General features: G+C 38.9%; 4 protein-coding genes across 7 annotated transcripts; 3 read left to right on the top strand and 1 right to left on the bottom strand.

Moving 5' to 3' along the window:
• Positions 1–46,390: 46,390 nt before the first annotated feature.
• On the top strand, positions 46,391–52,538 carry PFN2 (profilin 2). 2 transcript variants are annotated; one of them, XM_047784548.1, is made up of 3 exons: positions 46,391–46,764; positions 48,886–49,078; positions 50,849–52,538. In XM_047784548.1, exons 1-3 carry the CDS (start codon positions 46,633–46,635, stop codon positions 50,944–50,946), a joined length of 423 nt encoding a protein of 140 aa, XP_047640504.1. In that variant the 5' UTR covers positions 46,391–46,632; the 3' UTR covers positions 50,947–52,538. The 2 variants fall into 2 exon arrangements, with proteins under 2 accessions (XP_047640504.1, XP_047640494.1); XM_047784538.1 differs by having other exon boundaries at positions 46,549–46,764; positions 51,176–52,538.
• Positions 52,539–55,566: 3,028 nt separating this feature from the next.
• Positions 55,567–196,508, bottom strand: RNF13 (ring finger protein 13). 2 transcript variants are annotated; one of them, XM_047784514.1, is made up of 10 exons: positions 196,348–196,508; positions 171,906–172,035; positions 164,150–164,230; positions 138,507–138,632; positions 127,317–127,404; positions 120,658–120,748; positions 102,124–102,229; positions 92,249–92,342; positions 57,273–57,353; positions 55,567–56,981 (listed from the first exon to the last, which is right to left on the bottom strand). In XM_047784514.1, the coding sequence occupies exons 2-10, from the start codon at positions 172,017–172,019 to the stop codon at positions 56,617–56,619; spliced, it is 1,146 nt and encodes a 381-aa protein (XP_047640470.1). In that variant the 5' UTR covers positions 172,020–172,035; positions 196,348–196,508; the 3' UTR covers positions 55,567–56,616. The 2 variants fall into 2 exon arrangements, with proteins under 2 accessions (XP_047640470.1, XP_047640481.1); XM_047784525.1 differs by lacking the exons at positions 164,150–164,230; positions 171,906–172,035; positions 196,348–196,508 and having other exon boundaries at positions 127,307–127,404.
• Positions 196,509–216,513: 20,005 nt separating this feature from the next.
• ANKUB1 (ankyrin repeat and ubiquitin domain containing 1) lies at positions 216,514–252,492 on the top strand. The gene is made up of 6 exons (XM_047784500.1): positions 216,514–217,042; positions 219,270–219,413; positions 227,535–227,751; positions 237,010–237,124; positions 241,544–242,479; positions 252,279–252,492. Exons 1-6 carry the CDS (start codon positions 216,953–216,955, stop codon positions 252,406–252,408), a joined length of 1,632 nt encoding a protein of 543 aa, XP_047640456.1. The 5' UTR covers positions 216,514–216,952; the 3' UTR covers positions 252,409–252,492.
• An 8,210-nt stretch (positions 252,493–260,702) lies between these two features.
• On the top strand, positions 260,703–267,355 carry COMMD2 (COMM domain containing 2). 2 transcript variants are annotated; one of them, XM_047784484.1, is made up of 5 exons: positions 260,703–260,864; positions 260,975–261,052; positions 262,366–262,448; positions 265,838–265,936; positions 266,771–267,355. In XM_047784484.1, the coding sequence occupies exons 1-5, from the start codon at positions 260,798–260,800 to the stop codon at positions 266,966–266,968; spliced, it is 525 nt and encodes a 174-aa protein (XP_047640440.1). In that variant the 5' UTR covers positions 260,703–260,797; the 3' UTR covers positions 266,969–267,355. The 2 variants fall into 2 exon arrangements, with proteins under 2 accessions (XP_047640440.1, XP_047640429.1); XM_047784473.1 differs by having other exon boundaries at positions 260,711–260,864; positions 265,763–265,936.
• The last annotated feature ends 14,584 nt before the right edge of the window (positions 267,356–281,939 follow it).

Below are 281,939 nucleotides of genomic sequence, written 5' to 3'. Positions count from 1 at the left end.
ATAAGTTGGGGCAGCGGGGGTGAGTGGGTGCTGTGACTGCTTTGACTAACAGAATATAATGGATATGATGCTGTGAGACTTTGAAGTCTACGTTTCAAGTAGCTCTGAAGCTTCCACCTAGGGCCTTTGGAACACTAGTTCCTGGAGAAGCCAGCCCTGGGAGAAGTCATCCACCATGAAAGAACCCAGCTGCCATGAGACCACCATGCTGCAAGAAAGCCCACACTAGCAACAAGGAGAAGCCATTTGGAGACAATGATGCCAAGCCAGTCCACAATGGCCCAGACATAGCAGCCCAAGCACCAGACTCATGAATCAAGAAACCACAAGATAACTCTGGCCTCAGCTGCCATCTGACTGCAACTCTGTGAGGTGAGGAAATGGTGCCAAGTAAAAATGACCCAGCTGAGCTTATCAGGACCACAGATAAGTTGCAATGATGAGAGAAACATTATAATAAATGGTTGCTTTAAGCCACAAAGTTTCAATGTGATTTGTTATGCAGTAATAAGTAACCAGAAGAGACATCTAACTTTCATTCAGTTGCTGATTCTTTCATCTAGCAATCATTTGGCAGACCTGTACTATATGTGCAGCAATTTGCAAGGTATTAGGAATAAACAATGAATAAGACAGACCCGGTTTTGCTTCCATGGTGCTGACAGTCCTTTTGAAAGGAAAGATATTGAACAACAATTGATTAATCACTTCAAACTTCTAATACCTCCTCTGCTCTCCTGCTCAGCTGGGTAATTTAATTTTTCTCATTTTTCATTGAGATAATAGAAATAATCAGAGAGGGACTCCTTCACCCAAGGACCTAAGATGTAGACTCCTAAAGTACTAGCATCTCCGTGGAACTCTCCACCCACCTTCTCTCTTGTTTCTCTGAGTGAAGTGTCCCCAGAGGTCACCCTGTCCACTTGAGCCCTGGATCCCATCTCCTTCATGGTGACTTCTCCATCACTTTTGTCAGAAATCAAAAAAGCCCTACATGATCTCAACCAGGCCCTTAGCCGGAAATACCATCTGCAGGCTGATGGCCCAGGAATCAATATCTCCCACTCTTGATCCCTGCCCAGAACCACAGACTGATATATGGGATATACCACCTGCTTGGCCCCTTCACTTAGATATCACCTGAGGTACCTTAATAAGCTTCTTAAATTTACCATGACCCAAACAGAATTCTCATTTTATCTGCTCCCTCCCTTCTCTCATATCCTTCTCTGACCCAATAAATGGCTTCCTCACAATTCAACCACTGGAATAGATGAGTGATCCTTGATTCCTCTCTCACCCACATCCAATCTTACAGTCAGCCCATTGACTCTACCTCTGAAACATGTCCTGAATCCACTCACACCTCTTCAGCTTCAGCTTGTCCATCCTGGTCCAGGCCACCATCTTTTTTCAGAAGACGGCTGAAATTTCAAAGCTCCTTATTTCCACTGCTATTCCTCCACAATCCATTTTTATAGCATCCAGAGCATCTTTTAGAGACAAATTATATCATGTGATTCCTCTGTTTAACAGCTTCCATTGCACTTAGCTTGTAACTTTGTCTCCTTGTTTCTAAACTCTATGCTCTTGTTTCTGTGATCTGGCCTCTCAGACTTCATTTCATATGATGCTTGCCTTTATCCACCACATTCCAGCTATGAGGCCTTCTTTCCCTCCTGGGACAGGCCAAGCTCATTCCCACTCAGGGGTGTTGCCCCTGGTCTTGGTTTGGCCTGACTTATTATGCAGCTTTCTGTTTCTATATCTCCTTCTCAGACTATCCAACCTAGTGTGATGGCATTCTGTTCTTTGCATAACAGGGCTTACACTCTGACATTGTCCATGATTTGGTATTATTAACTTTTTCCTTCACCCTTCACCTAGAGAGTAAGCTGCGTGAGTGTAGGTGCTTTGTCTTGTTCACTGCTGTCTCCTCAGCTCCCAGAACAGTACTTGGCTTATAGTGCTGAAGGAATATTCATTGATGGAATGAATGAAACAATCACTAGTATGATGAGAATTATGAAGAGTGCCAGGTGCTGTGGGAGCATATAATGAATGGACCAACCTAGTTTCAGGGGTATGAAATGGGAACCATATTCCTGAGAAAGTGGCAGTTTAAAGCAAAGACCAAAGGATAAAAAAGCCAAAAACCGGGGATCATGAAGAAAATCCCTAAGGGCAGGAAATACTTGGCTCCTGGGGACCTGGGTGAAGTTTTCAGGGCGGGAGGCTGGCAGGTCAGGCCCTGGGAAGGATATATATGCTTTCAGGTCACTCACCTCCATCCTGCCTAGACTTTGCTCATCTTTTGCCAAATCAGAGTCTTTACAAATGTGCCTCTCCAGGGGCACCCCCATTCTCCCACATGGTCCTGGAACCCTGAGGTTGCCTCTGCTTCCTCTCAGTCAGAACTTAACGCCCCTTGGGTGGGGGGTCCCAGTCTAGTTGATCATCATCTCAAATCCCTCTCACATTCCTACTACCCATGTGTCAGAGAGAAACCTCTTTGCCTCCTAGATCCTCAGGCCTCTGTCTCAAACCCTCTGGCAGCCCTCCAGGTACCCCCTGATTCTAGCCCACCCACACACACACACCAATCCTACCAACTTGTAGCCCCCACACTAAATCTTCCTGGGAAGTGGGCTTCATCACAGTAGTTCGCCAACCAAAGACCTCAGTGGCCCCTTAGCTCCAGCAGCGTCCTCTCTAAACCCCATCACTAGGCTCTACACCTTCCATCCAAGTTGATTTCCTAGCACTACTTCTTCGAGCAGTGAACACACCAAACATGCTGCATTTTCACACATACCCCAGAATGACCTCCTTACTCCCTCAACAATTTAAGTCCTCCTCCTCCACAAAACAACTGCCCATCACTCAATCTGTGGCTGTGGTAAAAAGCTCAGAGAATGGAATCAGACTGCTTAGCTCCACCTGCACCTGTAGTGGAACCATGAGCAAGCAAGCCTCTTTGCCTCTCTGTGCTTTGTTTTCCTATCTGCAAAATCAGAATAATAGCAATAACAATAACCAACTGATCAGGTCCTTGGAAGATTATAAGAGTTAATATACATAGTAAAGTACTTAGAATAGTGCCCAGTGCACTGAAAACACTAACAAGGGTTACTATTATTGCTGTGTTATCAACACTCCATCTTTTCTATTCTGAACACATAAAGCATGCAGGATAGCCCATATCACAAATTTAATGTTTGATTTTATTCCCAATTGTATTTTCCCCTATTGTTTCCTAAGACCCCAGTTGGATCCTCATTTCCTAGAAGATAGAGAAACAAAGGCTGTGTTGTGTGCTAGCAGTTCCAGGGAAGGCTGAGATGAATAAGGCTCTCAAGTTGCTCACAGGCAATAGAAGGAGACCAGCCTGTGACCATCATCAGTACCATGGGGTATGGAAGATAGGCACTGGCTCTGGGAGCACCAAGAAGAAGCTTTCTGGAAGCAAGTCTACCTGAGCTAGAGGTTGAAAGACCAAGAGTTAGATCTATAAAGTAGGAGGAGACTGTAAGCTTTCACTCTGACCCAAACCACCTGAGCCTCCTTTCTTTCCTATGGAAGTACTGGCTCAGCATCCAAAAACCACTGTAAAGGATTTTAAACTCTATCTAAGTTTTTTTTTTTTTTAATGATTTTTTATTTTTTCCATCATAGCTGGTTTACAGTGTTCTGTCAGTTTTCTACTATACAGCAAGGTGACTCAGTCACACATACATGTATACATTCTTTTTCTCACATTATCATGCTCCATCATAAGTGACTAGATATAGTTCCCAGTGCTACACAGCAGGATCTCATTGCTTATCCATTCCAAAGACAATCATTTGTGTCTATTAACCCCAAACTCCCAGTCCATCCCACTCCCTTCCCTCTCCCTCCCCCTTGGCAACCACGAGTCTGTTCTCCAAGTCCATGATTTTCTTTTCTGTGGAAGTTTTAAAAAACATGTCTGAAGCAAGCTACACTGCATGACTCACAGCAACTTATCCTAAATCCCTCCTCAGCCATCCACACCCATCTCCACAGCAGGCACTCAGCATTCACCCTGTTGGGGACATGGCTCGGATCGTCAGTGTCGAAAAATGAGACACGTGAACATGGGGAGATCTCAACAAGGCTCTTTACTCATGCAGAAGGGTGCAGGTACTCCAAAAAGTGCACGCACTGAACAAAGGACCCTCCCCTATTTATCCCTGACACAGTGATGTACCTGTCCCCTTCCCATAGGTCAGGTCAGGGTGCACATTCTTCCTGGTTGGCTAATTTGAAACAAATTGTTACTGGGAGAAGAGGGAAAGAGAAGGGCAGGTCGCAAGAAGGCCTTTCAGCAGAAATCAGAGCAAAATGGAGTGACCAAGATTTCCTTTGAGAGAAAAGACATTATGTTACTTTCCACAATCCCTGGCTCTTTTACCTACACTCTCTTCTGAAATCCTCCAGGGTTGGCTGGTTCCCTTTCCTCTCCCCACTTCTGCTCAGCTCTTCACTAAAGAGACACATTTGGCTTTTCTAGGCTTCCTTCAATTCATTGTTTATTCTCAGCAGCAACAGAAAGCCAGGCTCTGAGACCTCCTTAGAAAGGAATGAGAAGGCTGCAAACATATTATTATACTGTCCTTTCTCTTCTGCCCCATCATAAATCCTCCCTAGTGAAAGGTTTGCTGTTCTCTGAAGGTAGGCCATCACACTGTCCAGGTCACCTTCCAAATTCATAACCCACCCAGCAACCCCCTCAACCCTTATCTACTATTGGACAAAGCCAGATTCTCCTCCGACATCAGTGAGGTGGGGGTGCGGATGCTGAGGCTCCCTGGGAGGACTAGGTCCTTCAGAGTTTCTTCAGGAAACTTTTCAACTTTTTTGAGTCTTTTCAACTTTTTTTGAGATTCACTGTAAAAAATACATTGTGCATTGCAGCTAAGCACACACATACGCATACACACAACTAAAATGCTTAATAAAACATTGCTTATCCTTCATGTTCTATTTTCTAATTCTATGGTATGTCATCTAAAAGTGGGCATAAACATCATCTTTTTGGATACAAAGTATTTGCAGCTAATACTACATGAGATCTGAACTCGCCTCAAAATAGTTGAGACAGAGGGCTGGGGTATAGATGAAACAAGATTGACCACGAGTTGATAATTGTTGAAACACAGTCAGAGGCCCATCATTGTTCATTATACTATTTTCTTTAATGTTTTGTATATTTGATATCTTCCACAATAAAAAATTTAAAACAAAGCAAAAATATTGGTGATGCTCCACTAAATTGATTTCACAACCCATGAATAGGCCAAGAACTACAGTTTGTAAAGTACCTTCTAGAAAAATCTAGGAGTTGGAAAATTTGAAACTAGATGGCAGGGAAACATGTCAACATCTAAATTTAATCTAATACACAAACACTCCTCACCCCCTAAACTAGGTCAATTTCTTCTTCTAGGATTGGAAAGTGAGGTGTTTGCTGAGCTTTGTTTCCCCTCAGGGTACAGTTGTTTTCAGATGTCTCTCTTTGCAAAACCTGAAATCTACATGGCAGTATCTCTACTCACCAAGATTCAGTCAGTTTCTCATTAACTGAGATCTCTGAGACAGCAGAGGACTCGTGCCTGAGGCAATCCTGCCTATGACCCACCCAGTCATATTGAAAGCAAACCAGAGGACACTGTGAGCAAAACTCTGCAGAAACTCAGAAAGAGCCCTGGATGGGGAGCCTTTCTCCACAACCAGCTGGTCACCACTTTTGTCTCCTCAGGTGCACCTTGGGGCCTCTCTGGTGTTCTCTGAGGATCTCTGTGGTCACTGTATCCTCTTCTCCATTTCTAATTAGTTTATTAAAGTGAGATTTCAGACAGCCCTTTGGTTTGTGGCCAAGTGTAACGTTGTTGTTTACTATCTCTTCGTTACAAGGTGCTCCCAGCTAGCTTCTCTAAAACTCTATCACACTGTGCCAAGTGGATGCAGCAACCACTCCTCCTGTCTGAATGCACCTATGAACCATTTTCCCCTTCCCTTAGATATGCAACAATGAACTCTGTATGTTACCGAACCAAACTTGGGTCCACTCACCCATTCACAGTAAAGGCAACCTACTGACCCTGGGTTGTGGTGAAGGAAAGTGCAGCATTCATTGTAAGGACCAGACAAGAAGTCCAGGGCAGCTCATGCTCAAAAAACCAATCTCCATGGTTGTTTTCAGGGAACAGTTTTCATATGAAAAATATGGGGGCATGTGACCTTCTGGATCTGGCTGTCAGTCATCGGTCTGGGGTCCATGTGCCTGTGCTCAGACTGAAGCTAACATCCTCCTCCTGGGTGGAGGCTTTAATTCCTGGAGAAAAACTCAGAGGTTTGTATCAGTTTGTTGTAAATATCCCTTGAGGAGGAGCCAGGACCCTGCCCATTGCTGCTCTGTTCTTTCTTGACTGCTTCCCTTTGTTTTTGCATTCCCTCACTCCTCTTATTACTTATGATTTGAATCTGCCATTTCAAACTCAGGGAAGGACTAGGAGGCTGAAACCCTTTTCCTACAAGAAAAAACTGGGGTCATGGTAAGGCTTTTGCACTTGAGAGGGCTCCACAGGTTCCTGCTCCATTTCAAATATAGAAACCCCACTTTGTTTTTGTCTTTTTGTCTTTGTAGGGCCACACCTGCAACATTCCCAGGCTAGGGGTCTAATCAGAGCATAGCCACTGGCCTATACCACAGCCACAGCAAAACCAGCTCTGAGCCGTGTCTGTGACCTACACCACAGCTTACAGAAACTCGGGATCCTTAACCCACTGAGCAAGAGCAGGGATCAAACCCACGTCCTCATGGATACTAGTCGGGTTGGTTAACCCCGAGCCACAACAGGAACTCCTAGAGACCCCACTTTGGATGAAAAAAGTCTTTCTATAACTGAAGCAATTCTGCCACCAAAAACCCATAAGCTTCTAGGGTTTGAATCCACAGTGCTGATTCTACAGAGCTAGGGCACTTCTCTCCACTGGAAGCCTGGCATCTTTATAACTCTAGGTTCTCTTCTCCCATCCTGCCCACAATTTCTCATGTTTTTGATAGCAAGGAATCCCTACGAGTAGTTTCTAAATCCTTATCACTCAAACCACCACAGGAGCCCAAGGCTAAAAATTGGATAAAAAACTAACACAGCAGGGTAGGGAAGATACATTGAAAACAGACAGCCAGAGTCATTCTGTACTTACGGTGTCTGTTTCAAGTAAACAGAAAGGGAGGTGATGGTTACTTCCAGTCTAGACAGGGAGCTTTATTGCTAGCTGTGCTCATAAGCTGGTCCTCCCTGAATGCTGTGTAACATTCATATTCGATATCCAGTTGCCAGCCTCTTGTGTTATTGTCTCCATTGTGGAGGTTACTGCCTTTACGGAAGCTCCTGGTTGAAGAAGGGTGAGTAGAGCCTATTGCCTATAATGTAGGCAGTGTTGTCCCATGTCTTATCTAGACCCCATGGCTATTGACGCTACCTCTCCAGCTCTTCTGAATGACATTGTCTGGGTAGCCATAGACTTGCCCAGGGGGGTCCTGGCTGTTGGGTCCTGACCATGTATTTGCAGTAACTGTTGACCTATTAGATCTACTGGGTAGGGGCTGGCAATTAACCCCCCACATCATCATTCCTAGAAATGATCAGCAAAAAAAGTCCAATCCCAATCCCTCCAAACTCTAACCAGGTACATGGAAAAGGAAGCCCTTAAATACACTATTGAATAATTCTAGGATTATTTAAACAAGGTTGCAGAATGGTACTCCTGGCCGTAAATGTCTAGACTACCTCCTGGAAGAAATTCCAGACTCTCTCCATTCCCATAAAGTGGAATAGAAAAAGGTTGCTGATGTCCTTCATAATAACTTACATACCAAGGGTAGAGAGTCCAGTGCAACCTTCGTCACCACATTGGGAAACCGGGCAGTCCATCACAGCAGGATGACAGTGAACCCTCTTGGGCTGTTTACTGTGACTCCCTACAGGAACCTATTCCCGAACCAGCCATTGAGCCACCACCACCTGCTTTCTTGGCGACGCCCCTCTGTGGCAGAACTCTCATGGAACATCTGTCCCTCTATCTGGCTAACAGAAGAAGTGACCCATTCATGATGACTGAAGATTAAGACTCCACACTCAAAAAATAAATAAATAAATAAATCACACACACACACACACACACACACACACACACACCCAGGAAGGTATCTCTACAAGCTGTGACATTGTTGCTCCTGTTGCTCCTAATGTACATACTCGCCCAGCCTTGCTGGGTCAGGTACTGGGGCTATGGGGTCTCCGTACTCCAGAGGAGGGGAGGAGGGCTGGTCTAGGACTAGGTCATAGTACAGTCACTTGGCTGTAGAAAGCCCTGCTGTCTGAGTCTCCCATCACTCTAGTGGACACTTGGCAAATGGCGTTGCCAGATGACTCCACACAGTGAGGTGAGCAGTTCTCTGAGCAGCTGGGCACTGTGTCCACTCCTCATACCACCCATCCCTGATATCTGCCTCTGACTTCCTTTCTTTTCTAGAATGTATTCGTATTTCAGAGACTGTGTGCATTTCAGAAACTGTGTCCATGGAGGCTCAGATAAAACAAAACAAACAGCAAAAAAGTGCATACAGCCTGTAAGCCACTGAGGGAGTGGGCCTTTTCAATCTCGGGCAGTGCCCAGAGGCCCTGAGCAAGTCGGACTCTTCATCAGTGTAGCCAGCCCTGGTCAGCTCCCCCAAAGGCTTGCTCCTGAGCTTGGATTGGGTTGCCCCATGTTCCTAGGGCTCTAGTGCAGCTCTGCAGAGAGAGGCTGCTGTACTGAGGCCACACTGCCTACTTTGCATGCCAAGTCCATCATCAGGCATTCTTGGTGAAGATGCCCTTGAAGCTCAGTTTGCAGGCATGTGTAACTCAGTGGGCTGCTGGGACCTCAGGGTCAAAGTCCAGGATACCTTCTCCCGCTTTTGCTCGATTGGCCACACAGAGTGACCAAAACCAAAGGAGTGAGGCAAAGAGATTGTAACTTACATTTTCTTCTTTTCCTTTGCAACTCGCAACAGAAGGTTGAGGACCTAAGAAGCATGGTAGCATTCTGACTTTTATTTTCACGTGCCTCTTCCTACATAAAAATACTTTAAATTGTATTTTCCTGTTGGATTGCTAAAAAGGACAAACATGTTTGTATTATATACGAAAACATTTTTTTCAGCCTAAAAGTTAGTTTTCTCTTCTGATTTTTTTGTCTTTTTTTTTATTATTATTTTAGGGCCACACCTCTGGCAAATGAAGGTTCCCAGGCTAGGGGTTGAATCGGAGCTGTAGCTTCCAGCCTACACCACAGCCTCAGCAATGCTGCATCCGAGGTGCATCTGTGACCTCTACCACAGCTCATGGCAACACCGGATCCTAAACCCACTGAGGAAGGCCAGGAATCGAACTCACATCCTCATGGATACTAGTCGGATTCATTAACTGCTGAGCCACAACAGGAACTCCTCGCTTCTGATTTTAAAATAAATTAAAGCATTTTTATGAACCCTTAAATATATTCTAGGTACTGGGTACCTTACCTATTGGGCTTAGTGGATGTCAATCCTGTTAAGAGGGGCCATTAAGTACCTGTAGATGGATGAGTAGATGATGGGAAAGAACATGATATTCAGGATCAGGGTTTGCAGAATTTTCACTGTATTTTCTTTCATTTGTCCCCTGGCCTGAGCTTGCTGCTCTCAGCCGTGATGATGTTGTAATCTCCAATTCACTCTGAAGGGTGGGAGAGCATATGTGGAGGGAAGCACCGTTTCCTACAAGTCACCATAACACTGTAATAACAGAGGAGTACAGTTTCCAACTTTAAAGGGAAATTTCTTTAAGCACGCTAACGGAAATATCAAGAATAAATTTTATCCTTCACTACAAACACCCCTGCAGATGTCCCAGCATTAGTCATGAGAAAGACCATTTTAAAAGATGTTTACAAAACTACCTTCAGAATCTTGGGTTTCATTATCATAATATTTTCCCACTGTTGATCCACTGAGTCTCCAGTCTTATGATCCACTGAGTCACAAATAGAAAGACATAAGCTTGGCAATGGTTCCTACAATATTTCACATTTGTCATTTACAGAACACGTCACCAGGAGGTAATATATTAAAATTTTCTTAATCAGTGTGATTCTAATTTACTTTCCCCACCTTATTCTACAGGTGGTGGCCAGAACCACAGATGGAATCTTGAAAATTTCCTATTCTTTTGAAAAGCTGTCTTATGGTCATTTTTCCCTATCACAGAAATGCCAGGCAGCACATTTAGCAGTAGACTGTGTGTATCCTCAAATGAGAATGGGGTGTTACAGAACTAGAGACTGAGAAATGTTCTTAACAGAGTCAAAACCAAGTGAATTACATTATCATTGTTGGGGAGGAAAAGTAATTTTCCCTCTCCCCTTCTAGGTTCTTGGCTGAGACCTCATCTTGGAAGCACTACAAAGATATTAGACCCAAAGCCACCCAAGCAATTGAGACTTACATGCCCTCCTGAGTCAAGGAACGAGATGGGAGCCTGGGCCTTCAAGGGGAGGAGAGCAATTCACAGGAGGATGAGAAGAGCAGATGCTTGGTAAACAAAGTTTGCCCTGCCATGCAGAGAAGCCTCTCAAGTTCTCCCTGGGACTAGCTCTCTTCCTGGTACAGGCTCCCTTTCTAATTTCTTTTAGGCAGTTAAGGGCGGGGGCGGGGGGGGGGGGGGGTAAAAAGCTTTTCCTGAGTCTGTTGGGTCTTGAATGTCTTCAGCTTAAAATAATCCACATGCCAAATTGGCACATTCTAGGGTGGCTTACTCTGAACCCCCTCATTATCGTAAAGCAGCAGTAGGCAAACTATAGCCTGTGGGTCAAATCCAGCCCAGTGCTTGTTTTTGTATAACCTAGGAGATATGACATTGTTTAAACAGTTAAGAAAAGACAAAAGAAGAATAATATTTCATGATATGTGAAAACTATATAAACAAATTCTAGTGTCTGTAAGTAAAATTTAATTGGAAGGCAACCACATCAGTTCATTTACAGGTTGTCTATGGCTGCTTTTGTGCTAAAGGGCAGAGCTGAATATTTCCAATAGAGACCACATGTCCCACAAAGCCTAAAATGTTTACTGTGTGCCTCTTTACAGAAAATGTTTGCTATGTCCCTGTATCAGAGCATAAAAATTCCTGCATGGGATTAGAGCCACATTTCTTCTAGTAATCACATTATAGGAAACTCTTAGTCATGACAATATTGATAGTTAACCTCTGTCAACTCCTTATTGTGTGCCCAGCCCTATGCTAGGTGTATTTATTCATCATCATCATCTCCCTCTCTCACTCTCTCTCTCTTTTTTTTTTTTTTCCTTTTTGGTCTTTTTAGGGCCACACCCTCAGCCTTTGGAGATTCCCAGGCTAGGGGTCAAATCAGAGCTACAGTGGCCAGCTGCAGCCACAGCCATAGAAATGCCAGATCCAAGCCACGTCTGTGAACTACACCCCAGCTCATGGCAATGCTGGGTCCTTAATCCACTGAGCAAGGCCAGGGATCAAACCCGCATCCTCATGGATACTAGTTGGGTTCCTTAACTGCTGAGCCACGACAGGAACTCCTCTATCATCTCTTTTAATGCTTGCAACATGGCACTGAGATAGACAATGTCACTAACTCCACTTTATAGATGAGAAATATGAAGCTCGGGGAGACCAACTTTTCTAAAGTCTCTCTTAGCAAATCCTCTAACTGGGATCCAAACCCAAGACCATCTATTGCCAAAGTTCATACACTTACCTCTGGTGTCATCATCACCCCCAAGCCTTTTCTGGTGTCATGGATGTTGGCCACTAGTAATCTAATTCTTTCTCTTTTTTTAATTGAATTACAATTGACATACTATGTTGTGTTATTTTCAGGTATAGAGCACAGTGATTCAGTTATACATACATATATATCTATTTGTATTCAGATTCTTTCCCCTTATAGGTTATTACAAAGTATTGAGTATTATAAGGACTATACAATAGGTCCTTGTTGGTTATCTATTTTCTCTGTAGTCGTGTGTATATCAATTCCAACCTCCTAATTTATCCTCCCTCCTCCCCCCACCACCCCTGCTTTCCCTTTTGATAACTGTTAGTTTGTTTTCTATGCCTGTGGGTCCATTTCTGTTTTGTATATAAATTCATTTGTATCATTTGTTTTAGATTCCACATATACACAATGTCATGTGATATGTGTCTTTCTCTATCTGGTTTCCTTCACTTAGTATGATAATCTCCAGGTCCATCCATGTTGTTGAATACTCTACTTCTGAGTAAAGACTTGCATAAATCTTATTAACTGCTTAGTGCAAAGTAAGGTTTCCTTTTATTTGCCCTAATTTGCACTTTTCTAATTTCACAAGGGAGGTCTGGGTCTGTAAACTTGCTCTTGGTGAGTCTGCATTGATCCAGCCATAGCCTCCCCTGTCGTATGTATTTGAGTCCCATCTGCCTCTAAACCTTTGCCGGGGGTGCGGAGAGTAATCTCTGATTCTGCATATGGAAGTGTCCTCTATGTTTCTTCAAGCCCGCCATGGTTTTATTTTATTCCTTTAAAAGCAATAACCAGGGAACATATGATGTTCCCAGGTTCAGTAAACTGGCAGGATAATGTTTATTTTCATGTCCCATGTCTTTCTTAATGATTCCTAGCATTTCACTGTTGTTTTGTTTCATCTTCTTGGAGCCACAGAAGCAAGAAGCACATTCCTGGACCATAACTTTGCCCTGAGCTAAGGATCATATTATATTGTTCACATTAGTTTTCTCTGAATAGCTTGAATGTCATTTTCCTGCATAGTTCAATTTTTTTAGTTCTCATTCTAGAGGGTAAGGCACAGGACAAATTTAGTGTGTGTGTGTGTGTGTGTGTGTGTGTGTGTGTGTGTGTGTGTGTGTTGTGTGTTTGGTGTGTTTGTCTGCACTGGGGAGGGCTGCCCAGTGAGGTGGAAGGCCTACATTCCTTTACAGGAACCAGAGCTCCCAAACATCTTTCCAAGAATACCAGATATGATCTAATCTCTAAATTGGAAGTCAGCAGACTGTTCCCATGACTCATGACTCCAGATACATCTTTCAGCAATCAGGCCTTCACTTCATAGCAGTGGGAGTGTCTATAGCTGAGCAATGTGGAGAAAGCAGGCTTTTTGAAAGCCTCCCATTTCTTCCGCAGAATGGAAACAGTATTTTGATTTAGATATATGTTACTCCTGCCTTTTTAAATATGTTTTTCTAGACATATATTTCTATCAGCTTTATAGGTAAATTTTCATCTAAGCATTATTTCAAATGTCTCAGCGTAATTGCCAACTGGTAAGAGAGGGCTCAACCCTGACACAGCACCTGGCGGTACATTTCTAGTTTCTCTGCAGTCATGAGTTTTACAGGCTGTGTGAGTTGAGATGTCATAGATCAGGCTCGATGAGAAAGACGGTATAATCCCTGCCTGGAAATTTAGCTCAAGAATGAAAGATTCTTTCCGGACACTAATGCAAATGTTCAAAGTTTGCTTTAATGTTTTTCATTAGTTCTCTATGATATTCATGTTTATTCCATCTAACCAGCCAGTGCCTTATGTTAACTCCTCTCAGTTACTTTTTGGAAAACTAACAAAAATTTCATCCACCCTCACTATTCAACACAATTCCTATCCTATATTTGTTTTTGTTTTTTCATTTCTTTCTTTTCTTTTCTTTTTTAAAGAAAACCAAAATTGTAAATACATAGAATTGAAAGCAGGAGAATGCTTTTGTGACAAGCCTCCCAAGTGTGTGTAACTCTGAAAACTGTGCTTGGCACCCTTGCTCAGCCCAGATAAGAATCACCACTGTTCTGAGTTCTCCCAGGTTCCCAATACCTCAAGGCAACTAATAAAGAAAAGTGGTCCCCTTTGGCCCCTATGTAATAAATACAAATTGTAAAAGCTAATAGCACATTGCCTCAGATTTATAACTTATAATAAATAAATATAATAAATTCATGTATGAATATAAACAAAACACAAAGAGAACACATATAATTTTATCAAGAAACTTAAAGAGTAGAATCTTGTCTCACCCAGAACAAAGATTATAAAATCATTACATAATAAAAAACAACATACAATCTAACAATCTCTTTTTTCTTTCTTTCTTTTTAAAATTAGTTGACTTACAATATTTCATGTATAGCAAAGTAATTCAGTTATACATATATATATGAATATATATATATTCTTTTTTTTTTTTGGTCTTTTTGCCTTTTCTAGGGCTGCTCCCTCAGCATATGGAGGTTCCCAGGTTAGGGGTCTAATCGGAGCTGTAGCCACCGGCCTATGCCAGAGCCACAGCACCTCGGGATCTGCAACCTACACCATAGCTCACGGCAATGCCAGATCCTTAACCCACTAAGCAAGGCCAGGGATCGAACCTGCAATCTCATGGTTCCTAGTCAGATTCATTAACCACTGCTCCATGACGGGAACTCCTGAATATGTATATTCTTTTGCAGATCCTTTACCATTATAAGTTATCACAAGATATTGAATACAGGTCCCTGTGCTATCCAATAGTCCTTATCGTTTATCCATTTTATATATAGTAGTGTATATCTGTTAATCCCCAAATCCTAATTTATCACCCCCCAACCTTCCTTTTGGTAACCATAAGTTTGTTTTCTATGTCTGTGAATCTATTTCTGTTTCGTAAATATTTTTTAGATTCCACATATAAATGATAGCATATGATATTTGTCTTTTTCTGACTTCATTTAGACAGATAATCTAAATGAATCACCAATGTTGCTGCAGATGGCATTATTTTATTCTTTTTTATGACTAATATTCCATCATGTGTATGTACCACATCTTCTTTGTCCATTCATCTGTTGATGGACATTTAGGTTGCTTCTATGTCTTGGCTATTGTGAATAGTGCTGTTATGAACATTGGGGTACATATATCTTTTTGAATTAGAGTTTTCTCCAGATACATGCCCAGGAGTTGGACTGCTGGAGCATATGGTAACTTTATTTTCACTTTTTTAAGGAACAGCCATACTGTTTTCCACAGTGGCTGCACCAATTTACATTCCCACCAATAGTGTATGAGGGTTCCCTTTTCTCCACACCCTTTACAGCATTTATTATCTGTAGACTTTCTAATGATGGCCATTCTGACCAGTGTGAGGTGATACCTCACTGTGGTTTGGATTTGCTTTCCCCTAATAATTAGTGATGTTGAGCATTTTTAAAGTGCCTGTTGTCCATCTGTATGTCTTCTTTGGAAAAAAAATGTCTATTCAGGTCTTCTGCCCAATTTTTAATTGGGTTGTTTGGAATTTTTTGATATTGAGCTATATAAGCAGTTTGAGTGTTTTGGAAATTAAGTTCTTGTCAATCTACATTGTTTGCAAATATTTTCTCCCATTCTGTAGGTTGTCTTTTTGCTTTGTTTATGGTTTTCTTTGCTATGCAAAAGCTTTGAAGTTTAATTAGATTCCATTTGTTTGTTAATCTAATATACTCTTGGAAATAAATTGTATATCGCATAAAACACACATCCTTATGTCTACAACTCTTTGAAGTATGTACAGGAATGTGGAGAATATCATAAAGGAGACATATGCTGAATATTTACGGTATTTTCATTTCATGAGAAGGAGATAGTTGAGTTGGACTCACAAAATGCACATATATTGTGACTCTACTGTATCTTCCCTGAGCAAACGTAATAATGATAGTAATGATAATAATAATGTTACAAGCACATGGCCACCGAGACACTAAAGTCATGAGATAACCACAGCCTGGTTCAGATCTCCTGCCATGTAGAGTCAGCCAAGGACAAAATGGTGCCAGCTAAGTTCCAAGGTATAATTTCAGCATATTTCGAATGTCTCAAGATAGTAGCCAACTGAAACTTTGGTACCTTTAGTCCATATATTTTCTTGCTTTCCACAGAATCTTCTGAGATTGGCCAGCCTTCAGCCATTGCCACATCTCATCAATGGTCTGATACAGGACTGAGCACAGATGTGAAGAAGTCACTTTCTTCTGCATTTCTCCTTGTAGCCGCCCCTTCCCAGTAGGCACTTCCACTGGCAGGGATACACTCTGGGCCTTCTTCTCTTTTGCTGCCTTCAGGCTTAATTCTGCCAGCTCAGCTTCACATCCCCCCCCCAGAGTTTAGCTAATGCGGGAATTATTAACTCATATTCCTTAGTCATTATTAGATAAGCCAGAAAGAGAAAAATTAGAATTTTATTTTTGTGTTCCTAATCACACCTAAGTCACCTGGATCAGATTATCTAGGAGACGTAATTAAAATCTGGATTGCTGAGGACCAGCTTGCACAAAAAGGGGCTTGCCTTACCTGGCTTTCTAGAACTGATACAATTTTCGCAGTAAAATGGCACACATTGACAACCAGTTTATTCAAGTTTGGTGCAGATACTGTGTCACAAATCCAGATAACAACCTCAGAGGATACTCCAAGGCATTTCTTGAAAATCCAAGTCAGGGACAGTGGATCAATGTGACAGCAAGACCAGATTCAACCTAAAGCCCACATGCTGACTGGGAGCCCAAATTGAAAAGAGGGCTGCCATTGCCAGGCACAAAATGGGTCCTACAGGAGACAGCTTGAAACTGGACTAAAGCCTGGTGAAAATAGGAACAACCAGCCACATTTGAAGGTTGAGTCAGGGTAAAGAGACCATAAACCTGGCCATGTTGGTAAAGACAATTTATGCTTTTAGTCATGTCAAAAACAATTGAGTAATGTGTCTCTAATCTTGGAATCACCTATACTGAATAAAAATTCTCTAGAACTGGATAAATAAGAGTATGTAGTCTTGAGCCTTCTGGGCATGCAGAATTTGCAGCTACATGACTGTAAGGGGCAAGAAAGGATGAAAGGTTATGAACCCCAGGGCTGTATCTTTTAGAGAAGACCTTTCTATCCTTTTTAAGAATATAGAATGATAGCTGTCACCTAGAGACACTACTGTGGATAGGGATCTTCTAACATGTGACCAACCCAAGAAGCCAGAAACAATCTTACATTAGGAGAACAGCTGCATTGCAGAGAGCCATTGAAACAAGGGATTTCTACCATCAATGTTGGTAGCTCCCTGTTTTATTAAAATTTCATATACAGTTAGGAGTTTCCGTCATGGCACAGTGGTTAATGAATCCGACTAGGAACCATGAGGTTTCGGGTTCGATCCCTGCCCTTGATCAGTGGGTTAAGGATCCGGCGTTGCCATGAGCTGTGGTGTAAGTCGCAGACACGGCTCAGATCCCGCATTGCTGTGGCCCTGGCGTAGGCCGGTGGCTACAGCTCGGATGAGACCCCTAGCCTGGGAACATCCATATGCCGCGGGAGTGGCCCAAGAAATGGCAAAAAGACAAAAAAATAAAAATAAATAAAAATAAAATTTGGTATACAGTTAAACACATAGGTTTAAATGGTCTAAGCTACAAAATGCCACAATAAAAAGGAGAGAAGAGGGTAAAAGTGCAACCTTGTGTTTGGTCACATAGTCTTTCTGGTTTCCACAAACAACTGGATAAGAAATAAATTGAAGAGGACAAGATGGCAGAGGAGTAGGGGGACACGCTCGCCCTCTCCCACAAACACAACAAAAAAAAGCACATCTACAGAATAAATGACTCGCACAGAACAGCAACCAATCGCTGGCAGAAGAACCTAAACTCCAATAATGGCAAGAAGTTCGTGACATTACGGGGCAGAATGGGAGAAAAGAGGTGAGAGAAGGTGAATCCGAGCGGGACCGGCGCTCCCGAAAGGGAACTGCAGAGGAGAAAGGGATCCCGCACCCTGGAAAGTCACCTACACGGGGGAAAGATCAAACGAACCGGAGGAATCTCCAGATGCAGAGAAGAGTGTAGCAGTAAGTTGGAGTACGGAAAAGCCAATCAAGAACCAAACGGACCATCTGAACTACGGGCACAGTCACCAAAAATTGAGACGCCTGAGTGGGGGCTGGGCACCAAGACCTCGGCTCCAGAGGTTGGTCGCCGAGAAAGGGCCTGGGGGACGCCTGGGTGGGGGCTGGGCACCGAGACCTCGGCTCCAGAGGATAGTCCCCGGGCTGGGGGGGCGGGGCGGAGCGGAAACTGCTTGGGAGGTCTAGAAACCATTTGACGGGGCAGAGACTGCCTGGGAGACTAGAAAACAAAGCTGTCACGGAGGAAGGGAGCAATACTCTAGGGGCAGGGAAGTGGAAAGCAGCATCAGAGGGAACATGGGAAAAGAGCCTGGTCTGTGCCCATGCTGGGGAGGGGAGAGAAGAAGGGGTGGGTCCCCATAGAATACAGCAAGCTTACAGGCCCGCTAGCTAGCTGAAAGCTGTGCTTCCCAGTGCATCCCATCCCCCCACCCCCACCTCCCCCTACGCTCTCGCTGAACCTGGGGCTGCCTGCCATCCAGGAGGGCTGGCCTCAACAATTGCCTGAAGCCTACCACCGCAGGGGCTGTCCCTGCACAGGCCTGCTTGCCCTTTGGAGGGGCTACACTTCCGCAGAGTAGCACCAAACACCACCAGCCCCCGAGAAAAGGCCTGCAGCCCAGAAAAGCTAGAACAAGCCTAGCCAGGCAGTGAATAGATCTGCCTAATTCCCGGACGGTTTTTCTGAGTTGGGCTGCCCTGGGGAGGAGCCTCTTCGGTTTCCAACGGCCCTGCTACCCACCCTAGCCCCCAGGGGGTGCCCTAGTGGATCAGCTGCATAGGACTGCCAGCTCCAGGCAGGACCCCCTACAGCCCAGAAAAGCTGCAACAAGCCTGGCCGAGTCGGGAAAAGATCTCAGACAGTTTTTCTGAGTTAGGCTGCCCCAGGGAGGAGCCTCTTTGGTTTCCAACGGCCCTGCTACCTGCCCTAGCCCGCAGGGGGTGCCCTAGTGGATCAGCTGCATAGGACTGCCAGCTCCAGGCAGGACCCCCTACAGCCCAGAAAAGCTGCAATAAGCCTGGCCGAGTCGGGAAAAGATCTCAGACGGTCTTTCTGAGTTGGGCTTCCCTGGGGAGGAGCCTCTTGGGTTTCCAGTGGCCCTGCTACCCGCCCAAGCCCCTAGAGTGTGCCCCACTGCCGCGGAATAGCTGCTCAGCTCCACCAGCCCCCCAGAAGAGCCCCTGCAGCCCAGAAAAGCTGCAACAAGCTTGGCCAGACTGTGAAAAGATCTGCCTACATTCACAGGCCAGCCTTCTGAGTTGGGCTGCCCTAGGGAAGAGCCTCTTAGGTTCTCAGTGACCCAGATAGCTGCTCCAGCCCCCAGGGGGTGCTGCACTCCTGAGGAACAGCTGCCCAACACCACCAACCCCCTGCAAGAACCCCACAGCCTAAAAACACCAGAGCAAGATCTGCATGACCAAGTGAAATCTGCTACCATTGTGGTGTGGACCTCCCAGTCCTGTCTGCCCTCAGGAAGTCCTCCTTTGCTTCAAAGAGACCCTGTTAGCCCCATCAACACTCCAGAAAAGCCACACTGCCTCAAAAAAGATTGACCAACAACGCCAGCCCTCAGGAAATATTCCACGGCAGTGAAAAGGCAAACACTGCCCAATAACGGAGAGTACAACTCCCTCAGGAGAAAGAAAACAACAAGCAAGATGAAGAAGCAGAGAAACCACCCCCAGTCAAACCAACAGGAGAACTCACCTAAAACAGTCAACAATGAAACAGATCTCGGCAGTCTGACAGACCTGGAGTTCAAAAGAGAAATAGTGAAAATACTGAAGGAATTAAGAGAAGATATGAACAGTAATGCCGATACCCTCAGAAAGGAACTAGAAAATATAAGGAGGAGCCAAGAAAAACTAGAACATTCATTTGCAGAGATGCAAACTGAACTAAGGGCAGTAAAAACCAGAATGAATAATGCAGAAGAACGAATCAGTGATAAGGAAGATAGAATAATGGAAATCACTCAATCCGGTCAACAGACAGAAAGCCGAATCAAAAAACTGGAAAGCAATATAAGACACCTATGGGATAATATAAAGCGGGCCAATCTACACATAATAGGAATTCCAGAAGGAGTAGAAAAAGATAAGGGGATGGAAAATACATTTGAAGAAATTATCGCTGGAAACTTCCCAAATCTAGAGGATGCTGGGTTCAAGATACAAGAAGCACAGAGGGCCCCAAACAAACTGAACCCAAACAGACCCACACCAAGACACATCATAATAAAAATGGCAAAAGTTAGTGATAAAGAGAGGATCCTAAAGGCAGCAAGAGAAAAACAGAATGTTACCTACAAGGGAACCCCCATAAGAATACCAGCTGACTTCTCTACAGAAACACTACAGGCCAGGAGGGAATGGCAAGAGATATTTAAAGTGCTAAAAGGAAAAAATATGCAACCTAGAATACTCTATCCAGCAAGAATATCGTTTAAAATAGAAGGGGAAATAAAATTTTTTTTCCAACAAACAAAAACTTAAAGAATACTGCAACACAAAACCCAGGTTAAAGGAAATATTGAAAGGGCTTCTCTAAACCAAAAAGAAAGGAAGGAAAGGGAAGAAAAAAGAAGAGAAAAAAAAAAGAAGAAGACGAAGAACTAGGACTGAGGAAACCGCAATCAGAGAGCAGTCACTCAAATAAGCCAGCATACAGATTTAATCATGAACATGCTTCAAACAAAATAAAATTAAAAAGAAAAAAAAGAGTCATCAAAACCATAAAATGTGGGCAAGGGATGTTAGGAAGTAAATAACCCTTTTTGTTTGTTTGTTTGTATGTTTCTCTTCTTAATGTTAATATAGTAATGAAGTGTTTGAACTTACAGGACCATCAGGCTAAAACACACAATTATGGGAAGGGGTTAGCATATTTAAAAAACAGGGCAACCACAAGCCAAAACCAAAAATGAAAAAAAAAATACACTCAAGCAGATAATAACAGGAGACAATCCAACCAAAAAAAAAAAAAAAAAAGAAAGGAAAAATGGAGAACCATAGAATCAACTGGAACACGAGGTTCAAATGGCAATAAATAATCATCTATCAATTATCACCTTAAATGTCAATGGACCAAACGCCCCAATCAAAAGACACAGAGTGGCTGAGTGGATAAAAAGGCAAAAACCTTCAATATGCTGCCTACAAGAAACTCACCTTAGGACAAAAGATACATATAGATTGAAAGTGAAAGGGTGGGGAAAAATATTTCACACCAATAGACATGACAGAAAAGCAGGAGTCGCAACACTCATATCAGACAAAATAGACTTTAAAACAAAAGACATAAAGAAAGACAAAGAAGGACACTACTTAATGATTAAGGGATCCATCCAAGGAGAGGATGTTACTATCATCAACATATATGCCCCAAATACAGGAGCACCCAGATACATACAACAAATATTAACAGACATAAAGGGAGATATTGATGAGAATACAATCATAGTAGGAGACCTTAATACCCCCCTCACATCAATGGACAGATCCTCTAGACAGAAAACCAATAAAGCAACACAGATCCTAAAGGAAACAATAGAAAAGTTAGACTTCATTGATATTTTCAGGACCCTACATCCAAAAAAAGCAGGATACACATTCTTCTCAAATGCTCATGGAACATTCTCAAGAATCGACCACATATTGGGACACAAAGCTAATCTCAATAAATTTAGGAGCATAGAAATTATCTCAAGTATCTTCTCTGACCACAATGCCATGAAATTAGAAATCAACCATGGGAAAAGGAAAGAGAAAGAACCTACTACATGGAGACTAAACAACATGCTACTAAAAAACCAATGGGTCCATGAGGAAATCAAGAAGGAAATTAAAAACTACCTTGAAACAAATGATAATGAAGACACAACCGCTCAAAATCTACTGCTTTCTATGCTGTGAAAGCAGTGCTCAGAGGGAAATTTATAGCAATACAGGCCTTTCTCAAAAAAGAAGAAAGATCCCAAATTGACAACTTAACCCTCCACCTAAATGAATTAGAAAAAGCAGAACAAAAAAGACCTAAAGTCAGCAGAAGGAAGGAAATTATAAAGATCAAAGAAGAAATCAATAAAATAGAGACTCAAAAAACAATAGAGAAAATTAATAAAACCAAGAGCTGGTTCTTTGAAAAGGTGAACAAAATTGACAACCCCTGGCCAGACTCACTAAAAAGAGGAGAGAAAGAACCCAAATAACCAAAATTATAAATGAAAAAGGAGAAATCACAACGGATACAGCAGAAATACAAAAAACCGTAAGAGAATACTATGAACAACTCTACGGCAACAAGTTTGGCAATCTGGAAGAAATGGACAATTTTCTAGAATCTTACAGCCTGCCAAAACTGAATCAAGTAGAAACAGACCAACTGAACAGACCGATCACTAGAAATGAAATTGAAGAGGTCATAAAACCACTCTCTACAAATAAAAGTCCAGGACCAGATGGCTTCACAGGTGAATTTTATCAAACATATAAAGAGGAATTGGTGCCCATCCTCCTTAAACTCTTTCAAAAGGTTGAAGAAGAAGGAATACTCCCAAAGACATTCTATGATGCCACCATCACCCTCATTCCAAAACCAGACAGAGATACCACCAAAAAAGAAAATTATCGCCCAATATCATTGATGAATAGAGATGCAAAAATTCTCAACAAAATCTTAGCCAACCGAATCCAACAACATACCAAAAAAATTATACACCATGACCAGGTTGGGTTCATCCCAGGTTCACAAGGATGGTTCAACATACGCAAATCAATCAGCATCATACACCACATTAACAAAACAAAAGTCAAAAATCATATGATCATCTCAATAGATGCAGAAAAAGCATTTGACAAAGTCCAACATCCATTCATGATCAAGACCCTCGCCAAACTGGGTATAGAGGGAACATTCCTGAATATAATCAAAGCCATTTATGATAAACCCACAGCAAATATAATCCTCAATGGGGAAAAACTGAAAGCCTTCTCACTCAAATCTGGAACAAGACAGGGATGCCCACTCTCACCACTGCTCTTCAACATAGTTTTGGAAGTCCTAGCCACAGCAATTAGACAAACAAAAGAAATAAAAGGCATCCATATAGGAAGAGAAGAGATAAAACTGTCACCGTACGCAGATGACATGATACTATACATAGAAAACCCTAAGGACTCAACCCCAAAACTCCTTGAACTCATTAATAAATTCAGCAAAGTAGCGGGATATAAGATTAACATTCAGAAGTCAGTTGCATTTCTGCATACCAGCAATGAAATATTAGAAAAGGAATACAAAAATATAATACCTTTTAAAATTGCACCTCACAAAAAAAAAATACCTCGGAATACACCTGACCAAGGAGGTAAAGGACCTATATGCCGAGAACTGTAAAACTTTAATCAAAGAAATCAAAGAAGATGTAAAGAAATGGAAAAAGATTCCATGTTCCTGGAGTGGGAAAATCAATATTGTAAAAATGGCCATACTACCCAAAGCAATCTACAGATTCAATGCAATCCCTATCAAATGACCCAGGACATTTTTCACAGAACTAGAACAAACAATCCAAACATTTATATGGAACCACAAAAGACCCAGAATCGCCAAAGCAATCCTGAGAAACAAAAACCAAGCAGGAGGCATCACTCTCCCAGACTTCAAGAAATACTACAAAGCCACAGTCATCAAAACAGTGTGGTACTGGTATCAAAACAGACAGACAGACCAATGGAACAGAATAGAGAACCCGGAAATAAACCCTGACACCTATGGTCAATTCATCTTTGACAAGGGAGGCAAGAACATCAAATGGGAAAAAGAAAGTCTATTCAGCAAGCATTGCTGGGAAACCTGGACAGCTGCATGCAAAGCAATGAAACTAGAACACACCCTCACACCATGCACAAAAATAAACTCCAAATGGCTGAATGACTTAAATATACAACAGGACACCATCAAACTCCTAGAAAAGAACATAGGCAAAACACTCTCTGACATCAACATCATGAATATTTTCTCAGGTCAGTCTCCCAAAGCAATCGAAATTAGAGCAAAAATAAACCCATGGGACCTCATCAAACTGAAAAGCTTTTGCACAGCAAAGGAAACCCAAAAGAAAACAAAAAGACAACTTTCAGAATGGGAGAAAATAGTGTCAAATGATGCAACCGACAAGGGCTTAATCTCTAGGATATATAAACAACTTATACAACCCAACAGCAAAAAAGCCAATCAATCAATGGAAAAATGGGCAAAAGACCTGAATAGACATTTCTCCAAAGAAGATATACAGATGGCCAACAAACACATGAAAAAATGTTCAACATCGCTGATTATAAGAGAAATGCAAATCAAAACTACCATGAGATATCACCTCACACCAGTCAGAATGGCCATCATTAATAAATCCACAAATGACAAGTGCTGGAGGGGGTGTGGAGAAAAGGGAACCCTCCTGCACTGTTGGTGGGAATGTAAACTGGTACAGCCACTATGGAGAACAGTTTGGAGATACCTTAGAAATCTATACATAGAACTTCCATATGACCCCGCAATGCCACTCTTGGGCATCTATCCGGACAAAACTCTACTTAAAAGAGACACGTGCACCCGCATGTTCATTGCAGCACTATTCACATAGCCAGGACATGGAAACAACCCAAATGTCCATCGACAGAGGATTGGATTCGGAAGAGGTGGTATATATACACAATGGAATACTACTCAGCCATAAAAAAGAATGACATCATGCCATTTGCAGCAACATGGATGGAGCTAGAGAATCTCATACTGAGTGAAATGAGCCAGAAAGACAAAGACAAATACCATATGATATCACTTATAACTGGAATCTAATATCCAGCACAAATGAACATCTCCTCAGAAAAGAAAATCATGGACTTGGAGAAGAGACTTGTGGCTGCCTGATGGTACGGGGAGGAAGTGGGAGGGATCGGGAGCTTGGGCTTATCAGACACAACTTAGAATAGATTTACAAGGAGATCCTGCTGAGTAGCATTGAGAACTTTGTCTAGAGACTCATGTTGCAACAGAAGAAAGGCTGGGGGAAAAATGTAATTGTAATTTATACATGTAAGTATACATTGCTTGCTGTACAGTGGGAAAATTTAAAAAAAAAGAAAGAAATTGAAATTGAAATTCATCAAAGGTTTTTACACATTTCCAAAAATTTTATTTCTTATTACAGTGGGGTTTTTTTAAAAATAAAAAAGAAGTAGACTCACAAATACAGAGAACAAACTAGTGGTTACCAGTAGGTTGGGGGGAGGAGGAATGTAGAAGCTGAGGAGTGGGAGGCACAAACTACTAGGTGTTAAGATAGGTTCAAGGTTGTATTGTACAACACAGGAAATATAGCCAATATTTTGGAATAACTGTAAATGGAAAGAAACCTTTAAAATACATGAAAAATAAGTGTTTGTTTTTATGTTCTCAATAATGGATTCCCTTGATCAAACCTCACTGTTGATAGTACTATGATACACAGACAGGGAAATGTAACATAACTATGTAACACTTGTACCTAAAAACCTGGTCCAAACCATAATATTTTCATATACTATGCTCAAAATGTATTATCACATGTCTTAATCTGCCCAGTTTTAGAAAAACGACTGTTTTTGTCAAATTGCAAGTTGAAATTTTTTCCTAGTTGAAATCTTATTTTTTAAACATTTAATACTTAACATATTTCACACAATCTGTTGATTGTTCACTAAGGCACTTTGAGGGCAAATTCAGTATCCAAAATTTTGTGTCATATAACATAATTAAAATTAGTTATTTTCTTTTAAATAAACTGTCAGAAATTAACTTGCTACTTTAATATCAAAAATTGATTGAGAGATATGGTGTCTCTGATTTTTTCTTAGTAAAATCCTTTCCAGTATTAATATTGCTAATGACTCTATCAATGACTTACTTGGATAATGTCTTAATAAAATGCAGTTTAGAGTTCTGGAAGAAAGCTGACATCAGACAAATCTCCCTGTATATAATAATGGTAAACTTTAGACAATACATTAAAAACCACAATCCTAAGTCACCAGAGAGCATCCAAACTCTGCCAGACACTGAGAAAATAAGGAAGAATGAGATTCACATCTATATACTCTTGCCCCTGAAAGCTCACCCCCAGCCTGAACTATGCAGATTGGCTAGAATTTTGTTGATACTCTGTTGGCTTGAAATGTCAAAGAATGGAGTTCAAAGCTGCTAAAATGTTTGGAAATTAAGGGAGGAAATCTCAGAAAGGAGGAGGACACAGAGAAGGAACCCTAAAATGCATGTTAAAACTTCCCTCAAACCCTTGGCTGATATCTGAATTATTCATGTACGGGAAAGACCTTGAGGAGCCCAGTAGAAAGCAACAGCTAGAGGGCCATGGAGCTAAGCAGAAACCTCCTTTGCTGCACAGCACAGGGAGGCTAAATTTGAAGTCTGAGTCCTGCAAAATTAGAAGGTCTTGGCAAATACCTCAAACTTTCCACTGAAATTCCAGAAGAGCTGTACTTTATGAAAAATGACTGTTTCAGTACTGGAGGATCTGCCTAGGAATAAATGCAAAACTAAAACAAAACTGCCCTCACAAAGTATAAAAATTAGTCTATAGAAATTTAAAGTGATGAGTCACTAATTAAACTGGTGAGTAGAACAAAAATCTAAACTATTCAGAGGAAAATAACACAATCCAGAGTCTCTATAACATGTCAGTAACAATGTCCAATATATAATTTTAAAAGTACTAGATAGGTTGTATCATTCTGGGTCTATTCAGAGGATAGAAGACACACAGTGTTTTCAATTAAAAAAAAGTTGAATATAAAGAATGATAAAATTATGATAGAAGAGTAATTATAAAGATGTAAAAAGAACTCAAAAAGGTACCATGGAGCAGAGGGAGAGTACTCAAGGAGGAACAAACTTGAAAGGGGTTTTCAGATGGATTCAGACCTCATTGGAGAAGGAATGGTTTCAATACAATGAATGGCAGAGAATTTTTACTGGTATCTCATTCTAGAGCTTGTCTACTTCAGCAGGCAGCAGGAAGCAACCTTCCAGGATACTTGCAAGCCGATACAGACAGGTGGGAACACACAGTGGGTCAGAGTGTTTGAAGCTTACTTACTGGCACAGATGTGCAGAGTAAATGTTTAAGGGATCTTAGGAAACAACTCTCAGGTGCAGGCAACCTCAAGCAATCAGGGCACAAGGTCTAAAGCATGGTGGTATCCGCATCAGGAAGACAACAGGAACCAGTTCTCAGGGGTACAGGCAAACTGAGCCTAGTGGGCGGTGGCAGAAAGGGAACTGGGGTGCCTTTCCCAGTACAAGGCTTGAAGCATGCTATTGTCCACACCAGGAAGGCTGCAGCATGGTGTCACTAGGTCTGGGATAGAAATGCCAGGTCATCAAAGGACTGTGTGTCTAGGCACACAGTTGAGGCAGTGCACCGGTGGGCATTACACACACACACACACACACACACACACACACACTCTGATGGACTCTGCAGCAGGAGCAGGTGAAAACAATGCAGTATAGCTGAACCAGAAAGAGAAGTGCTCTTTGCCATGTGCCTCCAGCATCCTCCAGTAATAAAGCTTAATGTCATACTAACTATATAAAAGAAATTCTTAGAGTCAATCCATTTTCACAGAGCAGTTACTAAGGATGAATTTGGAATTGAGACAATAAATTGATAGGCACACTTACAAAGAAACAGGAAAAATACATTCTAAAGCTGAGAGAATCGAGTTCCCTAGTGGCCTAGTGGTTAAGGATCTGACCTTGTTACTACTGAGGTGTGGGTTCAATTCTTTACCCAGGAACTTCTGCATGCTGCAAGCATGGCCAAAAAATAGAAATAAAATAAAATAATGCTAAGAGAAAAAGCCATCAATATAAATCAACCCTGGGATTAAATGTTGGAAATAGCAACTAAGGACTACAGCTGTTATAAATATGTTAGAAGGCTTAAAGGAAAAAATGTCACAATGATTGAATATATGGGAAATACCAGCAAAGAAATGGACACTATAAAGAAGCAAATAGAGCTTCTAGATCTGGAAATGTAATGCCATAAAGGAAAATATTGCTTAACTAGCATATTGGAAGTAGGAAAAGAGAGGCTAATAGAAACCATCAAATCTGAAGAGTAGAGAGGGAAAAAAATTGAAAAAAATTTTAAAAGTCTCAATGACCTATGGGAAATACCAAGGGATCTAATCTATGTGTAATTGTAGTCTCAGAAAAAGAGGAGATAGAAAATGGAGGAGTAATATATATTTAAAGAAATAATGTTGAAAAATATCAACTTGGAGATCCAAGAGTTTCAGCGAACTCCCAGCAGATAGAAGGAAAACACATCTAGTAATATTATAATTGAACTGCAGAAAACCAAAGATAAAATGTTGGAATAAACTAGAAAAAAAAAAGGACACATTACATACAGGAGAAAATCAACACAAATGACAGCTCACTTGTAATAGAGATAGAGAATCATCTTTAAAGTGCTGAAGGAAAATAAAAACTGTCAACCCAGATATTTTTAGATAAACAAAAGCTCAGAGAATTTGTCGCTAACAGACTTGTACTACAAGAAATATTAAAGGAAGTTTTCCTGGCTGAAGTGAAGCCGCATCAAACAGAAATTTGAATCTGTGAGAAGGAATGCACACTCTAATTAAAAGGCACAGAACTGCTAGACTGGATTTTTAAAAAGCAAGACCCAACTCTCTGCTCTCTACAAGAGATAGGTTAACATCCAGTTTATCACTAAAGGGTTGTTTCTAATTTATACATCATAAAATTAGAAATATTCCTGGTTTTAGCTAAAGTTTAAAGCATTTGGTAGTTCAATTAAATTGTTACAGTTTCCTCTAAGAGTCACAACCCACTGAACAGATGGAATTTGGGCATTTCATGAAACAATCTTTTTTCTACTGCTGCCAATCGACTATTTGCTCAACTTCCTATTCCTTCTATAACCATATGTATTAGATATTTTATTTTTAAAATTCAGACATGATCTAATATTTAAACCCACTTTTAAAGCACATAAAATCATGGTTTGAAATTCTAATTGTCTTTAAGGAAGACAGAAATGATCAGTTAAATATGCAAATCAAATGATCTGAGATCATTTTCATTCAATGAGAATGGTATGTTCCACAGTGGCACTTTCTGCTAATTTAGAGAGGCAATGTGGAGCCATCAGAGATAAGGGGGCAGGGGGAGTCTAACAGACCTTGCATTTGAGCCCAGTCTCCTTCTCTTACTGGCCGTGAGACAAGTGAGCAAAGTTTTGGATTTGGCTAAGGAGCTAGGCTTCTTAGGGTCTAATCAAACCACCCCTTCTCACTAAGTAACTTTGGGCCAGTTGCTTAAATTCGCTAGGCCTTAGCTTCTTCATCTGTAAAATGAGTATGATAATAGCACCAATTCTATATAGTTTATGACGATTGAATATTTGTAGAGCACTTAGAACAATGCCTGACACATAGAAAGCACTACATAACTGTTTGCTAAGTAAAATAAATACTCCTTGTTGGGTCTTTATATAACAATTAAATAAATCACTTAGACCACTGTGTCCGACAAATAGTAAGTATCAATCAACAGCATTTGCCATTACTGTTATGGAGGTGTTATGGGTGGTCATTGCTAAACATTAGCAATTGTTTCCCTAGTACACGTCCTATCAGGCACTAGAGAGGAGTCTTGGTTTACTAATCAGTAATGAGTTGATGACGTTTACACCTTGTTTATAGACTACATAATCAAGTATAAAAAGCATGGTAAGAGAGAATCTGTTTACAAAGAGACCCCCTAAGAAGTTAAAAAATAAAACTTGGGGAGAGGGGTAGTTAATGGTAATAAAGTTGTAACAGTCAAGACTGTTCAAAGTTGATGAAAGAGGGAAGAATTAAAACTTTGGAAATTGTTACCACTGGAGTGGGTATAATTAATGGAGGAGGAAATTAAGCTTTCAAAAACCTGGTCTACAGACTGGCCAGCCACAATATCCCCTGAGAGCTTTCTAGAAATGCAGAATCTTGGGCCCTATCGAAATCAAAATTTATAATATCCCCAGTTGCTTCTTACTCAAAATTGAGAAGAATTGTTGTAGAATATTTTCACTTTCCAGTTTTTCCCTGGAGTTTATTTTAAATGTCCCATGTTATTAATTTTGAGATATGGGTAATATTATGCCTCTTTAGAGAGATACAGTTTTCTCTGAAGATGTGACTTTAAAATTTGGCTATATGCATGATTTCATTATATCCTGGGGACAAATTTTCCTATTCAAAAGCCACTTCTGGTTTTATAATGCAAATATTTGTGAAAGGAGTCACCAAGCAAATTTTATAGTAAATGTCACTGGCATTTCTCAATTTCATTACATCAGGGATGCATTTTTGAAAAATTATCTCTAAATCTTGAGAGTTCCGAATTTTATCACTTTTCACAGTTCATCCTTGCTCAGCCTGAAGATGAGAAGTGAAAGATGAAAACAGGTCCCTGATTCACGCTTCTTCTGTTGTAATGAAGTCACAACTCGCTGACTTTTAAAATAGAATGTTTCAAAACCAAATATTTTATTTGGATGTATCTGGAGAGCTAAAATATTTCTATTGAAACTCTCTGTGAGAAAACATTCTAGATATGAAACATCTGTTTTTGGTCTTTTCAGCTAAAGACTAATATTTGCACAGGTCAGAAAGGCCCATGGTGATCCTGTGTTGTTCTAAGCACAGTATTTTCATGATGTAGTATTCCTGCAGGACTGGGTAGCAATATTCACCCCACTAACATGGTTCAAACATTTCCAACATATTTGGGAATACGTATATCTCCAAATATCCCAAAATAGCTTTCTTATTTGCTTTATCTTTCCTCCTGGGACTAGAAGGTGGCGAGGGGGAGGGTGGGAACAGGGGTTGGACACAGCTATGGAAACACATGGGAGCTCAATACCAGGGGTGAAGTGCCTGGAAAGATTCAAGGGAGACCTGAGTATTCTCATTAGTATCTGTCAGGAGGGGTCATTACCACAAGTGGCCTTTTCGTATGACCCCCTGGCCCAGAGTGAAGATGACCAAGGGATCTGCCATTGATTTTGCTGTGGGAGTGGGGGGCCCCCTGTCTGAAAGTTATACCCTCTAGTCTGACTTGCCTTGCATGAGTACTGGAGCTCAAGAACTTGTGATCCAACCTTTAGGCTTTCAACCTGGGCTGCACAATTGGAATCATCTGGGAAGCATTACAAACTATTGGTGCCCGAGTCTCACACCCAGACATTCTGATTTAATGCTTTTGAAGTATGACCTGGACATTGAGATATTTTAAAGATGCCTGGCAACCTGCGTGCAATGAAGGGGTGGGGGGAAGATGGGATCTTCTGGGCCACAACCCTTAACACTCCGTCCTTTTCCCTTCCTCGAGATACCCCATCCCGCCCAATTCCAGATCCTCTGGTCATTCAACTCCTTCTCTCCTTCCCCCAAAGGTGCCCCCTCAGCAACTTTCCAAGGCTGGGTCTTTCTGCTTGCAGTGAATGAGCCCCAGACTCTTTTTGGGTTTTAGAAATTGTTAGGGGTTGAATTGTGTCTTTCCAAAATTTGTACCTTGAAGTACCTCAGAATGCGAATTTATCTGGAGACACGGACTTTAAAAATGTAATGAGGGTGAAGTTAATGCACTTGGGCGAACCCTCATCCATTATGGCGAATTTACAAGGTGAAGATTTAGAACGCAGAGAGGCGTAGAAGGAAAACCACGTGAAGAAGCAGGGAGAGGAGTGCCATCTACAAGCCAAGGAGAGATGCCCTCAGAAGAAATCAAGCCTGCTGATACCCTGATCTCGGACGTCTCACTTCCAGAACTGTGAGGAAGTAAATTTCTGTTGTATAAGCCCCACTCCCACCCCCAGTCTGTGGTACTTAGGATGGCGTCCTGAGCTGATGAAGACAGAAATCTCAGTGTGCATGCAGGGTGCCTTGTGAGTCATGGCCCTTCTCTCCCTGGAGGCTGATGGTACTGGGCATGGGGATTAGTCTTTAATATCTGAGAGGCCTTTGGCACACAGAGAAACACCCACAATGATTTGAACTTAATGCTCCATGGACTGAGCCTTTAAGCAGTGATATAATATTTGATTAAATAACCTTAACTGAAATTGCAAATCCGATATGATTGATTCCTTTGAACATTTCAACACTTTAAATAGCAGAAAAAAATATACACATATGATGACAAAACCTACTACAATATTTAACTTTAAACTGTTCTAAATATCAAATACCATATGTTGAATTTATTTCTTCATTAAGGTTGTTTTATATCTCCCTAGAGTTATGGATGAATTTATCTTCCTAATGTTTCAGTAATATTAGTTGGATAGTTTCTAGGTTACAATTCTCACCACACCCCAAACTTCACTAAGTTTCTGATTTTTTTTTTTTTTTTAACCATCTCTTGGCTGGGACGCAAAACAGTTTTTTTTCTCCCCAACTGATTCAATCTAAGTCAATAATTTCAATGCAGCATCTTTTTCTTATTGGAAGACTTATTTATTAGGTTACTTAGACTTTTTAAGTCCACTCCTTTTTCTAGATTTAAGCTTATCACCAGAACGTGGTGTTTTCCTCTGCAAATAATGTATTTGAAGACTCCTTTGGTCAGGATTATAGAAAGCATTACCCTCTATTGGGACAGGATGAGCTGGTCTATTAGGTTTATAAGCCACACATGTATCCTCATTAGTGTTTTTATTACCATCAGTGGTACCACAGGGATTTCATTCCCTGGAAGTTGAGTGTCTGTGCTTGGCAGCCCCTTGTAGGATATTTGGGAAAACCATCACCTTGGAATATACCACCAAGCCCTGTTTTTATTTGGCTATTGGGATTGGCCCCTGGTGCTGATTAACTATTGGGTCCCCTTTCCATCTAATTGTTCTACACTTTCTGCTAACTCATTAATTAGAATCTCATACCCTTTCATCAACTCCACTTGTTTCAATTAATCTTAATATTATATTTTTGTGCTGAAATCATCACATCATGACAAATGCCTAAGCTTGAGTCACACGAAAAGTATCCTCTAATTAGTTAAACCTGGAAGGTGCCTTGTTTAAAGGCTCCACCCAATCCAGAGGTTCTCCCCATCCTCACTCCAGCAAGGAGAAGGGCAATTCCGGCCACAGAAGCATGGGATCTTTTGTGATGAGCAAATGAATAGATCTTTTGTGACAAGCAGACAGGATGACGTCTCTTCTCCCTTGGCTGATTTTGGAACCCTCTGGAGTGACTAAAAGCAAATACAGATAGTCAAGCCAGACTTTGAGAGATGAGAGCCAAACTGAGCTGCTCTGGGTGGGGAGGCTCATGCAACAAAGCCTGGCCCAGAAAGCGGATGGGAGCTCCCCTTGTCCAGGATAATGGTGAGGATAATGACAGCAATGTGGATGACAGTCTTTTATTGTCTATTTTCTTGTGCCAGACCCTGTGCTTTTTATATATGTATACATATATATGATATAGTATCTCATTTATTAACTGCCCTCAAAGTAACCTTTTGAGCAATTATTATTATTATTACTGTTATTATTTTTTATGGAACCTCCTACCATATGGAGGTTCCTAGGCTAGGGGTCTAATCGGAGCTACAGCGGCCAGCCTATGCCACAGCCACAGCAACATGAGGTCCGAGCTGATTCTGCAACCTCCACGACAGCAATGCTGGATCCTTAACCCACCAAGCAAGGCCAGGAATCGAACCTGAGTCCTCATGGATACTAGCCGGGTTTATTTCCTCTGAGCCGTGACTGGAACTCCCTGAGCAAATATTATTTATTTCAGAGTATAGATCAGGAAACTGCGGCTCACTGAGATTAAGTAATATCCAGCAAGTGGTATGGCAGAGATTTTATCTAACTGGCAAAATTTGTTTGTTTTTAAAGGTCCCTTGCACTACCTCTTGGCCTCCTTCCTGGATCCCAGTGAGTGCTGACCCCTGCCCTCATTCTGCAGCAGGCAGCTCTGCCCCCACCTCCAATTTTTTTTTTAACATAAACTTTGTCATTAAAGTAAAATGTGCATACCAAAATGTGTTGTTTGGCACAAGTGTGCAGAATGATAAATTATCGCAAAGTGAATAACCTGTTATAAATAACCACCATGTGGCTCAGGAAAACAGAACATTAGCAGCACCCACAAGCCTTCCTCATTCCCTTTCTTGATCACAAGCCCCCCTCCCCAAAGTATGTATTAGCATGAATTTATATGTGTATATATATATATGTATTTCCTACCTCTTTATTTATTTGTTAATATAAATTCATGCTAATGCCTGTGACTCTAATCTATAGCATTCATTGTGGTCTTTCCCCTTGTTTATTTGTAATTTTTCCTCTGTCAGTGAGAAACCTGGCTTGGTTTACAATATATTTTTCTTATTCAATTTTCATATACCTGAGTATTGGATTGATTGGTCCTCTCAAAAAGACATTTATGTTCTAGCCACTGAAAACTGTGAATGCAACCTTGTATGGAAAAGGGATCTTTGCAGATGTAATTAAGGTAAGGACCTCAAGACCCTTATCCTGGGTTACCTGAGTCGGCCTTAAATCTAATGAGAAGTGTGCTTATAACAGACACTCAGAGGCGAGACATAGAGAAAGTCATGTGAAGACAGAAATTAGAGTGATGACTCTCTAAGCCAAGGAACACCTGCAGTCACCAGAAACTCTTAAAGAGGCAGGAAGGGATTCTCCTTGACAACTTGATTTTGGATGTCTAGTCTCCAGAACAGTGAGCTAATAAATTTCTATTTGTTAATTGTTGGTAATTAGCAAGGACAGCCCTAGAAAACTGATACAATATGTAAAATGGTTTCAAAATTTCTAACATATTCCTGTGAGAAACAAATTTACCAATTAAAGGATAGTGTTTGTATATAGTTTTCTTTGTCTCATAGTATCCAATTATTTTTCTAAGCTATTTAATTCAACTCCTTTATTGTTTACTGTTTTTTGTTTGTTTGTTTTTGGTCTGTCTTCTATTTGGCATAGTGATTTAACATTTATTGTTTAATATATAAAAAATGTTTTCCCTTTAATTGCTGAATAATATTCCATTATGTGAATATGCCACAATTTGCTAATCCGTACACCTGCTGATGGATATTTGGAGGTTTTCTTTGTTGTTGTTGTTGTTGTTGTTTAATGGCCCCACCCATGGAATATGGAAGTTCCTGGGCCAGAGACTGAATCCGAGCTGCAGCTGTGACCGATGGCACTACTATGGCAGCACTGGGTCCTTTAACCCTCTGTGCTGGCCAGGGGCTCAAACACGTGCCTCTGCAGCAACCCAAGCTGCTGCAGTCAGGTTCTTAACCCCCTCTGCCAAAGCAGGAACTCCTCTTTATTGGTTTCCCATTGGTTTGTTTTTATTTGCTTGTTATTTAGTTTTTGGCTATTACAGATAAAGCTTGAATTTTTATGCAAGTCTTTGTGTAGCAAGAAATATATATTCATTTTTTTTGCATATAGATATTAAATCATTCCAGCAATATTTGTTGAAAAGACATTCTCCTCCCCCACCAATTCACCCAATTACCTTGCTATCTATGTTGAAAAAATGAATGCAGGGGTCTATTTCTGGAGTCTCTATTCAGTCCTTTTGACCTTTATGTATATCTTTGTACCAATATCACACACATTGTACTTTGGATGGCCAATAGCAAACATTTTCCAGTGTTGTTCTTCTTCAAGATTATCTTGATTATTCTTGGTTCTTTTCATGTCCATATAAGTAAGTCTTTTAATCAATTTACTAAGAGTCTCTGTCTCTCTCTCTCTCACACACACACACATATACACAAAACTGCTGGGTTTAAAATTTTTTTCTCTTGAGGTATGACAAAAATACAGAAAATTACACTATCATAGGTATATAGCCTGATGAATTTTCAGAGTTAATATACCCATACAATCAGCACCCAGAAACAGGACTATCACAGCCTCCCTGGGCAACCTTCAAATAATCCACCCCAAAAGGATATGCCTTTTCTACTTTTGCTAAACTGTAAGTTTGTGAGGTTTATCCATATCGTTAAAAATAGTTTTATTTTTGTTCCTTCTCATTGCTATACAATATTCCACTGTGAAAACATAACAATTTTTTCTTCTATTCTACTGTTGGTAAGCTTTTGGGTAGTTTCCAGTTTGTGGCTATTATGAATTGTGCTGTGAACATTCTTGTTGTCTCTTGGAAGAAGCATGTAAGCATTTTCGCCTGGATATATACAAGTCGTGGAAATGTGAGGTCTTAAGTTTTGTATATGTTTGATTTTAGTAAACGTTGCAAATAGCATTCTGAAATGACTGTACTATTTTACACCTCTAATAGCAGTGTATGTATATTTCTGGTTGGTAATGCTTAGTAGTTTCTTTTTCAATTTTGCCATTTTGATAGGCATGCAGTCGTACTGTGTTTTTTAAAGTTTTTTCTTAAAATTGTGGTAAATGCACATACCTTAACATTTGCCATCTTAACCATTTTTAATCGTACAGTTTAGTGGTACAAAGTGCATTCACAATGTGCTACCATCAGTACCATCCTTTTCATCTTGCAAAACTGAAACTCCGTACTGATTAAATAATATCTTCCCACTCCCTCTCCCCAACCACTGTCAGGCACTATCCTGCTTTCTGTATTTATGAATTTGACTATTCTAGGTACCTCCTGTAAGTGGAATCATACATTATTTGTCCTTTTGTAACTGATTTATTTTACTTAGCATGATATCCTCAAAGTTCATTTGTGTTCTAGGCTGCATCAGAATTTCCTTCCTTTTTAAGGCTGAATATTTCATTGTATGTATACATCACATGTAGTTTATCCGGTCAATCACTGATAGACAGTTGGGTTTCTTCTACCTTTTGGTTCATGTGAATTGAATACTGCTCGTGTGAGCATGGGAATACAAATATCTATTTGAGTTCCTTTCAATTCCTTTAAATATATACCCAAGAAGTGGAATTCCTGGATCATATTATAATTCTATTTTTAGTTTTCTCAAGGAATTGCTATACTGTTTTCCATAATGGCAACATCATTTTATATTCCCACCAACAGTGCACAATTTCTCTACAACCTTGCCAACACTTGTGTTTTGGTCATATTATTATTATTATTTTTTAATAGCAGCCAGCCCTAAGGGGTGTAAGATGGTACATTGCAGTTTTTAATTTGCCTTTTCCTGATGACTAAAGCAATTGAGCACCTTTTCTGTGGTTATTGGCCTTAAAAATCCCTTTTATAAAGTGCACACTCAAGTCTTTGCCAACTTTTCTTATAGGAATCACTCTTTGTCTTACCTACACACATATATTTAATACATGCTTTACAAATATCTTGCTTTGTGGGCTTTTTTTTCCCCAGTAAGAGAAGAAACCTGTAGTTTGTGTCCTTTTCATGATTCTGAAAATCAAATCTCAGTCCTACTCATTCTTTAACAGTAGTTGAGGAGTTCCCATTGTGGCTCAGCCATAACAAACTTATTAGTATCCATGAGGATGCAGGTTTGATCGCTGGCCTCCTTCAGTGGGTTAAGGATCACCCATTGCAGTGAGCTGTGGTGTAGCTGCTGCTCAGATCAGGCATTTCTATGGCTGTGGTGTAGACTGGCAGATGCAGCTCCAATTTGACCCTTAGCCTGGGAACTTCTATATGCTGTGGGTGCAGCCCTTAAAAAAAAAAGTTGAACTGTTTCTATGAAACATCCTCTTATTACTTTCCTAAAATTCCACCCCCATTAATTTTATCCATCTCTGCCCCTTCTAGAATACTTACTGTTCGCTTTTGTGATATAATGGTATACAATCAATTTACACCTTTAATTCTCCAATCATCAGTACATTTGTAGACCCAGAAATATTTCCCCTAGAAGTGAAATCTGAGCTTTACCAGAGAAAAACAACAAAAATTCAAAGCCTCCTTTTAATATTTTTTAGAAGACTATTTACTTAATTAAATTAAATTTCATTGCTTGCCTTCAGGGACAGAGATCCAGAAGAATTAGCTGTGTTATCTCTTTGGGGAGGGTTGTGCTAGAGTGCCTGCTTTTCTTTCACATATCAGATAACAAGATGGCCAGTGCTTTTACAGGCTTTGTGCTCCTCCCCTGGGAATTCTACATCCAGCCCATCAACTTCAAGCACGACTTTCTTGGAATGAAATGCTTTCACCTGTGATTCAAGAATCCTCTTTTTTTGCATGCGGTAAATCAGAGAAAATGAGTCAAAACCCATAGGGAATTTTCTATCAGCTTATGTGACATTTAGGAAGGGACATGAAATCCTTGAAGCCTCTGGGGCAAAATTGGTAGAGCAATTTTTCATGAGATGGCCAATTCAGTCATTCTTTGAACAGGGAAGCAATAACTATCAAGTGCTTAACTCATTACTGAAAAATAACACTGGATAAAGCAGAATGCTTAGGGACCAAAGGTGGGGTAAGAAAATGGATGTGGGGTAAGAAAATGGATGTACAGGGTTTGGTTGCATTTAACACAGGGTGATTAAGCAAATAAGGAGTTTATCCAATGTAACAAGAGTCTGGGGTAGATGGTGCAAGGCTGGTGAAGCATTTGGGAAAACAGATCCCTTCTCCTCCTGCTTCACCATCCTCAGCATAGACAAAAATGGCTGCCCTGTATCAACACTGCATCAATCTGGACATGGAAGAGGACAGGTTAAAGACAGGAAGCTTATGCTGGCTATCTTTCTTTTTTTTCTTTTCTTTTCATATCGGGGGAAAGTATCTTTCCAGGGAAGTAACTTTTGGCCAATGGACCAAAGCTCACCATTGCTTTTGGAAATATTTTAAATTGATTTTTCCCCCCTGGCTCCCAAGTAAATTTATGATTCTGTTAGCAAGGAAAAAAGGAGATCCTGGGAGGCAAACCCATAATGCCTAGCTGATTTGACTGAGTTAAGGCTATACTTTATATTTTAAATCTTGCTGTTAGACATTATTCTAAAAATGTGTCCATCCTTTTCCATGCCTTTGAAAGCTTACCATCACACAAATCACAACTGATTTTTTTTTTTTGCTTTTATTTAGGCCCTCACCCATGGCATATGGAAGTTTCTAGGCCAGGGGTTGAATTGGAGCTGCAGCTGCTGGCCTACGCCACAGCCACAGCAGTCAGATCTGAGCCACATCTGCAACCTACACCACAGCTCAGGGCAATGCTGGATCCCAGACCCATTGAGTGAAGCCAGGGATCAAACCGCATCCTCATGGATACTAGTCAGTTTTGTTTCCACTGAGCCATGATGGGAACTCCTGAATTTTCTTTCATTATTTCTCGACTGACTTGATTTTTCAAAAAGAAAGGACAACTTAAGATACATCCACTTGTTGAACTACTGTATTGTCAGTACTACTGCAAGCACTTCACAAAAAAAGTCCAAGTAACAAACATAAGAAAAAGATGCTCACCAGTAAAGATTTGCCTTTGGGAATAATGCAGAGTAAAGCATAATAAATTACCATTACATACCCAGTAAAATATTCAAAATTGAAAAGAAATAATGCCAAGTGTTGGTAAAGATGGGAATAACTGGAACTTTTATATGTTTCTAATACTGGAGTAAAATCTCCTTGGAATGTTGTTTCATAGTATCTACTGACCTTAAACCAATGAGCAATCCCATTCCTAGGAGCATTCTCACTAAAATATATGCAAAATGAGTTTATATTCATAATAGCAAAAACCTAGGAACTAACCAAATGTGTGCCAACAGTGGAAGGAATAAATTAATTATGGTATAGTCATATGATGGAATACTATACAACAATGAGTATGAGCAAACCACAATTACATGCAGAAATATGGATGATTCTCACAAACATTTGAGGGAATGAAGCCAGACTCACAAAAAAGGACCTACTGTGTGAATAGAACTTTATTTTGCATAAAGCTTGAAAATAGCCACCATTATCCTATGAGTTCTAAGAAGTCAGAAAAAATTGTTAAAAATCTGAGAAGAAAGTAGTGATTAAAATCAGCAAGCAGAGATCTCTTGGGCTCCTGCCCTGTTTCTTAATCTGGGAGCTGGTTGATCCAGTGAATTCACTTTGTGAAAACTGTCATGGTATATATTTATGATCTGTTCTCTTTTCTGTATGTATCCTACACTGCAGTAAAAAGATAAAAAACTACAATTTATATATTGCTGTTACAATGAAGGGGTCCCATCTTTTGTCTAAGGCCAATTCTATCTAACAGTACTTTGGACCCCTGAGTTTTTGGGTTTTTTTTTTTTCTTCTGTTTCAGAGCCCTTTAGTATTATTACTTAATCTTCCCTCTCTCCTGTATCTTTAAGATTGTTTCTCTACTAGTGCCATCCTATCAGCATATAATCATTCAAGACTCTCAACTAAAACAACAAACTTTACCCATATATTCTTTTGGATGTTTTCTCTACTCTTTACTGCCAAAAGGCTTGAATGAAGGAAGTCTCAGCCCCCTTGCCTTCTATTTTTTCCTTTACCTATTGCAAGATGGTTTATTTCCCCAATACCCACCTTAAATCTGTTTTCCAGTTTCTAAAGCAGCCTCTGTGTTGCAAATCCAATGAACACCTTTCAATCTTCTTGACTTCTCAGCATTATGTGCTACTCTTGATCATTCCTAGCATTTGGAGAAACTCTCTTCCTTGTGCGTTTATGATCTAATGGCTCCTGATTTTCCGCCTGACTTCTCTGGCCACTCATTCTGTTTTCTTTGTGTTTGCATTGTGAAATTCTCTCTTCCTCTACTTATTTTTGAAATGCTACCTTGAGTCTGGCTATCTCAAGTCTGGCTATCTCTTCTGAACTACAGAGCTGCATATCTAACTACCATACAACATTTTCACTAGATGCCTCACAACCATAGAAAAGTCAGCTAAACTTAGCATCTCCCTCTTTGGTGCTACTCATCTCCCCAAGTTCCTTGTCTCAGTAAAGAGCACCAATCAGTACCCACATCTGAAACCTCTGTTCAATTCATGTTTATTGAATGAAACACAAAAGATGTTGGCGTTCCTGTAGTGGCTCAGCAGTTAATGAACCCAACTAATATCCATGAGGACGAGGGCTCAATCCCTGGCCTTGCTGAGTGGGTTAAGGATCTGGCATTGCCGTGAGCTGTAGTGTAGGTTGCAGACTTGGCTCGGATCTGGTGTGGCTGAGGCTGGGGCCAGCAACTGCAGCTCCGATTCGACCTCTAGCCTGGGAACCTCCATATGCCGTGCATGCGGCCCCAAAAAGACCTCCACTGCAAAAGATGCAAAATTGTATGATTTCTGCTTATGGATCATGGTGGACTAGATGTGTGGGGCGAGGGGGAATCATCCTGTTGCCAAACAACTATATTTGGATCAAAAACATTTTTTGTTTTTGTTTTACTTGGCTCTCAGAAAAATCTTCAAAGACCCTCTTCCCATCAAATAAAGAGAAATAAGAGTTGAGCAGAAATCAGAACATGGTTCATTATGCAAGCTAGATAGATGAAGTTGGTCTGAGTGCAAATGCCAATAACTCTGCATGAGGAGGTGAATTTGGTACTCCTGCATTTAGGGGATGCCATAGGATGGGTTAAAGGGGCCCCAGATTACTAGCACTCCTGGGCACACAGCAGAAGCACATGCAAATCATCTTTGAAAGGAAGAGTCCTCAATTTAAGACATTGGAATTCCCACTTATTTAAGATTAAGGAAATATAAATTCACAATCTAAGATCACCAAGTGCACAAGGGGGCAAGCCACCATGGGTAAGAAAGATTAAAAAAAATAATACACAACTTATGTAGATATTGGAATTGTAACAAAGTATAGATTAGCTAGGTTAGAAATATCTAAAGAAAGAATGGAACCACAAAGATGGGCAAGCAATGAGACTATTAGGAATAATGAGAAAGATCTGTGTAATAATAAAATGGACTTTCTAAAAATAGATTTTTTGAAATTTGAAAAAAAAAAAAACCTCAGTGTGGGGTTTAACAACGGGTGAAACATAGTCAAAGAGTGAACTGGTAGACAGTGAAAGACAAACATCATATGATATCACTTATGTGGAATCTAGCGATGGATACAAATGAAATTATTTGCAGAACAGAAACAGACTCATTGACTTTGAAAAACTTATGGTTATCAAAGAGGACAGGTTAGGGGAAGGATGGACTGGGGGTTTGGGACTGGCATATGCACACTGAGATATATGGAATGATTAGCCAGTGGGGACCTGCCGTATAGCACAGACAACTCTATCCAATATTCTGTGAAAATCTGTGTGGGAAAATCTGAAAGAGAATGGATGTGTGTACATGCATAACTGAATCAGTCTGTTGTACAGTAGAAATTATCACAACATTGTAAATAAACTGTACTTCAATAAAACTTTAAAAAAAATGAAAGAAAAAAAAAGTGAACTAGAACATTTGACTGAAGAAATTGCCCAGGATGCAGCAGAGCAGTAAGAAGTTGAAAAACATGAAACAAGCTTAGACATGTGAAGAATAGAAGAGGCAAAAGAAACATTTATTCTGAATCCTAAAAGAAGAGAGTAGTGAGAACAGAGGAAAGGAATCATTGCAGAGATAATTGAGAATTTTCTAGAAGTGATCATAAATAGAAATCTATTTTTCCAAGTAGAATTAAAGACACCCAGGTGTAGATACATCAGAGTGGAACTGTGAGACACCAAGTACAAAAGATTCCAAAGTACCCAGAGAAAAAGCACAGATCATCCATAAAGGCACAGGAGCAATGATGAAAATCGGAATGAATGAAATAATATCTTCAAGGTGTCAGTCTTACACTGTAGATCCAATCTATTTTTTTTTAAAGTGAAAGTAATATAAAGACATTTTTAGATAAAACCAGCAAGTTTGCCATCAAAAGACATCCACTAAAAGAACTTTTAAATATTTACTTTAGCAAGAAAAAAATGATCATAGAATGATGGTCTGAGATATGAAATGGTGAGTAAAATAGGAAATGTATAAATACATGTGTGTAAACATCTCTGTAAAATAATAGTTTGCAGAGGTGTGACCAGACTTAAAGTGTTCTAAGGTCCTCAGATTGTCTGATTGGGGGTTTAAGATATTATTTAATTTAAAGCTTTGTTCTACTAAATATGCATGGTAAAATTTCCAGGGTTAACACCAAAAGAATAGAAATTGAACATACAAATTCCACATGAATGAAAAATTAAAGGACACATTGCACACTAGACCAAAACATTTTTGAAAAATGAAGTTGAAAGTCCTAATTTCAATTAAAGGTTTGAAGTGGTCTTAATTAGTGTTTTACTGTATCTCCATAGTTTCAGTTCCTACCCCAGTGTTTATCAGGTTGATTACATCTTCACAATCAGAACTTCTTGTTTCTTGGTATTTTGCTAAAATGATGTGCACATGGACTTAAATGGCTCAGCCACTCCTTGACTGATACATTGAAGAATCTGGCTTAACACATAGTTACTGTTTTCCTAAATAAGAATAAAATATTTTTTGAAAGAATGCATAATAATGCATTCCACATCTAAATAAGCTATGATTATTATTAGCTACATCTGGATATCTGTATCAACAACAGAGTTTTGACTTTTGTCTACTTCTGCCCAGACATCACTATTATCACTGCAGGAATCAATTACCCTGAAAAACGGGAGAGAGAGATACAAATTAGTACATTTTCTCATACTGATACTCTCTGGGACTTAAGTTACTTATACTGCTAATCCTAAAACTCACTTCTACTATGCCTTTTGAAACACTTTGTGGTTAGCAATATTATATGAAATAGAGACAGATCATTGCATACAAACAGAAAATGAGGCAGCGTGGGCCTAAGCTGGCTGTAAAGAAAACAGGCACAGGATTCTTTTACTATAGTACTGAAAAGAGACAGTAGAACTTCTTTGAATATATCATCTCAAAATGTAAACTAAAACCCAGTTAGTCTTTAACACAGATTTATTTTTCATTGTTGTTTAAAATTTATTGTATAACAAATAAAATTTATTGTATGCAATTGTGGAAAAGAACACTGTTGGAAAAGTGGAACAATAATTTTAAAATGTTGTTATATTTTGAAAAATGATTATAGGAACTCTAAACTCTAATGTTGGAGTTCCCATCATGGTACAGCGGAAACAAATCCAACTAGGAACCATGAGGATGAGGATTCAATCCCTGGCCTCGCTCAGTGGGTTAAGGATCCAGCGTTGCCGTGAGCTGTGGTGTAGGTCGCAGTTGAGCTCAGATCTGGCGTGGCTGTGGCTGTGGCGTAGGCTGGTGGCAACAGCTTCAATTAGTCCCCTAGCCTGGGAACCTCCATATGCCATGAGGGCATCCCTAAGAAGAGACAAAAAAGAAAAAAAAAATTCTTATGTTTTACCCAGTGTTGTTGTTGTTTTACCCAGTGTGTTTTAGAATGTTTTGAGATTTGAATATCCAGAATATCCAATTAGTGTAATCCTTTTGCTGTTTAAAGACAACAGTAAAAGAAACAATGGAATGCAGTTATTTGCATCTCTTTGCTATAGTCTAAAAATTAAATCCTAAAAACTTCAGAGTAGATTAATAAAAGTCAATTTCAAACTATCATCGTTTTTCTTTTCTCATTACCTTTACTATTTAAATTTATTGAATTATATGATGTGTACAAAGCACAAATCATAAGTGTAGAGCTTGACAAATTCTTACTATGACAATATTCGTGTTATCAGCACACTATTAACTTTTAAGTTGATAAACTGGTAATATTGAAGGATTAAAATCATCAACGACCACCACAAAAAAGTAGTAAACAAGAATGAGAGCGTAAATCAAGTGAGAGGCACACTTGCAAACACGAAACAATTTTGACACACATTTTAAAACAAATTTTCTGTAACATCAGAATATGAGAGAATACATTGTCTCAATCTGAATGGAACCTCACTTGGGGGTTCTCTTACTGTGCTTCCCTTTCTGCAGGAGTTGTACCTTTCAAAGCAAACAGTAGGAAAAAAAAATACAAGCTTCAGAACCAATTAGATTGCTTAGCAACATTCGTCTTCTCAGTTACACCTGTTTAATCCTCCTGTCACAAGTTGTGACCTTACAGGATAATTTTATAAAGTTGAAAATCAACTTTTCAACGTTTTGAGACGCTCTTTCGCTGGTTTACAGATCGTTTTGCTCATTTAAAATTGAAGTTGTTGTAGGAAGTCTCCTAATTACTCTTCTAATCATAGCGCCCAGAGGTTAATAAAGACCATTTGAGATTCTCAGAGACTCTACCCATGATTTCCCTTGTAAATAAAAGTCATTATCACATCTGGGTCCTGAAATTATTTTACCCGTCGAGAACGGAAATATGACCTGTTCATCCAGTAAACCCTTTCTTAGATTTTAAAACTCTTTGCAACTTAGGGATGTCTTCGACCCAATCAGTAACTTTCCCTGTTACCAACCAATAATTTACATAGGTTGCTATTTGTTTTGTTCGGAATTTACAAGCAATTCAGCCACACATGATTAGCAAAATTAAGAGGGTACTTTTTGTCAAAGAATCTACAGAATGAGAGACACCTGATACCCAAATTAGCAACAACGAAAGATCGTCAAAGCTCAGAAATGTTCCTCAAAGCCAGGAACATCCGCTCTGATTTCAGGTTGTCCGAGCGCGGCCGCTTGGCAGACTTAATGGCTGAGAGGCAGAGGAGTCCAGGGAAGAGGGTCCCTCTGGGGACACCTAACATAAGCGTGGGCGACCAGGCCACCAGCGGCCCCCATCACAAAGAGGAATAAACGCTCCGCATCCCGTCACCAGGGCAACTCTGAAATCCGACACCAAGGTTCAAGATTCCGCATCCCCGAGCCTCCGGACGCAGAACAGAGGCATTTCACGGTCCGATAGCGGAGACTCCGAGGCGTCCCACACGCTGCTGTCTCTAAGGTGCTGACTGCCACGGAGGAGACGCCCTCTCCCCAGGCTCGGGGTCCTAGGGTTAGACACCCGCAACGATCTCGGAAAACCCAGACCTCGCCGGTAGCACGTGGCATCCGTGATTGTCCCGACGGTATCCCTCCGCGCCCCCTCAGCCTCCCCCTCCCTTCCTGGGACCCTCCGAGTCAGGACGCCGCGGAAGGATCGTACGCACGTGCGCGCGCACGCCCCGCCGGGACCGCGGAGTGCTTAGGGAGCCGCGGTGAGAAGCAGTCTACGCTGCCGCCGGCACAGCAGCTCCGCAGCATCGTACCGCTGGTTAGTTAGCCCCGCAGTTGCGGGCGGGCGGCCGGGTAGGGCGCGCTCCGTGGCTTGTCCCTCATCGCCGTCCCCGCGTCCTCCCTCCGCAGCTCCTCGGGGAGGGGGGCGGTCGGTGCCTGCGCAGAGCCGCCTCCTCCCCGCCCCCGCCCCGCCTCCCCCCGCGCCGCCGCCCGCGACCGCCGCCGCCGCCGCTGCGCCTGCTGCTCCTCGCCGTCCCCGCTGCAGTGCGAAGGGCTCGAAGATGGCCGGTTGGCAGAGCTACGTGGATAACCTGATGTGCGATGGCTGCTGCCAGGAAGCCGCCATTGTCGGCTACTGCGACGCCAAATACGTCTGGGCAGCCACAGCTGGGGGCGTCTTCCAGAGCATTACGGTGAGGACCGGCGGCGGCCCGGGTTCCCATCCCCGGACCCGAAGGGGCCGGCCCTGGGGGCCGTAGCGCGGGGCCGAGCCATCGGGAGGGCCGCGCCGGCAGGTGTGCGAGGCGGCGGGTGCCGAGGATGCGGCTGCCGGGCGGGCAGAGAGGCCGAGGCCCGGGGACGCCCCCTCGCCTGGGCTGCACTGACAGGCGGGGGCGGCGGCCCGGGGTGCCCAGCGCCTGTCCGGGTGAGGCTGGGGGAGGGGGATGCGCACCAGCTGGGGTGGAGGTGCTTTTCCTCCCTCGTCCTGCTCCTTCGAGCCCCCTGGAAGCTCTGAGGTTTGCTTTGTACGTCCCAGGGTGGGAGCAGGGGCCGGGGCCGGGCCCGGGCTGGGGTCCTCGGGTGGCGGGGCCGCCCCTCTCCCCGTGGACAGCGCGCCACCCGCGCCGCGGGCTGTGGGAGGCGGCGGCCGCCCGGCCCCCGGGATCCTCGCAGCGACTTGGCGTAGGTTTGCCGGTGTCCAGGCCTCTGGGGCTTGCGAGAAATGTACGCCGACAACGTAGGTGGGTTGGTGAATCTCGACTTCAGCTCTGGCTCCATAGGATTTTTTTTTTTTTTTTTAATTCTCCAAGATGGCGAACTGCCATTGATTTCTCTCCTCCTATGGAGATTCATCGATATACCGTTATCCCCAATTACGCAACATAGCTCTAAAAAGGGGTGTGCTTGAAGTGGGCTTTCAGTAATCTGTGAAGACCGAGGGGCTACTTCAGTTCTCCAAGTCCCTCCCTCTTTAGTGATGGTAGTAAAGGAACTGATGCAGATTTGTGCTTGACGGTGCCTGATTTTCCTGTGACTTGATGGTTTGATTCGGTTTCCACATGTTTGGGAAATAATTGTCGCTAAGCCCCCAGTGCTGCTTTATTGTTTTGCCCCTTTCAGCTCAAGGCTTTTTCTAAAATTGTAACGATTATATCAAATATAGGACCATTCCCTTAATTTCTTAAGCTTCACGCCCCCTTCCTATCAAACGCCAAAATCCAGGCCCCCCTGTTATGGCTGCTACTAATTATTCTTGTACTTAACATGGTTTAAGATATAACTGTGTAGAACTCAGTCCTTGATACAAGTCCTCTCAGGTTTTCTGAAACCACAGTGGACTACAATTCTTACAGAGAATTGGCATCTGGTGATCAACTTTTTTTCTGCAGTCCTCTTGTCTTTGTGTGTGAGTTCCCGCTGTCTGGCTGGGAAGATTGCGGGAGTGTGCTTGGAAATGGCTGGGGCCTGCTATGACTCTGCAGTTCTGATGGGGGCGACGCCTTCCTTCTTATTCAGAGAATGTTAGAATGCACGTTTTCTTCTTTCCGGTTCTGGTCGCTACCTCAGTTTCTTTCCCAATCTCCCTCCATTTTCTCTAGTCGTTTACCATTCCCTACTGTAGTGCTATGGACGGAATCCTCTTTGCATTTGTCCGGAAAGAAAACTGATTACTGGGGTGGGAGGGGAAGCCAAGTTAGAAAAAGGAGTAGCGGCTATAATAATAGAAAGGAGGGAAATATGAATTTGGGAATGCCCTTAAGTCTAGGGCTTGAAGTTCATAACGCGGGGAATATTTCAAGCTATTTGAAACAGAGAAGACATGAACAGATCTGTCAAACATGGGCTATATTTTAAAAGACTTTCAAACTTTAAATTTGATAACAATATGACAAACATGACTGATGATGATAGACAAGTTTTTGTTGAAAGTTTTTAGGTGAATCTTTTACCATTACATAAGCACTTTAGGTGCCACCTGATTTGAAACAGTTTATAAATAACTCTTAAGTTTGCAGTTTATCCAGTGTCAGCTACCAACTAGAGATTCTTTGCATAGACTGGTCTTAGTTACCAGACTACACTCTTAACTGTACAATCTAATTTTCTGATTGATATAAAACATGTAATCAGGTAGGATTAAGTCATTTTTTTAGAAGAGACTGAAACTTGATTTTACATTAGCGAAATGTGGATGTCTTGTAGTCCTAGTACAAACTTGGGAGTCTTTCCTGTTATATACCAAGGCCTGAAAGGAATTAACTACAACTTCTTTTTCTTTTCTTTTTCTTTTTTTTCCTTGTGGTGGGGGGCAGCCAGTAGAAATAGATATGATTGTAGGAAAAGACCGGGAAGGTTTCTTTACCAATGGTTTGACTCTTGGCGCAAAGAAATGCTCAGTGATCAGAGATAGCCTATACGTGGACGGTGACTGCACAATGGACATCCGGACAAAGAGTCAAGGTGGGGAGCCAACATACAACGTTGCTGTCGGCAGAGCTGGTAGAGGTAAGCAAGGCACCCTTTTGGTTAAAAGTTGCACGCCACATTACAACTTATTAATAGCTTCTTTAACATTTTGAATAAAGTGTTAGTCCATAATGGCTATTAAGGTGGTTTTTGTGAACTGCCCAGCACTGAAAGGGGCACTGCTTTAGATTTATTTACTCTGCAGCAGTTGCATATACAGCCTAACCTCTGAGATCCTGACTTTACTCTAAAACAGATTATTCATTCAGCTCTTTAGTTTCAACTTCAGTAAACTGGAAATCTAAATTTGTCTCTGCAACTGCTAGTTATCCAGATTGTTAAATTGTTCAAATTGGTTACTTTCGTTCCATTGGGTCTTTGACCTCTGGATCTCTTTCTTTCTTGACCACATTTTAGTCATTCACTATTCATCATAAAAAAGGAAAAGTATTGGTTCATATTTCTGTTAGAAACATTGCTGAGGAAGAGAGAAATAATTAAACTGAGGGTTTTGGAGTAAGTTTTCCACTTACTAAAATATTTTCAAAGACTGTGTTTTTGATTTATTTTAAAAGTAGGAAATTATATTTTATTTATGTAAAATATAATCCTGGTCCAGAAATTCTGGTGTTTTTAAACTATTGTCAACATTACAGAAGTTCTTACTGTACTAAATAAGTCTTACTTATTTTTGAAAGAAACTTTTAAGATTGAGGTTTATTATGACATCTAATTGATTTACAAATATACTTAAATGTGTTGACCTGTGTAAATATTTTGTAAATAAAGATGGCTTGTGCAGCCTCATATAGCAGACGTGGCACATCTGATCTTAAAACCAATACTACCATGTGAAGAAACTTGAAGCTCTTCTGAGCCATAATTTACTGCAGTGGTCCTAACCAACTCCCTGTGACTAAGGTTACTCTTATTCTGATGTGAGTTGATGGTTTTATCAGCACTTCTCTATAGGAAAACTAGATGATGAAATAGACAAATCTCTAAAACATTAGCTGAGCTCAGATAAAAATGTTAAAAAGCATCGACCATGTGAAATAAAACCAGAAAGCTTTCATACCGTACAGCACTACTGACATCTAGTGGCAGTGAGTGTAAAATCTGACCTACCTGCATATATTTGGGGGATAGACCTTTGAACTGCATCATAGAAACTATTGTTGGAAATAGTAAAGCTATTTTAGGATTTTAGATTCAATTGAAAACAAAACACAATGAGGATATCATTAAGAACAAGCCTTTAGTACTTTTAATTTGGCCTTTTCTGAATGGCATTGAAAATGCTATTTATAATTTCATCTTGGTTTTCCTCTGCAAGTAACAGACATATTTAGCCTCACTGGTGAGACTTAATAGTTTGTACTTAAGCAAGCAGTTAAATTTAGGGGGAATTTAATAAGTAAATAATCACCTAAGTTTGTTTTTTTTTTCCGATTTATTTTTGGGGGACCAGTCTTAACATGTATTTTTGTCATAGTAATAGAAGTTTTTTGCCTTATATAAAAGATAAATTAGCACTTTTTTTTCCCCTTCCAGCTAGTGTAAAGATATTTTTTGTAGAGCACTGAAGCTGCATTGATTGGACTTTCGAGATGCAGTGAATAGTGAAAACGTTTTCAGTATATTAGTAGTTTGAAAATTCTTTTAGGAGACCTGGTTGACTTCAGTGCTTGGTTGTTCATGGAAAACTAACTTAATGTTAACTTATTAATCGGGGTTCTGTCTGCTAAAACTTATGTGACTTTCTTGATTAACACTTCTTTTGAAACACTTTTCTTCTTTCTCTTTCAGTCTTGGTCTTTGTAATGGGAAAAGAAGGGGTCCATGGAGGCGGATTGAATAAGAAGGCATACTCAATGGCAAAATACTTGAGAGACTCTGGGTTCTAGTTGCTAGGCAGACTGTTAAGTATTAGGGGAAAATTGCTCTTAAACTTTCCTAGCTGTAAGCTTGAGTCTTAATTCTGGAAATTTTATTAGCAATGCAGGGTGATGGGGTATGAACCTGTGTCTCCTTTGTATCCCTCTGTTGGTGGGGAAAGGTGTCTTTCTTTCTGCCCTCCCCTCCCTCCCTTAAATAATTCTGTTCACTTTTGTTTTGTTTCCTTATGTACTCCAGCATTGGTTATAGTCATGGGAAAGGAAGGTGTCCACGGAGGCACACTTAACAAGAAAGCATATGAACTCGCTTTATACCTGAGGAGGTCTGATGTGTAAGCAGCCTCTCCCCATCTACCTAGCAACTGTCTTCATCACCACCCCAATTATGGTCACAGTGCTACCAGACTATAGATGGTAGCTAATTTTTCTTTACCTATTTTCTAATGTCACGATTCCTGTTTGCCCAATGGGTCATTTGTATGTTAACCACTGTATGTAACCAACCTTATCTGGCAACATAATTGCAGCACAATAATGATTTGCATGATACCTTGAAATTTGGGGGGAGGGGGCATGCCAAGTTGGGCATCACTTTGTCTTAGCAATTAATGGGATATTGATTACTAAAATAAGTTAATATTAAGCAAGGTGCCGGTTGTACAATCTCTAATTTGATCAATGTCTTTCAGCACTTTGAGCATTTACTTAGCTCATTTAGTCTTCCTTTTGTAGCGCATGGTTGGGAGGAAAAAGTGCATGCATCTTTCCTTCACTCTTTTTTTCCCACCCCCTCTCTTCACACAGAGGTATTTGGTTTGCTTCCATCCTCTTTTATTGCAGTGCCTGGTTTATTTAACCAATTGATAACTCTTTTGATGAGCTATTGAGAGCTGCAGTAGTTTGCTTTTAGTATTGTTGTTGCACTTGAGTAGAGACAAACCTTTTTTCATAGTGTCTACAGGACATATGACAAGTGCAACTGCAAAACAAGAGCAAAAGGCACTTCCTCCCATGACCTTACAACAACCATACTGATTGAATCCCCAGGGACATTCCATCATTGCAATAGCTCAGATTTTTATTCCTGTCTTTTTCTTTGCACACCAGCTCTACTCTTTAGTAAAATTGTAAAAGGCTGCCATTATGGACATTAGGTATCCCAACATAACCATCTGGAGTGTGTCCAGTTTGTTCTTCATAGGACCAATTTTTATTTGCAGCTTGAGTTTTTATATGAAGTTGCATTATTGTGGACTTGGCTGTCTTGTGATGAATTTTTTTTTTCATATGTATCCTGTGCCATACTATTGTTAAAATGAACTGTTGCTATTGTGAGATGGATTTTAACTGACCTATTAAAGGTTTCTTTCGAATGGCACTACTTTAGGGACATTCTAGTATTTGCTTCTATTGTTTGGGCCTTGTGGATAATGTACAGATTTAAAAACAAATCTTGTTGCTGATTTGTCCATTTCTTTCCCTGCACTTTGTTACATCTGGGATACAGTCTAACTCATCTGATTTAATATGCATTTAAAAAAATGCCATAACTATTAAACACCTTGTTTACAGACAGATGAAATAAATTTATTCCAACCAAATACTCTGGACTCCTGTTGTTTATATAAATTGTTAGCTTACTGTTACCATTGATTTTTGATACAGTGGGAATATATACACTCTGCTGTAAACATAAAACCTTAAAAATCCAGCTACTTGTGTATCTGTTTCTTACAGTATTTATTATAAATAAAATTAGTGCCTGGGAATTTTTAAAATTAGGCTTGGCTGTTAAAAATGGCTTATAGTCATTTCAGGCTCATCTTTAGGTTTATGAGGTGAAAATTGACTTATCCACTAGAAATTAAATATTTTTCTCCTGTTCCTGGTCTCTTGGTGGGAAATGGTGAGCAGTATGGGGCCCAGTACCAAGAAGGGTTTCTGCATTGTGGATTCTTCTGTGTTGAACTGTCAAATGACTTGTTTTGATTTGGAGGTGATATTGGTAGACTGAAGTCAGCCATCTGGGACTCTCTCACAAGAGAAAAGACATTCCTTAGACAGCATGAGATAACTGGGATGTTTTGCAGTTTCTGGCTTTGGAGTGACATGTTAACCATGACTATGTAATAATCGAGTTTAATCCCAGAGGTCACATATTCCCTGAAATGTACTGAAGTTTAGTAAATATGTTTAGTACTATTTAGAAAAATCATGAACTGTCAAGTAGAAGCTCCAAGTTCAAAAGTTGGGTCTAAGCAGTACTGGGGAGCTGGTTATAATGCAGATTCTGGGCTCTGGAGTTCTACACTGGAGATGAAGATTCCAGATGTCCCTTTAGAAACAATAACTAGGTTGGGCTCATTCATTTTTAGTGGACTGTATTTGGTGCTACCCTTTGAAGAAAGTGGGTTAGGGGATGGGAGTCACTCTCTTTGCCTTACTAACTAAAATTTCTTTCTTTGACAGTGTTGTCAGTTCTGAATTTGATTGTTCATACAGGGATGTAAAGGTATGGAAGATACGGAATTTGGGGCTACTTTGATAATCGGGCATTCCTTAGTATTGTAAAACAATAGTAAATACTTCTTGACCTGTTAAAATCCCTGTTAGGAACAAAAAGTCAGATGAAAATTTGGTGGCTGTGTTGTGATGATTTATGATTTTATGGCACCTAATTAGAAAGCAGTAACGAGACTTGGGAGAAACCTTTATTGAATAAACCTATAAATAGGTGAAGGGATGTGTATATAATATGCTGGAGGTGTAAGTAGGGCAGTAGAAGACAGTTGAGGGCACATGTATCACTAAAATAATGAATTAAACTGGTCAGTGGCCCCTTTCCCACAATTTGATTAGAAAAACACTTATGAAAACATATACCTGTGTTTTTGTTTTGTACTTAGTTCTAGGAATTTAACCTAAGGAAATGGAGCTATACAGATTTGCAGAGCAGAATGTCACTTCCACAGTATTAATCAGAATAACTAAACTTGGAAAACTACAGGATTTAACTTTCAGGGTTATGGGTTGAATAAATGACCATACGCACGTCCAGAAGATAAAAATCTCATTGAATTACGTAAGAAAATGCTCCCCAATAAATATGAATATGTAAATAGTATAAATACAGTATATATCTTACATATGTATTTATGGAGGCAAGATATAAAGGTAAATTTTTCTTTGGTGTAAGTTTCCAGATGACTATACTTTTACAATCAGAAAATTTAAATTAGGAAGATTTTTTAATAGAAATGGACTTTAATTTTACTCCGTGTCCTATTAAAAAAAAGCTGTAGAGTTATACCATAGAGAAATTATAAAAGATTTCAAGTGACTATTAGAATTAATAACAATCCTAGATAGTGCTGTTGTTAAGTATATGTATTTTTAACAACTAAAAGTAACAATCTGAACTTTCAAAAAATAAATACTTTTGCCTGATTAAAAACTCCTAACTTAAATTTGAAGGAACCAAGTCCTTGATCTAAACTGTGCATTAAGGATTGAGGGAATACGACATCAAATACACATTACAGTGACTTTTAACTTTTTCCCTTTAAAAAAATTTTGTATTTTAGGTATGATGTTTTTATTATCTACTTTAACAATTATAAAAGCCATTACTTGTTGTATATTTATTTGCCAGGCACTAAGCTCAGTGTTTTGTCCTCACCCCCCTGCCCCTAGGATACATGAAATTACACCAATGACAAACAGGTTTAGAAAAGTTAGACTTATAAAAGTCAACTTCCATAGCTTTGCTTAACTACCATTATAAGCTGATCTTCTGTTTCTCAGGCCTGTACGTATTCCTATGGTGTGAGGTGGGAGTGGGAGAGTGATGAATTCAACCTTTTATTTTCTTAAGTGGAAATACCCATTTTTTTGTTGTTGCTTAAAAGAATTTTTTAAAAAACCACTTCAGAAAAGTGAAATTTCCCCAAATGGTGTTCTTTTTTTTTTTTTTTTGCCTTTTCCAGGGCCATACACGTGGCATATGGAGGTTCCCAGGCTAGGGGTCTAATTGGAGCTGTAGCCATGGCCTATACCACAGCCACAGCAACGTGGGATCCAAGCCACATCTGTGACCTACACCACAGCTCACGGCAACGCTGGATCTTTAATCCACTGATCAAGGCCAGGGATCGAACCTGCAACCTCATGGTTCCTAGTCAGATTCGTTAACCACTGCGCCACGACGGGAACTCCTGGTGTTCTATTTCTTTTAAATAGCTGTTTTTTTTTTTTCTTTTTACAACAAAAGGCTAATATATCTAGTATGCTTTACTATTTTCTAATATGCTTCTGTTTACTAACAGTTTCCCATCAATACATATAGGTCCAAGATATTTATCCTTTCAAGACAGTACAGCAGTCTAAGGATTTACCATAATTCCAAGAAGGTACCATAATGTTCACTATTATTGGAATGATTTGTGCTGCAGTTTTAACTTTTGGGGGGATTACCTAATAGCTTGTGAGCAGTCAGTTCCTTTGTATAAAATCCTAAGGTGATGTGTTTTATCTAAATTGCTTTCATCATCATACCTTTAAAAAGCACTGGGCATATAAAGATAAGGTTAATATGGTTAATACTATAGCAGAACAAATATTTGCCAGTTCTTAAAGTGGAAAATGTGTTTATTAACATTCAAACTCCCTTCATACAAGGCCATATAAAAATTCTTAGCATTTCGATTATACATAAAGTCTATATTTTCTACATAGTTACAATAATGTATAATTTAGCTTTTCATAATACATTGTTTAAATACATCATTAGTTCTGTTAAACATAAGCAGTATTTTCAAATCAATACTTGAACTGTTTCCTCTGTACATAGTTTAGCAGGGCTTATTAGCATAAGATGCTCTTTATTAAGAGGTATATGATCTGAGTAGTAACAATTGCCAAAGTATAGTATTTTTACACAGCATCTTTTTGCTTTGATCACAACACAAAATCTTTTAGGATACTGAAGTTCAGTTAAGTCCAGAGACATTACTTCAGCTGATGAATCAAATTCATACATAACACTATAGTAGTAAAAACCTTAAAAAAAAAAAAAACCTTTTGAAATCTGCCCTAGTACACACCATTCCTATCAAGATAAGACTGCTTGGAAATAGAAAGGAAAAAGACAGCTTTGAGTTTCCTTCTGATTCTGATAGGAAGAAAAATGCTAAATTACCTTGTTACTTCTCACTAATGATGGCAATTTTGGGAAATACTAGAACAAGCCTATTCCAGCTCAACCACTCTAGGTAACTTTATGGGGATGGGAGTTGGCCTGTTAGTTCATGCTAGGTGGTCACAGCACTGGCCTTGTGTGTAAAAACATGAAACACTTGCATACTGTGATGTAGGTCTTTAATTGCAAGCTATACTGAGGAATTTTTTTTTTTTTAATGTTTTGGCTATATTCATTCCAAAAGAAGAGTTGATTTGATGCTTGAGTTACAGCACCAGTCTATTATTAGTTATCAGTGAAATGAAGTACACTCCTGCAGATAAATACCAGATGAAAAAAAAACTGTTTCAGTAATCTGATTAAACTGTAGAATACTAGAAAATAAGTTATTTCTACAGAAATCTCTGAAGGGAGCAAAAAAATCAAACTATATGCCTAAATAAACACTTTAAAGGGAAATAAAACCCAATACCCTCTGAAGGTCAAACAGTATTTGCTATGTTGTAATCCCGTTCACCATTAGGCTGCAGCTGGACCACAACACTATGTTCATTGATTTCATTTTCTGCGTCACTACTGTCGGTATCTTCATTGTCATCTTCCTCATAGTCTGAAGATTCTGTCATGTTCGGATGTGAGCGGGATTCAGACAAAGCCCCAAATGACTGGGTGCTGACAGAAGCCAAAGGTCTAAGTAAAGGGGTGTGTTCTGACACTTCATTTTCTTCTTGACTACTATCTGTGTCAGAGTCTGAATCACCTTGAGAAGGTACAACTTTTTGCTTGCAGACCGGACAGGTTTTTTTGGTTTTAGTTAGCCAAGGATCTACACACTTGCAATGATAAGCTGTTGAAGCAAAATATATATCTTTTAGGTAGTATATGGTGGTGGAGAACAGTATTTTTAATTTCTTGCCATGTTTATTCACGATTTTCTAATCGATGCACATCATATAGGGGCAAGAGAAGAAAAGTTTGTAAATTTTTATAAATACATCTCCATCCTTTAATGAGACCACTAATAAGTACAGGGCCTGGCTTACGATGTGCTAATAACTATTTTCTGTCTGTCTCTCTAATGCTGAACGTTGGAGTATAAATTATACATAAATTCAAAGCAGTATGTAATTATTCATACCATGGGAACAGGGAAGGATTCTGAGCTTGTCTCCATCTTCATATTCATCCAAACAAATGGCACATACATCATACTCATCTCCTATGACAGAAAATAGTGAATAAAAATTAAAACATAAAGGGAAGTATTCATAACTTTTCAAACTTTTCAAGTTCTTCCTCACTTACTTTAAATGCCTTCTGATTTACCTATCTTTAAGTGATACCTTTTGTTTTCTCTCAGATCAGGAACCTAAAGTTTCAATTTTAAATAATTAGCCTTTTACCTAAAATAAGATATTAAAAATGGATACCAAATTCCTTTACTTTGATCACCTCTGCAGTTTTTTATAGAATAATTCCATTTTTTGTAACTATTCAAATGCTAGTTTTGAAATAATTTATGCCAAAGATCATAAGATTTCACTATTTAGATTTTTTGAGGTCTCTTGAGTCATTTAAGTAAAAATGGAAATGTGTTCGAACATACTCAAATTTTTAAAAATATATTAGTGAATAAAAACATTTGGAATGAGACGTACTGAGCTTCAGATCTCCTCCAGCATTTACTAGTTCTGTGGTGCTTGGCAAGTTATTTTAGCCTTTGACACCTAGTTCTTTTATTGGTAGAAAGATTCTACCTACCTCGGAGTTGTGAGGATAAAATGAGATAAAGGGCCATGCATGTAGGAATTCATTAAATGGTGTTTGTCAATATCACTGCCTTTTTAATTACTTGTTGAACTTATCGCCTTTATAATCATGAAAGTTTATTAATTCATAGCCTTTTTGGAATTGAAATGTAGTTATTTTTATATACAGCAGCTTTTTAAATTGAGTCGCAGTGACTTTCTCTGTATTGGTAATAACCATTGTGACTGCTTGAATTCAGTGTTTCTGTCAAATGTATATGTTAGGTTAGAAACTTACAAAAATGTCAGAGAACAAAAGACAGTTGAGGTCACTGCCTATACCACATACAGGGCAACCACACTGGGAGGCATGTCAGAAATAAAGCCATTGTGGGAGTTCCTGTTGTGGCGCAGCAGAAACAAATCTCACTAGTATCCATGAGGATGTGGGTTTCATCCTGGCCTGCTTAGTGGGTCAGGGATCTCATGTTGCTGTGGCTGTAGTGTAGGCCTGCAGCTGTAGCTCAGATTGGACCCCCAGCCTGGGAACTTCCATATGTCACAGGTGCAGCCCTAAAAAAAAGCACACACACCAAAAAAAGAAGAAATAAAGCCATTGTCTGGATAGGCTGGATGAACATAACACATGAAGAAAGAAATAACAGTTCTATTGAAACACCCCTTTAACATCCTGTAGTCATTTAAAGTAGCATATTCAGGAATCCTAAGTAAAAAGCTTTAATGAAAATAACAATTTTTGTTCAGTATCTTGAATTTGGTTACTATACATGCTATCACCTATCAAATACATTCTATAACAAATAATGAAGAACTGTGTTTAGAACCTCACGTGGGGGAGTTCCCGTCGTGGCGCAGTGGTTAACGAATCCGACTAGGAACCATGAGGTTGCGGGTTCGGTCCCTACCCTTGCTCAGTGGGTTAAGGATCTGGCGTTGCCGTGAGCTGTGGTGTAGGTTGCAGACGCGGCTCAGATCCCGCGCGATCCCGCATTGCTGTGGCTGTGGCGTAGGCCGGTGGCTTACAGCTCCAATTAGACCCCTAGCCTGGGAACCTCCATATGCCGCGGGAGCGGCCCAAGAAATGGCAAAAAGACAAAAAAAAAAAAAAAAAAAAGAAGCTCACATGGAATTTGAGGAGACTGATTATACCCATCTCAAACTATTAAAACGCTGGAGTTCCCATCGTGGCGCAGTGGTTAACGAATCCGACTAGGAACCATGAGGTTGCAGGTTCGATCCCTGCCCTTGCTCAGTGGGTTAACGATCCGGCATTGCTGTGAGCTGTGGTGTAGGTTGCAGACACGGCTCGGATCCCGCGTTGCTATGGCTCTGGCGTAGGCCAGTGGCTACATCTCCGATTCGACCCCTAGCCTGGGAATCTCCATGTGCCGCGGCGGGAGCGGCCCAAAGAAAGAGCAAAAAGACAAAAAACAAACAAAAAAAAAACCTATTACAACGCTAAAGGACTCCTACATATCTGTAATCATCTGTAATTACACAGTTGATCCAATTATCTGGACTTTGAGGACAGTTTAAATATATTAAGCAATTTAATCATGCTGCTCTCTCATACAAATCAAACTTTCAGTCTTACGACTTTGTGAAAATGCTCATTAAAAAAGATTTAGTTAATGTAACTGAATAGGACCAGACTGGTCCAAAGCTGTGCCACAGCTCTAAGCCTTATTTTATTAAGGTAGGGAAGTTATCTTGCATTATTCAAGTGGGCCCAATATAATCACAAGGGTCCCTGAGAGACTAAGAAGGAGGCAGAAAAGTTCAGAGTCAGGGAAAGACAGTGTTACTGGCTTTGAAGATTGAGGAAAGAGGGTCACAAGCCAAAGAACATGGTGGCCTCTAGAAGCTGGAAAAGATGAGGAAGTAGATTCTTCCCCCTAGAGCCTGCTGAAATCTTGATTTTAGCTCGGTGAGACCTTTGGACTAACCTATGGCGCTGTAGGATAATAAATATGTGTTGTTTTAAGCCATGGAAGTTTGTGGTAATTTGTCATCAAAGCAACAGATGAATATAAGTAGTATCTGGGTTAGCCTAAACATATGGAATGGGTGCTTTACTTTTGTAAATTATCTTGTTTCAAGCAGTAGGTTTATTTTGATCTTCCACAGATTAAGCCACTGCACTTAAAGATAACAGATCAAGATTCAAAGGTATAAAATTTGTGATCATGGACCAAGATTCAAAGGTATATAATTTGTGATCATGGACCAGGCTGGAGCCAGGTGCTCTGTAGAGAATTAACCCCCACTGCCTTGGACTTAAGATGAAATAGTAAAAATAAAGCATGTGTTAGAATGCCTGGGGTTCTCATCCTGATCACTTTACATATTGGCTCTGTAACCTCGTGCAAAACACCATCTTTTCGTTTTAGTACCCTCAAAGGCAAAATAAAACTATTAACATATCTATGTTTTAGGATTGTTGTGGATTAAAGGAGAATGCAAGTAGAGTACTTGACATAGTGTTTGGCATATACAGTACCTCTTAGCCCATCTCCATCCGATAAAACTGGCCCCATATGCATACTGGCTAATAACATGGTATAGTGAAAGCAAGGAGGCCCTCCAACAGCCCCATGTTCTTCTGTTAGTGGCAAAAATCTAGTGGCAATGGTCAGAGAAACCTGTTGGTTGTACTCAGAGTAATGATGTAATTTAAGTATTTAGCAGCCCTTGAACTGAGTGTTTCCTGCTCCAGCCGCAATGTTATCAAATGAGGTATGAGTGAGAAATCTAAAAGACTGGACAAACATTTATCATAAAAGCAAGAAGAAGAATCAATTTTTTGCCTCATTTAAAAATACATAAAACTAAAAATGGTCAGAATTTTCACTGTGGCTCAGTGGGTTAAGAACCCAACTAGTATCCATGAGGATGTGGGTTCGATTCCATGTACAGCTTGGATGTGGTGTGGCTGTGGTGTAGGCTGGGAACTTCCATATGCTATGGAAGCTTGAATTCCACCCCTAGCCTTGAGGTTTCCGTATGCTATGAGTGTGACACTAAAAAGACCCCCCCCCCCCCAAAAAAAGGCAGAAAACATGACAACTTAGAAATCCAGTCTGTGGATTCATGTTCAAGGCAGTGGCCCAACATCATTTGTTGAGTAGTTTTATATTGATGTTCAAGATAAGGCATTTATATGTATTTTTAAAAATAATTTATAACTCCAGATTTTAAAAACTAACCAATTTGTCCAGTGGTTCTGGTAGTATAAAAGGAGTATAGCAAGTGCTAATAAATGTTAGTTTTGTTACTATCAGCACCATCCTAGAAAGTTTTATGGCTTATTATAAACCAGTGGTTCTCAAGCGGGGACTATTTTGCCTCCCAGGGACACTGGGTGATATTTGGAGACATTCTTGATTTTCACAACTGGGAGTTGGTGCTGTTGGCATCCAGTAGGCCAGGGATGGATTCCAGTAAACATCCTACAATGCTGTACACATCTCCTCAAAGAACTTTGCCATCTAAAGTGCCAATGGTGATAAGGTTGAGAAAACCCAGTATAAAAACTTCTGGGAGAGTTCCTGCTGTGGCACAACAGGATCGATGGTGTCCCTGCAATGGCAGGCATGCAGGGGAGGTTATGAATCCAGCATTGCCACAACTGTGGTGTTAAGTTCCACCTGCAGCTGGGATCTGATCCCTGGCCCAGGGAACTTCCATATGCCACTGGTGCGGCCAAAAAAGGATAAAAAAAAAAACAACAAAAAACCTAACAAAGCTTTTGCTAATTCACTAGTGGATTGATGTTCAGAAGCTGCAGGAGGAGTGAGATTCATGTTTGTTCTGTGAAACAATATGGAAATGCTTCTATCTGGAATGTTACTCATGTTATTGTTACTTGAATAATGTTTCACAAAATTTTCATGAGGACACTTGCAAAGTCTCATCAATCTAGGAATGTTATATAATATATAGGTAGAACTTTTGATTTTCCCCTCTAAACCTATTCCTCCCTAGTTTTTCCCCAAAACCTTGGGTCATAAGGTACAGCAGAGCCATTGACCCTTCAGAATAGGAATCACACAGGACTGAAGGCAGCCACTGGCATTGGCATGAATGGATTATCAGGACTAGGCATATCCTTGATGCTTCTTTCCCTTAGAATTTACAGTGCTGTAAACTTTTATCTATAAAATATCCTCAATCTGTCCCCTTCTCTATCAATTAAGCTGGCCAGTTGCCTGGATTATTCTAAGAGCCTTTTCTGTTCCTGCCACCCCTTCCTGCCCCATGTAGTTTTTCTCCATAGCAGCCAGGGTGATTCTTCTTCTTCTTCTTTTTTTTTTTTTTTTTTTTTGGTCTTTTTAGGGCTATAACTGCAGCACATGGAAGTTCCCTGGTTAGGGGTCAAATCAGAGCTGCAGCAACATGCGATCTGAGCTACATCTGTGACCTACACCACAGCTCACAGCACACTGGATCCTTAACCCACTGAGGGAAGCCAGAGATGGAACCTGCATCCTCAAGGCTGAGCCACAACAGCAACTCCCTAGGGTAATTTTTTTAAAAACATAAATCACATCAGCCCCATTTCTGAACTCCTTGTCACAGTTTCATATGGCTCAATATCATCTGATACACAGATCACCCCCGTCTCACATGAGTCTGCTCCCTTTCACTCATGCTTCAGCCACACTGGCCACCTTTGTCTTGAACAAACTAATATGAAAGGTTGGGGACCTACATTTAGCCATGTTACAGTAAACATCTGGACATAAAACTAGGTATAGAAAGATCGCTGTTTCAAAAGATAACTAAAAAACTGGTTTGTCATTGATGAAATGAAAAGACAACTACAGACTGGGGAAAAATATTTGCAAATGATACAGTTGATAAGGAGTTGATCTAAAATACATAAAAATCTTATATAACTCAGCATGAAAATACAACACAATTAAAAAATGGGCAGAAGACTGGAATAGATGGTCTTTTTTTTTTTTTTTTTTCCAGAAAAGGCACACAGGTGACCAGCAGGAACATGAAAAAATGCTCAATATCACTAGTCAAATGCAAATGAAAACCCCAATGAGATATCACTGCACACCTGTCAGAATGGCTATCATCAAAAAGACCACAAGTAACAAATACTGGCAAGGTTGCGAAGAAAAGAGAACCCTCCTACACTGTTAGTAGGACTGTAAATTGGTAGAGCCACTGTGGAAAACAGTACAGAGGTCCCTCAAATAGAACTTACCAAATGGTCCAGCAATTCCACTCCTGGGTGGGTGGGTGTGTGTGTGTGTATGAAGAAAACAGAAACACCAATTTGAAAAGTGTTGAAAAGATATATGCACCTCATGTTTGTGGCAGCGTTATTTACAATAGCCAAGATATGGAAGCAACCTAAGTGTCCATCAACAAGTGAATGAATAAAGATGTGTGTGTATATACATATACAACAGAATATCACTTAAAAAAATCAAAGTCTGGAGTCCCCTGGTGGCCTAGTGGTTAAGGATTCAGAATTGTCACTACTGTGGCTTGGGTTTGATCCCTGGCTTGAAAACTTTGACATGCTGTGGGTGTGGCCAAAAAAAATTTTTGCTATTTGCAACAACATGGATGACTTGGAAGATATGCTTAGTGCACTAAGTCAAACGGAGTAAGACACTGTATGTTATCACTTACATGTGGAGCCTAAAAAAATAAACTTGTAAATGTAACAAAAATCCCCCAAACCAGACTCATAGAACAAACTAGTGGTTACCGGTGGTGAGAGGGAAGGGGGAGGGACAAAATTGGGTAAAAGGATTAAGAAGTACAAACTCCTAAGTATAAAATAAGCTCCAACACTGAGAATATAGCCAATATTTTACAACTAAATGGAGAATAACACCTTTAAAACTTGAGTATACATCTGAAGTTTATATTGTAAATCAACTATACATCAAAAAAGCTAGTTTTAAGTAAACTATTCAGTGAATATAAACCGATGCAAAGCTTAATTGTTCAATTTTATGACAAACTAGCCTGCCTTAAGTCAACCAGAATAGATTTCCTCAAAGTAAAAGACTGAACATTCAGGCTAAAAACATACCATTTTCAAGAGAGAAAAGGACTTAATATACATTTTAAATAATCTGCACAAGGAAGATACATTATTAGATTAATGGGCTTCAAATAAAAAATTACTGTTCTTGTAAACGCTTTGCCACTTTCTCCCTGCTTTGCCAGTAAAGAAAATGGCAGCTCTTTCTAGCAAATAAAAATAAACGAGTCTCATTTTCTGTTTTCCTCTCCTCCATACCAGTTCCCAAGAAATCTGAACAAAAGACAACAGGATAAAATATTTTGTAAAAGAGATTTGCTTGAGAGTTCTAATACTTACTTTTAAGGTTAAGCAGTTAAACATAGTAATAAAAAATAAGCATGTTTTCATGAAATAAAATTAAAGCAAATAATTCCCCACTTTCATGTAATCTGCTATAAAATGTTATACTGCTTTTTTCTAATATCTGAAATAAAATCTTTCTCCTAAAATCTCAATGATTAAGATATTAAAGAAAAATATCTAGTAACTTAAAACTTCAAATAAAAACCCCCTCACACACTTTTTTTGGTCATTTACATCTCAGGGATCTGGCTCCTTCGCAGTAATGGAGTAGGGGAGGCAGCTCCTATGGAAACTGCCTTAAATGCTTAGTTGGGGGACTACTAAGTGAAGACGTAAGGATTTTTCACCTGCTGTGAAACATGGTATGTGGTAACCAGTCCTTACGGTTACAGACTTGTAGAAATGCATTAACTAAATGATACAGGAAACTCATGAAACCACAGTTTCAATTAAAGAGCTACTTTTGAGAACAATAGTAAGTAATGAAGAAATTTATAAGGAAGTTGGCTGCTTCCAAGGCAAGAAAATAACTAAAATGCCATTACTATTTTATATATGCTAAAAATGGCTAAATCAATATTTAAATATTAATCAGAACAAACATTTCTGAATAAGTTGCAAAGATGAAAATCAACAAATTGGGAAGATTTAAGATGATCGTGTCCCCACAGTCTGGTAAATGTATGAGAGTGCCGACCAATCTTTACAGATGTTTTACTTTGGCCAGGGCCTCAAATTGCTCATTTCTGTGGGTTTGATTACAGACCATGGCTATGCAAGATTTCCAAATGCCACAAATCCTTTTTGGTTTGTTGGCAAATGTTTCCAAAATATTACAGATTCTCCTAACATTAACATTTCTACTATATTCTAAACCTATAAGATTTCTTTTAGGACTTAATTGTTTGGTGCTATGACTCATTGGAGGGATGAGTACCCACGGAATTATTCTGCACGTCCCTTCATTCTTTGAGTCATTTAATAGTTGCACCTAAAACTATGAAAAAAATTGCATGCATGGTCTAAATCATTATGCTGTATTGTCTTGCAGCATATGTACTTAGGATCTCACATTTAAATAATCCCCTTTGATTCACAGTGTAAAAAGGGTAAGAGGATTGTCTTGCAGCATATGTACTTAGGATCTCACATTTAAATAATCCCCTTTGATTCACAGTGTAAAAAGGGCAAGAGGTTAAGAAATCATCTTAAGCAGTCATTTATTAGAAACTAAAACATTTCTAATCTGTAAATAAATAAATAACCACAATATCGGAGTTCCCGTTGTGGCTCAGTGGTTAACGAATCCAAATAAGAACCATGAGGTTGTGGGCATGATCCCTGGCCTTGCTCAGTGGGTTAAGGATCCGGCATTGCCGTGAGCTGTGGTGTAGGTTACAGACTTGGTTCGGATCCCGCGTTGCTGTGGCTCTGGCATAGGCCAGCGCTACAACTCTGATTAGACCCCTAGCCTGGGAACCTCCATATGCCTCGGGAGCGGCCCTAGAAGAGGCAAAAAGACCAAAAAAAAAAAAAAAAAGTGAACAGCTTCAGGTACACCTGGGGTTTAAAGTGGAAAAGGCAATGGTCCTACATTATTTTTGCATAAAGGAGAATTCCTTCTAGATGACCTCTGCCTGTTGCCTAAACTGAGCTAGTTTTCATTATGACTCAATGTAGCAAAGGTGACTATAAAATTTCCTCCCAGAAAGTATATACAACTTTGATAAGAAAACACGAAGATCGCAAAGGAAATATGAGCAAAGAACAAGACAGATTACAAAGGCAGAAATATAAACAGTTAATTTACTTCGTTAATGTAGAATATGATGAAATGAGTATTCCCATATACTGCTTGTAGACTTGAACCTTTAGGAATTTTTTTTTTTTCTCAAAAATGTTCTTTCTCTTTGACATAGTTGAAGAGGACAGGATAAGTGCAGGTGGGGTGGGGGTGGGAAGAGCAGGATGAGAGGAGAGGAAGGAGAAGGTTTACAGCTAGGAGGCAATTTTCAAATAAATGGCAGTGACTGAAGAGGAGAGAGAGAGTAGGGTAGTATTTACAAGTGAAATGTTTGGACTCAAAGAGCCCTGCTACTTACCCTTACCTAGCATTGCCCCCTCAGGTAATTTACCTGACTTTTCTGAGTCTCATTTTCTTTGTCTATAAAATGGCCATTCATGACAATACTTTTCTAATTGTGCTGCTGAGAATTAAATGAGATAATCCATGCAAAATATGTAGTTTCCTTTTATACTACATAATAGGTGTGTTATATGCTTATAAGATCTAAAATAGAAAATTATCACTTTTACTGAGTGCAATTCCCATTCCAATCTAGCTTAATCCCAATAAACTCATTTGTTATAAATTACAAATTTGATATAAGTGACTTCAGTGAGAAATTAGTAGACTGAAGGTATGGTTCTCTAGCAATCAGAGCTACAGGCAAAAGATCAAGGTCAAGAGTGCCAGGATATGGAGTTCCCACTGTGGCGCAGTGGTTAGCGAATCCGACTAGGAACCATGAGGTTGCAGGTTCGATCCCTGGCCTTGCTCAGTGGGTTAAGGACCCAGCATTGCCGTGAGCTGTGGTGTAGGTTGCAGACACGGCTCGGATCCTGTGTTGCTGTGGCTCTGGCGTAGGGTGGTGGCTATGGCTCCGATCAGACCCCTAGCCTGGGAACCTCCATATGCCATGGGAAGTGGCCCTAGAAAAGGCAAAAAGACAAAAAAAAAAAAAAAGAGTGCCAGGATGCAAAGCAACCTAAGGACCAACTCTCTCAGTCCCCTTCAGTTCATCTCAAGACTGTAGTGCAGACCTTTGGGAGCTCTATTTCTGGGCATGAAATAATAAGATAGTTCATCTTAAGTAACTCAGGAATGTACCAATCTCTCAGGAGCCACAGCCATTACAATAACTTCTACCCAACTTGAAACTTCATTATTTTACTGCTTTGTGGCCATTATAAAAAGTATTCCTTTAGCAGACCAGGATATTCCCTTTTCAGATTTGCTTTTTAAGAGTAAATTCGGAACATTTTCTCCTGAAACAGTTCAACAAAGAACAAATATCAACTACCATTGGTTGGACTGAACTCTGGTTATAGATTCTTATTTTATGAGGAGACAGACTATGTCTTTTACTCACCATACATCCCTGGTGTTTAATACTGTGCTTGGTATATAGAGTAGGCTCCCAATAAGTATTTGCAGAATAGCAAATGCCACAAAGTATTTGTTCATTTCCTGATGGACAGTTGACAAGTATCTACCTGTCACCTGGAATCTGTCACATGGACTCTCTCCATGCTTCACTGTCAGCCCCTAGTCTGTTCTCCATTCACCAGTGTAAGGGATCCTTTTCCACAGTAATCTTAGCATGTCATTTGTCCTCTCAAAACCCATCCAAGTTTTATGATGACACATTAAAATCACAAGTCCTTAACTATGGCATGAATTAGTTCCTCATCTATCTTCCTGATTTCATCTCTAATGCTCTCCCCTTAGACCACTATATATATTCTAGTCTCATGCTCTTTTTACTGTTCCCTGAATATATCGAACATACAGTCTCAAGGCCTCTATACTTGCTGTTTCTTCTCTGCCTGCAATGTTCTCCCCATCCCCTCCCCCATCTGAATATTCACTTCATTTAAATCTCTGGTCAAAGTGTCCTCCTCAGAGATGCTTTTCCTGTCTTATCTAAAATAGCATCCTGTCCCCTACCCCATCACTCATCATTAGTTTTTCCTCATTGCACTTACTGCTTTGTGACTTTATTTACTGTTTTGTCTTTTTACCCCACTAAGCTCCACAAAGGTGAGAGTTTTTTCCTATTTTATTTATTGCTGTTTCCCTACCACCTAGAACAGTGCCTACCACACAGTAAAAATTTATTCAAGGAACATATGAATAACTACACAAGTTATTCCCAGGAAATCCTCACTTCTGCCTCCAACTGCTAATCAGACAACCTAATCAGTATATCTAAGTATAAAAAGCTAATAATGTGAATAAATTCTATGTAGATCCTTGCTGAGTCAAAGTGGCCTCAGATTTTACCATCCTACTACAATGTTGAATGTGCCATCCAACTCTTAAGACAACAAAAGACAATATACAACAAAGTACTGAAGATGCAGCAGGGAGAAAGCAAGAAGAAAGAGAATTCACACGGCATCTGGAAGGTACAGTATGGGAAAGACAGGCAGGTACCAGGTAAGCTGTAAGGTGACCTCACAGGACTTGGATCAAGATGACAGAGTAGGAGAACATGGAACTCACCTCCCCTCATGAATATATCAAAAATGTATCTACATGTGGAACAACTCTCACTGAAAACTAACTGGAACTGGCAGAAAGACTCCTGTACAACCAAGGCTGTAAGAAAGATCCACTTGGAACTGGGTAGGAAGGGAAGAGAAGGATCAGGTTTGGGGCCTGTGCCCCTGGGAAGGGACTCAAAAGAGGAGGGGTATTATATGGGTAGAGATCTTCTGTAAGGAGTGACCTATTCAAGCTGTACAGTGGATGCCCTGGCCCTGGAGTCTGCAAAGGGAAGATGAACCCTCTTGGGTGGTTGGAAGGTGAGTGGGACTAATAGGAGGGCTGTGGGAAGTCTGCACTCTGCTCAAGAGGAGCATGCCCCATTCCGAGCTGAACTAATGCTCCAGTCCTCCTTGCCTCATGTCACAGCCCCGGAATGGAGGAAAGGCTGCCATGAATGAGAAAAGAACCTGACTGTGATGCTGCACTGACTCAAATCTAAAGCAGTATTTGAGTACCCATTGCTCGCACTTAGATGGGTGACATGTCAGAGGCAGTCTGGATTTCTGATGGCAGCCTGACTGCCACAGCCCATGCTCCAGCCCTCACCAAGTGCTCATGCCAGCCCCTCTTGCTCTAGTGTTGCTCCCCTCTGGGGCAAGAGTACCTGTGCTGGGAGTGAGAACAGCTCACGCTTGAATAGAATTGAGCCAACTTGGCCCCGACCCTCAGGACTTCTGCTACAGCAACTTGGGACCTGACCCCACCCCCCAGTGAGCAAAGGTGAAGCCCCTCTATCACACTTGGCTCCAGCCCTAGCTGCTCCATTTCCAGCCCCACCTTCTACTAAAGTGACAGCTGCCAGCACATCCTAAAGAAAAGCATGGCTTGTGTTCATGCCAAATCTAACTCTCCCACCAAAGCTACTGGGCAAACACAGACTTTACAGAGACACACCCACATAAGGAGAAGACTTCAAGACTGTACCAGGTAATTCTTTCACCTAATTTCAAGAGACAGAGAAAGTTAAGCAAAATGAGAAGACAAAGGAATTTGTCTCAGTTGAAAGAGTAAGAACCTCTGAAAAAATAACCAATGATGCAGAAATAATTTTAATGCAAATTACCCAATCAGAATGGTAAAAAGAAAAACAAACTTAAAAAATGAAAATAATTTAAGGGATATCTGAAATAACATCAAGTGTATTGACATTCACATTATCAGAGCCCCTGAGGAGAAAAGAGAGAGGAGGGTCAAGAATGTATTTGATGAGATTTTGGCTGAGAACATCCCAAACTTGAAGAAGGAAACATATATCCATGTACAGGAAGCACAGAGGATCCCAAACAAGATGAACCCCAGAAGATCCACACCAAGACATATAATTAAAATGGCAAAAGCAAAGGATAAAGAGAGGGTTATAAAGGCAAAGAAAAACAGTCATATACAAGGGCACTCCCCATAAGATTATCAGCTGCTGCTTCTGCAGAAACTTTGCCAGAAGGGAGTGATATAATATATTCAAAGTGCTAAAAAGGAAAAACCTTCAACCAAGGATACTTAACCCAGCAATATTATCATTTAGATTTTAGGGAGAGTTAACTTCCCAGACAAGCAAAAACTAAATAAAAGAGTTTGTTAATACTACATCTACCCTGAAAGAAAAAGAAAGGCTATATCAAGAAGTAAGAAACTGAGAGCTCCCTGGTAGTCCAGTGGTTAGGAATCAAATCTTTCACCACTGTGGCCCAGGTTTGATCCCTGGTCTCAGAACTGAGATCCCACATCAAGCCACTGCATACTGTGGCCAAAGGAAAAAAAAAAAAAAGAGAGAGAGAGCAAGGAACTACAGGAAAGTAAAAGTCCAGCTAGTAAAGCAAACATATAGTAAAGGCTGAGGATCAACCACTTAAATAAGCTAGTATGAAGATTAAAGTACACAAAATTGTAAAAGCAACTATAACTATAATAAACAGGAAGACATAAAATATGACATCAAAAACACAAAATTAGGAAAAGGGAAGTAAAAAAGGAAGTAAAAAAGTCTCTTAGAATGTGTCTGAACTTAAATAACTACCAGTTTCAAACAAATAGAGATACGTCAACATATATGAACTCCACATATAGTAACCATAAATCAAAACCCAAGAATATATACACAAAAACTAGAGAAAAAGGAACACAAGCATACCACTAAAGAAAATCATCAAACCACAAGAGAATAAACAAAAAGAAACAAACAGAGAAAAAATACAAAAACCATTGGAAAACAAGTAATAAAATGGCAATAAGTACATATCTATCATCAGTTATTTAAATGTCAATGGACCAAATGCTCCAATAAAAACACTGATTGTGGAGTTCCTGTCGTGGCGCAGTGGTTAACGAATCCGACTAGGAACCATGAGGTTGCGGTTCGGTCCCTGTCCTTGCTCGGTGAGTTAACGATCCAGCGTTGCCGTGAGCTGTGGTGTGGGTTGCAGACGCGGCTCGGATCCCGTGTTGCTGTGGCTCTGGCGTAGGCCGGTGGCTACAGCTCCGATTTGACCCCTAGCCTGGGAACCTCCATATGCCGTGGGAGCAGCCCAAAGAAATAGCAAAAAGACAAAAAAAAAAAGAAAAAAGAAAAAACAAAACAAAACACTGATTGTATGTTTTGGGTGGCTGATTGGATTAAAAAATAAAGACACATCTATATGTTCCTTACAAGAGACTCAACTTAGAGCTAAGACACACAAAGTAATGAGATGGAAAAAGATATTTCCTGCAAATGGAAATGATAAGAAAACAGGGTAGCAATACTCATATCAGACAAAACAGACTCTAAAATAAAATCTGTAACAAAAGACAAAAGCATTGTGTAATGATAAAAGGGTCAGTACAAGAAGAGGACATTATACTCAGCAGCCAATACAGGAACACCTAAATACATTTAAAAAAAAAAAAAATCTTAAGAGATCTAAAGGAAGAAACAAACAATATTACACCAAGAGTTGGAGACTGTAACAAGCCAGTGACAGCAATGAACACATCCACACCCAAAATCAATATGGCAACAGTGGTCTTAAATGATGTAATATACTAATTAGATTTAATAAGTATTTATAGGACATTCCATCCCAAACCAGCAGAATACACATTCTTTCTTTCTTTTTTTTTTTTTTTTTTGTCTTTTTGCTATTTCTTTGGGCTGCTCCCGCGGCATATGGAGGTTCCCAGGCTAGGGGTTGAATCGGAGCTGTAGCCACCGGCCTACGCCAGAGCCACAGCAACACGGGATCCGAGCCGTGTCTGCAACCTACACCACAGCTCATGGCAACGCTGGATCGTTAACCCACTGAGCAAGGGCAGGGACTGAACCCACAACCTCATGGTTCCTAGTGGGATTCGTTAACCACTGCACCACGACGGGAACTCCCAGAATACACATTCTTTCAAGTGCATATGGAATGTTCTCCAGGATAGATTACCGGCTAGGCCACAAAACATGTCTCAACAAATTTAAGAGGATGGAGTCTTCTTGTGGCACAGCGGGTTAAGGCTCTGGCTTTGTCACTGCAGCGGCTTGGGATACTACTGTGGCATGAATTTGATCCCTGACCCAGGAACTTTGACATGGCATGGTGCAGCCAAAAATAAAAAATAAAAAAATAATTAAAAACTAAGCAGATAGAAATTACATTTAGCACTTTTCCTGACCACAATTGTGTGAAACTAGAAATCAATTAAGAAGAAAAATAGCAAAGGCACAAACACATGGAGACTAAACCACATGCTTCTAAAAAACCAATGGGTCAATTAAAAAACCAAAGAGGAAATAAAAATATCCTGAGACAAATATAAATGAAAACACAAGTTTACCAAATCTATGAGATGCAGTAAACGCAGTTTTAAGAGGGAAAAGTATCGTGATATAGGCCTATATCAAGAGACAAGAAATATCTCAAACAACTTAATTTTTCATTTAAAGGAACTAGAAAAAGAAGAACAAGTAAAGCCCAAAGTCAACACAAGGAAGGAAGTAACAATAAAAATTAGAGAGGAAAGAGAGAGAAAAAAAAAAAGATATAAAGAGAGGAGACTATCAATGAAACAAAGTACTAATTTTCTGATTAGATAACATTGACACACCTTTAGCCAGGCTCGGCAAAAAAATAAAAAAATAAAAAAGATGACCCAAATAAAACAAAGTAAGAAATGAAAGAAGAGAAATAACAACTGATACCACAGATATACAACAAATTATAGGGAATACTATGACCAGTTATATGCCAATAAACTGTATAACCTAGAAGAAAAAGACACATTTCAAGAAATACACAACTTTCTAAAAACTGAATCATGAAGAAATAGACAATCTGAACAGACTGGCCATTAGTAGTGAAACTGAATTTGTAATTAAAAAAAACTTCCAGCAAATAAAAGTCCAAAACTGGACAGCTTCACAGAAGAATTATACCAAACACATATAGAAAAGAGCTAATACCGATACTTTTCAAACTATTCCAAAAAACTGAAAAGGACAGAACACTCTCAAATTCATTCTACAACACCACCATCACCTCAATACCAAAACCAAAGACACTAGAAAAAGGAAATACAGACTAGTATCTTTGATAAACGTAAATGCAAAAATCCTTAACACAATACCAGCAAGTTGAATTCAACAGTATATGAAAAGAATCATACACCATGATTAAGTGGGACTTTTTCCAGGGATTCAAGGATGGTTTGATATTCACAAATCAATCAATATGATACACCACATTAACAAAAGGAAGGATAAGTCATGGCAATCAGAAGAAAAAGAAAAGGAACTTAAATTGGGAAAGAAGTAAAACTGTCACTGTTAGCAGATAACATGATACTATACACAGAAAAACCTAAAGATACTACCAGAAAACCATTAGAGCTAATCAGTGAATTCAGTAAAGTTGCAAGATACAAATTAATACACAGAAATCTATTGCATTCCAACACACAAACAATGAAATCAAGGAAACAAAGAGAAATCAAAGAAACAATTTCCATTTACCATTGCATCAAAGGAATAAATCAACCTAAGGAGGCAAAAGACCTTACTCTGAAAACAGTAAGAAGCTGATGAAAGAAAATGACGATGACACAAACAGATGGAAAAATATACAATGTTTTTGAATTGGAAGAAAAAGTATTCTCAAACTGGCTGTACTACCCAAGGCAATGTACAGATTCAATGCAATCCGTATAAAATTATCAGTAGTATTTTTCACATAACTAGAACAAAAAAAAATTTTTTTTTGTCTTTTGAGGTCCACACCCACAGCATATGGAGGTTCCCAGGCTAGGGGTCAAATGGGAGCTGCTGCTGCCAGCCACAGCCAGTCATGCCAGATCCAAGCTGTGTCTGCGACCTACACCACAGCTCACAGCAACACTGGATCCTTAACCCACTGAGTGAGGCCAGGGATCAAACCCACAACCTCATGGTTCCTAGTCAGATTCATTTCCTCTGTGCCATGATGGGAATGCAAAAAAATTTTAAATCTGTACAGAAACACAAAAGACTCTGAATAACCAAAGAAATCCTGAGAAAGAAAAATGGAGCTGGAAGAATCAGGCTTCTTGGCTTCAGACTACACTACAAAGCTACAATCATCAAAACAGTATGGTACTTGCACAAAAACAGAAATATAGATCAATGAAACAGGATAGAAAGCCAGAAATCAACCTATACACCTACAGTCAGTTAATTTATGACAAAGGAGGCAAGAATGTACAATGGAGAAAAGACAGTCTCTTCAATAAAAGTGATGCTGAAAAATTGGACAGCTACCTGCAGAAGAATGAAATTAGAACACTCTCTAACACCACATACAAAAATAAACTCAAAATGGATTTAAAGAACTAAATGTAAGGCCAAACACAATAAAACTCTTAGAGGAAAACACTAGCAAAGAGATCTTTGACATAAATCATAGCAATACCTTTTAGGATGCACCTCCTAGAGTAATGAAAATAAAAACAAAAATAAATAAATAAATGGGACCTAATTAAACTTAAAAGCTTTTTCGCAGCAAAGGAAACCATAAACAAAATGGAAGGATAACCTGCAGAATGGGAGAAAATATTCACAAACAAAGCAACCGACAAAGGATTAATATCCAAAATATACAAACAACCCACGCAAGTTCAATATCAAAAAAACCAAATAAACCAATAAAAAAAAAATGGGCAGAAGATCTAAACAGACACTTCTCCAAAGAAGACATACAGGGGAAAAAAACACATGAAAAGATGCTTAACACTGCTTATTATTAGAGAAATGAAAATCAAAACTGCAATGAAGTATCAGGTGACACTAGTCAGAATGGCCATCATCAGAAAGTCTAAAAGCAACAAATGCTGGAGTGTGTGTGGAGAAAGGGAACCTTCCTACACTGTTGGTGGGAATGTAAATTGGTACAACCACTATGGAAAACAGTACGGAGAATACTCAAAAAACTAAAAATTGAACTACTATATGATCCAGCAGTTCCACTGCTGCGTATGTATCAGAAGAAAACAGAAACACTAATTTGAAAAGATACTTACACCCCAAAGTTCACGGCAGCATTATTTACAAAAGACAAGATATGGAAAAAATCTAAGTGTCCATCAACAGACAAATGGATAAAGAAGATAGGGTGTGCATATGCACGCGCACACACACACATACGATGGAGTATTATTCAGCCGTAAAAAAAATGAAATTCTGCCTTTTGCAACAACATGCATGGATCTAGATGGTGTTATGCTTAATGAAATAAGTCAGAGAAAGACAAATACTCTATGTTATCACTTTTATGTAGAATCTGCTAAATAAAAGAATATATATAATACAGAAACAGACTCACAGCATAGAGTACAAACTACTGGTTACCAGCGGGGAGAGTGAAGGAGGAGGGGCAAGATAGGGGTACAGGATTAAGAGACACAAGCTACTATGAATAAAATAAATAAGCAACAAGGATATATCGTACATCACAGGGAAGTACAGCCATTATTTTGTAATAGCTTCACATGGAGCATAATATGTGAAAATACTGAATCACTATGTTGACACCTAAAGCTAAAAGAATACTACAAATCAACTACACTTTAATTTTTAAAAACCTTTGATAGTTAAAAACAAAAAACAAAAAAAACCAAAGTTCTGTAAGGGATATGATGCTGGTACAGTGGCAATATTAGATCCTGTATCTACTGATAATCAGAAGATATCCAAGAAAGAAGAGTTCACTGTACCAGGAGATACTGGAGATTGTGATTAAAATAAAACCAGACTTAGAAAAACTAAGGAGGAAAAGACACTTTTAGGAGGGCAAACAGTTGAAAAACATTTGCAAAGAAGAAATAAATATGGCAAAGCAAAAGTTATGCAAAGTTAGAAACAAGGAGCAGTGAAAAGTAAGGTTAGATGAGTTTGATAGAATCGAATTATGAAAAGCTTTGCATACACAAATGAGGACTTTGATGTCATCTCTTAGGCACTAAAGGTCAACTGAAAGCCTTCAAGCAGACGAATGACTGATGTATGAAACTAACATCTTAAAAATTCTTTATGAGGGTGCTGAACGGACCAGGGCCTGGAATGCAGAGATAAGCCTAGAGACACTAAAACTGATCTAATGTTGGCACTCCCAAGATTCAAGTAATAAACTGATGTGGGCTTGCATCATAAAGTGACCACAAGAAGGAGAGGAATGATCAGATCAAATAATCATTTTGAAAGAACAACTCATGGCATTTGGAGACTAAACAGAAGTAATAAAAGAGAAAGGGTGAATCAAAAATAATACTGTTATCTTAAGTGATAGCCATTTTCATTTAAAAAATTTGGGGGGAACCTTTAGGTATTTTATTTGACATTATTAAAATACAACATGTAAAAGGAGCAGCAGAGGGAATGGGAGAAAATCAACTATATGGAAGTTGGTAGTATTTTTTTAAATTAAGAATTGGTAAGTTAATTCTAAATGTTCAAGAGACAGTGTTTTGTGAGTATACCTTACTCCGAATGATATAACTACTACTAAAGACTAATGACAGCCTGAACAATATGTGTAGTGTGTTTAGACTATAGTATGTCAGAATATAAAGTCACTGCAAAGATGGAGTATTCTCTTCTTCCTCATTGGACCACACACTTTACTGTAACATAAGAAATACAGTACAAGTTTCCCCTGCTATCTGAAAGTAAAGTATTATGACATCTTTCATAAGCCAAAGCAGCACAAAGCGAAGAAGCAATTTAAAACCTTAGAACACATCTTTCTAATGGATGCACAAAAACCGAGATAACACAGATGCTCACAGACACAGTTCAAAACTGTTGGGGCTTGATGCTGAGATACTGAGTTTAGTTCCCCAGGGAAGGACCTGGGGGGTGCGACTCTCACTGCTTGGGGCACATGATGCCTCTATAAGGGCTTGCTGCAAATCAAATGCTGAACACTATTTTTGCTTTTCACTCTTTTTCTTGTAAAGGCAAAAATCCTTTTCAGATTTCTTTCAGTTAGCAAAAACAGTACTAACATGGAAGCCACCAGGAAATAGTTCACCGAGAAGAGGCAAGGCCTAAGGAGATGATGACCCTTAGATCTGTACCTTAGTACTCAGAAAGCTCTCAAATGTATGCTATTATTTTAAGCAAGCAGTGAACCAAAGGATAAAAGGCAGCAAAGAGATTCCTATTTTACAAAGGAAGAGGACTAAAAATACTGATGACTGACCACAGCAGTGCTCCTGAGTGCCTACCCCACCCAAAACTACCCAGGATTGAGAAGCATAGCACAGGAGAAGAGAGTTACTGGAGTTCCCGTCGTGGCGCAGTGGTTAACAAATCCAACTAAAAACCATGAGGTTGCAAGTTCAATTCCTGGCCTTGCTCGGTGGGCTTAAGGATCCTGTGTTCCAGTGAGCTGTGGTGTGGGTTGCAGACGCAGCTCGGATCCGGAGTTGCTATGGCTCTGGCATAGGCCAGTGGCTACAGCTCCAATTAGACCCCTAGCCTGGGAACCTCCATATGCCATGGAAGAGGATCAAGAAAAGGCAAAAAGAAAAAAAGAAAAAGAAAAAAAAAAGAAGAAGAGAGTTACTGATGGCAGCAAGTTACGAATATAAATTCTATGGAAACAGAAATCAGAAAAAGGTTGAGACTCTCTTAACCACAACATAATTTTTTTTTTTTTTGGAGGGCAGAGATTATAACCTAACTTTATAAAATAATTATTGCTGCTTTCAAAATATAACCAACATGAAATTGTTTAATAAACATCTATTAAGTTATTAAAATAAGTCTTAGAGGATGAAAAGCCTATGAAAATTTCCTAATATAATACCATTTAGGAGACAGCACCTTTAGTAAAAAGCCATACAACAGGTCATGGATAAAGAAGGCAATATATGTGAAAACACTTCTCAGAACACAGAATGCTAAACAAATGTAATTTTACAGTTGAAAAAAAAAATTCTCAGTAATTGTGAGAATCTAGTAGGACACCTCAGGTTTGTTTTCTTCAGAAGTTAAGGCATTCTGACTATCAAAGCTGGCCTATAAGATTGCATAGATTCTATGGCTAGCATGATACTAAACTTGCTTTTAGTTTGGGCCTACGATAATTTGTATTTGAAAAGACATGATTTTGCATTTTCTTCTTTTCACATCTTAGTTAAGTACTTTTTTGGTAGGTTAAGTGCTCAAGGTCACACTTGTAATCATTAACAGAACCAGCTGTTTTGGTTCCATATCCTGTATTCTTTCCACTGTACCATTTTGCTAACCTTCTAAAAACTAACCACTAACTTCCTCATTGCTATGAAGCTCATAAGAACCACTTATTACATGATTTACACACTCCCACCTCTCCAATTAATATAGCTTTGATATGAATTGCTAAAGTTTATCTGTGGTAGAATGATGCCTAGGAACCACCTATAAGAAAGGAAATGAATTGTGATTCCAATGGGAGTTTTAAACCTCTCTGTAATTGCTAAAATGGAATGATACCTGCAGGGAGAAGAGGTAAAATAATTACTATTCCTCACTGACTTCTACTGGATTTCCCCTTGGACATAAGATCCAGTGAGAGTAAGTAGTTTCTTTCTTTACTTCTTTTTTAAAATTAGAACAGTTTCAAACATACACAAAAGTACAACGATATACCATTATATCACCTCATGTACCATCACTGAGTTTCAACAGTTTTCAATAATCTACTATTCTCATTTGATCTACCACCCTCTGCTTTTTTCCTGATGTAGTTAAATTCTGAGATATATCATTTTACCAACGCATACGTTAGATACTAAAAGATACTTTTAAGAGATGTAATCACAATACTATTTTCACGCCTAACAAAATGAACAGTAATTTCTTAATATCATTCAATACCCAAGGTATATTCAAATGTTCTCACTTGTCTCAAAACTGTCCTTTTGCAGATGATTTAAACTAGGATCCAAGCAGGGTCCAAACACTGCATCTGGCTGATGACTTGTAATCTCTTTTAACCTGCATCAGTCCTGCCCTCTTTGTACATCTTATTTGTTAAAAGAAACTGGATCATTTGTCTTGTAAATTTATCTGCATTCGGGACTTTGGTGATTGCATAGCTGATTGTTTTTTAAGATGGCTATGGCACTACATCAATCATTCTTTGGTCAGACCAAAAATTCTACTTGCTCAGTGACACTGTGAAGCAAATTAAAAAAAAAAAAAAGCAACACTTCTTCAAGGTACTTTATTGCTCTTTACTCCCCAAATAATTAACACAAATATAAACATTTCTCATGGCAAAGAATCAATGAAAATCTCTGTACTGAGGCCTGAATTCAGAGTTGTTGGTGAGTTAACTTCCCACAAGTAAGAAAAAGTGGATTCATCTTTTTGATAAACTGGATTGCTTCAGTCCTTAACTTGAAATACAAAGAGAATAATCAGTTTTCAACTATTATTATCGTTTGACAATGGTGAACCTGACAGGTTTTCATACTCTCAAACCATATAGTCCCAAACATCCAGACTAAGGGGAAAAAAAAAATTGGGGATTAAAGTTTTGGGCAAAGGAGTAACTTTAAAATTTTTAAAAAATGATCTCCAATTCTATATTTATATGGAAACCATTTTGATTTTATCTTTTTCATAATTATGACAAAGAGTTTGACTTTTTCACAGACAATAACAACTATCAAAATTGTTTAGTCTGCCAATTCTAAAAAAACTCATTCAGTGATCCGTTTTAAATTTCCCATAATTTGGCTTACAAGGGAATGATCAACAGTAAACTTGGCACTATGTAGTAAATTTGACAATATACATCCACCATGACTTAGCTGTCTCACTCCTAGATGAATAAATGATCTAGAGAAACATATATAACCAAGGTAGCATGAAGTAGGAACAGAAGTAGTAACAGGACTAGAAGGGCGGGGGACTTCCAGTTTCTGGTCTGGCATGTAAAGGATCTTGGAAGTTGTCGCTCCAGTGCTCACGACACAGAAAAGTTAAACAAACTGAAGATCCTCTTTTTAGGTCTATTAAGGACCAGGGTTACAGAGAAAGCTGCAGCCTCCAAAACTGGACAGATAGATTGGCAGACACAGAGAGTCACAACTTACTGGAGCAGAAGCCCAGGAGCAAAAGATTCTGTGTGAAACAGCACCAAGCAGAAAATCATAAACTGTAAGGCACAGTTTAGATGAGTTTGAGGGAAACTCTAGGGGAAGTCTTCTGGCCAGCATGTAAGGAGTTTAGAAGTCACCACTCTGCCGTAACAACAAGTAAAAAGCTGAAAAAAAAAATCAGTAATTCTTCTTAACTGAAAAAAATCAGTAAATCTTCTTAGATCCATCTGAGAAGTGACCTCACATGGCAAACTGCCATGCCCAAAACTCGAGATACAGACAGGAAGATACAGAGAAACACAACTTACATCAGAGCAGAAACCTCTGAGCAAAAACCTCCACAGAAACCAGCAGCAAGTAGGAAAAATTAAACTGTAATTGATGAATTTTCAGAAGCTCAGTGTGTACAAGTCTTAAGAGTATAAAACTCCAGTGGAGCCTGAACGTTTTTGTGAGTTTTATCTTGTGGAGCTCCTTCCAGATTCTCACAGTGAATGCTGGAGAAAAGTACCCTTGGACTTCTAGCAGGGCAGGGGATAAGTAGCCACTTTAAAGAGCATTCTGTTCTTAGTAAGCCTGGCCTGGGATAAACTACCTAACTAGATCAAGGAGAAAGGGAAATACCCAACTCCAACCTCTGTAGCCATCAAAGCCTGGGGAAAAAAAAAAACTGAGAGGTGCTTGTGAGCTTCACAACACAAAGACACAGGCTCACTCAAAGACTGAGACATAATCAAAGGACTACAGAATGCTTCTTACTCCCCCCGACACACACCTTACCATCACACCACCAATGGCTTATTTAAGTTCCTTTTACTCAAGAGTTTCATGCCCAGCTTTCGACAAAAAATTATAAGCGCTATGTCTTCATTGGATAAATGTCTATTTAGGTCTTCTGCCCATTTTTTTTCATTGGGCAAATGGCTTTTTTTTTTTCTTTTTTGGACACCCCGTGGCATATGGAGATCCCAGGGCAGGGAAGAGATCCAAGCTGAAGCTGCAACCTTAGCCACAGCTGCAGCAATGCCAGATCTTTGACCTACTGTGCCGGGCCAGATCAAACTTGCATCCCAGTGTTTCCAAGACACTGCCAATCCCACTGCACCACAATAGGAACACATAAATGGCATTTTTCAAAATCATGCAACTAACATACTCAACAGTGAAAGACTGAAAGCTTTCCTCCTAAGATCAGGACCAAGATAAGGGTGCATACTTTCACCACTATTATTCAACACTGTATTTGGGGTTCTACTGAGAGCAATTGCACAGGAAAAGGAAATGAATCCAAATTGGAAAGGAAGAAATAAAACTATGTATAATTCACAGATGATATGATCCTGTATTTAGAAAACACCAAAGAATCCATAAGAAAACTACTAGAGCTAATAAATTCAGCAAAGTTGTAAGTTACTAGATCAACATATAAAAACTCTAACCGATATTCTGTGATAATCTAGATGGAAAAAGAATATGAAAAGAATGGATATGTGTATAACTGAATCACTTTGTTGTACAGCAGAAATTATCACAACAATGTAAATTAACTATACTTCAATAAAACTTTAAAAAATGAAAAAAAAAAACTCAAACAGAAAAAAAAATTGGTTGGGTTTTTATACACTGGCAATAAACAATCCAAAAAGGAAATTAAGAAATTAATTCCATTTGCAATAGCATCTAAGAGATAATAAACTTAGGGGAAAAAATCTAACAAAGGAGGTAAAAGACTTGTATACTGAAAACTACAAGATGTTGATGGATGAAATTAAAGAAGACCTAAATAAATAGAAAGCCATCTCACGATCATTGACCAGAAGACCTAATACTGTTAAGGTTTCAATACTACCCTAACCAATCTACAAATTCAACCCAATTCTTATCAGAATTCCAACAGACTTTTTTGTAGAAATGGAAAACTTGAGCCTCAAATTCAAATGGAATTTTCAAAGGATCTTAAATAGCCAAAACAATCTTGGAAAATGAAGAACAATGTTGGAGGACCATACTTCCCAATTTCAGAACAGTGCAAATAGAAGGTACTCAAAGGTTTCATATTGACATATAGACAGACACAGAGATCAATGGAATAAACCTGAGAGTCTAGAAATAAACTCATTCGTCTATGGACAATATTTTTGACAAGGGTAAAAGACCATGTAATGAAGAAAGAACAGTCACTTCAACAAATGGTGCTAGGACAATTTCATTTCCACATGCAAAAGAATAAAGCTGGAGCCCTTCCTCACACTATAGATAAAAAGTAACTCAAAACTGATCGAAGACCTAGTATGAGCTAAAACCATAAAACTCTTAGAAGAAAATATGCGGGTGAATCTCCATGACCTTGGATTTGGCAAAGTATTCTTAATTATGACACCAAGAGCATGAACAAAAAGAAGAACAGAGAATTTGGATTTCACCCTAATTTAAAACTTTTGTGCTTCAAAGAATATTGATAAGGATGTGAATAGGAACCCTTCTGCATTGTTGCTGGGAATCTAAAAAAGTGCATTGGCTGTGAAAAACAGTATGGCATTTTCTCAAAAAGTTAAACACAGAATTACCATACCACCCAGCAATCTTTCTCTTAGGTACTTACTCAAAAAACTGAATGCAGGAACCCAAACATATTTTTATGCCAATTTTAAGTGTTATTCACAATAGCTGAAAGGTAGAAGAAACCCAAGTATCCATAAGCACATAAATGGATATATACACAAAATGTGGTAAAAAAAAAAAAACACACACACACACAACCAAACAAATAAAACCACGCACTGGAATATTATTAAGCCATAAAAAGCAATGAAGTTCTGTTACATGCCACAACTATGAATAATCTTTAAAAAAATTATGCTAAATGAATAGGCCAGACACAAAAGAATACTGGATGATTTCACTTATATGAAATATCTAGAAGGCAAATTCATAGTGCCAGAAAGGAGTCTAGAGGTTACCAGAGACTGGTGAGAGGTGAGAATAGGGAGTTATTGTTTAAGAAGTACAGTTTCTAGAGTGAAGAAAAAGTTTTAGAACTAGACAGTAGTGGTGTTTGCAAGAACATTGTGAATGTAATTAAACCACTGAATTTTACTCTTAAAATGGTTAAATGATAAATGAGAAAGTTATATACATACTTTACCAGAATAAAAATAAATATTTAAAAAAACAATCTGGACGCAAATGATACACCATTCCCCAAAAATTACCTCAAAATGGATCACAGACCTAAACAGAAAAGGCAAAACTATAAAATTACAGAAGATAACATAGAAAATCTAGGTGACCTTGGATATGACAATGAGTTTTTAAGTACACCACCAAAAGAATGACCTATGAAAGAAAAAACTGATAGGAGGGATTTCATTTGAATTAAAAACTTTTTTGGAGTTACCATTGTGGCTCAGCAGTTAATGAACTCGAGCAGCATCCATGAGGACGTGGGTTTAATCCCTGGCCTTGCTCAGTTGGTTAAGGATCCGGTGTTGCCATGAGCTGTGGTGTAGGTCAAAGACACAGCTCAGATCCTGCTTGCTGTGGCTATGGCACAGGCCGGTGGCTACAACTATGATTGGACCCTAGCCTGGGAGCCTCCATATTGCTGTGGGTGTGGCCTTAAAAAGACCAAAAAAACCCACATTTTTTGTGATAGACATTGTCAGAGAATGAAAAGACAAGTCATATACTGGGGGAAAATGTTGTAAAACACGTATCTAATAGAGACATGGTTTCCAAAATTTATGAAGAATTCTTAAAATTTAAATAACACAACAACATGTCTTAGTCAGTTTGGGCTGCCATAACAAATACCATAGGATGGTTTAAACAACAAACATTTACTTCTCACAGTTCTGAAGACTATGAAATCCAAGATTAAGGGGTTAACCAAATTAGCCAACTTGGTTGCAGATACCACGCTCTTCCTGACTTGCAGATGGCTGCTTTCTTGCTATAACCTTATATGACAAACAGATCATCTGTGTCTTTTCAAGTACAAAGGCAACTTAATCCCATTCATTAGGCCTCTCCCTCATGACCTAATCACCTCCCAAAGGTCCCACCTCCAGACATCATCATACTGGGGATTATGGTTTCAACAGAAGAATTTTGGGAAGTTCCCTTGTGGCACAGTGATTTAAGGATCCAGCATTGCTGCAGTTGTGGCATAGGCCACAACTAAAGTGCAGGTTTGATCCCTGTCCTGGAAACTTACATATGCCATGTGTATGGCAAAAAAAAAAAAAAAAAAAAAAAAGGAATTCTGATGAAACTTTCAGTCAAGTGCATAATCCAATTTAAAAATTAGTATAACAGAAAAGAAAATCATGGACTTGGAGAAGAGACTTGTGGCTGCCTGATGGGAGGAGGAGAGAGTGGGAGGGATCGGGAGCTTGGGGTTATCAGACACAACTTAGAATAGATTTACAAGGAGATCCTGCTGAATAGCATTGAGAACTTTGTCTAGATACTCATGTTGCAACAGAACAAAGGATGGGGGAAAAATGTAATTGTAATGTATACATGTAAGGATAACCTGACCCCCTTGCTGTACAGTGGGAAAATAAAAAAATTATAAAAAAAATTAGTATAAGATCTCAATAAGCATATTAAAAGCTGCTCAACACTATGTGTATGAGATACCACTACATACCTATTAGAATGGCTATAGTACAAAACAATGACAACACCAAATGCTGGGGAGGATGTGGAACAAGAGAACTCTCATTTATTGCTGGCAGGAAAGCAAACTGGTATACTCACTTTGGAAGGGAGGCTAGCAGTTTCTGACAAAGCTAAACATGTCTTACCACGTGACCCAGCCATCATAGTCCTTTGTTGTTTACCCAAATGTGTTGAAAATTTAGGATCACACAAAAACATGCACACAAAATTTTATTGTAGCTTTATTCTTAAATGCCAAAACTTGGAAGCAGTTAAGATGTTCTTCAATAGACAATGAATAAATATATTTGGTATAGCCATTATTCAACAATAAAAAGAAATGACTTATTAGGCCACAGAAAGTCATGGAGGAACCTTAAATGTAGATTTGCTATTCTACAACAGTCTGCAACAAATAAAACTACAGTAAAAGATCAGCAGTTGCCAATGATTCATGAGAGGCAAGGAGAAAGAGATGAATAGATGGTGCACAGAGAATTTTTAGAGCAGTGAAACTATTCTGTGTGATATAACGGTGGATACATGACATTACACATCTGCCAAAATGTACAGACTTGTACAATGCAAAGAGTGACCTCCACTTCACTATATGCTTTAATTAATAATATATCAATATTTATTAATCATTTGTAACAAATATACCACCTAATGAAAGATTAGAGTATTAGGGATGTTTTAAGAGGGGAGAGGCATACTGGAGCTCTCTATACTTTCTTGTTTGTTTTTTAATTTTTAATTTAATTTTATTTTTATTAGAGTATCATTGATTTACAGTGCTGTGTCAGTTTCTGCTGTACTGCACAGTGATCCAGTCATACATATATATATACATTTGCTTTTTCATACTACCTTCCATCATGTTCTATCCTAAGAGAATGGACACAATTGCTTGTGAATGTCCATCGAAAGATGAATGGATTAAGAAGATGTGATACATATATACAATGTAATACCACTCAGCCATAATAAACAAAATAATGCCATTTGCAGCAACATGGATGCAACTAAAGATTTCTCTGTACTTTCTACTCAATTTTTCTGTAAACTTAAAACTGCTCTAAAAATAAAAACTATTAATTAAAAGAACAAAAATGTTTTTAACAAAAGGCAGGGGCACTGTGTTATTCTAAATGTCAATGCCATAAAAGACAAAGGCTGAAGAATAAATCTAGATTAAAGAAATTCAAATAAATATTATAACTACATGTAATAAGTGATACTAGACTGGATGCTATACTTACTGTAAGAAAAATATTATAAAGGAACCTACTGGAATAAATAACAAAACTAGAAAAAAATATAATGAATTAGATTAAAATAGTCTATCAACAAATTTCTTTTGTGGAAATTTCCATTTCCTCCTTAAATGCAGCACCAAAAAACAATCTTCTTGTTTTTAAGAAATACATGTGAAAATATTTAGACATATAGGATCATGATGTATATTACTCCCAAATTATTAAGATGAAAAACTTTATATACATACATACATAAAGAAGAGCAAAAATGATAAAGCAATAGGTTGTCTCCAAAACTTCATGTCCAATCAGAACCTGTGAATGTCACCTTTATTTGGATATAGCTTCTTTCCAAGTGTAACCAAATTAAGATGAGGTTATAACAGATTTGGGTGTCCTTACAGAAAATGTAGATTTAGACACACACATACACACGGGGAAAAAAGCCATGTGAAGATGGAGGCAGAGATTGGACTTATGCTGCCACAAGACATGGAAAGCCAAGGATTGCCCTTTCAGAAACAAGAAAGAGGCAAGGAAGAATCCTTTCCTTGCCAACAACTTGGTTTTAGAATTCTAGTTTATGGAACTCTAACAAAATTAATTTCTATTGTTTTAAGCCCCCTGGTTTGTGGTACTTTGTTACGGCAACCCTATGGAAACTAATATAGTAAGTAATAGGTGAATCTGCGTAAAGGGTATATGGGTATTTTTGGACAATTCATGCAAAGTTCTTTCTGTCCTCTTAATAGTCTTTCTCAGTACAAAAGTTTTTTAACTTTGAAGCAAAGTTTTTCTAAGTTTGAAGTTATTTCCTGAAAGGTTAAACATTAATATGAAAGGGCCAAGGACTGAATAGACATTTCTCCAAAGAAGACAGACAAATGGTCAATAAGCACATGAAAACATGCTCAACATCATTAATCATTACGGAAATGTAGATGGATGAACCTTGAGGACATTATGCTAAGTAAAATAAGCCAGTCACTTATTATTCTGCTTATAGAAGGTACCTAGAGTAGTCAAATTCATAGAGATAGAAAGCAGAACAGTACTTGCCATGGGCTGGTGGGAAAAGGGAAACGGAGGGTTACTGTTTATTGTGTACACAGTTTCAGGTTGGGAAGATGCAAAAATTCTGGAGATAGATTGTGGTGATGACTGTGCATCACTGTGAATATAGTTAATGTCACTGAACCTTACACTTAAAAACTGTTAAAATGGTGAATTTTATGTTATGTGTATTTTACTACAAAAAATACAATAGTTGTATGTATATATCTGGAGGCAGGGTGGCCTTGACAAGCTGATTTTATATTTACATGGAAATGCAAAGTGTCATGAATAGCTAAAACTTGAAGAAAAGCAAGGTGAGAGGATTGTAGTAGATATCAAGATTTACCACAAATCTATACTAACTGAGATATGGTGTGTTACCGATATAAGGATAAACAAACAAACAATAAGACCAACGGAAGTCCAGAAACAAACTCACACGTAATGGACAACTTGATTATGTCAGAGGTGACCAACACTGTGAACAGTGAATTTTTAGTAATTAGCTCTGGGACAACTAGATATCCTTATATAAAATATCAGACTGAAAACAACTTAAATTGGGCCCCATTTTCCAGAATCAGGTAGACTACATATCCAAACATAAAAAGTAAAACTCTAAAGCTTTCAGAAGATAATATAATATCTATATGATCTTAGAGTATAGAAGTTACTTTAAAACATGCAAAAACATTATCATAAAAGAACTTTAGTTCTGTGAAAAAATAAGCCGCAAACTAGAAGACAGTGGAGACACAAAAAATCAATGAAGACATGATTCGCCGCCACACACCACAACTCCAGGGCAGGATTGTGAGAACATACGAAGAATTCCTCCTACATGTGAAAAACAGGGAAGGACAACCCAACAGGAAAATGATATGAAAGATGCTTTAAGATAGTGAAAACCTAACTAGTAAATAAAAATACAAACTGGCACTTAATCTCACTAACAGGGAAATGTAAATTAAAACCACTAAGAAATACCTTTATAAAACCATTGGATTGGCTAAAACTTAAAACTGTCAGTACAAAATATGGTACATGTGTGGGACAACAGAAACTCCTATATATTGTTGAATGGGAATATAAACTAGTACTATCATCACTTTGAACAAAGCTTGGTGTTATCCAATAAAACTGAAGATGGGTATATCCTATGCGCCAGAGTATATATTAGCTAATCTACTTCTAACATATATTCTAAAGAAATTCATGCTAATATACACCAGGATAGAATGTTAAGAGCATGATCTGTAATGGATGGCCCCATACTGGGAAAGCAAAATAAAACATTCTACATCAACTATACATCAATAAAAAATAAATAAAAAACAAAACACCAGAACGTCAAAAATCTATTATTAATAAAACAGATGAATGATATATTTATACAATGCAATGAAAGTGAATGAACTACATATACATGCAATGAAGTGAGTTAATTTCACCAATTATCTTAATAAAAAGGTAAGACCAAAAGTGAGTTAATTTCACCAATTACCTTAATAAAGAGGTAAGACCAAAAATATGCAATTCAAAAACACAAAAAATTAAACCATAATGTTTTAGAATGCATATAGTGATAAAGCTTAGGAGAAAGGCAATGAAATCATTATCATAAGCCAACACAGTGATTACTTTCAGTGAGGGGGAAAGGATTACAATCTAGAAGTGGACACAGCAGTTTCTGCAATGCTAGTAATGTTCTATTTCTTGAACTGGATGGTTCCAGAAAATAGTTTATTGTATACATGTTATACTTCATATTTTTAAAAATGTGAAGGCATACAGATGAACATGGCTAGAGAAAAGCACACAGTTCTGCTGACTGGTACATAGCCATGAACCTGAAAGGGAAGTTCAGGTTCATATTATATTTCCCTAGTCCATCTGCCCATCTACTCTTAGAATAATACTTCATACCTTTCTGTTCTAAAATCTCCAACATCTCCTCTCCCATCATCTTCCAGTTGATGACTGTGTTTCCTATTTCACTGAGAAAAGTCGAAATAAAGAACCCTTCCACAGACTGACCATCATAAACACTACCAGGATTTTGCACCCACATAGTCTACCTTCCCTTAGCTCAACTCTCCATGCTACTATCTAAGGCCCATCCACCCATTTGTACACCAGATCCCATGACTTCTTTCCTTCTCAAAGACATTATTACAGCAGCTCTCCCATCTGATATCTACATCATCAATTTCCTTCAGCAAATAAGCAGTTATTTCTTAATCAAACTGCCCCTATCAGTTACTATAGAAGAATTTCTTGGCTCTCTCTATAGTTAAATTTCTTGAAAAAGTTGTCTTCAATCCCTCTCCTTCTATTCTCAAACCCATCACAATCACATTTTGGTTTGACCACTCTGTCAAAACTGCATGTAACGATAGTCAATAACCTCTAACAATCAATTGTCAGTTCTCCTCTTACTTAGAAGCTTTCAACACAGATAGATTATCACTCCTTGCTCCTTAGAGATCTGCATTACTTGGTTTCTGGTAAATCACTCTCCTATTTTCCCCTTTCTCTATGAGAATATATGAGAGTATATGACCTATGAGAAGGTCACTGCTTCTCAGGCCCTGCTGTGGATCCCTTACTTAATGGTGGAATGCGGAGTTCCCGTCATGGCTCAGTGGTTAACGAATCCAACTAGGAGCCATGAGGTTGCAGGATGGATCCCTGGCCTTGCTCAGTGGGTTAAGGATCCGGTGTTGCTGTGAGCTGTGGTGTAGGTCACAGACGCGGCTCGGATCTCCAGTTGCTATGGCTGTGGCTGTGGCCGGCGGCTACAGCTCCAATTAGACCCCTAGCCTGGGAACCTCCATATGCCCTGGGTGTGGACCTAGGAAAGAAAAAAAAAAAAAAATGGTGGAATGTCCCAATATATCTTTGGTATTCTTCTGTCTAACCATACTCATTCTCTTGGTAATTTCATCCACTCTCATGATTTAAATACATTTTTATACTAATACTCCTAGTTCAGGAGTTCCCACTGAGGATCCAGCATTGTCTCTGCAGTGACAAGGGTTCGGTTCTTGGCCTGGTGCAGTGTGTTAAGGATCTGGTGTTGCCACAGCTGTGAAGCAGGTCACAACTACAGCTCAGATTTGATCTCTGGCCTAGGAACTTCCATATGCTGCAGGTATGGCCATAAAAGTTAAAAAAAAAAAAAAAAAGAGTACTCCCAGTTCAGACCCCTCTCTTAAACTCTGGACTCATTTAATGTCTAGTGGACATCTGAAATTCCACATGTCCAAAACTGATTTCCCAAATTTTCTGCCAAAACCTGCTCTATCATTTATTAACCATCCTTATTTCTATTTAAGGCAATGCCATCCTTCTAGTTGCTAAAACCGAAAAATCTAGAGTCATCCTTGTTTCCTATCCCCACATCTAGTCCATCAATAAATCCAATACATTCTATCTTCCCAATACATCTAGAATAAGATTTCTTCACCTCCTCTCCTTGTTACCACTCTAGTCCAAGCCACATTCATCTCTCTCTTGGATTTCTGCAGTAACCTCCTAGCTGGTCTCTCTGTTTTTTCCCCTGACCCTCTACAAGATCCATTTAATTTATAATATATATCTTATCTTTCCTCTGCTCAAAATCCTATAATAGTTACTCATCTTACTCAGCTATGCATGCCCTTTTTAGCCAAGAACAATATCAACATCATCTTTTTTTCCAGTTTTAGGAAACACAAGTACAAATACACACAATGGAGCCTAAAAAAGTGATTCCTAAAACCAGTCTTCAAACTGATCTATGAATACCTTTTACTTAATCCACACTGTATGATGATAATACACTGCATTTTTACAAGTGCTGCTATCAATTTCTTTTAACGTGATTTTTTTCTATTATTTTGTTGTTAAATTTTATTTTTTCAAAAAGTAACTATAAAAGACAGGTTTTTTAAACATTTTATTACTTGGAAAAATAAAAACTTCGCAGAACTGGAGTTCCTGTCGTGGCTCAGTGGTTAACAAATCCGACTAGGAACCATGAGGTTGCAGGTTCGATCCATGGCCTTGCTCAGTGGGTTAAGGATCCGGTGTTGCTGTGAGCTGTGGTGTAGGTGACAGATACGGCTCTGATCCTGCGTTGCTGCGGCTCTGGCATAAGCCAGTGGCTATAGGTCCGATTGGACTCCTAGCCTGGGAACCTCCATATGCTGCGGTGTGGCCCTAGAAAAGACAAAAAGACAAAAAAAAAAAAAATTTGCAGAACGAAGATTTTTTTTAAATTGAAGTATATTTAACAGAATAAAGTCATAATACCTTCTCTATTTTTCCTTTCCACTGTCTATGAATTTTCTCTGCTGAATTAAAAGAACACAGAATATTTTTACTGGTATGTGAAACTGAAAAGTCTGGAAACTATTGGCCAAAAAGATTTAACAAGCATGTACCTGCACTAACAGCCCACTAAATCATAGGCAGGAGAAACTACACTGGCTACAGCATTAAACCCATGCCTCTCCCTGTCAGTACTGGCTGTGAGACATTAAATTTTTTGCTTTCTGACCTTCTATTTCCTCATCTACAAGACCTTCCCCCATTTCATAGAAGAGAGTTAAATGAGATGATACATTTAAAATAGACTGACACATAATAGCTAACACAGCAGTATAAACTATTTGCTTAGTTAATACAATGTATTTAGCTAAGATAGCACTATAAACTATGTGTTTGGTTAATACAATGTTAATATAGGAGTATACTGCTGGAGGGAGAGAGGGAGGAAATAAGAGGGACCAGACTACCCTGGCAGCAGAGGTATTTTATCCACTGATGTTTAGAACTTTTGGCACATGGTGATGATAAAAAAACATTTTTGTCATTTTCATTATCATTTTTATATTCTCTGAAGACCATGTACTCCCTTCTTGCCTTCACCAGGGTATAATACACCACAGGAAAAGACCATCTCTCACATTCACTCATTCATTATCAACTGAGAGTTGGGCATAATGTATGGCAATGATTCAGAAGGTAGGAATAGAGTACAATAACCATATTTTCTTAAATAAACTAAGGGTGATTATGTAGAAAATAAAAATATTCACTTACCTTTTTTGAATTTATGTATAGGGAGTTTCTTCAGTTGATCTTTACGAAGTCTGTTTCTTCTAGCTCTATGTCTGTCCTGGACAAATTTTGTGATCTAAAAATAAAAGAGAAAAAAAAGGGATCACGTATTAAACATGCAAATACAAAATGGCCATTAAATAATGTCTTTTAAGTTTCTAGATAGGTGCTATATAAATCAATTCAATTTATTTAAATCCTAATCATAATATTATTAATTAAAACATTAAATTACATTAGTGATAAATTATCCCTTAAATTATTCTTTGAATTTTTATTCATTGACTAAATTATCTTTTTCTTTTTTTTTTTTTTTGCTTTTCAGGGCCACAGCTGTGGCATATAGAAGTTCCCAGGCTAGGGGCTGAATAGGAGTTGCAACTGCCGACCTATGCCACAGCCACTGCAACTCAAAATCTGAGCTGTGTCTGCAACCTACACCATAGCTCATGGCAATGCCACATACTTAATCCACTGAGCAAGGCCAGGGATCAAACCTGCATCTTCATGGACACTAGTTGGGTTCGAAAACTGCCTAGTCAGAGTTCCCGTCATGGCTCAGAGGTTAGCAAATCCAACTAGGAACCATGAGGTTGAGGGTTGGATCCCTGGCCTCGCTCAGTGGGTTAAGGATCTGGCATTGCTGTGAGCTGTGGTGTAGGTTGCAGATGCGGCTTGGATCCCTCGTTGCTGTGACTCTGGCACAGGCCAGTGGCTACAACTCCGATTAGACCCCTAGCCTGGGAATCTCCATATGCCACAGGAGCGTCCCAAGAAATGGCAAAAAAAAAAAAAAAAAAAAGAAAAGAAAACTGCCTAGTCACAATGGGAACTCCCTATTGATCTAAATTATCATTAATTTACTATAATAGAAACATTATAAATAGCATGTAACTGTTTGTTTACAAAAATACAAATAGGAGACTCTAGGTTACAAAGACTCCACTAGATGAAAAATGAGAGGGTTGAAATTTCTATAGGTTAACTAATGAAATTTTCAAATATAACATACTAGTCACTGCACTTTCAGTGGTTCAAGCAGCAAAATGGACAGAACTAATACAGAACACTTGTCCTATAAATATTCAAAAATACCAAAGATACAAAATATTTTATCTTTTCCTTGTTTGTCTTTTTAGGGCCACACCTGCGGCATATGGAGGTTCCCAGTCTAGGGGTCAAACTGGAGCTGCAGCTGCCAGCCTGTACCACAACCACAGCAACACAGGATCCGAGCCATGTCTGCAACATACATCACAGATCACAGCAATGCCAGATCCTTAAACCACTGAGCATGACCAGGGATCAAACCCACAACCTCATGGTTTCTAGTCAGATTTGTTTCCACTGCACCACAATGGTAACTCCCCAAATATACAAAATATTTTAAACTATATATAACTATGTATGTAAGAATAAAAAATAAGTCCATGGGGCCAGAACCAAATGCCAAAAGCAACATCCATAATGGAAATTTTTGACAAATTTGACTACCTCAATGTTAAGGATTTCTGTCCTCAAAAGACATTGTTAAAAGACAAGCCACAGATTAGAAGAAAATATTTGCAAACTGCATATCCCATAAGGGATTTCTATCCAGAATATATAAAGAATTCAAAACTCAATAATAAAATAAGCAACCCAATAGAAAAAAAAAAACGGGCAAAATATCTGAATAAACACTTTACAACTGAAGATATACAGATGCCAAATAAGCACTTGAAGAGATGCTCAACACAGTCAAGAGAAAAATGAAAATTCAAATTCACAAATACAATATATACCTATTAGAATAACTAAAGACTGATTATACCATGTGTTGGCATAAAAGCAGAGGAACCTGCACTCTGATAGACTACTGAAAAGACTGTAAAATGGCACAACCACTTCGGAAAATAATTTGGTGGTTTCTCATAAATTTAAATATATTATCTATCAAATGACTTCATCCTACTCCTATTTATATTTACCCAACAGAAATGAGAGTGTAGGAGGTCCCATTGTGGCACAGCAGAAATGAATCCAACTAGTACCCATGAGGATGCAGGTTCGTTCCCTGGCCTCAATCAGTGGGTTGGGGATCTGGTTTTGCCATGAGCTGTGGTGTAGGTTGCAGACATGGCTCAGATTCTGTGTTGCTGTGCCTGTGGCACAGGCCGGCAGCAATAGCTCCGATTTGACCCCTAGACTGGGAACTTTCATATGCTACAGGTGCAGCCCTAAAAAAAGCAAAAAAAAGAAAAAGAAAAAAAGAAATGAAAGCATATATTCATACAACAACTAGTATACAGATGTACAAAAAAGTCTGTGTCAGCTTTATTTGTAATAACCAAAAACTAGAAACAACCAACAGGTAAGTGGACAAATAAAACCGTGAGACAGTTATAAAATGGAATACAAGTCAGCAATAAAAATAATGAATATCTATATACTCAATAAAATACATGAAGCTCAAAATAATTATTTGGAGAGAAAGTAGACACAGAGAAGCAGATAATTTATGATTCCCTGTATATAAAGTTGTAGAAAATGCAAACTGATCTATGGTTACCAAAAGCAGATCTGTGGTTGTCTACAGGTGGTAGAGAGGGGGATGAAGGAAAAATTTGGAAGAGTTTTGTAAAGCAAGTGACTACCATAGAATATGAGGAAACTGCTCAAGCTACTGATTTCATTATCTTGATTGGAGTGGTGGTTTGTTTTTTTTTTGTTTGTTTGTTTTTTTGGCCTTTTTGCCTTTTCTAGGGCCACTTTGCATGGCATTTGGAGGTTCCCAGGCTAGGGGTTGAATCGGAGCTATAGCTGCTGGCCTACACCACAGCCACAGCAACATGGGATCTGAGTCACGTCTGCGACCTACACCACAGCTCACAGCAACACCAGATCCTTAACCCACTGAGCAAGGCCAGGGATCCAACCCGCAACCTCATGGTTCCTAGTCAAATTCGTTAACCACTGCGCCACGACGGGAACTCCTGTAGTGGAGGTTTTACAAGTATGCATATATATGTCAAAAGTTACCAAACTGGGAGTTCCTGTCATGGTGCAGCAGAAATGGGGATCTGGCATTGCTGTAAGCTGTGGTGTAGGTCACAGACACAGCTCCTGCACTGAGAGACTGTGGCTGTAGCAGGCAGCTGTAGCTCCAATTCAACCCCTAGCCTGGGAATCTCCACATGCCACAGGTGCAGCCCTAAAAAGCAAAAAAAAAAAAAAAATTACCAAACTGTACATTTAAATATGTGCAGCTTATTAATATATTATTTATACTTCAATAAAAGTTTACTTTAAAAATGTAATAGTAACCACTAGAAGAATAACAATATGACATAGCTTTCACACTGATAGGAGAAAGGGTAAGAAAGAGAAAAAAAGTTGAGTAATCCCAATCTGCACAGTAGGAAAAAAAAAAAGAATAAAAAGTAAACAATAGAAATCAGCCAACATCACAAACATATAAATGGATTAAATGCACCAGTTTTTTTAAAGCATGTATCACATTAGAATAAGAAAAAATATCAATCATACGCTATTCACAAGACATAAGATTAAAACTTAATGACACATATAGACAAAAATAAAGGTAAAAAATACAGGGATATATAAAGATATACCATGGTAATACTAAAAGCTGATGTTATCAAGTAAAATAGGATATAAGACAAAAATCATCATTATAATTATCACAATGGTAATGATAAAAGAGGATACTTCATCTATAAAATGACAAAATAATGGGAGAAACATACAAATTCACAAGCTCAAAAGTTCTAGCTTAAGCAGACAAAAAAAAATAAATAAATAAAAGCAAAGACCACAGACCTATGATGACCAGTATGTTAGCCACTATATACATGTAGCTATTGAGCACTTGGAATGTGGCTAGTCTCAAATGAGATTTGCTATAAAAGTAAAAAATACACCAGACTGCAAAGACTTGGTACAAAAAGATGTAAAACATATTTTATGATTATTTATATTAACTGAATGATGAAATGCATTTTAGATTATGTTAAATAAACACAGTATTTAAGTTAATCTCACCTGTTTCCTCTTTAAATTTGGCTACCAGAAAATTTAAAATTACAATAAGTGTGTCTCACAATACTGTCCTATTGTATAGCACTGCTTTAGAAAACAGAGGAGTACAAAAAACTATAGACAACTGCAATGATTGCACATTTCTGTGAATCTTCTAAAAACTACTAAATTGTACTATTTAAATGGGTCAATTTTATGTCATGTGAATTATATTTCAATAAAACTGTCTTTAAAATACTAAAAAGGGAGTTCCCATCGCGGCTCAGTTGTTAACAAACCTAACTAATATCCATGAGGATGCAGGTTCGATCACTGGCCTCACTCAGTGGGTTGGGGATCTGATGTTGCCAACGTGGCTTGGATCCCGCTTTACTGTGGCTGTGGCACAGGCCAGCAGCTACAGCTCTGATTCAAAGCTTAGCCTGGTAACCTCCATATGTTGAGCATGTGGCCCTAAAAAGATAAAAAGGTAAAAATAAAAAAATAAAATAAAATACTAAAAAAAAAAAAAAAAAGCCTAGACAAAACAAATACATAGCTCAAACTAATGAACATATACAAAACTTTGCACTCCACAATTCTTTTCACACACGAGGAATATTCACAAAATTTAACCACAATAACCATGCCTCTTCACCACCTGGATTCTAAATAACTTGAAAAATAAGATCATAAACTGGCAGGTGGGGGCAGGTGGAACACCCAACTTAGTGAACAAAGAAATAGAACCTTCTCCTAAACCACAGAATTAGATTATCTTACCCACCAGATATAGGTAGGTAGGCCTTCCCCTCACCTTCCTCTAGAACTGCAGAACCAGTCCTGGAGGAGCTGAAGACAGGCTCGTCTCAAGGCAAAGATGGAGCTGAGCCAAGCAAGCCCTAATTTATTCTTCCCAGGTGTATCACACAGATGAGATACTTCATCTGCCCTAAAACCACATGAGTAAAAGAGGAGGGAAGAGTGAGGAGTATTAGTAACTGAGTTTCTCATTAACATGGATGGAGACATTACGAATGGTAAGAAATATATAACTGAAAAAATTTAATTTAAACCAAATTAAAATAAATGAGTTACATACAGCTAAAGTGATTGTTAATGAGAAAGTTATAACCTAAAGGCATATACTAATAAAGAAAAAAAAGAATAACTATTCAGCTGATGAAGCTAGAAAAAGACAAGCAATGTTTACAAAAGTAGAAGACAATCATAATGCTAAGAGCATAAATTCATGAGATAGATTTAAAAAAGAAAGTAAAAACATTAGAACATAAGTCCTACTGGAATATAAACTGCTTGACATCAGGAATTTTTACTTTTTTTTTTTTCTTTTTTAGGGCTGCACCTGCAGCATATGGAAGTTCCCAGGCTAAGGGTCAAATTGGAGCTATAACTACCGGCCTACACCACAACCACAGCAACGCCAGATCCGAGCTGTGTCTGTGACCTACACTACAGCTCATGACAACACAGGATCCTTAACCCACTGAGTGAGGCCAGGGACTGAATCCGAGTCCTCATGGGTACTAGTTGGATCCATTACTGCTGAGACACAACGAGAACTCTGGGTTTTTACCTATTTTGTTCACTGAGGAAAATTCAGACCCTAGAGCAGTGCCTAGGTTCATCATAGGTACAGAACAAATACTTGCTGAATGAAAGAAAAAAGAAAAAAAGTCCATTTCTCTGAAAAACTAACTTCTGACAACACTGTGCAAGGCACGGGTGAATATGAATAAACAGAACTTGCCCCACATACCGAAATTCTCTTTAAATTGTTATATGAATATATAAATATTATAAATCACTTAATACAACAATACTTGGAAATAGACAAAATAGGTAATTTCTTAGAAATATGATTTAGCATGAAAAAGTAGACAACCATTTATGTGTCCAAGTAACTACAAAAAAGGTTAGCAGACCTATATATTTTATAGGCAACTTTCACCAAAAACGCAAGGAAAGATAATCCCAATTTTATTCTAAAAAATCATTTAGAAAATAAAAGAAAGCTTTGGTTTTATGGGGCTAGCTCTGTCTTATTTAGTTATTTTAAATTATGGTAAAATATACATAACAGAAATATTACTACCTTAACCATTTTTAAGTATACAGTTCTGTGGCACTAAGTACATCCACTTTGTTGTGCTCTACTGCCACCTTCATCCACCAAACTCTTTCTTCTCCCCAAATTGAAAACCCTGGGAGTTTCCATTGTGGTGCAGTGGAAGCAAATCTGACTAGCATCCATGAGGGTGCAGGTTTGATCCCTGGCCTTGCTCAGTGGCTTAAGGATCCGGTGCTGCCATGAGCTGTGGTGTAGATCGCAGAGGCAGCTTGGATCCAGCACTGCTGTGGCTGTAGTACAGGCCAGCAGCTGTAGCCCCGATTCGACTCCTAGCCAGGGAACTTCTATATGCTGCAGGTGCAGCCCTAAAAAGCAAAAAAAAGAAAGGAAGGAATCATTTAAAAATAAATAAATAGATTCATGTAATCCAACATTAGAATAAAGGAAAAAACAGTAATTATTATGACAAAAAAAGATATTTTAATTCAGCACCCACTCATTATTTAAGAAGAAAAAAGGCAAATAAAATTTTGGATTCTTTATTACTATTTCTTTTTTTTTTTTCTTTTGGCAGCACCGGTGGCATTTAGAAGTTCCTAGGCCAGGGATTGAAACCCTGCCACAATTACAACCTGTACCACAGCTGCAACCTGCACCACAGCTGTGGCAATGCCAGATTCTTAACCCACTGCACCACATGGGAACTTCTTTTTTTTTCCGTGACTTACCAGAAAATATAGCACAATGTTAAACCAGAGATACAATAAGCATCTTCTTTTTTGTCCCTGACTTTCAAGGGAAGGCCTCTAATAATTCACTATTTAATGATGTTAATTTTAAGTTTTTAGTCAACAATTTTTATAAGCCTAAGGATATTTACTTCTAGTTTGCCATGCGTATTTTTTGTTTGTTGTTTGCTGTTCTAACTTTCCACACTTCCTTGCATCTATACTGAAAATCCAAGAGAATCAACAAGAATAGGAGAATTCAGTAAGTTTGCAGAGGCAAGATTAATATATAAAAACCAATAATGTCCAGTGTCTAAATGTCGGTTTCTAAATACTACTCCTTAATTTAAAAAAAAAAAAAATGCAGGGCAAAGAAATGTCTGATTCTAGGGCTAGGGCAAGAAAAATAAAAGATGAGCCTGGAGTTTCTTACAGTACCAAACACCAAAGAAGTATATACAAAACAAAAGGACGGGTCCAAAGAGAAGCAAGACCTACCCTAACAAAGCTCAAATGTCCAAATGCTCAATTAAAACAACAAAAATAAATAGTGGAATATTGAATTATTACCTAGAGCATAAAATAAATACACAGAGTATAAACTAATATAAGTAAATTATTGAATAAATAAATAAGCACCAAGAAGAGACAAATCTTCCTCACAAAAGAATTCTATATAATATATGCAGATATTTCCCTCCTTTCAGGAAGTGAAACTTAATTCCTGCCCCTCCCCAATTTTGGGCAGGTAATACTTAGTGTCTCACTTCCAAAGAAAGAACATAATAGAGAAAGAGAAAAAAATACTAACTTTACAGTGGAGAAACCTGGCAAACATTACCTAAACCAAGGGATGAAGGTTAACATCCTGAGGGATGTTATGCAGATACCATGTACCCCATAACATGTTAGGATGGAGAAGGGCACTTCACTGATACTCTTTTTTAAAAACCTATAATCCAAGGAGTCTGCAATTGACATATACACACTACTATATACCCAATAAGGACCTACTTACAGCACAGGGAAATATACTATTTTTAAAAAGAATCTGAAAAAAAAATAGATATATAAGTATGTATATCTGAATCACTTTGCTATACACCTGAAACTAAAACAACACTAAATCAAATATACCTTAGTAAAAAAAAACCCTATAACCCAGTCTAATAAGGAAAACATCAGATTAAAGAACATTCCATAGGATACCAGGCCAGGACTCCCCAAGACTGTCAAGGTCATGAAAAACAAGGAGAAATTAAGAAATTCTCATAGATTAAAGGAGATTGGGAATATGTGATAACCAAAAACAACATGGTAACCTGTACCGGGTCCTGGAACAAAAAGAAAACATTGATAGAAAAACTGGTAAAAACTATACAAAGTCTGGAGTTTAGAAATAGTAATGCGCCAATGTCAGTTTCTTAGTTTTGACAAAGGTACCATGGTAAAGTAAAATGTTAACAATGGGGGAAACTACATGAGGAATGGATAGGAACTCTTCTTTGAAATCATTCTATAAATCTTAACATTATTCCAATGTTAAAAGTTTATTAGTCCCCTAGTTAATATCCAGTAACAACCAATTAGAAAATGCAACTCCAGGAAGTCTAACAAAAGACATGCAAAGTGTTTACAGAAAAAAAATTATTACACTGGTGGATTTGAAAGGCCAAAATAAATTAAAACAAATACCACAGTATCATAGGAAGACTGAACATTTCAAAGACAGTGTTTAATATTTAATCTATGAATTCAATACAATAATAAACTCATCAGAGTTCCCGTCGTGGCTCAGTGGTTAACGAATCCGACTAGTAACCATGAGGTTGCGGGTTCGATCCCTGGCCTTGCTTGTGGGTTAAGGATCCAGCATTGCCGTGAGCTGTGGTGTAGGTTGCAGACATGGCTCAGATCCCAAGTTGCTGTGGCTCTGGTGTAGGCCAGCGGCTACAGCTCCGATTCAACCCCTAGCCTGGGAACCTCCATATGCCACAGGAGTGGCCCTAGAAAAGACAAAAATAATAATAATAATAATAATAATAAACATTTATATGTGAATATATTTATGAAAAATTAAAAGGGACAATAGTGGGATTGTTTATATCTTTTATTAATAGAATACAGAAGGGTTCTCCTATCTGCTTCTGCACTCAATTTGTTTTGCTACCACACATCATGTAGTGACTTAGAAAACTCCTCTATAAACCCCGAGAGAATGACAGCGACAAAGGCAAATCACATCTTCACATCATTATGAAAATAATTTTGACCTTGAAGACCACTCAGAGTCCTGGGACCATACTTTGGTAACCACAGTTTTGGAGAAACAATGTGTCACCTTTCTTAACCTCAAGCCTTCATACTACTCATATTTACATTTTAAAATGAAAAATTCCAAACATAGAGAAGAGTTAAAAGAATTTTATAATGAATACCCATACATCCACTACCTAGATTCCATAATTAGTGTTTTACTATACTTTCTTATTACATATCTATCCATTCCATTTATATATCAATACCTCTTTTTTTTCTCTTTACTTTTTACAATGCATTTCAAAGTAAGTTGCAGGTATCAGTATACTTTTCCTCAAACACTTCAGCATGTAAACTCATTACTTAGAGTTTAGTGGGTTTTTTTCACAGTTCTTTTTTTTTTTATTTTTAGGTAAAATTTACATACAATGAAATGCACAAAATTTAAGTATGCAATTTAGTGATGCACACATTGTGCAACCCAAACCTCTCTCAAGATACAGAACATGACTCTCACCCCCCCAAGAAATTCCTTCATAACATTCTTATTAGTAAATCCCTCATCCCTTCTTAGCCCCAATGGCAGAAGCAATTGATGTTTTGATTTTTTTCTACAAAGATTATTTTTTCCAGAACCAGATACATATAAACAGACTCATACAATACAACTCTCTTCTGTAAGGTTTCTCTCACTCAATACAATATGTTTTAGAGCCATTCATACTAATTTTTTATGTATTTAAAATTAATTTACCTACCATGAAAATGACTATCAAGATGAGACAGATGCCCACTATGATAAGGAAGGGGATTAGGTAGTATTCCAGAGGAAGACTAAATTCCGGAACTAAGATAATGTGGCCCCTGGAAGAAACAAAAATTAATAATTGGGAGTTAGGTGTTGCCAAATTATGATGTTAATTGAAAACAAAGAAAAATATTTTTAAAAGCATTTAGACATTACAATTCAATCCACTAGACACATCTCATTTTCTAACATTTGATTTCCAATAATTTAAGGGATGCTTTTGCCATCTTTAAGTCAATTTTACATATCTGCCAAAATAATTTGCTTATATAATTAAAAGCAACTTTCAGACGGGGAGAGGAAATCAGACAATACTTACTGTGTCCATCCTGGAAACATGTATTTACTGAATTCAGCAACTTGGGCAAGAGTTAATACACTTTACACTCAAAATCAGCATTTGAAAAATGGCAGTACCTCAGGTAGTATGTCAACTAGAACCCCCATCCCCACCAAAGTACTGTTCATCAGTTTTTTCCTATGAAAAACTCTGGAGCCACTACTGATGAAAATATACTCCCTATTCCCTTTATGCTTTACATGAACTAGCTCTACCAAGTACAATGGATATAACCCCTGTACCCCACATTCATCTGTGAGACAGGGAATGGAAAACTGGCAAAGGAATTCACAGGAAGTATAGTTTCTTTTGTATTCTTCATTGCTTGACTGGGAAAACAACAACCACCTACAAAAATGTGTATGTTGGGAGGAGAGAGGTGGAGAATATTACAGGCCTTTATTCTCTTTTGTTATTGATGGTTAACATAGTTATATGGTTATTAATCATCTAATACTACTATTATAAAAACTGACAGGGACTCATGAAATTAACTGAACAGAATGAATACTATTTGTATTGCATGAGCACATTTTACATGGCAGCAAAATCCTGCAATAGAAAATATCCTCAGTCTAGGGAGGGGTCTATATTACGGTCAATAAGATGACTGACTTCTCCATTGTACTTCTGTGCTATTGGACTAGTAACGGTGCCAGCAACACTACTTTGTTTCCCACTGCTGGGTGATTTTTCAGGTAGCCACTCCAGGTACTTCATAACACAAGGGTTAAATACAAAACAAAAAATCTCAATATAAAAGGAAATAAAAACAAGTTGACTCCCTCCCTCATATAGAAATGCTTAGGATACTATAGTACTTAAGAAAAATAACATTAAAGCAAATTATTTCTATTCCAAAGCAATTTTTAAGTCTTTATGGAATTAATAATACTATCCACATCTAAAGAGCTCTATCAATGTTTAACAAAAACAAAATTTAAAAAATACTAGGAATTTCCCTCAATAATTTATTTTCCAAAAACTGCTAATATTGCTAAAGGTAGCTTTTAACTTCATTTTCCAACAGAATAGGAGACGACAAAAGATTTACATGTATATTTGTAACTTTATATGAAGTACTAAACTAACTAATATATCATCAGTGTAAAAAAGAGAAAAGAAGGCCTGGGCTGCTCTATTTGATACCATCTTTTCCAGCATAAGGCCAGCTCTTTAAATAATGTCCCTGTTCTTGGCACAAATCCTCTTAAACTGCCCCAGGGCTAGGGCTGAGATACAGTAACAAGTGGTGCCATTTTCAAGTTGAAAAGCCCTTCTTTGAGATGCCGATGCTCTGCAACCTCCCTACCTACTCCCACCAACAGGCTCTAAATTAAAACTATTGCATTTAGAAGCTAGACTAAACTATATATATAGATCTCATATATATCTATATATAGTTTATATAGTCTGCTATATCTCAAACCATTTTAGTTTACTATCAAGATATATTGTGATGATTTTTAAAGGATCTACAATTGATAGAAAAGTATCTTAAATCAAAAGTTCAATTACTCAAGATACTGCCTTTATCAATCAAACTGTTAATAGTAGAGGTGATGATAGCAATGATATAGGGAAGAGAATTACAACAGAACATCAATTCTCTAGCTTCACTTCTATTTCCCCTGCCCAGGCTCTTACAGCTGAGGCTGCAGACTTATCCCTGTCTAAAACCCCAGATCAATTTGTATTTGAAGGAGGAGATATTTAAAGAGCTTTAGTACTAACATGTCTTCCCACACTACCTCCATGTCCATCCCTTAATGAAGGACATTCCATGTGCTCTGCAGCTAAGATTCATCATTGAAGCAGAGTCCAAAAGCAACCTAGGAAATATTGTCTCCTCCTTTGCATAAGTTCCCAGGCTAATTTCAAACCAGGTGTCTAGGTCTAAACTTTATAACAATAATCTCTATCTTCCCAAACCCTCTGTTGACACATGAGGTCTTGCCATTTTGACTATCTTGTTATCCAACCTCCATTATCTTGGTTCAAAGAAGCCAAATAACAGCCCTAATGGATATGCAACCACATACCAGAGGCTTCTTTCCTATAAACCAACTTTCCCAGCAATGACCTATGATCAGCCCAACTGTTGAGCACCCTCACTATTTAGCTGACTACTTGCCTGAACATGTACCTTTCAGACAAAGCTCACAACTGCCTCACCGAACATCCCCTACTAGACAAGCTCATTGCAGTCATGAGTCCCATTTCTGGGACATCCTGCTTTGCTGCCAGTACACTGTTCTGTCTTCTCGAAGAATTCTAGGGTACCATAAGAGCAGTTTCATTTCACCAGCACTTAATGAATATCCACCTGACAAAGTCATTGTGCCTGGGGCTGGGGGTGAAATATGAAGAAATAAGAGTCCCTAAACATGAGAGAGGAGATGGAGATTTTAGAGTTGAAAGGAATTTTAATAATTCTTTAATTCTAACCCCTAATTTTCAAAAGAGAAAATAACTCCATGAAGATTAAATGACCCCCTGAAGGTCACAGCCTAGAAATCTCTCCAGTGCACCTTACTTCTCACTCTGAGCAAAAGCGATCTTCCTCTACCCAAACTGTTGGAGGTTACCTGCCATCAATACGTTTTCTTTCTTACTAAAAACTTACAAAACACTTTCAGAGTTCAATTTTTTAAGACCAAAAAATAAAAATAAAAAAAAAAAATTTTTAAATAAAGGACACTGAATAGTTTGCAGACATGTTCTCTATGAATAAATAAGTGTTCATTTAACCAATGAGTTTTCTTATTAGACTGGCAAGTAATTCAAAAGATTGACAGTATATAATATTAGCAAGAATGGAGAAAAACATTGCCTTTTCATAACTGATTCACCTTTTGTAGAGGGCAATATTACAACTGTTTACTGAAATTTAAAAAGGCTATACTCCAGTAATTTCACTTTCAGGTACTTTTGATAAAGGCATATTTGTGGAGTTCCTGTCATGGTGCAGTGGAAATGAATCTGACTGGGAACCATAAGGTTGTAGGTTCGATCCCTGGCCTTGCTCAGTGGGTTAAGGATCTGGTATTGCTGTGAGCTGTGGTGTAGATCGCAGATGTGGCTCGGATCCTGCATTGCTGTGGCTGTGGTGTAAGCCGGCAGCTACAGCTCCGACTGGACCCCTAGCCTGGGAACCTCCATATGCCATGGGTGTGGCCCTGAAAAGACAAAGAGACAAAAAAAAAAAAAGAATCCATACAAGTCTGACCCCAGACACCATGCTTATAACCAGTGGCCTGGTTAAGTAAATAAACATATATCTAAACAATGGACTACTATACTATTCTTTTTAGCAATAGTTAAAAGAATGAATAGTAGTTAAAAGGAATGAATTATAATAAAGGAGAAATTGATGGATACCTTCCTAATATGATTTAAAAAGACCCAGAAGCTTACTTAAAGAGGAAATAAGCTTACTCACTAAAGTGAGGAGCAGGAAAAAGATGCCTACTATCTCAATTACTATTTAACGTAGTAGTGAAGGTACTATCCAATGTAATTAGATAAGAGAAAACAATTATAAGCATACGAATTAGGAAGGAAAAGATAAAACTACCACCAGTAGTAAGAGAATTCAGTTAAACTGCAGGATATAAAACCAACATACAAAAATAAGCTTTTATATATACAAGTAAAAACCAATTAACAGACATAATACAAGAGTAGATTCCACTTACAATAGCAAAGAATAAGATACCTAGACATAAATTTAACAAAAATTGTTTCCTCACATAGGTGTTGGACTATGTGAGCACATAAAAACAGAAGTGAACATATGGAAGGACATGCCATATTCTTGGATAAGGAGACTTAATATCTTAAAAATGTCAAATTCTCTCTAAATTAATGAAAATAATTCTAATAAAAATATAATCAGTTTTTTTCTGGAGCTAGACAAGTTGATTATTCAATTCCTTTAGGAGGAAAAATCAGAACACTCATACATTGTTTGTGGGAATATAAAATGGTGTAGGCACTCTGGAAAACAGTCTGGCAGTTCCTAAAAAGTTAAACATATGGTGAGAATTCTATAGTATAAAATACTGAATTACAGTGCTCTACACCTGACACTTAAATAATGAAAAAATTTTTAAGTTAAATAGAGTTATGTATAACTCAACAATTCATCTTAAGTATATACACAAGAGAAATGAAAATATATGTACACCAAAACTTATAAATGAATGCTCATAGCAGCTTTATATATTCATAATAGCCAAAATGTGGAAACAAACTAAATATCCAATTGATGAATGGATGAACAAAATATAGTATGTCCATACAGTGAAAATTATTCAGCAATAAAAAAGAATAAAGCAGGAGCTCCAGTCATGGCTCAATGGAAACGGATCTGACTAGTATTCATGAGGATGAAGGTTCAATTATTGGCCTCGTTCAGTGAGTTAAAGATCTGGTGTTGCTGTGAGCTATGGTGTAGGTCACAGTTGCGGCTCAGATCTGGCATTGCTGTGGCTGTGGCATAGGCCAGCAGCTACAGCTTCAATTCACCTTCTAGCCTGGGAACCTCCACATGCTGTGGATGCAGTCCTAAAAAAGCCAAAAAAAAAAAAAAGAAAAAAAAGAATAAAGTTACATGCTTGAACCTAAAAACCTAAGTGAAAAAAACCAATAACAGAAGACTACTTATTCTATGATACCATTAATGTGTAATGACCAGATGAGAAAAACCCATAGAGACGGAAAGTAGATTAGTGGCTGCCTGTGGCTGGTGCCTAGGAAAAGAAATGGGGAATATGGAAGGACCGTAGATAGAAACATGGTTTCTATTTGGGGTGTTAGAACTTCTGAAACTAGAATGGATGATGACTACACAACTCTATAACTACAAAAATCACTAATTTTGTATTCTAAATTGGTAAATTTTATAGTATGTGAAGGATATCTCAATAAAGATATTTAAAAAGTTGTCGTGGATCAGTGAGAATCTGACTAGTATACATGAGCATGTGGATACAATCCCTGGCCTCGCTCAGAGAGCTAAGGACATAGTGTTGCCATGAGCTGTGTGTAGGTTGCAGAAGCAGCTCAGATCTGGCGGTGCTGTGGTTGTGGTACAGGCCAGCAGCTACAGCTCCGATTTGACCCCTAGCCTGGGAACTTCCATATACCAGGGATGTGGCTCCCTCCAAAAAATTTTTTTTTTGTTTGAAAGAACAAAAAAGAGGATAGCAATGAAAATCCTGAAAAAGAGGAATGGGAGTGGGGAAGGATTATCCCTAAAAGATACTAAATGTGTATAGTAAAACTGTGTAGAGATGAGATTAAGATGGCAGAATAGAAGGACTGGAGCTAACCTTCTCTTATAAAAACAATAAAATTACAATCAAATGCTTAACAATCTTCAACCAAATGGACTGCAAGTTTTCAAAAAGACATCCTACACCAGAAGACAAAGAGGAGGCCACATCAAGATGGTAGCAGGGGGGATTACACGATATAAGCAACCCTGTATATGCAGGGTGGGAAGCCCACAGACTGAAAAGTAACTGTACCAAAGAGACTCACTTACAAGAGTGAGAGTTCTGAACCCACATCATGTCCCAATGCCTGGGAATCGGGCATTGGGAGAAAGACCCCCCAGAGCATCTGGCATTGAAGGCCAATGGGGCTTGTGTGCAGGAGCTCCAGAGGACTGGGGGAAACGGAGACTCCATTCTCAAAAGGTGTACACGGTCATTCATGTGCAATGGGTCCCAGGGCAAAGCAAAGGCTCCATAGGACTATGGGTTGGACCTGACTACAGTTCTCGGTAGATCTCCTGGGAAAATAGGGGGTGACTGGGGCTTGTTGTAGGGGAAGGACATTGGAAGCAAAGCTCTTTGGAATATTCATCAGTGTGTGTTCCTCTAGAGGTGGTCATTTTGTGAAAATTTGCCCCCCTACCCCAACAGCGCTGAGAACCCCCAGGCCAAACAATAATCCAGGTGGGATTACAGCCCCACCCATCAGTGAACAGGCTGCTTAAAGACCCCTCAGGCACAACCGGCTGCCTCTGATCATACCCAGAGACAAAGCCCCACCCACTAGAGGGATAGGAATTAGCCCCACTTACCAGAAGGCAGGCACCAGTCCCTCCCATCAGGAAGCCTACAGCAAGACCCCATACCAACTTCAGCCACAAGGGGAGCAGACATCAGAAGTAATAGAGGCTACAACTCTATTGTCTGAAAAAAGGACACACCAAAAACCTCTGAAAATGAAAAGGCAGAGAACTGTAACTCAAATAAGGGAACAAGAAGAAAACCCAGAAAAACAGCTAAGTTATCTGGAGATTATCAGCCTCCATAAAAAGACTTTAGACTGGAGATACCATGGGGGCTCAGTGGTTAACGAATCCAACTAGAAACCATGAGGTTGCGGGTTCAATCCCTAGCCTTGCTCAGTGGGTTAAGGATCCGGCGTTGCCGTGAGCTGTGGTGTAGGTCGCAGATGTGGCTCAGATCCCATGTTGCTGTGGCTGTGGCATAGGCCAGTGGCTACAGCTCTGATTAGACCCCTAGCCTAGGAACCTCCATATGCCGCAGGAGCGGCCCAAGAAAAGGCAAAAAGACAAAAAAAAGACTTTAGACTGATGATGCTGAAGATGATGCAATACGATGCAAATATACTGGAGGCAGAGACTGATAATTTACAGCAAAGACTGAGCAAAGAAATACAAGATTGAAAACCCAGACAAGGCATTCCCCATTGTGGCACAGTAGAAACGACTCCAACTAGGAACCATGAGGTTGTGGGTTCAATCCCTGGGTGAAGGATCCGGCATTTCCGTGAGCTGTGGTGTAGGTCACAGATGCAGCTGGTTCAGATCTGGCATTGCTGTGGCTGTGGAGTAGGCCAGCAGCCGTAGCTACGATTAGACCCCTAGCCTAGGAACCTCCATATGCCACGGGTATAGCCCTAAAAAGACAAAAAATAAATAAATAAATAAAACTCAGGCAAGCAGAGATGCAAAATACAGTAACTGAAATAAAAAATTCATTAGAAGCAACCAATAGCAAAATACAGGAGGCAGAAGAACAAATAAGTGAGGTGGAGGACAGAATAGTGGAAATCACTGAGGTAGAAGAGAAAAGAGATCGAAAACAAATGAATAGAGTCTCAGAGAGCACTGGGACAATGTTAAATGCACCAATATCTGTATTATAAGGGTGCAAGGAGAAGAGAGAAAGGGACAGAAAAAATATTCCAAGAGATAATAGCCAAAAACTTCCCTAACATGGGAAAGGAACCACTCACTCAAATCAAGGAAGCACAATGAGTACCATATAAAATAAACCCAAGGAGAAATACAGAGTCACATATTAATCCAACTGAGCGAAATTAAAAACGAAGAGAAAATACTGAAAGCAGCTAGGAAAAAGAAAACAAATAACAAACAGGGGAACCCTGATAAAGTTATCGGCAGATTTTTCAGCAAAAACTCTGCAGGCCAGAAGGGAATGGCCCAATATACTTAAAGTGATAAAAGGAAAAAACCTCCAACCAAGATTACTTTACCCAGCAAGGCTCTCATTCAGATTTGAAGGAGAAATCAAAAGCTTCACAGATAAGAAAAAGCTCATTAAGAGAACTCAGCAACACTAAACCAGCTTTACAACAAATACTAAAGGAACTTATCTAGCCATAAAAGAAAAGGCTGCAACCAGAAACAAAAATACCACAAATGACAACACTCACCAATAAAGGCATATATACAGTAAAGGTAGGAAATAATCCATGCACAAATATGCTCCCAAAATCAGAAATCATGAGAAGGAGAGGGTACAAATGCAGGACACTGGAGATGCACTTGCAATTAACAGACCAACAACTTAAGACATTCTGGTATACATATATAGACTCCTATATCAAAACCTCAGAGTAACTGCAGACTAAAAATCTACAATTCATACACATACAAATAAGAAAAATCAATTCAACTACAACACTAAAGATAGTCATCAAACCACAAGAGTAGAGAACAAGAGAAAGGAAGAAAAAAGAGCAACAAAAACAAATGCAAAACAGTTAATAAAACAGCAATACAAACATACATATCAATAATTACCTTAAATGTTAATGGACTAAACACCCCAACCAAAAGACATAGACTGGCTGAATGGATACAAAAACAAGATCCAAATATGTGCTGCCTTCAAGAGACCTACTTCACTTCTAGGGACACATACAAATTGAAAGTGAGAGGATGGAAGAAAACATTTCATGCAAACGGGGATCAAAAGAAAGCTGGAGTAGCAACACTCATATCACACAAAATAGACTTTAAAAGGAAGAATATTTTAAGAGACAAGGAAGGTCACTACCTAATGATCAAAGGATCAATCCAAGAAAAAGATATAACAATTTTAAATATCTACACACCCAACATAGGTTCACCACAATATATAAGGCAACTGCTGACAACCTTAAAAGGACAAATTGAGAATAACACAATAACAGTGGGGGACTTTAACACCCCACTGACAGCAATGGACAGATCATCCAGACAGAAAATCAATAAGGAAATGCAGGCCCTGAATAAAGCATTAAATCAGATGGTCTTAATAGATATTTATAGGACATGCCATCCAAAAGCAACAGAATACACATTCTTCTCAAGTGCACATGGAACATTCTCTAAGACTGATCACATCCTGGGCTACAAATCCAACCTCAGTAACTTTAAGAAAATCAAAATCATATCAAGCATCTTTTCCGACCACAACGCTATACGACTGGAAATCAACAACAAGAAAAAAACTGCAAAAAACACAAACACATGGAGACTAAACAACATGCTACTAAACAACCAATGGATCACTGAAGAAATCAAAGAGGAAATTAAAAAATGCCTAGAAGCAAATGACAACAAAGATACAACACTCTAAAACCAATGGGATGCAGCAAAAGCTGCTCTAAGAGGAAAGTTTATAGCAATACAAGCCCACCTCAGGAAACAAGAAAAAGCTCAAATAAACAAGTTTACTTTACATCTCAAGCAGCTAGAGAGAGAAGAACAGACAAGACCTAAAGTTAGTAGAAAGAAATCATAAAGATTAGAGCAGAAATCAATGAAATAGAAACAAAGAAAACCATAGAAAAAAATCAATGAAACGAAAATCTGGTTCTTTGAAAAGATAAACAAAACTGATAAACCCTTAGCCAGACGTACCAAGAAAAACAGAGAGAGGACTCAAATCCATAAATTAGAAATGAAAAAGGAGAAGTAACAACGGACATCACAGAAATACAAAAGATCATAAGAGACTACTATATGCAACTATATGCCAATAAAATGGAAAATCTAGAAGAAACAGACAAATTCTTAGAAAGGCACAATCTTCCAAGACTAAACCAAGATGAAATAGAAAAGATGAACAGACTAATCACAAGTACTGAAATTGAAACTGTGATTAAAAACTTCCAACAAATGAAAGTCCAGGACCAGAGGGCTTCACAGGCAAATTCTATCAAACATTTAGACAAGAGCTAACACCTCTCCTTCTGAAACTATTTCAAAAAATTGCAGAGGAAGGGATACTCCCAAATTAATATTATGAGACCACCATCACCCTGATAGCAAAACCAGACAAAGATACCACAAAAAAAAAAAAAAAAAAAGAAAGAAAGAAAGAAAGAAAAGAAAACCACAGGCCAAATTCATTGATGAACACAGATGGCAAAAATCCTCAACAAAATACTAGCAAATCACATCCAACAATACACTAAAAGGATTGTACATCATGATCAAGTGAGATTTATCCCAGGGATGCAAGGGTTCTTCAACATCTGCAAATCAATCAATGCGATACAACACATTAACAAACTGAAGAATAAAAACTATATGATCCTCTCAATAGATGCAGAAAAAGCCTCTGGCAAAATCCAATACCCATTTCTGATAAAAACCCTTCAGAAAGTGGGCATAGCGGGAACCTACCTCAATATAATAAAGGCCATATATAACAAACCCACAGCGAACACCATTCTCACTGGGGAAAACCTGAAAGAATTCCCACTGAGATCAGGAACAAGACAAGGATGTCCACTTTCACCACTACTCTTCAACATAGTTTTGGGAGTCCTAGCCATGGCAATCAGAGAAGAAAAAGAAATAAAAGGAATTCAAATTGAAAAGGAAGAAGTAGGAGTTCCTGTCATAGTTCAGTGGTTAACGAATCCAACTAGGAAACATGAGGTTGCAGGTTAGATCCCTGGCCTTGCTCAGTGGGTTAAGGATCCGGTGTTGCCATGAGCTGTGGTGTAGGTCACAGATGTGGCTCGGATCTCGTGTTGCTATGGCTCTGGAGTAGGCCAGTGGCTGCAGCTCTGACTGGACCCCAGCCTGGGAATCTCCATGTGCCACGGAAGCAGCCATAGAAAAGACAAAAAAGAAAAAAGAAAAAGAAAAGGAAGAAGTAAAACTGTCACTATTTGCAGATGACATGATACTACACCTAGAAAATCCTACAGACTCTACCGGAAAACTGTTATAGCTCCTCAATGAATTTGTCAAAATCACAGGATACAAAATTAATATACAGAAATCAACTGCATTTCTATATACTAACAATGAAAGATCAAAAAGAGAAATGAGGGAAACAATCCCATTTACCATCACATCAAAATGAACAAAATACTTAGGAATAAACCTCCCTAAAGAGACAAAAGACCTGTATTCTGAAAACTATAAGATGCTGATGAAAGAAATCAAAGATGACACAAATAGATGGAAAGACATACCATGTCGTGGATTGGAAGAATCAATATTATCAAAATGGGGAGTTCCCGTCGTGGAGCAGTGGTTAACGAATCTGACCCAGGAACCGTGAGGTTGCGGGTTCGATCCCTGGCCTTGCTCAGTGGGTTAAGGATCCTGTGTTGCCATGAGCTGTGGTGTAGGTCGCAGACTCGGCTTGGATCTCGCATTGCTGTGGCTCTGGTGTAGGCTGGTGGCTACAGGTCCGATTGGACCCCTAGCCTGGGAACCTCCATATGCTGCAGGTGTGGCCCTAGAAATGTCAAAAAGACCAAAAAAAGGAAAAGAAATTATCAAAATGACTATACTACTCAAGGCAATCTACAGATTCAATGCAATCCCTATCAAATTACCAAGGATATTGTTCACATCACTAGATCAAAATAGTTTAAAATTTGTTTGGAAGCACAAAAGACCCAGAATAGCCAAAGACATCCTGAAAAAGAAAAATGGAGCTGGAGGAATCAGGCTCCCCAACTTCAGACTATATTACAAAGCTACTGTCATCAAAATCAAATGGTACTAACATAAAAACAGAAACACAGATCAGTGGAATGGGATATAAAGCCCAGAATTAAAGCTGTGCACTTACAATCAACTACTCTATGACAAAGGAGACAAGAATATACAATGGAGAAAGGACAGCTTGTTCAATAAGTGGTGCTGGGAAAACTGGACAGCCACATGGAAAAAAATGAAATTAGAATGCTTACTAACACCATACACAAAAATAAACTCAAAATAGATTAAAGACCTAGATATAAGCCTGGATAGTATAAAACTCTTAAAGGAAAACATAGGCCAAACATTTTCTGACATAAACCACAGCAATTTCTTCTCTGATCCACCTCCTAGAGTAATGACACTAGGAACAAAAATAAACAAATGGGATTTAATTAAACTTAAAAGCTTCTGCACAGAAAGGAAACCCTAAACAAAATGAAAAGACAACCCACAGAATGGGAGAAAATCTTTGCAAGTGAATCAACTGACAAGGGGTTAATCTCCAAAATTTATAAACACCTTCTGCAGCTCAATACCAAAAAAACAAACATTCCTATCAAAAAATGGGCAGAAGATCTAAACAGACAATTCTCCAAAGACATACAGATGGCCAAAAAACACATGAAAAGATGTTCAACATCACTAATGTATTAGAAAAATGCAAATAAAATCCACTATGAGGTACCATCTTACACCAGCCAGAATGGCCATCATCAAAAATGTCTACACCCAATAAATGCATAATAATTTCTTGGGTGTGGGTGGGTGGGAATGTAAATTGGTGCAACCACTGTGGAAAACAGTATGGAGATTCCTCAGAAAACTAAAAATAGAACTACCATTTGATCCAGCAATCCTACTCCTGGGCATCTATCCAGAGAAAACCATTACTCAAAAAGATACATGTACTCCAATGTTCATTGCAGCATTATCTACAATAGCGAAGTCATGAAAACAACCTAAGTGTCCACTGACAGAAAAGTGGATCAAGAAGATGTGGTACATATACACAATGGAGTACTACTCAGCCATTAAAAAGAAAGAAACTATGGCATTTGCAGAAACATGGATGGACCAAGAAATTATTATGCTAAGTAAAGTCAGTCAGACGATGAGACACCAACATCAAATACTATCACTTACATGTGGAATCTAAAAAAAAGGACACAATGAACTTCTCTGCAGAACAGATACTGACTCACAGACTTCAAAAAACCTATGGTTTCCAAATGAGACAGTTTGGGGGTTGGGGCGATGTGCTGGGGGTTTGGGATGGAAATGTTATCATTTGGTTGTGATGATCATTACTACAACTATAAATGTAATAAAATTAATTGAGTAATAAAAAAGAATTACTTACATCTGTAGGCAAATGTAGCCTTTTAAAGTAAATGCCTACTAGACAGAGATGAAGAATAAATGATACTATACTTTTTTCAAAAAAAAATGTGATGAAAAAGTGTGGTATTGGCAGACAAAAGATAAAGAATAGAAAATTCAATTCTCAAATGGGATAAAGGATAAACATTTTTAGCAGTAGTGTTGGGATAACAGGATGTTTATGTGGAAAAAGATATGGTTGGATACATTCTTCAAGCTATATATAGAATAAATTACAAATGAGCCATAGATTTAATATTAAAAATGAAACCATTACAAGTATAAATGTGGGTTAACTTCCTCTGTAACCTAAAAGTAGTAGACATTTTCCTAAGACTCAAGACCAGCAGCACAAAGGAAAAGGTTAATATATTTGATTATGTTAAAGCCAATACTATAAGTAAAATTAAAATAACAGAGTATTAACAATACCTATGATTGGGGAGTTCCCGTCGTGGCTCAGTGGTTAACAAATCCGACTAGGAACCAACCATGAGGTTGCGGGTTCAATCCCTGGCCTCACTCAGTGGGTTAAGGATCCGGCGTTGCTGTGCTATGATGTAGGTCGCAGATGTGGCTCGGATGCTGCATTTCTGTGGCTGTGGTGTAGGCTGGCAGCTGTAGCTCTGATTTGACCCCTAGCCTGGGAATCTCCACAGGAGTGGCTCTAAAAAAAAGCAAAAAAAAAAAACTTACAGCACAAATAAATGGTTACCATATTTAATAAACAAAGCTTCTAAAAAAGAGGGAAAAGTTACCTACACTAACAGGAAAAATGGGTTACAAATAGAGTTCATAGAAAATGGCATGCGAATAGCTCTTAAGCTCTCTTAAGCATAAAAAGGATGTTAAGGAGTTCCCTGGTGGCCTACTGGTTAGGGACTCTGTCCTGTCACTGCTGCAGCTTGTGTTCAATCCCAGGGCTGGGAACTTCCACAAAGGTATATTAGCAAAAACATAAAAAGACTTCTACATAAGATTATTCACTATAACACTATTTATAACAGCAAAAGACTGTTAACTATTCCAGTGTCCATCAAGAGAGGACTGGCTGATTAAACAAACTATGCCCATCAATAAAATGGAGTTCTATGCAGCTATTTAAAAGGAATGAAGAATCACTCTATTCACTTATATGGTATGATCTCCAGGATATACTGTTAAGTGAAAAAAAAAAAACAACCAAGATAGGAAATAGTGATCATGTACTGAGTACTGAGGGTAGATGATGGAGGGAAAGATAGATATTTGGTCTTAATTTTTAAAATTAAGCAATAAACTAAAAACTGTTAAAAATATTACTTATAAGGTGAGGAGGACAGGAAGGAATAGTGTGGATAAGGGTGGATGATACTCAGAAGATGAAAAGTCTTCAAATATACATTGTTTTGTTGATTTTGACTTTTTAAGCTCATACATAATTATGAAAGTCATGATGGGGGTTTTTTAATGCACTCCTTAAAATGTAAAAGCAAAATGAATCAAAGAGACCCGAGTTTCCAGGTGGTAGTATCAGCAAAAGAAGAATTATTTCAAAGTCTTTAAAACACAATAATATGACTTTACATCCTTAATATATATTAAGTAGTGAGAGACTTTTTAAAAAATGTTGGTAATAGTGTTGTTATTGTTCTAAGTCTGTTGTGTGTGCACTGTGTAACTAAAGAAGAAAATAAACAACTATGCTGGTGTCTTCAAGTATGGAAAAATAAAATACAGACATAAGGTCAAAGAACCTATAAAGCAAAGAACCTGTAATACTGAATTTAAATTGGAAGCAACAACATATACTCATGGTGTATTGTATCTTTAAAAACATGTATGTTTCCTAGCTCTGCTCACTGAAAAGCCCTAGAAATAACGAAAAACCCAGGAGCAATGACCACCTCCACCCACAAGGTGTCTAAACACCATATCCAGTTAAAAGGAACCAGAACTCCTTGGAGAAATGACTGGCTTCATAATGGAGGGAAGGAAAGAATAAAACAGGCCTGGAACATCTTATCAGATAGAAAACAAGGAGCAACCAAAAGTTCCTAAATTCATGTTGAAAGAAATCAGGATTAAACCTGAAAAAGTTTGAAATGAGACAATGTGAATATCTATAAAGATAATAACTGCATATTAAACAGGTTTTAACTCATGAATTCAGTCAAACTTTAAAATACATTAAATCATCTCTGGAAGATGCTAGAAAACTACATCATTTTAAGAAGAGTAAATAAAAAGAATCAAGTGTTTATCCTATTTTTCCTAAACAGACTATACTTCAAGATAATCAAATAATTGGTAGGGTGTGATTCCACTTTATAGAAGTATTTTAGCTAATAAGTGAAGGAATTATAAAATTAGATTACTTGCAAATCCTAAAAAACCAATGTACCCATACAATGATCATTAATGATTATTCCTATCACAAAGAGAGAACCAAATATTATGTCTCCTGGTAGAAATACAATAACACATATAAATTATTCTCACCATATCTATCTTCCTGGAGCCTCTGCCCACACCTGAATTTGGACAAACCTTTAGATCTAATTAGGCAATTTACAGAGAAAATAAGTTACATAGGAACACTCTAGGCAATATGCCAAGGATACATCAGAAAAGTCCAGACTGTAGTAAAATTTTGCAGGACAAATGACCCTGTTTCTTCAATAAATAAATGGCCAGGAAAAAGAGACACAGCAAACTTATGGATTAAAAATAGAGTGATCTCATGCCTTAATTTGCTCTGAAGCAAATCTAAAGACTGACATTTGTGTTGATACTGAATTAATAAATAAATGATAATGTTATATTTTTATATATAATCTTATCTTCTAGTGATACATTCTGAGATATTTATAGCTGAGATGACAGGCTATCCGGACTTGCTTTAAAATAATCATGGTGTGGGGAAGAAAGATGGAGGATGAGGGGGAGGCACTTGAGGGTGGACGGTCCAAACAAAATTGGCCATGAGTTGATAACTTCTAAAACAATGATCAGGTTCATTATACTTCATCTTTCTACTTCTAAATACATCGGAACATTTTTATAAGAAGAATAAATTAATGGGTAGACAGAGGAGTTCCCATCATGGTTCAGTGGTTAACGAATTCCGACTAGGAATCATGAGGTTGCAGGTTCGATCCCTGGCCTTGCTCAGTGGGTTAAGGATCTGGCGTTGCTGTGAGCTATGGTGTAGGTCACAGATGTGGCTTGGATCCTGCATTGCTGTGGCCTTGGCATAGGTCGTAAGCTACAGCTCCGATTAGACCCTTAGCCTGGGAACCTCCATATGCCACGGCAGCAGCCCTAGAAAAGGCGGAAAAAAAAAAAATGGGTACATAGACATGCAGGCAGGCAGAATGACCAATCTGCCAGCTAACAGAGGGATGAGGCAGATCAGAATGTGTAAGTCTACATCCATTATGCAAAGTTCTGAAATCTAAAAAGTTTTAAAAGTAATGTTTGCAATTCACTTGATGTTTGCAATTCATTTGATGTCAATTCAGTCTGAACTGAACAGACATGATAAAATACCTACACATTTCATTGCAGATCTAAAATACATTACAAAATACTAGGTGGGACTATTTTATGAGCACATTACCACTAATTAATATCAGCATTCAAATACAGGAAAAAAAGTAAAAGCTTTGTTAAAATAGCAGCTTTTGTTAGAGAATAGCATCACAGGGACTTTCAGTAAAATGTCTTATATTTCTGAATCTTTCTGTATTTTACCAGCAGGTATGTATTATTTTTAACTTAAAAAGACACAACTTTGTAATTAAAAACAAAAAAACCTCTTTAGTATACATATTAAAATACACAGCATTTTTCTAAATGAGGGAATATTGAGGTAAAAGCAAGTAGTAGTTCTCCCTCCCTATTAACTACAAAAATATGGCTGACAAAATAGCATCTTGCATAATAACTATTTTCACCTTTTAAAAAAATTTTTTTTTGCTTTTTAGGGCTGCACCCGTGGCATATTGAAGTTCCCAGGCTACGAGTCAAGTCAGAGCTGCAGCTGCCAGCCTACACCACAGCCACAGCCAAGCCATATCTGTGACCTATACCCCAGCTCATGGCAATGCCAGAACTCTGACCCACTGAGCAGGGCCAGGAATTGAACCTGCATCCTCATGGATACTAGTCAGGTTCATTACTGCTGAGCCATGACGGGAACTCCTTGCATAACTATTTTTAATACAACATCCAAAATTATGTTCCCTAACTTAATAAAGATGTTCTGAGCATAGAGTACATGAAGAATATTTTAAATACAAAACTATATACAGAATGACAAAAACTGTAAGCAGAAAACCTCTCCCTCTTTTTTATTCATATTCAAACTCAAATGTTCATGGATTTTTTTTCCCCCTAAATAATCACAATTGCATTTCATTATGCCAGTTTCTTCTTTTGGCAAATGTAAATAATAAGGGATAATAATTTTAAAAAAAACCTTAAACAGGGTTGTTGTGAGAATTAAATGGAAACAAACATATAAGCTGTGCCTTCATGAATGCCTAGCACTTGCTGAATCCTCAATATATATTACTGAATTTATTAACATTGCTATTATTGTTCCTATTAGTCAAAAGCGTGTTCCCGTCTGCTATATTTTGGGGATATGTTTGATGGAAGAAGCTCTAAAGTGTTAAGTGCACTTTTTTTAATATTACATAAGACAGCTATGCCTACATGTTAACCAAAATAATGAGATTTGGGGGAGGAGTTCTGTATAGAAGTTTTTAATTCCAAATCAAACATTTAAATCTTGAAAACAAATTTTTTGTGTTTATAAAAGTCCATCACTTATAACATTGTTTCAGATTTTTTGTTTACAAAATAACATTTCTTTTTAATAAAATACAAATATGTCTCAATGAAAAAGTATCATATAAATGTAAATCACATTGCTTCTAAATACCACTGGTTTGATTAAGCTATAAAATGGAAAGTTTTGTTATCTTTTTAGCAACATGAATGCCTTAATTTCTCTAACATAAATATATTTTCAATATGCAATCATACACAGAGGAAAGAGTACAATATAGTAAGTCTTAAAATCATGACTTAAGAAGAGATAATTCAGCAACATAGAGTACTTTCTAAAATATAACTTTGATCGCATTAATATTATATAATTCTACCCTCATATAAAGAAGAGTCTTGGAGTTCCCGTCGTGGCTCAGTGGTTAATGAATCTGACTAGGAACCATAGTGTTGTGGGTTTGATCCCTGGCCTTGTTCAGTGGGTTGAGGATCCAGCGTTGCAGTGAGCTGTGGTGTAGGTTGCAGATGCGGCTCAGATCCCACGTTGCTGTGGCTCTGGCATAGGCCAGCGGCTACAGCTCCAATTAGAACCCTAGCCTGGGAACCTCCATATGCAGTGGGAGCGGCCCTAGAAATGGCAAAAAGACCAAAAAAAAAAAGAAGAGGCTTAAGCTACATGATTATTTTTTATATCCAGTACTTACCCTTTTTCATATGTGAATTCATCTTTCAGGGAATTAGCTGATGATTCACCAATAAAGACAGATGGAATGTCAATTTTCTTTAGTACTTCAACTGTATAAAACAATAGTAAAATTATTCTTTAGAGCCCATACTTGGTATGAAATTCAACTTAACTTTCTTCATAATAGCAGCAAATGAAACTGGAAATAATTACAACTAACTTGAAATGTCCATCAGTTGATTTTTCCATATTGCAGGTTTATATTAGCATCAAAATGGTTGAGAAATATTATTACATTTACAATAACAAAAGCTGATATTTTGCATATATACAATTACCACACTATCTCAATGGTTCTATGAGATTGAAATATAATTCTTATTTTGAGTACTTCCATTTGATTTATTCCTCTACAGACATAACTAACTATTAGAAAAGGAAGAAGAGGAAGAAATGTAAAGTTTTTTTTCCACTCAAAATTTAATTCCTAGATGAAAACATGAAAAAGCTTTTTTTACATACCCATTCCCAGGAGAAGTATAAGCCAAAGAATGTAAGAAAAGTCCACCTTACAACAGTCTGAAAATGACACCACAATCTAAGGCTTTCCAGAATGAAGGGCTGACAAGAGTTCAGTAAAGGGTATAGGATAGGGAAGTTGGGTAAATTTCTACTTCCTCCTAAGCCTGGAGTTCATGGTAAAGCCTTGTGTTTTGACTCGTGTCTTAAGAAATCTGACTTTTATATATATATTTTAAAAAAAAATCAAATGCCACCAAAACAAGAACTTTGTAAAAAATTACCTATTACTCAGGAAGAGAAATAAAAACAATCCTCTGTTACTATAGAAAAAGGAGCTGTATTTTTAACTGAGTTAATTTAACAGTTTTGGCATTAGAGAAAGTGCATTTGTTTTCTTTTGTTACATTTTTCACAATAACTTTTTCCTATGTTTCTTTTAAAAAGGCATATTTATTATTTATCTTAAAGAGATGGGTAGATACAAAAAGAACAGAACACAACCATAATCCTTTGCACCCAAAGACAAGGCTTTTATTTGAAGCAATATAAACAGTTCCATAAGTTTTGACAAATACATACAATTACGTAACCACCACCACAGTCAAGATATAAAATCTTTTATCATTCTTCCAAATTCTGTTATGCCCCTTTACAATCAACCTCTCCCCCCAACCTCAACAACCACTACTGTATTTTTCTTTAATTCTTTTTTTTTTTTGTCTCTTCTAGGGCTGCACCCATGGCATATGGAGGTTCCCAGGCTAGGGGTCTAACTGGAGCTGGAGCTGCCAGCCTACACCACAGTCACAGCAACGCAGGATCCAAAACGCATCTGCAACCTACACCACAGCTCACGGCAACGCTGGATCCTTAACCCACTGAGCAAGGCCAGGGACCAAACCTGTGATCTCATGGTTCCTAATTGGATTCACTTCCACTGCACCACAAGGGGAACTCCCTCTTTAATTCTTATAAAGACAAGTTTTAAAGTTTTAAAATCTTAGTATCCTTAGTACATGTTTTTCACTTTCAGACTGTTTTGATTTATGCAAATAAAATTATTCATTCCACACATTCCCTCTCTCTCTCTCTCACACACACACACACCCATATCATATAAGCCCCCAGGAGGGAAGAACCCAAAATGATTAGTAAAGGAGTATGTAATCACTATCTTTATGCAGATCAATAAAAACTTAAATTTTTGTATTAATGGGATCATGCAAGGGAAAAAAATGCAGGCTTTTTCCCACTCAGTGGTATCCTGTCATTCCAATAAATAAATATCTATCTCATCATTTTTAATAGCTGCAGAGGTGCCATTATATAATCATATATATTTTAGGGAGATATGTTCTACTGTGCTAAAAGATTTTTCTCTTTCAAATATCAGTTTAAAATTTGATAATTAAAACTTGGAACTATATACCCTTTTTAAAATGTTTCACTCTTTCATGGAGATACTCTGATAAACTCAAGGAGAAAATTTTGGCTTCTAACTACTGACTTATAATATTGGAAGTAACATAACTTCCTTGAGTTATGGTATCTAATGAGATGTAAAAAGCTCCTCACTTTAGTCAGAAGATTAAGAAGAGGGGGGAAATGATGTACACAAATAAGAACAGAATAGCCACCTTAGAGACTCTGCAACATCACTTATCTACTGAAAACAAAACCAAACATTTTAGTTCACGAAATATTTTTTAAATGCTGAATTTTAATTCTGATGCACAATTCTGCGAAGTATATGTGCCAAATATATTATCCATATCATAGACAGATTATAATTTAAATGGCTAACCCCAGCCTCTCCAGATTCATATAAGCAATTGCCTATTCAATATCTTTGTTGGATTGCCTAACATGTTTCGAACTTAATGTTTATCAAATGAAATTCTCAGTATCTCTTTTCCCTTATTCTACCCCTGCTCTTCCTCATTTCTGTAAACAGCATAACTATCCACCCAGTTTCTCAAGGTTAAACATCTTAGAGTTCTCCTTGACTCTTCCCTTTCCTTTATTCCTTATATCAAACTCCATCAACTTCAAATATACCCATAATTCTATCACTTCCCATCACAGTCACTTCTAATAATCCAAACAACCATCAGCTCTTGCATGGCTGCTGCAACAATGTTCTAACTGGTCTCTTAATTGGCACTATTGCCCATATTTCACCTTCAGTCCATTTCTCCAAAGAACAACCAAAATGATCCTTTTAAAATCTGTCAGATTATCCCACCTCACCTCACCTCTGTTTAAAACCGCTGCAGAAAATATTCCAAAGTCCTACAAGACCCAACACAATCTAGTCCCTGGCTCCCTCTCTAACATTATCCCTGCAACTCTCTCTCCCCTGTTCATTCTACTGCAGCTACTGGGGCTTTCTCCCACACCTTGAAAATGCCAGGTATGCTCTACCTTTATGTCTTTGCATTTGCTGGCTGTTCCCTTTCCTTGAAATATCCTTCAGAAATCTGCCTGGCTGAGTCTCTCACTTTAGACCTATGCTCAAATGTCAAAGCCTCATAGATACCTTCTCTGATCACCCGCTCTAAAATAGCCATCCTCCTCTCATCCCTGTCACTCCGCATCCCTCTAACGTGGCATGTCCTCTACATAGCACTTACCACTACTTGACAAACATAACTCTTTGATTACGTGTTCATTTCCTCTCTCCCACTCTGGAATACAATAATAATAATAACTAAAGCAATAATAATAGCAGCTAAATAACCATTAAATTACTACCAAGAACCAGATGTTTTATATGTTGTAAACAATAAGCCAAGGAATTAAGTACTATCATCATCCCCATTTTACAGATCAGAAAAGTGAGGCACATACATGTTAGGTAATGTTCCCAAAGTCATACAACCAGCAGGTGGTGGCAATGAGATTCAATTCTTGTAAAGCAGTACTCAGAAACCACATTCTCAACTACTGCATTCTGCTTCCTCAATGAAAAGTACAAGCAGAGCCTCAAAAATGTATCATTTCCTGCTGCTGTCAGGATGCTTAAAGCAGTGCTTACTGCAGAGTAGGCTGTCAAAATACACTTGTTGAAGGAAGAAAGCAAAGAAAAAAAGGAGAATAAACAAACTCAGACATATTGACAACTTGTCCTGATTATACAGTGAGGAATTTGCACAGCGTAGACAAATTTGAGGCTCTGACTCCTCATCTAGGTTCTTTCCCCCCTGCCATGGCACAGTATTATCATATATCTGCTCTCATGTAATCTTCACAACCTTGTCAGGTCAAATAAAAATTAAAATTAATTTACACTGCTACAGATTAAAATAAAGGGCTTGGAAAGGGTAGAAACTTTTCCAGCATCACAAGTCAGTTCATATATCAACAGCCTGGAATAAACTCACATTTCCTGGTCTTGAAGTTTGTGTTTTCCCCACCACATTCTGCTGCCTCCTGAAGATGACAAATATAACTGGCTTACTGAGTTAACCCATCCTATGTCCCAGCTGAAATAAAAACAGACACATTCCTGTATGAAATGTTGGCAACAAGGGACTTTCAAAACTTCCTTTTGTTTCCAGATATTAGAACCTCTCCTCTTAGAAGAACACATGCAACATTCCTTGTAGCTATGCCTAAGCCTAAAAAAGAGGGATAGATACATGCCTCTTTTAATAAACCCAGATTTTCCTTTCCTCTATGAAGTAACAGCAAAGATGAAAGTGGTAAAGATCTTTACAACATGTGTTGGATATATGAATTGTTCAAACACACACATACTCAAGGACAGAGCAAAATTTCACAGAAAGTAATCCAAGCAATAAAGAACAAAATTCTGAGCAATCTTTGAAACGTAATAACTTCAGGTGGAACATTTCCATAGCAAACAAAGGATTTTATGATTGTGTGCCACTTTTGACATTTAGCACGCATTCCCTAGGAATTCACATGATTACCACAAAAAAAAAAAAAAAAGGTTTTATTACAAAGAAAACAGATGCTAAAGGGAACTGACACTTCCAGCCTGCAAAACTGTTAGTAAGAATAAATAGTTTACAAATGCTAATCATTTTATTCAACACTAAACTATTGGGAAGGTCTTGAAGATTGTTAAACCCCAGGCCCAGGCCTTCAGCAAAACACACAAAGAGTAACTTGCTCAAAATTATACAGCCAATACAAGTAAGAGCTTAGATCTGAATTTAGGCCTATATCTAGAATGTGCTTGATTTCCATTTTGCCAGTAATGTACACAAGTCTCAAAACTGACTAACCAGGAAAGTATCATGTGGGGTAATAATTTTTTTGAGATAATTAAAGGAAGAGAAGAAAAATGTGTCATCTGTAGTACCAACAATACTAGATTATTTAGTAAGTAAAATCCCTTCATTAATTCCTCTTAATTGCTAAGCAGTGGTTGTCAAACATTTTGTGAAATTCCAGAATCTCTTTAGGGTACTTCATGCATTCTATAATTAGGATTTAATGAGCTAAGATTAAAATAATAATTTAAAACATAAAGAAATTATTACTAAGTTTTGCTTTTTTTATGCTGTAATTTTGCCCCAGATTATATCAGAGGTAAGAAGGAAAAGAGTTCCCTAACTCAACAACAACAAAAAATACTGCCTCATTCTATAAAAAGATTTTTTTGGTCAGGGAATCCAAAATACTTCCTATTGAGGCTGTAGTTATTTAAAGTCCTAAATACATTCCAATGGAGTGTATCAGCCCATAACTTTAAGTCTGCTCTTCACTCCAAAGCCTTTCTTGCATATGTAACTCAATGCAACTTAATAACAAGGGGTATTACTGTTTGGTACTAAAAGAAAAACAAAAATAAAATACTTAATCATGAATGTTGGCAGTATATTCAGTATATTTTGGGTTCTGAACCCAGCTGCCAATGAGCATGGGGATCTTCCCCACACCATCAAACAACTCAACTCAATTCTGACATTATCTACCCCAAGATAGCATCCAATTCCACAGGTTAAGGGTCTGCTCTCACAAGAATCTCCATCCGCCGCTTCAGATGCCAGTTGTAAATCTAAGTTGTCATCTGTGCTTCTGAGCCACCAACTATAGACTGGTGGTTCCAAAAACCTCTACCTCATGGATTCAATTAATTTACTAAAGCAGCTCACTGAACTCAACAAAACATTTTATTTACTAGATTACCAGTTTATTATGAAAGGATATAACTCATGAACAACCAGATGAAAGAGATATATAGGGCAAGGTATATGGGAAGGGTGTGGAAGTTTCATGCCTTCTCCAGGAGTGCAATTGTCCTTGCATCTCCACGCTTCCACCAACCTGGAAACTTGGAACCTATCCTTTTGGGTGTTTATGGAGGCTTCATTACATAGGCATGACTGATTAAATCACTGGCCACTGGGGATCATTCAATGTCCAGTCCTTTACCCCTTTCCTAAGGTCAGGGGTAGGACTGAAAGTTCCAATCTTCTAATCACCTGGTTAGTTCTCCTAATAGCCAGCCCCATCCTTTAGTGGGGTCCCAAAGTGGCCTCATTAATATAATAAAAGACACCTTTATCACTATCTCTAAATTAAGCATACAGTTTAAAAATCAGTCTGTAATAAAATAAGTCAGTTATTTTATTAAAATTGGCTCATTTTCCCTACAAGCTAATATTTAGCAGAGAATAAAGCAATATATTCTCATTTTGAATGAAAACCTACCTAAAGGCATGCCAGTGTTTGCTAAGGAGCTGATAATAAACTGGTATAAGAGAACACAAGTACATGGCTTTGAAATTCCACAAGAATGCAGCAGCTACTTAGTATTTCTGCATATCCTAAAATTTAACATTGTGAATCTCTAAATAAATCACAAAAATTCTCCTATGGCATCTTTAACTCAATGTTTATCTCTATTTAAAACTTTGGTTTTCACCACAATATAAACACATTCAACAAAATGAAACACATAGGTAAAAACAAAAACAAAACTAGCTGTTCAGAAAAGAATAAATCGATTCCATTTCTACTATGAACAAAACTGTTCCAAGAGGATTAAAAATTGGGAATTATCTTTCTGATAGAGAAGAAATTTTGCTTTTTAAACAGAAAATGAAAGAATAGAAATTCTGTTAAGTTTAGTTTTGAATGGTTGGTTAAACAGGAGAGAAGAAAAGTGATACCTGTACTTACTGTCGTTGGATCCCATGCTAATGAGGTCATCAGAATCAACATTGTGAACTATGGCTGCTTTGTACCCTGCTCTCTGTGCATTTAAAACCTGCAAGTCAGAAAACAGTCACGATATGAGGAAGAAAATGCTTTGTCATAAGGTCCCTTAATTTCAACAAACATAAGTCAACAAGTCCATACCATTCAACTAGGACTAGTTATTTGAAGAGATCTCAAATGTGTTCATGAAACATAATTGACATTTTACAATTGATTATCAACAACTTCTTTAGCTATCTTCTTGATTTCATTCACAGTATTAAGTGAAATGAAAAGCAAATAAAGGATAGAAGGAAAACCTTCCATACCAAAAGGATCCAAAGCAATAAAACTGTCTAGCTCTAAAGAGGTAGAGAGACTTGCTGCGATCAGGCTCAAGAGTCATCAGCCCTTGAGAATTCAAATCTACTGCCACCATTTATTAGCAGGATAAACTTGGGCAAAGTCTTTTTCTTCCTTAATCCTGTTTCCCCAACTTTATTTATTTATTTATTTTTGCCTTTTTAGGGCTGCACTCTCAGCCATGGAAGTTTCCAGGCCAGGGGTCAAATCAGAGCTGTAGTTGCTGGCTTATGCCACAACCACAGCCAATGCCAGATCTGAGCCACATCCATGACCTACACCACAGCTTAACCTTCTTATTCTATCACCTTTGGACCATTTGGTAAAAATGAAGGATTAGATAATTTGCATACTGGTCAAATAAAATGACAACTGGGTAGGCAAGTATATATACAACATAGTTTTGAATACTTGAAATACTTTGGAATACTCTGATTATGTAGTTCTGGGTATGATATGATATGACTTAATATGATAAACTCTTGAAATATATTACCTTATACTCAATGCATAGTGATGTCTCTCAAAGTGTTTATGATATTTATACATCTAAAATTAATTTTTAAAGAATTTTCAAAAGGCCTAATATTAGGTCTGTTTTAGTTATCAGCATTATAATGATTCAAAATTCTACTGTAATTCAATAAAGACCTGAGTCAAGCCACAAAGTGGAAGTGCAAGTCCAAAAAGTTGAGTTCTCAAGAGTAAAAGGAATGACCAAGTATTCAGCAGATTCAGGATATGAATGCTAGGTAAGAAATGAGCCTCATGTATTCAAATTTGATTGCCAAGAGTAAAATTTTCTTCTATAGTATCCCCTGACTTCTCTAAAACTATCTCACAAATGAAATCTGGAATTCTGAAAGAGACAATAATGTGGATTAATCAGTATGATTTTATCCTATCCCCTAAAAAAACCTGAATCTGCAGTGCCTCAGAGAATTAATATTTAGCTCATCTTTACAGCCTCTATAGTACCTATGAAAATAATAGCCTGGGAGTTCCCGTCGTGGCACAGTAGTTAACGAATCCGACTGGGAACCATGAGGTTGCGGGTTTGGTCCCTGCCCTTGCTCCATGGGTTAACGATCCGGCGTTGCCGTGAACTGTGGTGTAGGTTGCAGACGCAGCTCGGATCCCGCGTTGCTGTGGCTCTGGCGTAGACTGGTGGCTACAGCTCCGATTCAACCCCTAGCCTGGGAACCTCTGTATGCCACGGAAGCGGCCCAAGAAATGGCAAAAAGACAAAAAAATAAATAAATAAATAATAGCCTGACACAGAATAGGCACCCATTAAATATTAATTGAATGAGAAAATGTATGAAACATGCTTAAATTAATAGCTCACATTATAACATTACAAACATGAGAGAAAAATCAGGCAGTTTTTTTTAAATGAATTAAAATAGCATTGATAGTTCACCAACATCAGACCTACTTAATATTGAGAATAATGGCAAGGAAAAAAACCAGTCAATGAAACTATTACAAGGAATATTTTGCAGTCATGTGAGGATAATCAATAATCAAAAAAAAAAGTTTAGTTTTTGCCTTTGTGTGCACATTTTATTTTTTAGGTGGATTGTTATCCAACTAAAATTAAGAAAATGCCAGCCCTCACAGCCTCTTCCCCACAGATTTTACTGCTTTCCAAGGGGAGGAAAAAAAAAAACAAAAAAACTCTTAGGAATATCACAGTTTTTAAACCTTATTTCTTACTTACTACTTATATATTTACCTATTATTTATTCATTGTGTTATCACAGCAAAAAGACTTCACTTGGCTTTTATTTTTAAAAAAGAATACTTGGTTGGGGTTGCTATTTGTTTATCCGATGCTTTAATGACCATTTAACTGTTCCCAAAAAGCTAACCAAGTAACTAAGGAGAAATGATTCTTTCACAAATCTAAAACAAACAAACAAATAAACAAAAAAAAACTGTTTCCAAGATACAATCTAAGAAATATAAAATGAATATCAAAAGTTGTTCTCTAATATATGTTTCGTATTTCTTTTTAAAGCCAACTAATACACACAGTCATTGAAATTACATGATTTAACTTGTTTCTCTGGAAATATACATCTGTGAGCAAAGATACAACACGTTACGATACAGTAAAAGGTGGTCTCGGGAACCATGATAAAGTGTAAAGAAATGTAGTTCAATTCAATAAGTATTAGTCAAATTTACTTAACACATCAGGTACTGTGTGTGGGTTACAATACCGAATTCAAAGGTTAGTCAGAAACAACCATTATCCTCAAGAAGATCTCAATACTCACAGATATCCAAACAGGGGAGATACTTTTTCAGTCTATTTGCTCATGCCATCACCTCTGCTTGGAACAGGCTTTGTCTTCTGAATGCCTAATCAGGCCTTTGAATTCCATTATCTCCATTAAGACTTCCCTGTTCCATATGCTGTCCCGAGCACCTTATAACTGCTTCCTGCTTCCAGTATTTATATCAATTTGTTATATTTTCCTTACAGAGCTTATATAGTGCCCTTTTTTATACTCATGCAGCACATGTACTACCTCATTTACAAAACAAGCCTTCATGGGGGTCCTTAAATCTCCTGCAGCTATCTATGTGTGAACTTTCGTGGTAAGGCATGACAACATAATTATCAATTTTACAAGAGGCTTTCTTAAGTCCAACACCTTAACCATTCGGCCATCCTCGTGCAGGCTCAATTTTACAAGACGCTTTCTGAACCACAAATTATTAAGAATCACCAACATAAGTTAATAGTATTACAACGGTCTGCTATGTGTGTAACTAAATCTAGTCAGTAGATTCTTTTTCTATTTTTATTTTTATATAGGGCCACACCCACAGCATATGGAAGTTCCCAGGCTAGGGGTTGAACTGGAGCTGTACCTGCTGGCCTACACCACAGCCACAGCAACACCAGATCCAAGCCACATCTGTGATCTATACCACAGCTCACAGCAGCGCCAGATCCTGAAACCACTGAGCAAGGCTAGGGATGTAACCTGCATCATCATGGATGCTAGTCACATTCATTTCCACAAGAACTCCTAGTCATTAGATTCTTAAAACTGCACCGAGCAGCTAAAAAAGGTTTTTTTACACATCCAAAAGGCAATTGGTTCCATAAATATGAAATTACATCAATATCAAAAGCAGTTCTCTAGCAGAATAATACAATTCCTAAAATAGAAAACCACTAAAATATGAAGGAATTCTGTGAGCACAGGTGTGAATTTCAAACAACACACAAAAATTTAACAAGTTTTCAAAAATTTAAAAAGAAGGTTTCCCAAAGGTTTTTGTTTTTATTGATTTTTAAATGAAATTAAATCAAAGAAACACATTAACATATGGAACAACAGGTTTATTAATGCAAACAAGGAAAATACACCCATGTTATGAACTATAAAAATCATGTGTCAGTAAAATTAAATTACATTTTTAACTAAGGAGCAGCAGGTATTTTCAAAAACATATGAGGTAGAAGTAAGACCTAATTCATTCAGTAAGCATGTGCAAAGTTTCACATTCGTAAAATGCAACCTCAAACACATGTTGTCAGATGGAGGAGAAGAACTCAAAGATTCATAAATAAAAAGCAGGCATAGGCTGAACAAATCTAAATTCTAAACAGTCATCAAAACTGAAAATTACAAGAAAAGGCCATATGAACTGAAATGCCCATCTATCTTTTTAAGGAGACTGATCAGAGCTATTAGCTCAAATTGTGGTAAATATACTAAATAGTTTACATCTAATCAACAAATTAGCTACAACTAAATTATGTAGACCAGGCGGCACCTAACCAAGAGTTTTAAAGAAATGTGGGACTGCTGGCTTGTTATAAATAGCCAGTATGCCAGAAGACATCAGACTGCTAACGGCGAGCCTTCAATAAGACAGGTTCTAAAGGAACCCTGGGGATGGCACAATAGTTCGTCTTATTTCCAGACTGGACAAATTGGTTATACTACCACTAATAAAACAGTCCTTGTAAGAAGAAGGAATTGACTGCATTGTCAAGATAATCATGAATAGAGATCTTTTAAGAGAAACACAAGCATAAGGAGTTGGGAGAAATTGAGTTATATATAACAAGGATCCAGGCCAAGGTCTATATGTGAATAAAAGAAGACTCTATGTGCTGGTGCTTTACCTATATTATCTCCAGTAACTAACAAACTCTACCATGTAGATATTCTTTTCCGTATGTCATTATCTGTTTTGTTTTTTCGTGTGCTTGTTTTTTGGCCACACCTGCAGCATGTGGAATATCCTGAGCCGGGGTGGAATCCATACCACAGCAGCAACCTGAGCAGTAACAAGGAAACTCCCTTTGCCATATTTTAGAAATGAGGAAATATGAGTAAACAAAAACACTCTAAGGTCACACATAGGCAGAGTTGAGATTTGAACACAACTTTACCTGACTGGATAGAGAAACATGGGGTTTCTCAGTATGAGCAACAGGACTATTAACTGTGTTCAACATCTTACAAATGCCTGGGAAGAGAAACTGAACTGAGAAAGCATCAAGGTTCAGACAACATTAATCTTAAAATCTTGCGGGCAAAATAAAATTTATCTCAAAAAATAGAGTACAAGCCAAAAAAGGAAAGTGCTAAACTAGTGTGGTAGAGTTTATAAAAACTTAGAGGGGGGAAAGCTATAGGCTGAAATATCTCCAGCGGGTTTTAGAGGATCTGAATTATGCTTAAATAAAGAGAGGAAATTTGGGTTAATAGCAGAAAGACTTGGGAGGAAATTTCTCACGTGAGAGGAAGAGAGAAATAATAAGGCAAAAGGCAGGACCTAGCAATACATATTAAAAACAAAACCAAACAACACAAAGAATGACCTTCCTAAGTAAAAAAAAGTATTACTGAAAGGAAGACAGCAGAGGAGTTAAAAGTATATACTCTTGGAAAGAAATTACTTGGATTCAAATTCTGACTGTCACATATAAGCTGTATAAACTTGGGCAAATAATTTTTGTAAAATGAACATAATAATATACCCAACTTAAAGAGTTATCCTGACTAAATGATTTAATATATGGAAAGCACTTAAAACAGAGCTTAGACAGTGCCTGGCACATACTAAATAACTGCTAGTTGTGATTACTGTCATTGCATTTGGTTTTTACAGTTGCTGCTAGAGAGTGAGAGGTGAGGACAGATAGTGCCGTACACCTTGAAGGCCATTCAAAAAAGTATAGATATGGGGTCTCCCTGGCCAAGGATTCACAATTAGGCACTTGAATTAGGAGTTGACATGACTAAAGCAATGTTTAAGAACAATCTGGTAACACTTAGATTATATGGAGAGGAGAGACTGAAGATTTGGAAGCTATTATGACAAGGCAGAATGATGGCACTGATGTGAAGAACATAATTTTTTATTCTTCTTCATAACCAATTTTTGAATCTAAGAAACTTAAAGAATATACTTTTAACCAAAAAGGGAAGGCTGAGAGCTTGTTTTCTTAAGGAAGAAGAGATGGCTCTGAGCATAATAAATTTGAGAGGTAGCAAGGTTTCTATACACAGATTTCTAGGTAGGTGGAATACAAAACGTCAGGACCTAAGTTTAAAATATACAGATTTTCAGCAACTTAATTCATTTATTCATTCAACAAATATTTGAAATAAATATAGCCACCTAGTAGTTAAAAATAATTAAACTTCTTATAAATCCATTCGTCTTTCTATAGTTCCTCTAATCTTCAACCCCCTTTAACATTTAATACATTTAATACACAGATGAATTAAGTGTACTTTGTCTTTCCCCTGAGAAGAGACACTACAATATGCAGACCTGTGTATATTTCTAGGCTATATCTCTGCAAGAATGGTAAAAATACAAGAGGTGACCTTCCTTGAGGGAAAAGAACCTTGAAAATACCTAATAATTATATCAGACAGTAGTCTGGTTGCTCATGTAAAATGAGACACATTTGCAACAGGAACATTTTTTTCCTGTATTTCAAGTTCGGAAGTTTTTAACTGAATTACAGTGTTATTTTCCCTTAGAGGAAGAATCATTTTTCTTCTTTTTTTTTTTTTTGTCTTTTTGCCTTTTCTAGGGCCACTCCCACGGCATATGGAGGTTCCCAGGCTAGGGGTTGAATCGGAGCAGTAGCCACTGGCCTACGCCAGAGCCACAGCAATGCAGGATCCGAGCCGCATCTGCAACCTACACCACAGCTCATGGCAACGCTGCACCCTTAACCCACCGAGCAAGGCCAGGGATCAAACCCGCAACCTCATGGTTCCTAGTTGGATTCGTTAACCACTGCACCACGACGGGAACTCCAGAGGAAGAATAATTTCTAAAGTTTTAACAACAGTGAAAAGGCAAGCTAAAAACCAGGGTTACTTCAGACAGACAGATGATGTTCTATGAACACCATACACTCATCTCCTACACATGCCCAGTGTTTCTGAGACCATCGGCTTCAAGTAATGGATCAAAGACGTTTGATTTAGAACAGTAGCCATTTAAAATACATTCTCTTTAAAAAAAAAAGGCAATAAAAAAACAATAATGAGGAAACTAAAAATAAAATATATTTTCTAATTTTAATGATAATACAACCTTAAATTCATTACTTCAATATTTTTACTAAAAGAGTCAAAAGGTCATTGATTTTAGTTGGGAAGCTGAAATACTAAACTGAAATATTTCAGGTTGTGAGTAATGCATGCAGAATAAAAATGTATGTGATTTAGAGGATTTCAGTGACAATTTAGTTTTATTTACTAAAACAAGTGAAGTCATAAGAACAGAAGTAAAGGAGTTCCCGTCGTGGCACAGTGGTTAACAAATCCAACTAGGAACCATGAGGTTGCGGGTTCAATCCCTGGCCTTGCTCAGTGGGTTAAGGATCCAGAGTTGCCGTGAGCTGTGGTGTAGGTTGCAGACGTGGCTCTGATCCTGAGTCGCTGTGGCTCTGGTGTAGGCCAGCGGCTGCAGCTCCAATTCAGTCCCTAGCCTGGGAACCTCCATATGCCGCGGGAGCAGCCCTAGAAAAAGGCAAAAAGACCAAAAAAAAAAAAAAAAACAACAGAAGAAAGATATAATAAATATCAGGGAAATTCAACTATTCTACCTTATGTGTAAATGTAAAAAATATATATATCGAGAGATGTATTTTGAATATTTAACCACTAGGAATGACTAAATTTTCTTGAACTCCCATTTAATCATGAGATACCTTCAGCCACTGAAAGCATTATGTTTTCTTTTTGCTTTCAATCTGTTTTCCTGAAGGATCAGCATATACTGTCTAATGTATAATATACATACTAATACTCTCTATTATTAGATACAGTATTTATCAATATTAAAGTGTGGTAACTGTATTTTGCAGACATATAGAATGCTGCTGTGGGAAAGAGACAGTAAGCCACATCTTACTGCTATTTTAAAACAGCTTAAGAGAAAATACTTGAGAATTACTAACAATGTTAACTTCAGCAGAACACCTATGTTTTCAACTTACAGAAACCACAAGCTTTTATCTTGAGGAAATTATTTTTTAATACTCATCTGGGTTCCTTGACAACCTGATATATTTTAATTAAGCCAATGCCACATAATTAACTTTAAATAGAGTAATTTTCAACTGCTGTAGTTCATTAATGACACAGATGTGCACTAATCTTTACCAGGTTCTCAAAAAGACAGTAAAACCAAAATCCTGCTGCCTTAAAGATAAATAAGAATCATAATACTAAAAATCTAAATTTAGGATAATTTATATTTTAAAGTATTACCTTAAAAATCAACAAAAGATCTTTTATTCATGCCTCTTGGTAAAAATATTATCAGAAAACCAAGCCTGATATCACCCTGACAAACAGAAATCTGATAAAAAAACATTTAGAACATTTCGAATGCCAAACTTTATATTTCTTTCTTTCTCTTTTTTTTTTTTTTTTTTGATTTGCTGTGCCCATGGCATGTCAAAGTTCCTGGGCCAAGGATCAAATCCATGCCACAGCAGCAACCCAGGTCACAGCAGTGACAAAGCCAGATCTTTAACCTGCTGCGCCACCAGGAAACTCCAGAATTTATTCTTAAGGAACTGCCGTGTTTACTCCCTTTTATCTCAGGCCTAGAAGTCTCTCCCTCACATAAATACCTTTTTAATCAAACTAAATCACAACTAAGATAACTAGCTATACAGCTATACCCAGGAAGACATACGCCACAGAAATGAAATTTCCTTATACACATTGCTTTCTTTCCCCTTAAAAACATGCCAAAAATTTTATTTTGGTCACTGCGGATAAAAAATTTTCTGAAACATTTTGATTTTCCCAGCTGTCTCAATTAAAAGGCATCAAATGTGCTTTTGACCTTTTCCAGTGACTTGGGAATCATCATGAACATGCTTCACTGGGCCTGAGTTGACTGTTCTCCCTAATCTTAAGTGTCAATATTACTTCCTCTCTCTCTGTGCTTACTGCTAGTGGATACTAGTAATCATTGCAACCTTGCTTCACCTTTACCTTCTTTTCTATAGTAGAGAAACAAAGAAGTAAACCTGATAAGAATTCTAGTCTTTAAAAAAATAAAATAAAAATAAGTACATAAAAAGTTCCAAGAAAAAGTGTTGGGAAAAGTACATGGTTCTAAAGCTGAAGTTTTGTAACATTTACTAGAGTAGTACAAAGGCACGTATCCTCTCTTATTTTAGACTGTGTTCTGAGAGCAGTGACTTTTTGATAATGGCATGTTACAAATGTACATGTTTATTTATTATTTAGGCTTAGAAATAAATTGAATTTGTTTCATTAGAAAAATGTGGGGGTAGGGCTCATAAAATCTGTGTTTGTACACAAAAGAGCATAAAATAGAAGCCAGAATCCTTGGGACTTTAAAAATTAAAGATTTTATGTTATGTCCCAGTGGCAGCATTTTAAAATCAGTCTTTGGGAGTTCCCCTCATGGCTCAGTGGAAACAAATCTGACTAGTATCCATGAGGATACAGGTTCGATCCCTGGCCTTGCTCAGTGGGCTAAGGATCCAGCATTGCCTTGAGCTGTGGTGTAGGTCACAGTTGTAGCTCGGATCTGACGTTCCTGTGGCTGTGGCAAGGCCAGTGGCTACAGCTCTGATTCAACCCCTAGCCTGGGAACCTCCATATGCCACAGATGCAGCCCTAAAAAGACAAAAATAAATAAATAAATAAAAATAAATAAAATCAATCTTTGTACATGGGGAAGCAATTTTTAAATACTGAGAGTACTGAAAATCTGTAGGCAGTAAAATAATTTAATGAACCTGGGTGAACTTCTTGTTAATGAAAGGAAATTTTATCTACAAGAGTATTATATCTAAGTACCATTTCATGAAACTTTAGTGAAACCTGAGTTGGGTTTTCACCCTCAAAAATATATATTCAATGACCATATTTCTCTAAATTTTACAGTGAACCACTTCCCATCCACATCAAAAAAACGAAGTTATTTTAAAAAGGTATTCTAGTTTCTCATTACCAAAGACTGGACTAAGACAAAAATTACATACCTTAAAGATGCAATAAACCTTGAAATCAGCAGAATTAGCTTACTTTTAATTTCTTAGTGGCAAAAAAATTAATGAAATACTATAATAATATTTCATTTTTTGTTAGAAAAATCTGTAATTATTATAGTTTAGTTCTGGATCTAATTTTTAAAATGGTTTAAATTCAAGCTACTATGAAAGACATACTGAAGAGAAGGAAATCTAATACATTTCACTTCAAGCTCTAATTTACTTCCCATTTAAAGGCAATTGAGAATTTAAATTTGAAAACTAATATATGATAGTAACAATACCTGTTATTTACAAAGTGCTCTCAAATTTTCAAACCCTTTTACAGTTATTATTGTATTCACTTAATAAGTTTATTATGGAAAGTTGTTTCTTTCATGGAATGAAAGGAACAGAGACAAAAATTCAGGTACAGCAGGAATCAGGGCAGCATTTCCCATTAAGCTGACAAATCATCTAAGATCAAGCTCTGAAAATTACATGAAATAATGTCCTACATCTGTTCTCTAAGATACATGTAAGACATCCAGGTTTGAGATAGTCCAGTAAAAGTAACAGACCTCAATTTGGCTCTTCTGACAAGTCAATCCAAAAACAGATTTGTAAAGACAATATTAAAGGCATCAAAAAACAAAAATAAAAACAAACAAACAAAAACCATCCTTTAGAGTAGCACTGATAATAGTGAGGAAAGTCCTACGTCAAACTGTTTTACTATCTGAAATGCCGGCCTAAGCTACTCCATGGAGACAAACTTTACACAGGTAGCAGAGTCAGCTTATTACAAAGGGGAAATCCCAAATAACATAGATATAGACGTAGTAACAATACTAGGACGAAGGTATAAAACTAACAGTGCCATTCCTAGATTAGATCAAGCTAGATCACTATAAAACCCAAGATGCCCAACAACCACCTCAGAATTCTTAGGACCAACAGTAACTACTTATATCCTAGTCAACTTTATTTTCAATCTTACTAAAACTATGAATAATAAAACTGATGGTGTCTTCCTATTTGTACTAGCTGCTACAAGTGTAAATTTTATAGCAAATGAATAAGAATTAAGTAAAACCACTTTTGTCTTTCCTGCCTTCACCATCTCATTTTCCTTTGGTCCTCACTCCTTTATTTTTTCAATCTGAATGAACTGTGTAGGGTTTCTTAAAACCTCTCTGAAACAAAGGAGAATTTAAACTAGCTAAATAAACAAACATTAACAACAACAAAAAAAAGAAAGAAAAGAAAAAAGGAAACATTACCTTTTCATCAAAATTACAATCAAGTCTTCTAATTAACACGATGAAAGTGCCAGATGAATTGTCTTTTAGTGGAGGAGGCACTATGGGTTCACAGGCATTCTCTGGTTTTGAGTTAATCAAAAAACCCTAAAAAAGAATTATCAGTAAGTTTTTTCTCTGTTAAACTCAAAAAAATGAATTCGACTTACTTCTACAAACACCTTTTGAATTTATTCCATATGTTATTCCAGATGAATTATTTGGCACCTACAACAGGCGCTACTCTCCAATTGCTCACAATCCCAGAGCTTGTAAAGTAGTATTTGGTTTCCTAAGTATTTAGATTTATTTTTAAGTAAGTTCTACTTTTACTATTAAAGTTTAAAAAAAAAAATTACACATAAACCCATCACCCCAGAGACAGCCACTATTATTAGCATGTTGGTATATTTTCCAACAATGACTGACATTTTTAAACCAAGCAAATACTTTTTAAAAATTAACTCTTAGGAGTTCCTGTTGTGACTCAGCAGTAATGAACCCAACAAGTACCCATGAGGATGCGGGTCTGATCTCTGGCTCAGTGGGTTAAGGATCTGGCGTTGCTGTGAGCTGTAGTACAGGTCACAGACACGGCTCGGATCAGGCGTTGCTGTGGCTGTGGTGTAGGCCCTAGCCTGGGAACTTCCATATGCCATGGGTGGGGCCCTAAAAAGACAAAAAAAAAAAATTAACTTTTAAATTTCTTTCAAAAAACAATGAAAATGCACAGTATTTCTAGGAATTTATCCTATGAAACAGAATAAATAGGAACACTAGCCTGAGTATAAAGGTACATGTAGAAAGATGTTTTCCCTGCTACACTGTTTTTAACAATAAAAACTGGAAATCATGCACATCAATATAGCAGGTATTTAAAAAATTAAAGTACATTCATACAATATAAAAACAATAGAACCACTGAAAAGAATGAGCTAAATCTACACATGCTAAACTGAAAAGATGTCCACAAAACAACTATTAATTTTAAAAGAAAAGAGCAAACTGCTTTCCCAGAAATACAGTGTGGTTTGACATCAGAAAATGTATTAATATAAAATGTTATATGAATAGATTAAAACAGAAAACCAAATGAATATCTCAACAGATGTAAAACATATAAATAAGATGATCAAATTCATTGAATAAACATATGATGAATAAACATGTAAAAAGATGATTAAATTCATTTGTAAGAAGAAATGAGCAATTAAAACATGACACAGTGCCTTAACAGTAGTCCTGTATGGTGCATGAATTGGTTACACCAACCATCCATTTCACAGGATTTGGCAATTTCTCCTGCCTTAAATTGCACTTCCTGGTTTATGACAGGGAATGCTTCTGCACATGCTTTAGAAACAAAATGCAACATACTTTCACTTACTCACAGTACAGCTCCCATTCTTGGCTCCATAATGCACTTGGTTTTTACTTTGCAGAGAAACAAAACTGCTGTTATCCTTCCAACAATGAGTATTTGCTTCACTAGTGTTAAACTTATACCCTACTGCCTTTTCTGTGCAGAAACTAACTTTTTGTCTTAAAGCCAAATCACATAGTTCTTTTCGATACACTTATAATAGCAATTAAACTCAACCCTTGTAGTACCAACAAGGCAAATAACTCAACTGAAGTGAAGACAATATGAATAGCTATGGCCAAATTTCCCATGTCGAGGAGATGACAATGCCATCATGACTGCCACCTAGCAGACAGCAAGTGAAAGATCCCAATTTCAGAAATGTTAAAACATGGAGTAATGAAATGCATCTCAGAATCGATAAATTTATGGTATGTACAGACACAAAAAGAGTCTACAAGTGGAACTATAAAAAGAGTTTTGCTTCTTAATCATTTATGTATTGATGAATCTGTTATAAGCATGTGTTATTTTAAACATAAGAAAATTTATAAAAATTAAATACATAACAAGCTCCAAGTCAAAGAAACAATCTATTTGCTTTAATAGAAATTTGCCAAAGCCCTTAAAAAAACAGATCTTAAATATCAAATATTATCTTTCCTATGAACTATGCTAAAAAAAAAAATAACTAGATAAGATAGCTTACTAACTCCTAGACTGCCCTCAGGTATAAGTCACTTATATAAAACAGTGCAAAGTTACTTTGTTTTATCCAGAAAGTCTACAAGATAGTGTAATGGGTTTCGCCAATTAATTGGCAGAACTGTCTGGTCCCTTAAATAAGAGTGTCCAAGAAGGTACTGCCTTAAACCAGGTCCATATGCCACATGCCACCCTTCAGGGCCAACACCTTTTTCTTAAAAGGATGCTTACTCTGCTATGAAGGATCCTCCTCACCCCATCTAGTGACAGGGGCAGTATATGCCAATATGTAGGAAGCCCAAGAAAACTACCAATTTTAGGAGTCTCAGAAAGGATGCCCACCTTTCTTCTTTTTTGTCGTGATTCTCCAATGATCAAACAAGGATGCTGGACAAAAATAGTGTATACAGACTGGTACTTCAATATTATCAAATGTATAATACAACAGGTTTACGGCATATAAATATATGGATTTTTTAAACCGCCTCAATAGCTATACATGAAGCAAAGTGAACAAAATATAATTTTTCAGCTTGACGAGTTTTTCCAAACTGAACACAACTGTATCAGGAAACAGAACATTAACAGCACTACAGGAATTCCCTTCATCCTCCCTGGATGTCACTACTCCCCAATCCCATCAATAATGTCACTGCATGGACTTCTAATAGTTTAGATTAGTTTTTCCCTAATTTTATATTTGACATAAACAGAACCAGACATAGAGCAAATTCTTTTAGACATCTTTCTCTCAGTACTGCATTTGTGAGATTCATTCCTAGTATTCAACAAGCATTCTGTTGAGATACACTTGGTAGATCTTTCATTTTTCTGCAGTATCATATTGTATGAATACCCCAAAATTTATTCTACTGTGGGTGAGCACCTGGGTAATTTCTAGTAGGGGCTATTACAAACAGCGCTGTTATAAACATTCCAGTACAAGTCTTTTCATGAACACATGTACATGATATTAAGCATGTACACAGAAGAACCGCAGGCTATCAAGCTAGATCATAGACTATCAAAAGCTTCAGTAAATACCACCAAGCAGTTTTCCAAAGTGGTTGACATTATCATTTTTCAAATTGCAATATTCAAATAATCTAAACTTAAAAACCATATTGAATATAATTTTGCTTTAATGCTTCTGAAGTATTTAGAACTATGAAAACTTCAGGGTAAACGTTATGCAAAAATTACTTGATAAACTACACTAGCTAATGAAGTCATAAAGAGAGAGAATTCAATAAAGTGGTTTTCTTTAAAAGATTGTTTCGGGCTAAAAGAGCTCTAGAGGGAAGTTCTCCTATGGGTTAAGGGTTAAGGCATTGTCACTACAGCAGCCTGGGTCACTGCTGTGGCATGGGTTCAATCCCTGGCCTGGAAACTTCTATGTGCTGTGCTTCAATGCAGCCAAAAAAAAAAAAAAAAAAAAGCCTTAGACCTTCCTCACTACAGCTTGCATTCAATGATAAATCATAGAATGAATAAAATTAAGAGTATACACAGTGATGTCAACAAAAATGCTGAAAACAAGGCAGCAGTGCATCTTTCCCTTTGTAAGAGTATACAAGTAAAAGCAGGAAGAGAGAAAGAGAAGTAGTAAGCTGTTGTTAATGAATACCTGAAATTACTAGTAACTGCAGTAAGAGCAAGCAGTTAACATTTGTTGAGCCATGGCACTCAGCACTGTATGTCAGGCACTATATCCTTTAAATGTTCTAATTCAGTTAATCTTTGAAACAACCCTAAAGGTAATTGTTTTCATCTCTATTTTAAAGATGAGGAAACTAAGTCTCAAAAAAGTTGGGTAACTTGCCTAAGCTTATACATAGCAGGCATGCAATCCCACCAAGTCTGCCGCCAGACCCAACATTCTCAACCACTATGCTATACTGCCTCTCTAAGACAATAACAAAACAAAACAAGTGAAGAACAAAATGGGCAACAAGAAGAGAAAGGGACATTTACAAAAACAAACAGATCAAAATGTTAGTCTAAACGAACAGATCAAAATGTTAGTTAAGGCTAATTCCAAATTTTGATACAAATACTTCAAATGATGAAGATGGAACCTGTCATAATTTTTACATTCAAACATAGACCAAAAAGAATTACACTGATCAGTCATATGCTTCACCAGCTAATGTTTTCCTACTGTGAGGCAGATTAATTTATTATATCAACAATTTTCTAGAATGTTAAAAATGTCCACTGCCCATTTCTCTAATTCTTTGTTAGAGCACTCTTCTAAAATCTACCAGTAATTTTCACATAGAGGGCACATTTAATTTCTTTTTCAGAAATAGTTGGAGATTACTCTCTTCTTATGCAATAAAACATACCTTAACCATTACTCACTAAGTTCCTTTAACACTCTGCTCTCTCTCATTGCATATGGCTCTGTTTAAGTACCAGGGTGGATTAGGTGAGAACTCTCTACCCAAGTAATTACCACCCAGAAAGAACAGATTCAATAAAATAAGAGAAAACAAAGTAAAAACAACATGCAGTACAAATGCATAGAACAGAGAAAAATATTCTGAATATGAGAGGCAGTAACATAAAAGGTGATGTTTGACTTGGTTTTTAAACTTACTATATTTCACTTTGGTATCCCAAACTAAACATACTACTGTTAAGTGATCTGACCAACATAACAATGGATGGGAACTATTACTCTTTAATGTGTTCTAGATATTATATGTCTATTGATGCACTGTAAAACCAAACTGAGTTTCTGGCAAACATAGTCATTTCAACAAATTTTTGACATATGATGCTACTAAGCTATATCTCTCTTTTCAGTATCTATCTTTTAAAACGCAGGGACAAAACATTAGTGTATTAACCATTACTGATGAGAAAGGAGACAAATCCGACTAGGAACCATGAGATTGCGGGTTCAATCCCCGGCCTCCCTCGCTCAATGGCAATGATTTTAGGCACACACACTTCTACAAAGTTTGATATAGCTTGGTAATCACTTGATTTTTATACGGTAAATAATATAAAGAAGTCTCAAATTAGAAATCCTCTCAAAATTAGACTTGGACTTCATCAAAATTAAAAACTTTTGTTCATCATAGGGCAAACAGGATAATTAAAGCAAACTATGGATTGGGGAAAACTATTTTTCAATCACACATCTGGTAATGAACTGATATCCAGAATATATAAAGAGCTCCTACAACTGAGAAACAAAAACAAGCAACCTGAATTAAAAATGCACAAGGTCTTGGAGTTCCCGTCGTGGCGTAGTGGTTAACGAATCCAACTAGGAACCATGAGGTTGCGGGTTCAATCCCTGGCCTTGCTCAGTGGGTTAAGGATCTGGCATTGCCGTGAGCTGTGGTGTAGGCTGGCAGCTACAGCTCCAATTAGACCCCTAGCCTGGGAACCTCCATATGCCATGGGAGCGGCCCTAGAAAAAAAAAAATAGAAAAAAAAAAGACGACAAAAAAAAATGCACAAGGTCTTAACTAATTATTTCTCCAAAGAAGATAAATGATGCCCAATAAGAACAAGAAAAGATGTTCAACATCATTCATCATTAGAGAAATGCAAGTCAAAACAACCAGATACCACTTTGGACCCATTCATATGATTATAAACAAACAGAAAATAAGAAATGTGGGCAAGAATGTGGAGAAATTATAACTCTTGTGTTGGTAGGAACTTAAAATGGAGCAGCCACTATGGAAAACAGTATGATGACTCCTCAAAAAATTAAATACAGAAATACCATATTGTCTAGCAATTCCACCTGTGGACAAATATTCAAAAGAAATGAAAGTAAGAACTCGAACAGACTACTTGTACACCTGAGCTGATAGCACCATTATTCACAATAGTCAAAAGGTAGAAGTAACGAAGTTATCTACCAACAACAGATAAACAAAATGTGGCAGAGTCATCCTTCAGCATTTGATTCCAGGATCCCCTGCAGATACCAAAATCCATTGATGTTCAAAAGTCCTTTATAAAAAATATACGTTTTGTCCACACCCATGGCATATGGAAGTTCTGAGGCCAAGGATGGAATTCAGGCTACAGCGGCAACCTGAGCCACAACTGCAGCAACATCGGATCCTTAACTCACAGCACCATAGCAAGAAGCCTCTACCATGTATTTTAAATCATCTTCAGATGATTTAATACTATTTAATGCTATGTAAATATTAGAAAATACAATGTAAATAGCTGCTGCTATACAGCAAATTAAAGTTAGGCTTTGGGCACTTTCTGGAATTTTTTTTTTTGCTTTCTAGGATTACGTGTGCGGCATATGAAAGTACCCAGGCTAGGGGTCGAATCAGAGCTGCAGCCACCAGCCTATGCCACAGCAATGCAGGATCTGAGCTGCAGCTGTGACCTATACCACAGCTCATAGCAATGTGAGATCCTTAACCAGGAAGACCAGGAATCAAACCCACAACCTCATGGATACTAGTTGGGTTTGTAACCCACTGAGCCTCAACAAGAACTACCATGGAATTTTTTTCAAATACTGTTGACTCATGGTTGGTTGAATCTGTGGATACAGAACCTGTAGATATTCAGGGCAAACTGCATATACACACAATGGCATTATCATCATCCTGCCTTAAACAGGAAAGAAATTCTGATACATGTCATGACATGGATGAACCCTGAAGACAATATGCAAAATGAAACGAGACAGACACAAAAGGACAATATGATTCCACTTATAGGAGGTACTTAAAATAATCAAATTCATAGAGACAGAAGGTGGAGTGGTGGCTCCTACAGAGTAGGTAGAAGGGTAAATGGGGACTTACTGTTTAAGGGAACACAATTTTAGTTTGCAAAGATGAAAAAGTTCTGAAGATGGATGGTGGTAGTGATGACTGCAAAACAATATGAATGAAGGCTGGGCCAACAGCTAAGTAGGAGTTCCCATCATGGCTCAGCAGTAATGAACCCAACTAGTATCTATGAAGATGCAGTTCAATCCCTGGCCTTGCTGAGTGAGTTAAGGATCTGGCAGAAGTAGCCTGGATCTGGCCTCGCCTTGGCTGTGGTGTAGGCCTGCAGCTGCAGCTCCCATTCAGCTCCTAGCCTGGGAACTGCCACATGCTGCAGGTGTGGCACTAAAAAGACAAAAACAAAACAAACAAACAAACAAAGTAATCTGGAGATTACCAACCTTCATGAAGAAGACTTTAGACTAATGATAGCAAATATGATTCAAGATCTTGGAAATAAACTGGAGGCAAGAAACTCTGAGCAAAGAAATACAAGATTTAAAGATTAAGCAAGCAGAAATGCAAAATACAATAACTGAAATTTAAAAACTCACTAGAAGGAACCAACAGCAGAATACAGGAGGTGCAAGAATGAATAAGCGAGGTGGATGACAGACTAGTGGAAATCACTGATGTGCAAAAGAAAAGAGAAAAAAGATTAAAAAGAAATGAAGAGAGTCTCAGAGAACTCTGCAACAACGTTAAACATACCAACATCCATAATATAGGGGTGCCAGAAGGACAAGAGAGAGAGAAAGGGCCAGAGAAAATATCTGAAGAGATAACAGCTGAAAGCGTCCCTAACATGGGAGGGAAACAAATCCAGGAAGAACGGGGTTCCCGTTGTGGCGCAGTGGTTAACAAATCTGACTAGGAACCATGAGGTTGCGGGTTCGGTCCCTGCCCTTGCTCAGTGGGTTAACGATCCGGCGTTGCCGTGAGCTGTGGTGTAGGTTGCAGACACGGCTCGGATCCCGCGTTGCTGTGGCTCTGGCGTAGGCCGGTGGCTGCAGCTCCGATTGGACCCCTAGCCTGGGAACCTCCATATGCCGCGGGAGCGGCCCAAAGAAACAGCAAAAAGACAAAAAAAAAAAAAAAAAAACCAAATCCAGGAAGAACAATGAGTACCATAAAAAAATAAACCAAAGGAGAAACACCCTGAGATACATAATAATCAAATTGACCAAAATTAAAGACAAAGAGAAAATATTGAAAGCAGTTAGGGAAGGAGTTCCCATTGTGGCTCAGTGGTTAATGAATCCGACTAGGAACCATGAGGTTGCCGGTTCGATCCCTCGCCTTGCTCAGTGGGTTAAGGATCTGGCATTGTCATGAGCTGTGTGGTATAGGTCGCAGATGCAGCTCGGATCCCATGTTGCTGTGGCTCTGGCATAGGCTGGTGGCTACAGCTCCAATTTGACCCCTAGCCTAGGAACCTCCATATGCCACAGGAGTGGCCCAAGAAATGGTAAAAAAAGAAAAAAAAAAAAAAGAAGCTAAGGAAAAGAAACAAATAAGATACAAAGGAACCTCGATACGGTTATCAGCTAATTTTCAGCAGAAACCCTGAAGGACAGAAGGGAGTGACATGATATACTTAAAGTGATGAAAGTAAAGAACTTCCAACCAAGATTACTCTTTCCAGCAAAACTCTCATTCAGATTTGAAGGAGAAATCAAAAGCTTTATAGACAAGCAAAAGCTAAGAGAACTCAGCACCACTAAACTTGCTCCACAACAAATACTAAACTAACCTCTGTAGCTGGAAAAGAAAAGGTCACAACTAGAAAGAAAAATATTACAAATGTCAAGGCTCAATGGTAAAGGCATATATATTGTAAAGGAAATCATCCACACACAAATATGCTGCCAAAACCAGAAATCATGAGAAGAGGGGTACACAAATGCAGGTTATTGGAGATGCATTCGCAATTAAGAGACAAACAACTTAAAACAATCTGTACATATATGTATGTGTGTGTGTGTGTGTGTGTGTGTGTGTGTATTCCTATATCAAAACTACATGGTAACTGCAAACCAAAAATCTATAATAGATATGCAAATAAGAAAAAGCAATCCAAATACAACACTAAAGATAGTCATCATACCACAAGATGAGAGAACAAGAGGGGAAGGAAAAAAGACCAACAAAAACAAATCCAGAACAGTTAATAAAATGGCAATAAAAACATACACATCAATAATTACCTTATGTAAATGGACTAAATGCCTCAACCAAAAGACATATACTGGCTGAATGGATACAAAAACAAGATCCATATATATGCTGTCTTCAGGAGACCCACTTCAGTTCTAGGGACACATACAAATTGAAAGTGAGAGGATGGAAGAAAACATTCCATGCACATGGAAATCAAAAGAAAGCTGGAGTAGCAATATTCATATCAGACAAAATAGACCTAAAAATAAAGAACATTATAAGAGACAAAGAAGGACATTACATAATGATCAAAGGATCAATCCAAGAAGAAGATGCAACAATTGTAAATATATATGCAACCAATATAGGAGCACCTCAATGTATAAGGCAACTACTAACAACCTTAAAAGGAGAAACTGACAATAACACAGTAATAGCTGGAACTTTAATACCCCACTTACAGCAATGGAATGATCATCCAGACAGAAAATGAACAAAGAGACACGGGCTTTAAATGATGCATTAGAACGGATGGACTTAATAAATATTTATAGAATATTTGATACAAAAGCAACAGAATACACATTCTTCTCAAGTGCACATGTAACATTCTCTAGGATAGATCACATTCTGGGCCACAGATCAAGCCTCGGTAAATTTAAGAAAAGTAAAATCACATCATGAATCTTTTCTGACCACAACACTATATAAGACTAGAAATCAACAAGAAAAAAACTTAAAGAAAAAAAAACACAAACATGTGAAGACTAAACAACATGCTACTAAACAACCAATGGATCACTGAAGAAATCAAAGAGGAAATTAAAAAATACCTAGAAGGAAATGACAACAAAGACGTAACAATCCAAAGCCTATATGATGCAGTAAAAACAGTTCTAAGACAGAAGTTGGTACCAATACAAGCCTACCTCAGGAAACAAGAAAAATCTCAAATAAACAACCTAGCTTTACACCTAAAGCAATTAAAAAAAAACAAAAACATACACACACAAAATCCAAAGTTAGCAGAAGAAAAGATCATAAAGATCAGAATACAAATACATGAAATAGAAACAAAGAAAACCACAGAAAAAGACCAATGAAACTAAAAGGTGGTTCTTTGAAAAGATCAACAAAATTGATAAACCCTTAGACTCACCAAGGAAAAAAGGGATAGGACTCAAATGAGTAAAATTAGAAATAAAAGAGAAGCTACAATGGACATTGCAGAAATACAAAGGGTCATGAGAGACTACTACATGCAACTATATGCCAATAAAATGGAAAACCTAGAAGAAATGAACAAATTCTTAGAAAAGTACCATCTTCCCAGATTAAACCAAAACAAAATAGAAAAGATGAATGGATCAATCACAAGTACTGAAATTGAAACTGTGATTAAAAAACTTTCAACAGGAGTTCCCGTTGTGGCGCAGTGGTTAACGAATCCGACTAGGAACCATGAGGTTGCGGGTTCGGTCCCTGCCCTTGCTCAGTGGGTTAATGATCCGGCGTTGCCGTGAGCTGTGGTGTAGGTCGCAGATGCGGCTCAGATCCCGCGTTGCTGTGGCTCTGGCGTAGGCCGGTGGCTACAGCTCCGATTCAACCCCTAGCCTGGGAACCTCCATATGCCGTGGGAGCGGCCCAAGAAATAGCAACAACAACAACAACAACAACAAAAAAAAAAAAAAAAAGAAAAAACTTTCAACAAACAAAAGTCTAGGAACAGATGGCCTCACAGGGGATTTCTATCAAACATTTAGAGAAGAGTTGACACCTATCCTTCTGAAACTATTTCAAAAAATTGCAGAGGAAGGAACACTCCCAAACTCTTTCTATGAGGCCACCATCACCCTCACCCATACCAAAACCAGACAAAGATACCACAAAAAAATAAAATTACAGGCCAATATCACTGATGAACACAGATGCAAAAATCCTCAACAAAATACTAGCAAACAGAATCTACCAATACATTGAAAGGATCATACACCATGATCTAGTGGGATTTATCCAGGGATGCAAGGATTTTTCAGTATCCTTAAATCAATCAGTGTGATATACCACATTAGCAAACGGAAGAACAGAAACCATATGATCCTATCAACAGGTACAGATAAAGCTTTTGACAAAATCCAACACATATTTTTGATTAAAAAAAAAAAAAACTCTCCAGTAAATTCATATACAGGAAACCTACCTGAACATTAATAGGCCATTTATGACAATTCTCAATGGTGAAAAGCTGAAAGCATTCCTACTAAGATCAGGAGAAAGACAAGGATGTCCACTCTCACCCCTACTATTCAACATAGTTTTGGAAGTCTAGCCACAGCAATCAGAAAGAAAAAGAAATAAAAGGAATCCAAATTGGAAAGGAAGAAGTAAAACTATCACTCTGCAGATGACATGATATTATACTTAGAAAATCCTAAGACACTACCAGAAAACTATTAGAGCTCATCAATGAATTTGGTAAAGTTGAAAGATACAAAATTAATACACAGAAATTGACTGCATTTCTATATACTAACAACGTAAGATCAGAAAGACAAATCAGGGAAACATTCCCATTTACTATTACATAAAAAAAAAAAAAAAAGATACCTAGGAATAAACCTACCTAAAGAGACAAAAGACCTGTAATCTGAAACTATATAAGACACTGATGGAAGAAATCGAAAATGGCATAAAAAAATCCATGCTCTTGGATTGGAATAATCAATATCGTCAAAATGACTATACTAACCAAGGCAATCTACAGATTCAATATAATCCCTATCCAAATTACCAAGGACACTGTTCACAGAACTAGAAGAAAATATTTTAAAGTTTGTTTGGAAGCATAAAAGACCCAGAATAGCCAAAGCAATCCTGAGAAAGAAAAACGGTGCTGGAGGAATTAGGCTCCCTGACTACAAAGCTACAGTCACCAAAACCATATGGTACTGGTGCAAAAACAGAAACATAGGTCAGTGGAACAGGATACAAAGTCCAGAATTAGACCCATGCACCTACAGTCAATTAACCTATGACAAAAGAGGCAAGGAAATGCAATGGGGAAAAGACAGTCCCTTTAACAAGTGGTGCTGAGAAAACTGGACAGCCACACTTGTAAAAGAATGAAATTAGAACACTCCCTAGCCCCATACACAAAAATAAACTCAAAATGGATTAAAGACCTAAATATAAGATTGGATACTACAAAACTCTTGGAGGAAAACATAGGCTGAACACTATCTGTCATAAACCACAGCAGTATCTTCTCAGATCCACCTCTTAGATTAATGACAATAAAAACAAAACAAATGGTACCTAATTAAACTTAAAAGTTTTTACACAGCAAACAAAACCCTAAACAAAACAAAAAGACAACCCAAGAATGGGAAAAAATGTTTGAAAATGAAGCGACTGACAAGGGATTCATCTCCAAAATTTATAAATACCTCCTGCAGCTCACTACCATAAAAACAAACAACCCCATCAAAAAATGGGCAGAAGATCTAAACAGACAAGTCTCCAAAGAAGATGTACAGATGGCCAAAAAACACATGAAAAGATGTTCAACATCACTAATTATTAGAGAAATGCAAATCAAACCTACTATGAGGCACCACCTTGCACCAGCCAGAATGGCCATCATCAAAAAGTCTACACACAATAAACGCTGGAGAGGGTGTGGAGAAAAGGGGATCCTCTCACACTGCTGGTGGGAACGTAAATTGGTGCAACCACTATGGAAAACAGTATGGGGATTCCTCAAAAAACTAAATAGAATTATCATATGATCCAGCAATCCCATTCCTGGGCATCTATCCAGAGAAAACCATGACTTGAAAAGATACATGTATCTCAATGTTCACTGCAGCACTATACAATAGCCAAGACATGGAAGCAACCTAAATGCCCATCGACAGAGGAATGGATAAAGATGTGGTACACATATACAATGGAACATTACTCATCCATAAAAAGGAAAGAAGCAACGGCATTTGCAGCAAAATGGATCCTAGATATTATCATACTAAGTGAAGTTAGTTAGACAGTGAGACAGAAATATCATTTACTATCACTTAAATCTGGAATCTAAAAAAAAGAATATAATGAACTTATTTGCAGAACAAAAACTGACTCATAGGCTTTGAAAAAATTACTGTTACCTAAGGAGACAGGTTGCGGGGTGGGAGGGACAGACTTGGGGTTTGGGATGGAAATGTTGTAAAATCAGATTGTGATAATGGCTGTACAAATATAAATATTAAAAAATGTAATGAATTTTTAAAAAATAAAATGTTCCTTATCCCAACATTATACTTCAAAATAATTAATATTAACAAATACCCAGTGTATGTGCATTTGTGTGTATATGTCTATTATACTGATTATTTTCTAAATGTTTGATTATGCGTTTGATATCTGGATAAAAATTTTATACATTACAATTAGTCAATATATCTCTTTAAGTCTTTTTTGATGCTGAAAAAAAAGGAAAAAAGTCAAAGCAACAACCTAACCTTCCATTTTGACACTTGAAAAAGAAGAGCAAATCAAACAAAAAGCAAGAAGAAAGAAGGAAATAATAAAGAATGGAAATTTATAAAACAGAGAACAGAAAAATAACTTTTTAAAAAATCAACAAAACCTGGAGTTCCCATCGTGGCTCAGTGGTTAACGAACCCAACTAGCATCCATGAGGATGTGGGTTCGATCTCTGGCCCCTCTCAGTGGGTTAAGGATCTGGCGTTGCTGTGAGCTGTGGTGTAGGTTGCAGACTCAGCTCAGATCCCATGTTGCTGTGGCTGTGGTGTCGGCCAGTGCAATTCGACCCCTAGCCTGGGAACCTCCATATGCCGCCAAAAAAAAAAAAAAATCAACAAAACCATTTGGTTCTTCAGGAAAAAAAAATCAAGAAAACTGACAAATCTTATGTTCATAGATCAGAAGACTTAATATTGTTAAGATGACAATACTCCCTAAATTAATCTATAATTTTGATGCAATCTGTATCAAAATCCCAGCTGGATGTATTTCTTGGGGGGGGCAGAAATCGACAAGGTGATCCTAAATGGAAATTTCAAACAGAAATTCAGGGTACCCAGAATAACCAAAACAATCCTGAAAAGGAGAACAATATCAGAGAGCCCACACTTTCCAACTTTAAAACTTACTATATAGCTATAGTAATCAAGACAGTGTGGTTCTGGCACACAGATAAACATATAGATCAATGAAGTAGAATACAGATTCCAGAAATAAACCTTCATATTTATGATCAATTGACTTTTTTAACAAGGGGGTCATGATAATTCAATGAAAATAAAAGTTTTTTCAATAAATGGTGGCAAGGGGAGTTCCTGTCATGGCGCAGTGGTTAACAAATCCGACTAGGAACCATGAGGTTGCAGGTTCAATCCCTGGTCTTGCTCAGTGGGTTGGGGATCTGGCGTTGCCATGAGCTGTAGTGTAGGTTGCAGACGCGGCTCGGATCCTGTGTTGCTGCGGCTCTGGTGTAGGCCAGCAGCTACAGCTCCGATTCAACCCCTAGCCTGGGAACCTCCATATGCCACAGGAGCAGCCCAAGAAATGGCAAAAAGACAAAAAAAAAAAAAAAAAAAATGGTGGCAAGGCAACTAGATATCCACATGCAAAAGAATTACATTGGATTCCTAACCAGCACTACATAAAAATGAACTCAAAATGAATTAAAGACCTAAATCTAAGAACTAGGACAATTAAAGTTCTAGAAGAAGGAGCTCCCTTGTGGCTCAGTAGGTTAAGGATCCAGCATTGTCAGTGCTATAGCTCTGGTTATGGGCCGTGGCGGGGATTCGATCCCTAGCGCCAGAACTTCTGCATGCCACAGATGTAGCCAAAAAACCAAAAAATCTTAGAAGAAAATATGCACAATTCTTCTTGAGTTTGCATTAGGCAATGGTTTCTTAGACATGATAACAAAAGCATAAACAATAAAAGCAACAACAGATAAACTGGATTTAATCAAATTTAACCAAAATTCTAATTTTAATCGTAAATTTAATTGAAGTACAAAATTTTGTACTTCGAAGGTCACCATCAAAAAAAATGAAAAGACTACCCAGAAAATGGGAAGAAATATTTTAAAATAATATATATGACAAGGGACTTTTAGCCAGAATACATGAAGAAATCATAATTCACTAATAAAAGGTCATAGAACCTAATTTTCAAATGAGCAGAGGGCCTAAATAGACATTTCTTTAAAGAAGATATATAACTGGCCAATGTGCATGTGAAATGATGTTCAACATCATTAATCTTTAGGGAAATGCATATCAAAACCACAATGAGGGAGTTCCTATTGTGGTTCAGCAGGTTAAGAACCCGACATATTGTCCATGAGGTTGAGGGTTTGAGCCCTGGCCTCACTCAGTGGGTTAAGGATTCCAAGTTTCTGCAAGCTGTGGCATGCATCGGTCCCAAATGCATCTTGGATCCAGTGTTGCTACAGCTGTGGTGTTGGCTTCAGCCATAGCTCTGATTCTACCCTAGCCCAGGAACTTCAATATGCCTCAAATGCAGTCAAAAAATAAAAGAAAACAAAACAAAACCAAACCAAAAACCCATACAATGAGCTAGCACTTCACACTCACCAGCAGGGCTATAATTTAAGAAAAGAAAAAGACAGATTAAAAATAAGTCTTAACACTGACATGGAGAAATTGGAACCCCAATATACTACTGGTGGGAACTGAAATTGAAGCAGGCAATCTGGAAAGCAGTCTGTTTAAAAGGTTAAACACAGAGTAACCACATGATGCAACAATTCCACTCTTAAGGATATACTCAAGAGAAATGAAAACATATGTCCACACAAAAATATGCATATGAGATGTTGATAGCAGCATCATATATAGCAGCCAAAAGGTGAAAACAATTCAAGTCCATCAACTAATAAAGAAATAAACAAAATGTAATATTCCCATACACATGACCAGCCACCAAAAGGGGCAAAGTATGTACATGTTACGATACAGATGAACCTTGAATACATTCTAAATGAAAGAAGCCAGAATCAAAAGGCCACAAATTATATGATTCCATTTATAAATGAAATGTTAAGAACAAGCAACTCTACAGAGACAGAAAGTAAATTAATCTGCTTAGAGGCTGGGCTGAAGGGGTGAGTAGAAAATGGGGAATGACAGCTAATAGGTATGGGGCTTCTTTGGGGGGGTGATGAAAATGTTCTAAAACTGACTGTGGTGATAGTTGCATAACTGTGAATATACTAAAAGCCACTGAAACATACTAGATGGTGAATTGTATGGTACATGAATTATATCTCAATAGGATCGTTACTTATAAAACATCAGAACATGAATCTGGTCACCGAACTACATGGTTTTTAGCATGATTTAAGGTTGTATCTTAAACACTGCTGTTTTTACTACTAATGTTGATTAAATTCTTACCCCAAAAAGTGACATCTTTTGAATATATATATATCACCTAAGGTCATCCAGAAATAAGTGTTTCACGAATGCTCTTAAAGGAGACAGCCCATCTGCATAGGCTCAGTCCACTGTAACCAGTACTAAGATATGTTTTTTCAGACAGCAGTAGTACATAATTTTTATCTGATGGAAATGCTTTCATTTTTTGTTTGTCTGTTTCCTAGATCACACTGGGTAAGTAAAAATATTTTCCAAATACCTAACCGATCACTTACTGGTTTTAAGGGTATTGGTTATCCTAATATAATTTAACTTGCCAAACATCTACTATGTCTTTCCTCATTTCATCAAAGTAACATTATCTTGACTGCAAATGGAATTTCACATTTAATGTAAATTAACAAATATATTCTCCCAAAGTTTACTACTTCAAACTATCTGTAAATATAAATAGTTTGTTAGTGACCTTATTGAAAATAAAGAAAAGAAGAGGAGGGAGAATAAATCATGGCATCTAGGCTAAAGCTAGGAAATAAAACCAATAATTCCTTTTTCAATCAAATTGATATTAAAAGATTTAAATAAGGAGAAATCATAACAGATCTAGTTGACCACTATAATCTCCTGGTTGTAGAATTATGTTATGATTTTAATATTTTTATACACATGCTATATCATCTCAATTTTTATAGTGAGCATGTATTACTCAACAGCACGAAAATATTTTTTTATGGACAAAAGAATAAAAAATTATATTTTTGCCATATCAAATTGAGAAAGCCTGAAAGAAAATCTAATGAAAACTACTAACTGAACAAACAATAAAGATTCCCAGTAATTAAACAGGAATGTGTGTAGGGGGACTGTGCTGATTTATGACATTAGACACCTAAGCCTCCTTTGACTTCCATTTGTTGAAAATAAATAGAACAATGAGGGTGGGTTCAAGGATGACTAGGGCCTGAACTGTGAAACTAAGGAAAAGAACCAAGATTGGATTTGGAGAATTACACATAAGATGGGTAGACTATATGTAGATTTTCCCATGTATTCTTTTTTGTTTTTTGCTATTTGGGGCCACACTCATGGCATGTGAAAGTTCCCGGGCTAGGAGTCATATCAGAGTTGCAGCCACCGGCCTATGCCGCAGCCACAGCCACAGCCATGCCAGATCCAAGACCCAAATGCAACCTACACCACAACTCACAGCAACACCAGATCCTTAACCCACTGATCAAGGCCAGGAATTGAACCCACAACCTCTGGTTACTAGTCATATACGTTTCCATTGCGCCACAATGGGAACACCTCCCATGTATTGTTTCCAGGCCCTCCCCTTTATGCTCCCTTCCTGCATCCCCACTTTTAAATGATAAATTGTCATAATAAAATAATTCATTATTTCCTACATCTAGTGAGATTCTATATTCCTTGGATTCAGTAATAAATGAATGAGCAATCATCACCTTTGAAACTAACAGGAAAAGGTTCATTTTAGAAGCTCAAAAGTCACTGGAGAAGCATTCTCTGAATGTGATCTAAGTCTGTGCACTTGAAAATGTCTTTATATTTTAGAATTCTTATTTTATGTATAGCCAAGTCTGATGGACTTGGAGAATAGACTTGCGGTTGCCAAGGGGGAGGGAGCAGGATGGATTAGGAATATGGGGTTAACAGATGCAGACTATTGCCTTTGGAATGGATAAGCAATGAGATCCTGCTGTGTAGCACTGGGAACTATATCTAATCATTGATGATGGAGTATAATAATGTGAGAAAAAATAATGTATACATGTATGTGTAACTGGGTCACCAAGCTGTACAGAAGAAAATTGACAGAACACTGTAAACCAGCTATCATGGAAAAATAAAAATCATATGTATAGCCAAGCGGTTTTACTCTATTTTGCTGGTATTATGTCCTTATTGTTCCTTTGAAAAGGAAATTGTGACCTCTGTTTTAGTCTACATATTGAACGTGACACTGCAATAGTTCATAGTTCCTAGGAGTGAGGAGGTCAAACACATTCAGCCTCAGCCAAGATTTCTTCATATCACAAAACTGTCTGGAAGAGAAAATATAGTAGCTGGTATTGAGCATCTTCCCTACAACAACAACAACAAAAAAAGGAAGTCCCACAAATAAGGCATCCAAATAACCACATTTCCTTGCAATATTTGCAGTTTCCTACGAAGGAAAACAACAAAAAATCTCAAGACTTTGCATTAAACAAAACCATTTATTTTTAAATAATCCTAAAATTAATAATTTTCAAATAAGTCCAGCTTGTGAAAAATAAACTGGTGATGATGACAAAGGGCACTAATTCAAGAATAATGATGACTTACTTCACTTAGAATAATTTCCAGGTCTATGTGGAATCTAAAAAAGAACTTACAAAACAGACTCACAGACTTTGAAACCAAATTCATGGTTACCAAAGGGGAAATATGGGGTGGGAGGGATAAATTAGTGGGTTGGGATTGACATCTTTATATTACCATATATAAATAGATAGGCAACAAGGACCTACTGTACAGCACAAGGTTATCTACTCAGTACTGAGTAATAAGCTATATGGGAAAAGAATCTGAAACGGCACAGATACATGCATATCTGTAACTGATCTATTTGGCTGTACACCTGAAACTAACACAACTTTTTATGTCAACTATACTCCAACAAAATGTATTTTAAAAAGAAAAGAATGATGAGGAAAAATAAATCTATCATATAAATAAAACCCTTTGTTTACAACTTTGTTCTATACATTGAGAGTAATAGGCAAAGACAAATCTCCATCCCATGACCTTCATCCTCTAGGTCTTCTCCTCATCAACATAAAGAACAGGCTGAATACCAGATTACAAAAACAATGTACACAACAATCATAGTAAATCTACCCCAAAAGGTGTAATGCTAAAAACAAGATTTGCTATTGATAGGAATACTTGGAAAATCTGATATTAGGCTTACTTATCAGAGAGAAAACTTGGTTTGAATGTTTAATAATCATTATTATCTCCTCTACTTATCAAGGGATTTCTTAAAAGTATGGAAAACCTAAGAGTTTCTATTGTGGCTCAGTGGTTAACGAATCTGACTAGGAACCATGAGGTTGAGGGTTCCATCCCTGCCCTCACTCAGTGAGTTAACGCTCTGGCATTGCTGTGAGCCGTGGTGTAGGTCGCAGAAGTGGCTCAGATCCCGAGTTGCTGTGGCTCTGGCATAGGCTGGAGGCTACAGCTCCGATTAAACCCCTAGCCTGGGAACCTCCATATGCCATGGGTACAGCCCTAGAAAAGGCAAAAGACAAAAAAAAAAAAAAAAGTATAAAAACCCAGAAAAGCTTGATCCCATTGCAGCCTTCAATGTATAACCAAATTATTCCAATAATAGTGATAATAGAGAATCTAGCAAGAAACGTTGCTAGCATTACAAATCTACATGTAAAATTTTGGAGTTCCTGTCATGGCACAGTGGTTAACGAATCCAACTAGGAACCAATGAGGTTGCGGGTTCAGTCCCTGCCCTTGCTCAGTGGGTTAAGGATCCGGCGTTGCCGTGAGCTATGGTGTAGGTTGCAGACGCAACTCGGATCCTGCATTGCTGTGGCTCTGGCGTAGGCCAGTGGCTACAACTCCGATTCGACCCCTAGCCCAGGAACCTCCATATGCCGCAGGAGCGGCCCAAAGAAATAGCAAAAAAACCACACAAAAAAACAAAAAAAAAAAACAAATCTACATGTAAAATTTTGACTATGGAATAATGATGTTTTAGTAGTTGGTTATTCATTTCAAAAAGGTAAAAACAGAGGCCTACTTAACACTATACAATAATTCCAGATAGATTAAAAGACCTCCCAAGCATAGGGTAGGGCCCATGGGAAAATTTTACAAATTGTAGGGTAAACAGAGGAAAATATTTCAAGATTTCAGTGTAGGGAAGGATTATTTAAGTTACAGAAAATGCAAAACATCAAAAACAATCTCTACATTAAAATTTAAACTAAAGAATAAATTAAAAGGCAATTTAGAGTTAAAAAGCAAGCAGAAAGAAGAATATATTTATAAGGCAATATAACTAAGGGATCAGTGTCTAGATTTCTACAAATCAATATTTTAAAAAGTAACAAACCAATATAAAAATGGGTAAAAAAAAAATTTAAAAAGAAGACAATTCAGGGGTTCCATTGTGGCTTAACAGAAACCAATCTGACTAGTATCCATGAGGACTCAGGTTTGATCCCTGGCCCTGCTCAGTGGGTTAAAGATCCAGTGTTGCCATGAGCTATGGTGTAGGTCACAGACGTGGCTTGGATCCGGAGTAGTTACAGCTCCAATTCAACCACCAGCCTGGGAACCTCCATACGCCGTGGGTGCAGCCCTAAAAAACCAAAAAAAAAAAAAAAAGGACAATTTGGACTAAAAGAAATCTGCTTAACTAATAATCCTATAAAAAGATATTTGATCTCACTAATAATCCAGGAAATCCCAAGTAAAAGTCATAAAATACCACTTTATATTGATTGGAAAACATTTAATTCCTTTTTCTTTCTTTTTTTTTTTTTTTTGTCTTTTTAGGGCCACACCTGCAGCATAAGTTCTCATGCTAGGGATCGAATCGGAGCTACAGGTGCCAGCCTACACCACAACCACAGCCACAGCCACAGCCACGCAGGATCCAAGCCGCATCTGCAGCCTATACCACAGCTCAGGGCAACATCAGATCCTTAACCCACCAAGTGAGGCCAGTGATCAAACATGAGTCCTCATGGTTACTAGTTGGGTTCATTACCGCTAAGCCACAATAGGAACTCTGGAAAACATTTATTTCTGTCAATACCAAGTCCTGGCAAGGATGTGACAAAAGAGTTACATTTACATGTAAAGTTCCTTTAGTGAGGGAGTTACAGCCCTTCTGAAGTGTCTAATGGGGACTCTCAATAATGAACTCCTTGTGAGTACCTAACTCTGGACAATGACCACACCATAAGATATTTCATTGCCAGGTCTCTGATAAGGTTTTTAGACTTAAGGGAACATACTGATGTCATATAGCTATCCTTTTGATCTGAGGCACAGACAGAGTCTAGGGAAAAAAAAAAAAAATTCTGGAAAAGGTACCAGCAAAGACAGCCAATTAAAAATTAAAATATGTGACTGAAAACAGCTTCCTCCAGGTAAAAATACTAAATCCTTCCTTTAAAACTTCTACAACACTAACATGCCATATTTTAATCCATGCAAGATTCACATTTTTACATTAACATTCAAATATCTAAAATTTGCTTGGATTTTCTGATTTTCCTATACTTGAATATTTTAAAAATTGGCACAGGAGGATAGAAAAAGTCTTTAAATACTATTAGCTTAATATCAGGGCATATAATTGAAATGGAAACACAGAATTTCAACTGATATGTGTTATACAATATACATCTGATCTCTCATAAATGGTGGAATCCAGTGATACTATAAAATCTATAGAATATAGAACATAAGCCTACAAAAACTATTCCAACTAAATATTCTGGGAAAAGTTAAAAAATAAAAATATTTCACAGCCATGTCTCTTACTATATTATATTTTTAATTAACTTGGATATACTTTTAACTCATTCGTTTAATTAGTTTTATAGACATTACACTACAGTGAGCCACTCCCACTTCATCATCATGATGTCCTCCTTTTAAACAATATCAAGCAGGCGAGCATTTTTGAATTCTGATTCTGGGCAATGGCAAACCAGTCATGCAAATATAAAAGCCATCTACAATGATCCAATAGTTTGTTAGAATACTCTCCTTACTGTCACTGTATTTCACCTTTGGGCTTGTCCTATATTGTCACAGTACAAAAGCAGGCAGATACTTAACATTTTTTCTCAGACAGTGATAAATCAATTTCTCAAAATTCCTTTTAAATGTAAACTAAATTTATAATAACACAGAGGAACACGAATAAGACTGGTTAGCAGGAGATAATGGACCTCTTTAAAACAAGCTTACTAAGCAGAAAGGTTCTTCAGTGAAAAGGGATGGTCTGACTCCTTAGGCTTAATGGAAGAAAGGCTGCCAGCTTAAAATCACTCATAATCAGAGAAATGCAAATTAAAATAATACTTTTTGCCTAACAGACAAAAGCTAAAAAGATGGCGAATATCCACTGTTGGCAAGGGTATAGGTAAATGGGTGTTCTCATACACCATTAAAGGGAATAAATCAGGATAGCCATTTGGAAAGGTTATTTAGTGTATCTAAGAAAATTTTAGATATACATACCAATGGACTCATCCATTATACTTTCAAACCTCTATCCTAGAGAAATAACTGAACTTTGGATAAGAAACCAAAATATCTGTTAATAGTAAGCGACTAATAGTAAAATGACTATGGTCATACATATTACAGAATACAATGCAGTGCTTAATAGGAACATGCTAGATCTATAGGCACAGCTGTGGAAAGATCTCTAAGACAAAATGCTAATGTGGGGAAGTGGGGGAGTCAAATGCAAAGTAACACTGTAGTGGTTATCTTTCATTCACAGTGCCCAAATTTTCTGAAACCACTATGAATCCCACCTTCACAGAGCAGACTAAAACAACAAAAATAACAACAACAACGAAAATGGTATCACTAGCCTCCCTCATAGCTAGGTATTTCATTAAAGTATATGGCTAGTAACTACGTGGCCTAGAATCTGTCAATTAGAAAAATCAAAGTGTTAGATCTGAAGAAACAGTTTGGCAAATGGTATCTCTGATTAGCTTGGTAACAACAGAGGTGGACTGTTCTGAGGTAAGACCACAGAGGCCTCCTGCTCAGAGAAGTGTTTCTCTCTGGGAGTCAGTGGCTGCCATCAATCTTTCATCAAGCCAGTTCTACAAGGTGTTTCTGGGTTTTATTCCTGAAACAGTCTGGAAACTGCTTCTCCAGGCTATGATACTCTGAACATTTTTATCCCTTTATAAATCCCTTTCTGGATAAATTAGCTAGAATGGAGTCCATTAAAAAATTAAAAAACCTTCCATATACACAAATGATAACCATTTGTGAGCTTTACAAGTTCATAAATTTATGAACTAAAAAGCATTACATATTCAGAAATGAATCTGAAGGCCATTAAAAGCATATAACATCCTGATCCTGAACTCCAAAGAGGAAAGTGGAATTGATAGGTACAGGTGAGAAAGAGGTACAGGAAGCTGTTTCTTTTTCCCTCTGTATACTTTCTTCTGTTTAAATATTTTTATAAAAGAGATAAAATGTTGATTTTTAATCATTTAAAATATTTAAAAAATTAAAAACTGATCATGTCCCACCTAGAGATGCCTGTCATCCTGAGAACAATAGTTTTATGGTACTTAAAAAGGAATTTTAAGAAAGTTAAAACAAAAAAACAAAACAAAAAAGGAGTTCCCGTCGTGGTGCAGTGGTTAACGAATCCGACTAGGAACCATGAGGTTGCGGGTTCGATCCCTGCCCTTGTTCAGTGGGTTAACGATCCGGTGTTGCCATGAGCTGTAGTGTAGGTTGCAGACTCCGCTCGGATCCCGAGTTGCTGTGGCTCTGGCATAGGCCGGTGGCTACAGCTCCGATTCAACCCCTAGCCTGGGAACCTCCATATGCCGCGGGAGCGGCCCAAGAAATAGCAACAACAACAACAACAAAAAAAAAAGACAAAAGACAAAAAAAAAGTTAAAACACACTGAAAACACTCTGTGGTGTGTTTTCATTGTCATGAAAACACAATTTCATATATTATTACTTACATAACATAAAACCCTTTTATTATCTTGGAATAGGGAAGGACTTTCTAAGCATGACTCCAGAAATAAAAGGGAAAGATAATGTTTTAACTATATACAAAGCTTCTGAAAGCTTAAAGTAAAAAGATGAAGGACAAACTGAGAAAAATGATCTAAAGCATATATGGCAAACAACAGACTGAAGCTACCAATATATAAAGTATTCTTACAAATCAATAAGAATGGACATCTTAATTTTAAAATGGACAAAGAGCATTAATAGGCAACTCATATTCACAAAGACACACACACACAATGGACAAAAAACATAAAGATGTTCAATGTCGTTAAATTTTTTTATCAATTAACAAAAATTTTACAATATCTAGTATCAAAGAAGATATGGGAAAAAGGACAGTCTCACACACTATGGGTGGGATTCTATATTGTCAAAAACTTTTGAAGGGCAACCTGGACTATATAACATCATTTTAAACATATGTTCCATAAATAAAGCAACTCTACTTTTTGGAAATGTATCTTACGTAAATAAATAGAAAAATATGCAAAAATGAAGGTGTTTATTGCAACACTGGACAAAAAAAAAAAAAACTAGACAAATTAAATATAAACTGTAAAAAAATTAAACAAATCAATGTTTAAAAAAGTATTTCATACGGAGTTCCCATCTTGGTGCATCGGAAAGGAATCCAACTAGGAACCACAAGGTTGCAGGTTCGACCCCTGGTCTCGTTCAGTGGGTTAAGGAACCAACATTGCCATGAGCTGTGGTGTAGGTCGCAGACATGGCTCAGATCCTGCATTGCTGTAGCTCTGGTGTAGGCCAGCAGCTGTAGCTCTGATTGGACCTCTAGCCTGGGAACCCCATATGCCACAAGTGCGGTCCTAAAAAGAACAAAAAAAAGAAAAGAAAAGAAAGTATTTCATGATGTTATAAAACCATGCAGCCACTGCAAATAAAAATGTAGATCCTTGTCCACTGGCATGCAAAGACGTTCTAGACAGACAATCAAGTGAAAAGGGCAGGTAACCATGTGGCATGTTTCTATTAGTGGTAAATATAGATTCAACACATATGTACATAATATATGTGTATATACATATTGCACATGCATATATATGTATATATACATACACACACACACGTACATTTACATACACAGTACATATTCTATAAAACAGGTCTGAAATACACAAAAAATGTTAATAGCAGCTAGTTCAGAATAATACAATCATAGGTGATCTTACTTTCCTCTTCATACCGTTTGAATAGCCTTAACCCTTTAAAAATGAATATGTATAGTTTTTTATGATAAATAATAGGAAGAAATATTTTAATTCTTTAAACAAATAAAGAGCAATAAAAATTAAATTATTAAATATCCTATGCCTTTACCATATGTTACTATTTTCTTACCTTTAAACCTTCGGCCGGAAGTCTATAACCAAATCTTGCTGGAAGGTCATCAAATGTCTGAGATGCATTTTCAAAATTATACTAAATATAAAATTAAAAACAATCAAGTTATAACCAATGTACACATAACATTAAAAACAAAAAGTCTGTTAAACCATTTAAGTTGTCATTTCTACAATTCTGATTTACTATCAGTTTATCACAATAAAATCAACTTTGTAAATGTACATTCACTAAAATAGAAAGGAACATATACAATTTACTACATATACAAGTGCTTAAGCTGGATTCTGATTTCATGTAATTATTATTAAACATCAGCAATAATTCTATAACATTAAACCACCTACTGTTTTCTCTGAGTTTTTCCCCATAGACAAAAAAATTCCCTAGCAAAGTTTTCTAGACAGATAATTTTTCAGCAAGAGTTCCATTTTATTTTCTCTGTATTTTAAGGGTCTGATTTAATAGAAGAGATTTACAGGATTTCTCACTCTAGCCATGAAAGATGCCTTTTCCCCAGAGAAAGGAGTACCAAATTACATTCTTAAAGCACTGCCATTTTTCAAGTAATCTGAACATTTTTATCTAGTCTGAACAATGAAAGGACTAAACTCAATGAAATATATACATATAGAGAGCTGAAGGTATCCAAACTCTTTAACAACCTTCCCCTTCCTTAAATAGATAGAGATTCCTACAATTGTATCAGTCCTATATCAAAACAGAACCAGGGAGATCCCGTCATGGTGCAGTGGTTAACGAATCCGACTACAAACCATGAAGTTGCGGGTTCCATCCCAGGCCTTGCTCAGTGGGTTAAGGATCCGGCATTGCCGTGAGCTGTGGTGTAGGTCGCAGACTCGGCTCGGATCCCATGTTGCTGTGGCTGTGGTGTAGGCCGGCGGCTACAGCTCCGATTAGACCCCTAGCCTGAGAACCTCCATATGCTGCAGAAGTGGCCCTAGAAAAGGCAAAAAGACAAAAAAGACAGAGAGAAAAAAAAAAAAAACAGAACCAGTTTCCACATCGTAGTGGTTATCATGTTCACCTCACACAATACAGAACAAAACAAAACAAGGATCTGCTGTGCTTTTAGAAGATAACAGTAATAACTGTGAAGTGTGCTCACTGCATTATTTAAGATGCTATATTTAATGTGCTTTAAATAAGAAAACAAGATAAATAAGGAAGATAGATGAAACTAAGCAAAGATAGTACACAGGTAACTTTTGAAACACAGGTGCAATTTATACAATGTATTAGGCTTTAAGACAGTTGTTCCTAAACTGTAGGCAAAACAGAAAAAATTGAAGACATTTGTTCTGAATATAGATTAACAGGAACAAAGCAAGATTGTTATGTGCAGACAGCAGAAGCTGGAAAGATGAAGCAAACCTTAAACATTTACAAAGCATGGATTAGGTGACACATCCAGATTGATAGCTATTATCCCTAAATCAAACACCCACTGGTGATCTTTACTGTAGCTTCAATGAGTCATCTGCCAGAGACCACAGATAAATAGCCCTGCAGGTTAACAGCAAATTATAGCTGTGTTCAGATGTAAACACCTCGAGTCTCTCAAGGGCAAGCAAATATTGGATCCCGACACCTTCCATCTGTCAGGTCCCCTCGCTTATTACCCCTAATTCAGGTTCTGGTAGCCACACTGTCACCAGGGAAAGGTGATGCAGTACAGAGAGAGACTGGACAAACTAATGGGAAACACAGGATTAAGGCAGTGTGGTTCTTGCACCCCACTTGCACCCCACCCTGAGTGTCGTAACATACCCATCTTTTTCTTTTTTTCTTTTTTCTTTTTATGGACACATCTGCAGTATCTGGAAGTTCCCAGGTTAGGGGTGGAATTAGAGCTGCAGCTTTAAGCCTACACCACAGCCACAGCAACATCAGTCTGAGCCACATCTTCGACCTGTGCCACAGCTTGCAGCAACTCCTGATCCTTAGCCCACTGAACGAGGCCAGGGATTGAACCCGCATCCTCACAGACACTATGATAAATTCTTAACCTGCAGAGCACAACAGGAACTCCATAACATACCCATCTTTTACCTATGCTTCTCACTATATGTTTGTAACTAACTCAATAAATTATGCAATTCAAGCATACAAATTTGATGACTGAACCTATCCATTCCGTTACCTTTGAGATAATCAGCCTGGCAGTATACTTAGAGACCAGTGCTGCTTCAGAGTAATTTTCTACTTTAAAAATATTTCATATTCACAGAGTGCTCTATGGTTTACAAATTGCTTTAGAATCATGAAGTAGCTTTTAAATCCATTATCACAATGTATCATTTAACCTCTTGATTAAAACATCTTTCTTTGATTTACTTAAATTATGATCCATTTTGAACTTAGGAAAGTCATTTAACTCCTCCAAGGCCAAAGACACTAAAATAAACTAACCTAGATCAATACAGATAAACCAAAGAAAAATAAGAATGTGTAGTACAGGCAATACTTTTTAAAATGTACTTTTCAAATCAGGAAATGGAAAATCTACAACGGTACTAAAATATTCTTTTATCACTTCCTATTACTGAGGAGTTTCACTTTTTGGCTAGAATTTCAGAAATAAAATACCTAGTTTGATCTACAATATTTGTTAACACTGAGACTTAGAATAAATTTCGCTATTGAAGGAGACCCATTTTGACACTGCTTTGTCTTTTCCCCAGGAAAGCAACTGTTACTTTGCTCACATTGCCTGTTAGCAATCACACTGTTTAAAAACAAAAAAATGTTCCTATCATCAACAAGATAAACAGAATCGTCTTTGGTACAAAAGTGCTTTACTTTTTACAGGGGTGCATAAGGGAGATGCTGCTGCTCATGAAATTAAAGCACATTCACTGTTAGAATTTTTGAAGTAGAAAATAAAACTACTCCTCTGTAGAATCCCATAAGTGATTACTAAATTACAATTTTAATCTGCTTATTTTGAAAAGGTCTTTTATTTATTTATTTGTTTATTTATTTATTTTGCTTCTGAGGGCCACACCTGTGGCATATGGAGGTTCCCAGGTTAGGGGTTGAATTTCGGAACTACAGCTGCCGGCCTACACCACAGCCACAGCAATGCAGGATCTGAGCCGCATCTGCAACCTACATCACAGCTCACAGCAACCCCAGATCTTTAACCCACTAAGCGAGGCCAGGATCGAACCCACAACCTCGTGGTTCGTAGTCTGATTCGTTTCCGCTGCACCACAACGGGAACTCTGAAAAGGTCTTTTCTTAACCAGTTCTCCTCCTTGACAGTAGTCTTAACATAAGGTTTAATTCAATTTACTTATTTTTTTTAGGTTTATTTCAATTTAGAAGGTAACAAATAGCTAACGACAATGGAGCATTTACGACAGCATGCTAAACGCCTAACCGGTATTTACTTATTTAATTCTTATCACAGCCCTATAAAGTCAATCGCTATTATCATCATCCGCACTTTACAGATTGACCACAGAATGAAATACCCTGCTTGAAAATAACTTGCTCTTTTAAATAAAAAGAACCAAGATTCTATTTCAAGTAGTCTGGCCCCAGAGTCCTGGCTCTTAACCCAGTGCCCTACAAGTCTCTGCTCCAATCTCATTTTCATAAGTAAACTAACACTTAAGAGCTGTTAGGTAATTTGCCCAAGGTCATGGAGCTACTACAGAGTGGAGAACTGAAATTCAACCCAGATTGGAACTCCTAATGCTGGAGCTCTTAACTACCTTGCTATACAATCCAGTCCATTCACACCACCAACCACTGGTGCTTCTCCCCTATCTCTGATCACTGACCCCAATAAACACCTACAAAATCTCTCTGACAAATCTCTATAACAGAATCAAAAGGGAGATTAAGAGTAAATGAAAACTGGGTTGTTTTGACTCCCCTGAAACTATGTAAGATGGATACTACTTCTCAACAAGATCATGGCGTTTCAAAGCTAACAAGTCACCTGTAGCCTATGGACCTCAGAATATTCAACATTGATCAGGTAGTCTCAAAAGCATAATGCTCCTGACAATTCTAAAGCTCCATATTTTCAGATATAAACATACATAATTAATAACTTTATATTTCCTTTTTTGTCAAAGAGAAATGGTAAGAGATGAAAAGGGAATAAATTAACAATAATCAGAATAGAAATAACAATAATTTAAAGTTCCAAAACACTATTTAGAAAAATGTGAGGAGTTCCCATTGTGGCACAGTGGGTAACAAATCCAACTAGGAATGATGAGGTTGCGGGTTTGATCCTTGGCCTTGCTCAGTGGGTTAAGGATCCAGCACTGCCGTGAGCTGTGTGAAGGTCGAAGACACGGCTCGGATCCCGAGTTGGCTGTGGCTGTGGCCGGTGGCTACAGCTCTGATTAGACCCCTAGCCTGGGAACCTCCATATGCCGCAGGAAGCGGCCCTAGAAAAGCTCCCCCCCCCCAAAAAAAAAGAAGAAAGAACTAGGTCTCCAAGGAAAAGCTATCAATCAACTCAAATATTTATTGAATTCCTACTGTTTAACTCTTACTAGGTACCAGAAACATAAAGTTTAATAAGGCACAGTCCTGCCTTCCAGGTACTCACGATCTAGGGGGCTTACTGACTAGTCAGCAACACATGACAGAGTAGCATCTCCATAGCTTCTTAGAACTCACCAACTGGTTGGACAAATTCCAAGTCAAGGGAATTAACAATCGAATGGGAGAATTCTACTGCCAAAAATAAAATCATCTGACATGCACATAGCATGACTAAAACTGACTATCTTTTCAAAAGCAACATCCCAATACCTGTCTGAAATGAAACTAGAATCAACCTGATAACCAACTTATTTAAATTTTATTATTACAAGCCCATATTTCAGGGATATTCTTATTCAAGTAAAAGAAAGAGATAAATTTCCCCGTGCTATACAGTAAATATATCTTTCATCTACTTTATAGAGAGTATTGTGTAACAACCTATATGGGAAAAGAATCTGAAAAGCAATGGATATATGTTTATGTACAACTGATTTACTTTGCTGTCCATATGAAACTAATACAACTTTGTAAGTCAACTATATTCCGAATACATTTAAAAAAAAAAAAAGAACCAATATTTTCAACTCCTTGACTCATTTCCTTTGAATGACTGCGTTACCACATCCAGTTCCTCTGCCGCAATATTCAGTTCCCCTTTTCACCAGTTACAAGACTTTACAACCATTTCTCATAGCTATCCCTGCATTCCTGTAAGCCTCTATCTTCAGTGTCAACACAAAGACCAGATTAAGGCACCTCTCACAATGACATTTCCTTCACTAGATGACATCAGCATACATTCCACACCTACCTGCCTGAAACACAGGGAACACTGCTAGCAAGGACTGACTGTTCTTCTATATCTAACATTTTATATCTACTTAAAAACAAAACTTAGGCAGTCACATACACCGCTCAAGGAAGTGAGTGAAAGATGATAAAATAATAAGTATAATGCAGATAGACAAAACAAAACATTAACTAGGTGTCAGATATTGTTTAAGTAGTTTACCTTATTTAACCATCACGGCAACACTCCCATTTACAAACTGAAAAATGGAGTAATTTATAGTGACTAAGTAATTTGATCCATATCACACAGCTGGTTAAGTTGCCAGAACAGCCCACTGGAAATCATTTAGCCCATCACATAATTAAAACACAGACTAACAATTCACTTCAGATAAAAGACAAAGATGACAAAGAGTGGCAGATATTAGAAACAACAGATGGAAAAAAAGAGAGAATGAAAGAAAACAAAAGAGAAAAGAGAGACAAGGAGAACTTCATTCCCTGATCAGTACATGAACCCTCTACATCATTTCAAAAGGTATCCCAAGACTATTTCAAGGACTTTGGGGCCTAATTTAGACATTTTAATAGCCATGGACTCAGTCCTTAAAGGTTCTACTTCTATATACCAAAAGGATCCAGACTATTCTAGAAAAATCTAATCAACCAGTTCCCTATTAAATAGGGTAACAGAGGGTGAGCAATCTTATAGGGATTAGATGTGTTTGCCATGCCTTCAAAAAGCTATGGTATATGAAACCAACCTGGCTCTCTCAAGTTCTACAATGATTCTAGACCCTTCTACAAGTGCCATATTGTGAAGAAGCACAGGTGAGGATCACATTAAGCTTTGATCAACAACAATTCTGGCCCTTCTATTTCTCACCAAATGTCATTAAGTAAATCACATGCACCAGAAGGAAAAATCAATAAATCCTTAGATAGTGCCTCGAGTATAGGCGTATACACATACACACACATCACAGATACAGACACAGTTAATTCTTCTTTCCTAGCTTCGCAGAAATGAGAAATAGGAAATGCACTTCTTAGTGTAGAAGACAATAGGTCCGGAGACTAGAAAGGACTACTAAGGTTATGAAGAGCAACCCCTCTTCTCTAAAAACTTTTCTATCAAAGATAACATTATGCTTCTCTTATGACTCATTAATATTAACTCTAGGTTGAAATTTTCTATGGACATCTTGCACAATTTTTTAAAATATCACTATCAGGAGTTCCCACCGTGGCTCAGCGGTTAACAAATCCGACTAGGAACCATGAGGTTGCAGGTTCGATCCCTGGCCTTGCTCAGTGGCTTAAGGATCTGGCGTTGCTGTGAGCTCTGGTGTAGGTTGCAGACGCAGCTCAGATCCCGAGTTGCCGTGGCTGTGGCGTAGGCCAGCAGCTACTGCTCCGATTAGACCCCTAGCCTGGGAAACTCCATATACCACAGATGCTGCCCTAAAAAGACAAAAACAAAAACGAAAAATAATATATCACTATCAAAGTCATTCCATATATACTAATTACCAAAAAAACCCAGTAAGATTCTAAATAAACACATAGCATGTAGATATATATGTACATGGCACTCAAGAGTGCACAGTTCTCTTGTGGCACAAGAGATTAAGGATCTGGCATTGTCGGAGTTCCCATCGTGGCGCAGTGGTTAACAAATCTGACTAGGAACCATGAGGTTTCGGGTTTGATCTCTGGCCTTGCTCAGTGGGTAAGGATCGGCGTTGCCATGAGCTGTGGTGTGGGTTTCAGACACGGCTCAGATCCTGCGCTGCTGTGACTCTGGCGTAGGCCGGCGGCTACAGCTCCGATTAGACACCAAGCCTGGAACCTCCATATGCCGAGGGAGCGGCCCTAGAAAAGGCAAAAAGACAAAAAAAATAAAAAACAAAAAAATAAAAAGGATCTGGCATTGCCACAGAAAAAGCAGTTTGGGTCCCCACCATGGTGAGGGTTCATCCCTCACCTGGGAACTTCCACATGCTGCGGGACCATCACAAAAACAAAAAAGAGCACACACACACTCAGAAGCAACAATATTTATCAGGTACTTATTGTACATGAGATCTTATATTAGAGATCAAGCAATAAAAAAATTAACAAAGTCCCCCTCTTTCAAGTAATAACTATGTATATACAAGCCTGTATGTTCAATTCTATTACTTTGTTATTGTATAACATTCCGTCATTTAGGACCTTTTTTTCAAGTTTTTCTTTAACAGATGCTTTTACACATGAATAAATATTACTATTTAAGTATAACCTTTACTGGGGGGTGGCGGGATATACTTGGGTTATGGGATGGAAATCCTGTGAAACTGGATTGTTATGATCATTATACAACTACAGATGTGACAAAATTCATTTGAGTAATAATAAATAAATAAATATAACCTTTACTTACTGCTAAAACATCCGCTTCTACAGGCAGTAGGTTTAAGAATGCAAAGAGCTGGACAGTCAAGATGGTATAGACTTGTGTGGCCGACAGCATGAGCATCCCTATGGAGAGCAGCATCTCGCTTTAAAATCACCTGGAAGACATGCAGATTAATAACAATAAATTCTGGTACTTTGTTCCTGAAAATAAGTTATTTGATGTATTAATTCCTGATGCCCAAAAATCTGTTTGAATTATGAACATGGATTTAATATAACTTTAAAACTAACTTTTCTTTCAAAAGCATAAGAGTTTACATAGATTTGGACATTTAGATAAACACCCTATGTTAGTCAACACCTACATAATTCATGGGGATTTAAGTCCAGTGTTGTAACTATGAAATAAAGATCCTCTCACAGTTCTCAGTTTATACCATGAATCGAGTAGCAACTCAACTATTGGAAAAAAACTAGGTTTCAATCAAAATAATGATTTAAAAACATGTAGCACCTTTGATTTATTTATTTTTTTTTTTCTTTTTAGGGCCACTACTGTGGCACATGGAAGTTCCCAAGCTAGAGGTCGAATGGTAGCTACAACTGCCAGCCACTGCCACAGCAATGCAGGATCCAAGTCAAGTCTTCGACATAGACCACAGCTCACGGAAACGCTACATCCTTAACCCACTAAGAGAGGCCAGGGATTAAACTCAGATCCTCATGGATATATTTTTTTTTGTCTTTTTTTGCTATTTCTTTGGACCGCTCCTGCGGCATATGGAGGTTCCCAGGCTAGGGGTTGAATTGGCGCTGTAGCTGCCGGCCTACGCTGGAGCCACAGCAACGCGGGATCTGAGCCGCTGTCTGCAACCTACACCACAGCTCACGGCAACGCCGGATCGTTAACCCACTGAGCAAGGGCAGGGATCAAACCCGCAACCTCATGGTTCCTAGTCGGATTCGTTAACCACTGCGCCACGACGGGAACTCCAGATCCTCATGGATATTAGTTAGATTCATTTCCACTGCGCCACAAGGGGAACTCCTAAAGTTTTTTACAATCTTAAAGAATTTTGATAATTTTTAAATTTGTAAATGTACTTATCTATTCTGGAATACTGTACCACACTAGAGAATATTTTTTTAAAATAACCATTTATTGGAGTTCCCGTCATGGCACAGTGGAAATGAATCCGACTAGGAACCATGAGGTTGCGGGTTAAGGTATAGGCTGCAGACAAGGCTCAGATCCTGTGTCGCTGCAGCTGTGGTGTAGGCCAGCACCTGTAGCTCCGACTGGACCCTTAGCCTGGGAACCTCCATATGCCACACGTGCAGCCCTAAAAAAGCAAAAAAAAAAAAAAAAAAAGCCATTTAGTATAAAGTAACACTTTTTGCCCTTTCTCTTCTAATAGTGTGTACGTATCTTTTTGCCTCTTTACATCCTAAATGGCAGTAGTGCAATCACCTCCGCAACCACATCTAATTCTCTATGTGAGTCCTCATCTTACAGCAAAAGACACCATGAAAGGACTAAATGTCAATTAAGTACCAAAATTTACATTGGTAAGCCTTAACCAACTGTATAACATATTTTTTTAAATGGAAAGAATGAAGTCTGCAAAGACAGAGGCCTTTATAATGAATTATTTCATTAAATGTCACAAACTCATGTAATTTTGACAGTAATTGCTGTTGGTAAGGCTCTGAACTTAAGAGACTACCAAACAGACTCAAACTCTGACTCTTTGACACACACTGAAAGAGAAATACCCTTGAATAATTACTGAACTATCATGTAATAAAGACCTTAATATTAGAGGTGAAATAAAAGTGAAAATACACTAAATGTACAGATTTGATCCACAGAGACAGACAGTAAATTTGTGGTTGCCTGGAGATTGGGGTAAGACAAAGGGAGAGAGGTGGACCAGAAAGGAATGAGGAATGATTGCTCATGGATATGGAGTTTCTTTTCAGGATGATGAAAATGTTCTAAAATTAGATTGTGGTAATGGTTACCTAACTCCATAAATATACTAAAAAATCACTACGCTTTTCACTTTAAATAGGTAAATTTTATGGTATATTATATCTCAAAAAAGCTGTTTTTTAAAAATGCATAGACATGTTATATTAGTTTCTGAGCTAAAATAAATTTTAGAACATACCTCTGCAGAAGAAAGAGTTAACACAGCAGCCTTGAGACTGCTATCCTTAGGAAGACCTGCTTACAAGGTTGGCCCTTTGCTGGCATCTGAGAACTTAGATTTAAGGAGGGTTCCCATCATTCCTGGATAAGAAATGTTCATTGTGCTTACATTCTGCACACAATGTGGTTTACACTGAACACCTACTTCCTTTTTGGTATATGCTAGGTGGAGAGTACCCACCTCTGGACGAGCCCCCAGCATAAACCCGGGGCACTGAATCACTCATGAGCTTTCCTGGTAGACATTTCACATGTGTTGTCATAACTCACTGCTGAGAAATTAAGTATATCCTTTGTGACTCCACTGTGAGAGGACTCTTCAAAGCTTATAGTTGGTTTCCTCTCGGCTTTATTCCATGTACCTTTTCCCTTTGCTGATTTTGCTGTGTACACTTTCACTGTAATACATTATCGCGCTAAGTACAATCATATGCTGAGTCCTACAAGTCCTCCTAGTGATTCATGGAACTTTGCGGGGTTGTCTTGGGGACCTCCAACATAACCACATTAGACAATTTCTGGGTAGAAATCACAGCATGAAAACATACAAATCGAAGTTCCTGTCATGGAATTGCCATGAGCCGTGGTGTAGGTCACAGATGCAGCTTGGATCTGGCGTTGCTGTGGCTGTGGTGTAGGCCGGCAGCTGTTGCTCCAATTTGATCCTAGCCTGGGAACTTCCATATGCCGTGGGTGCAGCCCTAAAAAGCAAAAAAAAAAAAAATTAATAAATTAAAATAAATTAAATCCTCCAGCCGCCCCCCAAAAAAGAGTAATTAACATTAAATCTAGTAAAAGATCATATTGGGGTTCATTATACTGTTTCTCTACTTTTCTGTATGTTTGATAATTTGTATACTTTTTTTTAAGCAGTGAATAAGTAATTGTTTTAACTCTTCAGTGATTTTTTAAGAAGGATTTCAGTGTCATTTTTCTAAATTGTGGTGTAACATACAAACATAAAATTTACCATTTTAAACATTTTTAATTATAAAGTTTAGTGACACAAACAGCATTCGAATTGTTGTACAACTATCACCACCATCCATCTCCAGAACTTTTCCATCTTCCCAAACTGGAACTCTGTTTCCACTAAATACTAATTTTCCATTCCCCGCCCCTCAAGCCCCCAGGCAACCACTATTTTACTTTCTGTCTCTATGAATTTGACTGTTCTAGGTAACATGATATAAGTGGAATCACTTTTTGTCCATTTATGTCTGGCTTATTTCACTTAATTAGCATGTCTTCAAGACTCATCCATAATGTAGCATATGTCAAAATTTCCTTCTTTTTTAAGGCTGGATATATTCCATGATAGGTACTTAACACATTTTGTTTATCTATTTATCCATCAATGGATGCTCTGGTAGCTTCCACCTTTTGGCTACTGTGAACAAGGGTGCACAAATATCTATTTGAGTGTCTGCTTTCATTTCTTTTGTGTATATACCCAGAAGTGGAATTGCTAGATCATACAGTAATTTTTTAATTTTTTTAAGGAATCATCATATCATTTTCCACAACATTTGCACCATTTTACATTCCTGCCAGGGACACACAGGGTTCCAACTTCCTCATATCCTTATCAATGTTTTATTTTCTATTTGCTTGGTAATAGTCACCCTAAAGGGTATAAAGTGCTATCTCTCATTGTGGCTTGATTTGCTCTTCTCTTATGACTGGTGATGTGGAGCATCTTTTCAGATGATTGTCAAACTTTTGTATAATACCTTCACTGGAGAAGTAATTATTCAAATCTTTGTCCATTTTATAAAAATTGAAGTATAGCTGATATATAGCATCAGTTTCAAGTGTATAGCTAAATGATTCATATATACATACAAATTTTTCTCATTCTTTTCCAGTATATGTAATTATATATTACAAGATAATGACTACAGTTCCCTATGCTATACAACAGGACTTTGTTGTTTACCTATTTTATATATAGTAGTGTGTATCTGTTAATCCCAAGCTCCTATTTATCCCTCCCCCCTTCCCAATTTGGCAACTATAAATTTGTTTTCTTATGTCTTTGAATCTGTTTCTGTTTTGTAAATAAGTTCATTTGTTTTATTTATTTATTTATTTTTGCTTTTTTAGGGCCACACCTTCAGCATATGGAAGTTCCCCAGTTACAGTCAAATCAGAGTTACAGCTGCTTGGCTGACACCACAGCCACAGCAACACAGGGTCTGGACCACATCTGCGACCTACACCACAGCTCACAGCAATGCCAGAGCTTTAACCCACTGAGTGAAGCCAGGGATCAATTCGAATCCTCATGGATACTAGTTGGGTTCATAACCCACTGAGCCACAAGAGGAACTCCTTGTATCATTTTTTTAGATTCCACATACAAAAGATATATGACATTTTTCTTTCTCTGACCGACTTCACTTAGTATGATAATCTCTGGGTCTATCCATGTTACTTACAATAGGTATTATTTCATTATTTTTTATAGTTGGGTAATATTCCATTGTGTATATATACCACATCTTATCCATTCATCTATTGACAGATACTTAGGTTGCTTCCATGTTTTGTTCTTTGCCCATTTTTTTTCTTTTTTTGTCTTTTTAGGGCTGCACCAGCAGCATATAGAGGTTCCCAGGCTAGGAGTCAAACCAGAGCTACAGCCACTGGCTGATGCCACAACCACAGCAACATAAGATCTGAGTCACGTCTGTAAACTACACTACAGCTCACGGCAATGCTGGATCCTTAACCCACTGAGGGAGGCCAGGGATAGAAACTGTGTCCTCATGGATGCTAGTCAGATTCGTTTCTGCTGAGCCATGATGGGAATTCCCATGTCTTTTTTTCTCTTCCTGCTATTAATGTGGCACATTACACAGGTTTCTTTTCTTTTCCCCCTGCCCTTTAGGGCCACACCCATGGCACATGGAAGTTCCCAGGCTAGGAGTTGATTTGGTGCTACAACTGCTGGCCTACACCACAGCCAAGCAACGCACGATCTGGGCCACACCTGCAACCTACACCACAACTCATGACAATGCTGGATCCTTAAAACACTGAACAAGGCCAGGGATCAAACCAGCATCCTCATGGACACTAGTCGGATTTGTTTCCACTGACCACAATGGGAGCTCCTACATGGGTTTCTTTTTATATGTTGAACCACCTTGAATTCTAGGAACTAGCCTCACTATGGATGATGACATTGCTAGTAGTTTGCTGAGGATCTGTGCATCAATATTCGTAAGAAATATTGATCTGTAGCTTTTTTTCTTGCAGTGTTTTTGTCTGGCTTTGATATCAGGTAATAGCGGCCTTATAGAATTAGCTAATAATTACTCCTGACTCTTTGGCTTTTTGGAAGAGTTAACAAGGATTGATACTATTTCTTCTTTGAATAATTGGAATATTTCAATAGTAAAGTCAACTATTCATCAGATTTTCTCTCTTGGGAGGCTTTTGATTATCAATCTCTTTACAGTCACAGGACTATCATATTTTCTGTTTCTTCAGGATACAGTCTTGGTAGGTTATGTGTTCCTCGGCATTTGTCCATTGCATCTAGGTTATCCGATTTTTTGGTTCTATAACTGTTTATAGTATTCTTTTATAACCCTTTTTATTTCTGTAAAATCAGTAGTAATGTTCCCTCTTCCGTGTCTAATTTTTGTTAAATCTTTTTTTTGTTCGTCAATACAGCTAAGGGTTTATTAATTTTGTTAATCTGTTCAAAGAACCAACACTTGATTTTGTTAATTTTCTCTTGGCCTTGTGAATTTGAGCACCCTGGCTGATACATGTCATTGTCCACATGGCTTAAGAGCACAGATACCCGTTATTCATCCAATGCTGCTCTGGCAATTGCAAAATTTAAAAACTTCCATGCACTACAGTAAATCCTAACCTCATATTTAAATTTGTGACAATACCATGCACCTCAGCTACACAAAATTATATTCCAAACTTCATTTTACAGATGGGGATGCATTTAGTGTTTAAAATCAATATTATTTTCAGGAAACTGCTTTCCAAATAACCTTTAATTCTGAAGATGACTCTCATTCTGACATCAACTAGTTCAGTTCCAAATAACACTCATAAAACCATCTCTATAAGAAAGCCTCTGAATAAGCTCATATTTCACTGGTTCTCAAGCTATTTTTGTGTATCACCCTCATTTCAAAAACTTGACCAAAATACTCTACTACTAAAACAATAGTAATCTTTTAATTTGAAAAAAGATTTAATAATAATTTCATTTTTCTCCATAAATGTATCCTATCCTACAAAACTCATCAAAAGAATATGTACCACAGCAAGCAATAACAAAAAAATACCTAAACAGCTTAACTATTTTCATGTAAAATTTTTAATCGCCAAATCACACTTGATTAAATGGGCTGTTCTTGTTTTTTTTTTTTTTACAAATGTGCTCATGAATATATATGTTTATTACGCACATATATATATATACACATACATATATCTATAGATAGATAGATGGAGTACTATAAAATTTTCTCCAAACAGTATTCTTGATTTAACAAGTGAATATGTCAAGAACTTCATAGCATTCCTTCAAAAGTATAATGAATTCCAAGAGGTCTAATAACTGGGAACCACTAACATATACTACAGATAAGTTAGTTCCCATAAAGCGTGGTTTTTTAATGCTTTTTAAAAAATGATTGGTTGAGGAGTTCCCGTTGTGGTGCAGCAGAAACGAATCTGACTAGTAACCATAGGGTTGCGGATTCAACCCCTGATCTCACTCAGCGGGTTAAAGATCCAGCGTTGCCGTGACCTGTGTGTGGCATAGGTTGCAGACGTGGCTCGAATCTGACATGGCTGTGGCGTGGGCCAGCGGCTATAGCTTCAATTTGACCCCTAAGCTGGGAACCTCCATATGCCACAGGTGCGGCCCTCAAAAAAAAAAAAAAAAGATTGGTTGAGATATCATCATGAGCAAAAGTGCTACATCGAAAAAAAAAAATTACGAGGCTTAACTTTTTAAGCAAAAATAAGATAACCAATAGTTCTCTGCAAGGAAACTGACATGAAGTCACCCAAACTAAAAGCAAACCTCATCTAAGATCTTTAACTTTACTGTCAATCAATGCAGAATTTTTTTCAGATTCCAGGACAATATGATTTTTCCAACAAATGAAACAAAAACAACAAAATTTTAATTTTAAAAGGTTAGCAAACATGTTTCTTCAAAACATTAATTCCTTCCAGCCTCGGACTCATATTAACTATTCTCAATGTTTAGCACATACTTAAAACCAGACAAGGACAACACACACATTAAAAAAAAAAGTTATAGGCCTATATCTCTGATGAATGGAAATGCTAAATCCTCAGTAAAATACGAGCAAACTGAATACAACAGAACTCTAAAGAATAATAACAAGCTGCAGCGTAGGTCACAGCTGTGGCTCAGATCTGCTCCCTGGCCTAGAAACTCCATATACCGCAGGAAGGCCAAAAGAAAAAAAAAAAAAAAAGGTATACGCATCCCTATGTGCACTGCAGCATTATTTACAATAGCCAAGATATGAAACAATCTAAATGCCCATCAACAGATGAATAGATTAAAAAAATGTGGTAAGCACAAAGAATGTGACTCAGTTATAAAAAATGATGAAATCTTGCCATTTGTGACAACATGCATGGACCTTGAGGGTATTACGCTAAGTGAAATAAGTCAGATGGAGAAACACAAATACCATATGATTTTCATTCACATGCGGATTACAAGAAACAAACTAGGAGTTCCAGTAGTGGCTCAGTGGTAACAAACCCAACTAGTATCCATAAGGATGAAGATTCGATCCCTGGCCCTGCTCAGTGGGTGAAGGATCCAGCAGTGCCATGAGCTGTGGGGTAGCTCGAAGGTGCAGCTCGTATCTGGTGTTGCTATGGCTGTGGCTATAGCTCCAGTTCGACCCTAGCTGGAACTTCCATGTGCTGCAGGTATGGCCCTAAAAAGGAAAAAAAAAAAAAACCTAAATAAAGGAAGAAACCAAACGAAACAAAACCAAACACATAGATATGGAGAACAGATCAGTGGTTACCACGGTGGAAGAGAGTTAAAGGAGGGCAAATGAGGAAAGTGGTCAAACGTATGGTAGATGGAAACCCAATTTTGGCGGTAAGCATGCTGTAGCATATACATGTTACAAAACATAATGTTGTAACATGAAACATATAATGTTATAAACCAATGTTACCTCATTTAAAAAACACAGGTATCAGAGTTCCCCTTTGGCACAGCAGGTGAAGGATCTGGCATTGCTGCAGCTGTGGCTCAGATTGCACCTGCAACTCAAATTTGATCCCGAGCCCCTGAACCTCATTTACCAGCACAGCAAAAAAGAAGAAAAACAAAAAGAAACAAAAAATGCACCAACCATAACAGAATCAAGGATATTTCTACTGTTAAGTGGCAAAGGTCACACCCTGTCCTTCCCCAAAATATAGCCTCCCTTGTCCTTACACAAAGGCAATGAGCTGTCCCTTTTTGATGTTAAACATTATTGAGCATTATGCATTAAAATAGTTAATAAATTTGGGGGAATTCCCTGGTGGTGCAGCAGGTTAAGGATCCAGCATTGTCACTGTTGTGGCTCAGGTCACTGCTGTGGCGCAGGTATGATCTTTGGCCTGGGAAATTCCACAAGACCCAGGCATCACCCCCAAAAAAATAAATTAATTAATAAATTTTGGCATATGCATGTAATGTAATTCTGTACAATGACAACAAATGACAGCTATATGGCCAACATAGATGAATTTCACAAGAATACCCCTAAGCAAAAGAAGCAAGTCACAAAGAATGCAAACACTATGATTCCACTGACATGAAGTTCTTTAAAAGACAAAACAGATAAGACTACATAGAGAATCACATTTAAGAAGTAAACATGTGGAGTTCCTGTCATGGCTGAGTGGTAATGAACCCACTTAGTATCCACGGAGACATGGGTTTGAGCCCTGGCCTCACTCAGTTGGTTAAGGATTCAGTGTTGCCACGAGCTATGGTGTAGGCCTGCAGTTGTAGCTCCAATTCGACTCCTAGCCAGGGAACTTCCATACGCTACTGGTGCGGCCCTAAAAAAGCACAAAAGAAGAAGTAAACATGTAAAGAAATGACTCGGATCCCACATTGCTGTGGCTGTGCTGTAGGCCTGCAGTTGTAGCTCTAATTCGACCCCTAGCCAGGGAATTTCCACATGCTACCGGTGCAGCCCTAAAAAGCAAAAAAAAAAAAAAAAAAAAAAAAAAAGAAGTAAAACATGTAAAGAAAAATGAGGAAGTTATCATAAAAATCAACATAGTGATCACCTCAAGGGTAAAAAAGGTAAGAAAGGGGAGTATGATTAGGGAAAAGGTGCTTCTGGGATGCCAGCAATATTCCATATCTGGATCTGTACTGTGGTGAGATGGGAATTTGCATTACAATTGTTCTTTAAACCACACATAAATGCTTTATGAACTTCCCTATATATATATTTCACCAGTTTTAAAAGAAAAAAATAAGAAAGCAGCAGCTTGTCATTCAAAACAAGATTTTTGTTTTATTTTTCTGACTACATGGAAATATTATGAAAGCTAGCAAGTAGTAGCCTACCAAGACTACATACGCACTAAGCAAATCAACAAATAAGCAATTATTAAAACCAGACTCATGTGTAACCCCAGAGTTATATCTTCTTATTCAGTGGACAAGAGACAAAAATCTACTAATCTGTATTACTGTATACCACATTTCACTCAGGGGCTTATGACAAAAATAAATGTTCCCAGGCCCCTCCTCTGAAGATTCACATAGAAGGCTATAAATTGTCCCCTAGTAAATCTGTATGATCAAGCCAAATTTGGAAAATACTGTTCTCAACCACAGTTTGGCAAATGGCATACCCAACTATTATTCATAAACTTCTTGTAGGTCAAAGAGTGGTGGGGTAAAGGGTCAAATTAGAGAAAAAGAAAGAGAGAGGAAGGTAGGAAGGGGGGAAGGGGGATAGAGGGGGGAAGGGAGTGAGAGAGAGAAAGAAAGAAAAGAAAGAAAAGGGAAGGCTAACAAAAATACACATCATAACTCTCTCAAATACCACTGTTGTCACCAGTGCCATAGGTTGCCAACCCCACAATAAGCCATGCAGCAAAAAAGAAAGACAATTGACAATGAACTGCTTTCATAAAATCAAAAACTTAAGCATCATTCAGGGAAACTTGCCATAAAATTCCGGTTTTCTAGGTTATCAAAAAAGTAACACCCAGTGTACTTCAAAAGTATCAATCTCCTGAACCAGAATTTTTTTTTATGATGTTTCACACAAACATCAGTAACATCACTATAGACAAACTGGTAGAGAACATATTAGTTTTTGAGCCAGGCACCCTGTTAAGCATCTTACATGAATGTTTTTCCATCTAATCCTCAGAACAACCTTGCAAGTAAGACAAAAACAATGCAGGAAAAAGTAACTCGCACTACCATTCCAGTTTCCCTATTTTAGGGGACTGATTTCTATGTGTAAGTACTTGAGACTGACTGAACAAATTAACCAATTGCCTGACCCATTATTGCCACTGTCATCCTTCTTTCTTTAATTTATGCATAATTTCTGAACAAAAAGCTGAGCATGCCCAATGCCCCATACACAGTTTGGGTGTTAAACATGAAATTTAGCCTACTATATTAATAGTGGAAGAGTCTGGGGCAGCAGATCAAGTTATGCCATTTCCACTGATAACAACTGTTCCTTTAAAATATCACCCCAAGGCTCAGTTCTTGGCCTTCTTTTCTGTATGCCACACTCTCCCTTGAGAGTCTGCAACCTGCCTATGTACTACCATGGCTCACTCTTCTTAATGTCTTCTAAGTCTTTTACTTATCATAATACTCATTATTTTCTATCATGCTATAATTTGCCTAAATATTGTTTACTATTTAGTATTCATCTTCGCTTCAAGAATATAAACTCCTCCACAACAGATATCTTTATTTTATGAGCGTATCACAAGTATCTAATCAGTGCCTGGCACATATCAGATGCTTAATATTTGTAGGATGAATGCACACATGACCTCTCCTGATACTATCTTCTGCAGAGCTTCTCAATGTGGCCATTTCTTAACTACAGTTAAAAAAAAAATTTTTCGAAGAACTTCAAAATATTTCATGTATATATTTTAAAAATGTATAAATACTATGAAATAAAACAATTTGTTAACATGTACCTGTAAACGTCATGTGGTGGGACTCTACGATTTTTATTTTCTTCATTTTTATCTATACATTTCAGAACAATTAAAACTTTCTACAGTCTATTTCATTTTATATAACATTGCAAAAACTAAGAAAATACACAGAAATCTTGACATCTGTTCCACCTATTCAAGTTCTCTATGTATTACTTTTATACCAAAAATAAATGTGTTTTCTTAGTGAGCAAGCAACAAGGTTTTATAATTCACAAGTCTAGCCACAATCTGGAGAGGAGGAAATGATTTTTTCTTAAGCGAAGTGTACAATCAAAAAAGAGGAAAAAAAAATTGATCTGGAACTACTACTAAACCCAAGCCATCATTTTCTTTGTTAAGTATTCATTATACTCAAAAGATTCCATCCAAATAAAATACTTACAGTTAACATTATTGCCACAAAGGTCAGATGTAGCAGCCACGTGGGCTCCAAGGTATGTGCTCAGTTGGTAATATACCACAATCAATCAAAGGTGATAGCTTGATCAATTATGATGCCATGGATTACTAGCATCCCCTTTCCATTGGAAAGGAACTCAGCACTGTGCTCATGTCCAAAGGCATGACCAAACCAATAACAAAACCTCAAATTTGTAGGTCTATTTCCTGGACCCACCTCAGGAACCAATTCTGTATCTATAGTTCAATGAGGAGAGAGGAAACTATATTAATCAGAGTGTTTATCACAAATAGTAACTAAACTATGACATGACAGTCTATAAAGATGTAATAAGAGGTGGAAAGGGGCATCCCTCTGGGAACCATAGATATGTTCATCAACTTCACCATGATGAGGGCTTCATAATTACATAAATATGCCAAAGCTAATAAAAGCAAGCACTAAATATGTACAGTTTATATTGTATGCCAATTATAAGTCAATAAAGCTGTTTTTAATTTTTTTTTTTTTGTCTTTTTGCCTTTTCCTGGCATATGGAGGTTCCCAGGCTAGGGGTCGAATTAGCGCTGTAGCCGCCGGCCTACGCCAGAGTCACAACAGTGCGGGATCCGAGCCGCATCTGCGACCCACACCACAGCTCATGGCAACGCCGGATCCTTAACCCACTGAGCAAGGCCAGGGATCGAACCCGCAACCTCGTGGTTCCTAGTCGGATTCGTTAACCACTGCACCACGACGGGAATTCCTGTTTTTAATTTTTTTTAAGAAAAATAATTATTAAACTCTAATGGGAAAATAAGGCTGAGGGAGAGTACCTAAAAAAGGATAAACTTAGAAGAGTCCCCTGCACAAGGCTGGAGTTTCTCACTAGAGAAGGTACGGTTTCACTAACTTGTCTAAATGAGAGCCGGTCCAATGTGCCAGACAAGCAGGAAACAATCCTCTGGAGTGCAGGTATTGAGAACTGGTGAGCAGGTGTGAAGAAACAGTTGGGACACTGCTGCAGGCACAAGGCCTGGAATGAACAGTATCCATGTCAAGAGAACTGCAGGAAACAACTCCCTGGGGCATAGGCTAGCCAAAAAGTTGTTGGACAGGCACGTACAGGTAGCCAAGGCACTGCAGACATGAGTCCTGGGGGACATGGTGTCCATTTCAGAAGGGGCATGGCAGGGAGGTCATCAGATCTGGCCTGTGGCTGCAGGTTCAGTGAGGGCCTGTTCATTTCAGGCACATGGCTGAGGCAAAACACTATCAAGCAGTACAAGAATATGTACTGCTAACAGAATAGCGGTAAGAAGGAGGTGGGGGAGGGGAACACAGCTCAAGGGAACTAGGAAGAAAAAGACCTCCTTTCTCTAGTAAGTTCCCTCTGGCCCTGTCCCCTCCAGTATCCTGTCCCTTTAGCACCTAGTAAAGCTAAACACCAAGTTCTTTGTAAAGGAGAAATGCTTAGAACCCAGTCTACCACTGCAGAGCAGGTATTGAAGGGTGAGTCTGGAGCAGAAAGAAAACAAATTGATAATTTGCACAGTCATCAGAGATTGTTATGCTTACTAGCTTCTAGAGGCTGCCCACATTCCTTGGCTCACAGGCTTCTCCCTCCATTTTCAAAGTCAGCAATGGTGCATTGATTTCTTCTCACATTACATTATTCCGAACTCCTCTTCTGCCTTTCTTCCACCTTTAGGAAATCTTATGATTACACTGGGCCTATCTGGATAACCCAGGATAATGGTCCCACTCCAAAGTCCTTAACTACATCTGCAAAGTTACTTTTGCATATAAGGTAATATATCCACAGGTTCCAGGTGTTAGAATGTAGACATTTTGGGGAGTCATTATTCTGTCTACCACAGTAATTATCCCATTTGTCATCAAGTTTTCAATTTATTCATTATACTTCTATGGTATCATGGGTTACTGTTTTATTCAGTGGGTTATACATATTTCAGTAATTATTACTTTGATGTCCAACTGTCCCTAATTTAGCCAGTGGAGACTCAAATGGGTTTTCTGTGTCTTTCTGATATGTCCCCATCATTCTTGAGCATGTCTTTATTTTCTGGCACAAGATTTTCTAGTCCCATCTTGTACTTTTCTTACTGTAGCCCCCAAATCAGTCATTTCTCCAAGGAGAATATTGTTGTTTGTAGGAATCTTACACTAAAGTATTTGGTGAGTAAAGAACATCAGGTCAACAACTTACTCTCAAATGATTAGGGGGAAGAAAAGGTCTCTGTGCAAGTTTTCTGGAACCTTGTGACCATTCCAAAATTAAAAAAAATATTTTACACTAATCAGTACAGTATCTTCCAAAGCTCAAAATAAATTATTTGAGGCTTGCCTAAATATCAGTAGTGCAGATGACTGAAAATTTACCAGCTATAAAAATCACTGTGGTTTCTCTTAGAACCTGACAAATTGAGCCTAGCTTTTAAAGTATAATTGTAGGAGTTCCAGTTGTGGCTCAGCAGTAGCGAACCCAACTGGTATCCATGAGGACATGGGTTTGATCCCTGGCCCCACTCAGTGGTTAAGGATCTGGCATTGCCATGAGCTACGGTGTAGCCTGGGAACTTCCACATGCCACAGGTGCGGCCCTAAAAAAAAAAGTGTAATTGTAAAGACTACAAGGAGAGCTATAACACATGGATCAAAATTCTAACCTTGGTAAATCCATCATTTGCTAACTTAAGTTAATGCCACTGTAATCAGCCTGTGACTCTCATAATTACTCATTAGATTGTTATCTAATAAAATGTCTATGATTTTTTTCTAATACTAGAAAGAATGCTCATTAGAAAGTATAAAAAAAAATACTTATTACCCATAATGTTAACATTCACAGATAACATGAGTATGTGTCCACATGTGGTTCGTTTTCCCAGGTTCTAATATATCCTTGCTCTCCCAACCTCACTACCACCCAGCTGACCCAAAGCAGCCCAGCTGACATAACACACAGGCACAAAAACAATGGCATTATAATATACACACTTAACCAGCTGCCCATACTTCTTAAAGTCTAATTCATTATTCTACATCACCTATATTGTTCATAATGGTTCTGCTTCACTGATCCAACCACTAATGGCAGTGTTTTTTCCAATTCGTATTTTACATCATTTGTATATTTGTTATATTATGATTTGTACAGGTTTTTTTGTTTGTTTTTTGCTTTTTAGGGTCACATATGAAAGTTCCCAGGTTAGGGTTCAATCAGAGCTACAGCTGCTGGCCTACACCACAACCAGAGCAACAGGGATCCAGGCCACGTCTGCAAACTACACCACAGCTCACAGCAACACAGGACCCTTAACCCACTGAGCAAGGCCAGGGATTGAACCCAAGTCCTCACGGATACTGGTTGGGTTCAACACCACTGAGTCACAACGGGAACTCCTATAATTCATTTTAAAAGTTATTTTTTTTGCAACTTAACTCTGTTATGGAAAGCCTAGGCCGTGGCTGCGGCCCTAAGAAGAGCAAAAGAATAAAAATAAAACAAAAAGAATTATATATTCTCATCTTTCTTCAAGCTGAAGGAAATTGAAATGTTCTATCTCTATTATAATGGACAAGAATATGTAGCATGATACCAAGAACACAATAGTATAAATAGATAAATACTCAATACTATACTAAAAGGACATCCCGTATTATACATTTTCAGGATAACCATACATCATAGAGCTCAAAGTTTTTTTACTGTTCCACTTCCCACTTTCTTATTTACCCTATATGATCCAGCTCATAAAGGTAAAAAAGAAAAGTAAATGACTGTTCAAAGCAATTAATGTTACACACAAAAATCAGTTGTGCTTCTATATACCAGCAATGAACAATCCAAAAGTGAAATTAAGAAAAAAATTCCATTTATAAAGGTATCTGAAAAACTAAAATACTAAGGAATAAATTTAATAAGGAAGTGAAAGACTTGTACACAGAAAACCACAAAACACTGCTGAATGATATCAAAGACCTAAATAAATGGAAAAATATCTCATGCATTAGAAGATTAAACATTTTAAGATGGCAATACTACCCAAAACAATGTACAAATTCAATACATTCCTTATCAAAAGTCCAGTTGCCCTTTATGCAGAAATGACAAAGCCAATTCTCAAAGTCATGTGGAATTGAAAAGGTCCTAAATAGTCAAAACAATTTTAAAAAAGAAAAACAAAACTGTAGGACTCACACTTCCCAATTTCAAAATCTTACTACAGTAGCTTTATAAAGCCAGAGTCACCAAACAATGTGGTATGGGCATAAGGTTAGACATATAGACCAAAAAGAACAGAATTGAAAGTCTAGAAATAAACACATACTTATATGGCCAATTGATTTTTCAATAAAATGTGCCAAGATCATTCAATAAGGAAATAATACTTTCTTCAACAAATGGTATTGGAAAAACCGAATATTCACATGCGAAACAATGAAGCTGTACCCCTAACTCAAACCATACGTAAAAATTAACTCAAAATAGTTCAATGACCTAAATATAAGAGCTAAAATGGGATTTCTCATTGTGGCTCAGCAGTAACAAACCTGACCAGTATCCATGAGGATACCCCTGGTCTCACTCAGTGGGTTAAGGATTTAAGGATTTAACCCACTGTTGTGAAGCTGTGATGTAAGTTGAAGACGTGGCTTGGATCCCGAGTTGCTGTGGTAGTGGCTGGCAGCTGCAGCTCTGATTCAACCCCTAGCCCCAGAACTTCTATATGCCAAGGGTGCTGCCCTAAAAAAAAAGACAAAAAAAAGTGAAAAGACAACCCATAGAATGGAAGAAAGTATTTGCAAATCATACAGCTGATAAGGATATAGTATCAAAAATACATAAAAAACTACTTACAACTCGATAATAAAAAAAAACTTAAAAATGGGCAAAACACTTGAACAGACATTTCTCCAAAGAGATACACAAATAGCCAAGCAAGTACATAAAAAAGATGTTCAAAATCATTAGCCATTAGGGAAATGCAAATCAAAGCCACAGTGAGATACCACCTCATACTCATGTGGATGGCAATACTCTTAATTTTTTTCTCTGGAAAAGAAAAAATGGTGACAACATAGAGAAATGAGAACCTTGTACACTGCTAGTAGAAATGTAAAATGGTTCAGTCACTGTGGAAAACAGTTTGACAAGTCCTCAAAAAGCTAAACATAGGATTACCATACGATCCAGCAATTCCACTCCTCATACATACCCAAAATGAAAACTGGTACTCAAACAAATCTTTGTAAATAAATGTTCACTGCAACAGTGTTCACAATATCCAAAGGATGGAAAGAACTCAAATGTCCATCAACAGATGAATGGATAAAGTATGAGGTATACATACAATGAAACTATTTATCTGTAAAATGGAAAGAAGTACTCATACACACAATACAGCTTGCAAAAACACTGCAAAACCTTGAGAACATTACACTAAATGAAAGAAGCCAGACACTAAAGGTCACATATTACATGATTCCATTTATATGAGATTTCCAGAATGAATGAGATTTCCAGAATAAATGAGATATCCAGTAAGTAAATCCATGGAAACAGAAAGCAAATTGGTGGCTACCGGGGCTGATGGCAGCAGAGAATGGGGATTAAGTTTAATGAGTATGGGGTTTTAGTTTCAAGTGACAGAAAATGTTTTGAAACTAGCTAGAAGAGGTGGTTTGCACAACACTGATGCACTAAGTGCCACTTATTCACTTTAAACTTGTTAATTTTATGTTATATGCATTTCACCTCAAAAAATTTTAAGCATTTAAGCTGTGAGTTGTGGTGTAGGCGGCTCGGATCTGGCATTGCTGGGGCTATGGCACAGGCTGGCAGCTGTAGCTCTGATTAGACCCCTAGCCTGGGAACCTTCATATGCCACAGGTGCAGCCCTAAAAAGCAAAAAAAAAAAAAAAAGAGAAAGAAAAAAGAAAGAAAGAAATTAACTTATAAATACTCACCTATCAGCACGTAGGACTATTTCACCTTGGAGATTTTGTAGATTTATTCCCTCTATAAAAGTTTAACTGGATTATCTTGATCATTAGAAAATGAGCCTGAACTAGACGCATTTTCAATCAATTAAACCTCAACAAATTCCTAGCCCCTTAGAAAAGATTCTAAATCAAATTCTTGTAGCTGACTGGAAGCTCTTTTATTTCAATGAGCAAAATGCCCTAAATTTTCAATTGTTTTTTTCAATATACATTAATGTGGCTATGAATACATAAATGTTTTAATGTCCAAATAGCTCATGGTTACTGGAGTTTTCTGCTGGCCTAGCAGTTAAGGATTCAGTGTTGTCACTGTTGTGGCTTAGGTTCAATCTCTGGCCCAGGAACTTCTGCATTCTGCAAAATTAACAGTTCCTCAGACTTCATTTCAGAGTTAAAAGACAGATTTCCTCAAGGACTACACCACTGAAGTTATCAGAAATAATATAAATATCTTCCCCATACATCATTCTCTTAAAGGGAACCTAAAGGTAGATATAAAATGCCTCATCAGGAGTTCCCGTTGGGGTTCAGTGAGTTAAGAACTCAAAATAGTGAGGATATGAGTTTAATCCCTGACCTTGTTCAATGGAATAAGGATCTGGCATTGCTGAAGCTGTGGCACAGACCTGCAACTGCAGCTCCAATTTGACCCCTCACCTAGGAACTTCCATATGCTGCAGGTGCAGCAGTAAAAAAGAAAATAAAATGCCTCACCATGTTACTCCCTGCATAAAATTCCTTAATAGATTAAACGACTTTAAAAATAAAGTTCAAAATTAAATTGTGACAGCACAGAAAATTCATAAACTGTCTTGGCCCATGTCTCCAGCTTTGTCCCTTGCCACTCTTCCTCAGTCTTTCTTTAACCATTTGAACTTTCTCTTCTCAGCCTCTCATCATGTGCCATCTCTGTGTCACCACTGTAACAAAACATTTAACTTGTTCATCACTCCTGAAAGTTAGGGACTAAACATTTTCAGATTTTGTATACTTAGACCCTAGCACAATAATCAAAGGCTGTTGTAAAATTAAAGTACGAAAGCATGAATAACTATTATGATTCATTACTGGGGTCTAAAATACTATGGCTTATTTTTCCTTCATAATGGCAAAAGGGAACACTACACATTAGCCTTTTCTTGCTTTATTTTTAAAAATTACGATGTAGTCCTATTTGTAAATAACATCAGATAGATAACATTAAATATCTAGTTTAACTAAAAGCATAAATTTAGTCTGATTATTATCCATTGGAAGCTCATGATCAGCTCTGTTTTATCTACATTAGTAAAGTGAAACTGCAATAGGTATTCTGTAAGTCTCAAAAGCAGATTTTTTTAAACTGGAAAATTCCAACTACCTCATTTTACAAATGAGGAAATGAACTGAGGGTCAAGTTATTTACCCAAAGTCACCCAGCTCATTATATTGGGCAAGCTAGGGAACTCCCAGATTCCCTTAATGTTGATGCTTTCAGCTACAATATAACCTTACTTCCACTCCAACCTCATAGGCAAGCCAGGCAATGCAATTCATTCCCTTTCTCTCTACTCTCCATCTAGTGAGTACATAGATCCTTAATACTTGCTACATTTAACTGATTCCTTTATCTTTAGGATCTGACCCTTGCCTTACAACTGTCTACTCCCCATCATAAACATTAATGAGTACCTACACTTGCTGAGTATTAAATACATCCCATTTCATTGGGAAAAGGGGAAGTGGGGAAACATACATGAGAGTAAGAATGATATACTCCCTTCCTTCAAAGTGCTCTGCAAAATCAGTTATAATCTGGTAGAGTACTCTTATGGTTATCTGTTTAGAACTGTGATTTTATAAAATACATAGTACAAGAAAATTCTATTTACTTGTCACTACTAAAATAAATTTTATTTCTCTCACTAAAAAATAAGTTCCATGGGGGCAAAGATTTTTTTTTTTTAATTTTGGTTCACTAATGTATGTATTCTGTGTGCCTAGAACAGTGCCTGAGATAGAAAATACTTAATAAATATTTATTGAGTGAATGAACGCTACAAGAAAACCAGTAAGTAGTAGAATCCAAGTAATGTTTCCAACAATGGTGTGACAGAATATGTAAACCTTCCTTATCCCAATGTTTGTGCCTAATATCCAACTTTTTATTCAATTAGTCAATTAGGCGGACCTTACATTACAGGAAATTAGTTCAGAGATGGACAAATTACTACACTGCTTAATTTAACATCACACCCTACCCAACTGCACCAAACTAGAAAACCTACCAAGAAAGGAACTGACCTGAGCCATTTTTCAAGCATAAAGGACCTCCAGATGTTTTCCTTTCTTACAACAGGCCAGAACTGTTATCATCATCATCATTGTACAGAACGAGGAAAATGAATCTAAAGACTGGGTGGCAAAAGGATTCCTTCACAGAATCTATTCTTCCTTCCACATCATGCAGCCTTCTCCTCTTATCCTTTGAAGTTCTTCTCCCACAGTATTGGTTATAAGTAGAAAATAATCTTTCTAAGTCCCCTCTTTATTGCCACCCTATAACAAGCATATAGTTCTTTGATTTTAAAAGTTTTGCAGAGTTCCCGTTATGGTGCAGTGGTTAACGAATCCGACTAGGAACGATGGGGTTGCAGGTTCGGTCCCTGCCCTTGCTCAGTGGGTTAAGGATCCAGCGTTGCCGTGAGCTGTGGTGTGGGTCGCAGACTCGGCTCGGATCCCGCGTTGCTGTTGCTGTGGTGTAGGCCAGTGGCTACAGCTCCAGCCTGGGAACCTCCATATGCTGTGGGGCCCAAAGAAATAGCAAAAAAAAAAGGACAAAAAATAAATAAATAAATAAATAAAAGTTTTGTTACTAATCAATTCAGAGTAACAAAGAGGGGATGACAAAAATAAGGAATCTGGAGACGTTACAACAATTCAACATTCAACATGAGTGCATAAATGCCTGGTACTATATAAAAATCGCAGCATCTTTCCAAGTTTTTAGTGTGAGAATCCCTAGCCTCTAATTTACTGGTTCTCTTTGAAACAATAAATGGGAGCCTTATTAGGTTTCCAAAATTTTCCCGCCCCATTACCTTACTCCTGTCCTTCCAGGACACAAAAATATGCTACAGGGAGAAATTGCAGGTTAAAGCCTATCAAGTAAAAAATTTGTATTTCTGAGGACCATTCCTCCAGTGAAACTTTGACCCCCAGGGAGATGGCTGCTTTAAACCATTTCTTCACAACGTGAGCAATTGGTCTCTTCCCCTTTTAGGGAATGCAAAGAGCTCCCAGCTCCCATTCTACATTTCCAAACATGTGAACAAATCCTCAGCTCCAAAATCAAAATCTGTTTTCACAAATTCTCCTCTTAAATCATCTCCCACCAAAACCTCTTCATCAGCATAATATTCTCTCCAAAATAAGGCCCATACTTATGTTGGGTCCTAATGTCAATGTTAACATTTTTCAAATGTATACCCTTCACTACCAATCCCACCATCATCACTTCTGGCCTCAAGCACTGTAACTATATTCCATGGTATTCCTACCTTCAGGCTTCCAAGTCCTTCACTGAATTTCTAGTTCCAGATTAATATCTATAAGGAAAGGTTCTTCTCAACTAAGAGTCATGTACAAAATCCTTAACCTGGTTCCTTTAAAGATCTTGTAATCTGTATCCATCTATCTTTACCAGCCTGTTCCTTAAATATCCGACCTTGGTAAATGTTCTCTGATTTCCTACTTCCCTTGAGCAGTATCCTTAGGTGAAACTCTTTCTTCTCCCATCCTCCTCCAGTTGCTAACAAATGGCCACATCCTCAATATGAAAGGAAAAAGGCTGAGGCATATCATTTATTGAGCACACATTTCTGCCGAGGGCTTTACAAATTCTCATTATCCCCACAGAAACATAATGGCTTAATACTCTATTTTTAAGGAAGGAGTTAAGGAAACCAAGGGCCAACAGAGCTTACCCAAGGTCATCCAAACCAGCAAGTAAAGAATCCAAAATAACCCCGCAGCATTCTGCATTTTTTAATAAAACATGATACAAGAGAGGCTTTATAGTCAGGACGCCCATATTTAAATTCCAGTTACTCCACTAACAACTTCGTGTGAACTCAGATAATTATGTATTTTCCTTGCCTTCATTTCCTCATCTATAAAAAGAGGGTTACAAGATAATATATAATGCTTAGAACTGTTTGGCCTGGTAGAAAACAATCAATGTTAGCTATTATGACTGTTACTGTTATCTATGTACCATGATATATAAACTGACAATAACAATTATATATGTTCTCATTCCTAAATTCTGCGTAATGTAAAAAGATTATTAAAAACTTATTATCACTGATAAATGCTCAATAAATATTTGCAGAATATATGAATTTTTAAACAATGATTATATGCCATGTTCCAATTAAAAGAAATTTACGTGTCTATTAATTCTGTTTCTTCTTTTGAGAAAACTAATAATGCTTACTTTCTTCCCCTTCTTATGTCATGTGAAACTACCATATGCAATGCCATATGGTGGTAATATGTCAAATGGTGCAAAACACTATTTTGATCCAAACTCATTTTGACTTCTGCTAAACATTCCCAGATTTTAAAATGTCCAAAATCATACTTTTTACTTAAACCAATTGTTTTTAGGTCATACCAACACGATGTAAGCACACCATGACATTTGACCAAGCCATTTCATTTTATACATCTTACTGGCAAAAGCCATAAAACATAAAATGCCTTCCTATCCAATTTAGCTCAAAGATATAAACCTATCATACCCTTAGTCCTGCCCTTACTCTGCAAAAATCAGTGCCTAAAAAACTTGTGATAAATCTGTTACTCTGGGATGCAGAAAAATTACACAGTAAAGGTGCTGAATACTAGTAACAGTTTAGGCCCATGCAAAATGCTTGATAGAAATGAGCTTTAAACAAGGATAGACAAGAACTTATTCCAAATCTTTCAGTATTAAACCCTGCAAATTATGATTTTGTCCACATGATTTACTATTACACATGGAGACATCAAGTTGCTGGATTCAAATAAAGGCAAAGGTAAAAACATATATAAATTAATAAACAGTTGTCATTCTTGACACAGACATAACTGGGCTTCTAACCAAGCGTTTCAAAACAACTGAGACTTAACCATGTAACAGACATATTTTATTTCAATTAATTCTTAAAATTCTTCCATTATTTACTGATAATGATGTCACAGAATTAGTAAGTGGCAGAGCTGAAGGCTGTACCCAGCCTGACTCCCAAATTTAGGATCCAGTGTTTTGCCGTAGTCCACAATACTATGGTATTCATTTACATCTTCCTTTTCACACTCATTCTTTTTAAAAACCTTAAACAAAACTACATGAAATATTTACTTTTACTCCACAGGATGTCCTTCGATATTTTTTTCCCTTCTTCTTCCTAATGTTATTGCACAAAATTGATTCCAAAATCCATTAATAAGTCCCCATGGGCCCTACACTGCACTTCTTACCTCCTGTTTAAAGCTCTTTTAAACTGCTACCACAATTCAGTTTTATTACTCTGAGGTAGAGCTAATCTCCTCGATCCATTAAAATTTGTCCTTAAAAAGATGAAATTGTTGAAAAGTCCTTCCTTAAACCTTGAACTGATGTTTCTCTAACAAGAACTCTTCAGCGGCACACCCATCTTATTTATTTATATTGTATCCAAAACTGCAGATGTTCTCCTTGGAGAACAACACATCATTGTCGAAAGGAATGCATTAGTTTTCACTGTTCCTGCTGCATCACTGACATAACAGTTAACCATCTGGCAAGACTGGAGCAAAAACAAAGGACCTGAGCAACTACTCAAGGTGCTGAAGCTAAAGCCGAAACAATAGTTTTGGAACTATTGACAGATTAGGACAAAGTAGAGAAATCTACCAAAAGCTGGCAGAAAACACTCAGTGGCTGCCACCAAATATGTGTAAGTGCTTCTGGGATCGCCTGGCTTCGTTGTCTGCCCACTCCCCCTCTGGGACAGAGTTCTTTCATCAGTACGGGTCAACTCAATAAGCGCCCTGGCAGAGCTGCCAACTTTAAGGGGGCAATCCCTAGCAGAGTCACGTCCCACCTCCTATTTAGCTTCCGGGGTGGGGGTGGGGGGAAGGTTTAAAAGAACAGAGGCGAGTCCCCTCTTTTTCGTGTCAAAGACTAAAGAGTTCCCACAATTAAAGTCAAGTGACTTTGCCCGGGGACTCTACAGCAAGTGCTGGACCAGGAAAAGCCTTCCGGACATCTTCCCAGACTCCAGCCACCTTACGAGAGGAATGTAAAAAGCAAAACGGATAACACAACAACTTTGGATACACACAAACTCACAGGATGGTAATGCGAGGGAGACTTGACCCTTCAGGGGAAGCCCTTTTTATTTTACCTTTTGCAAAACACCTAATTTCCTCCGTGCCCAGTCTGGGGAAGAGCAGCAAAGAGCTCAACGGTGGGGCCGCCTCGGAGTTCCAGGGCTGGTAAGGGGGGTGTGTTCTCCCCGCCAGGCCCCGCGAAAGACAACCCGCCACCCGGCATACACGACACGGGAGTGCTCTTACCTGGAAGCCTGACCTCGCAACACAAATAGGCTCCCCTGCCGCCTTGCTGCGGGAGAAGTCCTCTAACCTGACTTCATGCCTGAATCTCCGCACCGACCGCCACAGCCTAGAGCGGAGCGCGGACGACAACACCAAGGCGAGGCGGAAGTCCCGCCCCCCAACCCTCATTGGCCTTCACTCGAAGATAGAAGGAAGCCATTGGGCCACAGAGCTGCTCGCTAAGGCTCCTTCCCACTCTCACGCTGGGTCTCGCTCCGTCTCGCTCCAGTCGGTCTCGGAGAGACACCCAGCTTGCAGAGTCGCGTTCTTGGCCTCGTGATCCGCCCGCTCTGGAAGGGCAGGGTGGGGCGGGCTTCTGGAACAGGGATGAAGGGTCCACTTTTGGCGGGGAAAGGGGTAGGGATGGCCAAGGGGATAGGCTCTGGAATCCTGCCGTGTTCCTCCAGGAGTGGAGGCCGCGAGGTCAGGAGAGGAATGAACCTAGTGGCCAGGGCTGGCCCGCCTAGTCTGTTTGGGCTTTGGGGCCAAAGCAGACCGAGACCCAGCTGGCAGGCTTCCCCTGGGCGGGCCTTGGCTCTGGAGCGGACGCGCCGCCTTCCTGCACCACACTTAACGACCGCGGAAGAGGCTAGGACGAGGCGTCATTCCCCTCTGCAACATGCCCCGGTTGAGACTGGTAGATATGGGACCAAAGTCAATGCTTTAGTGTTTAAATAGCGTTGTTAAGAGGTGCGAGCAACTGGAGGACTAAACCGTAGTCCCCTGGTGCATGAGTAGGAGCCGTGCTGACGTTAGCACTCGGCCTGGCACGCGATACCCCGAGACTCAGCAAAAGTTAAACCCTGTGATTTTTAACCTTCGTCAGCCTTTAAAAACCCTTATCTCTTTTAAAGAACCAAAAAAATCTCCACCCCTACCGCCCTTCTGGTAAACCTTCCGAGCCCTGGGTATTCCAATTGAAATTTCAATTACCTGAATTGGAACATCCACACTAATTAACCATTTGCTAACTAGCCACTTTAAAGAAGCAATGTGGGTTACTGCAAAGATTGCAAAGAGTCATGAACTAGAGTGCCAGGAAACCTAGATTCTGGCCCTGCTCTGCTTCAAAATAAGGCCCCTTTAAAAGTCCATTACAGGCTTTACAAACTTCACCTCATCTTCTAAACAAAGGAGGGGTGAGAGGGAGTGATTCCTTAGAACACCTGTTTAATGTCCTTGGCTGTAACTAGTAACCTTAATTGCTCCGGGGAGACCTGAGAAATAGGAAGACTCCCTATTATGTATCCTTTTGTGCCTTTCAAATTTTGAACTTTGTGAATAAGCCCTACTCAAAATTTAAATTCCAAAAATTGTCCCTTCATGGCTCAGCAATTAAGGAATACGACTGGGATTCATGAGGATGCGGATTCAATCCCTGGTCTCCATCAGCGGGCGAAGGATCTTGCTTTGTGGTGAGCTGTGGTGTAGGTCACAGACGGGCTGGGATCTCCTGTTGCTGTGGCTGTGGTGTAGGGCTGCAGCTGTAGCTCCAATTCCACCCCTAGCCTGGGAACTTCCATATGCCTCGGGTGCAGCCCTAAAAAGAAAGAAAAAAAAAATTAATTGGAGTTCCCATTGTAGCTCAGTGGAATCTGACTAGCATCCATGAGGACGCAGGTTCAATCCCTGGCCTTGATCAGTGGGTTAAAGATCTAGTGTTGCAGTGAGCTGTGGTGTAGGCCAGCAACTACAACTGTGATTCCATCCTTAGCCTGGTAACCTCCATATGCCCCTGGAACGGCCCTGAAAAAAAAAAAATGAAAAAAAAAGTTGTAATTGGGAACATAAAGGCTAGTGTAGTTAATGTAAACACAAAATATCTCTATAAGCCTTTCTACATTCAATTGTCTCATATTAGTTTTATATTAAATCAGTGATTTCTTGCATGACATTGAAAAAAGTAAAAAATAATAATGTCCACATTTTACAGATTTAAAAAAAAGTGCTTTGTTCATTTTATAAATAAAGGCACATTGAGTACAGAACATTTTAATCTGACTTTATTTCCCTCTTCATATCACAATAGGTATAGTTACAAACAAGGTAATGTGTTATTTATACTGCATTTAGGCAAATTGTGCCACACCCTACAGAAGCTTTTATTCACTCCTCTATGTTGAATGAAGGCAAACCCGAAGAAAACAGACTGGAAAAATGTACTAACTTTTTAAAAATAGGTTAGGCAGTAAGGTTGATAGACATGTTAATTATGGTTTTCAAGAACATGAAGGGTTAATATAGTACACAATACTAATAGCCACTAATTATTTCCTTATAAAGACAAAAGAAAATGAGCTTTTAGGACTTTGACAGTTTTTTATTTTTTAAATCTTTCTGAAAATACAAACAGCATATAAAACTGTAGAATTTCCTACCTCCAATATATTGCAAGGCAGCAGCAACTAAAAAGACACTCCATTCTGGAGTTCCTGTGGTGGCATAGCGAAAAGAATCCGACTAGGAACTGTGAGGTTGCAGGTTCGATCCCTGGCCTTGCTCAGGGGGTTAAGGATCTAGCATTGTCGTGAGCTGTGGCATAGGTCGAAGACTTGGCTTGGATCCTGCGTGGCTGTGGCTGTGGCTGTGGCTGTGGCATAGGCTGGCAGCCGTAGCTCCGATTAGACCCCTAGCCTGGGAACCTCCATACGCCACAAGTGCAGCCCTAAAAAGCCAAAAAAAAAAAAAAAAAGACATGACACCCAATCACCTGATTGTCTGAAATGGTTTAGAAGTAGTTCTCCCTGAATAATGAAAAAAAGAAATGCAGGCAGTTTCTATAATTATTGTAATCAACTAGAGACATTAAAATTACTCTAAGGAGGAGTTCCCGTCGTGGTGCAATGGTTAACAAATCAGACTAGGAACCATGAGGTTGCAGTTTCGGTCCCTGCCCTTGCTCAGTGGGTTAACGATCCGGCGTTGCCCTGAGCTGTGGTGTAGGTCGCAGACTCGGCTCGGATCCTGCGTTGCTGTGGCTCTGGCGTGGGCGGGTGGCTACAGCTCCGATTAGACCCCTAGCCTGGGAACCTCCATATGCCACAGGAGTGGCCCAAGAAATGGCAAAAAGACAAAAAAAAAAAAATTACTCTAAGCATTATTATATTTAGAATCAGAAAAAAGTAATTTTAGAATCATAAAAAATTTTTTCATTTTGAAAAGAAGAAAATAAAATTGTCACTGTGATAAAAGAAGAAATAGAATCCATAGGAATCCGTTTTGGTATGGAATATGCCCTTTTGAAAAAGTACCAAATGGAACTAATGAAAATTATTTTAGGGAATTTTTGGCCAAAGATTATTAGAAATTCTCCCATTTCTTTACCAAATTCTAAACTAATGAAAATGAAATTTGTAAGGCAGATAGGAAATGAAAAGTTCGGAACACACACAAAAAAAGCAGGTATTAGTCAAAAGGATTTTTCAGCAAAGTTTACTTATTTTCCAGGAATTGAGAAAGATCAGAACCCCCTCCACAAACACACAAAAGTTCTGTTTAAGTCTAAATGCCTTTAAAAATGACCTGGTCATTATTTCCCATGAGATGAGTTGCTTCCCTCTTATATATAAAATGACTGACATCCAATTTCAACTTTTTCTTTCTTATTTGGGTCACTGAGAAGCAGTCTTGCTCTACTTGCTGACTAAGTTATTATAAAATAAACATGAGAAAATTCATATGACATAATGTAATATAAAGATACAAGAACTCAAGAATGTGGATCAAGGCAGTCATTTTGAGGAATAATTTAGCACTATCTGAAAAGGCTGAAAAATAACATTTTCTTTCCATATTTCTTCCTTCCTTCCTTCCTTTTTTTCTTTCTTTCTTTCTTTTTTGGCTGGGTCCCCAGCATACAGAAGTTCTAGGGTCAGGGATCAAGCCAGAGCCACAGCAGTGACCTGACCCATAGCAGTGACAGTGTCAAACCCTTAAACCACTATGCGACCTAGGAACTCCAAAAATAACATTTTCTATGACACTGAAATTCCAATCCAGGAGTATATGCTAAAGAAACAAAATAAATCCATATATAGGTACATTGTAGTGAAATTTAAAGAAGATCAAAGAAAAACAAATTCTTAAATATAACAGAAAGAAAAGGAAAATACAATGGAATAGCAGCTGGCTTCTCAAGAGCCACAAAAGAAACAGAAGTCAATGAAAATATATCTTCAAATACTAAAATAAAATAATTACAATTGTCAACCTAGAATTTGTGCCGAGTTAAGCTATCATTTAAAAATGAGGACATGTAGTTCTCTCGTGGTGCAGTGGGTTAGGATCTGTTGTTGTTACTGCAGCAGCTTGGTCACTGCTTTGGTGTGGGTTCAATACCTGCCCTGGGAATTTCCATGTGCCAAGGTGTGGCCAAAAACAAACAAAAAAACTAAAGGCAAAATGAAGATAATTTCAGGGTAAAAACAGCATTTATTCCTAAGAGACTTTTATTGAAAGACCTAAAGAATGTCTTCAAGAAGTTGAAAACTGAACCCAGGAAGAAGGTGTGGGATGCAAGAAAATATAGAGAGCAAGGAAGTTGAATATAATTTTCAAACCAGTACGTGTAAAAAAGGGAATAGAGAAAATAGTTATGCAGTAGAAACAGGAGAGTAGGGGTGGGAAAGGGGCGAATTAGAAGTATTGTAAATGGCAAATTCAAAATGAGATAGAGGAAATCATCAATAATCTCTAAAAGAGCTAAGTGAGATAAACTTGCCAGTTAAAAAACAGATGTCAGTTATGGTCTTTTTAACAATACAATACTAAAACTTAGACACCAGAAGCAAGTCAGAAGGAAAACCATATCTAAAGTCAAAAGCACTGTTGGAGTTCCCGTTGTGGCGCAGCAGTACCGAATCCAACTAGGAACCATGAGGTTTCGGGTTCCATCCCTGGCCTCGCTCAGTGGATTAAGGATCCGGCATTGCTGCATTGCCATGAAATGAGGTGTAGGTTGAAGGCGCGGCTTAGATCCTGCGTTGCTGTGGCTGTGGCATAGGCCGGCAGCCATAGTTCCGAGATTCAGCCCCTAGCCTGGGAACCTCCATATGCTGTGGGTGCAGCCCTAAAACAAAATAAATAAATAAAACAAAGTCGAAAGCACTGTTAATCAGGATAAACAGAACTATTAAATAATAATAAATGTAAAATTTTGCAAAGAGATCATAACCATGTTGAATATACATGTAGAAACATAACCTCAAAATATTTAAAGAATTGACTAGTTTACAAAGATTAGTTGGCAAATCACAATCATAGTAGATTTTTTTTTTTTTTCATTTTTTGCCACCCCACAGCATATGGAGTTCCCAGGCCATGGATCAGATCCAAGCCACAGTCACTACGTAAGCCACAGCTGTGGCAACTCTGGATCCTTAACCCACTGTGCAGGGCCAGCAAACCCACATCCAGCACTCCCAAGATGCCGCCAATCCCATTATGCCACAGTAGGAACTCCTAGAACTTTATATAACATTTAAAATTACTAAAAAATCCAACAGACAAAATATTAGTAAGACTATAGACTATTTAGACGACACACAGGACATATATAGAACCCTTTAAACATTCTCTTCAGGCACACATGGACTCTTTCCCAAAATGAAGCATATTAGGCTATAAAGGAAATCTCACAAACATAAACAAATATATGGCATATAACCTATGTAGTATGACCAGAATATAATATTAGGAGTCTATTATTGATAGAGTAGATATTTTTAAAAATTCTAAGAAAATACTATGAATAACTTAAATAAATATGAAAAAATATCAAATGATTTCCTGGAGTTCCCGCTGTGGGGCAAAGGGATTGGTGGCATCTTGGGAACGCTGGGACACAGGTTCAATCCTCGGCCAGCACAGTGGGTTAAGGATCCAGTGTAGCCACAGCTGCGGCTTAGGTGGCAACTGTGGCTCAGATCTGATCCCTGGCCTGAGAACTCCATACGCCGCTGTGGGGCAACCAAAAAAGAAAAAAAAAAAAATTCCTAGAAAAAAAGTTTTAACTTACCCAAACACCCAAAAAGATACGGGAAAGCCAAGCAAGCTAAGGAAATTGAAACAACACTCAAAAATCTGCAACCATCCCCTCCAAAAAATCAATTCTATCCTTTTAAAGATGAGTTAACTATGCCTTCAAATTTCTACAAACCATTGCATAGAATAAAAAGTGAAAACTATTCAAATTATTCCATCGCATATTATTGCATGAATATGCAAAAATGCTAAATAAAACATTGGTAAACTAAAACTATCAAAGCTTAGGAGTTCCCTCTGAGGCTCAGCAGGTTAGGAACCTGACCAGCATCCACGAGGTTGCGGGAACGATCCCTGGACTCATCAATGAGTTAAGGCTCTGATGCTGCCTTGAGCTGTGGTGTAGGTCACAGATGCCACTTGGATCTGGCATTGAGTGGCTGTGGTGTAGGCTGGCAGCTGCAGCTCCAATTCCACCCTTAGCTTGGGAACTTCCATATGCTGCAGGTGTGGCCCTAAAAAGCAAAAAAATAAAAACAAACAAACAAATCAATCAATCTAGCAAAGCTTTGGGAAAAAAAGACAAAACTATAACAAAATAACGTTAAATGTAAGATGACATTATAAAATATATTAATATGATTCACCACATTAACATTTTTAAATTGAAATGCTTAATATATGCAGAAAATCATTTGAGAATTAAAGGAGGGACCTATATTGAAAAAGACTGTCAAAGAAACCTTTTTAAAAAGCTGACAGAAGCTGATACTTAAATGACAAGGCTTCCTAGGTTGTGAGCCACAGTAACCAACTCCAGTCAATTTAGATTAAAAAAAGGCATTTATTTGAAGGATATAAGGATACTCGTGGGATTAAAAGGATGCCTGAGGTATGGTCTTGTGAAGACAAATAATTAGTGGTTCTAATTGTTCCATGGAATTAACGTTCTTATCCTGGCAGAACTACTGCGGCCATTTTCATCACTCTGCTCACAGTTCAAATTCCAGGTAGGGAGTCTTTCACTGGCTTGTCTTGTGACATATGTTCATCTCTTGATCGGGGAGCCTTAATTAACTGTCTCATAGGATTACATGTGTAAGGAGAGAAGTAAGGAAATCATAATGATATCATCAAAAAAAGATAGAATAAATGCTAGTAAGGGTTCCCAGAAGGAACTGAACAGCATATTCAAAGGCCCTGAGGTCAGAACAAGCCTAGTGTATTTGAGGATAAGGAAGCCAGTGGGGCTGGAATACAGTGAGGGAAGAAAAGAGTGGTAAGCAATGAGGTTGTAGTTGGCATTACTATTCAAGGTATGGTCCTTCACTAGCCAAATCAGCCTTATCTGGGAGCTTGTTAGAAATTTGTATTCTCAGACCCAGAGAGAGAACCAGATTTTCTGAGAGTCAGGGCTAGGAATCTGCTCTCAATGTGAGAGACTCTTAAAAATGCTTAAGTTTGAGAATCACTGCTATAGAGGTTTGTAGACCATAGTAAAGATTCCATTTCTGTTCAAAGGGCAATTAGGAATTTCAAGCAGAAGAATGATGTGATCTAATTTGCATTTTAAGAGAACCACCCTGCAGCTATGTAGGAAACAGACTGAAGAAAGACATGAGTGAAAAACAAGAAAACCAATCAGGAAATTGTTGTAATAATCCAATAAGAAAATAATGGCTAGGACTAAAGCCATGGCAGTAGAGACGGAAAGAAATGGTCAGAATGAAGATGTATTTCAGAGTTCAAATAATAAGGATTTGCTGATGTGTGTGGAGGATAAGGGAAAAGAGAATTAATGACAGCTGCCAGATTGCTGATTTGAGCAGTGGGTGAGCAGCGATCCCATTTATGACATAGAGAAAACTGGATGTTGAAGAAAGAAAAATTTGGAGAGGACAAATCACAAGTTCACTTTTATACATGTTAAGATTGAGATATCCAAATGGAGACACCAAAGAGGCATCTGGATATAAAGAGGAATGGTTATTACAGGAGATATAAATTTAGAAATCTTTATTGTAAAAGTTGCATTAAAAACACAGGAATGTATGAGATCATTTATAAGCAGCCTCCTTTGCAGCATTTTAATAAACTATTAAACTAATCTTTAGAGCCAGCTTTTATCATAAGTTGAGCAGGTGGCTGTATTACATTCTAAAGAATCCTTGGTTCCTGCCCCTAGTTTTTTCCGTATGGATCCCTTATAATAGTATCTTTAATTCCTCCACTAATAATTTTCCTTAGATTCAAGAAGGGCGGATATTAGAGATTTAATGGTTAGCCACCGACACCCCTTATTTCATAAATTCTCCTCTCCCCTCCCCTGCCACTTTCTTGCAAAGTGCAAGACCAAATGCATTTTTCAGGCAGAGAAGGAAACTCTACAGAATGGAAAACACAACAGAAAAGATGAGAACACAAAAGATTTGAGATGGCACTGTCCTAATTTGTGGGGCTTTGATAAAAATGTAAAAGTTTTCTCCACGATTTAGACACAATACAGGAAACCACAACAGCATGTGCTAGCAGAAGGGAGGAGATAAGCCTAATACTGGATTTTACTAAATGGGGCAATGGTTAAAGTTAGAATTTAATATAAAAGTTCTCTTTGATATAAAACATTCCAACTAACACAATGATACTTAAACAGTACTTTAATTAGCCTACTATTTGTTCTGTTTTAGTTGACAATAAGCTGTGTTTTATTACTGCTATTTCCCCAACACCGCTTGCTTTCCTAATTGTAGATTTCTTTTCTGTTCACTGCTTGCTATTTCCTGCTTCATGCATGAATTTATTCCAGCCATCAGTCGCACAGTTTCACTTCCTAGAAAGGGGCTTTGCATCTGGTGATGAGCTCTACAGCCTGAAAATTCTCCTGGCTTCCATCCTGATTAGTTAAATCTTGTCAATCTTGGCGATTTAATGACATGCATCCACCCCTAGTTTGTTCATTTCCAAAAATAAAGATGTGGAGGAACTGATGAATTACACTTGCATGTAATTAAAGCACTAGGTATGTTAGATAGTAATAATCAGTTAGGAAACCAGTTAGAAAAAAAGATAAACATTGTATGAGAATTGCTAAAATTGACTGCTATTTTTAGCCTGTCTCATTTACTTAACAGTCTTCCTTCTTGGTCTTACCTGTTACTTTATAATGATTTTATTTTTTATCATTCATCTCTTCACGCTCAGTGCTAAGTAAAATTTTCAGTTAGGAAAACTTTATTCTCAAGTGGTTCCAATTTTTCCTTTCAACTATGTTGTTTCCCATATTAAACTCTTTAACCTCAGAAAATCAGTTCTCAAAATATTCTAAGACTTCCCATGATCCTCTCACTGATAACAATAACAATAGCAGTAGCAGCAGCAACACTATACTAAGTTTTGATGCATTACTTATTAATCCTCATGAAATCTTTGGTCCTACTGTTGCATTTATTTTTACAGATCAGGAAACTGGTTCGAAGACATTAGATAACTCATCCAAACTCTTGCAGCTAGTGCGAGATGAAATAGACCTCTTGGCCTCTGGAACTGGGATTTGAATGCAAGTCCATCCACATATGAGCCTGAGCTCTGAACCAAAATGATAAATAAACAAAGTGTAGCCAGCGTAACATGAGAGAGGGGGCTCCTTGGAGCCAAACAATTCTCCTGTACAGTCTGGAGCAACCTCTTGTTCCTTGATTTCATCATTCTATCTATGCATGGTTGTCCTGCCTAAATAGTACCTTTAATCTGAGCCTATCCTTTGCTCTCCAACACCTTAAATTTACCTTAGATTTCCAAAGCTCTGCTTCCAGCTGTCATTTAGAAAACTTTTTTTTATTTTTTTGTCTTTTTAGGGCCGCAACTGAGGCATACAAAAATTCCCAGGCTAGGAGTCGAACTGGAGCTACAGCTGCCAGCCTATACCACAGCCACAGCAATGCCAGTTCTGAGCCACGTCTTCAACCTACACCACAGCTCACAGCAACACCAGATCCTTAACCCCCTGAGCGAGGCCAGGGATCAAACCTGCGTCCTCATGGATGCTAGTCAGATTTGTTTCCAATGAGCCACGACGGGAACTCCCTAGAAAAGTTTTTAAACAAATGAACATAGGAGTATTAGCCTTGTTAGAGATACATGTCTCATAAGGTAGCTTTTGAAACCACAATACCTTAAGTGAAAATGAAATTTTAGATATTGAAATGAATAAGTGAAAAACTTGGTGGTCAAGGAAGTCTTCCTAATATCCCTCAACTATGACATCAAGCACACTGATGCCTCTCAAACTACTATGTGTTGGAACACCTGGGCATTGCTAAAATTCAGGCCGGGATTCAGCAGGTCTGTGATGGAACCTGAGATTCTAGAGTTCCAGCAATTACCCAGGTGATAATGATGCTGCTGATCACCAGAACAAATTTCTAAATTATCCATTCCTTTTATAGTTAAGTCTATCTTCTTTAATCTTTGATTCTTTTCCTGTTTTTCTTCTAAACAGCAAATTTGAGAAACTCTAAGATCTGAGTTTTAGTTTCCTCTTTGTTTGACCCAAGAGGATATCTGTTACTTTCTTGCAAGCTCTGCATTTCAAAGATGTATTGTATTTAACTAAGTATATCTAGGTGTTTTAAGATTGCCCAAATAAGCACAATTGTTTTTCCAATTAAAATGAAAATTATAATAAATTTCTTAAAAAAAAAAACTACCTTAGAAGTATTAGGAATAATATAAGGACAGGAGGATATTAAGAGGAATTCTACTTCCTTTTTTCAAATTTTTTTTTTTTCTAAATACGCTGGCCTATTGCAAGATAAGGTCCAGGCTGTCACTACAGACATGCTTTCTATGAAAGCCTTTTCCAATTAGCAACAGCTACTCAAAAGTGGTAGCAGTACAGTAAATTATCACGATTCATATTCAAAACAAAGACCACTTTCTTAAACTTTTCAGAAGAAATGCTAAACAAGCTTTGTGTTCAAAATGAGCTTGCATCTTTTTTTTTTCTTTTTGTCTTTTTAGGGCCACACCCGCAGCATGCATGTGGTGGTCCCCAGGCTAGGGGTCAAATTGGAGCTGTAGCTGCTGGCCTACACCATAGCCACACAACTCAGGATCTGAGCAGCTTCTGCGACCTACAGCCACGGCTCACAGCAATGCTGGATCCTTAATCCACTAAGGCTAGGAATCAAAGCCCCATCTCCATGGATACTAGTTGGATTCGTTACTGCCGAGCTACAATAGGAACTCCCCAAAATGAGCTTGCCTCTTTTCATTTTCTAAAAAATTATTTTTTAATAAATGAGATGAAAAACTCATGAATTTTAAACTGTAGTTAGCTCACTTTACTTTTATTAATATACAAATAAAAAATGCTTGACGTCATATCACAATAGACTGCTTTGTTTATGTCTATTATTTTCAAGAAAATTAAGGAATGCAAGTTTTTTGGTTTTTTGATTTTGTTTTTTGTGTTTTTCTTGTCTTTTTAGGGCCACACCCACAGCATATGGAAGTTCCCAGGCTAGGAGTCTAATCAAATCTGTAGCTGCCGTCCTACACCACAGCCATAGCAATTTGGGATCCTTAACCCACTGAGCAAGGCCAGGGATCGAATGTGAGTCCTCATGGATACCAGCTGGGTTCGATACCACTGAGCTGCAAGGGAAACTCGAGGAATGCAAGATTGAAATCACTACTTTGTAAAATTATTTTTAATGGAATTTTAAACAATAGTTTTCCTCTGATTTATTAAATTGGGAGGCAGCTATATCAAAATCTCTTTTTCTTTATAATTTTTAAAAAATTTTCTGGAGTTCCCATCATGGCTCAGCAGTTAACGAACCCAACTAGCATCTATGAGGACGCAGGTTTGATCCCTGGCTTTGCTCAGTGGGTTAAGGATCTGATATTGCCGTGAGCTGTGGTGTAGGTCACAGACACGGCTCAATCCCTCCTTGCTATGGCTTCTGGTGGCTACAGATCAGATTCAGCCTCTAGCCTGGGAACCTCCATATGCCACAGGTGCAGCCCTAAAAAAAAAAAAAAAGACAAAAAAATCTCTATCTAGCTTCTAGCTTCTAGTTCCTTGCCATTAAGTCCCAGAAGTTTGTTAGAAGTGAAAAATCTCAGACACCACTTTAGAACTACTCAATGAGAATCCATATAATTAAGAGAATTATCACATAATTCAAATGCACATTTATGCTTTCTTAGATGAAAAGAACAGATTTCGGTGACAAGTTTTGTATAGCTCCACTTTTTTTTTCCCCAGGTAAGTACTAGTTTGTTCAATGCTCTCTATTTTCTCCACACCATCATTACCAATGTAATATGCCATTTTTTAATCTTTTTTCTTTCAGTTTTATTGAGATATAATTGACATACAGCATTGTATAAGTTTAAAATATACAGCATAATGATTTGAATTACATACATCATGAAATGATTACCACAATAATTTTAGTGATCATCCATCATCTCATACAGATAAAAATAAGATAAAAATAAAAATAAATAAAAATGGGAGTTTCCATCGTGGCTCAGCAGAAATGAATCTGACCAGTAACCATGAGGATGCAGGTTTGATCCCTGGCCTCCCTCAGCGGGTTAAGGATCTGGCATTGCGGCGAGTTGTGGTGTAGGTCGCAGACATGGCTTGGATCTGGCATTGCTGTGGCTATGACATTGGCCAGGGGGCAGAGCTCTGATTCGACCCCTAGGCTGGGAACCTCTATATGCCACAGGTGCAGCCCTAAAAAGACAAAAAAGAAAAGAAAGATTTTTTCCTTGTGATGCACTCTTAGGATTTACTCTCTTAGTAACTCATGTATAACATACAGTATTGTTAATTATATTAAACACATTATATCTCTAGCATTTATTTATCTTATAATTGGAAATTTCAACCTTTTTTTTTTTCAGCTGCACCTGCAGCCACACCTGAAACATGTGGAAGTTCCCCAGCCAGAGAATGAATCCACACCATAGCAGTGACCCAAGCCTTTGCAGTGACAACGCCAGATCCTTAGCCCAACACACCACAAGACAACTCTGAAAGTTTGAACCTTTTGACCACCTTCATCTGATTCCCCCTCCTTCTAGTAATCACAAATCTGATCTCCTTTTCTGAGTTTGTTATTTTCTTTCCGAAATACAATTAATTAACCTACAACCATTATATTAGCTCCTGGTATACAACATAATGATTCAGTATTTCTATACATTCCAAAATGATCACCATGAGAAGTCTCATTACCATCTGTCACCATACAAAGGTATTACATTATCATTTGCTACATTTCCCTTACTGTACATTTCATCCCTGTGACTCATTTATTTTGTAACTGGAAGTACCTCTTAATTTGGAAGATGCTACTTCTGTCCTAAATTCTTGTGAGTTCATTTCTATGCTTTCTATTTTTTCATTGACTTTTCTGACTCTTCATGTACCAGGATCACATTTTTCACACTGTTTTATTTATTGGAGCCTTACAATACGTTTCAATATCTGGTAAGTGAATGCCTCTCACTTCTTTTCTCTTTCAGAGTTTTTCTAGCTATACTTGCTTAATTTTCTGCTTTAATTTTAGAATACATTGCCTAGTTTGGAAAAATCCTGTTGGTTAACAGTATTGTATTGTATTGTATTGTATATTTGAAAATTTCTAAAAGTAGATCTTAAATGTTCTCACTACAAAAAACAAAACAAAAAAATGTAATGGTGAGGAGATGGATGTTAACTAACTTTATCATGGTAATCATCTCACAACATACATACATCATGACATTTCACACCTTAAATTTACACAGTTATATAATAATAATTATATATCAATTATATCTCAATAAAGCTGGAAAAAGATCCTGTTGGGATTTTTTAATTTATATATTCATTTAGGAAGTTTTCTGTTAACTTAAGAAGAATTGATGATTTAATGGTTTTGAAAATTCCTTCCAAAGTTTTGGTATGCCAGTCCATTTGTTCAAGTCTTTTATATTTACAGGTTGTGTTTTGTACATTTCTTTCATGTTTCCTGCTAAGTTTACTACTAATATATTACCTTTTTTCTCTTTTATACTGTATTTTCATACATGGTATCTTCTACATCGGTCATTTATTTCTAGAAAACTATTAATTTCTGTGTATTAATTATAAATACAGCCACCTATGTGGTGTAAGCCACAGCTGCCGCTCTGATTTGACCCACAGTCCAGGAACATCCATATGCTGCAGGTGCAGCCATAAAAAGAAAATAAATAAATAAAGCCCTCAGTTGAATTATTTCATTATTTGTAGTAGTCTTAAAATTTTGATTGCCATGGTTTATTGGTTTATGAGTTTATATTCTATGACGGGATAATTTTATTTACCCTTTTCAATTTTTATTTCTCTTGTCAAAACATTTTTGCTAGGGTGTTCCCTTTGCGGCTCAGTGGTAATGAACCCAATCCGACTAGGATCCTTGAGGACTCAGGTTTAATCCCTGGCCTCACTCAGTGGGTTAAGGATCTGGTGTTGCTGTGAGCTGTGGTGTAGGTCACAGATGCAGCTCAGATCCCGTGTTGCTGTGGCTGTGGTATAGTTCAGCAGCTACAGCTCTGATTCAACTCCTAACCTGGGAACTTCCATATGTCTTGGGTGTGGGCCTAAAAAGACGTAAACTAATTAATTAATTAATTAATTAATTAAAGAAAAACATTTTGGCTAGATGTCCAAGATGGTAGAGTAGAAAGACCCTGAGCTCATTTCCTCTCATGGGCATATCAAAATTAGAACTATTTGCACAGCAACTACTGATAAGAAAAAATCAGAATCTAGCAGAAAAGATCTTCTACAACTAAAGATATAAAGCAGAAAGCACACAGAGATGAGTAGGAGGGCTAGAGATGTGATATTGTCAAGACCCATACCCTCGGGTTGGTGAGTCACAGATGGGAGGATTATTACCGTTACAGAGGTTCTCCACAAGGAGCAAGGGTTTTGAGCCCCATGTCAGGCTCCCCAGCCCTGGGATCCTGCATAGAGAAGACAAGCCCCCAAAATGTTTGGCTTTGAGGGCCGGCAGGGCTTACTTTCAGGAGAGCCAGAAGGCAGTGGGAAATAGAGACTCCAATCGAAAAAGGGAACACACGAAATCTCACACACTCTAGGACACAGAGCAGAAGCAGTTGTTTGAAAGGAGCCTAGGTCAGACCCACTTGCTTATCTTGGATAACCTTCCAGAGACGTAGGAGGCAACGGGAGCTCACCCTGGCAGCAGCCTTTTGGGGAGCTCTGTTCTACCAAGAGTAACTCTGGTGCTGGTAAATGCCGTTTTGGAATCCTCTCTCTAGCTTACCAAAACTGGGATGGGATGCCTCAGGCCAAGCAACTAGCTGAGCAGGAACACATCCTCACCCACCAGCAGGCAGGCTGCATTAAGAACCCCAGCTCCGGAGTTCCCGTCGTGGCGCAGTGGTTAACGAATCCGACTAGGAACCAATGAGGTTGCGGGTTCGGTCCCTGCCCTTGCTCAGTGGGTTAACGATCTGACGTTGCCGTGAGCTGTGGTGTAGGTTGCAGACGCGGCTCGGATCCCAAGTTGCTGTGGCTCTGGTGTAGGCCGGTGGCTACAGCTCTGATTGGACCCCTAGCCTGGGAACCTCCATATGCCGCGGGAGCGGCCCAAGAAATAGCAACAACAACAACAACAACAATAACAACAACAAAAGACAAAAAAAAAAAAGAACCCCAGCTCCCACAGCCACCCCAGGACGTAGCCCTGTCCATCAGAGGGCTCAGGACCTGAATCCACACACAAGTGAAGGAGCGTTAACCCCAGGACCCCCAGATGCCTATAGCCAAAGACCATGGGACTTGGCTCCACCGTCTAGAGGGCCAGCACTAGCTCCAGGACTAGCCTGGAGTGGTCAGGCACCAGCCCTAGGACCTTTGGGCCCCAGGCCCACTCACTAGCAGGCCAACAACTCCAGCTCCAGGACCCCCAGCCTCAGGCCCACCACAGCCATGTACCCTGCCTCGTTAGGATGCAGCCAATCCGTCAGCAAGCCCTCACTAGTCCTGAGACCTGTCCTGGGCCCTGGCCCTGCCTGCCAGCAGATCAACACCAGTACCAGGACAACTTAGGATACTAGCCCCACCCACCAGCAGCAGGCTGACACCAACTTCAGGACCCTCAGGGCTTTGCAGAGACCTTAGGACCTAGCTCCACCAATCAGTGAGGCAACATTAGCCCCAGAAATCCCTTGGGCCTCAGCTCCGCCCACCAGCAGGCCAACACCAGCTCCAAGACCTTGGATTCTCAACCAGCTGCCCTGAGATCAGCCCCACTCACCAGTGAACCATCACCAGCTTTAAGACCCCCAAAACCCAGAAGTCAGCTGTCTCAAGAACTGAACCCACCTACCAGCAGGCTAACACTAGATTTAGGAACCCTGGCCCCACAACCACTTACTCTAGAACCAGGCCCCAACCACCAGTGGGATAGCACTAACCCTGGGACTTCCTGGGCCTCTGCAGCCAGTGATCTCAGGACCCAGCCCACCAAACAGTGACTGGCAGCTCCACCCAAGTCAGAACCTGGCAACCAACCAGACCAGGGGAGTTTTGGAGGACATGCCTACCTGAGCTGGGCATGTACTCAAAAGCCAAGTCTACTATAGTACACAAAATATACATGTATAAGAATACAGCAAAAATAAATAAATAAATAAGAGTTCCCGTCGTGGCGCAGTGGTTAACGAATCCGACTAGGAACCATGAGGTTGCGGGTTCGATCCCTGCCCTTGCTCAGTGGGTTAATGATCAAGCATTGCCATGAGCTGTGGTGTAGGTTGCAGATGCAGCTTGGATCCCGCGTTGCTGTGGCTCTGGCGTAGGCGGGTGGCTACAGCTCCGATTCAACCCCTAGCCTGGGAACCTCCATATGCCGCGAGAGCGGCCCAAGAAATGGCAAAAAGATAAAAAAAAAAAAAAAAGAAAAGAAAGAAAGAAAACATGCAGTTCAGGAAGCTACAAAGCTCTTGATTGTGATTTCTTATGCATATGACTTCTTTAAGATCCTCTGCCCTTAGGTGGGTTTCTCTGGAAGCAGAGCCTGAGACAAGGTTGGGATGTACGTCAATTATTGAGGGAGTGCTCTTCAAGAAAAACTTAGCAAGGAAGACAGTTAAGCAGGATTGGGAAAAAGAGCTGAGGAAGGACATAGCCTCAGGTAATGTCCAGTTATGGCCTGTTCTACAAGGATCTTGGCAGATTTTTCACCCCTTGATATAAGCAGGTGGGCATGTTGTAGCCCCTTTGTGGCCCGTTATTGAGGGAAGTGTCTGGCTCCTGGAAAGGCAGATCCCATCAAATGAGGGAAATTCTTTGGAGAAGGAGGTGTAGCTATAAGCCTGCAGCAGTCAAAAAGTAATGGCAGCTAGAGGGTGTGATGGGGGGGGGGGTGAGCAAGATACCAAAACAGCGTTAACTATGTCCTGTGTTAATATTTTTCCTATCAAAATGTTGATATACATAAGAAGATATGATTATCATGCAACACTTGAGAAATAGGAGCCAAACAAAAAGAATCAGTAGCTTTGCAGTGAAACCCTTTGCCCTTTTTATGTTTCTAATTTTCTCAAACTTCTCATAGTTGGAACTCGGACTGAGAATCAGAATAGAGCCACAGTCATCAAAACAGTGTGGTACTGGTATCAAAACAGACAGACAGACCAATGGAACAGAATAGAGAACCCAGAAATAAACCCTGACACCTATGGTCAATTAATCTTTGACAAGGGAGGCAAGAACATCAAATGGGAAAAAGAAAGTCTATTCAGCAAGCATTGCTGGGAAACCTGGACAGCTGCATGCAAAGCAATGAAACTGGAACACACCCTCACACCATGCACAAAAATAAACTCAAAATGGCTGAAAGACTTAAATATACGACAGGACACCATCCAACTCCTAGAAGAAAACATAGGCAAAACACTCTCTGACATCAACATCATGAATATTTTCTCAGGTCAGTCTCCCAAAGCAATAGAAATTAGAGCAAAAATAAACCCATGGGACCTAATCAAACTGAAAAGCTTTTGCACAGCAAAGGAAACCAAAAAGAAAGCAAAAAGACAACTTTCAGAATGGGAGAAAATAGTTTCAAATGATGCAAATGACAAGGGCTTAATCTCTAGAATATATAAGCAACTTATACAACCCAACAGCAAAAAAGTTAATTAACCAATGGAAAAATGGGCAGAAGACCTGAATAGACCGTTCTCCAAGGAAGATATTCAGATGGCCAGCAACATCGCTGGTTATAAGAGAAATGCAAATCAAAACTACCATGAGATACCACCTCACACCAGTCAGAATGGCCATCATTAATAAATCCACAAATGACAAGTGCTGGAGGGGGTGTGGAGAAAAGGGAACCCTCCTGCACTGTTGGTGGGAATGTAAACTGGTACAGCCACTATGGAGAACAGTTTGGAGATACCTTAGAAATCTATACATAGAACTTCCATATGACCCCGCAATCCTACTCTTGGGCATCTATCCGGACAAAATTCTACTTAAAAGAGACACATGCACCCGCATATTCTTTGCAGCACTATTCACAATAGTCAGGACATGGAAACAACCCAAATGTCCATCAACAGAGGATTGGATTCGGAAGAAGTGGTATATATACACAATGGAATACTACTCAGCCATAAAAAAGAATGACATCATGCCATTTGCAGCAACATGGATGGAGCTAGAGAATCTCATACTGAGTGAAATGAGTCAGAAAGAGAAAGATAAATACCATATGATATCACTTATAACTGGAATCTAATATCCAGCACAAATGAACATCTCCTCAGAAAAGAAAATCATGGACTTGGAAAATAGACTTGTGGCTGCCTGCGGGGGGGAGAGAGAGGGAGTGGGAGGGATCGGGAGCTTGGGGTTATCAGACACAACTTAGAATAGATTTACAATGAGTAGCATTGAGAACTATGTCTAGATACTCGTTGCAACAGAACAAAGGGTGGGGGAAAAAATGTATACATGTAAGGATAACTTGATCCCCTTGCTGTACAGTGGGGAAAAAAAAAAAAAGAGAATCAGAATAGAATCAACTAACAGATTGACATTTACCCAGCTTATATCACGTGACTCATATTCCGCTAAGTGCTGTTAAGAATTAAAAGAGGGAGTTCCCATCATGGCGCAGTGGTTAACGAATCCAACTAGGAACCATGAGGTTGCGGGTTTGGTCCCTGCCCTTGCTCAGTGGGTTAACGATCCGGCGTTGCCATGAGCTGTGGTGTAGGTTGCAGACGCAGCTCGGATCCCGCATTGCTGTGGCTCTGGCGTAGGCCAGTGGCTCCAGCTCCGATTCGACCCCTAGCCTGGGAACTTCCATATGCCACGGGAGCGGCCCAAAGAAATAGCAAAAAGACAAAAAAAAAAGAATTAAAAGAAATGTGAGGGGCATAGACTTTAAGTCATTAGCCTGCCGTGGCCCCCTTCGTCTGGCAAAGCAATAAAGCTCTTTTTCTCCTTTACCAAAAAAAAAAAGAAAAAAGAAAAAAGAAAGAAATGCAAGATAAGGATTCTGTCCTAGATCAGGAGGAATTTCAGGAAGAAAACAACATTTACACGTATGAAAAAACGATCAAACATAATAGCATTAACTCAGGTGTTTAGTACTAGGAATTTCAGAGGAGAGTCTCAGAATTAGGTTCCAGTAAAATGCTTACTCTATGAACTTGAGTAATAGTGCCTAATATCTTTGCACATTTATTGAGTGGAGTTTGAAATATTTCCCACCAACACCAAGGGAAGTTGAAGGACATAACAATGATAAATTGTTCTAAATAACATAAGGACAAGTACTAACTATATTGTTTTTGTTATTGGGCCGATTCCATTATGCAGAGATGGGAAGGGAAAAACCACAGAGTCATTCGTCTACACATTCATCTCCCTGGTACAAGTGGTTATTGTTCTGTACCCCATGGTAGGATTAGAAATACCGGCAGGGAATATGTACACAGTGTTGTTATGGAAACCAGAATGCTTCAGCCCAGAGTTATTTACAGAGAACTTCCAGGCTTGTCACATTCATTAAAATCAACTCTGTTTTGCTTCATTTTGAGCCAGTGCGTCCCAATCAAATATCCAGTTTGAAGGGTCTTTCAATCGGCTGTATGTGGGTGAATATGGCTTCAAGGGTTAGTGGATGGTGGTCACATCATAAAGCGTAAGTCTTCTGTGGCATTTTTGTATTATATGTTTAACACTTGTTCACACTTGCCTCAACCATTGTCAGGTTTGCCGGTTTCCATAATAGAGGAACAGGTATCTGTTGACTAATGCCATCAGCAGAGAAACATTTCCTCCAACATAGCCGTTGTCTGTGTCGCCCAATACTGTGGTACTGCGGGACTTCTCTCTTCACATTCTCTCATCTCATCTTTGAAGCTGGACAGTGACAGCAGCTTCTGGCCATCATTTTTGTTCTTAATTGTGAATTGGCAGTCTCCTAGCTATCCAACAGGATCTTTGAAAAGAAGCTTCTTCTTTTTTTTTTTTTTTTTTGAGAAAATGAGGATTTTCATAGCCTTTGAGGGATCTTTTGAACCGTTTGATGTTTCAGCAGATGAAACTGTGGAGGCTGTCAAACTAATGATAAAGGTACGTACTTTGTCTACGGACCACTAAGATGTGTATTAATTTTAACTATGCAGTGAAGTTTAAACGGTATGTGGGGGTAAAAATACTACTGGTTACGTTTCAGCAAAACAGGGAAGTAAAACTATTTGAAAATATCACTGTTTGCTTACATAATCATTTGTTAAAAGATACTGTGGAGATGTAAGAGGAAAATTATTAGGGGCGGGGGGAAAGGGTTTAACTTCTTCTTATGAGAAGTGTAGGTTGTGTATTGGCCAGATAGTATTACTGCAATTTTTCATTAGGAGAAGAATTAATTTCTCCTTCATTAAAGGAGAAAAGACACTAACTCTAGGCTAGGTAAGTGGAGCATGCCAGGTGTCAGGTAGAGATGGCTTGTTTCGTGAGCAAGCGACTATAAAGAAGAAAAGGATTTTGGAGGTGGAGAGGACTTCTGGGCTACAGCCTCATTTTGCAGCCAGAGGAAACAGAAGCTCAGAGAGACTGACCATCTAACCTCGGATGAGAGCCAGAATAAGAAATAATTTGGGTAAACTAATTTTCCTATAAATTTCTTCTAAATACTCACTCAAAAATGGGAAATTAAGAAATATTTAGGACTGGAGTTCCCATCATGGTGCAGCGAAACAAATCTGACTAGGAACTATGAGGTTTTGGGTTTGATCCCTGGCCTTGCTCAGTAGGTTAAGGATCCAGCGTTGCTGTGAGCTGTGGTGCAGGCCGGCAACTGCAGCTCTGATTTGACCCCTAGCTTGGGAACCTCCATATGCCACAGGTGCAGCCCTAAAAACCAAATACACACACACACACACACACACACACACACATACATTTAGGTCCTGACAATCAAATGGTATTTAACTTGGAGGTATTTAACTTGCTAAGGAGAATTTATTGAGTCATAGTTACTTGATATTTAGTAAATTATTATGATGACTGAAATCTACATCTAACACAGAGGCTCTTAATCTTTATGTGTCATGGATCTCTTTGGCAGTCTGGTGAAGCCTATGGACTCCTCCTCAGAGTGTCTTTATATGCATAAAATAAAATACATACCCCCAAAAAGAAGCCAGTTATACTGAAATACAATTTTCAAAGATAAACAAATGTGTGGACTTCCTGGTGCCTCAGAGGGTTAAGGATCCAGTGTTGTCAATGCTGTGGCTTGGGTTTGATCCCTGGCCGGAGAACTTCTGCACACCACTGGCTCAGCAAAAAAAAAAAAAAATTGTGATATAGTGACGTGAGATTTCTTATTAACACAGTGTAACTAAAAAAAATTACAATTTCAAAGGAGAGCAGTATAAATAATATTTTGAGACATCTGCAACTATAATGTGATTGATACAACTATAATGTGATATGAAACTAATGCGATTTCTGTACAAAGTCGAGAAACAGGGAATTACTGCTACATTAGTTTGTTGCCTATAGTCATAAGAAAAATCCAAGTATTATTTGCAGTTAATAAAAACCAAATGTAGTTTTTTTGGTTTTGTTTTTCTTCTTAGGGCTGCATCCGGAACATATGGAGGTTCCCAGGCTTGGGGTCCAATTAGAGCTGTAGCTGCCAGCCTATGGCACAGCTGCACGGGATCCGAGTCTTGTCTGTTACCTACACCACAGGTCACAGCAATGCTGGATCATTAACCCACTGGGTGAGGACAGGGATCGAACCCGAGTCCTCACGGATGCTAATCAGGTTCATTAACCACTGAGCCACAATGGCAACTCCAAACCAAATGTAGTTTTTCCACCTAAATTGTATGCATAAACTTTTGGGACTATATAAAACTGCAAGTTAAGAACCCCTGTCTAATAATTCTTCCTTATGTCTCAAACAATTTTAGAATACTCAGTGGAGAAGTTTCCATTGTGGCTCAGCACTAATGAACCCAACTAGTATCCATGAGGATTTGGTTTCGATCCCTGGCCTCGCTCAGTGGGTTAAGAACCTGACACTGCTATGAGCTGTGGTATAGGTCGCAGACGCAGCCTGGATCCCACATTGCTGTGGCTGTGGTATAGGTCAGTAGCTACAGTTCTGATTCCACCCCTGGCCTGGGAACCTCCGTATGTGGCAGGTTCAGCCCTAAAAGGCAAAAAGACAAAAACAAACAAACAAAAACAAACCTCAGTGGAAAATGTAAATGAAAATAGACTACATTTTTGGTCTAATATTATAGAGATGAAACATTTTCATAACATGCTATTGATTTTTAAGGATTATTTCCACATTCCTCTCTCTGAAGATGAACAAGGCAGGAGGTATCTGGAGCTGATGTATGCCGGAGCAGCCCTAAAAGACAGCTGGAGTCTTAATGATGTTGGGATATCTTTTTGTTCAACTCTCAAATGCTTTGTTAAGGTATGATGAACGGAGTAACTCTTGTCCAAGATGTCTATCTCATTCTGGATAAAGTTATGGATAATGCAACTGATGTAGTTTCACAATTTAGGAGGAGGTTTTCTATTTTTGCCATCTCCTTTCTAACTTGTGCACAATCTGTGCTGTAAGGGGAAATAAGGTGTGGAGAATGGAGAGAGTTCTCTTGTTTACTCCTTCTCTCCCTTCCCTTCTCTTTCTCCCTTTTTGCTTGCCCCAAGACAGTCAGCACAGAGCCACCCGCAAACCAGTGTGGGAACAAGGCCAAGGGGCAGATCTGGAATACCGATGTGGGAGAAAGAAGATCAGGTCACTTCCATGGGCTTACAATGGATTAGGGGAAGGAGGAAGGGGAAGAAATTCTCAAATCATAGGGCTTAGTTAAAAACTCTTAAGTTTGGAGTTCCCATCCTGGCTCAGTGGTAATGAACCCGACTAGTATCTATGAGGACACACGTTTGATCCCTGGCCTCACCCAGTGGGTTAGGGATCTGGTGTTGCCATGAGCCGTGGTATAGGTTGCAGATGCAGCTTGGATCTGGCATTGCTGTGGCTGCAGTGTAGGCCAGCAGCTACAGCTCTGATTCGAACCCTAGCCTGAGAACTTCCATAAGCTGTGGGTGCAGCCCTGAAAAAAAAAAAAGAATACAACAAGCCCCCCAAAAATCTCTCAAGTTCATGGAACTCTTACTGATCTTAATCTTCACCTTCCCTAGTAGAATCACACTTAGAAAATGTCTTATCTCTAGTTTGGGGAAGGAAAACAGTAATCTTGAATCTGAAGGAAGAGAATTACCTGCAAAACCTATAAGTATTGGTTTCCATCCTAACTTAGTTCCTGTTTAGATTAGATGATAAAATAAGCCTATTTCAAATGTCCACACTAATTACTGCTTATGTATGATAACAGTCCAAATTGGGCTTATAACAACAAAAATACTTTATGAAAATATCCCATGCTTCAAAGAATGAAGTCATACCACCTCTACACTGTTTGATCTTAGGTAACCAAAGGCTGCCTTCTAAGACACATTATTGCTTTATCGAATAATCAGACATACATATAGTACCTTTCCTAGCTAACTATGGTACTTCATGCAATTAGTTATACCTTCTGAAAATCTAGTAATGCTAGAGTCTCTTCATTTTGGTACAACTCAGAAACAGCATAATGTGAACTAAAAGCTTAACAAGTAGTGATTTTTTCTTTTTTTTTGTTTTATTTGTTATTTTTTGTCTTTTTGGGGCCGCACCTGAGGCATATGGAAGTTCCCAGGCTAGGGATCAAACCGGAGCTATAGCTGCCTCCCTGCACCACAGCCACAGCCACAGTCACATGGGATCCAAGGCTGTCTGGGACATACACCATAGCACAGCTCACGGCAACGTTGGATCCTTAACCCATTGAGGAGGGCCAGGGATCGAACCACCCGTCCTCATGGATACTTGTTGTGTTTGTTACTGCTGAGCCACAACAGGAACTCTCACAATTTTTTCTTTTTAAAAAGATGCAAGTAGATACTATGGTCATGAAATAATCCAGAATATTTGGTTTCTTTATTGTGCTTATATTTTTGTATGGATTACAAGGTTTTGCTTGTGTAAAAAAGAAGGGAAAACATTAGATAAATTGAGGTGTGCTATTTTAAATAGTCAATAGAGGAGTTCTTGCTGTGGTGCAGTGGGTTAAGAATCCAGCTGCAGGAGTTCCTATCGTGGCTCAGTGGAAACAAATCTGACTTGCATCCATGAGGATGTAGGTTCAATCCCTGGCCTTGCTCAGAGGGTTATGGATCTGGCCTTGCCGTGAGTTGTGGTGTAGGTCGCAGATGCAGCTTGGATCTGGCATTGCTGTGGCTGCGGTGTAGGCTAGCAGCTACAGCTCCGATTCGACCCCTAGCCTGGGAACCTCCAAATGCCACGGGTGTGGTCCTAAAAAGACACACACACACACAAAAGAATCCAACTGCAGCAGCTCTGGTTGCTGCGGAGGCATAGGTTCGATCCCTGGCCTGGCACAGAAGCTTAAAGGATCTGGTGTTGCCGAAGCTGCTGCATAGTTTGCAGCTGCAGCTAATATTCAATCCCGGGCCCAGGAACTTCCATATGCCACAGGTGTAGCCATAAAATTAAAAAAAATAAATACAATATACAATAGATTTTCCAGTTTTCCTGATAATTACACCTTCTCCTTTAACAGAAATGTAGACAAACTTGGAAACGTGAACGGGGGGATGGCATAAGAATAGCAAGGAAAGAACATTAATTTTTCCTTCTCTGAAAAAAAATTCCTAAGGAAACCATAAGAAGTATTTTCTGTGGCATGTCACCCCTGCTCATTCATTGCTGACACAGTTGCAGTGTTCCTATAAACCATGGCATGAGGCATTGCAAAGGCCTCAGTCACTGTCCAGCATGCAGAGGTGCCATCACCATTTACCTCCTTCATTCTAACCTGTGTAATTGTGGAAACTATTGCTTGAGTTTTGTCCATTATTGTCACCCAATGACTAGAATAGTACCTGACACATAGCAGGTGCTCCACAAACATATGTTGAATGAAAGAGTTTATAAAGCTTTGAGTATAAAAATTAGCAAGAAGGTATATGATTGTCATTGGAAAATAGCAAGGTATTAAGATGCCTTTCAGGGTTTGGGTTCCCTCCCTTACTGTGGTATCTCTCCTCCACTCCTCCCCTCGAGGCAAGGTACTCCTGTCCTAGAGCTTTTCCCTATCTGGCATCAAGTTTCTTAGGTTGCAAGCAGCAGAGAACCCTGGACAATTAAAGAAGAAAATAAACATGTAGAGAGTCTATCATGTAGTTTCACGGTCTTGACAGAAAGATTAGAGAATTGGGCTCAGAGATTACGCAGCTAGGAATAATTTCTAAATCATGACCCACTAGTAGTCCCACAAGGCCACCACTGCAGCTGTGCAGAGCCCTTAAGGCAGGCACTGGACACAGCTGCCAGTCCTGTTGCCACACCAGCAATGCTTCAGATCTGCCACTGCCAGGAGAGAGTCCTGTATCTGTTGAGTCTCTGCCTTCCTGGCTCCTAATTCAAAGTGGAGGTGGATGGGGAGACTTGATTGGGAACACCCTGGACACACATCCAGGTCTTATAGCAAAAGGGTCTGTGAAGTAACCATCTGGCATATTTTTGTGTGTTCTGAAGTATGGGGAGGGAGTTCCCGTTATGGCTCAGTGGGTTAAGAAGGATGAGGATTTGATCCCTGCCTTGATTAGTGGGTTGACAATCTGGCATTGCTGTTGCCGTGGTGTAGGCCGGCAGCTGGAGTTCCAATTTGACCCCTTGCCCAAGAATTTCCATAAGCTGAAGGTGCGGCCCTAAAAAGAAAAGAAAAAAAAAAGCATGAGGAAAGTTCAGTCTCCCAAACACTCTTGTTTTCCCCTTCCTCCTTCTATTACCATACTTCTACCAACTGAGGGCTGTGGTTAAAACTTAATCCTTTCTGGCATCCTTGGAATGTTGTTTTATGGTGAGAGTGTTTTATTCATGATACTATCAAATAGATGTCTATCAAACAAATTAGAAAAGTTTGAACTATACTAGTAGGTCTAAAATTGACTCAAAATAATACACATTTTGGCTTTCAAAAGGCACTATCGATATATAAATACTAAAATCTAGGAGATACATGTGACTTTAAACACATTTTAAACACAAAAACATGTATAAATATGCTCCTTAAAAATGTTTAATATTCAAACAAAAACATGTTTCTAAATAAAATGGCTATTTTCTTCTAAGGTGAGCCATAGAGAATAGTATATAAAGAATTTGGTGAAGAAAAGTGTTTCAATTCTGTGTCCTAGACTCCAAGTATAACCTCTCTATAATGACCATTATACAAAAGGAGAAGTTTATGAGGTTAAGATGTTTATGAAGACACCTCAACTTTAATTCATTCAGCCTAACAAAAACATTATTTCCCCTTTTGGTCTACTCTGGAGTAGCTGGGACATGTTTCTGCTTATTTGGTGCTGCAACTCCAAAACAGCAAAATTAAAAAAAAAAAAAAAAAGAATTTATGAAAAAATGATAGCAGTGTTCAAAACTTGGATCACCTTCTCTTTTGTTTCTCCTTAACTTTCCCTGTTTTACTGTTAATGTACATATGTGTGTTTTTATATATATTGCATTTGTTTTTTGAAGACAAAAATGGAATTATCCCATGAAATAGATCTATGTTTTTTTTAATTGAAATGTAAGACACTTTGTATGTACCTCCTACCATGATATCTTGGTTTGTTTGTAAAGGGGAAAATATAATTTTATATTTGTCCAACAATGATTTATTTACAGAATTGTTTATTTAAAAGCTCCTGACCTCCCTGAATATACGACCAGTGCTCCCCCCTTCAGAACATTTGGGGAAGGTTATTATATACAGAGAGAGAAATGCCGTTCGTTAAATAGATGAGTTAGCAAGTTGCTATTAATCAACAGCTACCTGCTCCCTCTCAATATAACCAACATGAAAAATGTTGCCAACTGGTATGTCTCACTAGAATTTAAAACGGGTTTCCCACAAAAACAAAGTTTGTAAAATGGTGACTATGTAGAGTTAAAATAGCACAGTGAGAACTGTGTTCCAGGTATGTTATGAGTTATTTATTCAATTATGGACAGCCTACTGTGTACCAGGTACTATTCTAAGCACTGGTTGATAACAATGAACAAAACTCAAGCAATAGTTCCCACAATAACATGGATTAGAATGAAGGAGGCAAATGTTTATTCATCTTCTAAGCAGTACCTTTAACCTTCTCTAACATAATAGCATTTAGTTGCTAAGAGTGACTTGAGCCTTTGCTGCTTTATTTGTACATTATGTATTTAATTCTAAATATAAATTAGAACCCATACCAAGGGCTAACTTTAGGGAAATCAGAGTAATCATAAAAGAAATAAGGAACAACTATAAGCTATATATAAATATATATTATATAAGCTATAATATATATATATAAATATATATTATATAAGCTATAATTTTTATCTCTCCCTATCTTTTTATTCAGTTTTTAGAGGAATTTCTTCCTGCCCATAAATGGATGGATTAGGTTGGGCAGATACTCGCCTTAATGGATCCATAGGAAAACATGAGCATTGTAAAAAGGAAAGAGTGTCTCCTGTGTCTTTTCAATTTTTATTGAGCAAGTTTATGAGACGCTGTTGAGAAAAACTGTTCCAAGTACTTTTTTCTTCTTAGGGCTGTGCCTTCGGCATATGGAAGATCCTGGCTAGTGGTCCAATCAGAGCTGCAGCTCCCAGCCTAGGCCACAGCCACAGCAATGCCAGATCCGAGCCGTGTCTGTGACCTACACCATAGCTCACCGCAAAGCCGGATCCTCAACACACTGAGTGAGGTCAGGGATGGAACATTCATCCTCATGGATACCAGTCAGATTCCATTTACACTGAGCTACAAGGGGAACTCCTGTTCTTCTAACTACTTTAAATTCAGCCAGCAGCTAAGTGGAAGAGAGCCAGAACCTGCTCCCAGTGATTTGAGGTACAGAAACCAACCCCAGATCAAAGCACTGCAGCCTAAACTTTAATCAATACCACTACTCTTTAAAGGCTCTTTCAAAGAGCATATTGATTACATTCTGGCAATGTGTTATCTGGGAGGTGGGGAACGAATTTAATATGTTATAAATCTAGAGTTCCCGTCGTGGCGCAGTGGTTAACGAACCCGACTAGGAACCATGAGGTTGCGGGTTCGGTCCCTGCCCTTGCTCAGTGGGTTAACGATCAAGCATTGCCCTGAGCTGTGGTGTAGGTTGCAGACGCGGCTCGGATCCCGCGTTGCTGTGGCTCTGGCGTAGGCCGGTGGCTACAGCTCCGATTCAACCCCTAGCCTGGGAACCTCCATATGCCGCGGAAGCAGCCCAAAGAAATAGCAAAAAGACAAAAAAAAAAAAAAAGTTATAAATCTGAAGCAGGGAGGGGCCCCTGGAGAAAGTGGAGGCGAATTCAATGAAAGAAAGGGGAGGGCAAGGGCACAGTGACTGGCTGGAGCCCCCTTAGAGAACGTGGAGGCCAGGGACTGGCCTCTCAGTTTTGCCCAAACCCCCCACAAGAAGAGTCCAGTTTGCAGGGTCCTCGGTGCCAGCTTCATGCATTCACATCTGCCAAGCCAGCACCCCACTGAAGAAAAACATCATTGTCATGAATCTGCTAAAGAGGAAGTAAAGCCAGTTTCACTATTTTGCTGTTGTTAGAAAATTGGAAACTTTGATAACCTCTCCCCCACCCTCTTCGCATTTTCCTTTTTTGCTGTATTTTTATTTTCATTTGATTTAACTGTTGTTAACAGTAGGATTAATATTTTCCCAAACTTTCATTCTTAACTCTATGTGATATCTCAGTTCCATTTGCTTTCTTACTTAGATTCCAAAATAAAAAGAACGAAAGGAAACTTTTTTCACTTACTTTTATTACTTCCCTTTTTAAATAGTAAAAGTAAATACACATGGTTACCAAAAAAGTCAAACCATACAGATAAGGAAGAGCATAAAGTGATAAGCAAAACTCCCCTCCCACTTTGAGCTCAGTACACCCCCCCCCCAGGGGGGGAATAACCTCATAGAAAGACTTTCTTTTAATTGACTGAAGGTTTAGAATCCACAGTATTTCCAAATTAAAGTGCAACATGATGAAGGAGTTGTTTCCAACACCTCCATGTGCTCAGCATGGATATAAATGATCACCACTGCTCTTGTGTATCTGGGTCTGTAGACTACGAGGTAAGAAGGTGATAGGGATAGAGTAGGAGAGTTACACAGGCAGTTGCAGAAGTCCCACTAGTGGACCATAGAGAGGAAAACCTAGGGAACTCTGGGAGACAACTGTGAGTTAATAATTGCTGAAGAGGAGTTCCCACTGTGGTGCAAGGGATCAGCAGCCTCTTCTGGACATTGATGGCTCTGTGATGCGACTTCCGTGTGAGTGTCTTCTGTCTCCCGATCCTGGGTAGGATCCAGCATAGCAACTACAGCTCGGATCTAATTCTTGGCCTGGGAACTCCATAGGTCACAGGGTGGTCAAAAAAAAAAGAAAAAAGAAAGAAAGAAGGAAAAAAAAAACCCCATCAGAATGCCATGGATAAAAATCAGGCTTGCTTAACTATAAAACCATAAATAAAAGCATGGGGTATGCCGCAGGTCATTAAGTGAAACACAAAGTGAGGCCTGCATTCAAGTTCAGCAAGATTATGATCCTTAGGACCAAGGATAGGAATTTAAGGGAAAGATGACATTCCAAAGTAGGAGAGCCTCATTATACGGAAACCCGAGTTGATTCAACATATTTTAGCATATGTTACTACCCTTCTAATCCTCAGGGCAGAGCCTCCTTGCCTGCCTGCCCACTTGTATCCCTCACAAGCCTTCTGTCTTAAATCTCTCTCTTTCTTTTCTTTTTTTTTTTTTTTTGCTTTTTAGGGCCACACCTGCAGCATGTGGAAGTTCCCAGGCTCGGGGTCGAATCAGAGCTGCAGCTGCCAGCCTATACTATAGCAACAGCAACTCAGGATCCAAGCTCACAGGAATGCCAGATCCTTAACCCACTGAGTGAGGCCAGGGATCGAACTCTCATCCTCCTGGTTTCTAGTTGGGTTCGTTAACCACTGAGCCACGAAGGGAACTCCTAGCTTAATAAATCTGTTTCTTGCCTATCACTTTATCTCTCGCTAAATTCCTTCTCCGCTGACACACAACCTGAGGCTCAGTAAGTCCAGACACCAGGTGAGTGATTCTAATTTTAAAAAACCGAGGGTTCAAGTCTCAATCTGGGTTTTGGTTGGGTTCGAGTCAGAAGTGTTTCGGTTTCAAAGGGACTCAAAATCGTGCCAAGTCTCCTTCATTATTCTCAAATTAGGAGGACTCATAAATATCCTCAGAGACTCAGACCAGAAAGAAGGCAGGGAACTTAACTGGCCTTTGCTTTCATCCTTAGCACCCATGTTGTGGGATCTACAGGCACTCAGGGCCACCCTCCAAGATGTTTGTCCCTCTTCCCATACTCCAAACAGTGCTTGTTCCTGAGTTCCCTCCTTTTCTCTCCCCTTAGGAAGAAGCCAAGCCCACCCTCTACGTGTTCAATGCTGTGACCCAAGAGACGATGCCCATAATGGAGAGTATTTCCCTTCTTGGTAAAAAAGTGTCTGATCTGAGAACACTGATAGCTCTGCGATGCGGGTTCCCCATGAGTGTCTTCTGTCTCCGGACCCCAGAAGGACTGGAGATGTACGACTGCAACACCCTCAGGGACTACCAGACAGATTACGGTACCACCCACTGCATGTGATAGCAACTTTCTCAGCTTTCAGGTTCTTTAATACCAGACTCACAACAGAAGGAGGAGTTACTTCTAAATTAAAACCTCAGTAGGTACAGTGTGGATGCAAATCATCAACACCCTTTTTTGGTGTCTGGGTCTGTAGACTAAGAAATAAGGATGATCTCATAGCCCTGCCATGTCTTGTTCCCTTTGCTCAAAGCAGGTGAACTTGTTAATATCCTAAGGATAGAAGACTGACTCAGACCTGTTTATATTTTTCTCTTTCAAAATATATTTCAAGCATATGTAGAAGCAAGTTCAAGTACATATTCTTTTTCCTCTTTTTATTTTTTTGGCCATGACCATGACATTCAGAAGTTCCGGGCCAGGGATGGAACCCGAGCCACAAGCAGCCACCAGAACCATGGGTCCCTAACTGCTAGGCTACCAGGGAACTCCTCTTTTTCCTCTTCTTAATGCAAGTGGTAGCATTTGATATACACTGTTCTACAAACCTTGCTTTATGTGATCTCATTGTAAAATGTCATCTGTTATATTAAATGATCTTTTAATTAAACAGTGTGAAGCCAACACTGTATAGGTCAACCAGGGAGCTGGCATTCATCCCCGATGTACAGATCAGAACCTCTCTTTAAATACTCTCCTTCAGTCATGTTTGCTATAGCCATACATCATTAAGCCAAACTCAAAGGACTGTCAGGTTTGTTTTAACCATGTAGGAAAACAAATTCAAACCTAACAGAGATTCTTTCTTGAGGTGAATAAGTCTTTGCTGACAAATAGCACATCTTTAGGTAACAAACACTGTGCTATAACATTTGTTGCAGTGGAATCTGAATTCTCCCATCTTATAATAGGGCCTTGTAGACATCCATGAGTTAAGCAGTTTTGCTTTTTATTTTTATTTATTTATTTATTTTTGTCTTTTTGCCTTTTCTAGGGCTGCTCCCGAGGCACATGGAGGTTCCCAGGCTAGGGGTCTAATCAGAGCTATAGCTGCCAGCCTATGCCAGAGCCACAGCAACACCAGATCCGACCCGTGTCTGTGACCTACACTGCAGCTCACGGCAACACCAGATCCTTAACCCACTGAGAGAGGCCAGGGATCGAACCTGTAACCTCATGGTTCCTACTCGGATTCGTTAACCACTGAGCCACAACGGGATCTCCCGGTTTTGCTTTTTAATAACTGCTAATTCTGCATTTATTGTTACTTCCAAGCTATTATATTTGCTTATTCTTTCGCATTGTTTTTAAGTGAGGCTCTCAAAACTTTGGCATCATTATCATCGCTGTTTTTGATCAGAGGAAATGATGTTCTTGGATATGTCCCCAGAGTACCTTACTGTACAGCACATATCTGCTCTGTGTACTTGCTGAGGGATCATCCCCACCCAGAACATGGTGGCAGCTGATTTAGGTAAGGGCACACAAGTGGCATTCGTCCCCAAGGAACTTATGATCTAGTCATTGAATGAAATGCCAAAGAATAAATGAGAAAATTAGGGTGACTGTTCTTCAGGCCTATACTGCTCAGATCATGATGGGACATTTTAGAGCTGGAAGAGAATGTAGAAATGGCTTGGCCCAACCCCAAATTTTTACAGATATAAAGAAAGCAGGAGTTCCTGTCCTGGCCCAGTGGTTAACATAGGACACAGGTTCGATCCCTGGCCTCGCTCAGTGGGTTAAGGATCCAGTGTTGCTGTGAGCTGTGGTATAGGCTGGCAGCTACAGCTCTAATTGGACCCCTAGCCTAGCCTGGGAACCTTCACATGCCACAGGTGAGGCCCTAAAAAGACAGAAACACACACACACACACACACACACACACACGCATACACACACGCACACACACGAAAAGAAAGCAAAAAGGTTCTGGGGTGTGCCAAGGTTCATAGCCCTGGGAGTTCCCGTTGTGGCTCAGTGGGAATGAATCTGACTTGTATCCATGAGGACACAGGTTTGATCCCTGGCCTCGATCAGTGGGTTAAGGATCTGGCATCACCGTGAGCTGAAGTACAGGTCGCAGACACAGCTCAGATCTGGTGTTGCTATGGCTGCGGTGTAGGCCAGCAACTACAGCTCCAATTTGACCCTGGCCTGGGAACCTCCATATGCCGTGGGTGTCGCCCTAAAAAACAAACAAAACATGGAGTTCCCATTGTGGCTCAGTGGTTAACGAATCCGACTAGGAAACATGAGGTTACAGGTTCGATCCCTGGCCTCAGTAAGTGGGTTAAGGATCCAGTGTTGCCGTGAGCTATGGTGTAGGTCGCAGAATCAGCTCAGATCTGGAGTTGCTGTGGCTCTGGTGTAGACCCCTAGCCTGGGAACCTCCATATGCTGCAGGTGTGGCCCTAGAAAAGACAAAAACAAACAAGCAGACAAAGGCTAATAGCCCTTAAGATGATCCTCTATGAAGGAGGGTTTTCAGATGCACGGTAGAGGCTCAAGTACGACCAGGGTAGTTGGCTTTGGCCACCAAGAGAATATGGCACACAGAAGGAGGGGCAATGAAAGAAGGACCTCAAGGGAAAAGGAGGAAGAGCCTTTAGGCTGCTTCACACCTTTGCCTGAAGATCCCTGGCAGTCTTTAAGTAGTCAGCCCACCTTTTAAAACTACAGGGTAGGAGTTCCCCTCATGGTGCAGCGGAAACGAATCTGACTAGTAACCATGAGGTTTCGAGTTCAATCCCTGGCCTTGCTCAGTGGGTTAAGGATCCAGCATTGCCATGAGCTGTGGTGTAGGTTGCAGATATGGCTCGGATCCTGCGTTGCAGTGGCTGTGGCATAGGCTGGCAGCAATAGCTCTGATTAGACCCCTAGCCTGGGAACCTCCATATGCTGTGGGTGTAGCCCTAAAGAGACAAAAATAAATAAATAAATAAAACTACAGGGTAGGAGTTCCCATGATGGCAAAGTGGTTAATGAACCCGACTAGTATCCATGAGGATGAGGGTTCAATCCCTGGCTTTGCTCAGTGGGTTAAGGATCCAGCATTAGTGTGAGCTGTGGTGTAGGTTGCAGACACAGCTCAGATCCCTCATTGCTCTGGCTGTGGTGTAGGCTGGCAGCTACAGCTCCAATTTGACCTCTGGCCTGGGAAACTCCATGTGCCGTAGGTACACCCCCCCAAAAAAAAATTTTTTTTAAGTAAAATACAGGGTAAAGGGGTCTTTGATCAGCCTCTCTTCCAGGTTCTCCTCTTTCCAGTCAGTGAGTCATCCCTGATGCTGTCAGGAGTTGAATCTTGACCCCTTTCCAAAGGCAATGGAAAAAATCAGAAGATTTTGGAGAAGCAGTCAAGTTTGGATTGAAAAGCAAAGATTTAAGTATCTCAATTAGTCACTGCACATACTAGCTCATATAGTAACATAACGAAACTGCCTCTGCACTCCAGGCATTTATGGTAAGGTGGAAGAAACAAGGCATGCACATTTACGAATCCATGAAGCCAGCTCACTGTAGGCTGAAGGGTTCAAGGGATGACTTCTGAAGAACTCTTAAGGACACAAAGATGTAGGAAATATGGATCATCTGAGAGGAGGAAGGGAAGACACCCACGCTTCTGGGCTAGGAGAAAAGAGGAGCCACAGGATGCCGAACATGGATTTAACCCAGGGAAGACAGAGAGCAGGAGGTGGTTCTGAATAGTGGACGAGCGTCACTGAGGCCACTGGGAATCACAGCAGAGGTCAGACTGAGGAGGGCCTTAGGGGTAAGGCAACAAAGCACAGGCTTCATGTGCTTGCAACCAGAGCCATGTACAATGTACATTTCTGGAACAGGAATGTTTCAACAGACGTTTAATATGATGACAAGCAACATTAAGCACCCTAGAAAGGAGTGAGGAGAGACTGGAAGCAGGATGATATGCTAACTGGAGCTTTTGATAATCCCAGCATTAACTAATTCCTCTAGCAATGGCAAAAACAGATCTGAGACACTCCTGCGAAAGAGACAGAATGTCATGCTGGGCCACATCTAAGAAGAGGAAAATTCCAAGGCTCTGACACTAGGACAGGAGTGGTGAAACTAGGAAAAGGAGCTTATGCTTAAGGCCTTAAATTTTACACAGAAGGAAATTCAGAGTACATTTTTTTTTCCTGAAAATTATTCAGCTAGTTAGTGGCAAAGCTGTAAGTACAACTGAGATCTTCTAATTCTCTTCCATAACAAACATGGAGCTAGGGCTTGAGTGATGGGTTGGGTTAGAGATACTGATGTAGACATTCCTCCCATGGAGTTGGGAGTAAATCCCTGTGGAGGTGCTTTCCTTAAGAGTAAATACAGAGAGGGACTTGTCAAGGGCCAAGAGCCAGTACTCAGGATGTGCTGAAGTCAGGGTAAGTAGACAGAAGAGGAGTCAGAGAATGAGACATGGAAATATGTCAGAGTTGGGAGGAAAACAAGGACTTTGCATTGTCACAGATGACGAAGAAGAGACTGTTTGCAGGATGCTGGTAAAAGGCCAAAGACAGTGTCTGAGAAAAACCTTTTGAATTGGTTTAAAGGTCATTGGTGAGCTCAGAGAGAGCGGTTTTAATAAAGTGGATGGAGAGAGAAAGGTTGTAGGGGTTAAGAAAAAGATAAGTTATAAGGTGATAATGAGCTTTTTTTGGTGGTAGAATGTTTAAAAATTAACATGTCATGAATTTATCAAAGCTAAACATCCCCTGATACTTGCAAAGTTGTAATTTTGTGACTTGAGGTTGAGTGACACACCATATAGGTCCAAAATACACACAACATGCACACACACCTTTTCTTGTGTCAGTTTATACAGGACAGATGTCCACTTTAGCCCCATTTCTAGTTCTTTTATCTCCATCCTGTTTTTTTGCTTTCTTCTTGTTTATCTATGTGCTCGTCTGCCTATTATTCTCTCTGTATTTTACATATGCTCATAAACTGACATTAATTCTTTTTGGAACAAGGTGTACCTGAACAAATGAGTGAATGAATGGGTATCTTTCCTTTACCAAATGATGCTGTTGGTACTTTTCACTGTGAATATCTATGGCATGTATTAACGGTCAGACTGAGCACACCACATCTGAGAGACAGTTCCAAGAGCTGAGTCCTGTCACAGCAAGCCTTTTAAGACAGGAGATGAAATAAATGCTCTTGGCCCAGTGTTTGAAATCTTTTGTTTTCCTTCATATGCAGAGAAATCAAACATTTTATGAAAAAAAATTTGGTGTTCCCTGGTGACCTGGTTAAGGACTCAGCATCATCACTGCTGTGGCTCGGATTCAATCCCTGGCCTCCCTCTGCATGCCACAGGCACAGCCGAGGGGTTGGGGGGAGGTTTAAGTACGCAAGAAGCTTTACAGAGGCTAAATCTGTCATGTCAAGGATGATTTATGTTTTAGAAAATGTTTATCAGGGCATTTCTAGAGTATTTGCAGAACTGCTACTTGGTCTCTACAGAATAATTCCATAATTCTCCCAGCAAAAAGAGTGAATTCTCAGGAGTTCCTCCTGTGGTGCAGTGGAGGCTCAGGTCTGATCCCGGCACAGTGGGTTAAAGCATCTGGTGTTGCTGCGGCTGTGGCAGAGGTCACAGTTGTAGCTCGGATTTGATCCCTGGCCTGGGAATTTTCATGGGTGTGGCCATAAAAATAAAATAATAATAAATTTTTAAAAATACATAATTTTTTTTAAAAAGAGTGATTTCTCCTAGCTAAGGCCAGATTTATGATGGTTGAAGTAGATTAGGGGCATGAGGGCAATAATGCAGATCAGGCTCTGTGAGTAAAAGCACAGCAAACAGGAATCAACCCACAAAGGACAGTGAGGCCAAGACCAAGAAATCCAAAGCCAGAGTCAAAAGTAACAGAAGAAGAGCCCCATTTCAAGATTACAGGTTGTAACTTAAAGCATCCAGAAAGGGAGGGATCAGCAGAGAGAACATATACGTGGTGTTATGTCTACCTGTGCAGTGGAGGAAGAAAGGGAAAAAGCAGAAAAGCAGAAAGGAAAGAAAGAGAAAGGAATCTGAAAGGAGGAGGCTTTCTAAGCATTAGAAAGAGGGCTAGGGACAAAAATTCCAGGTCAAATTCTACTCCCAGCTTGCTGAGTAACTTCCTAGTCTATGAAAGGGACAATGGAGTGGGCTAGTCTTTTAGAATCTTTTTATCTTCAGCCTTCTGTGACTCTAAGATTACTGCTGTTACAATATCCCTCCTGCCTTCCTTCCTTCTCACCTGCACGTATTTATTATGAACCTAAGTCTGAGAATACGCGTGGAGAAACCAAGTCACCCACTGTCCTATCACAACTTTGGCATGCAACTGCTAGGGTCATCATATTGATTCAAAGGCAGCCAATCCTTAGGCTGGCCAATGACATCAGCTCTCACAGCTGAGGGAATTAGATTCTCATGTGGAAATGAGTATAACACAGAGGACAGGAATATGGGCCCAAAAACCAGACAGTCCAGGTCTAACTCCTGGTTCCACTACTTACTGGTTATGTAAAACCCGGCAAGTTACTTTATCCTATGATGCTTCAATTTCCTCTGTTCTCAAATGGAGACAATAATACAACCCATCACTTAGGGTTGTTGTAAATTTTAAATTAGCTTACTCATGTAAAGTACTTAGAAAATGCAGAGCATATAATATTCAATGAATGTTAGTTACTCATATTCAAAGTGTTATTATTATTATTAATTACTAGTCTTATGAATTCAAGTTCGGAAAGATAGAGAGACAACAACGGTTATCAGTTGGGGAGGAAAATGAAAAGTGTCAATGAGGTCAGGTTGGGTCATGGCAAACTCGAATTGCACACATACCAAAGCTATGATAGGACAGAAATTGTAAGTAAGCAGGGCAGCCTGTCAGTAGAGAAAGGGAGAAGACATACGAAGAGACCTAAATTGCATGAGAGAGGGAGATCCTGGTGCCCATGGGAGAGATGGGGAGTGACTCATCTTGAGAGGTGTCTCAATTTCTAATGCACACCAGATCCTGCCATCGTCTCAATATGATAAGCCCCATTTTCTTGAGGGCCTCCTTGAGAGCATAACTAAAACAAAGCCCACAGACTGGATGAGGCATAATGCTTGGGCTCAAAGAGTTCTTGCCTAGTGGTTATAAACCAGCAATTCCAAAACAAATGTATTTTCAGTAATAACGAGTTTCAAAGTATTTTACAGCAATCAGTTGTGCAGTTCTTTAACTTATTTGGAGAGGTGAGAGTATGGTGTATTCTGGTAGGGCTCCTTGGAGGGGGTGACACCAGCGTTGCATCAACTATTGGTAGGAGAGTATGAGGGAGAAGTCTAAGGAATTCAAACAGAAAGGGCAACAAAAGAAGATGCTCCAGAAACATCCTGGGATGTACACAGAAGTGCAGGTCAGCCTCCTGGGCTTCTAGGAATTATAATCAGCAGATGGCCAGAATGCGTTTGAAAAGTGGGACAGAACTTCATTCAACAAGTACTTGCTGAGCATCCACCATGAGCCAAGCACCAGTGGGGAAAGCATACACACAGCTGTGAGCAAGAGTATCAAGGTTCCCACCCTCTCTTGAAGCTTGCATTTCAGTGGGAAAGGCAAGCATCGTCCAGTAAGCAGAAAAAAAATATTGAGTTTTAAATAGAATTAAGAACTACAAAGTCAAATAAAGCAGGATAAGGGGATAGAGAGTGGTGTGGCAAGGTGGGGAGAGGCTATTATAGGCAGTTAACCAGAAGAGAAGATGACAATGGAATAGAATCCTGAAAAAAGACATGGGGGAGGATCTTGGGAGCTTCTCAAAGTAGATTTAGGTGAGAGATTATCTAGGCCTGAAATAGGGTGGGGCTGGAAGAGATGGAGGTGAGGAAACAGTTCAACATTTACAAATAAACTTGTCAGGCCTTAGCGACTGTAATGATATCGGCGTAAGAAAGGAAGGGATGAAGAACTCCCAGATTTCTAACTTAGGTAGCAAGGAAGGAAGGTAGTGCTGTCATAAACTGAGACACAGAATGCATGAGGGATAGCAGGTTGGGATGAAAGGTGACAAGCTGTCCTTCAGACAGAGGGGTCCTGGTGTGATCCCTTGGATGGTGATGTCCCCAGCAGGGGTATCTGAAGCTGGAGCAGAGTCCTGGCTGCAGTTTGGACTTGGGAGTAAGGGGAACATGGATGATCAACGAAGCCATCAGTCTCACTGAGGTTGCCTGTTAGTCAGTCAACAAGTACACAGTGAGCTCTCAGCAAGTGCCAGGCGGTGTGGCAAGTCCTAAAGGAGCTTCCTTTTCAGTGAGTCATGAAAAAAAATCTCCAAACAAGTAAAATGATTTCAAGTGTTGATGACAGGGTTTAAGAAGAAGTCAAAATAACGTCATGGCACAGAGTATTGGAGGGGAGGGGAGTGTGGGGACAGAGACTGCTTTAGCCATGGTGGCCCAGAGGGTTCTCTGTGAGGACAAGAAATTTGAAGAAAGCTGAGTAAGAAGGACACTGCCCTGTGAAAATCTGGATAAAGACCCTTTGAAGCAAAAGAACTTACCAATCTTTAGGTCCTCAGATGGGAGTGGACTTGGTATGTCTAAAGGATAGGTGAAAGGTCAGAGTGGGAGAAAAGTCAGAGCAGGCCAGATAGGGAGGAGACTGGGTTTTATCCTGAGGGAACAAGTAGAGTGAGAAGAACAGAAGCCTGAGGAAAGATTCCTGGGAAGCACCAGCCTGAACGACAAAGTGGATATAGTCACAAAACCACAGTAGGCTTTTGAGGAGTAAGTGGTAAATCCTCCAGCAGCACAAACACATTACTTTTTGTTTTGTAACACAGAATGGCTCTATTTTGTGAAGGACAGAACGAAAGGGTCATTCACCTCTACCCACAGCCTACTTGTAAGATCAAGGCCCAAGAAACAAACCCACATGTCCTGCCACAATTTCTTAAGTTTCTCTTCCAACATGATAGCTTTCGTTTACATGGTGATGTATAGATCAGCATGGACTCAGTGTCAACAGGACTGTCTTAAGAGAGCTACAGAAAACAGTTCAGCACTGTATGCTTTCACAATACAGATGAGAAAATGTAAGCGCACAGAAGCTAACGGGCTTTTCCAAGTCGATATGGGCCTAAGCTAAAGATAGTAGCCCTGTGTCTCCGTTCCAAGGTACTCTTCATTTGGCATCTTGCTCCTGCCTATTTAGAGAAAGCTGTCATTAGAAGTTTTATGATCACTGAGCCACAGTGATGGACTGGAACCATCACCATCTCTCTTTATCCACAGGTACGACACTTCGCTTAGACGTCTGGGATGGATGGAAGGAATTTCTGATGGGCTGTCTCCTTGGACAAACACTTAAAGTCCAACGCTATTTATCAAATGAAGGACCAGTACTGAAGTACGGAGATAAAGCAAATGCTAAACTAATTAATTTTACTAACCTTTCATAGGAACTTGACTCTGCCATTCGCTCTACAGCCGAGGTGCTGCTCCATGCGAGTTCCCCTTAAACACTGTTACTGACATATTTGCTAGAATAAGACAGCAGAGATGCCACCAGGGAGGACAGCCTTTGGCGATGGATTGTAATTCAGGTAGACTTCCCTAGAAAACAATATCTAAATGGGTGACTTCAGTTTGGTTTGGATATTATACTTTTAAAGGCACTTTTTAAAGTTTATCAGAATAAGTTCATTCTCACATTCGATTATTCTAAAAACCACTAATTGCTAACTGATTGGCTGAAAACATTGCTTGCTTCTTTTTAAGCTATCGTGTAATTTTCAAATTACATTTAAAACAAGCACTCAGGAGTTCCCATGGTGATGCAGCAGCAATGAACCCCACTGGTATCCAGGAGGACACAGGTTCAATCCCTGGCCTGGCTCAGTGGGTTAAGGATCTGGTGTTGCCATGAGCTGTGGTGTAGGTCTCAGAAGTGGCTTGGATCCCGCATTGCTGTGGCTGTGGCATAGGCCAGCAGCTGCAGTTCTGATTCGATCCCTAGCCTGGGAAGTTCCATATGCGTGGGGGCAGCCCTAAAAAGATAGATAGATAATAAATAAATAAATAAAACAAGTATTCATACTTTTGGTTATACATGAAGTGTAACACATGCAGCTGGGACAGTGGAGGAGGGTAGGCACAAAGAAGCAGGTGGAGTAGTTCCCGTCGTGGCTCAGTGGTTAGCGAATCCAACTAGGAACCATGAGGTTACGGGTTCGATCCCTGCCCTTGCTCAGTGGGTTAAGGATCCGGCGTTGCCGTGAGCTTGCGGTGGTGTAGGTTGCAGACGTGGCTCGGATCCCGCGTTGCTGTGGCTCTGGTGTAGGCTGGCAGCTACAGCTCCGATTAGACCCCTAGCCTGGGAATCTCCATATGCCACAGGAGCAGCCCTGGAAATGGCAAAAAGACAAAAAAAAAAAAAAAAAAAAAAGAAGAAGAAGAAGAAGGTGGACATTTTAAGATATCTCTGCAACCAACAGCCTCCCAAGTGCATAAAGTGAATTACCCTTTAGGTTTTAATTCACTCGTATTTTAGAACAGTGCCCCCTTGTGGTAATTTTATCATACTTTACAGAAGCCAGGAGCTCTCAGGGCTCTGTGAAATGACAGATCAGAAAACCAGCTTTTGCAATTTTATAAGATATTTAAATATTGGAAATTAATTTATATTTGGGGATGATTATAATTCTCTCTTTTTGTGCTCTGAATCCAAAGGAATAGCTGTTGCACTGTTCCTTTGTTTTTTTGTTTGTTTGTTTTTTTAGGGCCACACCTGTGGCATATAGAAGTTCCCAGGCTAGGAGTCAAATTCAAGCTGCAGCTGCCCACAACACCAGATCCAAACCAGTTCTGTGACCTACACTGCAGCTCACAGCAATGCTAGATCCTTTAATCCATTGAGCAAGGCCAGGGATTGAACTGGTGTTCTCATGGATACTAGTTGGATTCTTAACCTGCTGAGCCACAACAGTAACTCCTACATTGTTACTTTTAATAGTGTATATTTACTGAGTACTTTGTGGAACTGAGAGGGCCATCTGGCATATGGTAAGGAGGATATAAACGCAAGGTGTCATTGCTATTACCAGTCAGCATGAAAAGTGTTACGATATGGGCATTGTGTGAGATAACACAGGAATGTCTGAGTTCCCTGGTGGCTCAGCAGGTTAAGGATCGGCATTGTCATTGCTGTGGCTCAGGTTGCTGCTGTGGTATGGGTTCAGTCCCTGGCCTGGAAACTTCCACATGCCACGAGCACAGCCAAAAAAAAAAAAAAAAGGATGACATGGGAATATACAGTATGGACAACTAGCTAGACTTCAGGGAATCAGATAAAAGCATCCTGAGAAAGGGACTTGAAGGGTTGATACTTAGGTAACTGGTAGGGAGAAGAATAAACATGTTCCAAAACAGATGGAAACACATGTACCCAAAGGTCAAGAGAATAGATTCAAAGAACTGAAAGAAATTCCACGTAGCAGATTATAGAGAAAGAGAAAGCTAGTGGACAGAGGCTGGAAAGATAAAAAGAGGCCAGCTCATGCAGGCCCCTATAGGAAAGGAACTGAACTTTCTCTCTTTCCTTTTTTTTTTTTTTTTTTTTTTTTTTGCTTTTTAGGGCCACACCTGTGATACATGGAAGTTCCCAGGCGAGGGGTCAAATCAGAGCTACAGGTGCCAGCCCACAACAACATGGGATCTGAGGCACATCTGCGACCTACATCACAGCTCATGGCAACACCGATCCTTAACCCACTGAGTGAGGTCAGGGATTGAACCCGCATCCTCATGGATACTAGTCATTCTTTTTCACTGAGCCACAACGGGAACTCCTGGACTTTATCTTTTAAATCATGGGAAGACATTGAAGGTATAGAAAAGCCATGATGAGACCTGCATTTTATAAACTTGGTTCTGGCTGTACTGTGAGGAATAGAAACAGACACAGAGATAGTCCAGAGACAATAGCACCCTGAATTAGGCTTATGACAACGGAGGTGGCGCCAAAAAGACAGACTGTGAAAAGATCATTTAGGAGGCAGGATCAACTAGTCTCAGTAACAAGAGTGCCTCTAGTTCCCACATCCTGAGTGTTAACAATGAAAGCAAAGGCCAATTACTCCAATCAGGACAGGCTCTTCTCCCAAAATCAAAAAAAAAAAAAAAAAAAAAGGATCGAATTCAGAGTTGCTGGTTTGCATTAAGGAATTTCAAAAAAAGTTGATACATGAACCAAAATGCCAATGTATTAATGTACAACTCTAATTAGTTACAGTCTAACTACGGGAAGGTCCTACAAATCCACATGTCTGGACAGAGCATCTTCCTCATATAGGAAAATTACATGGGAAGCCACATACACATGAAAAGATGGTGATGAAAAGAGACAGGAGTTAGCTGCATGCCGTAGGTTTTGGATGATACCAGGCTAGCTTGCTGCCATCTCTACAGTGGGGTCAGAAAGCCCTGCCCAAATGGATCCTGGACAATACCAGGTGGAGCCCTGACTAGCTTTGCCTCCCTTATTATATTCCTGAACAGTCTTCACCAATCTTTCAACTTATGCTTGGGGTGCTAGAGGAAGAGGGATGGCAGCAAGGCCAGTGGAGCTGTAGGACAGTGGAAGAGAAGGGGAGTGGTGAGAAGAGGGGAGGTGAGGAGTTAGACTTCCAGTTGCAGTGGGAAGCTACTGGAGAGTTAGAAAAGAACACAGGCAACCTCCAATTTATGGAATAAAAAGATTGCTACCATAAATAATGAGGGAGCAAAATCCCTTACAGGGATAAGAGGAGGTGGGGGACCAGTTAAAAGACTGTGGCACTGGTGGTGGTATGAGTGGGGGGCAGCCTAGTGCTTTAGATTAGAACAGCAGTAGAAACTTTGGGAAGCCAGAAAATAAGGACTGTTAGAAAAGACAAAGCAAATAAACAAACAAAGCCTTCCTATTTCTAAAATGTGCTGAGTTTCTTCCAACATTCTACATTATGCTCACTGTTTTTATATAACTCACCTCAAATAATGCTATTTGTAGGCATAGTTCTGCAAAAATGGAAAACAGGATTGATAATGAAAGAAAATGTATTTTCTGAACTTGTCATAAAATTAATTTTATGATAAAAAGCATAAAAATACAATTTCTCCGTTACAGGTAGAAAAATGAAAGTGTTGACTATATTTATAAATAAGCTTTACTGCTGTGGTGTAAACTAATGAATATTAAATTGATATTCAGAAAAAAAAAAAAGAGATAATGTGGCTCAGCGGTTAACAAACCTGACTAGCAAACATGAGGACATGGGTTGGATCCCTGGCAGTGGGCTAAGGATCCGGTGTCGCCATGAGCTGTGGTGTAGGTTGCAGACATGGCTTGGATCCTGCATTGCTGTCGCTCTGGCATAGGCGAGAGGCTACAGTTCCGATTGGACCCCTAGCCTGAGAACCTCCATATGCCATGGATGTGGCTCTAAAAAAAAAGAGAGAGAGAGAGACAATGTGACAAATTTCTTCCAAAACTTTCCCAGTTAATATAAAGCTTGATATTTTTCTTGAACATCTGATTTCCCTAAGAAAGAAGACTGCTCCACAGAAACCAGTTTGAATTATTCACATGTGCGTAGTAGGATAATGTGTATAAGCAGGGCCTGAAGGTTTAACGTGTATATTATTGTAGGCCTTTGGTGAAAATATTTTAGGTAAGAGTTAGAAGGAAATAAATATTTTAACTAGAACGTTTCATGGGTATTTAGTGTAACTACATTTGTTTGGTAGCATTAAACAGCCCCACCTCTTCTTGCTTGTTTCATTCATTCAGGTATCAGAAAAGGGTTGCTCTGTACATCGCCGCCTTTTATGGGTACATTGAGCTCACTGAATGGGCCCTGAAGCAGGGTGTGCGGCCCAACGAGGCAGTCGGTGTGCACCCCTATCGAGCATGGTGCCAGGAAGCTCTTCACGCAGATGTCTCTAAATGCCCTATTCATGCGGCCGCAGAAACCGGCCAACTGTTGATTCTGAAGGCTTTTGTCAACTGCAGCGTGCTGTGCCTGGAATGCAAAAATGCAGCAGGACAAACTCCCTTAACCATTGCATTCAAACACAAGCATAAGGACTGCATATTATATTTACTGAGTAAACTGTGGTCCACGGTTTCTTTTCTGAAAATCTCAATCCCCATGAGGATTTATATTAAAATAAAACAATGGATATTCAGAGCTCAGAGTCACAACCTTAATAAAAGCCAGCACTGCAGAGCAAGGGTTTTGGGAGCAAAAGTTGGAGACACTGTGATGGTGGATGGTTTCACCAAACCAAAAATGACCTCTAAGAGCTGGCATAAGGCTGGGAACAAGGACTTACAAGGTACCATCGGCAAACTACCGCCTCTTAGGGAACAAACTACAAACAGGAAACCTGTCAATCCTTTGTCAATTTCACAGCAGGGCACAAGAGAACAAACATTCAAATTTCCTCCACTGGTTGATGCAAATACGTTTTCTGAATTACAAAAACAACAACAAAACAGAAAAAAATTTACTGCCACAGCTAGGAAAAAAGAAAAGCTCATAAAAAATTCATATCTCCCCCAAGTCCCCCTCCCTCCGGTTTCAAGAGTGGGCTATTCACACCCATCTTTTTACTACGCAACACCCAGTGCTGACTTTTTACTCAGATCTTCCTTCGCATCTTTCTCAGAGCACAGTGGGAGGACTCCAAGGGAGAATGCCATCTACTGCTTAGCTGTGGCCAGGTAAGGTTTTCTCTTTAAACAAATAAGAGCAAAGCTTTAATAGGGCAGGTCTAGAGGAAGAATGGTCCATGAAGCCCTACCATACCATGTAGTGTAATACAGGTAATTCTAATGCATCAGTATCCAGCTGATTCAAGGACCACATACTAGCCTCATATCTAGGACAAATGAAAGGATTCTATTGGCCAATCCATGTAGTGTTCTACTCCTCAAATAATCATCAATTAACAAGATCCCTTACTTTTTTTTTTTTTTAATCTTTTTGCCATTTCTACTGTGGCATATGGAGATTCCCAGGCTAGAGGTCAAATCGGAGCTGTAGCCGCTGGCCTACGCCAGAGGCACAGCAATGCGGGATCCGAGCCACATCTGCAACCTACACCACAGCTCACGGCAACGCCGGATCCTTAACCCACTGAGCAAGGCCAGGGATTGAACCCGCAACCTCATGGTTCCTAGTCAGATTTGTTAACCACTGAGCCACGACGGGAACTCCCTTCACTTTTTTTTTTTAACTAAAATAATTTGACTCTGTTTTTTTCTTTTTTGGCTACTCTGAGGCATATGGAAGTTCCCTGGACAGGAATCAGACCTGAGCCACAGATGCAGCATACCCTGCCACTGTGACAACACCGGATCCTTAACCCACCGTACCAGGCCAGGGATCAAACCTGAATCCCTGCACTCCAGAGATGCCACCAACCCCCGTTGCACCATAGCAGGGACTCCTAGAGGAAACCGTTAACCGTAATTAAAGGGAGAAGGGGGACGATTGAGATCTAGGAGACATCAAAAGTGTCATGGAAACCTGGACGGTAACAAAAATGGAAGGAAAGAAAAGAATAATTTAATGACAAACTGAATCATAAAGACTTTAGTTGACTGCTTCAGACAAGATACACAGGTTGGGGGAGAACTATATTGGATAGGGAGATAGAACTGATAATAATATTTAAGGTAAGTTTAAAAAGTAATCCAGGAGTTTTCTTGTGGGGGGGCAGGTTAAGGATCTGGCATTGTCACTGCAGTGGCTGCTGTGGCGTGGGTTAGATCCTTTGCCCAGAAATTTCCACAAGCTGAAAGCATGCCCCCCCACAAAAAACGTAATTCATTATCATATTTAAAGACACACGGAGTTCCCATTGTGGCACAGGGGAAAGGAATCCAACTAGCATCCATGAGGATGTGGATTTGATCCCTGGCCTTCTCAGTGGGTATGGGATCTGGCATTGCCATGAGCTGTGCTGTAGGACACAGACATAGCTCAGATTCTGAGTTGTGTAAGCCAGCAGCTGTAGCTCTGGCTCAACCCCTAGCCTGGGAACTTCCATATGCCACAGGTTTGGCCCTAAAAAGCAAAAAAACAAAAACAGAAAACACACACAAGCGTGTCAGAAGTGGACACGCTTTTTTGGGTACACTCATACAATAAAATTGTATATATTAATCAACAAATTTTACTGAAAACATAACTCTGATTAGATCTCAGGTTCCATCCACTGCTTATGAAGTATTATTGGGTTCTAATATTACAGTGGAAATACAGATTTATGAATGGGATTCTTCCATTCTTCAAAATAATGAGAATGAAAGAAAAATAAGGCTAGATTGTTTTAGTTGCCTTTCTATATTAGTCTTTATTTCAGCTCTACTTTATTTCACCGAAGTTGTTGCCACCTAGTGGTGAGAATAATTTGAGCTATAAAACCGGCAAAATTCAGCTGGTTGAGAACAGATGAAGACAATACTCAGTAGCTTCAATCTTTGTAATTTGTGACTTATCTCTAGAATATATAAAAGGGTATAATCTAAAGTTACAGAAAAAGACCAGAAAATTATAAGTTGATAAAGTTGTAACCTATCTTAAAATCAGGCTGTAAACATAGGGAAATACTGATTAGTTTTTATCACAGATACACATTAAAAATGAGTTTACTTTTAAACATCCAAAAAGTCCTTATCATGGCCCAGTGCAGTGCTAGGCAGAATGGAAACGTGCAAAAGTATCTGTGGACATGTATGTGGTTTTGAGAGAAAGGCTGCCAATGTTTATTGTGTATAGTGCTTTCTTGGGGAGGAAATGAGTTGTGAAATATGTAGTTAAATATATAAGGAGCACTAACCTCACACATATGGCCTCTTGAATTTTTATATTTGCATATATCCATGTAACCACCACTCAGATCAGATGCAAAATATTTCCAGCACCCCCAAAAAGTTCCCTCATGCCCCTTGCCAATCAATGACCCCTCTCCAAAATAACCATTATTCTAATCTCTATCGATGAGATTAGTTTTGCTTGTTTCTGACTTTCATATATAAAAAGCATCATATATTTTGTTAGCTTTCATTTCCGGCTTTTTTTTCTCTTTTTAGGGCTGCACTTGCAGCATACAGAAGTTTCCAAGCTAGGGGTTGAATTGGAGCTGCAGTTGCCAGCCTACGCCACAGCCACAGCCATGGCAGATCCAAGCCAAATCTGCAACCTACATGACAGTTCAAGGCAATGCCAGATCCTTAACTCAATGAGTGAGGCCAGGGATTGAACCTGTGACCTCATGGATACTAGTTAGTTTCTTAACCCACTGAGCCACAACAGGAACTCCTCATGTCTGGCTTTTTTGCTCAACACATTGCCTACGAGATTCATTTGTTTTTCTGTGTACTGGACTCTTCTTATTTCTGTGTAGTATTCCATTTCTATGTAGTTTATCTTAATTTATTTATCTTATCTCCTGTTTATGGGCATTTGAGTTGTTTCTAATTTGGGGCTATTTTGAAAGGACTATATGATTATTTTTGTATATGAGGATTGGTGGACATTTGCATTCATTTCATTTAACACCATACAGGAATGGAATTGCTAGGTCATAGGGTTAGCTTTAGTAAACACTTCCAACCAGTTTTCCAAAGAAATTATACTAGCATGCTGTTTTTGTAGGTATACTCATCAGGATTGGAGTTATCAAGGGGAAGTAATTTCAAGATTGAGAAGGGAACTCTGAGGAAAATATTTCATTCAAGAAAGAGGCTGGGTGTTCCCATCATGACTCAGTGGTAACAAACCCAAATAGTATCCATGAGCATGTGGGTTCCATCCCTGGCCTCACTCAGTGGGTTGGGGATCTGATGTTGCCATGAGCTGTGGTGTAGGCTGGCAGCTACAGGTCCAATTCAACCCCTATCCTGGGAACTTCCATATGCTGCTGATGCAGCCCTAAAAAAGACAGACAGACAGAGAGACAGACAGAAAGGAAGGAAGAAGGGGTTAGTGCAGAAGGGAGGCTGATAGGAGGAGCAGGGGCTGGTCTGACAGTGCCCTTCCTCTGGCAGAGTTACTCCTCGGAAATCTTTCCAACCATATTGTTTCTCTTCTCCCAATATTCTCTTTCCTCTACTTGTACTCTCTACTGCCTTCCCATCTGTTTTCTTCCCTTTTCCCTGCATCTTTCCCAGGATCTGAGCGGGGAAGAAAGCAAACGAGGAGATAGAACAGAAGTCTAGCCTGAAGGCAGTGTTCGTGCAATGGAATATTTTCTCTTAAAAAAAGAATTTTATGGTTGTACAACTACAAATATACCAAAATTTATTGAGTTCAAAAATAAGAACTTCAGCACTACCTCAGAGATTGAAAAAATTAATTACAAAATACAGTCATATATACTTTCTGGGAAGCATCAAAACAACATGGAAATATATAAAGTAAATACGAAAGTCTCCATCCATCCTCCAGCACCACTCATTTCCCCTCTCATGAATCCCACCCATCTCCCCAGAAGGCATCATTATTACTGTGTAGTTGTAGCCTCCTAGAACTGTTCTATATATCTTGATATATGTATGTGAGGTATGCATATGTGCATGCCTTTTTTTTTTGTCTTTTTGTCTTTTTTGTTGTTGTTGTTGTTGCTATTTCTTGGGCCGCTCCCGCGGCATATGGAGGTTCCCAGGCTAGGGGTTGAATCGGAGCTGTAGCCACCAGCCTATGCCAGAGCCACAGCAACGCGGGATCCGAGCTGCGTCTGCAACCTACACCACAGCTCACGGCACGGCAACGCCGGATCGTTAACCCACTGAGCAAGGGCAGAGACCGAACCTGCGACCTCATGGTTCCCAGTCGGATTTGTTAACCACTGCTCCACGACGGGAACTCCTGCATGCCTTTTTTTTAATCCTAAAAGGTATTTTACTGTATTTGTTGTTTCTGAATATATATATATTCTTTTTTATATATAATACTTATTCATTCATGAAAGAATTTCTATAGGATACTGTAACTGAAGTGAAAGTATTTGTTCAAAGGATATATATATATATATATATATATACTGCTAAGTTAACTTCCTGTAAGTTAACTTAGTTAACTGAAAGGTTACTTAGTTCCTGAAAGATTGTAGTAAGTTATGCCCATTTACACAGTTCGAGAGGCTACTTTCGAGTGAATTGCAACCCCGCAGCCAGGAGGGGCCAAGGCTCAGAGGGAGTGGTAGTGAGGGAGTGAAGGAGAGCACCTGACAAAGTCTCTCAGGGTCATAACATAACATACGCTGTTATGAGTCACCCTACTCTGGGAAGAGACTGCTGGTAGAATCCCTGCCCCAACTAAGAACAGGTTTGGTGCAGTTCAGTTGCTGGCCCTTGTAGAACAAGGCCTGCACTGTACTCTTCCCATGTATCCCTTGTAATGGGCGAGGAACAGGTATATCTTTTTTTTTTTTTTTTGCTTTTTAGGGCTGAGTCCGAAGCGTATGGAGGTTCCCAGGCTAGGGGTCCAATTGGAGCTATGGCTGCTGGCTACAGCCGCAGCCACAGCCACAGCAACACCAGATTCGAGCCATGTCTCCAACGTACACCACAGCTCACAGCAACACCAGATCCTTAACCCACTGAGCGAGGCCAGGGATCAAACCTGCATCCTCATGGATCCTAGTCGGGTTTGTTAACCACTGAGCCACAGTGGGAACTCCCCAGGTATATCCTTTTTCATACTCTTAGGAATATAAACTACCCTCTCCCCACCCCTCCCTTCCCCAACCTCCCCTTTCAGTATGTGCTAGGGCACAATGAAGCAGAGGCTAAGGCTCTGTTGATCTCTTTTTACTGGCAAGCCTGCCATTTTGCACAGGGGAGCATGCGAGCCCTAGAAAAGTACAGATGTTGAGCCAAGCACCATTCTTGTGCATTCCTGAGCATTGGGTTCAGGAAACTAGTTGCATCAAATCCTCTCCTCATTTCTATTTTGATGAATGAGCCCATAGGAGTAGCAAAGGGGGACATGAGCTGGACATTTAGCCTCATGCACAGGTCAGAGGGTTGACTGAAACCTGAGGGTTCAGCCTTCTAGGCAAGCTTGTCAAACAGGGCATGTCCAGGCCTTACCCTCCAATTGAGGGATAGCGAATCCCATGACCCATACAAGACAAGAATCTTTTTTTCTTTGTTCACTTTTGTATCTCTAGTATGGTGCCTGGCATATAGTAAGGGCTCAATAAATAGGTGTTTAATAAATGCATAGAAGCCAGGGAGGGGTAGATATAGTTATGTATTATCCTTTCCACCCTGAGCTGGGATTCTACGTTGAAAATTAACACAGAGATTCAGCTAGGTGATTGGGCTAATAGCCTAATTAGGGGTTATCATGGTTATTCATTCAACAAATATTTTTGAGCTAAAGATATAATGGTAGGGTGATTTCCTAGTTTTGGCACTGAAAGTCCTATTTCTTGAGAAATCCCTCAGGCCGGGGTAAACCAGGATAGTTGGTCACTCTATACAGTCAAAAGTAAATACAGATAGAGTCCTGCACTTGCAAAGCAAACTGTTTAAAAGAAAGCAGCTTTCTTCTAAAAACAAGGAGAGGAGTTCCTGCTGGGGCGCAGTGGGTTAAGAATCTAGCATTGTCTCTGCAGTGGCTCAGTTTGCTGCTGGGGCCCAGGTTCAGTCCCCGGCCCAGCACAGTGGGTTAAAGATCCGGCACTGCTGCAGCTGAGGCAAAGGTCACAGCTGTGGCTTGGATTCGATCCCTGGGCCAGGAACTTCCATATTCCATGGGTGTGGAGAAGAAGAAGAAGGAGGGGAAGGAGGGAAGAGAGGGGGAGGAGGGGGAAGAGGAGTGGGAGGGGTGGGGGAGCAGAAGAAGAAAAACAACCAGAGAGCATTTCACACTTTGACCTGCTCAGCTTTGGACTTTTTAAAGACCACTCTGGCTTCAGTGTAGGAAAATCAGAATGGATTCTGGAGGTGCAGATAGGAGGCAACTGAAGGAATCCAGGGCAGAAACAAGCAGTAGACTGCACTGTAAGAGTAACTTGAGTCATGGAGAAAAGGATGGGTTGGAGACAAATGTAAGAAAGAAACTGATTGGATGTGGTGGTAGACCACACACAATAAGGAATAAGGGACAGGGTGGGCACAAGGATGCCTCTTGTCTTGGAGATAATCAAAGCAGGGGTGAGGTTCTGGGCTCATGGAAACTCCCAGCCACTGCTGAAACAGCACAGCCCATAGCGCTCCCACCTTTAGAGAGACATGGGCAGCCACAGGAATTCTCAGGTCTTCCCAGGAGCTTACAGACTATTTGCAGGAGGGCCCAGTATTCAGAGAGCCCAACTGATGGGGGGCAAGATAATGCTGTAGCAAGGCAGCCCGGCTGATGAGTGTGCTCATTGTCCTTGCCTGCCTGACTGATGTAACTATATTTGGTTTTCCTGGTTAAGTGCCTGGAACCCAGAGAATGATGACTCAAGGACAAAGTGCCTAAGTTGGGCCACTTTCACACATTCAGGGAGAGTCTGGGCCTATCAAAGAGGCAGGGAAGGTTAGAGAAGAAACTGATCAGGGAGGTGCCAGCTTGTACCCCCTCCCACCGGCCCTGTTTCGTTTTCATTCATAGAACTATCACGGCCTGATATATTAGCCCTCAATTTGGGTATTTGCCTCCAAAATTAGAATCTAAGTTCCATGAAGCCAGGGACCTTGTGTGTTGTGTTTACTTTTTCTTCCTTCAGCACATAGAACAGTGGTTGGGATTTGATAAAAAAGAGACAACTGGCCCAAAATGGAGTCACTTTTGCTAAGCCCATGTCACCAAAACAAAACTTAATATCTAACGGACTGCTGCATCAACCTCTCCCAGGAATGTAGTCTTAAACTAGTCAATCTGGAATTTCCTGGCCAGCAATAGAAAGGTAATTCCCCTGACAGACCCTGCCATCCACCAAAGAAAAGTTAAGCCATGGCTCTTTCCTTGTCCCTACCCCCTTCTACCTATAAGTCTCCCATATTATTCAGCTCCTCAGAGCTCCTTTCTGTTTGCTAGATGGGATGCTGCCTGATTCATGAATCATTGAATAAAGTGAATAATATCTTCAAATTTACTCAGTTGAATTTTTTTAACAGCATATAGTAAGTACTCAATAAACAGTTTCTGAATAAATGTAGAAAAATCAGAGCTCAAATGCCAGGGAGGAAATCAGGAGTACTGAGCTTAGGGAGGAGTTAGATATGCATCAGAAAGGGAGAGAGAGGACTTTAAATCAAATGGGTGGGATACAGAGGAAGGCTAAAGGTGCCTCAGTGGTTTCCTTAAGACGTGAATTTATGGACAACACTGATGAGTTAATCCCATATAGAGGGCCAAAGCAGACACAGTCATTGAGGCAAAGCAAAGAGTTAATCATAACATTAAAGATGAATCAGGCAGGCTTGGATCTAGTTCAGATATTTGAAACAGGCACTTTTATGCAAGGTTGCTCCTAATAGACTGAGTTAAAGCCCTTTAAACCTACATAATTTTCCAGGCAAAAGGGTTGGAGGTAAGAAAAAGGAGCCGGATAAAGGTGGCTCCATGGTCTAAGGCATGGTTTTTATCAAAGGGTAAGAAAGAAGTTTAGTTTTTAGGAAGGTAAGTGGATTTGCAAAGGCATTTTAAGGGACAGGGAGGAAGTGGCTGGGGATAAGACTGGCAAAATAGATTATACCTACACTGAAAGGCACCTTGTGGGCCCAAGTGGAAAGTTTGCTTATTTTTTGGCTGTGCCCATAGCATGCAGAAGTTCTGCAGCCAGGGACTGAACTCACATCACAGCACTGACCTGAGCCACGACAATGACAATGCTGGACCCTTAACCAACTGAGCAACCAGGGACCTCTGAGAGTTTGTTTCTTATTCCTTCCCATGGGAGAAGAGGTAGGCAGGAAGCTTGCAGAAGTTCTTTTCTATCAAACTAGTCACATAATCTGTTTTTGTTTTGTTTTGTTTTTGCTTTTAGGGCTGTACCTGTGGCATATGTTCCCAGGCTAGGGGTTGAATTGGAGCTGCAGCTGCTGGCCTATGCCACAGCGCCACAGCCACAGCAACACGAGATCCTTAACCCACTGAATCCCACACCCAGGGATCAAATCCAAGTCCTCGTGGATCTTAGTCGGGTTCGTTACTGCTGCACCACAATGGGAACTCCTGTTTTTGACTATTATTATTATTATTATTTTTGTCTTTCTGCCTTTTCTAGGGCTGCACCTATGGCATATGGAGGTTCCCAGGCTAGGGGTCTAATTGGAGCTGCAGCCGCTGGCAGACACCACAGCCACAGCAACTTGGGATCTGAGCCACGTCTGCGACCTACACCACACCTCACGGCAACGCTGGATGCTTGACCCACTAAGCGAGGCCAGGGATCAAACCTGCAACCTCATGGTTCCTAGTCAGATTTGTTAACCACTGAGCCATGTCGGGAACTCCATGTTTTTTATTATTTCTGAAGACAAACCTGGTAGAAATGTGTGGAAGAGCCCTGGGAAAGAAGTAATATTGAGGGTGTGAAAGGACTACAACAGAGTTAGGAGACTTTGCAATGAGAAACAACAGCAAGAACAGTAATAGCTAGGGAAGAAGGGAAAGATCAAATATGCCAGATATTTCTGAGGAATAATCTACAAAATGTGGTCACTAATTGGGTATAGAGGTGGACAGAGAAGGGGGAATTTCTACTAACAATTTGTTTCTGGCTTTGGAGATGGTGAAGACTGCAAAGTCACTGTGTTTGAATGAGGATACTAAAGGGGACAAGTTTAGGAAGAAAATAAAAGATACATAAGTTGGAAGTATCTGTGGGATGTCCAATTTTCAAATGATTTTACTTGGTAATTAGAGATATGCATCTTTTAAGAAAGGTTGGGATTTGAGAGTCATGAATATGGGAGTTGAAGTAATTAGTGAATAAGGCTTCCTAGGAGAGAGAGGAGGACAAAGGATAAAATCTCAGAGGACCCCAACATTCAAGGAAAGGTAAAACCCCTCTATAGTCAATCACATTTACATCCTACAAAGTAGGAACAATCATATTCAAATATATGTTTTATACAGCCAGAGAATAACTATCACAACATGTTGCTTCATTGCATTTCAGTTAAAGGCTATCAAAATACTTAACATCTTATCAGTGAAAAAATGTGTGTATGTAGTAGGGAAGGAGGAGGAGAGGGAGATGAGGTCGAGTCCATGATATAAAGGAATGCCCTGGAAGAACAGATAGAAAGTTTCAACCCAGAGAATTTCAGCCCACTCAGTGTGGCTTTCTGCTTCTAGCTGTGGGTGCTAAATTTCTAATATTGCCTTGAGAAAATCTCATTCCCACTGCTTCAGGAACTGGTTTTAGAAAGATTCGTCTTTCCTATTTTAATCCTCATATGACAAGATAAATGAGCCACTGCTACAAAATGAACCTAAACATTCCTATCATTTTAGCTATAAATGGGGACAAGAATAGACCTCCTCATAAACTGTCTTATTTTCTTGCAGTGCCTTTAAAGAGAAACGATGGCTTCAGCAGTTAGGAATAGCAAGAGTCCTAGCCAAAAAGAGCATTTCTAACCTGACTACCCAAGGAGGCCTGGCAGCAGGTGAAAATCCTCCAGAAATTGTGCTTTGAAAAGTCATGACAACCCCAGTTTGGATGAAGACCTGGTCAAACAGAACATCTAGTCTAATGCTAACATTTCTAACAACAGTTCTAGTATCAGAATTTCTTCTTTTTTTTTTTTTCGTCTTTTTGCCTTTTCTAGGGCCGCACCCGCAGCATATGGAGATTCCCAGGCCAGAGCCGTAGCCACCAGCCTACGTCAGAGCCATAGCAACAAGGAATCCGAGCCACGTCTGCAACCCACACCACAGCTCACGGCAGTGCCAGATCCTTAACCCACTAAGCAAGGCCAGGGATCGAACCCGCAACCTCACAGTTCCTAGTCGTCGTTAACCACTGCGCCACAATGGGAACTCTCAGAATTTCTAATGACTGTTTTCATGCTACATGACTATCAACAGCTTATTTAATGTTCAACATCATGTTTTCTAAGCCTCCATCACCCTAAGTGAAAATTTAGGGCATTTATTTTTGCATAAAGAGTCTGAGGAAGAATTCATAAGAAACTGAGAATATTAGCTGCCTCCTAGGCAGGGAAACTGGGAAACAAGGATGTGAGAGAGAATGTTTACTGTTTCTTTCTCTTTTTTTTTCTTTCCTGAGATTTTATTCTAATGTTTTTTGTTCTTTAAGCCCCATGAATGTAGTTGCATATTAAAAAATTAATTTAAAACATTTATATAGGGAAAATCTCTAGGAAAGTTACAAATATCCTCTAAGTCTAGTACTGGTCTCAGACATCTTTTGAATTTCTGCTCAAACATTCCTTTCTACTAATTTTTTAAAATTGAAGTAGAGTTTACATACAGTGAATTGCAAAGATCTTAAATGTTAAGATTCAACAGCTTTAACAAATATAAACATCCGTGCAACTAATACCCCAATCAAGATGTAAACACTTCCATGACCCCATAAAGTTTGTTCAAGCTACTGAGTCTATCCCAATCCCTATAGACAAACACTATTCTGATTTCTACCTCCACGCATAACATTTCCCAATTAAAGGAATCATACGGATATTCACTTTTGTGTCTGGGTTATTTTTGCTCAATTTAATCTTTTGAGATTCATTTACATTGCTGTGTGTATAGCAGCACATTCTTTTTTTTTCCCCATGAAGTAATACCCCTTTTTTCATTCCCGATATTGGAATCTTTTGCCTTATTTATTTTTTTGGTCGCACTTGTGGAATGTGGAAGTTCCTGGACCAGGGATCAAACCTGTGCTACAGCTGCGACCTATGATACTGCTGCAGCAATGTCAAAACCTTAACCTGCTGCACCACAAGATAACTCTCGTGGCTCTCTTCATTTTATTAATGGTGTCTTTTGATGAATGAAAGTTTTTAACTTTGATGAAGTACAATTTATCATTTTTTTCTTTTACGCTTCATGCTTTCTGCCTTTTCTCTAAGAAACCTCTGCCCACCTCAGAATCATGAAGATATCCTCATATGTTTTCTTCTAGAAGCTTCACAGTTTTAGCTCTCATTAGGTCTATAATCCATCCTTAAATGCTTTTGTGTGTCATGTGAGATGAAGGTCAGAATTCTCTTCTATAAGTTTATCAAATTGTTTTGGTACAAGTTGTTGAAAAGACAACTTTCCTTTCCCCCATTGAATACCTCAGCACATTTGTCAAAAATCAGTTTATAGGAGTGCCCATCATGGCACAGCCGAAATGAATCCGATTAGGAACCATGAGGTTGAGGGTTCAATCCCTGGCCTCGCTCAGTGGGTTAAGGATCCGGTGTTGCCATGAGCTGTGGTATAGTTTGCAGATGTGGCTCGGATCTGGTGTTGCTGTGACTGTGCCATAGGCCAGCAGCTGTAGCTCTGATTCAACCCCTAGCCTGGGAACCTCCATATGCCGTACATGCGGCCCTGAAAAAAAAAAAATCCAATTTTTAATATGTGTAAGGATCTATTTCCAGACTTTATATTCTGCTCCATTGATGTATTTACTTTTCCTTATGCTAATAACTCACTGTCTTAATTACTGTAGCTTTAATGTGGGTCATGAAATCAGGTAGTATGAACACTCCGACTCTGTTCTTTTCCTAACGTATTTTGGCTATTCTCAATCCTTTGAATTTCCAAACAGATTTTTCAAATAAACTTGTCATTTTTGGGAGTTCTGTGGTAGCTCAGTAGTTAACGAACCTGACTAGGATCCATGAGGTGTGAGTTTGATCCCTGGTATTGCTCAGTGGGTTAAGGATCCGGTGTTGCTGTGAGCTGTGGTGTAGGTCACAGACATAGCTCAGATCCTTCATTGCTGTGGCTGTGGTGTAGGTTGGCAGCTGTAGCTCCAGTTTGACTCGTAGCCTGGGAACTTCCATATGCTGCAGGTATGGCCCTAAAAAGCAAATAAAGAAATAAATATATAAACTTGCCATTCCTTATGAAAAAGCCTGTTGGGATTTTGATTGGTCACACTAATATCTTAATAATAATGAATCTTACAACCCACAATATATTTCTTTTTTTTTTGTCTTTTTGCCTTTTCTAGGGCCGCTCCCATGGCATATGGATGTTTCCAGGCTAAGGGTCTAATCAGAGCTGTAGCCACCACCCTACGCCATAGCCACAGCAGTGTGGGATCTGAGCCACATCTGCAACCTATACCACAGCTCACAGCAATGCCAGATCCTTAACCCACTGAGCAAGGCCAGGGATCAAACCTGAAACTTCATGGTTCCTAGTCGGATTCATTAACCACTGAGCCATGATGGGAACTCCACACAATATATTTCTTTATCCATGGTATATGTCTTCCTTGAGATCTCTCATCAATGTTTTTGAGTTTTTAGTGTAGAGGCTTTACAAATCACTTGTTAAATGTTTTCTTAAATATTTTATATTTTTGATGCTATTTGCTACGAAGCTTTTAAAGATAGATTCTGTTACAATAGAGGCACCTAAAATCTAAAACTCTTTTAAAAGTTTTAAAATCTAAAACTTTAGGGAGTCCCCGTCGTGGCTCAGTGGTTAACAGAATCCAACTAGGAACCATGACGTTGCGGGTTCGATCCCTGGCCTTGCTCAGTGGGTTGAGGATCCGGTGTTACCATGAGCTGTGGTGTAGTTTGCAGACACGGCTCGGATCCCGAGTTGCTGTGGCTCTGGCGTGGGCCGTCCACTACAGCTCCGATTGGACCCCTAGCCTGGGAACCTCCATATGCCGTGGGTGCAGCCCTAGAAAAGGCAAAAAGACTAAATAAATAAATATAATAAAATTAAGTTAAAAATACCTTTAGACACCATATACAAAAATAAACTCAAAATGATTAAAGGGAGTTTCCTGGTAGCTCAGCAGGTTAAGGATCCAGTGTCTTCGTTGCTACGGCACAGGTTCAATCCCTGGCCTGAGAACTTCTGCATGCCATGGGTGTGGCCAAAAAAATGGATTAAAGACCTAAATGTAAAGCCAGATACTATAAATCTCTTATAGGGAAACATAAGAAAAAGTCTCTTTGACATAAATTGTAGCAATATCTTTTTGGGTCCACTTCCTAGAGTAATAAAAACAAAAATAAGCAAATGAGACCTAATTAAACTTAAAAGCTTTTGCACAGCAAAAGAAACCATAAACAAAATGAAAAGACAACCCACAAGTAGGATAAAATATTTGCAAATGAAGAGACCAACAAAAGATTAATCTCCAAAATATACAAATGGCCCATGAAGCTCTACATCGAAAAACAAAAACAAAAAAATCCCAACCCAATCAAAAAATGGGCAAAGATCTAAATAGACATTTCTCCAAAGAAGACTTACAGATGGCCAAAAAGCACATGAAAAGATGCTCAACATCACTAATTATTAGAGAAATGTAAATTGAAACCACAATGAGGTATTACCTCACAGTGGTCAGAATAGCCATCATCAAAAAGTCAAAAAAAAAAAAAATGCTGGAGAGGGGGTGGAGAAAAGAGAACCTGCCTCACTGTGAGTGGGCACATAAACTGGTACAACCACTATGGAGAACAGTAGGGAGTTTCCTTTATTTATTTATTTTATTTTTTAATTTTTTTTGTCTTTTTGCCTTTTCTTGAGCCACTCCTGTGGCATATGGAGGTTCCCAGGATAGGAGTTGAATCGGAGTTACAGCCACCAGCCTACGCCAGAGCCACAGCATCTCGGGATCCGAGCCATGTCTGCAACCTGCAATACAGCTCAGGGCAGCGCTGGATCCTTAACCTACTGAACAAGGCCAGGGATCGAACCCACAACCTCATGGTTCCTAGTTGGATTCGTTAACCACTGCGCCACGACAGGAACTCTGGGAGGTTCCTTTAAAAGGCTAAAAATAGAACTACCAAAGGGTATCTATCTGGAGAAAATCCAGCAATGGGTACCCATCTGGAGAAAATCATAGTTCAAAAAGATACATGCACCCCAATGTACACTGCAGCACTACTGACAATAGCCATGACATGGAAGCAACCTAAATGTCCATCAACAGAGGAATGGATAAAGATGTGGTACATATATACAATGGAGTATTACTCAGCCATAAAAAATGAAATAATGCCATTTGCAGCAACATGGAGGTGGACCTAGAGATTATTATACGAAGTGAAGTAAGTCAAACAAAGACAAATATCATATGATATCACTTTTATGAGGAATATAATTTTTAAAAATGATACAAATGGGAGTTCCTGTCATCGTGCAGTGGTTAACAAATCTGACTAGGAACCATGACGTTGTGGGCTCAATCCCTGGCCTTGCTCAGTGGGTTAAGGATCTGGTGTTGCCGTGAGCTATGGTGTAGTTTGCAGACACAGCTCGGATCCCGGCTCGGATCCCGTGTTGTTGTGGCTCTGGCTTAGGCCGGCGGCTACAGTTCCAATTAGACCCCTAGGAACCTCCATATGCCGCGGGTGCGGCCCTAAAAGACAAAAGACAAAAAAAAAAATGACACAAATGAACTTATTTACAAAACAGAAACAGACTCACAGATTTCAAAATAAACTTGTGGTTACCAAAGGGGAAATGTGGTGGGGAAGGGATAAATGAGGAATTTGGGATTAACATAGACACACTATTATATATAAAATAGATAACCAACAAGGACATATTGTATAGCACAGGGAAATCTATTTAATATGCTGTAATAACTTACATGAGAAAGGAATCTGAAAAAGAAAGGAATATGTATAACTGATTCACTTTGCTGTACACCTGAAACTAACACATTATAAATCAACTGTTCTTCAATAAAAATTTTAAAAATGCCTTTAGGTTTCTCATTTGATATTATGGATTAGGGCACTTAGAAGTTTAATACAAAAGAAAATACAAAGATGATGCTAGAGAGATGTTGTAAGGCAGCATGTATATAGGTATTAATTCACTGTAGGGACAGTAAGGGGATAGTGACTGGAAGAGGGCCCAGCGAGATTCTGGGGAATTGGTAACATTCTCTTTATTGATCTGGGTTAATAGGTGTGTTAAATTTGAGAAAATTCAATAAAGAATATTTTTTAAAATGTGTACCCTTTTGTCTGTATGCATTTTCTCTTCAAATTGAAAAAGTTAACAAATAATGAAAAAAAAAAATCACAGGAGCTAATTCATGCATTTGGTGCCAGCCTCAGACTCATGAGAAGGCAGTTCATGTGAGTGATGGGTGGTACAATGCCCTTGACAGTAGACTGAATTGAACTGTGATTCCTAGCAGGGAATGATACTATTTCACTTATCATTAAAACGCAACCAAGGAAATGCCTGGTGCAAAGATTCTGAGGCTAGAATGCCTAAGAAGGAGAAAGAAATATGGGACATTATGAGGGAAAAGAAAGGTGGATGAGGTAGAGGATGATAAGAAAAGAACATGAGAGGACAACTGACATCAAGCCTTGTTCCCTGTCAGAAACAACTGAAAGTATGCAGAGTATTTATTCTTTACGGTATTACCCCAAGTAAGATAGCATTCAGTAACATTAAAGTCTTATTTTCTTTTATTATTAAACAGTTGGAAAGCATTATTATCAACATAGACAGGATACCAAGAGACATTTATTCTGAGCCTGAATCTTATTGAAATCAAAGTTAATTGTCATCTTCTCTTTGCTCCAGGTCATATGTAAATCACTTAGGTATTACCACTCATCACACTGTACTGAAATTACTTGACTGTTTCCTTCACTTTACTCTCATCTCCTAGAGGGCAAAGACCTTGTTTTATTCATCTTCAAATTGACAAGGCATAGCATATGCTTAAGCCTCTGATTAATTGCTCTATAAATATTTGTTTAAGTAAATGAATAGATTTTAGGATGATTGTGCACACAGAATTCTCAATGACTTGTGCATACAAAATCTGCTCCTATAAAATATAAATGTTTCAGTTTACAAATCATTAATTTGCTTCATCAAAATCAATTTCTAAATATAATTTTATTAATTCATCTGAGCATCATAGCAGCCCTGCATGGCACAGAAAGACAGTCATCATTAAAAACCCATTTTACATATGAAGAGGCTAAATTTATAACATTAAAAACAACTTATCAGAGGCCCTCTAGGTAGTCAGTGTCAGAGCCAGATTTGGAATATATACTTTCGATTTTTTACTCAGGTAATTACCTCTGAACAACTACATGACATCTGGTAATGGAAAATCACTCTATCTATACCTTATCCTAGGGATATGTAGAGGGGCTGATTTCCCCTAGCTATAACTTGAATTTCTGACTACTGTCCTTGACCAACCCATTCTGTTAATCCTTATTTCCTACCTTCATTCTCCCCTCATCACTCCCAATTCAGTCCTTGAAATCACAGGGAAGAAATGCTATATCATATTGGCATAATATTATACCCATTTGTAGATTCAATTCAGCATTCCTTATTCCCCATACAATGGGAATTTTCTCAATGCACAAACAAAACCTTCTTCAGAAAATGCCATTTTTGGAGTTCCCGTCATGGCTCAGTGGTTAACGAATCCAACTAGGAACCATGAGGTTGCGGGTTTGATTCCTGGCCTTGCTCAGTGGGTTAAGGATCCGGTGTTGCCGTGAGCTGTGGTGTGGGTTGCAGGATCGGCTCAGATCTGGCATTGCTGTGGCTGTAGCGTAGGCTGGAGGCTACAGCTCCGATTGGACTCCTAGCCTGGGAACCTTCATATGCCTCTACGGTGCGCCCGTAGAAAAGACAAAAAGTCAAAAAAAAAAAAAGCCATTTTTGCTTATCTGCAACTTATAGTCTAAGTAAAAATTGTGCTCTCTCTGCAAATGCTCTTCAAGACATAACAAGATTAAGGACCTGCCTTTCTATACCCCAGTGGAGGAGACAATTTCAGTTTCAGTCAGATGTGAGGGATGAGGTAGACACAGAGAGCAGAGCTGAAAAAAAAAAAAAAAAAAAAACTCTTCCAACGTTCACTTCTGCTCAGGAGACTTGAAGTATAGAAAGCTGTCTCAATCCTTAGATATAACCACAGATGTGAAGTCTCTCTTTTCCCCCTTTCCGCCATCAAGAGGGTGATATTTGAAGAGTCACATTCCTATCGATGAGCAATTCTGTAGTGTAGTTTCTTATATTTAAAACCACAGCAGATGGGAAGAGTGAGTTGGGAAAGGAACTGAATTCTCACACTATTCTCAACACATGACATTAAAGAGAAGCATAGTCATTGGCCTACTTTCTTCTTCATCTGTATCAAGTTCTGATACAAACCTGTTACAAACCTTTAGCTTCCAGCCTGCTATGTAGAATGATGAATTTTGGAGCAGGTGATCAAGGGATCTGACCTTCTTTCAGCTCTATCACTGGCTTATAACGTAATCTTTGGAGCTTCAATTCTTCATCTGAACAAATGATATCCCACGCTGTAAAAACGATCCACCTGTACAAACAATGCCATGGCTACTGAGCGCATTAAATGAGATAGATCAATATAACATACACAAAAGCTCCGTGCAAACTAATAACTCTATAAAAGTTACTTTCAGTTGCTTGGCCTGTCTCGCAATTTCCTTTTCATCTAAAGGGAACAATAATGGTACTTACCTCATAAGGTTCTTGGGAACTCTAAATAAGTTAATATATGTAAAGAACATTTCCTGACATAGTACTTAATTAATGTTAGCGATTGACCTTATTAATGTAAGCGCCACAAGGGGGCGTGTCGAATTTTAAACTTCTCTTCATCCTCCACAGAGCCTAGCGTCCTGCGCCCAGCAGAGGACCTCTCATTTGCGAACAGAAGAACCCTCTGATCCCAGTATGCACCGCGGCAGAAGTTTGCGTGTAGGACTGCCGTAAGCCGGAACTCAAAGCTCGGGGACGCTGAGGCGCCGGAGTCTCTTTACGTTTGGACAGAAGGCCCGGAAGTGGCGAGGGCGGGGATAGTGCTGCCGGTTGAAATCCGCATACCGGTGAAGATGCTGCTTGACCTGTCGGAGGAACATAAGGAGCATCTTGCCTTCCTGCCGCAAGTGGACAGCGCAGGTCAAGGGCGAGGCGGCAGAGGGCGGGGCGAGGCGGCAGAGGGTGCTTTGGGGAGGGGATCGGTGTCGTGGGGCGGGGGGAACCTCACGGTCTCCTGGCTTCCGTTGCAGTGGTCGCCGAGTTTGGGCGAATTGCGGTGGAGTTCCTGAGGCGAGGCTCGAACCCCAAGATCTACGAAGGCGCTGCGAGTAAGAAAGGGAAAGGTGCAACCTTGCAAACTGCGAGGGAAGTGTGGGCCGTTTTCTGTTGCCCTGGAGACGAAAGGATTATTGAGAATCTAAGGGTTTATTCCCGTTGTAGCAGAATAAAACAGAAACGCTCTTCCGTTAGGGCGCAAATCCTGCCGGTCCTCTAAGTATTGTGAGTTTTTTAAAGCTTGTATTAAGTCGATTTCATCAGGTGTAAATAGACATACCATCTGCCAGAGTTACCGTGTTGCTTAAACGCACCCAAGTGTGTGGAATCGATGGGTGAACCATAAATATGCAAGTGTTTAGTTATTATTAGATTTTTAAAATTTTTTACTAAAGTATAATTGATTTACAATGTTACGTCAACCTCTGCTGTACAGCAAAGTGACCCAGCTATGTATTTTCTTTTTCTCATGTTTTCTTCCATCATGTTCTAGCACAAGTGATTGGATATAGTTCCCTGTGCTGTATGGCAGGACCTCATTGCTTATCCATTCTAAGTGTAATAATTTGCATCTGCTAACCACAAACTCCCGCTCCATCTCATTCCCTCCATTCCCACCCGTGGCAATCACAAGTCTATGAGTCTGTTTTTGTTCGTAGGTAGGTTCATCTGTACCATATTTTAGCTTCCACATATAAAGGATATCACATAGTATTTGTCTTTCACTTTTTGACTTACTTCGCTTAGTATAAGAATCTCTAATTGCATCCTTGTTGCTACAAATGGCATTATTTCATTCTTTTTTTATGACTGAGTAGTATTTCATTGTGTGTATGTCGCACATCTTCCTAATCCATTCATCTGTCGATGGACATTTAGGTTGATTACATGTCTTGGATATTGTGAATTGTGCTGCTATGAACATAGGGGTGCATTATCTTTTTTAATTATAGTTTTTCAGGATATATACCCAGGAGTGGGTTATTATTAATTGTTCAAACATCTGCTTTTGCTGAAGTATTCCTTCCTGCCTCCCCCTACCCCGCACCACAGAGGAGGGGTGGTTTCTGACATTGTCCCTTCTGCCAGGCTTGAAGTAGCTGTGCACTCAAGAGAAGGACTATGCGCCTGGTATTGTCTTCACAGGTTTGCATTTTGTAAAGAAAGTTATGTGGTGGGAAATACAGAAGGCATTTGACTGGGAGTGGAGAATGAACAGCCTCCTAAATGAACAGGAGGCTGTTACTAACTCATATTTTACTGCAGTCTTTGAAAACATGGAATAACAGATAATATTTATTCTTAAGAGTTTGAATAAACGAGTAAATGCCACATATTTTACTTGCTCACTTTTCCTGTTTTTCAGGAAAACTTGGTGTGAGTAGTGACACTGTACAGCATGGTGTGGAAGGATTAATATACCTCCTCACTGAAAGCTCAAAGCTCATGGTAAGGGATTCTATGGACTGTTTTGTATTACCCAGATCTTAAGAAGGCTCAGTGTACTTTTTTTTTTTTTTGTCTTTTTGCCTTTTCTAGGGCCACTCCTGTGGCATATGGAAGTTTCCAGGCTAGAGCTCTAATCAGAGCTGTAGCTGCTGGCCTACACCACAGCCACAGCAATGTGGGATCCGAACTGCATCTTCAACCTACACCACAGCTCACCCACTGAGCAAGGCCAGGGATGGAATCCGCAACCTCATGGTTCCTAGTTGGATTCGTTAACCACTGAGCCTCGACAGGAACTCCAGACTCAGTGTACTTTACATCTGTCCTGGCAGGATCTTCCTATTTCAGTAAGGTTACTGGTTTATAATTGATTTAGTGAAGTTATACCTAAACATTCTGACTATAAGTTGATCTGCTGGTATGAAAACCTTTTGTTAGTATAAATTAGAATTGCCTCTAATTTTGCATGCTATTAACCATATACTATAGTATATATCCTAAGATGAGGGAGAATAAAATGATTAAATTTTTTGTATATTATCAGTTTCTGGCTTGTTGGAGAATAGGAGAGAAAACTGGGCATTTTAGCAGTTCTGTTTATACTTTAATAAAGTATTTTTCCCATTTTTAAAAAAGTATTACCTTCCCCTTCCTTATTACTAGCTTAGGGATCTTGTACCAGTCTTTATTTCTACATGTTCTTAATAGAAAAAATATTTGAAAAACTACAACTGGCTACATGGGGCTTAACTTAATTATTCATTCTAGTGTTTCTTTAACTTATCTTTCTGTAAAAATCACGAGTGACCCTTGTTAACAGAGATTCCTGATTCCTACCTCAAACCTACTGAGTCAGGCTTTCCAGAGGAGGGGCTTGAGAATTAATGTTTTTCCAAGATGCTTCAGGTGATTTTTAAGATCAGGTAAATTTGGGCACCTACACTAGAGGCTCAGCATTTTGATAGCACATCCTAATGCTGAAAGTGATTTGAGAGGTTTCCTAGAGTGTTACACTTAGAGGTGGTTCACAGCAAATGCCTTGTTCCATAAATCCATGTTCCATCAGTTAATATGGGAAACTCATTTTTGCTGCCCTCAGTGATCCTCTCTGGCCCTATCTAGAGCTCTCCCGGGCTGTTCTCCCCTCCTGATAATATATCCCTAGCCTCTTGCTCTTTGGCTTAGTCAAGTTGAATCTACTGATAGATTACCTGGTGTGATTGGTCAGCTAACCTAACTGCCTGGCTCCAAGGACCATAAGCTTCTCCATAAAGGTACTGAGCCCATTTGTTTTGTTTAGCTCTGTCTTCCTAGCAGGAGATCTATCCCATAATAGGATCTCAGAAAATACTGTTGAAGGGATAAAATACCTAAGCCTTTGCTAATATAAACAGAAACAAGCCTAATGACATTAGCAAACTTGAAAAAGAAAGGGTGGAATGCAGGAATTGGAAAAGAGCAAAGAAAGTAGAGTATTGGAATTCCTGTTGTGGCTCAGTGGTTAACGAACCCTACTAGTGTCCATGAGGACACAAGTTCGATCCCTGGCCTCACTCAGTGGGTTAAGGATCCTGAGTTGCCATGAGCTGTGGTGAGGGTGCAGACACAGCTCAGATTGCTGTACCTGTGGCAAAGGCTGCCAGCTACAGCTCTGATTTGACCCTTAGCTTGGGAACCTCTGTATGTCACAGGTGCAGCCCTAAAAGAAAAAAAAAAAAGAAAGTAGAGTGTTAAAGTGGCTGAAAGTGAGTACAATGAAAGGAAGAGGAACAAAGATTGTGCTTTTTCTGCCCTTTCTCTACCTTTTTATTCCCTCTGCACTTCAGTCATCTAATAAGGGAGGAAAAGCAAGGCTGCTGATGGCAGCTTCCTTTTTTCCTATTGAACATCAATGCCACATTAGGTTTGCTTAGTCCCCAATAACTCTGTCCCATTGGAGAGCCAAATACTGTGGCTCCCTGCCCTTTTTCTCCCGTTCCATTTGCTGGCCAGATATGCAATTTCTTTATGTCTAGTCAGCATCTGAGTATCCCACTATGATTCACCCAAACTAGGAGCCCTTATCCTCTTACTAAGCCTTTTTTTTTTTTTTTTTTCACCTATTGGTTCCATTCACCCATTTCTCCCACCATCTACCCCCTGCCTATGGCAATCACCAATCCGTTCTCTGTATTTATGAGCTTGGTGTTTTTTGTCTTCTTTAGGGCTGAAGTTTCCAGGATAGGGGTCAAATTGGAACTACAGCTGCAGGCCTATAGCACAGCCAAAGCAACATAGGATCCAAGCAGCGTCTGTGACCTATACCACAGCTCATGGCAATGCTGGTTCCCCAACCTACTGATGGAGGCCGGGGATTGAACCTGCATCCTCACAGATACTAGTTGGATTTGTTTCTGCTGCACCACAATAGGAACTCCTGATTTCATATTTTTTTATGGCTGGATAAATGTTCCATTGTATATATATGCCATAATTTATCCATTCAATGGACATTTAGTTCACTTCTATATCAGAGCCATTGTAAATAGTGCTGCAGTGAACATGGGGGTGCATATATCTTTTTGAGTTAGTGTTTTTGTTTTCTTTGGATAAATACCCAGAAGTGGAATCGCTAGATCATAAGGTGGTTGTGTTTTTAATTTTTTGATGAACCTCCATACTGCTTTCAATAGTGGCTGCACCAGTTGACATTCCTACCCATAGTACGCAAGAGTTCCCTTTTTCCCACATCTTACCAATATTTATTTCTTATCTTTTTGATAACAGCCATCCATTCTAGCAGGTATGAGGTGATATCTTATTGTGGTTTTGAAATGCATTTCCCTGATGACTTATGATGTTGAGCATCTTTTCATGAACCTGTGGTCATCAGTATGTATTCTTTGGAAAATGTCTATTCAGATCTTCCACACATTTTTTAATTGGATTATTTTGGTTTTTTACTATTGAGTTGTACCAGTTCTTTATATTTTTGGGATATTAACTCTTTATCAAATATATGATTTGCAAATATTTTCTCATTCAGTGAGTTGTCTCTTATTGTGTTGATGCCCTCCATTGCTATGCAGAAGCTTTTTAATTTGAAATAGTCTCACTTGTTTATTTTTGCTTTTGTTGTCTATTTTTATTTTTATGTATCAGAAGCTTAGAATTTGAATAGTCAGCAAAGATTGCCTTTTACTAAGGAGTGTCATTTCTTTTACTAGACAAAAAAGAATTAGAGGATTTCTGATTCTTTAGTATATATCCAGTATTTCAGCATTTATCAGACAAAAATCAGTTTTGGTGTTCTGTTAAACTTGATTCACTTTTAGATTTCTGAACTGGATTTCCAAGACTCTGTTTTTGTTCTGGGATTCTCTGAAGACTTAAACAAATTGTTGCTTCAGCTTTATCTGGACAACAGAAAAGAGATCAGAACTATCCTGAGTGAATTGGCACCAGACCTTCCCAGTTACCACAGCCTTGAATGGAGACTAGACGTACAGGTATGACTTTTTTTTTTCACCTGACAGCGAATATAAAACTTATTTTAGATTTATGTCCTTAGGTTTATTGTATTCTTTTTTTTTTTTTCAGGGCTGCACCCAGGGCATATGGAGGTTCCGAGGCTAGAGGCCAAATCGGAGCTACAGCTGCTGGCCTACGCCACAGCCACAGCAATGCAGGATCCACGCTGTGTCTGCAACCTATACCACAGCTCATGGCAACACCAAATCCTTAACCCATTGAGCGAAGCTGGTGATCGAACCCGAATCCTCATGGATACTAGTTAGGTTTGTTACTGATGAGCCACCACAGGAACTCCCATACATTCTCTTTTTAATTTTTTTTTATTGAAGTGTAGTTAATTTACAATGTTGTGTTGATTTCTGCTCTACAGCAAAGTGATTAAGATATATATATATATATTCCTTTTTTATATTCTTTTCCATTATGGTTTATCACACTTCATACGTTCTAGATACTAACTTTTTTTGGTTGTATGTGTTACAAAGTATCTTTTCTCAGTTTGTGGCTTGTTTTTTCATCAACTTTAGATATCCTTCAAAGAAATTTTATAGTTTTAATAGTATCAGGTTTTTTTCTTTATGGTTTGTATTTTTTATATCATGTTTAAAAAAATCTTTCCATACTGTAAGGTTGCATTACATTCTGTTTTCTTTTTTCTTTCCAAAGGTTTTAAAGTTTACTTTTCATTTTGAGCTCTCTGATTCATCATAAATTTAATTTTTGTGTATGGTATAATGTTTAATGTAATTATTATATGTTCAGTATGATTATTAAATAGTCATTATGCTCTTGTTCTATTTAAAATCAAGCTTGCAAGCAGAAGCCTCAGGCAACAGATTAAACCAACAGTGACTATAAAGCTGCACCTTAATCAGAATGGAGAACACAACACCCAAGTTCTGCAGACAGACCCAGCCACTTTGCTCCATTTGGTTCAGCAATTGGAACAAGCATTGGAGGAAATGAAAACAAACCACTGTAGGAGAGTTGTGCGCAACATCAAGTAGTCCCAGTTTTATAGTTTTCTTCCCTTTAAATCACTTGTGAATTGATGACATGCAGCAATTACTTTTCAAAGTTAATTTTTTAAATTGATAGTGATAAACATAAAAATTTCATAAAATTTCTTTTCCTATCAAGACAGTGAGGTCATGATCAAAAGCTAAGTAAAGTTTCTTTCCTGGTGCTAAATGTGGTCTGCTTCTTAACAATCCATATGTATTTTGTATTTTTAGTGTGTAAATAAGATTGAATCAACAAGAAGTGAATCTATACTGTTCACATCCTCTGTGTATATAAGTGACTATCCTTTTTTGATACTTATTTTGACTGCTTATTTTCTTCCTTATTGACCTAAATTTAAAAATAAAATTCACAATGTAATACTACTGTTACTCAGAATATTTTTAGACAGTTTAATGTTTTTGACCTTTAAAAGCACCCCATATATGTGTATATATATATATAACTGATTAACTTTTCTCTATGCATGAAACTAACACAACATTGTAAATCAGCTATACTCCAATAAAATCCTGTTTGTTTGCTTTTTTCTTGAGGGCTGCCCCCGGGGCATATGGAAGTTCTCAGGTGAGGGGTGGAATCAGAGCTGCAGCTGCCATCCCAAGTCACAGCCACAGTAATGCCAGGTCCAAGCTGCGTCTGCGACCTACACCACTGCTCATGGCAACACCAGATCCTTAACCCAGTGAACAAGGCCAGGGATTGAACCCTTGTCCGCATGGATACTAGTCGGGTTCTTAAACTGCTGAGCAAGGGCAGGAACCCCAAAATTTTTTAAAATAAATAAAGTACCTCCATGATGTTTATACCCACAGAAAAGTGGGAAGTGAATATGAATTTTTTAAATGCGATATTGTTTAAGCAGTTCTTCATTTTTCTATGCATGAATATAAGTACTTACCATGTTGCTAAAGTTTTCATGGCTAATAAGTTTAAATAGTACTCAAATTTGTGTGAATACATTGCATTTTATCAAGGACTGCTTTTTTCCCCTATTACCCAAAGCATCTAAGAGACACACTCACTTAGATTTATTAACAATGGATGCAAGCATAATGTAATCAATTGTTAATTTTCTGGATATAAATTACAATCTCTTTTTATTTATTTTTTATTTTTTTAGGGCCACACCTGTGGCACATGGAAATTCCCAGGCTAGGGGTTAAATTGGAGCTGCAGCTGCTAGCCTATGCCACAGTCACAGCAACTCGGGATCTAAGCCACATCTGTGACCTACAGCACAGCTCACAGCAACACTGGATCCTTGACCCACTGAGCAAGGCCAGGGATCGAACCCGCATCTTCATGAACACTGGTCAGATTCATTTCCGCTGCGCCAGAACAGGAACTCCCAATCCCTTTTTATAATTTTGTTTGAAGTATAAAGAGGGCAAAGAAAGGCTATGTTTACTACATTCCAAGCAAATACCCCTTCCTTACAAATTTGGTTTTTTTGTTTTCTTTTTTAGTAGGTAACTATAAGCTATTAGCATGAAAAATTCAAATGCTGATGTGTTAGGTCAACTTCATAGAGTGCAGGAGCACAAGGAGACTTGAGACAAGAAGGCTTAAGGAGTAGCAGACTTAAGGAGAGAGTCATAGAGAATGGTGGAAACTGAGGTTCAATCTTTAATATCTAAGACCTTATTCAGAGAATCTTATCTCATGGAAGGCCTTTAGAAACAAACTCTAAGCTTTACTCTAGGTTCTAAAAATACTTTGCCTTCTAAGAATTAGAGATGTTTTGGTCAAAGTGACATCATGTTTCTTCTTTCTCGTAAAAGAGAGCCTAGCAGGGAGTTCCCATTGTGGCTCCGTGGTAATGAACCCAACTAGTATCTATGAGGATGTGGGTTCGATCCCTGGTTTTGTTCAGTGGGTTAAGGATCCAGCATTGCCATGAGCTGTGGTGTAGATCGAAGATGTGGCTTGGATCCTGCATTGCTGTGGTTGTGGCCTAGGCTGGCAGCTGTAGCTCCTCTGATTCGACCACTAGCCTGGGAACTTCCAAATGCTGTGGGTGTGGCCCTAAAAACCAAAAAGAGAGAGAGCCTAAAGCCTAGCAGGAAATGGAAGCCAATGGAAGAAAAGGACAATTGAAATTGTCACCCATTGACCCCCTTGCAGGCATCTGGGCACCCTTTTCCCATGCACATTGTATATGTTCTGCAACTGCAAAATAACTCTAATGTTAGATACTAACAAACTAATCAGTTCATTTTTAATTATAGTGATAATTTGATTAATGAGGCTTTCATATTACAACCTCACAAACAAAAGAAGACTATATATTCCATGAAATAGCTTTTTATCAAGGACTGTTAAAAGCAACATGCCTGCCAAGCTTATATGATAAAAATAGCTCTTGTGAGCCTTCTTATTTGCCCATATTTGGTGGAAGATAAGCAGGGCTGCCTCCAGCCAAGACTGAAATAACATCCCTATGTTCCCTTAGAGCAACCTTTCTTCTACCTCTATAACCCAAGCAAAGTGACAAGTTAACATGTTAGCCTTATTGTAATTTGTATCCTGGTCTCCTTTCTCTGTACTTTGTTATTCCTTCTGATGTTCTGCCTTCTTCACCTTTTTGGGAGCAATCTCTTAACTTCCTTTTGAGGCTGGGGCTCACTTTTTTTTGTTTTTTGTTTTTTTTTTACAGACCACCTAATGAGCCTCTTCCTTTTCTTGTTTCCACGACCTTTATGCATTCCTCTGCCATGTTTGTTTTATGGCACATTTTTTTTTGTCTTGTTTTTGTAGGCTATACATGACCATATTTTTTGTAGATGCAGTCACAATTTTACTGTCCTGTATGACCCGGTTTCTTGACTCTGGGATGTGCCTTTCATCTGTAATCATCTAAATTTTTATAAAAAACATTTTGGATTATGAGTATGCTGATTTTTTTTAGGATTTGCTGATGCATGCTCAGACTTAAGTGTCAGAGCCTTTATGTCTCAAAGCCAGACTAATAACAGCTCATATCAGAACAAAGCTGTGAGTTGGGAATAATCAGTATATGTCATCCCAAAGTCTACATATACTTGACCCGTTGGAAGGCTCTTTTGTGTTTCACAAAATTTCCATGAACTTGTTTTATTACTGATATTTCCAATTAGGTAATTAGGCAATTAGGCAGTTTCAAGCAGCAAACTGGAAAGGTGGCAGGGATACCATAAGAAAATATACTTCTTTGAAAAATGAGAATCCGATACTAAAGATTGAAAAACCAGGATTGTGTGTAAAGGATACATGTGTGAGAGCCCTTAAAATTTGTAGCAGTATGTGGCCCTTTAGGGTATAATCTTATGAGAAGTTTAAGAGGTCAGTCTGGATCTGAACAAAAGGGTTTGAATTTACTCTCTGTGGCTTCTTGTGGTCCTTGATAAATTCCCAAAGCCTTATTTTCCTCATCTCTAGAATAGAAATAATAGGAGTTCCTGTCGTGGCTCAGTGAAAAAGAATCTGACTAGTATTCATAAAGATGGGGATTCAATCCCTAGCCTTGCTTGGAGGGGTTGGGGATCCAGTGTTGCTGTGAGCTGGGGGGTAGGTTGCAGACACAGCTTGGATCCTGCTTTGTGGTTGTGGTGTAGGCCTGTAGCCTGGGAACTTCCAAATGCTGTAGGTGTAGCCATAAAAAATGAAAAAATAATATATAGGATAAATAAGAAAATACTGTGTATACTGAGCATCTCATTATTTTATGGCCCTGAATTCTGTCTGATATACTCTAATTAAAGAAAATAGAGAAAATGTTACCTGATGGTGTCTGGGTGGTAGGATTATGGCTGTTTCTTTTCCTTCTTAGTTTCTATAGTGAGTTGGAATAACTCATAATATTAAAAATATTTTGAAGTCTAAAGGAAGAAGAAAATGGAGTTCTCGTCGTGGTGCAGCGGAAACTGACTAGGAACCATGAGGTTGCAGGTTCGATCCCTGGCCTCTCTCAGGGGATTAAGGATCCGGCATTGCCATGAGCTGTGGTGTAGGTTGCAGATGAGACTCAGATCCAGCATTGCTGTGGCTGTGGCCTAGGCCGCCAGCTGTAGCTCCGATTGGACCCCTAGCCTGGGAACCTCCATATGCTGTGGGTGCGGCCCTAAAAAGCAAAATAAATAAATGAAAATAAAGGAAGAAAAAAAAAAGATCAGCGAATTTAAATGTGTTTTTAGTAGCATTTGATTGCAAATTTTAATTCTTATAATGATACACATATAGCTCTGCAGAAAACTCTACTATTCAAAACTACTTAGTACCCAAAGGACAGGATGAGGGTTTTACCTATAGGCTTAGTCTTGAGTCTCTTTTTTCTGTCTTTTTTATTCCACACTGAAAGAAGCATGGGACTCTCAAGACATTAGCGAAGCCAGGTCTCTTTTTCGAGGTAATATTATATCTAAGTGGAAAATTATCTGTGTTGTTTTTAATCTCCAAAAGAAAACACATAATACTTCTTTGTAGTTTTTCACAGTCTTCATGGTCCAAAAGACCTGTCAGCTGCTATATTAAAATCTCCCTCCTGTAATTTACTCATGCTTCTCTGTACTTATTTTTTTAAATGTATGTTTAAGTCTCTTTAGCTTATCCTTCTACAGTTTCCATAGTAATACGTTCCTGTCACATTTTTCCCTTCCCTCACTAATGGTAGAAAATATTTTGGTAAAAATGGGTATCATACTATATTTCCTCTAGTTTAACTATATTTGTTTTAAAACCACCATGACAGTTATGCTCAAACCTAAATACTTTCCTTAAAATCAGAACAAGCAAACCCAGCTTCACCATTAACGTGGTTACTTCAATGAACTTTACAAACTTTGAAAACAATGTTTTAATTATAAAAGCAGAAGCAGCCCATTATTTCTCAGTTTTGCAAAGTAGTACATATGCAGATGAGGGAAAAATGATATACTTTACGGCAGTAAAATATATATATTTAATTATTTGATCACTGAATTCTAATGGCTGTTTGTCTTCTGTTTATATACTCCAGGCCTCCCTGCCCAGGAACTCAAACAATTTAATTATGTTTAATAGCCATGAATCTGTAAGATTTTGCTTACCATAATGGGGAAATATAGGAAAAGTAATTTTATTTCCTTAATGAACTTAAACTGAAAAGTAGCATCAGGAATACAATTTCCACATTAATGTACTCTGAGATTTGGCGTGTACTTGGGTTTTGCCATTTTAAACCCAAGCAACTTTTTATAAGATAATTTCTTGGGTAATTACAGTATAAATTGTTTGTTATTATTAGAAATATTGCTAATTATGTGGTATCAGAGTGGGAGGCCATGTACTTTTATTGTACTTGAACCTAAATTGATGTTTTTTAGTTACAAAGACTAAAATTTTCATTTTCTTCTCCTGCAGTTGCCATATCTTCTCTTGCAGAACAGCCTGCCCAACAACCAGCCAAAAAGAGAGGCAACACAGAGAAAAGGATTTTTGCCCTTTCTCACAAACCATATGAGATCTTTTACCTTTTATTCTAATTTTTCTTACTCTTAGCTTTGAGCTGTGATCCACCTATTTATGTATGGCATTGTGTTGATAGGAAAAACAAAGCAAATTTTAAAACCTTTTCAAGCTCTTTTTTACAAAAGCACTGACTCAGTTGTGTTAAATATTTATTAAACGATTTGAATGATCCATGTGGTGTGTCAAACAATGGATAAAGTCCTAAAGTTTAGAATGTGCTCAGGCCATTCCATCCTTGAAAATAGTTTGATTCATAAACTCATCAGATTGCAGAAGGGAAGTTCCTTTGGGCTGCTGTCTGTTGGAACCACTTTCTTTTGGAAAGCAAAACTGTAGTGATTCAAAGGCTAGAACTGTAGAAATGTGCAGAGGAAAGGATAGATCACTGCAGAATACTGTGGAATACTTGGACATGGTGCGAATGGCAGAAATTATCCCTTTCCACTGAAGAGGGGTTCCCTGAGGTAACCAGAAGGGTGATGGGAAAAGCAAACTGAGTTTTTTTTAATTCCTGCATGCCAATATTGTGATTGTCATAAATCCAGTGAGAAGTGGATGCCTGTGGTTTTGAAGGAATGTGCTTAGTTCACAGAATGAAAAGTCTTCTCAGTTAACTCAAAGACTAAATACACACAGATTAAAATTTAGAGAATGAGGAAAAGAAAATCCAGGGAAGTCTTTTGAGTTTCATTGAAGCAAGTATAGATGGTTAGGATATGATTTCCTGGCATGGTCTGCAAACTGTATGCTTTTATTCCAAATAAATAAAAAGTTCTAACAAAGCTCAAGTGAGTGTAAATGCTGCAACATAATAAAATTACTTGATTTGCAGCCAAGCTGTTGCACAATTCATGGATTAAAAGAACTAAGATAGGCTGTAAATGAGCAAGTCACCATTACCTTCCAAAAAGGTGAAAATGATTTGTCTCACAATATGAGCTATACTGTTTTTTTTTAAATGTTTAGGCCTTAAGGGTGTAATTATTGGGTATTCTTTCTATGCTTTTTTGTTCCATTCTTTGCCTGCACATAAATTCCAAATTCCATGCTTTTCTTAGGCCCTGAGAACAATTTCTTTTCATGCCAAACCCTTTATTAAGCCTCTTCCCTCCCTTGAAAAGTATTACTTTTTGAGAAATAATTCACATAAAATGAAATCCACCCTTTTAAAGTGTGCAATTCAGTTGGGTTTTCGAATAGTCACAAAGTTGTGCAACCATCACAGCTATCTGATTACAGAAAATTTTCATCACTCCAGAAAGCAATCCATATCCATTAGCAGTCACTCTCCATTTCTTCCTTCCTCTAGCCCCTGGCAACCACCTTCTGTGGATTTGCCTTTTCTGGACATTTCATGTAAGTAGAATTATACAATATATGGCTTTTTGTGTCTGGCTTCTTTCGCTTAGCATAGTGTTTTCAAGGTTCATAATGTAGCATGTATCATCAGTACCTTATACTTTTTTATGACTGAATAATATTTCATCGTATGGATATGCCCTTGCTTTTTATAGTATTTGATTCTTATTCCTGGTCTTACTATGGAATGAATCTGTTGCATTTTATTTTATAGCATTTATAAAAGAATCTCTGACAGATGCAGTAATGTATTTTCTACACTGATGGTTTTCTAGAATTTCCTTCCCAGATACAAGTTAGAAAAGTCTGAGAGCAATTTCTTCCTAGCCAGTTACTAGTAGAATTATTCTCCAGTGAGCCAAGATTTTTATTTCTAGCCTTATTCAGACATTATGCCAGGGAGGGAGCTAGTTGGCCAAACTATTGAAGGCACTCTTACCTGAAGAACATTTGATTCATATTATATACTTTTTAATTTTTATTTCAAAGATTTCCTACTAAAATGAGGGATGTTCTGCAGGCATTTTACAGATTTAAGGAAAATAGGAAAGCAAGCAACTAAGGAGGATTCATGTTTTTCCATATTCATTTTGTGTGTTTTTCACATTAGAATGGTAAAACTTAAAAATGTATAAAAATTGTGTAGGAATTCTCCTGTGGCACGTGGGCTAAAGATCTGGGATTGTCACTTCAGGGGCCTGGGTTGCTGCTGTAGCCAGGGATAGAACCCTGGAACTTCCACATGCCATGGGCACAGTCAAAGGAAAAAAATATATAATAATAATAATAAAAGATATATAAAAATTATCAATAATGGAGCAGAGAAAGAGCCATTTACTTTTGCTAAAGTTTACTCCTCAGAATATTTCTAAGCTAATTTTATTTTATTTTATTTTTTGTCTTTTTGTCTTTTCTAGGGCTGCCCCAGCAGCATGTGGAGGTTCCCAGACTAGGGGTCTAATCGGAACTGTAGCCGCTGGCCTACGCCAGAGCCACAGCAATATGGGATCCGAGCTGCGTCTGCGACCCACACCACAACTCACAGCAATGCCTGATCCTTAACCCACTGAGCAAGGCCAGGGACCGAACCCACAACCTCATGATTCCTAGTCAGGTTCATTAACCACTGAGCCACGACAGGAACTCCTCAAAGCTAATTTTAAAATAGAGCCCTGGGGGAACTCCAGACACCATTCTCCAGATGGTGCAATTTCTACAGCCACTGCCTTCTGGGTCTTGTAAGCTAGTGGAGGAAATGAAAGGGTATGTAAACAACCTTGATTGAATCAGTGTGATTTAGGCATAGGAAAAGATACAGCAAATAAGGACCTCTGCATACTAAATGAGGAAGTTAGTAATTCTACTGGGGAATCAGGCAAGCACTTTTTTCCCTTTGATCATTTTTGCTGCCTTGGTAATTGTGCCCCAGTTTATGTTTGGAGAACAATTTCTTTTCAATTGAATACAGTTTTATGGGATTATCAGACAAGAGAGCATATGCCCCCTACTATTCATGCTGAGCCTGTAAGTCTCAGGGGCTTTGAAACCTGAGGACTCAGAAAGGTTGACACAAATTCATTTTCATGGCAGCCCTGCAGGATGCTCAGTGACCTGTTCCAAGGCCTCACAAACATACTCCTATTCTTACTCTTTAAGGATCTGGCCTCAGAGCTGTCTCTTGATTCTGCAGGGTACCTAATACGTATCCAATAAATTCACTCTCTGCTTAAGTTAGCATCTTAATAATCCTAAATGCTACAGAGGATAACAATACAATCCGATTCATTTTGTAAAATTCCATACTTTATTTCATAAAACAGATTTTTGTAAAATAACTCTGCAAATTGTCATGCATCTAAAAGTTAGGCGCTGGGAGTTCCTGTTGTGGTGCAGCAGAAACAAATCTGGCTAGTATCCATGAGGGTGCGGGTTCAATCCCTGGCCTCACTCAGTGGATTGGGGATCCGGCATTGCCATGAGCTGTGGTGTAGGTTGGAGGAGCGGCTAGGATTCCTAGTTGCTGTGACTGTGGTGTAGGCGGGCAGCTGTAGCTCCTATTCAACCCCTAGGCTGGGAACTTCCATATTCTGTGGGTGCAGCCTTAAAAAGATAAAATGCATAAATAAATAAAAGTTAGGCATTATTTTAGGATATAGATTGACTGTAATATAGGATCTCACAGTCTGATTAGGGAGACAAAATTCAAAACAAAACCTTAATTAACATTTTCCTTCTAATGTGCTATTTCTTTTATTTGCTTTCTTTATCTTCTCTGTGGTATCTATAAACTGTTTCCTTAGAACAATAATCTCATGGTTTCACTGCAATCTTTTTAGTTCTTAGTATATTACAGTTTGCTTGTGGAAATAAGATGAAAACAAAACAGTAATTATCAAGTGAAGCAGTGCCTAGAATAGTACCTGGTAATCATAGTCAATAAATTAATGGACAAATGAGTGAGTTAAATAATAGTGATGAGTGAATAGTATTTACTGTATTCTTTGTGGAACTTTAGGGTAGGGAAAAAGCACTTTAGCCTGGAGTGGTCAGAAGAATGTTTCTGAGTTGTTGAAAGAAGGGCTGGATTTGAGCAGATAAATGAGCAAGTCAGGCATTCTGAGCAGGAGATGGAGAAAAGCAAAGGCACAGAAAAATATAGAAAATCAGAAGTTGCACTTTTTTTTTTTTTTTTTTGGCCGTGCCTGTGGCATTTGGAGGTTCCTGGGCCAGGGATCGAACCCACAATCCACAACACAATGGTAAGCAGAGCCACAGCAGTGACAATGTTGGATCCTTAATCCATGGAGCCATCAGGGAGCTCTAGAAGCTGCACTTTTGTAAACTGGAGCTATGGCATAGATGGTGACTGCTGCTTTTGAGAGCCCCTGTACAGGATGAATGCCTGTCACTGTAACCTTAGGTCTGCTTTTCCCTCAGGACCTCATTTTCCTTTTGCCTTTCATAGTGGACACTGATGTTCTTTGGAGACTTGGGTATCTTCAGGTATGGAACATTTACCAGGGATTTTCCAGGGTCATTTGCCGACTGTACCTTTTTTTAAAATTTTTTTAATTTTTAGGGTCACACCCACAGCATATGGAAGTTTACAGGCTAGGGGTCAAATAGAGCTGGAGTTGCCAGCCTATGCCATAGGCACAACAATGCCAGATCCAAGCCCGTCTGCGACCTACATCACAATTCACGCCAACACCAGATCCTTAACCCACTGAGTGAGGCCAGGGATGGAACCTGCATCCTCGTGGATACTAGCCGAATTTGTTACCACTGAGCCCCAAGGGGAGGTCCCCAACTGTGCCTTTCAAACTTTCTCCTTTCAATCTTGTTTGAAAGATCTTGCTCATTAGAATTTATGTTGTTCAGCCATGCCTTCTTTACCATTTATAGCTGCCTTTCATGTGCTTCCTGAATTTTCCCCTTTTCTATTCATCTATCCATCCAACAAATATTTGTTGAGCACCTACTGTATTCTAGAGTGTGTTTTAGGTGCTAAGAATACAGGAGGGACAAGAGAAAGTCACTGCCCTCATTGAGCTTACATTTTAGTGGGGTGAAGGATAATAAAGAAATGTGTATTATAATTTCAGGTTGTGCTGAATGCTCTGAAGAAAAATAAAAATAGATTGGAGTTCTTGTCATGGCTCAGTGGAAACAAATCTGACTAGTCTCCATAAGGTTAGATCCCTGGCCTTGCTCAGTGGGTTAAGGATCTGGCATTGCTGTGAGCTGTGGTGTAAGTCCCAGACAAGGCTTGGATCCCACACTGCTGTGGCTGTGGTGTAGGCCAGCAGCTATAGCTCTGATTCAGCCCCTAGCCTGGGAACTTCCATATGCCAAGAGTGTGACCCTAAAAAGACAAAAAAAAAAAGAGTTAAAAAAAGAAAAAGAAAAACAGATTGGAGCTAGAGTGAGGGGTTGAAGTTGAGACTGCTGGTTTAGGTAGACTGGGTCAGAGAAAGTTCTGAAGAGGTGACGTTAGAGCAGAAACTTGAATGAAGTGAGGAGGTGAAGGTCACTAGATATCAGGAATTGGCATCACAAGAGTGTCTGCTTATTAGAAGGTGAAATGATGCATCCTCTTCACTGACCTGCGAGTACTGTGGCCCGGAAGGCATCACACAAATCTTTGTGACACGGATCCACAGTTTGTGGAAGTGATGACCCAGGTTTGTCTGTGTTCAGCAACAATAAAGAAGCTGTACAGTTTTGAATAGGAAAAAATGTGTTCTATAGAATTACAGTTTAAATTTAGGAATATTTATGAGTTCTCACTGTGGCACAATGGGATGAGTGGTGTCTCTGCAGCACCAGGATGCAGGTTTGATCCCCTGCACAGTGGGTTAGACATCCAGCATTGTTGTAGTGGCAGGCATAGGTTGCAACTGAGGCTCAGGTCTTATCCCTGGCCCAGGAACTCCATATGCCATGGGTTGGACAAAAAAGAAAAAAAAAATTTTTAATTTAGGATATTTCAGTGTCTGTAGTTTTTGTTCATGTTAAGTAAATCATGGTAAAATAAGTCATGGTGATTTACAGTAGCTACTAAGAACAAGCTCTTGGAAATCACCCGTTGTGGCTCAGTGGTTAGTGAACCTGACTAGCATCCATTAGGACTCAGGTTCAATCCCTGGCCTTGTTCAGTGGGTTAAGGATCCTGCATTGCCACGAGCTGTGGTGTAGGTCGCAGACACCGCTCGCATCTGGTGTTGCTGTGGCTGTGATGTAGGCTGGCGGCGGCTACAGTTCCAATTGGACCCCTAGCCTGGGATCCTCCATATGCCCCGGGTGTGGCACTAAAAGACAAAAAGACAAAAAAGACAAAAAAAAAGGAAAACAACTTTACAGTATTAAATTTCTTTACTATGGTTTTAGAAGTGAGGTACACTGGGAGCAAAATGTGGAGTATTTGAAGAGGAATATTCAAGACAGAAGGAAAAATACACACAAACTCCCAGAGGTGAGAATGAACTTGATTTGTGTTAGGGAGTGCAAGGAGAGTGGTATGGCTGGAGTCAAGTGAGCTTAGATGGAATCAGAAGAGTGGGCAGTAGCAAAATTATGTGGGGCCTTAGTGTCCAAATGCTCTTCTCCTCCAAATCGCTTCATCAAACTAGGGTGCATGAATGATCCCCACACCTTGGCTTCTTGTTTTCTTGATCTCATCTCCTAAGGCCTTCCATGTTTCTTTCAGTTGGTTGCTTCCACAGCGGTGGTGGCCCTTGTCTCCACAGGAACTGTTCTATTTCTTTCTTTCCTTTTTTTTTTGTCTTTTTGCCTTTTCTAGGGCTGCTCCTGCAGCGTATGGAGGTTCCCAGGCGAAGGGTCAAATCGGAGCTGCAGCTGCCGGCCACAGCCACAGCCACAGCCACAGCAATGCAGGATCTGAGCCGCATCTGCAACCTACGCCACAGCTCATGGCAACGCTGGATCCCCACCCTACTGAGCAAGGCCAGGGATCGAACCTGCAACCTCATGGTTCCTAGTCAGATTCATTAACCACTGCGCCACAACTGTTTTATTTCTGAAATCTTTTTTTTTTTCTTTTAGGGGCACATGGAAGTTCCTAGGCTAGTGGTCGAATCGGAGCTACAGCTGCTGGCCCATGCCACAGCCACAGCAACACTGGGTCTGAGCCATGGTCTGTGATCCACACCACAACGCCAGATCCTTAACCCACTGAGCGAGGCCAGGGATGGAACCTGCATGGATACTAGTTGGGTTTGTAACCCACTGATCCACAACAGGAACTCCTGGAATCACAATTTCCAGCAGCCCATCCTCTGAAATGGATGCAGCTCATTGGTCAATTACCTCCAACACTCCAGTTCTCCAGCTTCAAATGGAGCTTCAATTCTCCTACCCTATTAGCTTCTGCCCATCTATATTTCTCTCCCTATCCAACTGGATTCACAGTCCATCACTGCCAATATTCTAAAGCTTTTCTGTTGCACCTAGCTTGCCCACTACATTTAAATTCAATGTAAATGTCCATCTTTTTTCTTGCTAGTTCACGGTCTGCTGAGACCCACAGAAGAAAATATGCCAAAGCACACAGACTGTTGCAGTTATATATTAATGGTCATCCATCTCAGTTCAGCCCTTACCAGTGCCTGACTAGCCTACTATTTCCCTAGTCAGCTGTCTCCCGTCTTCAACAACTATTTCAAAACTTCTCCACTCCTCTCAAACCTCTGACCCACCCACCACCCACTCTCATTCTCTGTCTATGACTGCCTCCTTCTTCACAGAACAAATAGAAGCCATCAGATTTGGAATTCTCTCCACTTTTGGCCAACAAACCTACAGTCCTTTCCCGTCTCTGCACCAATACCCTTTCTTTCTCCAATTCCAGTAGAAGAGGTACCCCCTCGTGTATCTGGATCTCCTTCCTTCCAGTATCCTGTCACTTTTATATTTTCTACTTATCCATCTTCCTGATTTTCTTCCATAAAAAAATAAATCATTTTCTAGTCTATCTCATCTTAATATCTCTTGACCCACACCCTTTCCAGTTACCATATGCTCTCTCTCTTCTCCATTTCAGTAACTTCTGAAAAAGTTTACCTTCCCTCCCCGAGCCATTCCTTGTAACATTTCCAGGACTTTCCATGTCCTAAATCCCAATGACAACTCAAAATGGTTAAGACAGTGGAAAGGATTCCTTGGTACTGTCAAGTCCAGAGGTGGTGTTGGTTTCAAGCAGTCTTGGTCCAGGGGCCCTGCGATGTCCTCAGTTACTCCATATCTCTGTTTTTCTTACCTGTCTTGTTGGCTTTCTCCTCCATTAGGCTCTCCTCATGGCCCACGATGGCTGCTAAGGCACCTGGAAAGTGAGCCTGTCTTTGCCCCAGTATCATTAGGAGAAAAATTCTCACTCTTATTGGACTGGTTTGGGTGACAAACTGCCTGCTGTGTTCAAGGGGTTGGAATGTGCTAACATGACAGTGAGGTCCTCTACTCAAGTCCCAAGTGAACAGAGGGTTTTTGGGGAAGTCAATCCTGTGACCGTTAGATGCCTGCTATAACCACAGTGGTGTGGCCTAGCTGCGGAATTTGGTCACAAAACTGTAGTAGTATTTTATAATATTGCAGTACATGCTATAGTATAAAGTACATACTCCGATATAAGTAGCCTGGATATACTTCCACATCAAGTCGCATGGCTAGTGACTAATAATTAGATAAGATTATATTCATCACAAAACTGTTCAGTTAGAAAGAACTTGAGAACAGAAAATTTGATTGGGACCCTGCCAACATAAGTTGCCTGATGTATGGCATTTGCTTGGTGCCTCAGCGACCACATTTTCTTGCCTCATTTTGAAAAACAAAAAATCTTAGACCCTCCCGAGAGTCTGATTTGTGGAATGCCACCCTGCGAACTGAGAAGATTCTGTTAAGCTTTGCCTTTTATAATCTTCATTACAAAAGCAATAGTGTTTAAATTCCCCCTGAAATATGTTATTGAATTATAATATTGGTTATGTCATTTCCAATGACATATGCTAAGAAAAGAAAACAACAACAACAACAAAACACCACATTCAAAAATTTGCCTAAAACCTCCTTCCCTCTTCCAATCCCCCAGGGGAAGCTAACGGTGAAAATTCACTGTTTTAGAACTTGGTCTCATCAGATACCCTTCTCATTATAGTTTGGCTTTGCATAAAAAGTTTCCCATTATAGAAAATGTGCTAACCAGCAAACATGGATTTGGGGGTCTGCTTATAGTTATGTTTCCCATTGCAAGTTAATTTCTCGGCATTCATCAGGCCTTAGAGTCTCATTGTGTCTACGTGTGCTAATATTTAAGTTTCTGAGTTTATAGCCCTGAGGACCACATTCCAGAACAAGGCCCCTGCCATAAACTGTACTAAGACCAGAGGTGTTATCGTATCCTAGTAGCCAGCCATTCTTTCGAGCCATCCTCACCAGACTCCTCTCTATTCAGACTGTACTGGTAAATTAAAAAGTGGCATAAAATAGCACAAGTAGAGTTTCTTTTACCATTTAGAAATGCAGTGCCTAGGAGTTCCCATCGAGGCTCAGTGGTTACGAATCCAACTAGGAACCATGAGGTTTCAGGTTCAA

Source organism: Phacochoerus africanus, chromosome 1, assembly GCF_016906955.1.
Source record: "Phacochoerus africanus isolate WHEZ1 chromosome 1, ROS_Pafr_v1, whole genome shotgun sequence".
In the NCBI taxonomy this organism is placed as follows: Eukaryota; Metazoa; Chordata; class Mammalia; order Artiodactyla; family Suidae; genus Phacochoerus; species Phacochoerus africanus.
Note: the sequence above shows the minus strand (reverse complement) of the source record. Positions and strands in the feature narration are given on the sequence as shown.

Bases quoted from the DNA above. Each gene is read 5' to 3' on its own strand.
- PFN2 (XM_047784548.1), top strand. From the start codon at position 46,633: ATGGCCGGTTGGCAGAGCTACGTGGATAACCTGATGTGCGATGGCTGC. The intron at 46,765-48,885 runs GTGAGGACCGGC...GGTGGGGGGCAG, and splicing joins GCGTCTTCCAGAGCATTACG to CCAGTAGAAATAGATATGAT. The intron at 49,079-50,848 runs GTAAGCAAGGCA...TTTCTCTTTCAG, and splicing joins TGTCGGCAGAGCTGGTAGAG to TCTTGGTCTTTGTAATGGGA.
- RNF13 (XM_047784514.1), bottom strand. From the start codon at position 172,019: ATGCTGCTCTCCATAGGGATGCTCATGCTGTCGGCCACACAAGTCTAT. The intron at 127,405-138,506 runs GTAATGTTTCCT...TCTGACTTGCAG, and splicing joins ATTGTAATTTTGATGAAAAG to GTTTTAAATGCACAGAGAGC. The intron at 102,230-120,657 runs GTAAGTACTGGA...TGTTTCTTCCAG, and splicing joins GAATTCACATATGAAAAAGG to GGGCCACATTATCTTAGTTC.
- ANKUB1 (XM_047784500.1), top strand. From the start codon at position 216,953: ATGAGGATTTTCATAGCCTTTGAGGGATCTTTTGAACCGTTTGATGTT. The intron at 217,043-219,269 runs GTACGTACTTTG...TTGATTTTTAAG, and splicing joins CTGTCAAACTAATGATAAAG to GATTATTTCCACATTCCTCT. The intron at 242,480-252,278 runs GTAAGGTTTTCT...ATTTTCTTGCAG, and splicing joins TACTGCTTAGCTGTGGCCAG to TGCCTTTAAAGAGAAACGAT.
- COMMD2 (XM_047784473.1), top strand. From the start codon at position 260,798: ATGCTGCTTGACCTGTCGGAGGAACATAAGGAGCATCTTGCCTTCCTG. The intron at 261,053-262,365 runs GTAAGAAAGGGA...CCTGTTTTTCAG, and splicing joins GATCTACGAAGGCGCTGCGA to GAAAACTTGGTGTGAGTAGT. The intron at 262,449-265,762 runs GTAAGGGATTCT...ATTCACTTTTAG, and splicing joins CTGAAAGCTCAAAGCTCATG to ATTTCTGAACTGGATTTCCA.